At 40.1% G+C, this 288,358-nt stretch overlaps 2 protein-coding genes and 1 pseudogene across 4 annotated transcripts; 2 read left to right on the top strand and 1 right to left on the bottom strand.

Moving 5' to 3' along the window:
* The first annotated feature begins 13,714 nt into the window (after positions 1 to 13,714).
* LOC146555846 (paraneoplastic antigen Ma3 homolog) lies at positions 13,715 to 17,879 on the top strand. The gene is made up of 3 exons (XM_085252882.1): positions 13,715 to 14,219; positions 14,309 to 14,419; positions 15,193 to 17,879. Exon 3 carries the CDS (start codon positions 15,817 to 15,819, stop codon positions 17,446 to 17,448), a length of 1,632 nt encoding a protein of 543 aa, XP_085109008.1. The 5' UTR covers positions 13,715 to 14,219; positions 14,309 to 14,419; positions 15,193 to 15,816; the 3' UTR covers positions 17,449 to 17,879.
* An 82,475-nt stretch (positions 17,880 to 100,354) lies between these two features.
* On the top strand, positions 100,355 to 275,658 carry LOC146555844 (chemokine-like protein TAFA-5). 3 transcript variants are annotated; one of them, XR_014889107.1, is made up of 5 exons: positions 100,355 to 101,123; positions 199,995 to 200,144; positions 252,186 to 252,313; positions 267,455 to 267,646; positions 273,922 to 275,658. XR_014889107.1 is itself a non-coding variant. In XM_085250955.1 (4 exons), exons 1-4 carry the CDS (start codon positions 101,012 to 101,014, stop codon positions 273,928 to 273,930), a joined length of 399 nt encoding a protein of 132 aa, XP_085107081.1. In that variant the 5' UTR covers positions 100,355 to 101,011; the 3' UTR covers positions 273,931 to 275,658. The 3 variants fall into 3 exon arrangements, 1 of the variants encoding a protein (XP_085107081.1); XR_014889108.1 differs by lacking the exon at positions 100,355 to 101,123 and adding an exon at positions 154,642 to 155,607; XM_085250955.1 differs by lacking the exon at positions 267,455 to 267,646.
* On the bottom strand, positions 117,517 to 122,877 carry LOC146555845 (histone H1-like; annotated as a pseudogene).
* Positions 275,659 to 288,358: the final 12,700 nt, after the last annotated feature.

The raw sequence follows: 288,358 nt of genomic DNA, 5'->3' as shown, positions 1-288,358 counted from the left end.
TTTCAAACAGAAATCCACCTATCAACCAGCCAGAGACGCTCCCAGTGAACTGAACTGGTGACCAGTTAGTCACCTTCAAGTTGAGCCCTTCATGTCTGCGCAACATGTGCATAGTGCTGCGGGCAAATAGCCACAACCACACACACAGCCACACACTCACATATCAGGATGCTTCTCACTCTGAGTGAAGGCACAAAGTTCATCAAATAAAAGCACGAGAACGTCTATAGCAACAAACTTAGTCAGAGTCTTAAATCACCAAACTCGTAAGCCAACAAAGGCTGAGGAGCAAAGAGAAAGGCACAAGCCAGCAGCCTCGGTATGAGCAACGGATCAAAGCAGATACGAGGACAACTGAAAAAGAGAAAAGGTTTGATGTCCTGTTATTAAATGACATTACATTATGTAAGTGCCTGAGATTGCTTTGTTGTAATAATGTGTTGCACCTGCTTTTATTTTGTAAGGTATGTCAGGTAAAGGTGGATATACAGAAATTTATTGTCAGGTAATTATTTGTACCAGAGAAGCCCGCAGTTTAGAGGAAATTTTAAAACTTGTAATTTCTTCAATTTTCAAAGTTATTTAAAGAAGAAAAGTTGATTTCTGTTTATATGTTCTTAGTTTGTTGGAAGAAGAACTGATAATTGACAAAAATCGATAATGGCTGGTCAGGCTTAGAAAAAAAAAAGAGATCAGAATCAGTAAATAAAATAACGTTTAGTGCCACTCTACATTCCAAACTATGGTCACTGTGTTTTAACTTTTTGTTGATCTGCTTACTTCACATATCCTGCATCCTGCTGTTATTGTGTATATATTTATTTATATTTAGATTTCTTCATACATTCTTATATAGTTCTATATTGTGTATTTTGTTGTACAGTTATTTTATTTTCAACTTTAATTTATATATTTTATCTTATTCCTTCCCAGTTAAATTTACCCTTCATTCTAATTTGTGTTGTACAGTTATTTCATTTTTAACCTTAATTTATATTTTATTCCTTCTTAGTTAAATTTACCCTTTTTAATTTTTCATATTTATTTCCTATCTTATTCATAGCCTTTTCCTTTTTTGTTTTCTTTAGGTCACGAGCAGTTGTCCAAGCATTTCACTACATATCGTACTGTGTATGACTGTGTACGTGACAAATAAAATTTGAATTTGAATTTGAATTTGAATCTGTTGTTTCTAACCTGGCTCATCCTTCTGTTAGTAATGTAGCTAATTGAGTTGCTGTGCATGTATGTAATCCAGGAAAGCTGTCCAAAATTTTCAGATTTTTGGCTCAGCTGTGTTTGTAGCACTAGCAGGAAATAGACGGGGCTCAGCAACATGAATGTCAGTTCATTCTAGGTATGACCTTGTTTCATTAATCCACCTGGCTACCCTGCAGTGACAAAAGCACACGATGATATTCTTCTATTTTATTAAGAGAATCAATTACTCCAGCTCCGCCACCAACATCCTGCCATGATTGTGTATCTTCTCTATTATTCAGGCAGTGAGACAGCAGAGCCTGTAACAGGCAATGAGAATTTGCAAAAGACAAAAAACAACTCCACACATGGGGATTCTTACATGGGTTTGAGAGACGGCTGCCTTATGGACTGTGCCACGGCAGTCCCAGACCACAAACCATGGCCATCTGGCAAATAAGGCAGGCTAAGGCAAACAGTCAAACTTTCCAAGTGGATTTCAATCTCAGCACAGAGACTCCGCCCCTTCCTTTCTCATAGAACCACACAGCACCCAGCATGAATCCATACCCTGGGATTTGTGTATGGTATTGTAGCCTTGGCTCTGTTCAAGTAGATGTGTATATATATATATATGTGTGTGTATATATTTGAAATATATACATTTCATTTTTAAACACTACAATAAGTTCTTTTATAAGAGCTCACTTGAAACACAAAACCAAGCTCTTTAAGATTTTAAACTCCTGCTCCACCTACTGAGTTTATCTACACTCAGCTGCCAAAGCAGTTCTCTCACTCAGTCATAATTTGTCAAAGCAGTTTGAATTTCAAAGGCACAAAGGAACACAAAGAGAATAACAATGTTAGAAACTGTATTATAATCAAGATTGTGTCAAAAACGATTAAGCCGTGTTGAACCCGGCTTTACCCAGTTATCCTTTGCCTTCATTATGTCACCTATCATTGTGTGGGTTCCTCTCAAAAAGCAGGTAATTTGGTTCACAGGGAAACACAAAAGGGGTTCATAAGAAAGAGTCATTTCTAAGAGCTCTATCTCCTCTTTGTCTGTCAGTCAGTGGGTTAAATTAGTGTTACCCAACATTAATAGCAAACCACGCCATAAAAGATAGCAGAAGCCACAACAGAGTCATAGAATTTCTTCAGGAGTGGGCCCTCCACTCCAAACGACCTGAGTCTCCGCAGCAGGTACAGCCTGCTCTGCCCTTTCCTGTAGAGGGCGTCTGAGTTATGAGTCCAGTCCAGTCTATTGTTCAGATGAACACCAAGGTACCTGTAGCTGTCCACAGCCTCAATGTCCATACCTTGGATGTTCAGTGGTTGCAGTGGAGAATGCTTGTGCCTGCGGAAGTCTACCACCAGTTCCTTGGTTTTACTGGCGTTGATCTGGAGGTAGTTCAGCTGGCACCAGTCCACAAAGTCTTGGGTCAGACCTCTGTACTCCTTGTCGTCCCCATCAGTGATGAGGCCGACTATTGCAGAGTCATCAGAGAACTTCTGCAGGAAGCACTGGGTGGAATTGTGGGAGAAGTCTGCAGTGTAGATGGTGAAGAGGAACGGAGCCAGAACCGTTCCCTGTGGGCGTTTATACGTTTATACACTAAATCAGAATCAGAATCAGAATCAGAATACTTTATTGATCCCTGGGGGAAATTATTTTTTGTTACAGTGCTCCATTTTAAACCAACATTAAGACAAGACAGACAATACGCTAACTAAGAATAGTACAATATATACATATATATACATACATACATACATAAGTCACTTATAAATAAATATTTGGAAAAGAAACGTGTAGTTGTAGCAGCAAACAGTGTGTTAAGTGGATGAGTTGTACAGAGAGATGGCCACAGGCAGGAAAGATTTCCTGTGTCGTTCAGTGGTGCTTTTCGGTAATCTCAGTCTCTCACTGAACGAGCTCCTGTGACTGACCAACATGTCATGGAGTGGGTGGGAGGTGTTATCCAACATTGTCTTTATCTTGGACAGCATCCGCCTCTCCGACACCACCTTGAGGGAGTCCAGCTCCATCCCCACAACATTGCTGGCCTTACGGATCAGTTTATTAAGTCTGTTGGCATCTGCGACCCTCAGCCTGCTCCCCCAGCATGCAACAGCATAGAGGATCGCACTGGCCACCACAGACTCATAGAAAATCCTCAGCGTTTTCTGGCAGATGTTGAAGGACCTGCCAGAAAATGCTGAGGATTTTCTATGAGTCATATTACAACAATCCTGATGTATACCCCACACCCCTAAGCATAACCACAGATGCTAAATTTACTGCATTTGTATACAAAAAGGTAGATGTGACACAGTTACTGCTTTTCTGCCTCTTTTTATGCATGTGGTTACATAAGTTGTTACCTCAAAGGTTTTTCTTGAACTGAGTTTGAATCTCTAACCTAAGTTCTACCCTTTGTCCTCAAAACATAAGTTTCTGTAAAACCTGAATTAAGAGAATGCATCAGGGTTAAAAACACTGTCTCGAAATGTCTACCCTTAGGCCATATGGTCTAATAATTGAAGCATCAGTGTGAAATAAAAAGGTCAAGACCCTTTTTCTTCGTCACATATCCCCTTAAGAGGAGTCACAAAGCCATCTGTGTGTGTGTGATTTCTACATCTAAGCACTTATCATCTTTAATGACCTTTTTTCTGTTTCTGCTGTGAGTGATTATCAGGGCAGTTGCGGGTTATTTCCTGCATTTAGTAATGCAGATTACCTTAAAATGTAATTATACTGATGTACATGGAAGGGCTGGGGTTAATGGTTTATGTAGGCCTGTACAAATGTCTGTGTGTGTGTGTCTGTGTGTAGGTCTATGTCTGTGGTGCTTTGTCTATTAGATGACCACAGACAGTGAGTGACTGTCTCTGTTCATCAGACAATCTACACCACTTGCCCTGAGGCCTGGCCTTTGGCATTACCTTATCAGTAACCATTATCAGCAATTTCACAATACAGTATCAGCTGTTATCCATAGCAGGTACCAGTAGGATGTTCTATATTCTCTAAGATATTCTTTAATATACCATTACATCTTAGTTGAGCAAGATATATAACTACTAACTACTCTACTGCTGGATAGATGTTCAGTTTAATTAACATTATTGGACTAGGGAGGATGAAGCTGACTGACATCGGTGGGTGATCAGCAAACTTTCCCCTTATCAGGTTAGATTTAGAGTAAGATCTGTCCACAACTGTTGCCATACAGCTTGGTTCTTATAAATAAATTGACACATTTTCCATTCACATTAACTATTATATTAACCAATATTTCTATTGGCTGTAGTGGAGGATGCTAAATCAGCCATAAAGTTTAAGGTTCAGTATCTTGCACTTAGTTTGACACGGCATGCTCAGTCACACTAGTGTAAAATAGGATGCCAAGCCCTCTTGGGATCAGGGGTCACCCTCAGATTCTGGGCGGCTACTTTCAATTGCAAGGTGATTACAGAGATCACCTGGTGGGAGGTAACCTGCCAACTGCAATCCAGTTTGAACTTGCTGCAATCAGTTTTAAAGAGACTGTTGAAGGTTTACAAATAATTGCCGTCCAATTTATGAAGGCACACTGGTTGCCATCACATGTCAGTAAATCTCTTTGATGAGCTTGGTTGGTTGCCAACTGGCTGTGTTTGGGTTAGATTCCTACACAGAAGCAAGGCAACAAACAAGAGCAGCCGATCTGCAGCTACTGTTTCAAATTTATGGTATGTTGGCTGAACTCACAATAAAATCAGTGAAATAGTGTTTCGTGTAAATGTCGATGGCAACAGATTTGCAACAGATGCTGACAGATTTGTGATTTTTTTTTCTGATTTAGCACAGTTAATCTGTATTATCACAAATATACTGGACATATTTGGTAACTTGACTCCGTTCAATCACAAGCTGATAGCAGACTGATGGAGTTTTATTGTCATTTTATTGTGATCTTTATGCAGCAAAGTCGCTTTGAAGACACCATTTGACCTGGTCGCCTCATTTAAAGCATTCATTTGAAAGGAAACAAGACTGCAAGCTTATTGCACACTGTCACAGTTTATGTCCTTCTACAGTCTCCAATGGCTATTTTCCCTACTGTAACTGTATTATTATTAAAACTGACTCTATGAGTGTCCTATGACACTCATGTTGGCTATCAAAGCACCAATGTGCCTAACTATAGCCAGAAAGATCAGCTAGGATGGCTGCAGAGGTCTGAAGGTTCAAACTGATTTAGAAAAATTGCTGCATTATGCCATTATGTACCATTATACCAAGCAGTAATTATGCAGACTGATGTGAAATCTCTCTCATCTCACCTCAGTTTGTACATGTTGTGACACAAAGAAAGATTAAGAGACAGATTTATTTGGTCTCTGAGTGTAGATGCTCAGTAAAGACAATTAAAGCTTCAGTGTCAATATTTTGTGTACTCCCCCAGGTGCAGACATCTGCAAAAAACAAGGGGGCCCCACCACTACAACTGCTTAATTGCATTTTCACTGCTTTAATAGCTCTCTGAAGAAACATAAATGTATCTCTGCACATGGATTATCAAGTGGCTCTGAAGCACCGTTCCACGTTGCTTAGCTTGTAAATTAAAATCAGAAGCGTTGACTAAAAGGAAGCGTTTTAGGTCAGTATCACAGAGGGTATTTCTTTAAGTGGAAGAGAGCGGAGAAACATCAAAAAATCATTTTGAATGGGTGACTCATTAAATTTGCCTGAAGCTATTCTGTTATATTCAGCTAAATGAACCAAAGGGGAAATTCACAGGCAAGCCAAGTGCTTCCCCCCCACTGCTAAAACCAACCAGCAAATGAGGGAGACACTTTATGGTTACAGCAATTTATGTCAGTCAATGAATGGCGAATCCATGCAAAATGGCTCTGTTGGTGGCAAGAGGGTCCAGGATCCAGCAAAACGGGACAAAATATCAGATTTCAAATTCAAATTCAAATTTTATTTGTCACGTACACAGTCATACACAGTACGATATGTAGTGAAATGCTTGGACAACTGCTCGTGACCTAAAGAAAACAAAAAAGGAAAAGGCTATGAATAAGATAGGAAATAAATATGAAAAATTAAAAAGGGTAAATTTAACTAAGAAGGAATAAAATGTAAATTAAGGTTAAAAATGAAATAACTGTACAACACAAATTAGAATGAAGGGTAAATTTAACTGGGAAGGAATAAGATAAAATATATAAATTAAAGTTGAAAATAAAATAACTGTACAACAAAATACACAATATAGAACTATATAAGAATGTATGAAGAAATCTAAATATAAATAAATATATACACAATAACAGCAGCTGTACAAGTATTAACCGGAAATGAAGAATATAGTGACCAGTGTTGTGCAAAAAAACAATGTGTGCAAAACCAAAGTCCAGAAAGTCCAGTGTGTGTGTAAGAACCATATGTGTGGGTCAGTACTGTGTGGTGGTGTGATTGAGAGACCGTATTGCCTGCGGGAAGAAGCTCCTCCTCAGTCTCTCTGTGTTGGTCTTCAGGGAGCGGAATCGCTTTCCTGACCTCAACAGAGAGAACAGTCTGTTGTTGGGATGGCTGAGGTCCTTCACGATCTTCCTGGCCTTGGTCCAGCACCGCCTGCTGTAGATTGAGTGCAGGTCAGGGAGCTCGGAGCGGATGGTGCGCTCAGCTGACCGCACAACCCTCTGTAGAGCTCGTCTGTCCTGCATGGTGCTGTTCCCGAACCAGGTTAAGATGTTTCCCGCCAGGATGCTCTCTATGGTGCACGAGTAAAAGTTCCTGAGCACCTTGGAGGGCAGTTGGAAGTCTCTCAAGCGTCTGAGGTGGTAGAGACGCTGTCGGGCCTTTTTCACCACGGTGTTGATGTGACAGGACCATGACAGGTCCTGCGTGATGTGAACTCCGAGGTATTTGAAGCTGTCCACTCTCTCCACTGGGCACTCGTTGATGACGGGGGTCTGGTAGTTCCTCTCCTGCTTAGTGCTGAAGTCCACTATCAGCTCCTTTGTCTTACTGACGTTTAGAAGGAGGTTGTTCCTCTGGCACCAGTTCTCCAGATTCCTAATCTCCTTCAGGTAGGCCGTCTCGTTGTTATCAGAGATCAGGCCCACCACGACGGTGTCGTCAGCAAACTTGATGATGGTGGTGGAGCTGGTAGTGGCCACACAGTCATATGTGTACAAAGAGTACAGCAGGGGGCTCAGAACACACCCCTGGGGGGCTCCAGTGCTGAGAGTGGTGGAGGCTGAGACATGTCCGCCCATCCTTACTGCCTGTGGTCTGCCAGTTAGGAAGTTGGAGATCCACTGACACATAGATGAGCTGAGTCCCAGATGCTCCAGCTTGGTGGTGAGTGTGGAGGGAATTATGGTGTTTTATTTATAAAGTAAAAAAGAAAAGCACAGCATTTAAGTGGCAGTGACATAGTTGACAGTTGTAGCACACAAAATCAGGTAATATAATTTCAAAATGTCCTTGTGCTTAAATAAAGTCAACTGCCAATTACTCAGGGACATGACATCTGTACATGAATAACTAGAATTGCTTTCACGTTTACAACTCTAGCACCTCTGGGGCAGTACAAACAGAATAAATCCACAGTTGGATGAAGAAGTGATAAGGAAATGTGGTTCAGATCTTTAGAGCTTCATTAACATTTAACAGTACATATCTAAAGCTTAAGCCAGCCTCCCAAAGGCTGATAGTTTTGTTGGTGAGAGGTGTGAAACGGTGGTACAATGTTCAATATGTGACATTAGAGAAATATTCAATAGACAGTAATTAAAAATAATAGCTGTCCTGTGATAACAACTTTATTTACATATGAAACAATGCATTTTTTTCCTCTCTTACCTGCCTGATCAAACATTTGCTAATTTGTTCTTTTTCACTTGTTAAGAACAGTAAGATTTTGCTGATTTTGTTGGCAAGTGTGCAGACCTCAGGTGGGCTTTCAAGCAGTTATATTAGACAAATATAACTTGAGTAAAAAAAGTAAATACAAAATGCAGTTTTTTAAATGAAGATTCCATACATCAATTGACTGTGATATATGTAGATACATGTACATAAAGCTTTCTTGATGTCTGCTGTTCTCTTTGGATTCAACTGGCATTTAAAGGGAAGCGAAACTGTACTTACAGTGACGCATATACAAGCACATATTTTGATTGGAATACCCTTCAGTACAAGAGACTGTAAACAGCACAAGCTCAGTTTCATATGAATATATATCTAAATGTCACACATTTGACATTTACTTAAAGCGACTTGTTTTATGAAACAGTTAAAAACGGAGTGGAAAATCCAACAGGGTTGACTATGCTACGTGAGCTTCGCTAATTCTGCACATCACTCTGCGTGCCACATTTACACACCTTGTTGGACCCGTTACTTTGGTACACCCTAACAAGTGGGTGTTGCTCATAGCCAGCATAGCTTAACATACAAACACACACATGCATCTGTCACCCTGTGTCACACACAGTGTCTTGAAGAATAATAATCGTGCCGTTACCCACTTTACAAAAAAGACCGGTCTCATTCTCTGAAATGAGCAAATTGTTTAAATTTCACATAACAGCATGATAGAATGAACTACATGTAAATAACTGCACATGCAAATGGTTTCCCTTGTTGCGCCCTCAGCTGTCTTGCCTGCTTTGTATTCCCTTTTAGCTTTGCAATAATAATGATTCCGACTTGCAAAACAACAACAGAGTACACGTGTTAGTTCCCAGTATACAGATAATGCACTCAAGTATGGCGCACCAGCTGTTGCCTGCAGTACAGTATGCTAATTGCCATAGTTCTGAAAGAATAGATATGCATAAGAGCATACAGTATTGCTGAAGCCTGGAAGATGTACTGTGAAGTGTGTACAAAAAGTACATTTAGGAATTGTTTAAAGTCATGTTGATGATAAAAATGTCTGTATTTTTTGGTGCATCTGTTTAGATATAGATCTGATTGCAAAGTCATCTGTCTTGTGGATCTCAGCATGTTGCGGCATACACTGATCAGGCATAACATTATGAACACCTGCCTAATGTGGCGTTTCCTCTTTTGCTGCTAAAACATCGCAGAGCCATCGAGGCATGGACTCCACTGGAAACCCCAAAGGTGTGATGTGGTATCTGGCACCAAGATTTAACCAACAGATCCTTTAAGTCCTGCACGTTGCAAGGTGGGGACTTGGGTCGATCCTTCGAGGACTGTGTATAAAGAGAGCCTCTTAGAGAGGCAGAGTTTCTCAGATGTAAAGATGGGCAAAGGTTCACCAATCTGCAAAAAACTTTAGAATAATGTTCCTTCAGTGTAAAATTGACTGATCATATCTCATTATCCATCATGAAAACCCCCAAGGTCAAACAAGGCCAAAGTCAATATTGGATGGCCATGATCCTAGGGAGCTCAGGCAGCACTGCATTAAAAACAGTCGTGATTCTGTCATGGAAATCACCGCATGGTTTCAGGAGCAGAAATCATTCCAAAAATGACTGTGAACAGAGTTCATTCACAAATGCAGGTTAAAGCTCTATCATGCAAAAAAGAAGCCATGTGTGAACATGATCCAGGACCCCAGCCGTCTTCTCTGGACCAAAGCCCTTATAAAATGGAGTGAGACACAGTGGAAAACTATTTTGTGGTGAGATTAGTATCTGTGGCAAAGAGGAGAGGGACTATCCGGCTTTATTATCAGCATTCAGCCGAAACGCCTGCCTCTCTGATGGTATAGGGGTATATTAATTCATATGGAATTGGTAGCTTGCACATCTGGAAAGGCCTCGTCAGTGCTAAAAGGTATATATGGGTTTTAGAGCAACATATACTCCCATTCTGAAGACAACTTTTTCTAAAACAAGTAAGGGATCTGCTCAAATGGTCTGCATGAATCCATATTTCACTAACTGAAAACCATCATGAAATAAAAAATATGACAGATAAGCTAGAGTCAGACAAGAACGAGGCCAGCAGCCCGTAATCAGTTTAATCAGACCTTCCTTAGAATTTCATATGTGACTTATGTGCCACTGTTAGGGTGCCTGGGTCATCGCCCCAGATTTTTCAGTTTTATATTAGTATTGAACTTTGATTTTGATATTATCTATCATTTCTAGTCTTTTGGTTTCATACAGTTCTCTGTCTTATGGCTTATGTCTCTGTGTTCCATAGTTGCTCTGTCTCCCCTGTCAGCTGCATCACATGTCAAGTTCGCATCTCTGTGTTATGTTTCCTGTTTTACTTTGAAAGTCCGTGTCTCATGTTAATGTGTCTGGTTTTGGTATTCTCAGTTTTGTCTGTTTGTCATGCGTTTAGACCTTACACGGCTTCTTCTATTTTTTTTTTTTTAAATTGGCTGTAATGTTTCCCATTTATGTTGAATTCTAAATTATGCAAACCCCCTTTGGGTCTAAAGTTTGAGAATCATCTGTTTAACTAGAAGAAAGTTGATTCTAAAGTATTAGAATGTAATAGGGAAAGTATATTTCTGGAAAATGAAAATATCAACACTTGAATGTAATGCAGTGTTTTTAATAAAAATGCATAGCATACTGTATGAAATACCAACATTGGTATTAATTTATGCAGGAGTGGTCCTGCTTTAATTGTTTTCCATGTAATCTTGGCTACATTGGGTGCAGCGATAGCTTCATATCAGAACAGAAAAAACAATGTTCCTTTTAATATAACTGCTGTGTGTTCAGCCATATCCTCTCATCCTGTGTTAGAAACAATCCCATGGTATTTTTTCTTAGCGTTTCATGTCATAAAACTTTTGCTCAAATCTGTACAGCTTCCCAATAGAAGAAAAGACAGAAGACAAAAAAGATCTCATCCAGCACAGCACCTAACCTTTACCGCAGCATTTATTTGCCCCCGGCTCCCATAACAATCTCCTTGTTTGCACAATTTTCTCACCCAACACACTTCACCTGGCTCTCTCTGTTAAGCGGACGTTGAGCTTGTGGGCAGATCGCACACAGGCAGACACACACACACACACACACACACATAAAATGCAGGACTATTGATTTGTTGAGCGCGGTGGTCGAGCAGCCCTGACTTGCCTCGCCCCTTGGGTGAGACACACAATCTGCAGCGGATGTGCTGCTCCTAAACTGTCCCTGGGCACCATTTCAAATCCCCACAGATTCACGATATTGATTTGTAACTGTTTCTCCCCACAGCTAGTGTCTCCTCCAACTCCATCATGTCCCCTTTTGCTCCTTTTTTATCCGACCTTTGTTGTTTTGTTTCTTGTTCCCAGAGGAAATTCAGGGGTAAATAATAGACAGACATCAGGTCATCTTTTCTTTTTCTTCCACCCCCCCCCCCTTTTTTTTTTTTTTTTTTTAATATATATATATATAAAAAGAGGGAGCAGGAACATGGGGCTGGAAGATCATGACAAGAGTCAAATCTAGTTATTGTTGTTGAGGAGGCAGGAGAAAGCTCTGTCATGCAACAAGATCGAGGATGACAGAGAAACCATTGAGCTGGTGTGATTGCATGCGGACCACCTTACAGAAATACTCGCTTGCATGTGCTGCAATATCTCCATCCCAGTGATGTGTCAGCGTGGATTCAATCACACCCACTCTTGAATATGAATGCTTTTTAAAAGTGGGGAAGAAAAAAAGATGTGACCCAAGGAGGAAATAACCTTTTTATATGTAAAGTTACTGTTTGCATTGTTTCGACAGGCTACGATTTGAGTTACTTCATTTGCTCGACCTCCCCCACGCTTCACTCACTCCCCATCTCTCTCAGCTAGTTCTCATTGTCAGACTCTGTAATTGAGGTAATGCTGTTAATGATGTGCGAGTGGTCTCTTTTCTCTCTTACACACCCTCACGCACGAGCATTGATGTCAGCAGATAGGGCTATTTCATTAGCGCTGGCATGGCGAAGACGAGGCAGCGGTGGCTTACGGGCACAGACGACCTCGCCGTGGGGGAGCGGGAGCTTTAAACACTAATTAGGATGACTTTGGGAGACAAAGCAGGTGTGGACTGGCTGGAGATTTGAAAAAAGAAAAAGGAGGGAGGGGTGGTAGAGGGGATGCGTTTGAGTCAAAATGACATGACGGAACGGGAGACAGACAGAAAAAGTCAAATACAAATGGAGACAGACAGGCGCAGAAGCGGTAGAGGAAGACTAAATGGGGAAAACAAATCATGGATAATTTAGACAGACAGAAATTTAGAGAAGAAAATTGCTGCAATCAGACAGATCTTGGAGTTGAATACCTGAGGACCTGAATGTGTGTGTTACTATAACATGGGTGCTATTCACATCTCAGATGCTCGATGGAAAATATCTTTAGTCACTCATTATATACCTCACTATTTTTTTTTTGTCTTCATCAGAGAATGCTTATTATGCTGGTCTGAAGTCAGGGATTCAAAGTTGGCAATTACCAGAAGTGTATTCGTGATGTCGTGGCATAAAGATCCTCTGGTTTTTCAAAATGAATGGCTTGATTGAGTGAGAATAGTTCTACAGCAGTTTTCTTGCCAAGTTATGATAAGAACCTTGATACGACTGTGTCTACGCAACACGATCAATGTCATTAGACCACTAACCTTGTAGAGTGGCCATGCGGAAGCCAATCCTCAATAAAAAGCACATAATGACAGCCACCTCAAGGACTCTCAGACCAAGAGAAACTATATTCTAATGAAACAAAAAAGGCTTTGACTTGAATTCAAACGTTGTGTTTGGAGCAAACTAGGCAGTGTTCATCACCTGGCCAACACCGTCTCTACAGTGTAGCATGGTGGTGGCAGCATTATGCTGTGGGGATGGCTTTCAGCAGCAGGATCTTGGAGACTAGTTAAGGTCAACAGAAGATGAATGCAGCAATGTAGAGAGACATTCTTGATGATAACCTGCTTCAGAGCTTCTGTAACAAAGATAACAAAGGTCTCTCTTTAGGACCGCTCTGTGAGTGTCCTTGAACATCTCTTGGAGTGCTGAAAGTGGCTGTGCACTCATGCTCCCTATCCAATCTTATGCAGCTTGAGAGGTTCTAAAGCAAAGGATGGGATAAATTGCCCCACAGATTTTGGGGTGAAGAATGAATTCTGGAATAAGGCTGTAATATGATAAAATGTGGAACAAGTAAAAATGCCTTGGTTATGTTCCAGATGCACTGTATGTACTTAGCACTGTACTGCATAGCAGGTAAAATGTATGCTTGGCAGCTTTTAGAACATTTTCAGAACTGAATACTACGCTTTGAATAGTGGTCACAGGTTCAAAGACACACATGAAATCCATTGAAACATGAAAGAACTGTAGATATATAAGCCTACAGTGGAAAACTGTTTGCAACCTTCTCCTGCTTAACATAAACCAACATGTTCAGTATAAGCAGTGACTCAAAAGCGAGAGCTTAGGTGCTGCTACTGTTGCTATGGCGCCCCTCGTGTGCGGCAGCCTGTTACAGCAGCTCTGCTCATTCTGAGTTTCTTTCTTTCTTATCTTTTTTCTCGTAATTTTTTTATAACTAACGTATTAGTAATTAGACTCTGCAACCATGTTCTACCGTTTTGTGCTAGTCCTGGTCGTTTTTTTCAGTTTATTTCTACTGTAACCCAGTGAGTTTACACGACTCAGTAATGCACTACAACATGTTATTGTTAATTGGGATTTATCATTACTCTGTTAATCACTGAGTTGATCAAAAATAAATCAATAATAAAAGATAAATACTATAAATATAAGAATAAAACCCAAAGAGTATATTTAACACCCCTACTGGTTAGGAAGGAACAAGCCCCGCCTTCCCCTGCTCTGTACCGTCGCGTGCTCAGACACAGAGAGAGACGGAGGTGCACGAGACCATCACTGATTTTCACCGCCAAGCTTTTCGCTGGAAAATAACTATTAACTTGATAAATTGAGCAAATATCCATACCGGAGATCTGCATGGACCTTGGAGAAACGGACCTGATTTATTGTGAACATTTCGGACCTTGAAACCATCGCGGTGAGTCAGAAGCTGTTAAGCTAACCTTGAAGCTAAAAAGCTAACAAGAAGTTAACAGGGAATATAATGGCCCGATTTCAATGTTGTAGATCTGCGCGGGAGCGGATGAAGTGGACAAGATCCTCTCTGAGAGTTGAACAAGATCCTCTCTGAGAGTTGAACAAGATCCTCTCTGAGAGTTGAACATTAGAAGTGTGCTGGTGAGTTAAACTGGGACTGGGCGAATCAGGCTAATTGAAAAGCTAACTAGCCTAATGCTCATAGCTGTAGCTGACCACGTTTTCACTGTGGGAGAACACACGGGGTTTCTCACTGAGTTCAGCCATTTTGAGCACTCAGCTTGTGTGCTGATGATGTTCTAGTATTACTTGTTGAATATTAAATGCACTAAAATTAGATGATGGAATAAGTTAATGTTGATCTTAAAGGTCATGAATCTACTTTATTTTGTTACATTTGATGCTCGAGCGGCACTGGATAAGATAAGATAACCTTTATTAGTCCCACACGTGGGAAATTTGTTTTGTCACAGCAGGAATAGATAGATGTCCGTGTGTATTCTTACTGTGCTGATACGTTACCACATACTGTAAAACTACAGCCTGTGGGTTTTTGTATATTCTTTTGGTAATTTTATTCTGTACATTGAGTGTAAATAATATATTGCTTCATTGCTATGCAGTGTAAAGCAATGCTCCTGTAATTCAGTTAAAGGGCAATACTGTAAAAAAATAATCTACCATAGTTTATGGTTTATTTCTGATTTCTGATAGAAATGTGCACCTTGACGATAGAATAAGCTGATTGTGATTTAAAGATTGCATTCATGATTAAGATGCACTGTATAGACTATAGTTAGAAATTAGAATTAATGTTTTGTGCCCTGTTTTGTTATAGCACTTACATTATTTACATATGGCCATGTATATCATTAGAGTGTGAACTGAATTAGTAATAGTCCTGTTGTTTACAGGCTAGGTTTTTTAATGGGATCGTGAGACCTGGATCTCTTCCTGACGAGGAAGATGGCGAGCCTTTCCCTTTGAACCGAACCGAACCACAGCCATTCTGAGTTGGCCCAGAAGGGCAGGTTGCTCTTCTCTCACGAACAATTGCAACAGTGCGGTAGGACGAAATCGCACCAATCACAAACTTTTGACCTGTTGGATTTGACTTGACTGAACACTGACTATTAAGCCGGCAAGACTGACATATCTGAGCTCAGCTAGGATTCTGACTGTTATTATTATTGCTGTCACTGTATTTTATTTTATGTTTTCATTCCTGTTCATAAAATGCTGTTAAATTGTTGCTAAATAGTTTAATACAATTCATAGCAACTTTACCTGTGGCTCCAGTCATTCTTCTCCACGCAACTCCCTTTATCCCTCCTGCGAATCTAGCTATTGGCCCATTCTCTCCATCTTACTTTAATTTCCCCTACCCTATCCTGTACTTGGCTACAGAAAGTGGCGAGCCAGCCAGGAGGGTTTGCAGAGTTGTTAGTCCACCCAAAATTTAATAAAACGATTAAGAGTGCCTGGAGCTTCACAGTGACTTGTATTTTTTTCTACTGGTACTTTTACGTGTCCTAACCATGGAAGTTGTGAAAACAGAGAATGTTAAAGTTCAAAATGCTGTCTTGGTCAGTGGTTTAACTAACACAGACATTGATAAAGAAATAATTGAGTTCTTAGAAGCTTTCGGTCCTGTCAGTAGGCAGATTAAGCTACCAACTGGTGGTCAGATTATTGTGGAATTTCAACATGAGGCTACTGCTAAAGAACTAGAGAAAAGATATTTGCCTTATGACAGACCTTGCACTGTGAAACCTGAAGTTGTCTATCACGTTCGAGACCTAGCCAGTGCGTATAGCATTGAAACCAGCGCATCAGCTACTGTAACTTACCTGTCACAGCTTAAAGATGTGGCAGCACGAAGCAACCGATCGTTTAAAGACCTTTTGATGGATGAACTAGCTAAAATTGGGGAGTCATTGGGAGGGGATGTCCACACAGTTGAGCCTTCCACTGAACAAGAGCCAGTGCCCCACAGTGATGAGGCCCTACCTTCTCCTCCTTTAACACCCAATAGCAACCATGTAAGTGCCTTGAATACTCACCCACCGGCAGAGGCTGAGAAACAAACCCCTCAGATTCCCACCAACCTTTTAAGCACACCTGAAGTGCAGCGGGTTATTGTAGAGCACATTGTTAAAAGCAGTGAAGTCATTCCCCCACCAAACTCGCAATACAGACTGAAACCTTTTTCAGGGAGAGTTCCACATCCTCCTTTCGAAACTGACTATGACACTTGGCGCAGCAGCGTAGAGTTTTGCTTGACTGATCCCTCGCTCACCGAAACTCAAGTTGTGCGAAAGATTGTTGAAAGTCTTTCACCCCCTGCAGCGGACCTGGTGAAAGATTTTGGTCCAAAAGCAAACCCCAAAACTTACCTTGAACACCTTGATTCTGCCTATGCAACTGTAGAGGACGGTGACGAACTCTTTGCTCGCTTCTTAAACACCAATCAGAATGGAGGTGAAAAACCCTCACATTACCTGCAAAGATTGCACACAGTGCTAAACCTAGTCATAAAAAGAGACGGAATTGCTTCTAGTGACATCAATAAACAGCTCCTGAGACAGTTTTGTAGAGGGTGTTGGGACAGCTCATTGATTGCAAACCTTCAACTTGAACAAAAGAAAGACGACCCACCTCATTTTGCAGAGCTACTCCTCCACCTACGCACCGAGGAGGACAAACAGGCAAGTAAAGCAACCCGCATGAAACAACATTTGGGGATCCAAAAGACTCGTGTTTATTCTAACGTGCAAACCACACGCTCTCAAGGTAGGAACGATTATGAGCATGAAATGGACAGCAATTCGTCTGACCTCCAGAAGCAAATTGCTGACCTCAGGTCTCAAATCGCACAGCTCAGAGCTGATAAAACAGAGAAAAGATCGCAGAAACTTCAAAAGGAAGCAAAAAGGAACCCAAGTACCAAAACTCAGAACAAGCCGGGACAGATACCACAAATTGCTGCAGTGTCAGCCAAACCCAAACCTGGATACTGTTTCAAGTGTGGAGAAGATGGTCATATCGCTTCCAGCTGTAGTAATGATCCCAACCCAGCATTAGTAGCAGCTAAAAGGAATGCCCTCAGACAGAAGCAGCGAGAATGGGAAATATCCAGACCAGTTGATGAGTCATTTAATTTAAACTAGAAGGAGCCCCTGTCGCGGGACAGATGGGTGCTAAATCTGAACCAAGTCCCACTGAGAAAAAGACAACAAAAGCCCAATGTGAAACAGCTAATGTTCACTCAGTGCCTAAACTTCCCAAAAGACTTGTGGGTAGAAAATGCACAGCCAGAGTTGTTATCAATGGCGTTGAATGTAGTTGCTTGCTCGACTCAGGCTCTCAAGTAACCACTATTGCCAAATCCTTCTATCAAGAACACTTACCTGATCATCCTATAAAACCCATCAGTGATCTCCTAGAGGTCGAAGGTGCGAATGGTCAGACAGTCCCTTACTTGGGATACATTGAGACGAGTATCATGTTCCCCAAAGATCTCGATCAGTCAGAGCTTGAACTACACTCAACAAAAATATAAACGCAACACCTTTGTTACTGCTCCCATTCCCCATGGGATGGACGTAGAGACCTAAAATTCATTCCAGATACACAATATAACCATCCCTTCCAAACAGTGGTCACAAATCAGTCCAAATGTGTGGTAGTGGGCACATCTGCCATATTGAGATAATCCATCCCACTTCACAGGTGTGCCACATCAGGATGCTGATCTGACATTATGAGTAGTGCACAGGTGTACCTCAGACTGCCCACAACAAAAGGCCACCCTGGAATGTGCAGTTTTTTGCGCTATTGGAGGTCTGGGGACCCAGAACCGGTCAGTATCTGGTGTGACCACCATTTGCCTCATGCAGTGCAACACATCGTCGCATGGAGTCTATCAGATTGTCAATTGTGGCCTGTGGAATGTTGGTCCACTCCACTTCAATGGCTGTGCGAGGTTGTTGGATATTCGTGGGAACTGGTACACGCTGTCGTATACGCCGGTCAAGCACATCCCGAACATGCTCAATGGGTGACATGTCCGGTGAGTATGCTGGCCATGCAAGAACTGGGACATTCTCAGCTGCCGTCTGCCCTGAACAATGTGAACCATGATTCATCCGTGAAGCGCACACCTCTCCAACGTGCCAGACGCCATCGAATGTGAGCATTTGCCCACACAAGTCTGTTACGGCGACGAGCTGGAGTCAGGTCAAGACCCCGATGAGGACGACGGGCATGCAGTTGAGCGTCCCTGAGACGGTTTCTGACAGTTTGTGCAGAAATTGTTTGGTTGTGCAAACCAATTGTTGCAGCAGCTGTCTGGGTGGCTGGTCTCAGACGATCTTGGAGGTGAACCTGCTGGATGTGGAGGTCCTGGGCTGGTGTGGTTACACGAGGTCTGCGGTTGTGAGGCCGGTTGGATGTGCTGCCATATTCTCTGAAACACCTGTGGAGACGGCTTATGGTTGAGAAATGAACATTCAATGCACGGGTGACAGATCTGGTTGACATTCCTGCTGTCAGCATGCCAATTGCACGCTCCCTCATTGCTTGTGGCATCTGTGGCATTTTGCTGTGAGACAAAACTGCACATTCCAGGGTGGCCTTTTGTTGTGGGCAGTCTGAGGTACACCTGTGCACTACTCATGATGTCAGATCAGCATCCTGATGTGGCACACCTGTGAGGTGGGATGGATTATCTCAATATGTCAGATGTGCCCACTACCACACATTTGGACTGATTTGCGACCACTGTTTGGGAGGGATGGTTATATTGTGTATCTGGAATGAATTTTAGGTCTCTACGTCCATCCCATGGGGAATGGGAGCAAAAACAAAAGTGTTGCGTTTATATTTTTGTTCAGTATATCTACTCTTGCCTTAGTTGTCCCTGACATTCGCTCAAACTCAGACACACCTCTACTAATTGGCACAAATACACTTGACCCCTTATATGAGCATCTTTGTGAGAACACCTTACCTGACTTTAAGGTACTCCCTTATGGATACCAACAAGTGCTAAAGACATTAGCATCCAGAAAAAGACAAAGTGACAGTGGCAAGATCGGCTTGGTAAAACTTCAAAGTAGAACCCAAGAAGTCCTTCCTGCAAATCAAAAGCTACTAGTGGAAGGTTTTATGCATGCTAGCCACGCTAAGCCTGAACAGTGTGCACTTATTGAACAGCCCACTACCGGCTCCCTACCTGGTGGTGTGTTTGTAGATTGTTGCCTTATATCTCTGCCAAAGCACGGACCTTATAAAGTCCCTGTGTTGCTGAGAAACGAGACTAACCATGACATTACATTGCCCACTAACTGTGTAATTGCTGAGCTAGTTGCCCCTGACTGTGTCATGCCATGTCCTGAGCCTGAGAAAGGCGACCAAAAGGTGTCTGCAACGTGTAACTCTCAGCAGCAGACTTCAACCTCAAGACGCCCTCTCAGTTTCGACTTTGGTGAATCACCACTATCTGAAGAGTGGAAAGAGAAGATAGCTGAAAAGCTAAACACCTTCTCTGATGTTTTCTCACACAATGATCTTGATTTTGGGCATGCCACACATGTAAAACATCACATCAACTTAAAAGATGAAACCCCCTTCAAACAGAGATCTCGCCCGATTCATCCCCATGATTACGAGGCAGTTAAAAAGCACTTACAAGCCCTCTTAGATGCAGGCATAATCAGAGAATCTGAATCTCCATTCTCATCACCGATAGTGGTGGTCCGCAAAAAGAATGGTGATGTGCGGTTATGCATTGATTTTAGGAAGCTTAACTTGCAGACCATCCGCGATGCCTATGCCTTGCCAAACTTAGAGGAGTCATTTTCTGCTCTTGCAGGATCTCAGTGGTTCTCTGTGATGGACCTTAAGTCAGGGTACTATCAAATCGAGATGTGTGAAGAAGATAAGCCAAAGACAGCCTTCGTGTGCCCCTTCGGCTTCTACGAATTTAATCGTATGCCCCAGGGAATAACAAATGCCCCAAGCACTTTCCAAAGGCTTATGGAAAAGTGTATGAAAGACATCAATCTGAGAGAAGTGTTAGTCTTTTTGGATGATTTGATAGTCTTTTCCAGTTCCCTTGAAGATCATGAGACCCGACTCATTCATGTTCTTGAGCGACTCAGAGAGTACGGGCTGAAACTCTCGCCCGACAAATGTCGTTTCTTCCAAACATCAGTCCGTTATCTAGGCCACATTGTATCTAGAGACGGCGTAAAGACTGATCCCGAAAAAACTGAAGCACTCAAGACTTGGCCGAGACCCCAAACCTTAAAAGAACTCCAATCGTTTCTTGGTTTTACCGGTTATTACCGGAGATTTGTCAAAGATTACTCAAAAATTGTCAAGCCCCTCACCTCCCTCACAGCTGGCTATCCTCCGAGACGAAAGCATAGTAAAAACCCACCCAGTGATCCAAAGTATCTGAACCCCAAAGAGCCCTTTGGTGATCGTTGGGGACCAGAGTGCCAGAAATCGTTTCAAACTATTATTGAAAAACTCACCACCTCACCAGTCCTTGGGTATGCTGATGCAAAGCTACCTTACCTGGTACACACAGATGCCAGTACAACCGGACTTGGGGCAGCTCTTTATCAAGTGCAGAATGGAACCACACAGGTTATAGCCTATGCAAGTCGTGGTCTATCCCGTAGTGAAGCTAGATACCCCGCCCACAAGTTAGAATTTCTAGCTTTAAAGTGGGCCATAACTGACAAGTTTCATGACTATTTATATGGAAACACATTCACAGTCATCACCGACAACAACCCATTGACTTACCTTCTGACCACAGCAAAGCTTGATGCCACGAGTTATCGTTGGTTGGCTGCATTGTCCACCTATAACTTTGACATTAAGTACAGAGCTGGGAGACAAAATCTTGATGCAGATGGACTATCTAGGAAACCACATGACAAACCTGAAGACGATCCAGTTTTTACCCAGGAATGTCAGCGCATTGATAAGTTCAGATCCCATCTCTTGTCCTCAGTCAAAGATGTCGAGCTCCAACTTCAATCCGATACCGTGATGGCAGCCTGTCAAAGACATATGGCTATGGATCAGACTGAACCCTCTTGTGCTCTAGTCCAGTCACTTGCCATGTCTGCAGGTGCCATTCCAGACATGTTTCAAGAAGAAGGCAATGATAACAATCTCCTAGCCTTACCCAGATACACCCATACTGATCTTGTCAACCTGCAGAGAAAAGATCAAGCCATTAGTAAAGTCATCAAGCTGCTGGCAGCTGACTCACGTCCACCAGCCGATACTAAGTCTGAGTCTCACGATGTTCTCTTATTTTTAAGGGAGTGGAAACGTCTTGACCTCCAAAATGACTTACTGTACCGGAAACGCCAGTTGGGGCCAGAGACCTTGTTGCAGTTAGTCCTTCCTGATTCCTTACGCCCTACAGTTATGCTAATCTTCATGACAACATGGGGCATTTAGGGGTCGAACGCACACTGGAACTCATTCGGTCACATTTCTACTGGCCAAAAATGGCAGTTGATGTCGAAAAGAAAGTGAAAGCTTGCGAGAGATGTGTCCGTAGAAAAGCCCTGCCAGACAAGGCTGCTCCTCTGGTAAATATTAAAACTTCCAGGCCCATGGAGCTAGTCTGCATGGACTTCCTCTCAATAGAACCAGACAGTAAAAACACTAAAGATGTCCTAGTGATCACGGATCATTTTACAAAGTATGCTGTGTCCATTCCAACCAAAGACCAGAAAGCCACCACCGTTGCAAAGAACTTATGGGAGAACTTCTTAGTTCATTATGGCTTTCCAGAGCGACTTCATAGCGACCAAGGGAGAGACTTTGAATCGCGTACAATCAAAGAACTGTGCTCTCTGCTCGGTATCCACAAAGTCCGAACAAGTCCTTATCATCCTCGTGGCAACCCTGTTGAGCGATACAATCGCACATTACTCAGTATGCTTGGTACCTTGAAAGACACCGAGAAACATCACTGGCGTGACTTCGTAAAACCACTTACTCACGCTTATAACTGTACAAAAAATGATGTAACAGGCTATTCTCCTTATGAGTTAATGTTTGGTAGACAGCCTCGCTTGCCCATTGATATTGCCTTTGGCCTGCCACAGCCAAACAAGCCACAGTTGACTCACTCTCAATACGTCAAGCAGTTGAAAAGCTACCTCGAACAGAGCTACGAAATAGCCATCAAAAACTCCCAGAAAGTAGCAGACAAAAACAAGAAACGGTTTGACAAAATCATCCGTGAATCCACACTACATGTGGGAGACAGAGTCTTGGTTCGAAATCTCCGCCTGAGAGAGAAGTACAAATTAGCGGACAAATGGGAGCAAACAGTGTATATTGTTACCAAACAAATGGAAAACTTACCAGTATACACTGTAAAACCAGAAAACGGAGATGGACCCAACAGAACGCTCCACAGAGATCTGTTACTTCCCTGTGGATTTCTCTCACCAACAGAGCATGAACCCGAGCGAGTCACAAAAACTAACAGACCACGCACAAGACAAAGTTCAGCTTTGGAAGTTGACTCCGACCAAACACTTGAGGAAGAGGAAGATGAGTTTTCTTACCCTGAACCTCCACAAGTGAAAAACAGACATTTTTACCAAGTATGCGCCATACCGCCAACCCAAGGATTCAAACAAAACAAAGATCCTGTAAATGATAACGAACAACCTAACACATTACCGGACATGACAGACTTACCTGAAAAGGAAACTGAGAACGAAACTGAAACATACTTACCTGAAGGCGAAATTGGAAGTTCAACTGACACCAACTTACCTGAAATGGACCGTGAAACAGACCTACCTCAGACAGAACGTGAAAGTGAAGCAAACGTATCACCAAGTGAAAGTGACACAAGCCTACAAAATAACACACCAAGTGAGTCTGAAACAGACACTCGAAAAGACAAAAATGTTTTGTCGACCAGTTTGTCAGATTCACCGTTGTCAGAGAACTCAACTCATCAACTTTCACCTGAAAGACAAGTTGAAAACGATGATGAACCTGAAACCTTGCAAACAGAAACACAGATCAGAAGATCTGAAAGAATTCGCCAACCATCCCAAAGACTCACTTATCCTCAGCTAGGTAAGTGGTTAAATCACTCTTTCAAGGATTGAACAAAGCTTTCATCGACTCCCTTGCTCATGATGTTACCTATTCCACCAGAGCCATGCACAGGGACGTGCATGAGATTTAAGAGGGGAGGATGTAACCCAGTGAGTTTACACGACTCAGTAATGCACTACAACATGTTATTGTTAATTGGGATTTATCATTACTCTGTTAATCACTGAGTTGATCAAAAATAAATCAATAATAAAAGATAAATACTATAAATATAAGAATAAAACCCAAAGAGTATATTTAACACCCCTACTGGTTAGGAAGGAACAAGCCCCGCCTTCCCCTGCTCTGTACCGTCGCGTGCTCAGACACAGAGAGAGACGGAGGTGCACGAGACCATCACTGATTTTCACCGCCAAGCTTTTCGCTGGAAAATAACTATTAACTTGATAAATTGAGCAAATATCCATACCGGAGATCTGCATGGACCTTGGAGAAACGGACCTGATTTATTGTGAACATTTCGGACCTTGAAACCATCGCGGTGAGTCAGAAGCTGTTAAGCTAACCTTGAAGCTAAAAAGCTAACAAGAAGTTAACAGGGAATATAATGGCCCGATTTCAATGTTGTAGATCTGCGCGGGAGCGGATGAAGTGGACAAGATCCTCTCTGAGAGTTGAACAAGATCCTCTCTGAGAGTTGAACATTAGAAGTGTGCTGGTGAGTTAAACTGGGACTGGGCGAATCAGGCTAATTGAAAAGCTAACTAGCCTAATGCTCATAGCTGTAGCTGACCACATTTTCACTGTGGGAGAACACACGGGGTTTCTCACTGAGTTCAGCCATTTTGAGCACTCAGCTTGTGTGCTGATGATGTTCTAGTATTACTTGTTGAATATTAAATGCACTAAAATTAAATGATGGAATAAGTTAATGTTGATCTTAAAGGTCATGAATCTACTTTATTTTGTTACATTTGATGCTCGAGCGGCACTGGATAAGATAAGATAACCTTTATTAGTCCCACACGTGGGAAATTTGTTTTGTCACAGCAGGAATAGATAGATGTCCGTGTGTATTCTTACTGTGCTGATACGTTACCACATACTGTAAAACTACAGCCTGTGGGTTTTTGTATATTCTTTTGGTAATTTTATTCTGTACATTGAGTGTAAATAATATATTGCTTCATTGCTATGCAGTGTAAAGCAATGCTCCTGTAATTCAGTTAAAGGGCAATACTGTAAAAAAATAATCTACCATAGTTTATGGTTTATTTCTGATTTCTGATAGAAATGTGCACCTTGACGATAGAATAAGCTGATTGTGATTTAAAGATTGCATTCATGATTAAGATGCACTGTATAGACTATAGTTAGAAATTAGAATTAATGTTTTGTGCTTGTTTTGTTATAGCACTTACATTATTTACATATGGCCATGTATATCATTAGAGTGTGAACTGAATTAGTAATAGTCCTGTTGTTTACAGGCTAGGTTTTTTTATGGGATCGTGAGACCTGGATCTCTTCCTGACGAGGAAGATGGCGAGCCTTTCCCTTTGAACCGAACCGAACCACAGCCATTCTGAGTTGGCCCAGAAGGGCAGGTTGCTCTTCTCTCACGAACAATTGCAACAGTGCGGTAGGACGAAATCGCACCAATCACAAACTTTTGACCTGTTGGATTTGACTTGACTGAACACTGACTATTAAGCCGGCAAGACTGACATATCTGAGCTCAGCTAGGATTCTGACTGTTATTATTATTGCTGTCACTGTATTTTATTTTATGTTTTCATTCCTGTTCATAAAATGCTGTTAAATTGTTGCTAAATAGTTTAATACAATTCATAGCAACTTTACCTGTGGCTCCAGTCATTCTTCTCCACGCAACTCCCTTTATCCCTCCTGCGAATCTAGCTATTGGCCCATTCTCTCCATCTTACTTTAATTTCCCCTACCCTATCCTGTACTTGGCTACACTACTTTTTTCACCCGTGTCTGGGGACCCAGAGCAGAGATCCTTTGTTTACAGTAAGGATCAGCTGATAGCGCTGCGTCCTGCAGCGGTACTGCCGGCGGACAGACCCGATATTCCCAGCGAGCTGAGGAGGAAAAGACGGGGGTGTCGTGCTGGGAAGGAGTGCCGTCGCCCGAGAAGGAGACGTTATCGACCATCTCTTCCTTCTGTAATTATTGGAAACGTAAGATCTTTGCCCAATAAGATGGATGAGCTCACGTCGCTAACCTGGTCACAGAGGGAGTACCGGCAATGTAGCATCATGATGCTAACGGAGTCGTGGCTAACATCGCTAACTCCGGACACAAGCGTGACACTACCGGGATTCCAGCTGCTGCGAGCGGACAGGACCAGAGACAGCGGTAAGAGGAAAGGAGGGGGACTGGCAGTTTTTGTGAACGACAGATGGTGTAACCCTGGGCACATCACTGTAAAAGAGCAACTCTGCAGCAGAGACATTGAGCTGTTAGCCGTTAGCATGCGTCCGTACTACCTGCCCCGGGAGTTATCGCGATAACAGCGTATGTCCCCCCCTCGGCCAACGCGGATGCAGCCTGTGACTCTCTCCACTCTGTGGTCAGCAGACTGCAAACACAATCACCGAGAGCCCTTCTCATAATATCAGGGGACTTCAATCATGCCTCACTGGACTCCACACTGCCCACCTTCACCCAGTATGTGACCTGCCCAACCAGAGTCAATAAAACACTGGACTTACTGTATGCCAATGCAGAAGAGGCATACAGTTCATCACCTCTCCCTCCCCTGGGCAGATCTGATCACAACCTGGTGCACCTTGTCCCTGTGTATGAGCCCTTAGTGCGCAGGGAGCCACCAGCCACCCGCACAGTACAGAGATGGTCAGAGGAGAGCGAGGAGGCTCTTAAGGACTGTTTTGAGTCGACTGTGTGGGAGGTGATTTGTGATGACCACGGAGAGGACATCGACAGCCTTACTACATGCATTACTGACTATATAAACTTCTGTGTGGATAACACTGTACCTACCAGGACTGTACGGTGTTTCTCCAACAACAAACCTTGGATTACCCCAGAAATTAAAACCGTCCTCAAGCAGAAGAGGAGGGCCTTCAAATCCAGAGACAAAGAGGAGTTGAAAAGGGTGCAGAGAGAGCTGAGGGGACTGATAAGGAATGGGAAGGAGAGCTACAGGCAGAAGATGGAGAACCAGCTTCAACAAAACAACGTTGGTGAAGTCTGGAGAGGCCTCAGAACCATCTCGGGCCACAAACAGCAGAACTCTCTGCCTGGGAGGGATGTGAGATGGGCAAATGAACTGAATCATTTCTTCAACAGATTTGACTCAGCCATGAGGCAGTCTGCAACATCGGCTGCAGACTCACCCACCCCCACTGCTGCTGTTCCACCTCAGACACTTCACACCTCCTCTATTCACCCTGCTCACTCCCCCCCACCCCCAACAACAGCATCCAATACACACTCAACACAAGGCTCCAGCCTGTCTCTCTCAACCACCCAGGTTAGGAGGGAACTGAGGAGGATTAATGGCAAGAAGGCAGCGGGTCCAGATGGCATCAGCTCGAGGGTCGTCAGGTCCTGCGCGGACCAACTGTGTGGGGTGATGGAGCACCTCTTCAACCTGAGCCTGAGGTTGGGAAGAGTCCCACAGCTCTGGAAAACCTCCTGTGTTGTACCAGTGCCAAAGACTTCACGCCCCAAGGACCTCAACAGCTACAGGCCGGTGGCTCTGACATCCCACCTGATGAAGACCCTGGAGCGGTTGGTCCTGGCTCAGCTTCGGCGCCTAATAAGCTCATCACTGGACCCACTTCAGTTTGCCTACCAGCCTGGCATTGGAGCGGATGATGCCGTCATTCACCTCCTACATCGTTCCCTCGCTCACCTGGAGACCGCTGGAAGCACTGTGAGAATCATGTTCTTTGATTTCTCCAGTGCCTTCAACACCATTCTTCCCTCGGTTCTAAAGGACAAGCTGGTGAACTCTGGAGTGGACCATCACCTCACTACCTGGATCCTGGACTACCTCACCGACCGACCACAGTATGTGAGGACTCAGGGCTGTGTGTCGGACAGGGTCGTCTGCAGTACGGGGGCCCCACAGGGAACGGTTCTGGCTCCGTTCCTCTTCACCATCTACACTGCAGACTTCTCCCACAATTCCACCCAGTGCTTCCTGCAGAAGTTCTCTGATGACTCTGCAATAGTCGGCCTCATCACTGATGGGGACGACAAGGAGTACAGAGGTCTGACCCAAGACTTTGTGGACTGGTGCCAGCAGAACTACCTCCAGATCAACGCCAGTAAAACCAAGGAAATGGTGGTAGACTTCTGCAGGCACAAGCATTCTCCACTGCAACCACTGAACATCCAAGGTATGGACATTGAGGCTGTGGACAGCTACAGGTACCTTGGTGTTCATCTGAACAATAGACTGGACTGGACTCATAACTCAGACGCCCTCTACAGGAAAGGGCAGAGCAGGCTGTACCTGCTGCGGAGACTCAGGTCGTTTGGAGTGGAGGGCCCACTCCTGAAGACCTTCTATGACTCTGTTGTGGCTTCTGCTATCTTTTATGGTGTGGTCTGCTGGGGCGGCAGCATCTCTGCTGGGGACAGGAAGAGACTGAACAGGGTGATCCGAAGGGCCAGCTCTGTTCTAGGATGCCCTCTGGACCCAGTGGAGGTGGTGAGTGACAGGAGAACGGCGGCTAAGCTGTCATCCCTGTTGGACAACATCTCCCACCCCATGCAGCAGACTAGGGCTGCCACGATTTGTCGACTAGTCACGATTACGTCGACTATCAAAATCGTCGATGACTGATTTAATAGTCGACGTGTCGTTTGAAGCTTTGTAAGATCGCAAAAGACGCAGGAATAAGTAGCAGGATTTAAGAGTGTAATAACGGACTGAAACAGAAGATGGCAGCACAGCATGTACAAGGATGCCAGCTGCCGTTAAACCCCGAAGAAGAAGAAACAGCTGTGTCCCAGAATTCATAGCGCGGCCCAGCTTAGTTTCCAACAATGGCGGTAGCTAGTTAGTTTTAATATTACTCTTATTATTCTTTCTGGGTCACAAAATAAACGTTTAACATATTTTCAGGCGAGAATGTAGCTGTGTAAACCTCAAATATCGGCTCAGTTTATCAGGACACCACATATTTTCAAAAGCGCTCCGACGTTTTCGGAGACGTCTGTTACCCACGAGCTCGATAGCTAGCCGGGGGCTAGGTCACTAGCGCCGTGAGAACACCGGACTCCCGGCAAATTGTTTTCAAACCCACCGCCGTCTTTCGCGACTCAGGTTAAATATATATGAGTCACTTAGATAAATTAAAAATGTTGTTGTTTGGCTTTTTTTTTTTTTTTTTTTTTTGTATTTTATTTGTTCCTGAGTAAATCGGTTTGGCTGAGATTAAAGTTATAGTTTTTACACAGCTGAATAAACGTCAAGCAGACAGCTGATTATCAGAAGTGTGAGATGCTGGAGAATATACTCCGGTGTCCTGTTATATTTTAGATAGCAAGGAGTTTATTAAACTTTACCGAAACAATCTGCAAATTTCATTAAAATTGAATAAACTATCATCTTGTCTTTATTTTTAGTTAGCACCTTAAAAGCTTAAAGCTGTAAGCTAATGATAGTTATATAAGAGCAGATGCTGCTGGTGCAATAAGCTGTAGTTTTACGTCCAGTGGATGATGATCTGATTAGTCGACTAATTGCATAAATAATCGGTGACTAGTCGACTATCAAAATAATCGTTTGTGGCAGCCCTACAGCAGACTGTGACAGCACTGAGCAGCTCCTTCAGTGGGAGACTGCGGCACCCACGGTGTGGGACGGAGAGATTTCGCAGGTCTTTCCTCCCCACTGCTGTCAGACTCCATAATAAAGACTTTAACTGATCAAGCACACACATCCATACATATGCAATAATACTAAGTGCAATAATCCTTTCTGTCATCGTTGTATTTTTACTCAGTTGTATATAGTATTTGTATTTGTATTCTATTTTTATCTTATTGTATATTTATTTTATTTTATTCTACTGTATATAGTATTTTATTCTATTCTGTACAGTTGTGTACTGTATTTATTCTTATTGTATTCTAATTTTTGCCTCATAACTTTTGCACTGTCCACTTCCTGCTGTGACAAAACAAATTTCCCACGTGTGGGACTAATAAAGGTTATCTTATCTTATCTTATCTTATGTACATGTGGATACGGACAAACTGGCAGTCAGCTATCTGTCAGCTTGAACTGTGTGCTAAACACAGCTAAAGTGTTCTATGGCACAGCTCTGTGTCCTCCCATTTGGGGGTTCACTACTGCAAGCCCTGAGCCAAAATGGAGCCGCAAAATACACACAAATGTAGACGTGCACACAGACAGTACAGCCAGGCATAAACGCACACACACCCACACACCAGCCAATGCCATTAAACAGAGATCAAATACAGGCATGCGTAAAGATCTGAAATGAAAACAATGTAGAAACCATACATGCAGGTCACAGACTCTCACAGCAGTCCGTGAACACGTGTAAAAAGCAAGCATACAGAGCACATATGTGCATAGAAATGAACACGCACACACCCTTTGTTGGTCCTGTTTGCCAAATCGTTGCTGGAACCACTCTTCACTACAGCACCTCATGGCCTGCTTCATCCAGCAGAGGACAGATGCTGCGTAGGAGAGTGATTTGGTGTTTTTTTTTTTTTGGTCTGTGTGTTTGTGTGTGTGTCTCTGCAGTTGCATACGCCCGGGAGGCATTATGTTGAGGAGTATGCTCTCCCACCCCTTTCGGCGGAGTGAGACAGCCGGCCTAGCAGAAACAGGATGGGCTAGTTTAGCTCAGGGCCACTGACACACACACACACACACACACACACACACACACACACACACACACACACACACACACACACACATCTGCCAGCCTCTTAGCCATCTCCTCTTGCTGCTCCACAGTGGCCTCCCTTCAGTAAATAACACCATTTATTATCTATGTGAAGTCCCGAAATCAACTCCATGGAATAGATCGGCCGTATTGGTGAAAGCAAGCAGATTCAATGCATGTGCTGAATTTGACCAGAAGCTGCTGTTTCTGGCATGCAGCATAAATGCTAATATGTAAATGTTACCTTCAGTGCTTCTTCTGAATCAATCTTTAGTTCTCCAGGTTTTTCTCTCAGCTTCTCAGTACAGTCGCATCCACAACATGTACAATATGTTGCATGATGATGTTTTACACAATTATTATCTACATTTAGCTGAGATTTAGGTTATATCTTAAAGTATTTTTCAGAGAAATGTAAAAAAAAAAAAAATAGCAGTCATGCTAGGAGTCCGATGTGGTTATACTTGGTGCTGTGCCATACTGCAAATTTTGGTTAACTTATATGTATGCAGTCTGTTATGACTTATTAGGTGAAGCATCATTAATTTACTAATTTTGAACAAATTTTAATGAAAAGGAAACAGATCTTTCATCTTTTCACGTATTTTCAAACTGGGATTTTTGGAGACCTGGAATGTAAATGTTCCCGTCTCCAAAGCACTTTGGGTGAACTTTTGTTTAAATGTGCGATAGGCTATAAATAAAATAGGCCGTGACAGTCATCACAAAAGAAGTTCACACTCAACAGAAAAGTCTTTAGGAGTCAGTAAGCAGGGCAGTAAATATCTGCACTAAACTGAATGACAATACATCTAATAGCTGCTTATATACTATATTTCTGCCTGGACCATAACTGCTATTATGTATCAATCTTTAGCCTTTGATCTATTTCTCGTATTTTCATGTACATATTTTCTATTTCTAATTTAAATCATTCTAACTGACAATTTTGGGTCAACTCTTTATATTAGACGTGATTTTAATGCATTATGTTTTCTTGTACATGTGAAACATGCTTAAACTGACGATTCATTCATCTTCCTCTTCGCTAACATTTGCTCGATCAACACCAAAAACATGGATATCTGTCTTCTGTTCAGTGCAGTAGCTGCCATTATTGTGCTGCTCTTCTTAAAAAGCATTAAATTTAAACATTTAAAAGCGTTAAAAAAAAAAAAACTCCCCACAGAGGACTAGTTCTGCATGGAAGGGTCTATTTTTCACAAGTGGAAGAGTGCACGTCTACCCCTCTGCAATGAAATGAAATGCTAATCATTTTGGGCCAGTTTATTCTGGTATTCAGTTTGAGCTTTTAAAGCAATTATGTGTATGCAGCTACTAATATTGCCACAAAATATTCACTAATTTACAAAACTGCCTTTAATGACCTACTAAAGCAGATATATTACACAGATAGTTAAATCAGTAAAAATGATATTGCAAGTTCTCCACCGTCTGTCATGTCTCATTGTGAAGAGTTTTGCCAGCTTGAGATTCATAAGTCATCAGTCTGTACTTAAAGCTGCATAATGACGTGCTGGAAATGAAAACCAAAAACATAAGATGGCAAGTGGACCACAAACTGCACGTCTGCCAAGCAACAAGCATCTGTGCGAAGCTATTTTAATGCATGGTGCAGACTCCTAGTAAGATTCATATCTGTATTTTTGGCTTGAAAAACTCAGACCTTTAAGTTCTTGTACTCAACTATCCACTGTTTATTTTGTTGTATGGTTTGTGTCATACACAGAGGATCCTGATTGAATCTAAATCATATCAACAATATAAAATCTATTTTCTTTCCCATCTCTGTCTCTGTCTCCTTCAGTCATCACAGGATGCACAACCACCCGCCTCCCAGCCTCAGCCTGAGACTTCCACCTGCATGCATCACAGTAAGCTGATGTTAGATGAATGATGAGGTATGTGTGGTGGGTTTCTGTCAGACATAACACAGTCTGAAGGTCAATTTTCGTTTCATCAGACCACATATTTTGTGTCATGCTCTCAGAGCTTTAACATGATTTCTTTTCTCTTAAACTGTTGGCCTGCTGTGTTGGGTCTGTGGTTGTCTTCTTAGCCGAGGTCCTTCACACTCGATTACTGAACTTCATAACACAGGAAGAGACAGGAAGCTTTTTTATATTGATGGACTGTTCTTGTTGGCATTTTTTTTCCTGGTCCAAATAAGTCTTATGTGGTGAGTCGATTCATCATTCCAGACTAAAATCCACTGACTTTTCCTCTGGTTTCTCCAGCTGAACTTTCGAGCACTTTCCTTATAAAACGCTGTTTTTACTGTTTTTTCTTGCAATAAATATAAACAACGATAGTATTCAGGAAAAAAAATAAACATTGCATATTTTTATCACAACTCTGGTTTTACGTGCCCTATCAACACAATTTAAAAACTGGTATAAAGTCCACACATTTTCCGTCAGTTGTTCCGTCTGTCCTGCTCACATCTCCAATGGTTGTACACGTTGTCATTAACGTAACTTCACTCTACATCAGCCACGCTGCTTTGCTAGCTAAAACACCGGTGTCGGCACATAAGGACGCTGTCATAGCCTGTCAACAACGTTGATTAGCTGCGTATATACGAATGTGAATCGCATCATTGGCTGGACTATGGGATAAGGTGGCATTGTTCTAATCCCATACTGGAGCAGCCAGTCACTTACTGACTCACACTGCAAAACAGAATTGCTAACGAATTTATTTTAATTTCAATTCAGGTTAGATTTTTTTTTTTTTTTGTGTGCGCAATGCAGATTTTCTGTGCGCAGAGACCGTGCCAACAGTGCGCAATTGCGCATGCGCGCAGCTTAGAGGGAACATTGGCTTAGAGGGAACTGTAGGTGTGGATTATTTTTTTCACTTTGCAGTCATTTCAGTCACATTAGTGTTGCTTTTTTTTTCTTCTGGTTATCATTCTTTGGAAATTTAAAGATATACACAAGCTGTTTGTCAAATTCTAGCTTTCAGGCAAGATGTGTTTGGAGGATGAAGGCATGGCTAACCTGCTTACCTTAGGCTGTATCACCAAATGGTGTACTAACTAGTTTAGTTAATTCAGTAAAACTTCACTTTTTAATTCAGTCGTTCTTTAACATGTATAAAGGTTTTAAAAAAAAGAAATCTTAGCCTTTCCTTTAAATGTAACTAATTATTCTTCATTGCTGCTAAAAATCTGAAATGTAAGTGCTAAGCATGCTATTATTAGGATTTAGCTAATTCAGATTTAAAGAGTGATACTTTGGGTCTGAATTGTCCATCTGGCTTGTCTGACAGACACTCCAAAGTCAAAATGATGTAAAATGAAAAAAAAAAAATCTAATTGAACTCTGTGTGGATAACCAATTTAATCTGCTTTTAGCTCATAAAATAATGGCTGAGTAATTCTTCACTCACATAAAATACCTGTTGTAGAAACGTTTGAACAATAGTTGAGAAAAACTTTTTTTCGGTGCAGTCTATCTAAGCTGATGGACTATTTTAGTCACTCGCCTGGAAAAAAGAAATTTATTTGGGGTTGCGACCTCTTTGCCCCCGTTGTTCCTTTTCCCTCACCCTCCTCAACTGCAAACACAATAGTTAACCCATAGATAAATATTTATGGGATGAAACTGCATCTGGATTTTTGCCAGGGTTCCCCATGAATTTTTCATTCACTGCAACACCGCCGAAGTGCATTGGGACCTGTTCATGCATGTGAACCTAGTGTCAGGAGGCACAGTGAAACGATGTCACAGTGACACAGCTCCAATGATACTAGTGCTGTGGTGGGAAAAAAGAGGCCTGAATTACACAGAAGATTGCATTGCAAAGTTACACTAAAGAGTATAAGGGCTCTTTTTGATATACTGTGTGTGCGCTGGAATGGTTAAAACACTTAGAGTCCCAGAGAGCAGCCATTTGGCTTTTGCACAGTGTACAGTGCATATGCCTTTACAGTTTGGTGCCCAGATTACACTATTTGAACTGTGAAATGCAGCGTGTGCAGGTATAGTGTTGGCGTACATAATTTAAATGTTTTGTTTTTGCATGTTTTACCCACTATCCTCTTCATTCCTCCCATCCATTCCACCACTGGGGGTCAGAGTTGATACCACAGGTTCAGAGTTCATACTGCTGGGAAATTGCACCTCAGCAGGGAAACACAATCGGTCCATGTGCCTGAAAGCAAACAGGCCAGCTGAGCTCTCATTTGATGACAAAGGTCCCGAACGCACTTCACTTGTGGTTGCGTGGGGAATCTTAGTACGTGTGTCCTGTATACAAGGGGTCAGGCTCATTTGTGAGCTGTCAAACAGAGATCAAGCACTATTCCTGCTCTCCAGAGAAAATGGATTCTGTTTGATGTTCAGTATGAGTAGTGGTTTGTGGGTGGTGGGGACGAGAGAATGGATGATAGACCAAAAGAGAGTATGAGAGAAAAAGGAATTAAAAAAAAAAAAAAAAAAGAGTAAAAATAGAGGCGCAGAAACAGAATGAAGTTGAAAGCAAAAGAGGGGCTGTGAAGTTTGTCAGATTAAAGGTTGAAATTCAAATGAAAACAGCATCAACAACTAGAGATGAGGCAGGAAAACATGAGAATGACTAATGGCTGCCAAGAAAATAAGACCTCTAACTGAAGGGGAGGTGAGAAAAAAGGAGGGAAACGCTTTTCTGCCGCTAATGCTCTTCTGACTGTTAATGAATGCTGTTGTATGCAGAGATGAGGCAAAGTTTCATTATCTCCAAAGCTCCGGAAACTAAACTGGGTGAGTAGACCACAAAGTGAATGAATTAGAGAAACCGGGATACGCATGAGTCTCGTTTTGTTGTAGACAAATAATATTGTCATCAACAAGGGCTTTTTACTAATCAAAGATTACATTTCTTGAATGATGGCTTTTCAGCGCTCTTTTAAACATTGCCAAAAAATATGAATTACAATCTGTGTGCAGTTTAGAAACAAGAAATTGCTGCTTTTTGATTTACACACATCCTTTTTAGAAACTATCAATAGATTAAAAAAAACAAACAAACCAGATAAACTGAAAACACTTCATGTCTTTGATAAAAAATATGAAATTTACTTATTGTCATAAAGGAGTGCTGATCTTGAATTTGCAGCCATAAGATATGCTGCTGGTATTTACCATATGCCAAAATCTATATGTGTGTTTATATCTGACAACCTTACATGACATTTCAGTGTATCTTGCAGTGGTGTAAAGTACGCCGCCATTGGACTCTAGAACAGTGGAATGATAAATAACGCTTCTCCGTCTGGCAATCTGATGGCCGAATCTGAGTTTGCTGTTTGCCAGAAGAACAGCACTTGTCTGACTGCATTGTGCCAAGTGTAAAGTTTGGTGGAGGAGGGATTATGATGTGCGGTTGTTTTTCAGTCATTGGGCTCAGCCTCTTAGTTCCAGTGAAAGGAACTCTTAATGCGTCCACATACCAAGACATTGTGGACAGTTTTAAAGCTACCAACTTTGTGGGAACAGTTTGGGGATGGTCCCTTCCTGTTCCAACATGACTGCACACCAGTGCACAAAGCAAAGTCCATTAAGACATGGATAAGTGAATTTGGTGTGGAAGAACTTGCCTGGCCTGCACCGAGTCCTGAACTTAACCCGATATAACCAGAGGTGGGACCAAGTCATTGTTTTGCAAGTCTCAAGTAAGTCTCAAGTCTTTATCCTCAAGTCTCAAGTCAAGTCTCAAGTAATGTCAGGCAAGTCAGAGTCGAGTCTCAAGTCACTGGTGTAAAAGTCCGAGTCAAGTCACAAGTCTGAAACTTTGAATTTCAAGTCCTTTCGAGTCTTTAAAAAAAAAAAATGAAAAAAAAATGTTGCAGTTATATGCTAAATGTAAATATTAGACCATGTAATTTTAAAATCTGTGTTTTTCTCAACACATGACAAAATAGTGAACTTAGAAAATATACACAAATTGTGAAATTGCACCTCTTTAAAATGCAGCTCAATTAAACCTAGCTCCAAGAATAATTTTCACCGACAGTTCTGAGATAAGCTGCATGTTATTCTTGGATGCGGTTGTAGGACCAGCTTTAAAATCGCATGACAAAAATATCATACACATTAAAAAAAACTGTATCACCAACGTAGCCTGGACAACATTTGCTAGTTAGATGAAGTCAGCTATCTCATCTTAGCATATTTATATGCATATTTATAATCATACGGTTCTTGGAGTGAGTGCATACACTCATGAAGTTTAGTAACTTCCGGTCACTGCAACAAGCCCAGGTACAGTTTACCGACGGATGGGTGCAGGACCTTGAAATGCACCGTGTAGAACGAAAAACCATCGTACGTATCATAAGTTTACCAGTCACAAATTGTCGTCATAAATACACATTCCTTAACCGTTTGTCTAAAGTCTTTCATCTTTAATAAAATGATCAGCGTTCTGCTCTACCAGGTGTAACAATTGAGTTTAACATCCAGGCATCCATGAAAACGGAATTTATGACATTTAATGGAGTTAGAAGTTAGCAGGAAGTTAGCTCGTTAGCTTCTATCTAAATACAATATAGCATGTCCTGACTGCGGGGTTTTGGAAACAAATTAAAACGTACAGCTCTGTTATCACTTCCAACATAAATGAAGACAGAAAACTAAACAGCAGTGACGTTTGTAGGGTTACTGAAGTTTGGCTAGCTTGTATATAATGATGTGCTACGTGACCGCTAGCGACACGGCTATGTTAGCATAATATAAACAAGCTAACTTTTTTTCCCACTCGATAAAAGTTAACGTGAGTGTTCTCGTTGGTCAGGAACAAATGTAATCGCATGGCAGGATGCTGTAAAAGGACCAAACTTCAGCCAGGAGAACAACTGAGATAATCCATCCACAATACGAGGTTAGTCATTCATATACTGCTGCATGGGCTGGGCTGTAGTTACATCCTAAGGTTTTAAAAACTGAGCTTAAATAAATGATTAGCGGTAATAAAAGCAGAGGGAGGTCAACAGTGATCACTGACTGTTTTAGGAACTTTTTGAGATTAAATAGAAGAAAATACATAACATTAAACATGTTAACAACACAAAAGCCATATTAAACGCAGACTACTTTAGGCCCGGAAGTAGGATTCGTCACGTCATCACTTAACGACCGGATTGTTGCATGTGTGTGTATATATGTTTCAAAATAAAAGCCTTGTTAAAAAAATGAAATGCCCCAAAGCACTAAAGACTTTTAGTTGAAACAGTTTGAGTTTGTATAGTAATCTAGCACCCTGGGTGAGGGGGTTGTAGCAAGGTTGAACATTAAGAAAAAAATATGGTTTGATGTTCCGTGAATTAGTCTGTTTTATTTATTTGCTCACTCTTGCAGCACATAGTTGCTTGATGACCAACCCAGTTTTGATGTTGGTGTATGTGTAGTGGGATAAAGGAATAAAGTTACTCAGAACAATCTCATTTATGTGCCAAGCTAGTGAACTATTGCTTGCTTTGATATAATCAGCTTAAGACAGGAAATTCAAAAGAGCAAATGGGAATGAGCCACCGTTGCATGAACATGACCACTTACTCAAGTGAAACAGAGCAACTTGCAGACATAAGCCTGACTCTAATTCCAGCCCGCCTTCAAATACAGTCCTTGATGTAAATGAGGACCCCAGTCATTGTCTGAGAAAACACTGTATCCCTGTTATCCTGTTGCACTGTGATCAAATGTAAAAATAACACCCCACTGGTTGTTATTTACAGTGATGGCACTGCTCTCTTCACAATCACAGAACATAACTCCCTTTGGGAATTGAGCCCTCAAAACAACCTCCATATGGCTCAGTGAAACTGAATTCAAATTCTACCTTTGCTGTACTACAGGAAACTGAAGTTGCCAGCTATGCCATATCTTTTTTTCCCACTCCAAGCTCTGAAGGTAAGACCCTGGAAAACACCAATTTTGCAACCATGCTGCAAACTGAAATTAAGGACTAGGCATAGATTCTCAGAGAAAGAAGATGTGAGGAGGTGAGAGTCATATGTAGCGTCTCGACTGCCTTTCTGTTCGTAATACCTCTTACCGTATATCCACATGTATTCATCATCTCTTCTGTCAGTGACTCTTTTTCATCTCTACCTTCACACATGCACTTGCTTGCACGCTCCTTGCTTTTCCTATCAAACTTTCTTCACTGTTTTACTTTCTGTATCCATCTCCCCCTGTCTGTGTCTGAATCCCATTCCATCTTATTCTCACCTCTCAAACTCTTACCCTCCACTATCCATCTCCTCCTCCGCCCCCTATCTATCCTATTCTGCTTCTTTTGGCATGACTGATTGCTGAAACTGGGCTGACTCTCCACCGCATCGCCTGCAAAGTATCCCCTACAACCACAACTATGTCAACCCTCGATACCCCAGCCTCCGCGTGCATTGATTACCCTACATTGCAAGGAGATAATCAGTGGGCGTGACCAGATTTTGAAACATGATGGGTCCGTGCTTGTGTTTAAATGAAGCTGATCTTGCTGGTTTTTAATCAGAGTCGCAGAGGACGCTTAATCAAGCAGTGTTTTGATGGATTCACAAAATAGGAAACCCATTCATCAAGTCAATTACACATTAATCACGAGCTCACCCGCAGATTTGGGAGTGAGACATGAGGAGGGGCTCCACTTTGTTCTTGGAATGAATAGCAAGCGGCATTATGTAAAACCCTCTTATCCATGGCAATGAGTCTGTGAATTATTGTACAATAAAGCGGGGTCTGTTGAAGGATGTTGATCAGCCAACCATTTATGTGTTTTACAAAGACAGACTCTTGAAGTGGCTCCATTTTGATCACTGCTTGGTATGTTTCACTGCAAGAATAATAGTATGTATTAAATCGCCATGTGCATAATGGGTAAAAAAAACATCCATTGATAGCTTTGTCTATACAGTAATGCAGCACTGCGAAGAGCCTTCCCACGATTGGACGTAAATGAAAGCCCATTCGTTGCCTAGTGCAGACACAGTAGGATTGATATTTAAATATTGATTATCATATTTCTTTGCCTTTAGAGTGCACTGTATGAACCATTTAATCTGTGTAGCTTCTAGTGCCAGTTAGTATTAAGGTTAAAACAGGTGAACTGTTCCCACAAACCACTGGCAGCGTGCATGAATAAATCATTCAGACTGACAAGCTCAGAAGTTGTCAGGAAATCAGGAATGAAATATGAATAATGAAAACTATGTCAGGAGTGATAGTGTGTGTGTATATTGTAATGGCTGTTGGCTCTAAACACATCTTGGCAGCAACTGAGGTAAGTAATGCGAGAGCAATGAGAAAGTCCTAGTTTTCTATTTCTAGTTTCTATAAACTGAAAAGTATGTACAGCACCGGAGCTGGAATACTTACAGTTTATGCATATTTAACAAGAATAAACACAAGTTCTCAATTTTTTATCATTCTGTAAAGACAGATGAAGAGAAAAATTCATTGAGAAGAGATAGATAAATCTAGTGATAAAAGATGATGTATTGCACATGTCACACATGTTTATATATATTTTTTTTTCCTAATTCCCTTTTTCTGTCTGTCCATGCATACTCTTCTCATTCTCATTCTCTAATCATAAATGATGGTGGCAGATGGCTCCCCCTTGCTGAGCCTGGTTATTCTGGTGATTTCTTCTTGTTAAAAGGACATTCTTCCTTCCCACTGTTGCTAAGTGATTGCTCAGAGGATTCTCTTGTTAGGGTTATCTCTCTGATATTGTACAGTGGGGTCATTACCTTGCAGCATAAAATACTTTGAATTGACTGTTCTTGTGAATTGGCACTATATAACTAAAACTGAGCTGAATCCATACATCCATCCGTCTCACTTTAAACTTTTCATATTGTGGAGCTATTGTGGTACTGTAAGGATAATCTTTGTGTTTACAGGTTAGGATAACCGTAGGGATAAACTAAGGAAAAGCATAACCGTTTAGAGACACATACTGCCACTGAAAGATGCAACCTGAACATTGTTTTCCAACTTGGAATCCAGAAAAATATCTATAATCTTCAATATTAAATGCAGTCATTAGTGGTGAATGGCACAGTCATCTGGCCCTTCAACCAGAGGACAAGTCCTGCCTATCGCTGCCTTTTCTGTTGCTGTTTGAGGATTAGCTCTTTCATTAGGCAATAAATTATATGATAAGTTTAAAGGGAAAAAAGGCAGATCAGCAAAAAGCCTCTCTTCCTTGGTTACCAGAAGAACACTGTTGCCTGCGATCTGTACGTCTGTTTCACATGTTAGTTGACTTCTGTTGAACTCTATCGGCAGTGCCTGAACTTCTCTCCTCCAAACTCTCCCAGCTCAGCGTGTCACCAGCCACCTGTCAGTGGATCACCAGCTTCCTGACAGACAGAGAGCAGCAAGTGAGGCTGGGGGAGATCACCTCTGAAACTCGGTCCCTCAGTATTGGTGCCCCTTAAGGATGTGTCCTCTCACCACTACTGTTCTCCCTCTACACTAACGACTGCACCTCCTAGAACTCGGCAGTTAAACTCCTAAAGTTTGCAGATGACACCACTGTCATTGGCCTCATTCAGGATGGTGATGAGTCTGCATACCGGCAGGAAGTTGAGCGGCTGGTACTCTGGTGCAGTCAGCACAATCTGGAGCTGAACACTCTTAAAACTGTAGAGATGACAGTGGACTTCAGGAGACATCCCTCAAGTCTGCTCCCCCTCACCATATCAGACAGCCCTGTGTCGACTGTGAAGATCTTCAAGTTCCTGGGTACAACCATCTCCCAGGACCTGAAGTGGGAGACCAACATCAACTCCATCCTCAAAAAGACCCAGCGGAGGATGTACTTCCTGAGACAACTGGGGAAGTACAGTCTTCCACAGGAGCTGCTGATCCAGTTCTACACTGCGGTCATTGAGTCTGTCCTGTGCTCCTCCATCACAGTCTGGTATGGAGCAGCCACTAAACAGGACAGGAGCAGACTGCAGCGGACTGTACGGGCAGCAGAAAGGATCATCGACGCCCCCCTGCCCTCCATCCAGGATCTGTATCTCTCAAGAACCAGGAAACGGTCAGGGAAAATCATCACAGACCCCTCACACCCTGGACACAGACTTTTTGATCTGCTGCCTTCTGGCAGACGGTACAGAAGCCTGCAGACCAGGACCACCCGACATAGGAACAGTTTCTTTCCCCTCGCCATCTCCCTTCTTAACAGTTGACCTGTCACACTGCTCCCACTGCCAGACTGCAGCTGCACCTTATGTACATTCTGTAGTATTCATTCCACCTCATTTCATTTCTGTATTTTATGTATATAAGTTTAGATTCGTTATTTATAGTTGGTTTACACAGCTTTGTGTATGTATGTGTAATGTGTGTATATAGACACGTGTGTGTGTGTGTGTGTGTGTGTGTGTGTGTGTGTGTGTGTGTGTGTGTGTGTGTGATTTATATTGCTGTGCTTGAGAGCCACCATCCACCGGACCCAAATTCCATGTATGTGTCTGCACATATACTTGGCCAATAAACACGATTCTGATTCTGAACGCCATCCATCCATCCATCCATCCATCCATCCATCCATCCATCCATCCATCCATCCACCCACCTGTCAGTCCGTCCGTCCATTTGAGGGCAGGTAATTTTAAGCAGAGCTGACAAGAACTCTCTACCTAACCATCAGATTCAACAGCATGCTTATCCATTCCCAATTCACCGAAGAGACATAACATGTCTAGCATGTCCAAGGTCTAACCATGAGCCTCTGCTAGGTTAGACATGCCTGAAACACCTCACCTAGGAAGCACCAAAGAGGCCACTGTGTCAGATGCTTGAACCACCTTAACCAGCAGTGGCTCTAATCTGAGCCTCTCCTAATGATTGAACTTCACATCCTGCTGCCTGTTCACGCCATCTTTTCTTTTAGTTAAAGCTTATTAGGTTAGGCGCGGGTAGTAACATAGATTGACCAGTAAACTGACAACCTGATGGAATAATAATCATGTGTAACACTTGTCTGAACACCACAGAGCTATAACAATATTCTAGTGGTTAGAGTTTGACCACCTTTAAGTCCTCATTAAAAGTGTTTCTTTAAAAGCTTAAATATTCTTTAAAAAATCTACACTACCCTCCTTTTCTCTGTTTCTGTCCCTGCTCTGAAATGTATAATTTCCTCTAAAAGTGTTTCTTTTAATTTGCTTTGTTTTTCTGTCTCCCTTTAATGCATTAATGCATTATGTAAAGCAGACAGATGGAGAATGCACTTTGAATTACTCTTGTGTATGAAATGTGCTATATAAACAAACTTGCCTTGCCTTGGAAATTTCGCCAAGAAAAAGACAGTGAAGCAGTGACTATAATGAAGAATATACTATATTGGAAGGGCTTCAAGATGTAAATTTTTTTTTAAATTACAAAATTCATTTCCTAATTTGCCTAAAGTCTTTTGAATATGATTTTATTGTATAGAAAACCGTAGATCTTTGAGAAAAGTAAGTAGCAAACAAGAAATAATAAGGACTGCAACATTGCATATTTACTGTCTGACATATACTCAAAAGCGTTGGGCTTTTAATCAAAAGTCACATAAAAGTGAAGATCCATCCATTCTCTTATGCATATCCAATTCAGGGTTGTGGCAGGTTGTAACACAGGACAAAAGCTGGGGTACAACCCAGAAAGGTCGCCAGTTTATCTCAGGGTTAACACAAGAAAATGAGCAGTTGTTGTGCACGATGCATTAGATGTTTTTGTTTATCTTGTTTCGGTTTTAGCAGTCTTAAACTCTATTCACACATCTGATAAGAAGTGATTCACCTTGTCCAATGCAAGGTGAATCCAACTGCAATCCACAGTCCTCTGTAAAATTCCTAAATTTTTCTAAATACAGTGACAAACTTCAGTACAATGAAACAGACAAGCCAAATCCCCCATTTGTTACTTTTTTGCACTACAGCTCAGCAAGGAAGCATTGTTCAGGTGAACACCAAGACAGAGAAATGAGCATTTAGACATACAGCAAAATAAAAACAAATCCAGTGACTTCTAACAAGTGCAACTGATGGCACATTTTCCTGCACACTTTTTTAATAGCCATGTTATGAGGTATATGGTAGAAAGCAGACTATTATTGCAGGTCTTGGGTTGATTGAACATTTTCACCCTGCTTGATTGCATACATTTACTTCTCTTTAAGAAACCAATGGTGCATACTCACCTACATATGGGTATGGCAGTGTGCAGTGTTGCAGACTGTCTGCTGCAACTGGAGCAAAGAGGAACCGGGCTTTTAAGAGCTTACCATTGCGTGAAGCGTAATACATTTAAAATGCGTCTAAAAATGCTGCTAAATGGACTGACGCAGTAGCAGACATGCCTGGCAACCACATTTGTCAGAACCACTTTTGCATCGCAAATGATTAGCACAGTGATGGAGCATTATTTTTTAATCACAGAAACACCAATTCATCATCCGTAGGCTCTCTTAACTTAACGTCAGTGCACTCAATCAAGGCAGTTACATTTGGGGGATGCGGACGTTGCTAAGTGTGATTTGAAAACTGCCTAAACACCCGCTGTGAGAAATCCTAATGTTCCAGCCATCAGAACTAGTTTATTTTAACGATTTACATAAGACCAGATGTGGATGTTTCTGTCTATCTGATATATTATTTAAAAAGCAGACTAAGCAAAGCATTACCAAATACGTGGAAATCCAAAAATATTAATTTGTTTTTACTGTAGAATATGAGGAACACACAAGTAATGCATGCAAAGAACGTGACTCTTGTTTACAATGAATATGGCAGTGGTAATGCTATTTTATAGTGTTATAATACACTGTGTCATTATCCTCATGCACAACAGGTGGTAATTGATCTAATGTATTTCATTATTTCTAACAGTTATTGAAAGAGGCAATAACTGTGTGTCTGTTTCAAGGGCAAATAACAAACAGCAACAAAAGGAATAATGGGGAATGGTACTGTATTAAAACATGGGTTAATAGTCCAGTCTCTTTTGCCTGGACTTGTTTGCCCCATGTTCATGAAGTGTATAATAACTTTTAATGAGGTTTCCTCTCTCGAGCGGCATGTCTGAGGAGAATAATTAAGCTTGAAATATGTTGTTTTTGCTGCAAGCTTGTGCTTCTTTGCACCTGATGTGTTGTGATTTATTGTTACCAGCAAATAAAACCATTACTGCCTCTATTTCTGCAAGTGGCTTCAAATCTCCTTTGTTTGCACAGACAATGGCAGAACTGAGTACTCCGCTCATATCATTTGGGAAGGGTGAACTGAGTTCAAATGTAGCTGGGTGATTTCACCCATCCGTGTGTTTTAAGCCATGAATGGTTGAGTGTGTCGTTGGCCAACCTCAGCTAAAAGATATCTCTCCCAGAACCCCCTTCCCTTCTGGCAATATCCAAGACCATATTTCTCCTGTCAGTTCACATCCAGACCTGGAGTAAGCCAGCTGGCCTTTCTCAATCACAGTCCCCAGCCAGAGAGCCATAGGGCTCTCTATCCTCTGAACATTTTCAGCCAGAAAAAGTCACACTTGCCTCTTTGTGCCAAAACAGCAACGAGCCATATGCACATTACGTTCTTGATGCATGGCAAAGCAACAAAAGCTTGTTTAAAAGGAAAAGGCCAGCACACTGTTGTTCACACTTCTAATGTGAGGGGGGGGGGGGGGGGGGGGGGGGGTCTTTAAGGTCCAATCAAGATTGAGCCATGAAAACCACCTGGCTATCTTAGAAAGTGCTAGTGTTTAAGCTCTGAGTGAAACTGCAGCCATACCCGATGAGGGTCTTTGCATTCACCCCTTTACGTTCTCACATAGATTTTTACCTGCAAATCCCCATTGATGTTTCCATCCACACAGTTGCCAAAACCAGTCAAGATAACCTCAGCAAAGTTTGATCATGAGTCAGATAACTTGGTCCCAAATCACAGGAAAAAAAACCCCAAACATGTATTGGTGCCAAATACAAACCTCCTTCTGTGTTTGTTGTGATAAATTACTTCAATATCACGTTGGGCCATCTTGTCTCACTGAGGAATGAAAACTGAGTCAGCTTGCCATGTTATAATTTTAATAATATGGTTTTTGTAATCCGACGATACACTGCTGAAACATAGTGAAGTAGTTCTAATTCTTTTTCACTCTAGCGGCTCAAAAGGTTTCTCATGTTTCTTGTTGGACTCTATTATCTATTCATTTGGACCGCAATCTATTCTTCTGTCAGATAACCAGCCAACTGAATACTGAGCAACATGCTCCATGCTTGGAGCTCCAGTCCAGGATCTGACTTTGAATAATGGTTCCCCTATAGCTTCATGTAGATAAGACTTGCTGGAAACATACTGTAGGGATCTGTCTGACCAGTCAAATGAGACACACTAGTTTGCTCAATCAGTGAGCTGCAGCCAGAAGAAAAATGTGTACATTTCACAAAAAATACTCTTGCGTGGTATCTCTATTATGCCGTTTTTCCCTATTGGGAGGGTGGGTACCTTTCAAAAGTGGTCAAGTGATTTTTTTCCCCCACTATTGGATTCTTAAGAATATATAAATATTTTTAATTAATGATAACTAATCAATGTATTTTTTCCAAGAGGTGGCACTCTTGGAAAGCATAAATTGTAAAGATAGATAAATAGACACATTTTATTTTTTACAGTTTTTTTTAATCCTCAAAAATAGTGTTTTTTTTTTTCTGGCTTCATGTTTATTTTTAGAAGCAGGAAATGACCACATTTAAAAAAAAAAAAAGACTGTTTTTTATTTATTAGCTTTCTCTAGTAATCATAATTAGAAAGCTACACATAGAGACATATGCTAAGTCCTAGGTAAGTATAAAAAGGATAAAAGTCCTGCTTTGTTAGTGACATAATAGTGACACAAATTACTTTTTTTACTGTTTACGGTTTCTTTCTTCTACATATATATATGTGTGCGTGTGTGTGTATATGCCAATTTCTTGAGCTTTTGAGTTTTGTAATTGATGTCCGAGGAGTAAAGGTCAGAAAGGTGATAAATCAGCAACATGACACACTTCATAGAAATAAATGCTCTTTGAGATATTAGATTCAAGCAGGGCACACAGCATGGCACCCTGCTGGAAAGACTGAAGCATTGTTTGCTGTGGAGGAAACTGTTAGAGAAATTAGTTGTAAATGACTACGAACTGCAGTGAAAAAAATAAAAGTACAATATAAAATAAAGCTTTGTTTTGATCACAGTGCCTTGTGTATCTTAAACTAAACTATGTAGTTTAATGACACACTCATTAATCAAATACGATTTTTTGTTTTATTTTATTTGAATGGTTACACTGCACACATAATTTATTTCACATTAAAGCTTTGTGTGTGATTTGTACGTCATCCACAGTGCCTCAGAATAACAATGGGCTTGATGGCAAAAGTGTGATTTAGTTACAAGTTGAAATGATTTAGTTGAATTCAATCAAGATTGAAGCCAAGCCCTTAGAAGCAGTCACAATAAAGCAAGCTGATTGGCAGGCAACACCAGCTCCTCTCACTCTAAATGTGGTAAACCTGCTGAGAGGTTTTTCAGTCAGTGTGTCAGTTTAGATGCTGTGAGCTGGCCTGAATACAAACACTGACTTTGTAAGTGGGGGGGGAGTCCAAAGTTTTTATGCATTTATTGCAAAGTCTGTTCTCAGATATAGACATAATCTTTAGGTTTGTGATTAAACAAAACGTTTTACACACTGCTTATGTTTATTTTACTGCACTATCATTCAGTGCATTTTCTTTTCTAATTATCTTTCTGTATAGCTTTTCTGTTTTTATTTTCATTGTTAGTGATGGACTGCTTATATTTGCAAGGAATGATGTATGCACACAATTCAAGCATAGTGTAATTGATATCAGCCTCACTTTTTACTGTTCAGCCTTTATGCACCATGATTAGACTGTAAAATGTGACTGGTAGAACAGAATGGTTTTAACTCTCAGTAGCAACTCTGTAGTTGTGGTGGTTGTGGTTCAAACTAACTACAGCTGTTCATCAAACATACCAACACGAAAGTTGGAAATTTCCTTTCTGGATGGTCATTCTTTTGAAAAACACAACGCTCTTTCAGAAGAAGTGTTAAAAAGGTGCCTTTTTCCTGCACTATGGTTGTATTCTTGGACTCCACTAGAATAGCCTTGCAAGCTTATAGATCAGGTAGTCCTTGGAGAAGCACATACAAATGAACATATGAAAGATGTCTTATTTAAGCTTTGCAGATCCAAGGCAAGAGTAGAGAAGTCTTTAGAGTCTAAAGTCTGATGGTTTGTCTCACAGGGATTACTTTTACATCCACTTACCTTTGTGTTTTGAAACTTTAGCCATGTTCAGTACAAACACCCAACATTATCACAGCGTATACTTGACAAATTAAAGAAAAACAGGCAAGGTCAGCTTTAAGTGCAGCATTAAAATAACAAATTTTCATCCGAGATGTTAAAGAATGCAAAGAACATTGTTCTGTTATCACTAAAAGTTGTAAAATGTTGTATCACTAAAATATCATTCTCAGTCAGTTCTTATTTATTATGTGTTTACAGCGCCCTCTGTGGTTGCTCCAAGTAATGCACTTAAGAAACGGCTTTATTTTGGAAAAAACTTTATTTTAGGAAGTCCGCTCAGTCAAGCAAATCAAGTGAGCAAGAAGAAGGGAAACATATCGGCACACAGTTTAGGGTGTCCTGTTGGAAAAACTACTGTCCACATCTTCTGTTTATGGTTGTATCGTATACTTAAAGTATAAGTTGCAACTTTGTTTTTTGTACAATATGTTGCCCGCTAATGCAGTATTTGGTTGTAAAGCTAGTCCTTTTGTTAAGCTAGTTACCTGTGATTTTGGAGGTCGTCTGGGATAGCATCAGTAGTAGTTTAAAAAGTTTACATAATTAGACATATGTAGTAGCAAGGTGGTATATAAATGCATATTATGCTGCACATATGTATGTCATGACTGTATTTTTTGTCTCGTTTTTAGTTTTACCCTTTTGAATGTCAGTAAACCTGTTGACAACGCTCATTGGTCTTCAGAGTGGTGATATAAGAAAGGTGTTAACGCCCCTGCATCAGACATGCACCCATAACAGCACAAACATTGTTCTGCAACCAAATCTGTTGCAAAGAGATCAGTTACTATTTTACACGTCTCTGAATGCATAGGCTAAAGTCACAGCCAATGAGCAAATGGCCCTGTCAGTTCGCAAGTTAATGACAGGTTATTTTAACGCCGCCGTTGTCCACATCGGTGTTGTGTGTGTATTAACCAGTGAAGATACAGGGGGCCACAAACATATAATGTTTGGGAAGGGCCCGAAGGTTTAAAATGCCAGGGCAGATTAATTCACCTCCTACTATGACGGCTGCCCGCTGTTTAGATCCACAGCCCGACAGCTGTCCTCACTGGCTTTGATAAAAGAGGGCTGCTGGAGTGGCTGAGAAAGACGCGAGAGAGAAAGGGGGAATGAACCGAAAAGCAATAGAGAGGCAGGAAGAAAGAGGATGACTGTCTTCTGTAACCAAGGACAAAGTCCAGATTGGAGGGGCGGGCATATGATTGACAGGTCTTTGCTTTTGATCAGCCGGGAGAGAGATGGGATGAGACAAGTATGTGCATGACTGAGTGTGTGTGAGTGTGTAGCTAGGAGACAGTCCCCATGGAGACAGCTAGACTGAGCATTCAGTCAAGAGTAGGGAAGTGAGCACAGAGGACAGTGTGTGTGTCTGTGCTGTGCACACATGTGACAATAATGTGACGAGATTGATGAAACCCAGTGCTTCTCTGGAAGCATACAGTGTGTTCTCGCATATATATACCATTAACAATATATACAGGATAATACAGTAAGTACTGTGTATGTGGGCTGACAGTTGCTGAATATTTTAGTGGTTAACTTTTCTTTTTTTAAGACCATCAGTTGGACCAACATCAGCCACTCTACACGTTCGTTTAAAAAAACAGCACAAATTACTCAGAACAGCTGTACCAAGCATGACTAATTTGAAAACACTTGAGATCGATTAGAACAAAATGCATTTTTTCCAGGTTCCCTTGGAAACAATGTCAGAAACTTTTTTCAAGCCCGTCCTAGAACAGTACCCTTGTTCATGTCATTCCAGCTGTCTGTGCTAACTGCTCAGAGGTCTCTTCATATTGTAATTCCATGTAAAAAGGATTCTTAGAAAGTTCTGTTAGTTAACATCAGGCTCTGACAGTCCAAGTGGCAAGTGTGAAGAATGGGACCAATCACTACAAAATAACTGAGAACTCATGTAGGGTTTCTCTTGCATACGGACATTTTTTAGCGTCCTCTCAAAGAGCTTTTAGTCTGAACCAAAGGAAAACTATCAGCACTGTAATACATTTTTTAAACGAAATATTTTAATTGGGGTTTCATTTTTTCAACAATAATTGGTTTTGTCAAATTAGCAGAGTTATCTTTATTTATCTTTGACCTTCTCCTTACAGAGGTCACACTGCATTGTGGATACCTGAAAAGGTCATGCTGGGTGGCATGGGGGTCGTCTTTTTGATGTCTTTGGTATTTTTGCTTCTACAGAGACCTCAGAGACCGCTCACCTGCCTGGTGCCCGGAGTGGAAGGTGATTTAGTTAGTTTATTTGTTTTTTTTTAGGAGAGGAAAGGTATTTGAGTCTACATAAATATTATCAGCACTTACAAGCTGTTCAAGTCAAGGACTTATCTGGACTTTTGGCAGTGGTACAAATGGATAGTTTTTATACTTTTGTACAGATACAACAATTTTTTTTAAACATTGAGTCTGTTCTGTGTCTGACTTGTATGTATTTGGATGGATGCTGAATTTTAGACCCACCTGCATGGGACGGTGGGTCTGCATATCCCATGTCTCTGTGTGTGTGTGTGTTTTAAAATGGGGCCAAGGGTCTCTTTGAGACTGTTACGAAAACTGTCCCTGTTCCCAACACATTTCCTGCAGAGACAGACATGGTCTGGTCTTTGGAGGTTCATAGGGGAGTCTTGAAAAAGATAAATAGTACAGTATAGAATAAAACAGTATGAATGCACTCTATAGACAATCAGTTAGTGTGCCAGTGCCAGATGTTCTTGCTATTTTTACTTTCTTTAATATAGATTAAATTATTATGGATGTTATGTTTTCATGTCTCTGGGTGACTGATTAATTAGCTGTTTTATTTCGAATGTAAATATAAATGTAAAAATATGCTTTGATTTTTTTCTGTGAACATTGTAAGGAAAAAACAAAACACTGAATTGCCACGAATAGCTATAAACCACAGAGTTCACATGCTTAGCCTACTATTTTTATAATTTACAAATCACTGTTCATCAAAATATAAGATGTAAGCAAACAGAATATGATTTTGTGAGATAGTAGAAGTAAATACGTTTTTGCTGCCATCTGAAACATTACTAAGAGTTAATCACCAATATATTAATATCGGATTTATAGATTCTAAATAGATCTGTAGTTTGAAATTTGGTATCGATATACTTTTTATCCCTGAAAACTGACCCACACCATATTGTGCTGGCATGAAATATGAACATTATGCAATAGTTAGGAACAGTGCTACACAGCAGTACCAATTTTCACATTTTTATTTATTCAGCTTTAATTCTATGTTTATTTATTCTACTGTCTCAGTGTCTGGTGTTTTATGTCTGCATCATGAAGTAGCATTTTAATTTTGTCTTATACCTCACAATAAAGAATAAATATGTTTTGATAATTACTTACTTTAGAAAAACCTGGCCCCAGTGAATTTTAGTAACAGGAACAACCAGAACATGCATGGTTTACAGTCATGTTTACATGTGTAGTCACCCACCCAAAGGTCTACTGTGAGCCATGGAACACTCTGCTGCGGCTATGTGAGTACTGTTTCAAGATGACTTCATATTGAAAAATAGTCATGATTATTCTGTAGTGACACGCAGTGTCATAGCTGACAGAACTGTGGTTGAACTTAAAAAAGATGGAGGTCATTTCTTTGTGAAGCTGAAAGAATTACTTGTTTGTAGCAGTACTCGTGTCTTTTCGGCATAATGTGCTGCATGTTGGACCATCGCTGGTATTTTCAGCTTTTTTCACTTTATAAATTTTCAAATTTAATGTCTTTCATTGTTAGGTAAAGCAAGAAAAGTGAAGGTGTGCTGTCTTGAGCTCTGGCAGAAAGATTCTGAAGACACAGTGCACAGTGTTTTAGAGCTGTGTCTCATCTAAACCTGCAGAACAAATTCCTCTGTAATCAAAAACCTTCACATACGGCGGAGTGCATCTCGACATTTTCCATCTCATTTTCTATGTGAACCGGCCGATTTGTTCACAGATAACCTCAATCTAAGAGCAAGAGCATGAGAATGGGTCATGGAAGAGGGCAGAAAGAATGTCATTGTGCTCACAGGCAGTTATACATGTAGCCTACTCGTAGTCTGAAAGTCCTTTATTACAGCAATCAATACCTGCTGTATCAGAGACAGGAATGCACGTTATGAGATACCAACCAGTGAGTTGATGGAACTTAAATGAGTCCTTTGACGATTAATAAATGATACAGCATAAAAAAATCCAAATTAAAGTCCAATTTGTGCTATAGAAGTGAGTAGCAATACATAATTTATTTTTTACAATGTATTATTAATTCAGGTTAATGAATAAAATGGCGACAGTACATTTTAAATGTTGACATGTAGAGAGGTTTAAGCACTGGTTTTCAGCTTTATATGTGGCAACCCTTCAACAGCTTTCTCGTTCATGCAGAATAATAATAGTAAATAAACAGAGCAGAGCTGATTTGAATTGATTTTTTTGAAATAAGGTCTAAGAGCACTCTGATGTTATGTCTCCTGCAAATGGACTTTGTTCAATACACACGTCAAGCTATTTGACTGATGTTAAACAATGAGCTTGATTTCCCTTCTGACATGATTTTGTAAATTACTAATAGTAGTTACAAGAAATTAATCATACTTAGGTTTCGAGCAGCATTAACAGAAAAAAATATGCTCTAACTCTACCTCATAGTTCTTTGAAAAAATATTTATGTATCCTATTTGAACAATGTGCCACCTAGGCTGTGTATTAGATGTAGTTTAGCTTTGTACCTGCAGCTCTCATTTAATGAAGGCTACAGGTAGCCAGTTAAAAGGAAATACACTGTCTAAATAAAGACATGTGGAATCTCACTTAAGCCATCAACTTTAACTGTTGTGCCCAACTTTTATTCTGAAGGTCAATGATCTCTTTTTCCAGTATGCATTGCACTCAAGCTTTACTACCTCTCTGTGTTTGGTTAGTGACAGTTGCAGACAAGTTGGTTTCTTTCATGCAAACTATGGGTGACCTGCAGCAATCTGCTAACAAGCAAAGCAATCATTAGAAGGTTTTTGGTGCAGCACCTTCTGTAAGACTGATTTCACCGACTAATAGCCAGCATATTCTGAATGAATATGAATATTCTCCATTTCTTGATTTTTTTTTTATTGTATACTATAGCAATTTTGATGTCTGCAGAGCAACTACTCACAGCAGCTTTTGCCTTACATAATAAGTATTCAGGGAGATACTGAAGAGCATACAGTATTTTCATTATTGTCAATTTGATCAGAGAAAAGATTGGACTCATTCCTGGTGTATTTTGATGGTGTTCTGTTATGAATGGTGTTTCATGAGCAGCTACTGGTTTGCAGGGAAATAAGAAAGCACACAGGTTGGCAGGTATAATTAGTGAAACTTAGCTTAATTCAAGCACTGCTGTCCAGGCTGTTTCCTCGCCTTCTATCTTCTGCTTGCTGAATTCCCACTATGATCTGGAATAGAAATAAATCTGTAAAGGATAAAAGAATAGTGAACAGTTTTTTCCTCCACTCAGGGCAATGACACACTGTATCATACAACATGCTTGGATTGACAGCTCTGGGTATCTGCATTAAACTAGCTGGGCTGTCAAATGTGAAAGGGGCCATAAAATCAGTTTTAAACGACACTTTTGCTGTAAAATACCCAGATTCTGAAGCGGCAGAAATTGCATTTCGTGACAGGTTGGGACTGTCACATTTTTAGGAGGAAATTGAGGGAATAGTCACATCTGAATCAGGTTTGCTCTGTGAAAGAGATTTAAGTATTCTGGCTGTCAGGCACACATGCAAAACTCAGGATGGTCTGCACAAGACAAATATAAAAATATATAGACAAGAGTCAAATCTGCTGTGTCCTGCCACCGAGTTGCACTCTTAGGGAGTGGGAAAGATGATAAATAACTCAGTGGTTATCTGTCGTTGTCAGTTTATGCCAGATGTATGTATGAATGAGTTTCATGTCATGTGTATTACTTGAATAAATTGGCTGAGTCTGATAACACTAATGTTAGTTTTCCACTATTAAAAGAGTTCTCTGCCAAGTGTGCTAATTTGAAAGCTTCATGCAATGTAGAGAAAAAAAGCTAATAGGATAAAGCGTTTATACTTTTCTTCTGAGTTTTAAGCACCTATCTCAATATTTAGAATAACTACCGTAAAACTTTATTGTTTATATGTGTGTACGTATGAGTCATAATCCATTTCAATGTTATGAACGTAATTATGGGACTAAGTAGGGTTGAAAAAAAGTTTTTTGGGAAGAACTTTTGTATGATGTTTGAAATGTTACAGGCCTCTGGTGATTGGTCAGATGCAATAATGCTACTGTCTGGCACATGAGCTGATTTTTGTTGATGGGTTGTGAGAAATGGTTGGTTCTACAACTTCATAGTGAGTCATGGAGACCACACTACAGTTGCTACTCTGAGCACTAATTGTCTTGTATGTTGGGGTTTTCTCTCCTTTATTGTAGAGTCTTTACCTCATAATATAAATCACATGTTTGTTGTGATTTGGCACTATATAAATGAAGCTGAACTGAATTGAATCAACAGGCTTTTTCCTCCACACTCACACTCAAATGGATGCATTGGGACAACTGTTTATCATGCACACTGGAGGTGCCTGGGACTGAATCACTAATCTTCCAGTTGGTACACAACCCACTGTACCTCCCGAACCACCCTAAATTTAAAGGCTAAAGCTAGTCTAAAAGCAGATTGGCTACATTTTAAATATGCTGATGCTTGATTTGACCAGGATCTGGGGAGACTGAAAGCCAGGGTAGACCTTTACTATCTTCATTGTTCCATTTTGGAAGAGTTTTTGCAGTTTGGCAGGGTGAACTGTCATGCTGGGGAAGGCTGCTGCCGTTGGGGGGTGCTTTTACCACAATGGTCGTTTTTGGTCTGCAGTATTGTTGGTGAGTGGTTTATGCCACATGAACGCCAGGACTCAAAGATTCCCTTTGGAACAGTAATTCACAGCAAAAATAATCAATGCTAATCACTTCATCTGCAGTTTAAATGTTGTGTGTCTGATCATTTCAGGGCACAATCTGCAAAAAAGCATTTTTTCAATCACAGAAACAGGTAGTGATGCAATCTTTTTCCTCACAATGCATCAAATTCGTAACCTACATAAACTCCTGTATAACAGCTAACAATGCACTTCTTTTTCAATCACCACATGAATGTGCTTTTAAATCTGTTTCTAGTTTCAATACCATCCATTATGGTTAGTACAGAGTGTGCAACTGAAGTGTCAAAAATGGAGAGGATCATCACAGTGGAATATACTGACTGTGCAATTAGAGGAAAAAATCCCTGTCTGAGTAGGAGGATAGTGGACAGCAAATTACATCATCTGTCCAAGTTTAATATAAAATGATGATCAAATATGAAAAGTAATAAGTATGTGATTTGGTGTTTTTATGATAGTGACTTTTTATCGTTACTTGCACCGGTAAACTGTATGCAGATGGACTCTTAAAATAAGTCTGTTTTTTTAATTCCAGCACACTTCAATCTCCACTTCTTCAGTCTCACTCCCACTCAGCTGATCTCGTGTTTGGTTGCTCGCTCTCTCCCACAGAGACAAATCCACACAGGATTGTATTACCCTTTGAACATTACCAAACCTTTCTCTAAAAATAAATCAGTTGCTTTCTGTCAATAAAGAAACAAACAAAAAACTACATTTACACCACAAGTCAGCAGCTGCCATTTAAGACAAGTTCCAGCACTGTATGAAAAGAGTATGACCATAACACCTGCCACCGTTTATAGACCCACAACTTAAAAAGGGAGACAGCCTGGAAGAGCACACTTGGCATATCGGCCCCAGTTCCAACTGTTTCTTCTTTAGGAGCTGAAAAGACAGATGCTGCATAGCGTCTTTAATTGCAACCTTCTGCTCGTTAATTTACAAGACATGCTTTCTAATGTAATGTAAATATTGGACCTGAAGGAGGAGGGGGACTTGGGAACAAAACACACCCCTGGGGAATAATATGATAGGTTGTTTATTGGATCAGAAAACTTAAATCCCACTTGCTGTGGGAGTTATCTGGCACCTGTGCTTTTGTAGTTTATTCTTTCTGTTACTCAACTCCTAAAAGTCTTCTCTTTTCTATCGCTAAACTTCTCACATGCTTGTTGTGGTGTTCACTCAGACTGAACCATTATTCACATTAACCACAAAACGCAAATGAATGGGTACATTTCTTTTCATCCTGCCTACAATCACTTAGTGCGCCTGCTGTCATCTCGTGGATTGTCATTTGTGAAAGCGAGTGTGGGTACATAAAACTAACTGCCAAAGCACCGAGAGGCCACTCTATACTGAAAAACATTAGAACTCGTGCATGAAGTACACACTTTGAAGTTCTTATTGTCTTTGTTGGAGAGAAGAAGTAATACGTTAATACCTCCTGTACCAGTGGATCATGCTTTTCAATCATTTCCAAAATTTTGAAAAACTTACCTTTGTTATCTACCTCTTCGCGCTCACAGTGTCCTCTTTGTTTGATATTGACACAAAAAGAAGCACTCCAGCCTCTCTGTTGCTTTGTGGTATTTTCAATCCTCTTGGGCTGTCTTCTTCTTTTATATATGGCATCAAGCATGGAACAGTCTGATACTTCCTTACTCTGCTTGCCCAGTAAAAATGGCATGATATGATATTTCTGACTTTTCATCTGTCATCATCTTAGGATATTGGTTTATGTGGCAAAACACCGTGAATCACCGAAAACAGAGATTTTTAAAAACTCCTGCCAGGTTGGAGAATTTCGAAAACTCAGTTTTTGCGTGTACGTGTGGACGAGGAATACAGAGTTCGTCACGCAACGTCAAAGGTGTTCGCCTTTTTTCACGCTGTGCGCCAAATTATTGTTTAGATAAGATGAATTTCTACAATGGCGGATAGAGACAAAATACTGCTATTGTTAATCTTACTATCTGCAGTTCTTACAGGCTTACACACACACACACACACACACACACACACACACACACACACACACACACACACACACACACACACACACACACACAGTTACTGTCCCTCATTTAGACAGGCAGAGGTGTCAGAGTGTAATTATTTTACGTGTAGTTGTTTTTTCCTGTGTAATAATATTCAACATTGCTATCAATACATTTTTCAAAAAAATGCCTCTCTGTGCAAAATGGGTTCAAAAACATCAACAAATCTGGGATACTGTTTGTCCGTGATTTGGACAGCCCAGAGCGCGCTCCCGACGCAGCGAAAACAAATTCTGCCGGGTAGACCTACCTCGGCACTTGTGCAGGTGAAGTCAAAGGCAACATATGCTTCATCATATTTTCTAATCTTTGGCTTGGAAGGAAGTTGGTTTGGAAACATATTTGGTGATGCTTCATCTTCTGCTTTGTGTGGGAGTCCCGTCAAAATACCTGTCCTGTATGCTAGCAGTGTCCAAGCGTTCTTTTTAAAAAAAAAAATTCATACCACGCCCCCATTGCGGGGGGGGGGGGGGGGGGGGCACACTTTGGGAACCTCTGGGTCATATTTAACCAACAAAAGTAGTCGGATAAGTGTAGAGAAAAAATATGGGGTAATTATTGGTGTATACACCACCAATATGCCTCCATAACATGGACGTGTTACAATTGCAGCTATTATTGTTTAAATACTATGATTTGCACAGTGACCAACATTGCTATTACACATCTTCTTTTGTGACTGCACTCTGACATGTGAAATATTTGCAATATCTGAAAATGTAAAATAATCCAAATAACCAAGACCTTACTTTAATCACAGTACACAGTACCACAGCACAAACACACACAAAACACTGTCGTTTTTTTGTGTAGCTACGTAAAGTGTAGCTACATTGGTAATTAGCAGTCAGTAACACAGTGACAGGTAAAGTGTAAAATAGATATTGTGAGGTCAAAGCATGTGCATGTACAGAACAGCAAGGAACAAGCTGATAACACTGTAGCACAGTAGCTTTATTTATTGACATCCCATGAAGTGGAGACTCCATGTGCACATTGTTGTCTTATGATTTCCTTTAACTTCTTTGAAATCAAATTGAAAGAACAGGTGTGTCCTTAAGACTCCTTAAGAGTGTGAGTTTGCTTTGGAGTAGCAGGTAAATATCATAAACCTGGAGGAAAAGTATACAGCAACCACCACCCGGTCATAATGAGCAGGTGGAGCGACAGACATTACACTGGATCACATTGCAGACCTGTTGAAATATTCTATTAAAAGGGGACTATTGTGCTTTCAAGCATTCAATTCTGTTCAAAGAATAGTTGCCTCTTTTATTCAAAAGGTGTAATGACATCCTAATCCAAATTCTATGCATATGTTGAAAAGCTGCAATATTGTTTTCTCTGTTTGAACTTGAGCCACCTTTTCAGACAAATAAAAAAAAAAAAAAGCAAGCATTTTCACCTCCCTTCCAGCAATATGTTTAGCACAAGGCCTTGCTGCTGACATATGGTCTCTGAGAGCTCCATTAAAATCAACAGATGGCGATAGGCCGCAGCTTTGCCTCTGTTCCTGCCCCTCAAAGCACATCTCCACATAAAGAGTCCCTTTAAAGGATTTTGTCCAAGGTTATCCAGTCCCTTCTTTCCTCAAAGGGCTTAGTCATTTTTTCCAACAACCGCTGTGCCGGTGAAATAGTTGAAGATTGAAAATTGGCAGAAAAATCCCACCAATATCCTCAGGCACTGGTGAAAAATGGCTATTAATACTTACAGAGGGGCAGCTAATTAAAGGGAAAATCTGAACCACCGGTCCCTACACTGAGCAGATCAGATGACTGTTTTATGCTGTGGCGGGCATTTTTCCTGGCACTGTTTGGGTCTACTGGTATAGTTATAGAAGGAAGGGTTACTGCAGATCAATACAGAGCAGTTCAGAGGGATCAGCCTTAGCCTATGATGAAACATTTCCATCCTGATGGGAGCGGTTGCTTCCAGGATGACAATGCTCCCTTCCACAAGGCACGGGGTGTGTGTGTGTGTGTGTGTGTGTGTGTGTGTGTGTGTGTGTGTGTCACTGAATGGTTTGATTAATAAGATCTCAGCGCATTTGAAGACGTTTGGACTGACATGCTAGCACTTTCCATCACCACTGTCAAAAGACTAAATGAGGGAACATCCTTGAAAGAATGATGTCCAGCGCCTATAGCAAATCTTTTCTAGCAGCTTACTAAGGCACATTTCTTTAGTCCTGTAAGAAAATAGAATTTTAGAGACAGACGACCATTCACACCTACAGCCAATATATTATGGATGGATGGATGGGTGAATAGGTAGGTAGGTGGGCGGGTAGGTAGGTAAATAGATGGATAGATCTGTAGATAGAAAGCTCTGTGATTGCCTGATTGCCCTTTGGCAGCTGGCTCTGAAAGAAAGAAAGTGAATGGAATATGCAATTTTATTTAGATGGAACATTTATAACTTTAGGTGTCTCAAGCTGATTCATATTGTCAGGTCAAGCCTCAACAACATGACAGAGAACCTAAGCAATCAGAAGATACCCTATGACCACTGTTTCTAGTTCCAGAAGGCTTTTGAAAGAGCTTTGAGGATAACTGGATCAGCTTGGAAGTGCATGGACTAGTTCATCAAGATCATGCTAAGACAGGATTTTCCTCATATTAAAAAAGATTGCATACGAAAGATCTAAGTACCAGGAACCTGTTTTATCTGAGATTTAAATAACAAATCCTTGTCAAAATGACTGCACAGTAGTGCTAGAGGCCAAGGTAATGTCATCCAAACAAATTATCTGGTAAGATTATGTGTTTCTGAGATTTGTCTGTATTGAGAAATAGAAAATTACAGGTCATTTTACCTGTAATTTTGGATATTTTCACCATTCGCTGGTTTGAAAATAGTAAAAGAAAAAAGTGGATGTTGACTTTGGCTGTTGAAAGGATGAGAATAAAGACTGGGCAGTCATGCAGTATGTAAACTTAATTTTTAGAAGACAAGGGTTGCAGTGTGTGTGTGTGTGTGTGTGTGTGTGTGTGTGTGTGTGTGTGTGTAAGCCAAAGCTCATCTCTTTAATGGGACCCATTCTTTGTCTATCCCTGACAAGCATGGCCGCTGTCCCAATCCCCTTCAATGTAGTTTCATGCATGGTTGGAACTAATCATTATGCATGTGGACACAGTGACAGTTTTGCAAGAAAAGATGGAGGATATTACTGTGGTGTGAAAAGAGAGGGGCCATCACTTCTTTCTTTCTAAATAAGACATGAAAAATGGCTTTGATGGTAGACACTTTTTCCTTTAAATATTTTAGTCCTACTAGGAAAGTATAACTCAGGCAGTTGAGGAATCATGAAGATATTATGACTGCTTCTAGTGCTGTGTTCTTACAAGTTTAAGTGAAAAATTGATAAGGCAAGATATAGCTGTGCTCATCACCGTCCACAGACTGAAAAACGATATGATTCTATGTGACTGAATAAACATATTGCCATTTAAAAAAAACCTCTAATACATCTGAATCTGTAATTTTCTGATATTATACTCTATATTTTTCCAGCTGTGGGAGGCTCTGCTGTCTACTGACACCAATGTTTGATTCTGGTGACAGTTTTCTCTTTCTTTTCTCTGCATGTCTGGTACTGTGGCTACAGCTCAGTCTGTTTTTAAAGAACTTCCCAGCGGCAACTTATAAATAACTTCAAATGTTAAAAACTTTGGTTGGTGCTCATGGTGCTGCCACCTGGATAATTGCCAGGTGACAGCGGCAAAATAGTTAGCTGGACTGAAGAAAGAGCTTTTGGGAGCCAACACTTGGACCACGACACATTGCTGCTGAATTCTTCTATGGTTGGCCATATAGACATACTAGACCATGAATTTTACACTGCATGACAGCACTCAGCAAGGCAATTGACAACTGAGAAAATAACGGGTGTCCTGCAATGGATTTAAAAAGAATATGTACTTAAAGAAAAAAAAGTTTTGACCAGCGATGCTTTGTCTCTGCAGTTTTCTTCTATAACTTCTTCTGAACAATCAGAAGACTGCTCTAAATACTTGGTTTAGACACTTTTCTACTCTTCAATCTGTGTTTGCAAAGAGCCAATCAGAAGAATAATCGTTTGAAAGAACTTTAGACAGTTGATGAACTGAGACATAGCCATAAACTTTATTTAATCCCACACTGGCAAAATTCACTTGCTACAGAACATACAGGAAGAAAAGGAAAACATGAATGAGAGATATATTAGAAAAACAAAAGTAGGAAACAAAAAAATATACAGCGATGGTTACTGTATACAGTGAAAAAAACGATTTGAAGTGCAGTTGGAGTGAGGATAGTATGTATTTTACAGTAGAAGTATAAGATGATTAATTATTCTTGTGACCTACAATCATGCAAAGCAACTCTTTCAGAGTTCAAGAAACAAAATATGGAGATGAAAATGTTCCCCTTACATAACAGTTAGCAGGCAGGAGACTGAGGTGCAGCTTCAAAGGTAAAAGCAGTTGTGGGATTTTTCAGGTGCACACATGAACAACTGAAAGTTCAAGCCCAAATAATATTGTTATTGATCATAGATGTAGGAGATTTGCTCAATAATCATTATTACAGGTACATCCTCAAAGATTAATTCAGTTTTTAGTCTTCAGATACCCAAAGTGCACAAACTCTTTCCTAAGAACGAGCGCCTTTTACATTATTTAAACTGTGCCGTAAACAAAAATCACAGATTTGAACTCCTACTAGGCCTTATTTAATCCCGAGTTTTAGTTGTTTTTCAGCAAAATCAATAGTCTGCTCTCTTGTTTAGCCAGAGTTTCAATTTTTATAATATGAATCATTATAACACTTATTACAAAAATATGAAAATTCAAAACTTAAACACAGGACAAAGTAAAACAATTGAGTCTTTTTCATGAATAATGCTTGGATGAAGATTTGCAGGTACTACAGCAAGGATTTGGATCAGGTAAGCCTTCTTTTGACCAGTCTCTGGTTCAAAGGTTGTAGGGCTTGAGGGCAGTTTTCTGGGGTACACAGGTCTTCAGGTAATTGTTGAAGCAGTTTGTCTCTCTAGGCTATTGAAAGGTAGGATGGGAGGCAGAGCCTTCAGTTTTCAGGCCTGTCTTCTGTGGAACAAGCTCCCAGTTTGGAATCAGGAGACAGACACCCTCTCCCTCTCTAGCTTTAAAATTAGGCTGAAAACCTTCCTTTTTGATAAAGCATATCGTTAGGGCTAGATCCTCCCTTAATTGTACCGGCCTCCCTTAAATGTCCGGTTGGAGCGCACTGTCAACTCTCCCTGAGGCTGATTCTGCAGGAGATTTCTGTTAAAAGGGATTTTTTCCTTACCACTGTCACCAAGTGTTTTTATCTTACAATATAAAGCACATTAAGGCAACTGATGTTGTGAAAAGTGAATTCGATTCAGTTCTTCAGGATTTGGGCTTCCACTTCTTATGTCTTTGGATCGGTTAAAAAGGTGAGAGTGGATCAGGGAGGAGACATAAAGGCAAATACAACAGGTCTGTACTACACCATCACATGAGTGGGTTAAAGCCTGACAACAAGTGGTGTATTGTGGATGAGAAACAGATGCGCCTGCCCAGGGTTTCCTAAAAGCACGCCTGCCACTGAGAGTTCCCTGACTCCACCCATACTCACAGAGACCGTGTGGAGAGAGAAACAGGGAACAGCCAGAGGGGGGAGAAAGAGAGAAAGCCAGGTGCCACACCTGCAGGCCAGGAGAAACCACGACAGACTCCAGTTTATGATGGCAGGGAATTGATGTGGCTAAGCCTTTTGCCTGAATTATGCATAAAAGTGAAAACATTAATTGAATATTATTTTCCAACACAACAGCAAATGCATTTAACAAAGTCAGTGATGATTTACCAAAAGCATAACGCTGTAAATGAACTGTTTCTTCTTAAAGTATTACAAACTGAAAGGCAAAGCTGATGAATCTGAGCTAAAAAGGAAGTCAGTGTTTAATACCACTGTAAACCATAAATGTGTCTCCTAATGATGTGCCTGTATCTCTCCTTGCTCATTTCCATTTCTAGTCTTCTTCATTAGGCTAATGGGACATGTAAAATTCAGTGCCATACATATAGCACGCACTCACACTCACACACTTAGAGACAATAACTTGATGCGCCACACATTTAGAGTACAATATTATCTTGATCAGCTAATTAAACATCCAGTGTCAGCGCATACATGGCTAATGATAATGAATTCTGCTGTAAGACTTAATAAACACTGGGTGCCATCACCTTAAGGCATTTTTAAACCTATCGCTGTTTGGCACAACAAGAAGTGGACGGTCAGACATTGGTGGCAAAAAGGTGACATTCATGGACAATTTGTTTAGGTTGTTTTGTGCATCAGTTCTAACCTATTTAGTGGCATTCAGGTGCGTTCGCTCATCTTAACTGTACATAATGCAAAGTTCGAGAAGTCAGGAAGACTAAAAACTCCACCGTTGACTGTTGACTCTCCTCTCTATGTTGATTTAAAGTACGCTATAGCAAGCGATGGCTCTGTACTTGAGCTTAACTTTCAGAGTAGTTTAAAATGTACAAAAAAAGCAGTGCATTAAGTCAACAATGTATGAGACCAACAAGCTAGTAGCTTCATTTAGTCATTCTCAGCTACATGTTTCGAGTATCATTCTATTAAACCAGGGGTCAGCAACCTTTAAGATCCAAAGAGCCATTTGGACCCGGTTTCCACACAAAAGAAAACACTGGGAGCCACAAATACTCTTTGACATCTAAAATGAAGATAACACTGCATATATTGTTTTTTTACCTTTATGCTATGTGTGAACAACTAAGGTGTGTTTCTTATGAAATCCATGAAGTGCTACAGAGAAAATTACATTTTATTTATGTAATTAACACATTTTGAACTCTTAAAGAAATATAACAAAAGGAAAGACACCCAGCTGAACTAAAATGATCCATGTAGCAAACAAAAACTGTTGTGAGCCGCCATCCTTATATCGTCTTTGGGCTTTTGGAGCCTTGACCTGACTTTTAAAAAATAATTGGGAAAAAAAAGCACTATGCTGCTAAAAAATGAAAAAAATAGATATTTGCAAAACTCTGCCTAAATATGTATTTTACCTGGTTAATGTGTGTGGTGGGGCGGGGTCTGCAGCGCCGCTGCAGGGGAGGCGGACGCACCTGAGCGGCACCCGCAATCACGCCTCGCCGCCTTAATGTCTGTGCCATCTATGCTGTTGTGTTGGTGTGTGTCGGGCTGTGAGCTGAAAAGATACAGCCGGCTGTGTGCGTATAGCAACCGTGTGTGAAAAGTGTTCAATAAAGAGATGCTGCATGTTCATGCAAACATCGTCAGGTCTGCCGTGATATGTTTACAATGGGACTTCTGCTCCTGAACCTACATACTCATCTTTACGCAGGACTGTAAGCTGTCGTCTGTGAGGCGCGAGCGGTGTTTGTTTTCAACATAGTTCACGGTGGAGAACAGCTGCCGACATAATGTGGATCAGAAGATCCATACTTGGCCTACCTGGGGTTGAAAGTCTCGATAAATACACGGCGTTTCGGCGGGTACACCGGCTTCCGCGAGTATGACGCTTATTTTGAGCGATGAAAAATATAATAAAATATGATTTTATTTTTATATTTCAATATCACAATAATCTTCCAACTTAGAACTACAAGTTGAAAAATAACTAACATAAATAATTTTTATGGACAGGATTTCTAGGCGCAGCCAAGTGGCGGAGGGCTTTCACTTTGGTGGCCTCAGAATCTCATCTCTGCTTTTTGCGGATGATGTGGTTCTGTTGGCTTCATCGGGTGATGGCCTCCAGCTCGCACTGGAACGGTTCGCAGCCGAGTGTGAAGCTGCGGGAATGAGGATCAGCACCTCCAAATCTGAGGCCATGGTTCTCAGCCGGAAAAGGGTGGAGTGCCCACTCCGGGTCGGGGATGAGTTCCTGCCCCAAGTGGAGGAGTTCAAGTATCTCGGGGTCTTGTTCGCGAGTGATGGGAGAAGGGAGCTGGAGATCGACAGACGGATTGGGGCTGCGGCTGCAGTAATGCGGACGCTGCACCGGTCCGTCGTGGTGAAGAGGGAGCTGAGTGTAAGAGCGAAGCTCTCAATTTACTGGTCGATCTACGTCCCTACCCTCACCTATGGCCACGAGCTGTGGGTAGTGACCGAAAGAACGAGATCGCGGATACAAGCGGCGGAAATGAGCTTCCTCCTGATATCGCAGACTGTGGCCCTGCAGGTAGTAAGTAATGTATTTCCCCCTTTTCATGTCTGTGAATTTGAGGTTTATTTTGCTATTGGAAAGACTTGAGTTTTGAAATTGTCACAAATCTGCGTGTCGCTTATAAATTAAAAAATATAAATAAGTACACTAAATGATACCTAAGTCTCACTTACAAACCAAAGGTTACTAAAGGGTAAGTGATTAAGGGACCACTCTTAAAGCAGGTTCAGACATTTAAGTTAAAGAATTGATGCTTCTTAAACCTCCCACCTCTTCCACATACATACCTTGAAAGCTTGAGGCACAGAGGGCGCTCTTCTCAGCCTTCCATGTGTATTTATCCAAAGATTAAAGAAGGAAGTGCAGGACAGTAACAACAGACAACTACCTCTGCACACCACTTTGCAGAAGGATTGCAAAGTGGTGTGCAGTGGGAGCATGGTAGACAGGCTAAGCAATATTAATAGCATGTCCTATATGAGGTTTGCCAGTTGGATGCATAGAAGGATATATCAGCTGATGTATTGGGGTTACAGCCTTTGCTAGACTTCATGGCCTGGCTCATGGTCCAATGCTGTGCTTAATTTTATGTACAGTCATGTGAAAAAAGAAAGATTTCATAATGCTTTCCCATGAAATATCAAGTAGCCTACACCCTTACTGCTTCCATAGGAATTAAGACAGTAAGTACCATCCAGGTGCACTAAAATGCCGCTAATCAAGTGCGTCCACCTCTAAAGGAGCAGATGTTTTGTCAGTTTGCAGATCTGAAGCATGTGTGTTGATGATCAAACACAGAAAATCAACTCAAAGACCTCATCAGGTATCAAGCACGGTGTTGGAAGTGTGATGATTTGGGTTTGTCAGCCCTGTTTATTGTGCAATTCAGAGTTTTTAGGGAATTGGAAGAAGTTATTGTTAACTTGGCCACTAACCTTAAGTTCAGTTTTTCTATCTGATAAGAGTGTGCTGCAATCATTTGCAATTTGTCATCAAGAAAAGTTAGATAAAAGCAGACAGTGCAACAGGAAATAAGCTTTGGGTTTTTATATTTTGGGATTTATGGCTCTTTGTCTGAACCCCTACATCATTATCGTCTCTGGCATCTCTCTCTCTCTCTCTCTCTCTCTCTCTCTCTCTCTCTCTCTCTCTCTCTCACACACACACACACACACACACACACACACACACACACACACACACACACACACACACACTATAGTTTGAAGTCACATCACATTCATCCAAACTGATTCAGCAGGCTCGGTATGTTTGCAGAGCAGACAAAGCGAAAGAGGCACAAGCTAATAAGTGCCTTGGCTATATTAGTATGGTCATCAGGCTCCCTTTGCTGCCTCAGTCATCAACACTGAAACGGAGCTTGCTAAGCCTTCAAAGCAGGTGTGTGTTTGTGTGTGTGCGAGTAAAAGAAAAGCAGGCTGAAATAGAGGGAGAGAGAGCATCTGCTTTAAATGGAAGTCTGCAAGTCTTTCTAATTGATCATGAAAAACTATCTCTAACCCTGATGACCTAAGCGCCTCGACCATTATGAAAATGGCCATTTTATAATGACAATAACTGCTTGTGAGAGGCGTATGTGTCTGTATACGCGTATTTGTGTACACTGAGTCACTGTACACAAATACACTAAAAATAATAATAAATAAGATTTTTCTTTGCATAACCACTGTGCCGCATCTTAGAAATCTGTATATTTCTTTTTGTATTCATACAACAATCCCCAAATGTATTCTATATGATACAGTGCAGCCAAAATACTGCTGTGCTAATACAAAAAAATAATTTAGTTTTCCTAATTGCAGATTCCGCCATTGCTTGTTTTCATCATATAAAATATTTTCCTAATCTGCTTATGGTGCCATTTCTGCACTTATTGCTCTGCTGTGTTTCTTTCAAGCATGCATTTAAAAGTTTTACGCTCATTTTTAAAAGATTTTGTAGAGACAGTAAATTTCTTTGACAGTTTAAATTTAACTGCCAATGTTTGGAGGTACATGAAAAGGAATTAGATATACATATTTGTATGGTTTATATCAGACAGGTTCTATTTAAGTTATCAGTAATCAGCCCTGGACAGCTAGTGAAACTGAACTTAGCTTTCCAATAATTGTAGTAAATCACTGGTAATTCATAATTTATTTCTTTTCCTGACTTTTGACGGAGGCTGTCGCACTTTCTCCCTCTCCCTTATCTTTCCATTGTTATACCTCTCTGACCTGTCTTCCCCGTGTGATGTTGTAATGTATGTATGGTTGGAAGGGTAAGATGGCGCTGGCAAAGGCCACAAAACTGAGGAAAAGTAAGAAAAGAAGCTATGATTCCAGCAGAGAAATGCAGATGTTGGAGACCTCAAAAATCTTTAACTAAAACTTGAATCTTTTTTGTAATTTACAGCATTGAAGCAATGTAAAATTCTTTGACAATGAAAATTTCAGTTTTGCAGAGGCAGTAGTCCGCTGTAGCCAAGTTGTAGCTAACAATATGGCTTCTTGCTAAAGCACCACTTATTCTCCTGTTGGCCATTCTGTGAACGTGAACTGCCATTGCTTCTAAATCTCAATGAAACTTAAGGTCAAGCCTTCCAAGTAGAAGTCAAAGCATTTTTACAGCAGGTCAATGTTAATCTTGTAAACAGGAGGTTTAATAGTATTGAACAAAATGACTCAGCTGAACTGGGTCATGCCTTGGTTTGAACCAAGACTTGTGTTATTGTGCATCCAGCGTACCCTGAGTATGGGGGTGAGATATTGACCTTTGCATGGTTCAGAGGCAATCAGCAGTTGCAGAGACATGAGTCTAACCACAATACATTTCAGTTTGTGTAAATGCAAGGCAGCCATAGGAACATTTATCATCATTTCTGTTTCCTTCTCTAAAGTAAATTAGGTATATTCTGCAAGTGTTTTAGGAGGATTAAGTTCAGTGTGTTAATTTTAAAAAAGACATACAAAGGTATCATAAAGACAGGTGCTGTAAACAAGTTGCATAACGCGTGTGCGTTATGCATATTCACTGAGGTCACAGATGCTTCAAGCTGTCACTCAAGACAGTAACAAGGTATCTTTGGTGCTAAGTGGATGGAACATAGTGCTGAAAATTCCAGGTTGAGTGGTTTGATTGTAACTCCAGGTACCCAAACTAAAGATAAACATGCAGCAATTTAACAAAAATTGTCCACTAAAAATCATAGAATCACACTTCAGAGCCATTTTCATATCGTACGACGATTGCCTATTCTTACATCTTTGAAGAATGCCTTGTTCTTGTGATTACTCACATTTTCAGAGCAGAAGCCTTCTTCAAGTGCTTTGATTACAACATTACGACGAGTTCCTTTGGGCACAATCCGAAGCTTTTAGCAAAATGTCAGACAAATGTATTCATCACTAAAATGTATGATCTCTGTTTATGCAATTCAAAAACAGCATCCTTTTTGAAAAGGCGGCTGAACATATGTGTTTGTCTGCACCAATGCTGTTTGTAAGCATTTGCCTGCAAAACCTTTGAGCCTCTTTGCCAACGGATGTCAGCTGGTACCAAATCTAAGGCTGCTTTGTGTTCCAACCGAGGCCAGTTCATTTGCCTCATGGGAAACTGCTCAACCATGCTGGAAAATAACAAGGGATTCCAGTAGAGTGGTCAAGTGTTCTTACTCCTGTGTATGAAAATATAAAACCACAAGTGTTAAGTGACAGTAAAGCTGTTTTTTGTATTTCATTCTTTGTGCATATTTGAAGGCTGGTCCATTTATGCACTTGCTTTAAGCTGCCAGTAAATCAGCTCCTTCAGTATTAGTACAACATCTATATCGGCAGTCTTTTTTTCTTTTCTTTTTACAATATAATATAATATAATAATATAATAAGTATCTTAAGGTGCTTTATACTGTGAGTAAAAGACTTTACAATAATACAACAATCAGACCACCCTATGAACAAGAACTTGACGACCGTGGGAAAGAAAAACTCTTTTTTTTAACAGGAGAGAACAGGATCAGGAAGGGCCCTAATCTGCTATGACCGGTTGGGAGTGAGGATAGGACATTCACACCACCCAGAGTGAATCTGTGATAACTTTTCCCTCGATTTGTGCCATAAAATCGCTTGAGCAGCCTTTAGCTAAAGGCGATGCTAACATGCTAACGATGACTTCCTAGCATACTGTTTTAGCAATTAAAATAGTTACCACATTGTTGCATTTTTGATAAAGTATAATGCATCCCGTACTTGTGGAGACATGGTGACATAAGTAGAAATTCACATAATTTTTGGAAAAGAAAATCATGTGGGTATGGAAATTATTGTGTGTGCAACATACTTCCTGGAATGACTGATTTACACACTACCATCAACAACACTAAAGGTAAAGGTAAGATGGTAAAATCAAAAGTTCTTCTCTGTTCGGCAGGGTTCGGTTTTAAAAGTACAAATCTAAAATATATTATAAAAACCGTATGGTTGTGCATTGCTGCTGTTTTGATCAGTGCAGGGTCTGCAAGTTTCCAAACAAGAGGTTGGCGCAGATCTGCCAGCAGGCTCGTGCAGCAGCCTGAGCCTGCATCTTTACCAGCAAGGTTTATGTAAGCATGATTCGTGCTGCTGTACAGTACTGTATGTAAGCACATGAGACCAGTCACACACCCAGTGGTTTAGAAAATGACTCAGTCTGACCTTAGTCTCAGCTGACAGTGTGTAGGGGCTACATGGCCTATAAACTGCACAATGGGCTCAGCAACTGGCAGGTAAACACAGACACACCAAGAAAGGTCATTGCATATAGCTCCTAACAAGATTGAAAATGATTCATGAGACCTCTGTGATGCTTTTCACCTTCTTACAGAGAAGACTGCCTTGCATTCCCAGTGGGGAGGCCTGTATATATTCTGCAACTTTTTAAACACCAGACTATTACAAAGGTGAAGCAGTGGTCTGCTTGCCTGGTAAGTTGATCTCGAGAAGAATCTCATATCAGAGATTGTTCACCATGACTCTACTGCTGCCTTCCTTCCTCCAGTGCAGTTCATACACATCCACAAATTAGGATGAGGCAGGCTTGTATCTGTTGGACTGTGTTTCAGTGCCTGTGCACACAAGGCTCTGAAAATATTGTCCTTCTTCCTATCTGTATCTATTTGTGTGTGCATGTGCTGCATTTGCATCTGTATGTATGAGTCCCGAGACTGCAGGCCATTTTATTATCTAAATGGGCCCAGGCAGCGCTGGGCTAGAACCAATCACACCAAGCAACTATGATAGGAATCCTAGGGGAAAGCATCAACTAAATTCCTTCACTTTTCCATCTCAAATGTGGTTATCCTTTACTTTATATGCACATGAATCAGCTAAATATGACAATTTAAGATAACAGCGGTCATCAAATTGTCAAACAGAAGAACACCACATGCATCTGCACCCACACAACCAATGCCTGTATGTTTTTATTGTAATATATTTTCTAAATTGATAACAAAGCACTATTTCCTGCATTGTAACTGTGGTCAGTAGTAGACACAAATCATAATAATACCCCAGAACAAATCAAGTTCTTTTATGTCTTTGAAAAAAAAAGTATATATGTTTTTTCCCCTCACTCAAAGTTTTATCATGCAGTTACTGTGCAGTAATGTGCTCACTCAAACATTACGATTTGTTCACATGGTACTGCCATCTTATTGTTACTTATATATTACAGGCTGAAATAATCAGCAAGAGTTCACAGCCGTGTTATTGGCTCTGTGAGCCTGCACTAAACTGCAAGAGTGCTTTAAGCTGAATGTGAGGACCTTGACATGTTCTCACTGACAGTATTAACATTTTGATTCTAAGAAGGTGCGCCATGATAACAAGGTTAGTTTAATATGTTATCGTGTTTAACTGTATTAATTACTCTGAACTCAGATGTGCAGCGGAGAACATTTCCAACCAGCTCTGTACTTATCTAGTCCAAAATTAAATATAGGCAAGTAGAAATTTCAACCTAAAAAAAAAAATTGATAGCACTCCATCTGTTTAGCATTGCAAACCTGTAAGCCTGCCTGAAACAGTCAAACAGTTTAATGTAGCCTCAAGCCATTAACCTCCAGCAAAGACGAGCAGCACATCACAGAAATCTGGTACGCTTATTGCTTTTAACTCCACAGCCATACACAACAAAGTCTGACAAAAATTTGTTATTATACTTGTGGTCTTCATCGCCCAAATTATGCTGACTCAAGCAACATCATTTGAGGAAATTCACAATGTATATTACAAAAATGACACGTAAATCAATAACTGGAAATTTAAAGGAGTTATTAAAATCTTTTTCAGACACCACACATGTTGGCCAAGATGAAACTCTGTTATGATGCTAATTAAGAGAAGATTGTGCGACCGTGGCTCAGGGGGTTGGGAATCGCATCTGTAACCGGAAGGTCGCCGGTTTGATCCCTGGGCTCTCTGTCCTGGTCGTTGTGTCCTTGGGCAAGACACTTTACCCTATTTGCCTACTGGTGTTGGCCAGAGGGGCCGATGGCGTGATATGGCAGCCTCGCTTCTGTCAGTCTGCCCCAGGGCAGCTGTGGCTGCAACTGTAGCTGCCTCCACCAGTGTATGAATGTGAGAGTGAATGAATAGTGGTATTGTAAAGCGCTTTGGGTGCCTTGAAAAGCGCTATATAAATCCAATCCATTATTATTATTGTTTACGTGTTAATGCTATCTGTGTCGACATATGAGTTGTGACCAGAAACCGGTCTGATTGAAGCAGACCAGCAGCAGCTTGCCTCGTGTTTACAGTCACAGGCCAACGGTTTATCCACAATGTGACCAGAAACTAGCTGCTGTCCTCTCAGCTTGCCCAGCTCCAGTCACTGTTAATGGGAGGCGGAAACGCTCTCAGAGACAGAGACTTTGCCATGAGATAAAATTAGCGCAGCTTTCAGCTTATATAGTGTTTTTCTGCAGAGAGACCACAGCCACGAGATGACAGTAATGTAAAAGCTGAAAGCACATATTAAATAACAGACTTGAAGCTTTATGACAGCGCTGTCTGTGAAAAAACAACTGCTTTACTTTGGTATGTTTTAGTTTATGTCTACTTTTAGATCTGGCAAGGCAAGCACTACTTACCTTGCTTGTCCTGACAGAACGCCACTGCCTCAGCCTTTGCCTGTTTCCCTTCTTTAAGAATTGCTTCTGGACAACCACCACTCCATCAAGACAATTTCTTTTAGTCGACAACGATGAATCAACCAAAGGATTACGGTCCTGTGTCAGGTCTTTGCTGGATTTTGTCCTACTTTTTAATCTTCTTTTGTCCTCTACACACTGCACTACACTGACATATGCCAAGTTTAGAGCTTTAACAGGTCTTTGGGGTCTTTACACCTTGTTGGTGTAAAAATATGATTTTATACCTGCTGTCAAAGTATTATATTTTCCATATACTCAACTAAATAGAAAGAAATTATGTGTATGAGCAACAGGCTGCTGGTAACAAAATTGCTAAAGATGGAATATAAATTTGGTTCTTGCTAAGTTGTCTGTTATGCATAGACACAATGGATCGTCTCTTTTTTTATATTAGACTGAGTCATAGGCCAAAAAAAAATTGTCTAAAATGATTAGGTATGAGGTCTGGACTGAAAATGAGTGAAAAATCATGATAAATGACTGCAAGTCGCTTCTCTTTTGTTTTTAATTTTAATGGAGAAGAGACACATGCATAGTTTGTTATTGCAATAACAAAGATTATTGCACATTACACATATTAACCAATGACAGTAAGTTTTATTTTACTCCAACCCAAAGCCTGATCATTACCTAAATCTAACCAAAGCTGATATGTCTTCCAGGCTGGGGGAATTTTTGGAACATGTGCACCACATCTACTCACCCAATGGTGGTTTCAAGTTCAGTTGTTTCTGGATCACACTAATGGGCTGTGATCATACTAATAAGCCTAAAGACAACAAATTATCTCTATCATAATCCACAGCCTTTGTTTATTATATAATATTTATAATTAAAACTAGAGTTTGAATATGAAATTCTCCAGGCTTATTACTCAGTCCAATTTCAAAGTGGTTTGAAGCCATTAGAAGAATGAAGGCTGATTTCTAATCTCAATAAACACCTGCAAAGCTGCTACTTAGCTTCAAGGGAGTACAACATTATTCCATATTAGCAGTGCTGTCGTGACCATGGCTTTGTCTCTAGATATGATAAGATTGAATCAAGGAAGTGATTCATGAAATGTCTTCCGTTTGCGTTACATCTCTGCATCGATTAGGGATGTGGAATGCACCAAGCAGTTGCACTATTAAATTTTTCATACATAGTGAATTAAGAATGTGAGAGTCCCCGAGGAAAGACAAAAGAAGTGAGCTGGAAGTGGGAGGGAAAAGCCATTCGATACTAAGGCCGATCACTGAGACAGGTGTATATAAGTCTTATGCATGGAGGTTGTTTTCTTAGAAAGCTATAGGGCACAGCTGCAGCCTCCATGTTGTAAAAGGACTCCAGAGACACAAACAAATCCTTTCTTACACACAAACTAAGTCACGCGCACATGCTTGCACACTTAGTCCACTCATGCATATCGGTAAAGCTGATGATCTGAGAGTGTAATCCATGCTGTACAGCAGCTTTGCTTGTGTCTTTAAAACCATTTCAAAGCATTTGTTTGTCTTGAATTTGTGCTGGGATCAAAATTCATTTAACAGTGTTTTGAAGCCTCTTTATTCAAATCAGTAACAAAAAACCTTTCAAAAGCTCCTATCCTAAGGCTACAAGCAGGAGAGACAAAGAGATAGAGGTAGAGGAGAGCAAAAATGAAAAAAGATGTAACGTCATTCACAAAATGATCCTCTGACACACTATCAAAGAAACCATCAACAAATACAGGAGATTTCTTAGATGAACACAAGTGGTAAAAAAACTCTTAACTATTCAGTACTTTGTGTTTGGAAGGGGAATAGTTTTTATTTTTCTTTATGTGTCTCAAAAAGGGAAACACAAAAAAAAAATGATTATAGTGGTACTAATGGTTTTCTTAAATTGATATCTGAAGGCATTCTGTCAGGTCTATAAGATATAGATTTTGTGATTTTGCTGCTGTACAACCACAATGAATTTCAAATCAAACAATGATGTGATTGAAGTTCAGACTTTCAGCTTTAAAACCTTTGAGGAATCACAGACATTTTATGCACAGACCCCCTCTTTCAGAGACTCTAAAGTAATTGGACAGTTAACAGACGACCACTTTCATGGTCTGGTGAGGCCTGTTGGCTCATTATTTCATGATACATGGAGCAGATAAACAACAAAATGGATCGATTTAAAATTCTGAACTTGCATTTTCTAACTTTCCAATGGAGTTCTCATTCTGAGCTTCAAAGAGATGTAATTAATCATTAGGTTGAAAAACTTGAATAGCAAAAGAGAAAACAGGAAAAAACACTTTAGGAACCAAATCAACAATCTGTTTTTTTGGTTTTTTTTTAAAGGAATGTACTGGGCAGCTCAGCAACACTGAAAGAAATCTGTGCTTGGTTAAGAAAAACCCCTTCACAACATAATCAAGTCAAGAACTGCCTAGAGGAGGAGGGCGTATCATTGTCAAAGTTTACAATCAAGAGATGCCGCCATGAATGGAAATACAGGGGGTTTACCACCAGGTGCAAACTACTGGTTACACTCAAGAACAGGAAGAACAGATTAGATTTTGCCAGAAGAAATCAAAAAGAGCCAGCACAAAATAAAAAACAAAACTTCTTGAACAGATCAAGCCAAGATTAAACTGTAGCAGAATGATGGGAAGAGAAAAACATGGGGAAGGAGAGAGACAGCTTGGGATCTGAATCGTACCACGTTATCTGCCAAACATGGTGGAGAAAAAGTTATAGCATGCGCATGTATGCAGACTGCCAAGGTCACTAGTGTTCGGTGATGATGTGACTCCTGATAGAAGCAGAAGGTGGACTTTTAAAGTGTACAGGACTATAAACTCTGCTCAGATTCAGACAAATGGTGCAACACTGATTGGGCTTTGCACTGCAAACGGATAATGACCCAAAGCAAACTGCAAAAGCAATCAAAGAGTTTCTCAAGGCAAATGAAAGGGATAAAGGCAGTCACCTGATCTCAACCTAGCAGAGCACACTTTTCATCAACTGAAGACACATCCTTAAATAAGCAGCAGCTGAAGGTGGCTGCAGTAAAGACTTAGAGGAGGATCTCAAGGAAGGAAACATATTATTTGGTCATTTCCATGGTTACTAGACTTCAGACAGTCATTTCAGGCAAATGAATTTAAGCCAAGAATTAGATACAGTCTTATGTTTAAAATGATGTGGGTTTGTGCAGATAGTTTTGAGTCTTTGTAAAGGGGAGATTGTGTATAAAATTAGCTGTACAGTATTCCCTCCATTATCTCCGGGGTTATATTCTGGGACCCCTGTGATAGGTGAAAAAATCCATATGTAGAAACCATATGTTTATTTTATTATTTTTATGTATTTTAAGCCATAAAAATCCTCCCCACACTCTTATAAACATTTCCCCCCAAATTCTTATAAACACTATTAAAAGTAAGTAAGTACAATTTATTTATTTAGCGCTTTTCACAGATAAAAATCACAAAGTGCTTTACAACACAAGAAATGGAAATATAAAACAATGTAACAGTAAATACTGCAATGTTTTAAAGATTAATAACAGCAACCCTGTTAATCACTAAAGACACATTTAAATTATATGTTGATCATTTGATTTAAAATCCATTGTGATGGTTTGCTGAGGCAAAAAAATATAAAAATAGTTTATGGTAATTGTTGTAAAAACTACAAAAGTTGTAGACAGCAGCATAAAGGAAAGCTTTATCAATTCATGTCAGGTTTGAGCATCAGTGTCACACTTTCTTGATTGAACTACCACTAGGCCAAAGAGAGAAAATATATTTGATCTAAATGAGGGCTGATAGAGAAGGAGGATTGGACTCTCCAGGAAAGTGGGTTTTCTTTGAATTTAGTCAGGGAAATGAGTGTTGGCTGTAATAGGTCCAATAAGGAGTTTGCCAACAGCCTGCATGCTGGCATGACTGTTCAAATTGTCTGTGAATTCCAAGGAGTTTCTTTTATTGGAAGCAGAAGTGAGGAGATTCAGTCTGCCTGAGAACACGACCAGGTGGCCTGAACAGGTTTGTGGAAGCGGAGACACAAACAGATACACAACATGCAAAGAATTAGCTGCATGATTTAATCAAAGGAGAACAGTAGATACACAAAGAAAATGCCTGAGACAGTTAGGCTCCAGAGAGGTAAAAAAAAAAAAAAAATCGCTTTGATCCCCCTCAGTATAGATTCTGTAAGTCTTTAGAAGTCTGCTGAAGTAATATATCACAAATATTCCCTAACTGGGTTTTTGGCACTGAGCTGAAGCAACCTTTGGTGAAAAACGATGCCAACACAGAAGTGCCAAAAATGGTCATCCTTGAATGGCCACTTTAGGCTGACACTGAAAGCTAGCTAATCCCCATAGTCTACTGTGTTAAAGAAAAAAATGCGTTACAGAAACAAAAAATAAAAACGCAGCTTTTAAATAATGATTTCCTTTATTAAGGGAAATAAGATACCCAAGCCTACCTGGCCCGGTGTGAAAAAGAAATTGTTAAATCACGAATTAACCTTGATTGACCACGTTTTATTTTTTGGAAAGCTGAGTTACATTTCCTTAGTCGCACACACACCTGATTACTGCCAGACTTATTGAATCAAGAAATCATATAACCCATCGGAGAATGTGGACTAAGGTAAAATATCAAGTAACACATCATGCCACGATCTAAAGAAACCAAAGAACAGATGAGAGACAAAGTCATCAACATCTATCAATCTGGAAATTGTTACAAAGCCATTTCTAAGGTTTTAGCAACCCAGCAACCCGCAGAGAGAGATGTTGTCCACAAATGAGGAAAACTCTGAATGGTGGTAAAGCTTCCCAGGACTGGCTGGTCTATCAAAATCACTTCAAGAGCGCACTGACAACTCATCCAGGAGGTCACAAAAGAACTCAGAATAACATATAAAGAACTGAGAGCTTCACTTGCCTCAGTTAGGGTCAAAGTTCATAATTCAAAAATAAGAGACCATGACATTCATGGAAGAGTTCCGAGGTAAAAACCACTTCTGACCAAAGACTTGACTTGACTTGACTTACTGTAATTGCCTAGTGAAAGTTTTGAATCAAATCAAATTGAGATTGTTTGTCTGACTTAAGGTCAGGACCATTGGAGCATGCTTATATTTATTTCCAGTCATTATAAATGCATCAGCGCAGCACCGGTAGGTTTGAATAGCTTTTTTCCCCTTAAATGAAATGACTTAAAAACTGTATTTAGTATCTACTCTGATTATATTTGTCTAATAGTAAAATACGTTTAATGACCTGCATCATGACCAAGTGTAACATATATACAAAAAAAATAAGAAATCAGGAATGGGGCAATTACTTTTACATGGCACTATATAAATACAGCAGCATGCAGTGCACTCGACTCACCAGGCACTGACTAAGATATGGAGGTATTAATATGGCTGACCATTAAATATAGAAAGATCAACATCAATACCAGTAGTTGGTGATCTAACAAGTTGATATATTGACTGATATTTTCTTTCTCTCGGGTAAAGGAAACAAACTGGTTCCTTTGACATTTGTTATGTGTAGTTATTTATGAGCCCTTATTAAATGGTAAATGGCCTGTATTTGTATAGCGCTTTTTCTAGTCCCTAAGGACCCCAAAGCGCTTTAAACAACCTGTCATCCACCCATTCACACACACATTCACACACTGGTGATGGCAAGCTACAATGTAGCCACAGCCACCCTGGGGCGCACTGACAGAGGCGAGGCTGCCGGACACTGGCGCCACCGGGCCCTCTGACCACCACCAGTAGGCAACGGGTGAAGTGTCTTGCCCAAGGACACAACGACCGCGACTGTCCAAGCCGGGGCTCGAACCGGCAACCTTCCGATTACAAGGCGAACTCCCAACTCTTGAGCCACGATCGCCCCATTATTAAGATAGTCCAACTCTGCTGAGATCAGCAGGTTGTTGTATTTGTGGCTCTGCAAACACATGTTGGTGACAGTAAAGTTTTAGAGTGCCCTCTGCTGAAGAAACAATGCAACTTCAACACTCATTACACTGTTGAAGGGTGTTTCTCACATATTGTTTTCATATATTAATTGGGCTCTAATTAAAAGTGAACGTTAACTAATAGAATTCTTTGGTGTAGTTATTTTCTTGATCATGAACATAAAAATATAACTCCGTCTAATCTCTCTTTTGATACTGCAGTAGTTAAAGTTTGGCCAGTTCTCATACAATGCTTGTTGTCACACTGCTGTTCTTCCTTGTCTCCTTCAGGCTAATGCAGAAAACACGAACAGTGTACTAATTGCGCGAACTTTGCTTTCCACAGTTGTTTGATATGGTGCACACAACCAGACATCTTTGCAAAGGGCAGGCAGAGTGAGCATAGTGACATTTTCGAGAGGCTTGCAGTCATTCATTCATCCCCATCTCTCCCCTGCTCTCCCTCAGAGTCCCTCTCTAAGCCAATACTGATCCCAAGCAGCAGAGTGGCTGACTGAGTGCCTGTCTGGTAGACACGCCGACTGTGCCCAGTGGTGGATTAATGTGGTTACTATTGAATCCCCGGGTTAGGAATCGATCTGGCCATTCGTGGCATGAATGCGTAAGGAGAGTTAAATCACTGTGTGAGAGCTGTTTTTGTGTGTGTGCTTGCGCAGCTATCTTTAGATCGTCAAGAGTATGCATATTCTGTGCGTTCCAGCAAATTGTGCATGTGCGACCTTTACACTGTGCCCATTTACCCTGTTTTGATGGGCGAACAGATCATTGATTTCGATGCACTGTTCTCTTCATTTCTTTTTAAATGCAACAAGTTCAAATATGCCTTGAATTTTTCTCCTCGTCTGATCATTTAATTCTTGTTAATTGCATCTGTAGGTCACGTCTTTGCTGATCACCTGTCTCCATTTGGACGATGGATGGAGCACTGATTTCATGATGAGTCTCTTCATTGCCTGATACAGCTCTATTAAATCTAGTCTAATTTCATTTTCCTTGGTGATTTGGCCACATGTCTCCAGCCCATAGGTCTCAATGAGCTCTAGATTGAATTTGATCAAGGCATATCAGCTTCTGAGTAGATTAGACTTACCTTTAGTTTCGTGGCATGGGGCACATGTTTGATCTGATTGTAGAAATAGGGCTTTTGTATGTTTATGTGCTAATCTATTTATGCCCTAGATGCACATAATGATACTTAACAGAGAACGCTTACTCTTACCAGCAAACAGAATACCAAAATACAATACTAGTTGTGTGTTTTAAAATTACATTTCAGAATTTTATTTTCATTCTCTACTACTGAATTATGGATTACATTGAACAGGATAGAAAGCAACTGCTATGTTTAGTATTTGGGCTTACTGACACTACACTACACTCACCAAAGAATGCCTGTCAGACTTACGAGGATATAAAAATATAAAAGTTGACTTTTTTATGTTTTCATATTTACCCCACTAAATTTCTTCTGGCCTTACACAAACAGAAAACCACCATTACATGGATGGCTTTGTATTGTAATGTTATAGAAGCTACAGCAGCTTTGGAGTAACCTATATCTTTCTGCTCTGTAAGCTTGGAGCACACTTTGGTTGGATGCAGCAAAACAGTTGCTGTATGGATGTGTAAGGATAGCAAAACAAGGACTACGTATGGCCAATCCACGCTCATCATTAAATAATGGCTGACACATGGAGCATGAAGTCTTGAACTTGATATCTGTTAGCCTGGATTCACCGCATACCTTGCTGGTGTAGTGAAGAGTTCTGTGTCAACATGATAAAGTCATAGGAAGTCTATCATGGGAACTATGGATGGTTGTACTCCAAGATGATCTGCAGCTGATTATGCAGTCTGGTCTAAACTACAGTGTTACAGCTACAAACATCCAGTTAATCAGCTCCCACAACACTATTCGAATATCTATTTGATATTTAAAGGTTAAAGTAGATTTCGGGTTTTGTGGGGGAGGATGAGTCACAGTCAGTGATAACATTTATATTTAAAATAACATCTTTTTGTTTTGTTGTTTCTTGTTGGGGCAAAAGAGAAGAAACCCAGAACAGAGTCTGAGCCTTCTGTAAAATGCTCAGTTTGTCCTTTCATGACAAAATGTTATTAAAAGTAAGGACCAGAATTCAGCCATCGTTTCTTAGTATAACATGCATTCACATTCATATTCTTGCAGTCATCACACTTGACCATTTTCATGATCATTTCTAGCCATCCTGCCCATCCTCCTACTTACCAGTTATCACCTCTGGTCTCTAAATCACTACCTTCTAGTTGCTTCCTTCCAGCCTGCTGCCTCGGTGTCTCCATGGGTGGGTCTCTTTGACTAAGACCACGCAGCAGCATGCAGCAGCTGGTGATGGATTGTCCCATTACTCTGCAACTTCCCTGCTGTTTGCCTGTGGTCGACCACATTGTGTTAGAGTGGATGGTAGAGTGTTTGTGTGTGTATGTGTACAGAGCGCTTGTATTGCTTTAAGGTCCAAAAGCAATAAGAATACACACAACTAAGTAAATCTAAGCAAAGGCGTCTTTACTAAGATCTTAATTTAAGTGGTGAATGTGGGATTATAACTAGTATTTGGGGTTTCAATTTTAAAAAAGTCATAATAACATAGAAACAGCAGTTTTTGTAAATTTTTATTAATGATCTTGACGACAATAAACAGTTTATTTACATGATGGTGTTACATGAGAATTCATAACTCTAATTACAATTATATTTGGGACATTTTATGAACCCTGGGCTCAAGCACGGACCACAGAGGTCAAATTTAAAGTAAGTATTTGTACACTGAATTGAAAACAGACGTTTCCAAGGTGTTGACAGGAGCGGTCCATGTGTGGGCAAAGGAGGAGGGCCGGCAAGTTCATCGTCGCAACTTGTTTCTCCAAAGCATTTCTCATGGCACCTGCATCTGAGCAAAAGGAGACAAAGTGAGTTCAAGATTAAATAATTATCAAGAGCAAATCACAAACAGACCAGGAAGCCAAGTTTTGATACCACATGCGGTGCAATGATCTGGAGAGACTGTGGGACAACTGCAGCCTTACGTAGCCAGGCCGTAATTAGCTCAACCGCGCACAAGTGCACAATCAGCCACGAGTTTCAGGTGTGGGAGACCCAGGAAAAACACTCCGACTCTGGAACACACTCACACCGGCAGAGGATAGAGAGAGCAAACGGGTGGCAACAGAAAAGGTGAGTCAAACCAGTAGGGCCAGCGGACCGCGACAATTTACATGTTTTCCAAAAAAGAATTTCACATTTTTATCTGTCTGGCCTCAGAACAGTTTTTGGCCCCAAGGTGACAGCAGCATTCAACCTGCGTTGGTGGGTGCTACGGCTTAAGCGTTTTCACAGACAGGGATTTCTGGAAGTGCTCATGAGCCCATGCAGTGATTTCCATGAGAAAACCATACCTGTGTTTACTGCAGTGGTACCTGAAGATCACAGGCATCCAATATTGAAGCAATATTTCAGCATCATCTGTCACGCACAGAGATTTCTCCAGATTTTCAGAAGCTTTTGATGATTTTATGCACCGTAGATGATGAGATATTTATTCTTCACATTGAGGAGCATTATTCTGGAATTGTTATACAACTTGTAGACTCAGTTTTTTTTCAGATTGGTGATCATCTGCCCATCTTTACATTTGAGAAGCTCTGCCTCTCTAAGATGCTCTTTTTTATACACAGTCATGTTCCTGATCTGTTGCGAAATAAACCCAATTATGAAATGTTACTCCTCTTTGTATACATTCTACATTGTGGAAAATTGGGGTTATATATAGAGTTGTATTTTCACATGTCAGAAATGATATGATTCAGAAAGTCCAGCTTATGCAAAGATGCTTAAAGCTAGGTGCTAAGCTTCACTTGGTCTGAACACAGCAGAAACAAATTTCACCTTAGTTGTTTTATTCAAAATGTTCATATGTGTCCAGCTTTGAAGTCATTTTTGTTAATACGGATTTAAATTTGAACTGGGATGAAGCCTGGGCGGATGTAGAAAGTATTAATATGCATTTGATCTTATGTAAAAATGAATGCACACTGTCAGTGTGTCCCCACATACGGTCTGTCATTACACACAAATACTTGATAATCAGTGTATAGATTTATGGAAATTTTTTTTGTTGTTATAGCTGCATAACTATGAGATAACAGAATTTTTTTTAAGGTTAAATGAAAACGGTGTCCACTGAGATTGTGCTCGTGGTCTATTAAAGTCATAAACACTTTGAAAGAACTCACACTGACAGTGAAATTACATTTCTGTTTGAACACGCCTGGATGTGTGGTACCAGAACATTGTGACTGCGGTAGCTCAAAGAAGCAATCAACTACATAATAAATAATAAATGTATTATTTAAGTGTTGTGCATTTACAAATAGATTGATCTCGTGCTCCACTGTTTTCCTGTTGCAATTTTTGTCTGTTAAGTTATGCAGATTTTTTTTAAACTGCATAACTCTCAAGTGATTGAAAACTTTTATGACTCTGAAAATAAATAAATACATAAAACACAACATATTTAAATGTGACTGATTTCTCCTGCGCTGGAATCTTTTTTTTAACAATGAAGAAATTTCACATGAAAGTTTGGACATCACTGTAAAGCAAATGAAGACACATCTCAGTCTCCATAAATAAATTGGGTTATTTTGCCACAGACATTTATAGTTGTTCTTTGTGAAAGTTTGCAGACTTTTTCCCACTATTTCAAGAAACATAATATTACAGTATACACACAAGTGACAAAACCCAATAATCCACAGTGAGCTTCCAGCAGCTTAGTGGGTGGTGACCTCTGAAATTGGACCACTGACAATGTACTGTTTTTGTTTCACATCTTTATTATGTGAACATGGTACACCCTATACTGACGAGTATTCACCCGTCTGCCATCACAAGTATATGAACTGATATCCCATTCATATTCAGTGGGGTTCAAAAGGATGTCAGCCCACCCTTTAAAGCTAAACAATTTCAAAGTTTATGGGAAGGACTCTGTGCAGGCCAGTCAAGTTCTTCCATAAAACACTTGCTCGTCCATGTCTTTATGGACTTGCTTTGTGCACTGGTGCACAGTCATTTTGGAACAGGAAGTGGCCATCCTCAAACTGTTCCCACAAAGTTGGATGGATGAAATTGTTCAAGATGTCTTGGTATGCTGAAGCATTTAGAGTTCCATTCACTGGAACTAAGGGGTCAAGCCCAACTCCTGAAAAACAACCCCACACCATAACCCCTCTCGACCAAATTTTACATTTGGCACGATGCAGTCAGATAAGTACTGTTACCTGCCAAACTCAGACTCATCCATAGGATACCAGATAGAGAAGCATGATACGTCACTCTAGAGAACACACTGAGTGATTTTACATGGTCTACCACTTCATGGCTGTTGCTGTCATTCCCGATCACGTCCACTTTTTTAAAATAATACCACTGACAGCTGACTGTGGCATTTTTACAAGCAAAGAAATTTCATGACTGGATTTGTTGAAAAGTGGCATCCAATCACTGAGCTCCTGAGAGCGACCCATTCTTTCACAAATGTTTATACAAGCAGTCTGCATGAATATGTGTTTGATCTTTTACACCTGTTGCCATGGAGGTATTGGAACACCTGAATTCAATGATTTGGATGGGTGAGTGAATACTTTTGGTAGTACAAAGCAAATGTAGGCTAATCCAGCCTCAATTAAAATATACTCCTGCTCCCTTTTATTGTCCTATCAGCTTAAATCTAAAAGGAAACACCTTCTTTATTCATTTAATCTAATCAAATGAGCCCAGAGCTACCACTCCTCTCACTTACCTACACAGGAACTGATCAGTTATCACGCTCCTCTTTATCAGTCCAATTAGCTGCACCTGTACAACATAGCTTCCAGCTCCTGATGCTGATGTAAATATCCAGCTGTGTTGGTATTCATACCGCTGTCTTTATTCCAACCTGTGGCACATTGCTGTTAAGTGCTGTTTGCTATTCTCTGTCATCTTCTTACCATAGAAGCCAGTTAGTGAATCTCCAGGGACATCAAGTTGATGTAAATCTGCTGTTGTTTTCTAATTCAGCAACATTTGTTTTGTTTTTTTAAATTCTGTTTCAAAAAGCCTTGTTAAGTAAATTAACTGCCCACTATGCTGCTGCTGCTGCTGGAAAGGCAGCGGCTGCACTGTGTTTCTGGGTTGCTGTTGCTGTTTTTCGGCTGTGTGTTTATGTGCTGCCCTGGTATGGGGAGGGAGTTAAAAAACAAGCAAATAAAAGGCAATTAAAAAAGAGAAAAAAGAAATGGAAAAAAAAACAGTGGTCGGCAAAAGAAAGCGAAGCTGCCACGCTGATGTTTAGTGGATTTATAAACAGCCAACCACTGTGGCAATGAATACATGGAAATAAGATTACAAACTGGCCAAATGTTCTTTTAAAGCCCAATTGAAATTAAAAATCGCTCATGCCACAAAATAAGTAGCATTAGAGTTTGATTGACTTAGTGAGGTGTGCTCACTTGGTAAAAATTAAAACTAGCAAAACGGCAAAATTGAAGCTTAAAGCTTTAAGGAGGTTGAAAAGTACTTTATTTATGTCTGTTTCAACAACCCACATGCAGTTACCTGGACAAGCTTTGTTAGTGATAACCAACTGCTGATCTTGCCTGTGGGAACAACGACAGATCTGGGAGTTATTAGGAAGGAAGTTATTAGAATCTGGGAGGTGCATCGCTTTACACTTATATGCCTACAATCAACAAATGAAAGTTTAATGAGAGACATCAGAGGTAGAGTGACTGAGTCTGTAAATGAATCGCAACTAATATTATTCACCTTTTAAATAACCTTATGATGATTCATCAGCTGAATAGCTAATATGATAGTGAGCTTCATACCCCCTACAAACACTAATCCAAAAATAAAGAACATTTTTTTCTTGCTTTGAACGGGGCCTTTTGGGAGGTGACTGTGCTTCTAAGCCATGTAATTGGTTAAAGCAAAGTCTGTGCATTTTTCTCATATTTGTAACCATTTTATGAATAAAGAACGGATTCTAAACTAAGTAATACATCCTAAGGAAGAAAACTGAGTACATGAAGCACTTATGGAGACATTTCCTACATATTTAATCTTTACATTCTGGATTAAAAGGCAATTCTATGATTCACTGTCAAACAGAAAACTATTGCACACAAAATGCTGATATCAGTTACAAATGTAGTCATTAAAATTGAAAATAAATGTGATCGTGCCGAAAAGTCTCTTTTTATGTTTTTTAACTTTAAAAAAAAACAACAGTTTATGTAAAGTTACGTGGAAAGTTGAAAATTAGTTGTTGCAGACTTTTAGTAAACATGGCTTGGCACAGTGGCGATTAATAATTCTGTCAGTGATTGATAAAAAAATTAGAAAAATGTTTGTTGACTCATTTATTTCTTTGATAAAACAAAAGGATATGGGAAATTTTAAAAAGCCTTTAAAAGGACATTATAACAGAAACCACAGTACTGTGGAAATGTCACCTCTCATATCTTTATATTTTGTTTCCATGGATCCAGGCTTTCTTGTAATTTTGTAAAGTGTCCTCGACTGGACATTGGCTGCTTTTTCACCTTTTTAATTATTTTTGTAATTTTTTTATTTTTGTGTTTGTTAAACCATCTGTACCTGTCTTGTGTCTACACATATGAGACAATTTAACTAAGAATTAATTAATTTTTCTAATAAATCTTATCTTCATAAAATGTGTTCCTAGCAGCCTGTCACAAAAACACACAGCTTCTCCCATATCTTTAGTTGAATCGATAAGTATATGCCAAATATTCCAGTTTGACATGCATTTGTACATGCTTTAATTTTTTTTATATTTTAAACAACCCAAATGTAAAAAAAAAAAAAAAAAAAAAAAAGGTGAATTGCCAGTGTGTGTAGTGATGGTGGGAAAACATAACAATACAAGTCTCAAATCTTTTTTTTTCTTTAGATTCATTTTAAAATTTCAGATTGAAAAGAAAAGCTGCAAAGCATTAAATGGATCGCGCAAAAATAGACTCAAATAATACATTTATTCCCCCTAGGAAAACATTCCCTTAGTGACAAAAAGATCTTTTGAAAATTTGAAAAAATTTGAAAATGCAATAGTATCGCAAAGTGTATTTTCCAGCTCAATTGTTGAGATGATTGTAAAATTATAAAACACAAAAGACAAAAAACTAGCAAAATAAAGTAAACAATAACAAAGAGAGTAGTTATTCCTTTTGTGTTGTTCTTGGTGGCTTGTACGAAAACAGATGAAAGTTCATTACTGAGGCAGGGGTTTAAAGGAAACGTGTGGTTGACTTATTTAAAGTGTTCAAGCTTGGGATCGGTGAGGAGCGTAAGAACTGTGGAGCAATGATTAGGGTGCTTTTTCTATCCATGAGCCCAGGAGAGTTATGGCATTAAAATGGAGCACTTTCCCTTCCTTCCCACTGTGAGTTCCTGGCTCAGAAAAAGGCTTTACAAAGTAAGCTCTTCAAGTATTTGGACAGTGACACACTTTCTTATTATTTTGGATGTGAAATGACAGCACTACTGCTGACTGCCAGCTTTAATTTTAGGATATTTTTCAAACATACTGGTTGAAAAGCCAGGCTGGAGTCCTTATTTTAAAGTCACCCCTTATTACACTGCCTTAAATATCAGATTAAGATTGTAACAATTTATTAGGCCTCCATCCCCCCTCTTTTTTACTTGTCAGAAATCCTTCATGTGCAATTACCTCAGGTAGCTCAGGTAGAAGAGAAAGCTGGAGTGGTAGAGCTCACTGCTGATTCAAGACAAGCAAGGTGACATGTGGCGAGAGATGGGGGAAAAAAAAAGACGATGTTGACACAAAATTAGAGAAAGAGCTGTGAAGGGCAGAAAAAGACAGATAGGCAAAAAGAGAAACACCTGACAGCTCCAGCCCTTCACTCCACTTTGCCAGCATGAAGCCTTACACATCGGCAATATTTGCCCCCCAAACAGCTCCTCTCTGTGTGCTGTCAGCCTGTAGACTGTCCCTTTTCACACCCAGAAACTATCCGCAGTCTGACAGGTATACACAAAGTCAAACTCACACACAGACATATACCCACCCCCCTCGCCAAGAAAACAACAAAAAAACACTACTACACAAGTAGGCTGTCAGGTATGCACACTGTGCACCCATCAGCATACCTGCACTGTTGGGTGCACACACATAAAACCCACGCGAGCTCACTCAGAAGGCCAAGTGAGGTGTAAGAAGAATCCTATCAGCTGTCCACCTACAGATTGAGAAAAGCCTCGCTCAGGGACACACACACACACACGATTGCAGTCCTGTCAGTTTAACTGTGCTAACCTGCTGAAGCTTGCATCTGATGGTGAAATGAAACGTGGATGACAGTCTTCATCCCAAGTCCTCTTCATCAGTGTATAAACAAACAAGTGAGGAAGAAGTAAGTGACAGGGTTGCATTGCAGTTATCCTGCCTTTGGGAGTCTGTGCTGCATTGCATCAACTACCCCTCAAGAAAGAAAAGGAAATAGGAGCAATTTTTCTTCGTCTCTTTTTTAACTAACTGTCTAAAAGGGGTGAATCAATTGATCTTTGTAAAAATGTTGTACAGCCAAGGGCAATTTAGGGTACCTGTGCTGCAGTTGAAATAGTTGGTTCATTAAATGAACCAGTGGAATCAGAACAAATCAGACATTTACTGTGATTTTTTTTTTTTGACTGAAAGTTGGCACTGCCTGACAGAAACATCTCTTATTCTACTGAAAAATAGGAAAGAAAATTCTCAACTCAAGTGAAACAAAAACCCAGATACAAGCAAATGAACTGTTGAATCAACTGTCTCTAAACAAATGACATGTCTCTAATGAATCTGACATCATATCTCTGGCGTCATGTGCCTTTTCAGGTGTCACCGAAGGAAAACAATAAGCGGGAAGCAACTCTTTTCTAACGAGTTCATTTGATTAAGAGCACTCCGGTGGATTTTGCATCTGAAAATAATGACGTGTCGAGTCGATAATATGTTACACGCTTCGGTGAGATTATGACACAGACCCTGTAATTAATGCAAATATCTCGTCTGCTGCACAAGTGATACATTTGTGTGCCCAACACTGACTGAATTTCAAATCAGAATATAAGATAAGATAAGATAAGATAAGATAAGATAAGATAACCTTTATTAGTCCCACACGTGGGAAATTTGTTTTGTCACAGCAGGAAGTGGACAGTGCAAAAGTTATGACGCAAAAATTAGAATACAATAAGAATAAATACAGTACACAGCTGTACAGAATAGAATAAAATAATATACTATATACAGTAGAATAAAATAGAATAAAAATATACAATAAGATAAAAATAGAATACGAATGCTATATACAACTGAGTAAAAATACAACGATGCCAGAAAGGATTATTGCACTTAGTGTTATTGCACATGTGTGGATGTGTGTGTTTGTTCAGTTAAAGTCTTATTGATGAATTACAAAAATATGAAACAGTTTTGCAGATGCAAATTCTGAAGCATGTTCAAAGTAACCTTTGTAAGCCTGCATTTTTAACCATGAACAATATCTAATCCTAAAATGTAGGCTACTCAATCACTGGGGCCCAACTACCTTTTAGCAGACTTGTCAGATTAGCATGCTGTTAACTGGGTGTTAGCTAACACGTTTGCTGCTAGCATTAGAGATGTTACAGACAGGGTGGTAATGTATGCTTTGTTTCTTCATAAAGTGAGGTAACTAAGGAATTCTGTTGTTTGTTTGGTGGCTCTGGCAGCAAACTAGCTAAACCTACTAGCTTAACCTTGTATTTGTTTCATCATTAGAAAATCTCAAGTGTAATGCCTTGTTTGTCCTATAGCCGCATTAGTTGTGGTATATAACTGATAGTTGTCACCACTCAGACAAAGCCTCTGTAGCAGTGCCAATATAGCAGTAGAGGAAATCAAAGATGTAAGCATCTCCGTTTGTATAATCTGTCAAGATATATCACTGAAATGGCGGTACTTGCGTCAACTCGGCCATGCCCAAATGACAAAAATCAAGTGGTGCACAACAATCAGAAAAACTCATGGCCTAAAAAGCAGCTCATGCCAGTAATTGTGGACTACTGTTTTAAATTCTTAAGTTTAAAACAGATTTAGCCTGGAGGGTAAAGCTGGGGAACTGGCAGCTCGCTTATTATGGTGATATTATTGACTAGTGAATAGCATGCCTAAAACGCAATGTATTCTTCCTCAACCTGACCACACCCTAGATTATGTTTACTAACAATCTTTCTATAACTTAAATGGGCAAAAGGCCCAATGAAAATTAGCTACATTGTGCACTATTAGCATAAGTAACTGTACATCTTTCTAAGTGAAAAGAAAAAAGCATTACAGACCTGAAAAACTTTGACATAAGAATGTTTTTGGGCACTGCAGTAAAAATAATTATCGAAAATAGCACTTAGTGTCAGCAACAAGGTCTGAAAAAAAATATAAATATTTTAAAAACTGTCTTTGATAAATTTTGAATTTATTATTGATGATTCCAAACGCCATTGCACTATTATAGGATTCATTTATTTTTTTTGCCAGGACTACATAGTAAAATTTTAGCTCAGTGACTCAATCCCATTTAACCAGTTTAGCAGGAAGCAAACAAACTGTACTGGCAAAGAAGAGACAGTGAACACCAGTGTGTTCCCACATTAAGAGTAGGCCATTTAGGACCGTAATTTTCTATGCAGATACATGAAACTGTTCTCTGCACATTACAGTCTCCTGTAGACTCATGTAGTCCTTACAGTTACGACACGACTGTAAAAATCTGGACTGACACTGTTTGAATGTCATCATCCACGCATAACAAACCTTAACAGCAGCTTCGGCAAACTTCACAGCCAGACTCTTTAGGATAATCTCTCATGCTACAAAAACGCTTGATAGCAGTCATCAATCATTCTAATAATTAGAAGACAGATAATAAACACTGTGTGGCTCCTTTGCTCTTTTTTAATGTTCTTTCTGCTCACTTAATCTCTTGTCATTCCTCTGAATATGAAGCGCAAAGTTTTGACTTTGTGCGTCCTTTTTTTCCTTCTTTTTTTTGCTTTAACCATCATCTGTTGCTCTCTCACTCATCAGTCATGTATTCCCTCTGCCTTGCCAGTGCATTGTGTCTGTGGTTGAAAGCAAAAACTAAGCCACTGGCAGGTAATTCAAGAGAAAAATGTGAATCTGTTCTATAGACTGATATGCCAACAGCACTACTTACCAACTCAACCTTCTCTAATTACTTCACAGCCAAACAGAGACACTTCGTGTTTACTTACGTGGGTGTGTGTGTGCTTGTGCGTGTGTGTGTGTGTTTTTGAGTGCATCTTTGCTGCACTGTTTGCAGTCGGGCATTTTTCATCGGAATGGGACTTTGTCTCCAGAGCTCACTGGCTAGCTACGAGCCTGGGCACTGCTACCCATCTGAGGGTATTATAGACTGAGCGGGAAAGGTACTGTGAATGGTGGAGTAGATTATGGAGTAATTCCCCTGTGCTCTCCTCCGCCTCTTCACATTACACAGCTAATACACACACACATACACACACACACGGGCTCTGTGGCATTGCTTGTCCCTTGGATCAAACCAGATTTTTATTCAGTCAGCTGGGAGCCGGCCAATTTGCGCTACACTCAATAGTATGGCTGCTTGTTTTGCCACGCTTTATTCTTTTTTTTAACATTTGTTTGGCTGTCAAACAATTTTGGCATGATATAAGAAGAGGTTAGAGCTTGGCAAGGTTAGATTTTATTGTATTCCAGTTGGAAAAATAAGTAAAATCCTCACACCTGCAAGCTTTTCCTTTCCCTTTCCAATCATTGCAGCATGTACCCACACAAACAAGAAATCCCCACCAAAATACCAATTCCTCCTGCATGCTTTTGTCCCCTGAGTTTACTGTATATTTGCTATTCTAGCCACCAGAGATTGTTAGATATCACAGACACATATTCCATATCCTCGGATCTCTTTCGGGGTAATTTTATATTTAGCCTTCTAGTGGCTTGTCTCGCATGGCTGCATGAGCCTCTTGCTCAATGCTGTGCCGAGAATCCATAAAGCCGCCCTGAGGATTCTGGCCTGTCAATTTGTGTTTTCTTTTTTTTCCCTGAGTATACTGATTCCTGCCCTTCATGCTTCTCTCCTCTCAGTCACAAGGTTGAAGGAGGGGAAAAAAAGATTCAAAGAAAGCAGAAGAATGTGCAGAAAGCACAGGCCAAGCCAAAAAAGACTGCAGCTGTAAAGAGGTCCGTAGTTTTGGAATGTCAGACATCAGAGTAGGATTTGACAGAAAATATGTAATGGAGTGTAGTGGACACTATGAGGCTGTGGGGAGAGAACCGACGTGAGACACGAAGACATAACAGTGCTGGAGGGCAACAAATGGAGGCAGTCTGAAGGGAGCGTTTGGTGCTGAGGGAAGAGTTGGGGGAAGAAGGAGGGCACAAGGGTTGCAAAAACAGTATGGAGAGGGAGCAAAGGGTGCCCTGAGCGCAGTGCTAGAGCAGGTTAAAAAGTTAACTCAGATTGGAGATGAAAGCAGGGGCGAAGGAGAGGGAAGGAGCTGGCTAAAGCCAAATGGTGACTGGAGGAAAGGATTGGAGAAAGATTAGGCTGCTGCCTGCCTGTCTGGGGTGCTGATCTAATACACAACAAGGTGGCCGTTTCCTGATCGAATATGGATGATGAGCTCACAGATTGCCCAAAACAGCCCAAAGCATGACAGGAGAATGGAACATGGAAAAGCACTTCCGCCACTCCACGCGTTAATCTTCAGCCTCGTTTGTGATCTAATTCGGAAAGTTCTCAACCCATTTAGAAATCAATCACGTTCTCGACAAAAAGGGATTTGTTTGCAGTGAGACACAGCCTTATTATGGCGGAACAATGCCCATCATTTAGCTCTTCTGTAAAGAGACACAGCTCCCCTTTCTATAAATGGCTCTTTTACAGGCTTCATACTGAGCCTGGCAGATTTAAACCAACGGGAAATATGCGCACAATAGCTTTGATTAGAGCCTTGCTTCACGCTCACCTCTTATTCCCAGACTTCTGCTTCCAAGTATCTCATAGCACTGCTTCCAGAAAAACTCATGTGGGATCATTTCAGATTCCCAGTGAAATGTATTCATTACCATGCAAATTAGTTGGGAGTCGTTGACTTAAAGCATTCGCCATACTTCATTTCAGAGTCTGTAAATGCAATTAATGGGACCTCGTTCACAAGAAAGAGAACTGCCTGAAGATAATTGTCATTGTGGGGATCCTATTAAAAAGTTTTTTCCCTCCCCACCCCAGTTAAACATGGCATTGAGTGGAAGCGGTGGCCATTGCGTCACCACGACATCGGCCCCTTAATGGGATAATAAAACCTCTTTCATCTGCCGTGAATAGAGCGATACTCACAACAAAGCAACACAAAAAATGATTTCCGACAAGATTTCTGAGAGCACACCATTCAATTACAATTCTTGAACAATCTATGCAAATCGGCTACCTGCAGCGCCCAGCTGCGACGGATGCCGTGTGAAATCCTACTTAGCAAGGATTGTGGGGAAGGGGAGTCATAAAGAGATGTATGCAAGTGCAGGAGGAAGGCTATTAAAGAGATGCTGTTAGTTTTGTCTGCAGTTTGGTAAAAAAATAACTAGCAATGTCGTATCTCAAGGGGGAACCAAGAGGAAATTGAAGAAGGCAACTTTTTTTTTAAAATCTAGGGCATCCAGTCTATCGCTGTTGTGATTATCTGTGATCCAGCATGATAGGGGTCAGAAGCAGGGGACAGACAAACAGCCCAGAGCGAACGGAGATGGAGTCGGCGGAAGCTCCAGCTCTGCAAATCTCTGCCTCGGAGGGCAAAAGCACATGGGCTGTGAGGTTTTGAAACTTAACTTGACTCTGCAGAATTAAATACTTATATTTAGGTCATAGCACAAAGCGCTTAAAGCATCATTTGACCAAAAATAATTCATTTTAATATTGAATGTATTGTTACTGAAATGTTTTTAGTGAATCATATTGATTTTGCACTGCGTTTAGTTAAGTCTTCTTGCTGTCAGCAATTGTGCACCCTTTGCTCTCTGTTTTTTCTCTTTCTGCCGTCTATTTTTTTTTTTTTTTTTTTTTTTTTTTACTGAAAATACGATCCTCAGCTTATAGTTTGAAAGGTTTGTGTATGTGTATTTATGTTAAGTTTGTGTTTCTAGCTAATTACAGTATCAAAGCCTATTAGCTTAGTAGTAGCTCTGGTAGTAAACACTGTAAAACCAACCTGTGGAAAATATGTTCATGTTTATCCAGCAGGTAGATGCTAACAGCAGGATGTCAAAACCAACCAGTGGTCCAGCAACCCAATTTTTACCATTACATTACATTGTTGGCTTATAAAATAACAAAAGTGCTAATTTAATCTGCGCTACTCAGATAGCCTAGTATCTTGCTGATAAGCCTTGATGTTATTCAGTGGTTTGAGCTAACTGCTCGTTGTTATTATTCTTAAACCTTTCATCACTGAGATTGCTTAAAATGCTGATATGAAAATATGACCTCTTAAAATGTTAGCTTAAAAATATTGTTAAGCCCAGCCCTTGAAAGGCTATATGAATAACATGCCAATTAAGCTTATGTTATGCATTAAGATACCAGCACTGACTATGAAAAACTTGATTGTAACCCAAACAATATGCTTTTCACTCTAAAAATACTTACAAATATGCATGACAAGCAAAATGTGCCTGAAGCAATGTGCTATAGATAAACAATTCAGTGATATCCCATAGGGGTAGCAACAAGGCTAACCATCTTGTAATAATTTATAAGCACTTTAAAGCTGGAAAAATGTGAGATTATCCCAGTCTTCACACTCTGCCAGCACTACATAAATGCAGCATATTAGCATCGTCGCTTTGAGCACTGCTCTTAATATGATGCTGTTAGCACCTATCTCAAGTAGCAACGTTTAAACCATTACAGAGCTCTTAGAACTGCTGCATACAAAAGATGTCAAACATAAGTTCTGGGTGCCAGAAATGGCCAAGCACAGACTCCAAAATGGCCGACTGGACAACTTTGGAAAATATAAAGGTGGGGCTGAATTTTGGACTTTTAACTGTATTATCATCAGTTTTACGTGATTTCCTGCTCATAAAAACCTCCCCCATGGCCATTTGTGATACATCAAAGTAATTAAATAATAGACAAGTAAATGAAAGGATGTTTTCTGTTAAGTGACAAAAACTTTATTTTTTTTATAATTATAGAACAGTAGTTTTAAACATTAATTTCTTACAATTCATGCCCAAAGAGTCGTGCTGACAGATGTATTTGATTTAACACAGCAGCATCTCTTTATCATGTAAAAAAAAGAGAGAGATGTAAGGTTGAAATTGCACTTCTTTTTCTCATATTAAGATATCTCAGGGGTTAAATATGTATTAAACCTCTTTACATTGCCAAAAAGGCGATTTTCATTGGCCGACACCATTTAAGTTTAAAAGCGGGTGGTATGCAGCCCACAATGTAAAATGAGTCTGGCATCCATGCTGTAGACTATCACAGATCTAATCCTCTAATCTTAAATGGAAGCACTACATGATATCACCATGCCTTTTTTATTTGTAACTCCAGCTTTTTATTAAAGCGTACATATGAAACAAAAAGCCAGCCATATGTTCTTCATATCAATATTCCAAAGCATTTATGTCACTCACTGATGTATTCACTGAAAGCAAAAGTGAGAGGATGCTGCTGTTGCTGAAAGCTAAAAACAAGAAATGTTACATTTATGCCAACTGAACAATTAACAAGCTGGCTCTATTAAGCCATTCAACTCCAGTATTAAATCTGAGATCTCTTTCTTCCCTGCTCTCTGTGGTGAACCGCTGTCTTGCACACATTCGGGAAGCTGAAAAGTCTTCTTGGTTCCCTCTATTTCTCCTAATCCATGACAGTCAGAGAGAGCCTGCTGCGCTACCAATAAGAAGACTATGTTCGCTTAAATCACTGAGTGGCAAGCTAAGTTCAAAGCCCTCCTCGGTGGCCCAATAAGGAGGAAGTAGCTTGTGTCTGGACGGATCAAAGTGAGAAGCATAGAGAAAGGTCAGGTCTCAGACGCTCCCACAGCGAGAAGCTCAGCACAACACTGAAAAAAGGAAGAAGCTCACCAGCAGGTTTTCTATTACTGACATAACGGCTGCTGCGCCGTTCGCGCTATAGCGCTATGTGACAAGCCAAGCCTAATGAAAGAAAATCCCGTATTCATCAACAGTCTTTTGATTAGGAAATGCCATTACTTTCAAAATTTTGGTTATAATCATACACCTCCTTACAGCCTAAAATCTAATTAAGCCCTCACTGGTTCAATCTCCCACTCCCTGATTCCTAAACCAACCTGCTCCTAAACAGCCATTTCCCTTTTGTAATTCTAAGGTACAGAATACGAGTGAATGCTTTCTGAAGTAAGATCTAATAAATCTTGTTTTGGCAGGGTTTAAAGTGTATGCAACTAAAGGTTCAGTTCCTGGGACACAGCTTGTTATGCTTGCAGTAAACTCACTGACCACCACACATGCCGTGCACCTTTAATTAGACTCCCCGCTGTGGCACATCACAAAATCACATCATTTATAAGGAGAACGCTGTGTCTCGCCTCTGCTTGATTCTAGAAGTACTTTTAAGAAATTCATCTTGCATTGTCCAGCTGAAGTTTGCCACCTGTAAAGCCTGAAAATCAGTCATTTGGTGACTTTGCTGCTTTAATACTTGAAAATATCACTAAACTACTGTGTATAGTTCCTCCTCTTCCTCCTCCTTGTCTTATTAAGGTTTCACTGGGTGGTACAATCCTTGCAAAATCAATAAAACATGGTGTTGACAACTGCCAAAAATCAATTACATAACAGCAGCAGGAGACTTATCAATAGAAGAGGCATGGAAACTGAGATTCAAAGACTAAAGTAGTGCATTAAGAAACAGAGACTCAAAGTGTTCTGAGCTGAAGAAATGAAAAAGCCATTCATGAATTATTATGTGAGTAAATGGTTTGAAACATTCAGAAACATTCTCATAATTTATTGATTAATATATATACATTTTTGTCTAATTTAACTGTAGGACTTTTATTTTGAAGAAAATGTATTTTCTCTTTCTGTGCTTTTGCTGTACCACATCTGGCCCCTTGACACCACACTGTACCATATCCTTGGAGCACCTTACCATCGATCCAGTGTTGTGTGGAAGCTAGTGCATCCTACGGACATCTGGTTCCTTGAGCCAAGAAAGCCCTTTGTCAGAACTCAGCGTAGTGTGAAAGGCGAGCGTGTCATGCAGAATCACGGTGCCACATCTGGCCGCTTTTCTCTAAATAATCTTTCCTGAGTATATACAGAGTGGCTTGTAGTGCTCTTTCAGCCTGGTCGTCTGTGGTGTCACGGGTGCAGGCATCCCTGGTAAGATTTCACCTGTGCATTCGCTTTTACCGCAGCACAGGTCATCAATGAGCTCTCAAGGCTGTGGTGATCCATAAATGACAGAAGAGCCTCTATTATCAGTGCCGCTGCCAAATGACTGAAAAGCAAACTCTGATGAGAGGTGTAGCTGCCATCAAATACAATTCATTAATGCTGCACTGCATTTTCCAGTACCCATGAGTGAGTTAAGGACCATTCATTATCTGTCTGTAATCATTTGATGTTTCTGAAATATCCAAGCTGCTTCAGTTTATTCTCCGACCCTGCTTTATGCAATGCTGTCTTTTTTTATTTTATTTTATGTGGTGTGATTGCTCATTTTAAAAAACTGGAGGTGATACTTAATTCACGACTGGATATTGCCTTTGGATACCATATCTCTTTAAAAGCATCATTAAGCATTATGTAAGCATAGAAAAGAGCTCTTTTTAGACTGGTTATATGCCTGTAGTGCTTTGGCTACAGGTATCATTTATTACCCCCTCTGTGGTTCATCCTTTCTCTCATCTCAGCTGCGGAAGTCCTTAGCTTTCTGTTAAGATGGGAATCATCCTTTTACCAAAGGAGTGTGTTTATCTGATTTTTTTCAAAGCTGCTGCACTTGGCAGCGAGCTCACTGCCAAGTGCGGATGTTTCTCTTAGAATCCCCATCTGCATTTTGAAGCACCATTCAAACTCTACACATATTTCTGGAATCCATTTGAACTCCAACATAGGCCAGATCCCAGCGCTTAGCACGCAACAGAACCAGTGTCACAATGCTGACTCATGTCAAGAGCGAATAAGATAATGTTTTATTATGGTTCACAGCCAAAAAGTAAAAAAAGGAGCCTGTAAGCCTTTGTGTACAACTTCGAAGCCTTTGTGGGGAGTGAAGGGGTAACAAGAAATAGCAAGAACTCACTCAGTGTTTTTTATGCCTCGTGCACTTCCTTCTGTTTGGAGTTGCAGAAATGTTACGTAAAAGTGAAGGAGAGGATAACATATGTAGGCCACAGCTTATGCATTATATTCAAGCTGAAGCAAATGGCTGTGAGAATGTGTGAGAGAGCAGCAGAGAATTATGTATATATGCTTACTTCCATGATTTGCTGCAAGAAACGTGTGAGTTTGAGTTAATGCGTGTGTGTGTGTGTGCAAAGCAGGCTTTGGCATTTGTGTAGGAGGTAACGTTCCTGTTCTTGTGTGCTCTTGCGTTCAACAGTAGCACAGCTAAGGAAAGCCATAGACTGTATGTAAAAGATGGGGGTAGTCACTGTGACATTATGGTAAAATGGTTAACTCTACATTGTGAAACTACCATCAGGGTGTTTTTAAGACAAAAGTTGTTAATGTTGGATTAGAATGGAGATTGCTAAATGGAAGTAAATTCTAACTGCAACTGTACACACAGATGTGCTATCTGCCGGTCAGTAACAGATATAAAATACGATTTCAGTCACCAAAAATGAAGCATAAACTTTCCCTACAGCCTGAAGAAGGTGCAAACCCACATGTGTTGATGCATTTTAATGCAACCAGCCCCCTGAAATAAAGCCTCTTTATTACTATAGCTTAAAGACCTCATAGAACCTTATTAGCACTTAGCACACTCAGACTCCGGGCTCACCTGTGGTTCCTGGATTCAGCAGATGCAACACTAGATGTAAAACTTTGCTTTTTGATAAAGCATGTAGTTCGGGCTGGGAGTCACGCTGCAGTAGGGTTTGGCTGATGGAGGCTTCCTATGATGCACTAAGCACTTCTTCACTCAAATATTTTCACTTCCTCTGTGTTTATACACCACTACTGTATTTAATCATTAGCCATATTAAATTCTGCCTCTCTATCAATAGTTTGCCTTCCATCCTGCCTCTCTCTCACTGCCTGACTCTGGTTCTGCTGAAGGTTTCTTTCTGTTAAAAACTGTGAGTTTGGGGGGTTTATTTGAACAATGTAGGGTCTTTACCTTACAATATAAAACATCTTGAGGCAACTGGGGCTATATAAATAACATTTAATTTAATTGTACTGAAAATTGAATTAAATTAAATTGAATTACTTCCAATCCAATCCAATCCAATTTTATTTATAAAGCACTTTAAAATACCCAGCACAGGAACAAAGTGCTGTACAGAAAATAAGTTAAAACAATAGAATAACAAAAAACAGCAAATTAAATAAATAAAACACATAAGACATAAAATTAAAACAGCCCTATGTTAAAGCAAAAACAAGATAAAACAGCATCGAATCACCTAAAAACAACTAAAATAAAAATAAAAAACCAACATCTCACGTGGTGTCAAAGGCCAAGGTAAAGAGGTGGGTTTTCAAGAGTGACTTAAAAACAGATAAAGAAGTGGCCTGTCTAATCTCTAAAGGAAGCTCGTTGCCAGCAGCCAGAACAGTTTCAGGCTCTGGCGCTGTCCGTGGTACCAGCGTGGCTCTGTGGGCTTAGCATTTGGCGCTGTCCATGGTACCAACGCGCCACTGTGGTGTCCGGCAGGCTGGTGGTATTTGTGGTGCTGAGGCTCCATTGCCTCGCTGTCCAAGGAGCTGTTCCAAACATGGTGGAGCTGTCCGTGGTGCTGAAAACTGAAAGGTCCTTCCAGAGAGATTGCAAGAATATTTAGCCATGTAATGACTAAACAATGACACCTAAGTTTAAGTTAAACATGTCCCGATTAATGTGCTGAATGATGGTTAAAAGCTATCTTTATGTAGAAAACCAGTGTTGTATTATAGCATGCAACACTAAAAAGCTGCAGGTCGTAGTGTGCTTTATAGGCTGTCTCTCGGTCAATGTAATGACACTGGGTTCATTTATATCCAGTATTACACAACATCGCCCCACTTTTAAAAATAATTGTATTAATGGGAGTACACCAGTGTGGCAAGGAAAAAAAAGGAGGCGCTGTTACTGTGGTTAAGATGGTTCGATGAGCTGATAACGTCACCATGCTCAATGCTGGCAATAAAACCCATTTATTTCAAACTGAAGCTTGTGCTCTTCCAGAGACGCTCAGTGACGTTTTGAGAAGATTAAAAAAAAGGCTGTGCATGCACTGAGACCTCTAACTAATAATGACTGTATGATGTGTATGGAAAATCCCCACCACAGAGAAGCACATAAACAGCAGCACAAGCAGAAAAATATCGGACCCCCCCACCTCCTCCTCACACCCCCACATCATCACTTTGTTAGTATCGCCCCTGTGTGTCGATATATTGCTGAAATGGGACAAACTCATCTTGATGTCACTGCAAAATAGTTCAAATCCCACATTTGCTCCAGAACAAATATCGACCGTTCGCGGGACGATCTCACGTTTTCAGACGTGATTGATTGGTAAAAATCAAAGCGGGGTATGTGAAATCGATACACTGTAAGCTGTAATTCACGCCGATTTAACGACGCAAAGCGATTGCTTTGGCGTAACAGCAAAAGACGCGACCTCAAGTGGCTTATTGCCTGACGTAATATCGATTATGTGGATGTTTCACTTTAGGCAAAAACACTTGGAGTCGCACAGTGCGCACTTTTTCCCTCTCCGTCTGCCTCTACCCCCTCCACTCTCCATCCTTCGGTTCCTTCTGTAAGCATGCTGTGATCTTCATCCACTCTGTGCCCAAACCGAGAGCTTGAAGGACCCCCCCCCCCCCCAATCTCTCTTTCTCTTTTATGACCAACCCTCTTTCATCCAGGCAGGCGTTTGTTCGCTGGATTTTATAAGAGCCTGTTTAATTACATATATATATTTTAAACACAGTCTATGAGCTACAGTGTCGGGGCTGCTGAGACTGAAGAGAATCGGGGAAACCTACCACAGGTGAAAGGAGCTTTTACGACGCTGCGGTACAGATGATTGAACACTTTAGCAGTAACTCAGCGCAATCTCCCCGCTTACCCTGACTGAAACGGGGCGGAAATTGAGGCTAAAACACCTTGGAACAACTAAAAAGGGACCAAGTTCTGTTTCCGAGCGAATCGAAAACCTGCTGCGTTGTTTCCCCAACTGGGCTTTCTGTGGAAGATGTGACCTTTTCTGTTGCGCCCCGTGGAGCAAATCACTGCTTTTTTTCCCTTTTGTTATTAGTTCTTTTTTTTCTTTTTTTTCTTTTGTTTTTTCCACCCCCTAATCAGTTACTCGAGCTTGACATGTCTTTTTGTGGGATTACACGCGGAGATATGATCACTGTGAGAGACCGAGTTGGATTGTGAATTTACTGTCAGCGCTTTTTTTCTTCTTTATTTTTTCTTTATTTCTTCTTCCTTTTTTAAAACTTGTCTCCATAACGAAGGAAGTGCTCTAGCTGTTTTCTTCAATGGCTTCAGTGTCAAGGTTGGGAAGACGCAAAGATGCCAGTCGCTGGCCGAGAATGTCGTCAAGTTTCTGGGCTGTGCTGCTCCTGACAGCGCTGCTGCTTCTCTATTGCGGTAAGTCCTGCCGCTTTCCTCTCCTCTCTCTGTCTGTCACACGCTCTCTATTTTGACCACACACACACCCACAGTGGGTGACCGTGCCATGTGGGAAGGCTTTGACAACAAAATTATGTGAGTGGTATTGGCAATCGCTCTTAGCGTATTGATCTCAGTAGTTGTCGACGTGTCATATTCTTCTTTTTTCCCCCTATTGAAAAACACGCACGGGGATCACAGCTGCGCGTGCACATACTCACTTTAAAGCCCCTTCCTGCTCCTGTGTATGCAGACAGGCAGAATCAAGAGAAGCCCCTCACCACCACACACACAAATCCTCTCTCATAAAAAAACAGGGGAATGTGTCTCATTGTCTTGTGAAACTACTTTCTTTGGCTTGGAATAGGAGTGCGCCACAGGCCTAATTAAGTCTCATGTGACTCCCGTTAATTCTTATTCTATCTGTCTCTTCAACACACACACACGCACCCATCTATCTCTTAAAGCTTCTCAGACTGACTGAGTGAGGTCAGGCTGTCATGCATCTGTCATCTCTGAAACACAGACTCCAGAAGATATACATAACAAATTCACATAATGTTAAAAGGTACAAATCTTATTATTATTATTTTAAATTTATGAATAAACCCTTTTTAGTTGGACAAATAGTACTCCAGGCAGTAATTCAAGAGTGCCTGAGGATAACCTTATTAGGCAAATGTATGCAAGTACAAGCACACACACACACACACACACACACGCAATTTGCTCCTCTCTCTCTCTCTCTTTTGGGCTACTTCTCTGGCCATGGGTGTCTTTTCATTTCTTGTTCCCTGGCACCCTCACACCTTCTCTCCGTCTTGCTTTCCTTCTCTCGCTCAAACCGCCTCTGACTCACTTATGAGGAGAAATCCAGCTGGCACACAGAGCTTCAGTCTGCTATGTGTGAACAAAAAAAAGGAGGCTATGTGCAATAGCCATGATAAGCTCATGGAAAAAAAGAGGAAAGGGAAAAGTTATTTCATTAGCAGCTGAGCTAATGGTTAATGTAATCACCCTGTCCTCCAGTGCATTAGCTATGCTGGTGCTGTAACAGATTCGTACTGTGATCGTACTGAGTTTTCCTTACAGCGATGTGAACCGACCTCAGCTCGTTCATTTCCTTTTTACCTTTTTTTCCTTCTCTACAAAGGACACAAGATTGAGTTTGCTTTGTAATCACACAGACCTCAGGTTAATCAATGACAGGCTTAGTTTATAAGAGCCAAAGCTTCTGGGGGGGGCCTTTTTATTCTTTTATGGTGCCTTCGGCCATGTGCCATTGATCTTCCGTTTGTGTCCAATCACGACACTTGGATGTTTGTTTCAGTCAGCAGTCTTGCTTTTTCCTTTTGCAAGGACCTCGACCTTTTTACCCAGTAACACAGCGAGCCTTCAGAGACTTAATAATCTGAGTGATAATCATTCCTGGATTTCCTCTTTTATGACCTCTTTACTCCACGCTGCTCAAACTGTGTTATTTGGTACCTTTTGTCCAACAGTCCGCCTTATGGGTATATTTCATTTTTGTTACCACCATTATTGGTCTATTAAACTCTAGTGCCGGGGCCGACTTTGTGTAATTTCCTCCCTTCTCGCTCCTCGTTTCATTTTTTTTCGTTGTTAATTTCCAAACATTTGAACTTGCAGCTCTGTAGATCGCACAACTCCCTTTCACTGTTAGCTTTGCCTTTCTTCTTGTGGGTTTCCTTTTACTCTGACCTTCCTCGACAGTGCAGTATTTCTGTTTTATACTTTTTGTATTTTTTCTTACCCTCTACTTTGTTCATGTGTCCTCCGATGTCCCGGTCACACTGGGTTTGTTTGAGGTTTTTTTTTCTTTTTCTTTTTTACATTTTTGTCTATCTTTGTCGCTGTTTTGTGCTTAACTTTCTTCTGCTTGAAATTTTTATGTTGTTTTCCCCCCACTCTTTGTAGCACTTGTTCTTTTATTCATTTCCTCTTTTTAACCAGATGTTTCAAACCAGTGGATCTCTGGGCTGAGCTGACCAATGCATGTCCTCTATGCTATTCTGTCTGAAGTCTCTGCTTTCTCAGCAGACTCTTCTCTTCTCTTCTCTTCTCTTCTCTTCTCTTCTCTTCTCTTCTCTTCTCTTCTCTTCTCTTCTCTTCTCTTCTCTTCTCTTCTCTTCTCTTCTCTTCTGATTGTTGTTTATTTTACAACCCAAGCATTCATTATCATATTGACTGCATCTCAAGACAATAATGATATTTGTGAGAGTGATCAATTCATTCTCACTACAAGATCAATATACATTAATGTAAGACAGGTGACATGTTTTTAGAAGCTGGAGCTCGTAAACCTTTGACAATTTTGTGTGAAAAATGACAGTTTTCAAGCAATTTACTGATTAATATTCTACTATTGATTGATTGTCTAATTTTTTTTTTAAATGGCAGCTTTACTACAGCCTTCTACTCAAAATTAAGAAAGAAACCAATAAAACACGATTAACCATTGGTTTGTGTATATAAATGGTAATAATCACATACACACATGGTAGTTATTCATATATATTCTTACAAAAATTGTCCACAGTTTGTAAAGGATTTCAAGTTTTACTAGAAATTGATGTCCATGTTACTCACATGCATACAGAATCAGCATAACTGAAAAATGAAGCCAATGCTGAAGTTTCTAGAGTCTGCAGTTTTTCTAATGGCCTGCAGGGGGCATCTCCTCTGGTTGCAAAAGATGCCAAGTTGTATAGAAGTTTATCAGAAAATGTCACTTTGGCTTTCTTCATTTATGACCTCAGTGAATCCTTTCCAGATGAGATTATGGGATCAGTTCATAATCTGAGCCCATAAATTGGTAGGTGGACCTACCAATTTCCAAAGTCTGATTATTTAATGCCTTGAGAGGAGCGTTTCCACCCTCACCATCTTTGTTGCAGAAAAATCAACCAACTCTCATCTTTCAGATGTGACGAGTAAGGGCAGGTCTGACTGTGAAACCGCTCACTGGCTATCGACCAAAGAGTGTGCAGTTTCATACTGCAGATAATACTTCAGTTTGAAACATAGCATGACCAAGATTTACAGAACAGATCTAACTTTTCATTCAGTATGATCCAAAATGAGTGACTGAACCAAAAACTCATCAGGAAAGTGTTTACAGAGATCAAGTTTAAAGGATGTTTTCCATGGACCTGTATAGAACTGGAAGTGTTTTTGCTAAAGTTCAGCACTGGTTTCATATCTATCTATCTATCTATCTATCTATCTATCTATCTATCTATCTATCTATCTATCTATCTATCTATCTATCTATCTATCTATCTATCTATCTATCTATCTATCTATCTATCTATCTATCTATCTATCTATCTATCTATCTATCTATCTATCTATCTATCTATCTATCTATCTATCTATCTATCTATTGAGATAGATACCAAAATAAGAAAGAAAATTCTCAAGTGTTTACAAAATGTGTTACATCTTAGAAAATGCATTTGTGTGATGGTTGGTAATGTATGGCTAATATCTGTGCCAAGGGCACTTTTGCTTTGCATTGTTGCTGTGTTTTACAGCCAAAAGGGTGGTGGTGGTGGAGCTCTGTGATTATGGCTATGACTCATATGGTGCCTGTCACCTAGAATCAACATCCAACTTCACACGATACGCTGTCCTCTCCCAGGCCCTCGTGAGAGGAAGAGATTGAAGAGAGAACAGAGAGAGGCACGGGGTGGAGGGAAGAAAGGGAGAGAGAGAGAGAGAGAGAGAGAGAGAGAGAAGCAGAGGCACCGAATAAGGTGAGAGCAGCAGGTGACTTGATATCCCCTCTAATACCTTGATAAGGAAAGCAAGTGAGGCAAGAAGAAAGAGATGGAAAAAAGGGAGTATAAGGGGAAGGATGAAGGCAAAAGATATAAAGCAGTAAAGGAAAGACAAACCCTGCTGAGGGTGAAATAGAAGCCACGGTCAAGAGGGTGAAAGTGGCAAAAAAAACAAAACTGAAAGGAGAAGACAAACATGAGGAGAGGAGAAAAAAGTAAAAGAGGGAGAGATAAATAAAAACAAGTCAACAACTGAAGTATTTGGAATGTACGTGTCGGTACTGGAAACATTAATCACACCAGAATGCTCCAGTACCTTTTGATTACATTACAAAGAAGCCAACGACAACAGCAACAAACAATATTGTATTCTGTGCACTAGCTCCCTCATCTGGAAGCTCTCAGCCGTGCATTTGTTTGCCAACGGCGCAATTATGTATTCATGAGACTGTAGCCCTGCATGTGAGCTCGGGGGAAGGCGGATGAGAGAGCCCACAAGGGTAGCTAATCAGTATGCTAATCTTAGCTTGGGATGGCTAAGGAATGTAACACGGCTGTGGTCTGGGTCTGAACTGCAAACACACTGAGAGAGGCAGAGACAGCAGAGAGCGAGGTAAGACAGAGTAACAAGTAGAGAAACTGGAAGCAAGAGAACGAGGAGGAGGAAGTGATAGAGACGAAGAAAGGAAGAGAGGTCACGCACAACTCTTTTCTTATAGCAGCCTTCATTTTTAGGCATGTAGCAACTGCTGATTCATTCCACCCTTGGATACAATGTTGCGTGCAGGTACATACACCTCTGGCACAGGCACATGCACACTCAGATCTGAGCCCTGAAAAGCAGAGACAGTAATGAACGTAACATCAAAGCAGGCACGCAGGTTACACCAGGGCACACAAACGAGCGAAACGTCATCAAGGTCGTTCAGGAACATCAATCACCTATTTGCACATACATGACCACCCTGTAAAGATACAGACTTTAGAAAATGCTGAAAGGTCAGACACACACACAAAGAAACAAAAACAAACAAACACACACACACGTGCATGCATTCCCCTGCTGTCAGGCTCGAAAGCTTAAAGCCATTCTCATCACATCACTCTGTCGCTCAGCGTGGTATCCTGTGTTTCCTGGTCATGCATCTGTGGTGATTTGCCAAGGCTTACATGTGCTCAAGTGCACACACACACACACACACACACACACACACACACACACACACACACACACACACACACGCACGCATAATCTGTTGCTGTTGCGAGGCTGGTTTGCCAGCGGAGAAGACAGGACTTGACTGACCTGAAAAAAAAGAAAAGACGCAAGAACTTGTAGGTGAACGCGCGCACTTATTTTAATATCTTATCCTATTTTCAGCATAGCCTGGAGCTTCTTCCTCTGCAGGGAGGGAGGCAGAGAGAGCAGCCACTGTCAGGGAATGGCAGAAAGGCTTGCAGATGGCCTGGGGACGCAAATTCATAAAGAGTCAACTTGTTGAGTTTTTCCACAGAGAAAGCAAAGAGCCACATTACGGACCGCCGGAAATGGGGCCAGGGATCGCATGCATATTTGAGCAACTTTTTAAAAGGTAGCTTTGCAAAATTTAAAGACCATGATGAGTGTCATTTGAAGGGGAGGAGGAGCATTTGCTGTTATCACGTAATGACCATACTACTTATCGGCAGTGTCGAGCTTAGTAAGGCGAAGAACTAATATTGAGGCTTTGGCAACTTAGAGTATAAAATTTTAAGTGGATATGGAAACTTTTTTAGTGTGTGGAAGGATATGGCAGCATGGCCACAGGCAGTATTTTCTGTTTTTCCTTGTTCTGTTTTACGTGTAGCACTTGTGTCAATTCATTGATGGTATCTGCTGTGTGGAAATGATCAGTACGTTTTTGTTTGGTGTGCTGTAAGTACTTTTGGCTCTCTCTAAGGCAATCTATCATCCTGTAAGTTTTAAAAAGGTTTGCACATTTGGGACTGTGATACCACTTCATAAATACTCTTGTTAATAAATCAGAATTTAATAGCTTATTTGCTAGTTTGTAAAGCTCATTTTATATACGTATTACTTAGGTTCAACTGTGACTTTATGGGGAGCAATAGGAGTCTAATACTCAAGCAGTTGGTTGCATCCACTTTAGGTGACCCCTTTGGTCTACAACAAAATATTTTAGCAGCTAAGGGTGGGCTCTTATTACAATTTTGGAAAGACAAACTTTGTACTCTAAATACCTGCTAACTTTGCAGGTATTTAGAGTACCAAAGTACATAGTGTTTTCATTAGCTTCAGCTGTATGCTAATGAGCAAATATTAGCATGTTAACATACTAAATTAAGATGCTGTACTTAACATCACATTTGAATTTCAGAGAATGTAGGGAGAATAAGGCTAGGGCATTGTCGGAAGTTGTTCTTTAAATGAATTAGTAGGCTATCATTAAACAGTAAAAAGCTTGGTTAGCAAGCTGTAGCCATAAACTGGATGGGTGCTACACACAAGAGGTAATACCTGATAATTCGGGATAAGTAACACCCAGGTAAAGAGAAGGGCTGCAACTCACACCTGGCTATACTAAAATACTTGTATAGAAATGTTTAGAACTCTGGTGCATGTGTGAAAATGGATATTGTTACTATTACCAAACCACTGTTAGCATTTAACTCAAGCTAGTACTGTGCATTAGTAGAACTTCATAGATTTACTTGCATGAAGAGGCTCAGTTCTGTTAAAGGAAAACATCAAACCAACGTTTTCTTAAAAACTTGAAAAAAAAATCAGTTGATTTACATCAAAACACACATAACAAACAGAACTGCTTAGAAGTAACAGATGCATTGCTCTTCCACACCGTCACTGAATTAATGAATGCTGGCCTTTTAGGTAAATACTCTATTTAAGTCTTTTAGACATAAAACTCACAAATGAAGGTAAACACTCAGTTACATTCCCAGTACTTCTATTTCCGGTATTATTGATGTGTATTTCTGGGCTTCTGGTTAATAATATTGATTTTAGGTATACAAAATACAAAAAATATGCACATACACTGTGTGCTGCAAACATGTAGTGACTGAATATCCAAGCAAAATACAAAGATGATGCTGACTTGTAAGAACAACCTGTTCCTCCAAAGCTGCTTTCATGGCCCCAGAACAGTTAGCAGCTACAACAGTTTGTGAAGTTGTTTACACAGAGATGCAGTAAAAGTTTCATCAAAGCTTCTTCCTTGTCTCCTTTTTTCTCTGTTCCATCACCTGCACCTTTGTAACCAGACTCTGCTGTGTAAAGGGGGGAAAAAAAGAAAACATAGATGTCATAATGGCATGCTAATATGCTGTGACATTTACTTAATGTGAAAACAAATTGCAAAGTGTTTGCTGTTTGCAGTTAGGCAAAGTATCACCGTAGCCGCCTCCATGGCTAATTGCACCTTAAATGCTCCGTGTCCCATCGTGAATTAATTTGCTGTCGATGTGACTTTAATTACCATTAAAACCACATGTGCAATATTTACATATCATGTTATGAGTGGTGTATGACTGCAGGGCTCAACAGGTCACAGCTCAAAGAAAAGGGTTGTTTGTGTATAATAATTGTACATGGTATGCAAATGTGAACTTCTCGTCCAGCTCTCCAGTGACAATAAAAATGCGGATTTTCTTATTCCGGAGCCTCATTCTGAGCTTTTGACAGAGAAAATGTGATTAATGGTACGTTTTTTTGTAACCAATTCTGTAAATTGCGTGAGATGGCTTAATTGGGTCGAAATCCGGACAGAGACTCACGATGTGCTCCTGCCCCGAGAGGATTGGCGGATGTGCACTTGTGCTTGTTTTGCCTAGGGCTAGTGAGCCCATTCAGACAGAGATGCTAAAGCTACTCCCCTTTATTACTGCAAGAAGCAATTGCTTGGAAGAAAATGCCAGAATGGTGCTTTGAATTCCTGCAGGGGCCCATCACTGAGACTCAGCCCACGGAGCTGAGACAGCTAGCATCTGGAGCAAAGACATGGCGGTAAAGTGGAGAAAGGAATAGGGGGAGGAGGGAGATTTCAGAGAGAGAGGGAAAGAGGGAGCAGGATGGCAGGGAGGCAATGAGAATGAGAGAGTAGGGGAAGGAAGCGAGATAGACATAGCGCACATGGGAGACAGAGAAATGGTGAGCATGAGACAGAGAGAGCAAGGGGTTGACGGGGGAGCAGTAGAAAGAGCTTGGGAGGGGGGGGGGGGGGGGGAAGGACGCGCAAGCAATGAGACAAAAGACAGACAGACGAGAACACTCAGACGGTCCACCAATTGACAGCCGGTTGGGGAATAAAGTCAGCTAACACAATGAAGCAGTCGGCAGACAGACTTGCCACAGAGTAGCCGAGAGGCTCTCAGAAGTAGAAACAAATATTACATTAGAAGAGACAGAAGCCATTTGTCACAGTGGGAGGCCTGAGAGGTAGTTAAGCTGCAGAATATAGGGACCCGTGGCCTGGTTGATGCATGTCGCCACGAAGAGGAAATTGTGCTGAAGTCAACTCCGTTCAATCAATTGTCTGGTGTCCTTCAGTGACTCTTGTGCTTAACAAGATAACACCGGCGCAAAGTTTCGCCAGCCCAACTCTTGAGAACTTGTTATGGGGCCTTGAGGGCCTCCCCTTAGTCCTTTTCTTCCTCCTTTTCCTTCCATTCATGCCCACAGCTTGTCAGCCACACCATCTCCACATCAAGGCTACAGTTCAGTGTTAATGTTTTTAGAAGATAAATCTTTGGGGCGTTTATGATCTAAATGACAGCTGCACTCAGTCAGCACCCACATGCGAGAGGCAGTTGAGATTCTGAAATGGTTTCAAGGATTGTCTGTCAGTCAGACACCTGGTGGCTCGGTCAGTCGGTCAGTCTGAGTTTTCGCTCTGTGCCCCACGGTGCATTACTTGGCCCTTGGTTTGAAATGGCTTATTTCAATAATAGCTGGAGTATGTATGTAACAACAAAAGCATCTGTTTTCTTACTTTCAGCCTTTACCTTTCTCCCTCTCCTTGTATCGTTCCATTCCTCCCTCTTTCCCTTTCTCCTTCTCCTCAACCTAAGCTGCTGACACTATGATTGATATGGAAATTACATTGTGCTTGCCCTCATTTATCTTGCAGCGTTGCTTGTTGCTGCTCCAACAACCATTTTGGGATGCAGAAACAAACTGATCTGCAGCTGCTGTTGCAGAGAGAAAAAGAAATATATAGTAAAGATTTGATTTGAGACCGTGTGTAGCCCAGTGGATGAGGAAGGTTTCCTGTTTTAATGGAAAAACTACCACTGTGCCTACGAGGCGGTAACCTTAATCTTTCCTGAGGCACATATGAAGTCTCGGAAGCAGCAAGTATTACTAACCAGATAAGTCAAACATATCATGGAATAGACAAATACATAAATAAAACAATGCAGTTAAAAAGCTAAATGTACTTATGGATCTAAAACCTTTTTGGTTTTTCTTGTTTTGTTTTTTACCTCCAAGTCACCCATGAAAATGAATTTCTACATTCCATGTCCTTTTTGGGGGTCATAGCACACATTTACTCTAATTATTTTGCAGTCAAAACAATTTCCATTTTCTTCTTTTATGCAGTTGATTAAATGCCACCAAAAAGCTGCCAGATTACCCCTCTTTGTCTACTGAAGGAATATTAAACTGGATGCTCCTCAGCACAAATAACAATATGAACTGCCACATTCTGAATGTCTGTTATCATTTTAGCTCATTAACAACTGATCCAATGGAGCCACTTTTAACCGCTCCCGTATTGCAAGGGAGTCACCACAGCAGGTTCAATTCCAATTTTATTTAAATAGCACTAAATCCCAATAACAATTGTCTCAAGGCGCATTATATATTCTAAGGTGAAGACTTTACAATAACGCAGAGAAAAAAGATGAAAACCCCAACAATCATATGACCTCCTATGAGCAAGCGATTTGGTGACAGTGGGACAGAAAAACTCCCTTTTAACAGGAAGAAACTTCCAGCAGAACCAGGCTCATGTAGGGACAGCCATCTGCTGCAACCAGTTGGTTGGTTGCTGTTTAAGAGAGCCAGAGATGAATAATAACTAGTGATTAAATGTAGAGTGGTGTATAAACACACTCCATAGCTCCATATATTTGATTTGGAAAAGTTTTACACCAGATGCCTTTCCAGACACAGCCCCAAAGAGGAGTGGTTTATTTGGCAAAGAGTGAACCAGTGACCTTTTATTTGCCAAGCTAATATGTAACCCAGTACACTATGGCGCTACACTACTTACTGAGCCAGTAGAAGTTCTGATTTCAGGTGTTTATTCATTTAATTTATGCATTCATGACACCTCTATTACAACAAAGTTACTCAGCTACCCAAGTTATTCCCATCAGTCCGTTTGTCCATCCATCCATCCATCCATACATACATCCAGCCATTCAGCCATTCATTTTCTTCCATTTATTCAATATAGCCACTGTGCAATCAGCCACTGGTTTCCCATTCTTTTGTCATTTAGATGGCAGTCTAGAATTAACACCAGTCAGCTAATGCTATCAAACCTGGTTAGAAATTACTGCTACTGTTTGGGTACGTTGCACAGATAACTAAGATAACTGATAATTAGTGTGACATAAGTTGTAAATAAAACGCTAGTTCTTCACTTTACAAAACTGCAGCACATTCTTCTTGTCGTTCTTTTTACATTAAATGGAAAATATAACGGCACCCGCTGGTGGGCTACCAGCCTACTAATGGCCAACTTTCAATCTTAATGTAATTTGAACTGGTAAGTTGTGAAAAATGAATCCCCCGACAGTTGTCATGATGTAAGACATCAGCTATAAAGGCCTGTTTGTTGGCTGTAAATATGTTTATTTCTGTCATGAAGTTGGGCATTGTGACATTGGAGTTTTTGAGTCACTTTTGGAGCCAGCCTGAAGCGGCCATTAGTGGAACTGGATTTTTGGCAGCTCCTAAATGGCTTCACATGTCCTCTGGGATACAAGTCTCTCTAGTTAGGATGTTATTAGAAGGTAACATCCAAATAGCTGTATCCTCTGTACAGCTATTATTTTAAACTGTAACATATAAAAAAAATTCTCCTGTGATAAATGTGCTTGTTTGCTTGATGTTACTCATTTACAGTCAGAACGCCACTCTCTAATCCAACAGATGTTCGAGATGTGACATAAAATTCTGAAGGCAGCAAGTTTCATTGGAGCTTGGAAACTCAGTAAAGTTGCCCACTGGAGTTTCTTTTTGCAATGCGAATGATGGAGTCTACATTAGTTAGGATTTAAAAAACAGTGTATAATCCTGACCCCACATTACAGCAGCAGGTAAAACAGAAAACACAAGAGGATGTTTCTGCCTAGAAAGAGACGAGGCAGTCAGATGAAATAAGTAGCTGTTGCAGTTTTAGCTTCTTGTGAGTCTCTTAAAGCTTCCTGGAACCTTTAACAAAATTTCAATGCAAGATGTTAATTTGATAGATGTATTTTTCTACCTTTTAACAGTTGTGTGAACAGCAGAAGAATGATGGGGCATCTCTACTGATGGGTATTTTATGGTATAGTTAGAGTACTCACTTTACAGCCTAGGCCCCAGTCATCACCAGCTAGAATTGTCTCTTGTACAGGTGTGTCCCTCTGCAATATACTTCTTCCAGAACATTGCCATTGCCTGAACACTGAGCTCAAAAATGGGCAGAATCTCTCTCTTTTGCTCTGATTATTACCAAAGTAAGTATTACCAATCAAGATGGAAGCAATAGAAGCCTAAACAGTTTTACACCACTACTCAAGTACTTCATGGCGAAATTTACATTGAATTAAGCCAGTTGCTAATCTAAAAACCTTGTCATATACATGTTTGCTTATGCTGTCCAGGTCTTGTGCCCAATGACGAGCATGCTAAGCTGACGGCTGCCATTTTTGTATCAACTGCTTTGCATATTGTGTTTGGCCAGTTTCACTCAGACTAAACCACCTAAGGAAGTGTCAGGTGTCTCCTAAAAATTGCTAAAGCATAAATTTCCTCATATATTTTCTCTTAATATCAGATCGTTTTAGCGAGCCTTGCACTTCTGTGACCCCAAATTGTGCTCTAGACACTCCAAAAGCCATACTACTTTGATGATCTGGTCTAGAAGTACACTCATGCAGCACTAGCTGCTTGCAGAGATGTCTTTTTATTTTTTAGAAATATGAATAAATACACTGCTGTGGTTTGTGCAAGTTAGATTATTTTGTCAGCCATCACCTCTGGGGCCCTGTCGTGTAAAAGGAGATCCCCGTCTTCTTTTTTTTTCTCTTTACCCTCGTGACACAGTCTGAGGGAGAGATGGGCAAGACAGAGCTAGAGAGCCAGAGATGCAAGTGAGGAAACTCAGAAAAGAGTGTGAGAGGCAGAGGGGTGGGACAGAAGGTTAGTACTGCTGCAAGGGATACAGTAGAAAATGTTGCCTGAAAGTGTTCACTGAGCTGCGGCAGTCTAACTCCTGCTGTTACCCCTAGACATGCTGAAGCATGCCTCTTTATGCATGCATGGGATGCTGGAGGAGATTTTTTTTTATTTCTCTCATGCACTTTTGCTATCTCAGTTACCCCCACCCACCCACCCCACTCCTCAGTGCACACACTCTCCCCACAAGCCACTGTCAGTGATAAACCCTTCCATTGTCGTAGCGACAGCATAACATGCGAGTTATGTCTGCCTCTTTAGGTTTGAAGAGCTCATTACAACATCTGTGCAGAGATCCTATGGGCAACATTTCACTGTATGTGACATGACCAGTGTACTGTAGGCAGCCAGCTTACTGCATTCAGTTAAAAGTCATGGTTTCTTTTTATTTCACGCTGTTAACTCCTCCCTGGGTTCTATTCGTGTAAGATATCATCTGGGAACGCATTCAGATGGTACAAATGCACAAATGACACGTTTTGACTCTGATAATTTAATACGATATTGGACTAACGCTGAAGAAAACATCTAATGTAATCTTAGGCAAAAAACAGAACATTGTCAGTCATGAAAAAGATACAATCTGCATAATTTCAGGGCCATTGCTGACCAGATGGCCCCTGTGTGAATGTGATTTTTGCTCAACCATTCATAGCTGTGTCTTTAACGGGAGCCAAGTTCTTTAAATCATCTACATTTATTCTGCTGAAATGGGTGCAGAAATGTGAAATCTTACAATCTGAATGAATTACTTTCTAAACTATCAGTCTGCATTGAATCGTCCGCAAAATTCAGTTCCTATTTTACTGTTCACTGTTTGAAAAGTTTTGCTACATAAATGTAAAAAGGTGTAATTGCTGAGCTCTCCATTCTTCATGTGCTTTGTGTTGTTAGGTTCAGGGAATATTAAAGGGCAGGTAAAATATGTAACTTTGTTTAAACCAGTTAAAGTTAACAGATTGTTTTAGTGACAGAAATCCTTGCCTTGATGTCGGTGTAGTGACCCAAGGCTATGGCAGAGGCCCGAGTTCAAATCTGCTCCAAAGCCATTTACAGCATGTCTACCCTCTGCTCTCTCTCCCAGCTTTCCTGTCTTGTTTCCACTGTTATATCTCAGTAAAGACCCCCAAAGTACTCCTTTCCTTATCCAAACTAATCTCACCTTTTTACTTATCTCAAATTTGCTCACAACAACTATGAAGAGATTGTGAAAAGCGTTGTTATAGATAATAAAAAACAATATCGATCAGCTTAAAACTCAAAATATTTGTCAATTTATTGACTGAACAACTTCAAAAATGGATTAAGTGATTTAAAAACATGAAATTACATTAGATTTTAAGGATTTGACCTTTACAAAGTTCAGAATTATTATTTGTCATTGCTTTATTGTATTTGGGTTAGATAGCACTATAACTTGTTAATGTTGGGGTAAAGGTTTCGAAATAAAAAAGCTAAAAAAAATATTGTGATGATCTTATGTAATTATATTACCATGTAATGATCAATTATTATGTTTGGTAATAACAATGTTGGTAGTTTGCATTAAGTTACCAAACTACTTTTATTAATTTCAACCTTTAAATCAGTTTTCCTTTATTTTTTCCTCCTTATTACTGTGTTACATCAATTTTGGTCTATACTGATACCAATCAATTAGAATCAATTAGTTGTTTTTTTTTTTTTAATTGGGTAATTATTGAATTAATACCTTTTGTACTGAACAGTTACCCCATGTAGAGTGCCAGCATGTAAGAAGAAGAAAATGAATCTTCAACTGCTGGTGTGCATAAAATAACCAGCTACAGCTGCAAAATGCTGCACTGAGCAGTTTAACTTTTGAAGTACACTTCCTGACTTGACTTGACTATGAATATTCCTATGATTATTTAAGCAGCATGTTAACCTATAAATTAACTCATTCACTGCCAGCCATTGGCAGTGAATGAGTTAAACCCATTGACTCATTCACTGCCATTGACGGCTATAGACGTCAATGGCAGTGAATGAGTTAAAATAGTGTTTTTGCACTGTGATATTATTTATTTAGGATCTAGTAAGCATTCTCAACCACTGTCATTGGCTTGGGATTTTGAGTCTTCCCCCTCCAATCATGTAGCTGTCAGTCACATGTTATGGTGTACATATTGCAGGGGAAAATTTTCAGTAACCGTTTTGCACATACATTACGAGCATATGTACATTTTGTATTAACAGCTGAAAAATCAATAATGAGATATTTCTACAGATTTGTTACTTGGTGTCGTGTCCACCAAGTAACAAATGGCACTGTACCTCCTGCACCTCTCAAATCATGAATAATTGCAACTCTATAGCAATTACACAATTGCTATAGACCAAATTGTATATCATTGACTCAGGGCAGTACTGAATTCCATATATAATACTGGGGGGTGATTTCATTTTGATGAAAAATGATCTGTTATCACAGGAAGATGCATGTGTCATCCGCTCCCCAATTAAATCAGAAGCTTTCTGTAGCAAGCGTTGTTTGATGAATCAATCCTACACACTCACATAAATGTAATTACTTCATTGGTCAATGTCTGGGGAGACCACATTGAGCTCTGTGTACCCAAAGCTTCAACAGAAAAAATGAATGGAGAGAACTCCTCACCATTTCACCCTCCTCTTCATCTCCTGTAGGATCTGTCCCGTACAACTTAATTCTAAGTATAATCATTCCGTAAGAGCAAAAGTTATCCCTTTATCAATTCCGTTTGGCCCCTGGACGACATTACAAGCAGGATATGAGTTTCACATCAAAGTAGCTTGTACCCCCATTCATACCCACCTACACCCAAACACACATACACAATTTATCACTTTGCAGCACTCTACCAAAGAAGGGCATGTATTATTCAACAACATGCTAACGTCAATTAAAGAGGGATCACATAAAAAAAATGAGTCATTTCTTTTTTTAATTCTCCTTACCTCTCAGCTATTGCGGTGGGGGTGGAGGGTGGTTGACATCTGTTGTTATGGGTGCTGTTGCGGAAAGGTGGTGATCATATGACGGGTGTTCTGGTTTTTTTTTTGTATTCTAATCCCATCTTGCATAGAGAGGACAGATGTTGGCAAGCTAATTAACAAATCCTTGGGCGATGTTGAAGTACGTCTTCGCGTTCAGAGGCTGCGGGAGGGAAGGGAGATGTTTTGTTGGATCATAGACTGTCAGCATATCAATACGCAAACATGCACATGTAACTAGTTTATGGGTGCCGGTAGTAGCATTCACTCCCCTCCGCCACCGCCAACTAATTCCCCAGCTTCTGGAGTGACACGTGAGTCTGAGAGCAAGGGAAACCAAAGTGAGAGACACAAGGCACAGAAGAGGTGGGGTGGCTCTCTTTCCATTTCCTGTTGACACGGCATGTCATCACCAGCCATCAGCTGTTGCTGTTTTATGTGCAGTGAGACGGAGGCATCATATTATTGCTTTGATGAATCTGATAAAAAGTAAACAGAATATTTCAACACTTTTGCATCAGAGGGGTATGTAATAACTTGGAATTCATTTTCACAGCAGTTGTTTTAATAGATTTTAATTGGGACATAAGTGCATATTAAACATCTCTGTCAAGTGCACTGATGCATGTTTCCCCCTTTTACAAGTTGAATATCCAGTCCTTCCTAAGCCAGCCCATCCTGGATTTGATTCCAGTCTTTCTCCCTTTAGGACAGGGGTCCCCAACTCCAGGCCTCAAGGGCCGGTGTCCTGCAGTTTTTAGATGTGTCCTTGATCCAACACAGCTGATTCAAATGGCTAAATTACCTCCTCAACATGTCTTGCAGTTCTCCAGAGGCCTGGTAATGAACGAATCATTTGATTCAGGTGTATTGACCCAGGGTGAGATCTAAAACCTGGGGGACACCGGCCCTCGAGGCCTGGAGTTGGAGACCCCTACTTTAGGACATGCCTGAAAAATGCAACTTAAGAGGAATTCAGGAAATATGGTTGATAGGTTTGTAGCTTGAACCTATTCGCTGGAACGTTAAGACAATATAATTACACTGCAAGCAAGACGCAAGTAGGCAAACTTCTTCATGTTACTCGTGCACGGGAGAGAACCAGACAGAGCGCCGTTCCTTCGCTTGACCCCAGTAGCTCTCGTCCGTTCTCCCGTATCACTGTCCTTTTATTGAGGTTACATGAATATGCATAAGTTCATTAACATATGACGTCTACATACACAAAGAGTACCTTGCCTGTGTGTGTGTGTGTGTGTGTGTGTGTGTGTGTGTGTGTGGGGACTGCTGATCAAAGGGTCAAACATCCTTGGTCAGGAAGAGGGTAGCCTCCCCCTCACCCTAGATGGTTCATCCTAGATAACACGGTGAGGAAGTCCTGCAGTTCATCTAAACAAAGAGCACTTAGACTAGAACAGACGCAACTACGTTAATCCTACCATAAAATAATAAGACACGGTATGACCTCTCATGCTCCCAAAGTGCTGTCTAATACACACAAAGTTTGCAGACTATCAAGGATCAAAACCTCTACCAATCTACAACTAATTACAAAACTCTAAGCATATATAAGTAAATATTTCTAAGCATAAATGACAATCAACAATACAAATCTAACATTTCCCCCCTTTTTGACCTTTATGCCTGAAAAGTTCCCAGGTATGAATACCTCATGTCTGACAGTTTCAATGCAAACATTTTTATACTCAGCATATGTCAAATCACCCTAAATTACTGAAAAGGTACACAGTTCAACAAATGTATTAGCAGTTATCCCATTCATTGAGCTCATCTCATGGCAAACTGCATCTTACGAGCAAACAAAGAAATTGTTAATTTAATAGTGAAAATAAAAAAGTAACATTTTCAAAAACATCTCAGCTTGGTAATGCTTCCTCCAGGTGTGCACATCACATGTCTCTCTGCAGAGTGGTTTGAGTTCTGCAGGGCGTCATGAATGTCTCTTCCAGTTGTTTCCATCGTTGTCCATAGGACCAGAGTCCAAATGTATGTAGAATAAACATTCAAACATACCAGTTGGTTTTGTTGTTTGTCAACATGGTTCTCAGCTATTTCCAAAGCTGCAGACCTCTCAGCACTCTAGTTTTATGGCCTCCCATTACCTCACTTCAGGCCTTCGTCCTGTGAGGGGGATATTTATGACTCCTTCATTGTCCTTCATTGTCCATACTCTGCAGAAAACACCTCTGTGGAAAGGGTGCAGGGTTGTCTTACTGCTATTATGATCCCAGCAGCCTTCAGAGTGTCATCGTATGCACAGTACAGTGGCACAGCGTTAGGTGATGTTCATAGGAAACTGCTGTTATCACCACCATAGCTTCTGGTTCCTGTGCTTTTCACAGAATCATGATGTCATCCTCGAACTCCTTCTACGCTGTCGATGGAGCTTGGCACGCTCCTCATCCCCTGAGTGTTTATGTTCCAACGCTGCTGAAGGTTTAAGGCAGAGCACGTCGTACACCTTAGTCGTCTTCCTCAGCGTCAATATTGAATCTTTCATTGTATTTAAAATCTTGCTGTGGGAAGTCTCCTCTTGATTTCCTGGAAGCTTAGTAGCACAGCTCTCTGTGTGATGTCTGCTGTGCTGAAGATGATCTCTGATCCTCCTGAAGCCTCTCTCCCATCTTGTGGACGATCCTCTCCTCTATTTTGCAGGCAGTTTCATGGTCCTTGCTGTGGCTCCAAGGTCTGATTTCATGATGGGCCCCAATCAGCTTGATCTTTGACCTCAACCACTGCCTGGTCCTGTCAGCTATGCGCTTCTCACTGGGCCTCTGAAGATTTCTCAGGAGATTACTGCTGCACCTGTATTTCCTTGCTAGGAAGACAAACTATTTGGAGAGTATGTCAACAATCATCAAACCACATTCTTTAGTTCAGTGAACTTCACTTATAGGCCATCAAAGCCTCATCTGAACATGGGTGCACCACTTGCATAGGTTTAATATTTGTAAATAAAACGGCTAATCACACAAATCACTGCAACAATAATAAAAAACATTGTTTAATGTTAATCCTTGGACCCCTCCTCTTGACGCATGGACACACCCATGCGTCAACTCACCAAACCTGGATTCCAGTCTTAAAGAAAAAGATTAGCTAGATCATATCCCAGGCAACATCAGGGCATCTCCTCCCCTGGAGCAGCACCACCCTGGACCTATAATCCTGCAATGAAAATGTTAGTGTGCTTTGCATATTAAGTTTGCTTAACACCTGGCTCTCCCAGGAGCCTGCATACACACCATCATGGCCTGGAAAACAAAATCTGGAAGTAAAATCAAACTCCATACCTGTAAACAATTGTATCATAAGGACAAGAAGCATTCAACATCAGCAAGACAAGTGTCATGTGCAGGTTTTCTCAAATCAGTAAACTACAATTATTTTCATAAGTCGCCTCAGACATGGATCATCCCATGTACTCAGGCAACATTAATGTAATCGGTGACTGCTCTTAAGCAAAGTCACTCCACTTATATATTACTATGGGCTCAAAAGTGGCCAGCTAATGAGCCCATATCAAACTATCCCAGAAACACTGTATCTCTTATTTGTTTTACTCATGTCACTTGTTCGTTTCAGCTGAATCTTCCACAGCATTCTCAAAGAAACTAACATTAGCAATGCACATTGACTGTAGTCAGACAGAGGTCAGACACAGGTCAACAGGTTCCAGAGGTGCCATAAAAACACCATAAAGTCAACCCTAGCTGTGGAAAGAAGTAACACCAGTTCTCAACACAGGAAATTTCACACAGGTTATTCACATTATCAAAGTAACCTTCACATTTTCCCATCAACACAATGCAACAGCATCACCACTCATAACCTGTAAACACAGTTTTCCTCACACATAAACCCAGAAATCCTGTAGTAGGAAAAAACATCAACCAGTTGTCCTGGTATAAATCGCATCATCAATTCACATGAAGAACTGGCATGCTGTAAGAAAAGAAAATGCAAATATTAGCGCTTGCGCAGGCGTATGCATACTTTGTCACAGTTATCTCTGTGAGCAACTCAAGCCTATGAATAACACACCTGATAAATGCACAGACACAGAAAATGGCATTTAAAAGGTTAAATCATCATGCAACCTCGAGTGTTGCTGTCATCTTTCTGCTCCTGTAAAAGGAAACACATGGGTTCATCTGCACCTTTGTCAGGTGGGGGTTAGCTTCACACAATCATGTTCAGTCAGTCAGTCAGTTATTTTAAAATTCTTACTCATTCACTCAGTGGTTCCTTCTTTTGCTAATTGTGGAAATTATCATCGCATTCGTTTCCACGCTCAGCAAAACGACGTTATTTCAAAAAGAAAAATAATTTAGACTGGATTTCCTCGTTGAATCCTTTTTGGGGGGGACTCTCATTTCCTAATTGTCCCAAATAAGTGGCTTTCTCCTGAACCCATTTTAAATGTGGAGAAACTCACTTGCAACAATTTTCTTGACGACGTGTAACGCTTTTAATTCCCGACTCGCAGATCTGCTCAAAGAACAGAGATTATCGAACAAAACTTTCAGTGCACTGTGAAAGTATCAAAATAAAAAGGCCTTGTTAAGTCATGACACAAGCTCCTCATCTCAGGAGGGTAAATCATACCATTAGCATGGTTCATCATACCATCATACTAATCGGCAGGCTCAACTTCACAACAAAAGAAAAATCATCAGCTAGATTCACTCCAAACCAACCATCAGCTGCACAACACACAACATAACCCTAATGTCTTATTAGCTATGAGTTTAATCACCCGGTCTGTGCTCTTCACTCATTTAAGCCACAGATCTATTTTATTCAATTTTTCCTTTTTCCCTTCATCATAAAACATGTGACATGCTGTCATGCACTTCACAAAAGACGTTTGTTCTGATGTATTCAGAGTTGTGTATCTAAATACAGGATTCACTCGCACATCAAAACAGGAAACTCAGTGTTTTAGAGTCTCCACTCAACACACAACAACTCCAACACATCTCATTCACTCATACTAGAATTCAGTCACCTTTCATTAATCTAAAACCGATCAACTAATTTGCATATCAGCTATTAACCCACTAAGTTGACAGGACGACAGAAAAGCATGTTCAAAATAGTATCACAAAAGACAATTTCCCTCATACAGTAAATTACATGTGCTGCCTCAATCAAGCAGGAAGCTTCTCCCAATTTACCATTTTAACAACTAAATTTATTGTCTGATCACTGGTTGGTCAAACCAGGATCTTTTTTCCCACAAAAGTTAAACTGTTGTCCTGCAACCTGGAGAGTCAATTTTTTGCATTGGATAAATTCAGTATTTAATAACAAGTGTCTGCTAAATTGACACTATTTTAACACTGATGAAAGATAACAAGCTAATTTTCATTGCATGTGTGTTTGTGTTATTAGGCAGGTTTAATGCAGGTCTGTGGAGCTGCATCTCCAGCAGAGCATGTTCTCTGCCTTTCCTACACACTTCTCTGCTATTTGATCATTTCTTAACTAATGTGCTATGAGTCTTCATGAGTCATTTTGTGTTTGGAATTGTTAGTAGGGTTAATGCATGTTCTGCTTGTGTGTGTGTGATTTTGTATATGTTTCTATTTTCGCAATGTTTCAGACTCCGTCTCAATTTTCCAACTTAAGCAGTCAGTTTTCTTTTCCCCAGGTTTGCTAACCCAAATTTTGATTTCCCATATTAAATAATTCCTATGTGTTCTCACCTAGTCTTCTCACTCTGTTATCCTCTCACTCTTTTGTCCTCTCCCACTTCAACAGTCCCGGCAGTTCTCCTTCAGCTTTGTCCTGTCTAGTAGCTGAAGTGCTGCTGCTGCCTTCTTGGGCGACTTCTTAGCAGCTGCTGCCGGTTTCTTGGCTTTGGCTGCGGCGGGCTTCTTGGCTTTGCTCTCAGTAGCCTTGTTCATCTTGAAGGATCCGGAGGTCCTGGTGCCCTTGGTCTGCACCAGAGTGCCCTTCGCCACCAGGCTCTTGATGGCGGTCTTGACACGGGCCTTGTTCTTGTCCACATCGTAGCCTCCGGCAGCCAGAGCCTTCTTGAGAGCGGCCACAGACAGGCCGTTGCGCTCCTTGGAAGCGGCCACGGCTTTCACAATCAGCTCGCCCACGCTGAGGCCGACCTTCTTGGGCTTGGAAGTCATCGTCTTCTTCTTCTTGGCCTGAACCTCGGCGCAGGGCGCAGGGCGTGTTTATGATGGAGCCTTTCCCACCACAGCGCTGGCACGTTGAACGCATCATGAAGGGTCCATTTCTTTCATGTCGCTAGCCGCATGTGGCTTGCCCGAGTCACTCAGTCCTTTTTGAGCATTTCAACATGCTGCCGCCGCAGACCCTGGCCTCAGATCCAGCAAGTTTAGCGCGCTGATCTCCAAAAAAGTCCCGAAGGCCAGAAAGACGTCAAATAAGTGTCTCGTGCTGAGAACTCAAACAAAAACTCCTCTTCCCGCTGCCATCTTGCTCGCCCCTCCGTGAAATTCAGCCAATCAGACAGGAAGATGAGTTTGCTTTCTTCTTCTGCTGCTGTTTATCCACATTGCTGCTGCTTTGCTGGGACTTTTTGTGCTCAGGACTTGCTGCTGTCTCTTTATCATGTTATTGCTTTGGAGCTGCATTCCTTATCTTCAGGGAGGAGTGAGCTCGCTTGTGAGGTTGAGAAACACATGGCACTGTAAATAAGTCAGCCAGAAACTTGGCCTGCATGTTTCCAATGATGTTAAACTATAACTTTCTTCCGACTGTTGCATGTGGAAAATTGATACAGGTCTGCTTTTCACCTGAAAGTGACAAACTAAAACATGTTCATTATTATCATCACTGCTTAATCAACACACATCTCTCTCTCTCTCTCTCTGTCTGTGTTTGTGTGAACAATCCTTTCTTAAAAGCAGAAAATGACATTGTAGTTGTTTTTCGGCTGATCAACACAAAACCTTTTTCCTATGATTATTTCTCTTCGTCTACAATGTAGTAATTTGTCTCTTTTTCACTCTTTTTTTTTTTCTTCACAATAGCTGGTGGTCTGCAAAATCACCGCTCTCACTCACAATCAGAGGCAATCACTTTTGCACAGCGCACAAAAACACTGTGATGTCAGACACATTCACACTCACTTTTTCATCTGCATAAATAAACCATATGGCTGGAGATATGTGCCATGGTGATCCATAAGCATGATCACCAGTTTATTTAATTATTTTTAATCCAACAAAACAAATAAACAAAAACGTGATGCTGATGCTACACACACACACGAGTCAAGGTGCAGAAAAACTGCTCATGGAAACGCTGCACACTCTCTGTTTCCCTCTCTTTGAGTAGTTCTCAGACAGCTCTTGATCTGATAATGTGTAGCTTGCTCATCAGCTCAAAAAACAAAAACAAAACTGCAACGCGACATCACACAGTAGTTGCATGCTCTGCCCACAGTGGCAAAGTCTTACACTTACATATTCAACACAGCTTCTCCATCATGTATTTTTAGATGTTTCATACAGGGTTGAGCATATTAGTTGTTTTCACAGATGTGCTCTATATCTCAACAATGGCTCATAATAAGACGACCGTCTTTCACACAGGTCAAGTGCCTCTATGCACTTCATTAGTTTAAATATTTACCTATATCACTTCACCTCACATGTCATTGTACTGAATTTAAGCAACCACAAGCTTAATGTAGATTACTTTTAACAACTATCCACCTCAATTAAATCTATGGTCTGGCACACAGGCTGCTGTCGATCAGGGCAAGCTAAAGAATAAACATTGTGTCAGCAAGGGGTGGGGGGAAAGCCATTCACCAGAGCATATCTTAAGTGCTGCTGATGTGGGCTGGCCTTCTCCACAGCTCTCCAAGGCTGGTGTGTTTTCTGAAAACTTCTAACATTTGAATCTCTTCCATTTATAAGCCTGCGATTAACCGCACGGCTCAGGTCCGCGTGACCGCGCTCGCGTGAACCCGCGCAGCTGTGGAGCCGTTGCTCTCTCTCTTTTTTACATAAATACTTTGTGCTGCCAGGAGCAAAGTCCAGCACAAACGTCTGTCTCCCTCCGACTCACTCTTGGTTGCTTAGAAACCCATGATAACAACAACAGTCGGTGTCACAGACCACATGTTCTGCTCCGCACACACAACAACAACAACAACGACGACGACAATGACAACAACACAAAATAGGCCTACTGTCCAGCACAATCTGGACCCCGCGGAACTTCTCAACACCCCACTGAGCGGTGGAGAACTCACTACAGTACCCCACACAGCGGTCTGTATTTCGCCCCACTAAGACGGCGAACCAAAAAAAGTTCGAACTGCGCAACTCTGCGACTTAATGCTTCTGTACAAAAAACCCCACTGAGCGGCCTTGTACATCGCCCCACTTAGACGGCGAATTTTAGCCCCACTGAGCGGCCACGGACAACGCCCCACTGAGCGGCGAAGACGTAATTTTAGCCCCACTAAGCGGCCACGGACAACGCCCCACTGAGCGGCGAAGACGTACAGTTATAGAGTTGGACTCTAAACTTACTCGGTGTTGCTTAGCGTGTAATATCAGCCTCGAATCCCGCCAATCGCCATTCATCGAGGAGAAAAGACATACAGCGAATCCACAGGAACTTCCTGGCTGACGTCAGTCTTTCAGCGTGCCTCTCCTCCCCTCGGTGAATGCGATTCCAGGGCTCCGGCTCGAAGGACCAATTAATGATAGGTTTGTAGCTTGAACCTATTCGCTGGAACGTTAAGACAATATAATTACACTGCAAGCAAGACGCAAGTAGGCAAACTTCTTCATGTTACTCGTGCATGGGAGAGAACCAGACAGAGCGCCGTTCCTTCGCTTGACCCCAGTAGCTCTCGTCCGTTCTCCCGTATCACTGTCCTTTTATTGAGGTTACATGAATATGCATAAGTTCATTAACATATGACGTCTACATACACAAAGAGTACCTTGCCTGTGTGTGTGTGTGTGTGTGTGTGTGTGTGTGTGTGTGTGTGTGTGTGTGTGTGTGTGTGTGTGGGGACTGCTGATCAAAGGGTCAAACATCCTTGGTCAGGAAGAGGGTAGCCTCCCCCTCACCCTAGATGGTTCATCCTAGATAACACGGTGAGGAAGTCCTGCAGTTCATCTAAACAAAGAGCACTTAGACTAGAACAGACGTAACTACGTTAATCCTACCATAAAATAATAAGACACGGTATGACCTCTCATGCTCTACCAATCTACAACTAATTACAAAACTCTAAGCATATATAAGTAAATATTTCTAAGCATAAATGACAATCAACAATACAAATCTAACAATGGTAGTTAAATGCCCAAACCACCTCACCTGACTCCTTTTGATGTGGAGCCCAGATACCTGTTGGGGAAACGTCAGTTCTCCCACTTGTATCCACAATCTCATTCTTTTGGTCATTACTCACATCTCGGGACTATAGGTGAGGGTAGGAATAGAGACAGAGATAAACTGATAAACCGACATCTGTAAATCTCCCACTCCACTCTTTCCTCACTTATGAATGAGACCCCCAAGACACTTAAACTTCTCCACTTTGGGGAGCAATTTGTTCCTGACCCAAAGTGGGCACCTTTTGCCAATTGAGAATTATGGCCCCAGATTTGGAGGTGCTAATTCTCATCTCAAGTGCTTCACACTTGGCTGCAAACCACACCAGTGTGAATTGGAGGTCATGGCTCGATGACACCAACAGAACCACATCATCTGTGGAAAGCAGAGACGAGATACTGAGACCACTGAACCGGGAAAAAAAAGAGAGAAAATTATTGGTCAAAGCAGCTAACAGTAGCCCGAACCCTTCCACCCCTCGGCTCCATCTAGACAGTTTTGACCCTATGTACACTTTAATCTTTCTTTGAAGGGAAACACTGCCAATATTTAATATAGTACAACACAAAAACCATTTTAGGCCAGTTGGGGAAAATGAAAACAAACAGCATTAATTTAGAATTACGTTGCTATTATCATTCACTCCCTTTTATGCACTTGGTCTCCATCGCATCCTTAGTGATATATCGGTCTCTTCAGCTGCCCCATTAACCTGTGTTAGAAATCAAATTTAAAAAAAGAAGAAGTCAGCCTTATCACAGCGACCCTTGTATATAGTGGGTGATCGTGGCTCAAGAGTTGGGAGTTCGCCTTGTAATCGGAAGGTTGCCGGTTCGAGCCCCGGCTTGGACAGTCTCAGTCGTTGTGTCCTTGGGCAAGACACTGGCCCTCTGACCACCACCGTTGCCTACTGGTGGTGGTCAACGGTTGCCTACTGGTGGTGGTCAGAGGGCCAGTGTCCGGCAGCCTCGCCTCTGCCAGTGCGCCCCAGGGTGGCTGTGGCTACAATGTAGCTTGCCAATGTAGCTTGCCATCACCAGTGTCTGAATGGGTGGATGACTGGTTGTGTAAAGCGCTTTGGGGTCCTTAGGGACTAGTAAAGCGCTATACAAATACAGGCCATTTACCATATATAAGCAATGAGATAGACTGAAGACAAAAACTAAAGCTGCTGGCCAACTGATGATCTGAGCCAAGAGAAAGATTAATGACAATTCTCTTCAACTTCATTACAAAAATGTGGCTACTTTTATATTACAATGTTTTTTTTTTTTACTTAAATAGTTAAATTAAAGCAGCTTTAAAGATTTGTATTAAGCGAGCATCTGGCTTCAATTATGAGAAATGTATGATGGTTATTTTATTTTATTACCCATACTCAAAATCCAAAAATCAGCAAGTGTCTTCTGAATTGTTTTTATTGCAGTTTTTGTAAGAACCTTAATTGCTTAAAGTGCTCTTTTCTCTCATTGCTATTTATCTTTAATACTTTTTCCATAGTTTTTGTCCTTTGTCTTCAAAGCTTCAAGAACTAGATCCATCCATTCTTACACTTATCCAGTTAATGATCACAGATGGGATGGAGCCTATCCCAGCTGTCATAGTACTAGAGGCACGGGTACACCAAAGAAAAGTCACCAGTCTGTCACAGGGTCAAAAAAAGTACATGAAATTTGACTAATTGTCCAAAAGATTCCTAATGGATAATGAAAGAGATAATTAATGGATCTGATACATGTTTGTTGCTTTGTGTTATCTTATGCATTGGAGTCAGAACTAAACAATGTGCGTCACGGTAGCTTTAATTATAAACCTGCAGGTAATTTGTCTCAAAACTCACTTTCTCTCTCAGTTTTCTTCCTTTTTCTCTCTTTTTTCTCTCTCTCTGCCCATTTTTGTGCTGTTGACTCGACTCACGCTGGCCTGTGGGCCTCTGGGTTGACATTTGCTTTTACGTCTGCACTTTAGTTGATTCAGCTTTAAGCGTTTGACCAGAGGGCTGAACGTCCGCTGACCCTCACGAGGAACTTCACCCGCCCTTGTGATGGCGACAGCTCACAGGAATGCAGAGCGTCAATGATTCGGTTATTAAGTAGGTGTTTAGGGCTCAAGGGGAAACTTGGGGCACAGATGGATACATTTATATACTTAGACCTAATTATACACACCATCAGACTCACTGTCACTTTTCTAGTCTGTCTTCATTTTTGTCATTTTCACACAAACAAGCACACTAGCTTACACTGTTTGTTATTACACTAATATCCTGCAGGTTTACCTTTACCTCCCACCAAATTTAACCCCACCTACCTTTTATCTTCATGCCCACAAGTACAGTTAAGGAGAATGACGCACACACATAGCCCGACATACACTACGTTCAACCATCTACATAGAGTATGCAAATTCACAAGATTGCGGAGAGAGGGTACCAAATAATGAATCCTCTTCCTACTATTGCAGGGGGATGAATGGCCAGGAGGGTGGAAATAGAATTCCTCGATTTCATAACCCCGTTCTTTTGTTGTATTGTCCTCCACTGTAACGAGGTCACCTCAAATCACTCCTCACGCATGCTGGAAATCAGGGAACAGGAGTATGTTAAGGGAGGAAAGGGGAGAGAATGAGGTCTGAATGTAATGTCAGAAATTCAAAGGGTTCTCTGGGGCCAATCTTAACTGTGCAGATATAGTAGAAAATGTGTTGATGTCTTTGAAAAGCCGCATTTCAACCTGCGCCGTGCTCGGAATGAATACGAATTGTGATGCGATTCTGAATGTCCGGCTGGAGTGTGTGTGCGTGAAAGCGGTTTTGTTGAGGTTTTCTGGTGTGAACTTGGAGCGTGTGAATGTATTGTGCGACTGAAATGAATTATCAGAAGCTTACGAGGGAAACACGCCTTTGAATATACATGCAGGCTTCCGGCCCATCTTTCAATCTTTCTCCTTTCCCCATTTGCAGACACACATACACACACACACCTCCTCCACACTACACCTATAGCCAAGAGAAGGGGCACTAAGTTCTCATCCTTCGGGAACCACCAAGGGAGATTAACTTGAAGTATTTCTCACTGCATGGTGGTTCACTTCTGTAGTGCATCTAATCTAATGCACACATTATTCAGCGAGGCTCTGCATCTATTAATGGAGAGCACAGCGAGATTTATCGCCCAGGTTTAACTTTATGGTAAAATAGCACATTAAGCAGATGATATCGCAGCATATATGAAATGATTATGCTGGCTCGCCAATAGAAAAAAAGAGGCTGAGGGGACCTGCTTAATTAAATGCAAGGTTTGCTGGTATACATCAGTTTTTCCCCCACTTAATGTAAACTGTGAGGATGGAAGCTCTTTTTCCCTTTTGCTCCCCTTTTACTTGTAAAGATCTGATTTTAATGTTTCATCCCGTCTCCTCCCGCTCCCCCTCCTTCCTCCCTTCTTACTCTCCTTCTCTGCTGTGTCATCTCTAGAAGCCATTGTGCCTTAATTTTGTCTCAAATTTCCCCCTGCTTACAGGATTTTCGCAAAATACGAGCCAAATGGCTTTCTCCCACAGCAGTTGTAATCTCCTTCTCGCCACAACAGAATATCACGCTTGAAGTCCATTAATACTCCAAAAATCGTCTGCTTGACGCTAAGAGTTTGCACTCAGAAGGGTTTAAACTGACACATTATTGACAAACTGGGAGTAATGAGGGCTCTCAGCGGAAAGCCGCGACCTTTGTGTGAGGACACGCACTCCGTCAATGGTCACATTCAGGCTGCCACCCATTCCCGATGTAGTACAAGCATATAGGCCTCCGAATTCAACAAGAAATCCCAGCATGTAGTGTCACGCTTAACAATGTGCCATGTTACTTGTAAAGTGCAGAAGCTGTTTCCTTACGGGCATGCAAAATTTAGGTCCTGTTTGAGAGAGACGGATTTGAGCACAACGCAGTGGCCTTTAAATAAGCCATAGATTTCTTCTCTGTTTTTTTTTTTATCAGGGTGAGCACACAAACCCTGGGATAATTCAGGCAGAAATGAATGCTCACTCTATTTTTTCCGTCCTGCTCCTTAGAGCTCCCCGAAGCTTCTTTATTGAATAGCCCTAGATGTTGTAAAAGGAAAGTGGAAAGGGACCACCAGTGCTGCCAGAAATGCAATGATGGCTCCAGGGTGAAGCAGTCAAGGCATTAGTGTGTGATGGGTTTGCATACTGCAAGATGAGTGTATATATTATATGCACACGCTTTATATTTCATGTGAGTGAAGTTAAGATCAGAGCGCTTCACAATATAAAAGAAAGACAAAGCATTAAAGCTTAGCTATTTGCTAGCTTAAAGAAAACATAGCCCAAAGATCATTAAATGCTGCTATATTAATGGTGCTATTAATGGTGTGTGTGTCTGTGTGTGCCAAAACCTTTTAATGGTTGCATCATAAAAAATAATGGCAAAAAAAGGGAGGCGGGTATAAAGTTGACACATCACCTCTGAAAAGCCCTTCAAGCTAGTAGGGGAGAATTTGTGCATCTCATTTTGAATACTTTAGGTAGTATACATTCATGGCGTACACTGTGTATGCTACATCATGCTTGTGTAGTACATTACCCTTGACAAAGTAGTGTAATATTTGCATATGATGACAGATATCGCGGCAGCTACAACAGTTTGTGAACATTTGATACTTGTTGTGCAACTGACAACACATTCTTGTACTCTGAAAATGTTTTTTACACACAGACACTAAACAACACCGTAGCATATATAATGTGCGGTTTGCCACCGTTAGCTAGTTAGCATTGCAATCCTCCTACCAACAGGAAATTGGTTGACAGTCCCTCCTTTTTGTGGCCACTGAAGAAAAGACATATGGCCAAAGTTTATACCTCTGTGTCAAACTAAACCGGAACCAAACAGCAGAAGCCAGATGAAATTGATTATATGGATTGCTGTGGATTATAATCATATAATGCACAGCTAGTTGTGGATGTAACCAAGAAGAAGCCAGGGCTACTGCTACTAGTGTTGCTAAGATTAGCCAAACTTTGCAAACTGATATTGTGTGTGTCTGACTAGTGCATTTAAATTATTACTTAGCTTTAAATGTTTTCCGTGTTTTAAACGTTTTGTTTTAAATTAAACAATTAGCAAATTTGTTGCCAGAAACTAACCCTCATTGTTTGAACAAACTAAACCTACCTGGTCTTTCAATACTCACTCACTGAGGTCTGTGGGGTAAAGGCCATTACTTGCTGAAAAAGCTGTGAAAAAAGTGAGTTAGATGAGTCAGAGAAGTATTTTAACGCACAAAATATCCGGTGTGTGAATGCTTTAATAGGCTGAGTGACAGCGGCTGGCAATACAGTAAGGCAAATACAAAAAATTCACATACACCTGCATTTCACTGCAGAGCAAATGGAGACTCTTGCAAAAAGAAATGTAGAGACATGACATAACTCCCACAGCACACATACCTTATTATAACATGAGCAACAACAGCATAAGCTACAGCTCCAACTACAGTATGCATACATTCTTAGCTTCTTTCAAGAAATGCATGCATAAACATGCATTCACATAAAAACACACGCACACTGCATTGCATTAAAATACTCATAAGTGGTTTCCTTGAGAGAGCGTAGGTGGCATGTATAGGGGCATTTTGAAATACTGAAGCATATTAAGTCTCTGCACTCTTAGACAAACTGCTCTTAATAGGCTTTTCCTCAACTCAGTGGGAGTTAGCAGTGGAAAAAAGGGTGACAATGAAATACAAATGATCCTACACCTCTGAAGATTGCTTGGAGGCATGTTTATAGTCATCCATACTTATAAAAGCTTTAGTTTTACAGGTACTGCCCCAAGGTTTGGTACATATGAAAATGAATAAGTCTTTTTGGTAAGTAGAGAACTTTTGGTTATGGATAGGAAATTATACCTTGCTTGAATGCTTTTATCCTTCATTTTCCTTTCTTCTGTTTCCTTCGCTTTCCTGTCCCAGCCCTCATATCTGTCATTTTGCAGTCCACTTTCAGGCAAGCTTCTTTTTTTGATAGTGCTTAACACACAAGTTCCTTGATTCTTGCCACTACCTTTTCCTTTTTGTCTGTTGTTTCGCTGCTGTTAAAGGTCTTCATCAGCAGCAGAGCAATAAAACGTTTTATTTTATGGTAAAGCAAAAAAAAAAAAAAGACAATTTTGCTTTGCCATGCTGTTAAAATCACACAATTGCTGTCCAAAACATCAGTCTCTGCCACAGGAAGCAATTTTGATGTGATTTAAATGGAGACAAAATGTGTAAAAATTCCAATTACAGCTGTGTCTACTCCCCTAGTTCTCTTTTATTTATTCCTTTATCCAAATCAGAGGAGGCAAGAAGAAAGGAATAGAGAGGGAGAGAAATTGCATCCATGCCTCCTACAAACCATCGTCACTGGTGGTTATTTGAGAAGCGTGGCTGTAGTCTGCTTTGTGGATCCTGTTGTCCACTAATCATGCTCTGAAAGTCTGTTTTGGACAAAACACTCGATCCAAAGTTCCTTCTGATGATAAGCCAAAACCTTACACGGTAGCTCTACTGCTGTCAGTGTGTGAATGAGTGAAAAGCAGGGAAATTGTATGGTAAAGACACCAAAATACCACAAACAGACTGATTTGGTGGAAAATAATTGATTTTATTTGGACTAAAGCCTTAAAAGGCGTTCAAATGGGCATTCACTCTTGATTTTGTCTGATCACAAACAAAAGATGGCCATCATGAATAAAATTACAATTTTTACAGTGTAATTGCTGCTCAGCCACACATTGGCATTTGTCAAGGAAAAGCAGAAAAACAAAAACAAGTCTAAACAGAAATGATGGTGGTAATAAATGCAAAAAAGAAAGAAAAAAACATGTTTGGGACTCCAACAAAGAAGGAAATGTAGTTGAATTTCAGCAGCAGAATCTTTTTTGTATGATGCATCCTCCAGCTGTTATCATGACCACACTAGTGTAGATGCAGTGCATCATACAGTTGGTACTATTTACCCACGTTTGTTTGATCCATGTCACACAGTGTGGCTTGGAATAAATTTATAAGATTACAGAAATTGCAGGATGAAGGCGCCTTTAGACATTTGTCAAGTTTCCTCCTGAATAAATCTCCTAAAAAGCCCATGAAGCGTTATTAATCATCAGCTATGCTGAAGCCTTGGATATGGAACTTTTAACACCTGCGTTATTAGATAGCGTTATCATTACAAGTCACCTGCTCTGATTGCGAAAGCAAAAAAATTAAGATGTGGTGATATTACATGGAGTCCATTGTAAGGCTGAGAGATCCTGCCACAACTTTATAAACCAAATTCAGTTAATTACAACGGTGTGTTTGAGGTACCGGCATATTTTGAGTTGCCTCAGCCATTGAGAACAGGAAAAAACACGCTAATTCGAGAATTGAGGCGTTTCCACTTAATAATATCATTCTGCTTTCAAGAGCTGCCACTTTCTCTCCACATGGCTGATGTCAGCGTCCCTGAGATAATGCACTGACTGAGGTTACAGGGCAGAGTGAGGGAAGATGGGGCAGGACAGAAGAGGATGGGGCTGGTGAAGGCAAGGAAATAGAAAAGACTTCATTTCATGGTTTTTGCCTTGAGAGTGTGCTTGTGTGCTTTGCATATTTATGACAGTGAGGTAGAAAATCGGAGACAAGATTTAGAGTAAATCCCAATTGACCCCCCTGGCAGTAAAATTGTAATAATCCAGAAGCCATCTGATATTCAAAGGTATATTAACTTAGTGGGTTCACTGTCTCCCTTCTCCTTGACTATGTGACTCAATGACTGACCACATTTGACTGTGCTGGAGCATAACTGCTTTATTTGCCATTTTTATTTCAGGCTTACAGATGGGTTTTCTTTCCCCAAAACATAATGCAGATCTGTCCACCGACCCTCCAAATCCAAACCCTTACGTGACATTACTGGGTCATACTATTATATACACAACACTTTGGGTGTGGGGAGGGTTCATTGCCTCATTGCATTCACCTCTTTAAATATTACAGTATTTCCAAGAATGCCTTCCTTCTTAGTTGTAAAGCCACAAGCTGCGTTTGTCAAAATATAGTTGCTTTAAATTGCACTCTACTGCCTAGTGGAATAAGCCAATATTTGACTGTTCATTTGACATAAATGCTTTTCTTCTCTGTCCGATAAAAGTGGCTGAAGATATAACAATGCTTTCTTTGTATTGTTGTATTTAACAAAAGAGGATAATGGAGATAATTTTCGGACCAAAAAAACCCTAAAAGCTAGTCAGTCTTTACGAAATCAAAACAATTTCAAAATAGTCGACACATTAACGTCACATCCACATCATTCCTCAGCCTCATCAAAATCCCTTTTGAAAACTAAGTCCCTCAGCAGGAACCTGTCAAGCAAATCACGGAGGAGTACAAAGTGCACTGAAGAACCTTTTGCCTGGTAAAGATCAATTTTCTTTGTGATCAGTCGAGCTTGATGAGATAAAAGTGTTTCAAAACGTTTTAAAGGCAAAGCTGTTTCCCTCTCTGTCTCCCCAGTCAGCCACTTTGAAGGCTTTTCCCCTTCTTTCTTCTCTTTTGTTGACTACACTAGGGGTGTTAAAGTGGGCTTCTCATTTTGTGAGCGCAGCTCGAAGACAGAAAGAAGCCACCATGCAGAATATCATAACTAACAGTGAATGTATTGTCGAATCAGAAACTAAATCTGCCCTTTTTTTTTTACCCTTTTCAGGTCTTAAATCAAAGCTGTGATTTTTTTCCTGAAATATCATTCCCCTCTAATTTGGATATTTTTGCCTGAGAAGAGGGAAGGGGGGCACGACGGGATTGTAGGATCGCAGTGTGGTTCGGGATTTAAACCGGCATGGGTGGTGGCAGTCTGTGCGAACGCCAGGTTCCGGTGTTAGCTACTAGTCTTGCCAAGGCAGGCCCCGCCACATCAACAGGATTTCCCCCTTGGCGGACAGGCTGGCGTTGCTGGCCCTCATGGCCCTTTGAAGTTATAGGCCCCCTGAGTCCCCTGGGAGAGGCTTGGGATATGATCCCTCTGCTCTCTCTCTCACACACATCCACACTTTGCCAGGACACAAATACACACATATTCGCATATCCACATTGATGCAGGCACCGACACGCAATCTGCTCTCGCTCAATCGAGCACCCAAAAAAAATACGATCTGCCTCCGTGTCTGGCAGACATGCACACACACAAACACGCGCGCATATCCACCAAGAAGCACACAAACCTACACCTACATCTGTGTAGCCTGTGCTGATAAAGGGCAAGCAGGAAGCTCCCAGAGTGCACCTGGCTCTGTGTTGATAAAGGAGCAGGTCGCGGCTCCCAGCATGCATCCAGGGATGGGCCAAGAAAAGAGGGATGAGGCTGACCGACAGAAAAAGAGGGGGATAAAAGTGTAAAGCAAGAAAATAAATGCTTATTATATATTGCTATTCTTCTCTATTTCATGTCCATGATCAAATCCCAATATAAAAGTATTGCATATTCTAGCAATTATAGATAGCAGTATGCCTTAAGGTTCACCAGAGAATTACAATTGATTTTAGGGGTCTTTAATTTCTCCTTTAAGGCACCCACAGTTCATTCAACTTCTCTTAATCAGTTCAGTCTGTGGGTCTTAGATGTTCAAATCAACTCTTTTTAGCTGTTTCATAATCAAGGTAATGGGGAAAGAGAGATTTTGCTTTTGCTTTTTCTACTTTAAAAGAATAACCTTCTTTTACAGTCAAATCCCCTCTGTTTTATAAATCAACCTGATCTGATTAAATAATAAACCAAAAGAATCCAATCTTTTTTTCTACAATTAATCCTGTTAATGTAACTGACAGAGGGATAACAGAGATGGCTTGCTATGATAAATAAGTGCAAATGCATTCTGTAATACATGTTGTAAAGCGTGCATGCAATTTTTGCAGATTTTAGTGGATAAATCTATAACATCATACAGTTCTCAAACTCACCCATCCAAATCGTTGAATTCAGGAGAAACCTCCAAACTAGCTCAAGAACAGTGCACATAGAGCTTCATGCAGTGGCTTTCCATGGCTGAGCAGCTGCATCCAGGATTTAAATCACCAAGCGCAATGCAAAGAGTTGGATGTAGTAGTGTTAAAGCACACCGCCACAGGACGCAGTGAAGACGTGTTCTCTTGAGGGTTGATCTGATATCCTCGTGTTGGTGTTGTTCCCAGATCATCATACTAAATGTTGTTCCAGGATCAACATTGCAAGTGACCAATCAGAATGTTGTGACGTCATACTTTTGCGACTTTGGGAAAAACTGGCGTAAAACAAAAAACTGCACTTAAGCTGCGTGAAACCGCCTCTGTCTGCCGATCAACAGACCCTGACCCTAACCCTAACCCTAACCGTAACCCTTTAATAAACAGTAAGCAGAATTGATATTGTCCTTGCAACATTGGAATTTCATAAATGCACGAATGGCTTGGCGCGCAAAGGAATAACGTCACAACAATGTGATTGGTCACTTGCAATGTTGAACCTGGAACAACATTTTCATGATGGTCTGGGAACAACACCAACACGAGGATATCAGATCATCCTTCTCTTGAGTGATAAATCACATTTCTCCATCTGGAAATCCAATAGATGAGTCTGGGTTTGGTGATTGCCAGGAGAACAGTACTTATCTGAGTGCATTGTTTGACTTTGCAAAATGTAAATTTTGGTGCTGGGGAGATTATGCTGTCTGGTTGTTTTTCAGAATTCAGTTCAACTCTTTAGTTCCTGTGAAAGGAATTCTTAATGCTTCAGCATACCAAGACCTGTTGGACATTTTTGTGTACCCAACTTTGTGGGAACAGTTTGGGGATGGTGCCTTCCAGTTCCAACATAACTACAGACCAGTGCACAAAGCAGTCCATAAAGAGATGGATAAGCGAGTTTGGTGTGGCAGAACTTCACTGGCCTGCACAGAGTCTTGATCTTAACCTGATAAAACATCTTTGGAATGAATTAGAGCAGAGACTGTGAACCAGGCCTTCTCATTCGATATGGGTATCTGACCTCACAAATGTGCTTCTGGAAGAACGGTCAAAACGTCCCACAAACACACTCCTAACCTTAAAGAAAGCCTTCCTAGAAGACTTGAAGCTGTTATAGCTGCAAAGTGTGGGCTGACATCTTATTAAACCCAATGGATTTAGAATGGGATGTCATAGTGTCAAACAGACACTATTACAACAGCTATGTATGTATATCTATATATATATATCTAGATATATATATATATGTATGTATACATATATATATATATATATATATATACATATAAGTAACACAGATAATTAGCACCTCAGTTTAAGAGTGCTGTAGAATTTTTAGTTGTTTCTATTCTCTCTCGCAGCTTTGCACATATCCAACCTGCTTTAAGTGAAAAAAACTCTAAAAACCTACCTGACACCAAACAGCTGGTAAACAAAGTTGGATTTCTGCAACTAAAGAGCCAGATGGCTTTTCTTTGCAACTGGTTTGCACCAAAACATATCTGGAAGGAGCAACAGTAAATAAATTATTGAGTAAACTCTGTTGTACTAGTTATGTAATTAGGCAGCTGTTAGTGATCAAAAAAATGAAAGTGGATTGTATTGTTGACTTATTTTCTTCTTGTCATCATACCTTGCGTCTGCTGGGCCGGGGTGACCAATAACCATTGTTTTTAAAAGGAATACTGATAGTGTCGATTAAAAAAAAAACAATTTTAAACCAGCGAGTTTATGCATAACTTGGGGGTGGTCTCTTCCTGTTCCACACACACACACACACACACACACACACACACACACACACACACACACACACACACACAAACACACAGGTAATGCAAGAATATATATTTTTTAGAGATTTGATTTGGTGTGGAGGTTTAACGAACACAGTGAGGTTCAGGTTTCTACATCAGAGGTGAGATTGAAATGCAGACTTTCCGTCTCGCCATAACTGTTTAGGATTGTCCAACCTTCATTTTCTGTCACAGTATTTTCAAGATGTAGGAAATACCTGCAGGACTTACAGAGAGGCTTAAAAATGAAACAAAAAAATTACTTTTTGTTGTTGGTATCTCAAAAAATGAAGCAAAACCCACTAAGGCCACGACACAAAGAAATATGAGCACAGGAGGCAGGTAAATAGAGGTGAGTCGGGGCTATGGGTGAAACTAATCAATGACAGCAAGACAAAGTACAAGCGACAAAGGAGTAGCAAATTAAAAGAAAGGTAAAATAAGAAGGACATACCTAACATAGGGAGGTAGACTTGACAAGGAAGCACAAGGGACGTAGCATAATCTGAAACACAAGAAGTCAACATAACTGTAACACAAGCAGAGTCTATATATCCAGAACATCAATGACTAGAACTCTTCATAGTATTAATACTTGCTAAGGTAACAAAGGAACACATAAATAAAAATTAGTTAGATAGTAACTATTAGCTACGATTATAAAAAAATACAGAAAACCTCAACATGACAAACAGAAGGACTCAGAGTCAAACTCAGACCTTAACATCTTCAGTTCAAATGTCTCAAAAGTAATTGGATGACAGGCAGCTTCTTGGCCAAGTGCAGCCTGTTCCCTCATTATTTCAAGACAAATTAAGCAAACAAAAGATCTGGAGTTTATTCCAAGTGCTGAACTCGCATTTGGTTCAGTGGAAGTCTCAATATGAAACCCAAAGAGATGTCGATGCAAGTTAAGGATGATATCGTTAAGCTGAAAAATCAATATAAACCTATCCGAGAGGCTGAATCTACAATCCGCTCCATTCTTTAAAAGACGGAATGAGCTGACCAGCTTAGTGAATGCATAAGGCCAGGAAGACTGTGAAAGACAGCTAAAGTGGATGATCACAGAATACTTTCCTTAGTTATCAAAACTGCCTTTACATTTTCTTCACAAGTGAAGACCAGCCTTGAGGAGGTAGGCATATCATTGTCAGAGTGTACAATCAAGAAGTGGAAAGCCAGATTACAAGAACCTGTACAGTTCTGGGGAAAAAAACTTTGTGGACAAAATTAACTTGTCCCTGAATGAAGGGAATAGAATAGTATGGAGAACGAGGGAAACGGCTCATGAGCTGAAGCACACTGTCTGTCAGACTTGGTGGATGCAATATTATGGCATGGACATGTAAGGCATTGAGTGGAACCGGGTTCTGAAGAGTACATGGCTGTACTCTCTGCTCAGATTCAGCCAAATGCTTTAAAACTGATCAGACGCACTTCACAGTGCAAATGAATAGTGACCCAAAGCATACTGCAAAAGCAACCCAAGAGTTTCTGAAGGCAAAGAAATGGGATAAGTCAGTCACCTGATCTCACCCCAGTAGAGCAGCTTTTCAGTTACTGAGGACAAAACTGAAAGCAGCGACCTACAAACACACAGGCAGCTCAAAGCTGTGGCAGTGAAAGTCTAACCGAGCAGGAGGAATCGCAGGATTTGGGGATGCCCACGAGTTCTAGATTTTAGGGAGTCATTTACTGCAAAAAATGTTCATCAAATATTTAAATTCCTAATTCAAAATCCACAGAGACAAAATGACAAAAAAGTGCCATTGTCCGATAACTAATGGACTGGCTTTTTCTTCACATGCTTGTCTCATATTTTAGGCGCCACACACAGACCGTCTTTTCAACTAAACAGTTGCAAACAAGTTGTTGAAATAGTTTAATTAATTAGCCCTCTGTCAAGTGTTTTTCCTACATGATTTAAATACTTCTCGGCCTATCCATTTGCAAATTGACAATTATAATTATTGGATTTTGCCTAGAGGGGAGAAAGCTAAGGATTTGAGCTCAATTTATTGGGATAAATTTAATTTATGTTTTTGAAGATTGCATGTACTAATTGATTAGCTTTAATCTAACTAAATGTGGATGTCACTTTGCTCATGGCAATGCGGATTATGTCCTGACGCCTGTGGCTCGGGTTCAGCTATTAGCTCACTTCCTCGAAATGTCTTGCTTTGCTTATGTGGCCGCAAGCTGACAGGTGTTTGTTATACACGTCAATGGACACGGAGATTGATTGCGCTGTGGACGGCTGAAAAGATTAAGAGAGAGGGGAAGACAGACACATAAATAAAGACAGAACTTAGTGGGAATGACAATTCAAGAGTGCAAGAGAGTTAAACGGAAAGAAAAAGGGGTAGGGGAGGGCAGAAATCAAAAGAGAATCAATGAAGAGAGAGATGCTTTCAACTCAGTGCTGAGCTTTGAAAGGGACTTCATCAAAATTGGTCTCTTCGACTCTCCCTTCCTCCCAGCCACCACTACTCCTACTGTTGACTGTGTGCTCCATTAGCCAGCGGCTTGGCAGAGGCAATGGTAATACTGCAGGAGTTGCCTATTATCGATATGTTCATGGCAGCCCTCCTTCATTCTATCTTCCACTATTAGCTGTGAAGGGACAAGAGGGAGTGTGACAAGGGGTATAAAGGCAAGGCTGGGCTCACATGGTAGATGTGTTTATTTGGAGTTTGCAGAGAACAGTGAGAAACAACGGTCACAAATATGCAAGGAGAATGTGAAAGAAACAAATGTTTAAGTGCCATCTGGTTTGTAGGTGCTGTCATTCTTTTGTGCAGAAATTACTGGTTTGGAGATGGTAGGCTGAACCTTGTTTTTCACGGTCTGGTACCCAGCACAAATCCCCTGCCCTCCCCCCAAAAACCCAACAACATCTTCCCTTTTTTCCTCATCTCTCTAAAAATGCACTCTTAACCGTGGCCATGTTACAATAGTACCATTTCCTTCAGAAAGTGTATACTGGAACCACTTATGTTTTCTTTATCTCCTTGTATGCTCAACCTCACATTTCATTCTCTTCTATCCATGACTATTTCCTGTTTGTTCCCCTCTTTAATTTGCTTTCATTTGTATTTGTCTCTCCTCTTGTACAACTCATCAACCTGTCTTTATCCTCCATCTCCTCCTGCCTGCCAAGTGATTGAGAGGCATGATGTGATGGAGGGAACAGAAAGAGGAAGGGCGGTGGGTAATAAACCCCACCCCTCCACCCCCTTGCTGACTTTCCTTACATCCCACCAAGGCACATAAGGGTGTGGTGATGAGGTTGGCAGGGTAGCAGCAAGAACTTGCTGAGGAATCACAAATTCTTGCACTTTCCCCCCCCCTTTTTTAATGCCGCTCCACCAGTAAGGCCCATGTAAATAGTTGCGTCTTGTAAGCAGTCCAGATGACAGGCAGCAGATGTTTACCCCGGGGCTTGGTAAATCACAGGTTAGTCACTTTCATTATGGACCTTCGTCAGTTCCCCAGGGGAAGAACTTGATAGGCATTAAGGCAAGCTTGTGGCATGAATTGTAAATAACACAGTCAGTTACTGATTTTCGATGCACCAAGGAAACTTTTAAGGCCTTTGCTTCAAGAAGCCGTTGCACTGACATTTAAGGTAGGACTGTAATTTTCCAGCAGCGATACTCAGACTAATATACACAATATAGTATACATCAAATAGGAGTATTAAAACTCTCCAACATAATATATTTCATGTCTATTATTCTCCAGTGTTGTGGAGATTAGTCCAGTCCTGTAAAGCTCCTCCACTGCAGTACTCATAGACTGGTGACCCCAGCATGCTTAGTAGATGAGTACATTAGATATTGTGCAATACATTTTCATATAATTAAATATTGAATATTAACTGTGAATAAATCCATTCTCACCACTTAGTACTTAGACAGTTAGGGTAGAGCAGGTCGTGCGATTCAATATAGGCTGCTTCTAAAAAAGTAAATGCAGTTGATGATTCGAAAAAAGCATTACAAAGCGACTGTAGAAAATATACAGTTTGAAAGCATGGAAAAAATATATTTGAAATTATATTATTGTCAATAGAGGCATGAAATAACTAGTGATATGCTGATCCTGCTTTTTGTTGTCTCAAGAAGGAATTTGCCATCCATCTTCAATTAATAGGCTGTTTTTCACTGTCACTAAGAATCAGCCAATCATGTGTGAGGCGGCATCAGCCTTTACACATTAGTTAAATTAAGAGATATTTGTTACTTAAGAAGACATCAACACCAGGAACAAGGCAAACATTTACCATTAAAAAAATCGTATTTATTTATTTATGTGCACGCATCTATTCCCTTTCACATCATCGAGTCTCGACAATACTACAAGTCACTTACAGTCACACTACTCTCTGTCCTCTCCTCCTCTGCTCGCTGTTTCACAAGGTCAGCATCTACTCACTCGCACACAGGCCAGAGCAGACAAGGGTCAGGTAAATCAACAGCTCCTTACATCACTATAAGAGCGATGAAAATTTTGCAACAAACGTTAGATCTAACAAAGAAAGAGAGCCTGACAAGCTGACAGGGGAGGCTCCGTTGATGGCACTTTTATATCACTGTCGACTGAACTGACCACCGTTAGATATTCACAGCTGAGAACCGAACAGATCAGACCTCATAGCTCTTACTGTTGTCACAGATACCCGATGCTGCGATCTGTCAGTCTCAGAATACGTTTGTTTTTTTCTTATTTATGTCATGATACTATTTCTATAGTCCATTAATTGGAAACGTAGATTGCCTTTTTTCATAGAAACTTGCCACTTAAACACTTAATAAAGGCTGATACTTTTTTAACATTCAAGACAAGATGTTAAAAATGTTTTACATGTGGTAATTAACATATGGCAAATATCACAGTTTGTGTGCATATTTTGTAAGCAATACACAGTGCAACACAGACACTGTTAACATGCTACATTTTTCTTATTAGCCTAACAAAGTAGGGCTTGAAGCCCTTCTGAAACTGTCTTGCAGCTCTACATTTGTTATTATTTTATGTGAATATTTCATGCCAGACCAAAAGTCAGTAGATCCCTGCATCAATCAGGATTCATTATGATTCATGTTTTGGAAAATAAACTGGTTTCTAGATGTCAGTTGCTGTGTATTCATGTACAGTATGGACTGTGTGGTTGTTTTCTGTAACTTTGAATGGCTGGGTTACATACTTGCCAAACCCTTTTTGACAAACACTGATTTTTAGTGTTTGACATTAGACCAGTCAGTGTCTTCCTGTCCACAAAAGAAGCTTTCTGCTTGTTCCACGGTAGCACATGAAGCCAGTGCAAGCTGCCCGTGTGTGTGTGTGTGTGTGTGTGTGTGTGTGTGTGTGTGTGGCAGCCAAGCAGGCAGTCAGACATCATGCGGCCACTGTATCAAACAACAGCAGTGGATGCCAGCCACACTTCCGCTCTTCACATGAAAGGAAGCAGGATGGAAATGTTTGTGGTTCAGGGGAGAAGATAGAGGGGGGGAGGAGAGTAGGAGCAAATGTGGGGGGTGGGGGTAGGGGGGTTAGCGGTCGGGTTGAGGGAAGGAGGGATGGATGGGACGGATGGATGGCTGAGCGGCCAGAGGAGGCTGCCAGGCACCCAACTTTCTTGCACAGATGGAGCCTCCTCCTCCTTTTCCACCTCCTTTTCCCAACACTGCCCAGCACCAGCCAAGCAGTCCACTGACTGAATGTGTGTGTGTGTAAGATCGATGTGTTGGGGATTTTAAGGTGTGCAGGCTTATTTGTGTGCATGTGGACTGATTTTTTTTTAATTTATTTATTTTAGTTTGGAGCATCCCATAGTGTTTCTGTGAGTGTGCAGGATTTGCTGAGATACAGGAAGGAGTTATGTGTAGGGTGTGAGGTGGTTGGAATGTAAATTCCCTCCAGATGGAGAGAAATTCAGGTCTCAGCTCATTTTATACATTTTTTTAAATGCTTACCAAGCTTAAATCAATCAATAAATAAAGCAAACGTGGGTAAAATAAATAAATAAATAAAAAGAAAGAAAGAAAGAAAAGAAAAAAAAAGTGCATTTGTGGGCAGAATATTGTTGGTGGATAAATATGTAAATGCCCAGTGCTGCTGTGAAACATTGCCATTTGCCTCTAAGCATTTTGGGCCTACTTTAGATGCAAACACATGAGTGATCAGAGTCGAGGCTTTGCTTGATAGCGCTCTTCTTGAGTAAGCTTCCATGACATACGCTGCCTTTCCTCTCCTTCTCTTCCTAAGCAGTCTGCCGTCCTCTCTTTTTTGGTTAATCAGTCTCTTTCTCTCTCTCTGTTCACCACTTGTACATGTTCAATTAACAACCCTCTTCTTTTTTTAATCACCCAGCAGATCTTAGCCACGCCAACAGTATGACGCTCTCACCACTCCCCGTTGTTCATGTAAAACTAGCACCTTCATGCACCGATAGGTGTGTGTGTGTGTTTGTGTGTGTGTGCCATATCAAAGGAAACATTTGACTCCGCCTTGACTCCTTCATGGATCAGTCCCTGCAATGAAAGCAAGAACAGACATCCGTGCCCTTGGCAGCAACACAGGAAGATGATTATCAGTGAGCGTGTGTGTATGTGTGTGCGCGTCCATAAATGCTGTATGTATATGTGGGTCTGTGTAGGAGAGATGTGCTGATGAATATGTTAGAAGCTGCCTTTGACTCACGACTGGATGCAACCTTGTGCGATGCTGTACATCTGGGCGGGATCACTGATCTATAAATTCATGTGTGTGTATGTGTGATCACTCACTCCTTTCTTCCCTTCACACTTTCCCTCACACACATACGCACACAACAAACACACACACAAGTATGAGAGAGAGAGAGAGACACAGGTTGCAGAGCCAACATGTGGCACTTGCCAACACCCCACAAAACTAATCTCATATCTACTTCTGCTGCTGGGAGATTGTTTGTGCGACAACCCTAAGGAGAGCCGAGAAGGCAGAGAGGGGATAAAATCAAATCTAGCTCCTGTCACCGGCTCAATTCTCAAAGTGATCTCTGTGTTTGTGTGTAAAAGCGACATAAAACACGTGGGACTAAATATGCGCGTGTGTGTGAGCGCTCAACTCTTGTACGTTACTCCCGTGAAAATTGAGTTTACGGTGTTCACTGGTATGCCAAAGTTACGGAACACTGTGAATATGGCTGTGGCTCAAAATGTGTGTCATCCATCCTCTGCTCTGCTTCTATTTGCCCTTCAACTAAAAAGCCTCTTGAGTCTACGAGAATGGGTGAGAGCATTTTTTAAGGCTACAGCTTCAATATACAATGCAGGTGGTGCCATACCCTCTGCGCTGTGGAATAAGAGATGAAGATGGAGCTCTTACATCTCTATAGCCGGGGATAATGGGATTCCAGGCCATATTTTCATGGGGTAAAGAGACAAAGCCCGGTTGGAATCAGTGTTGATCCCCTGTCTTTTTAAAGCTGTCAGAGGGAGTTTGAGCCCTGAAGAGGCCAGAGGACAGGCTCTGTCTTTACAGTGTTTGTCATCTTCCTCATTTTCGCTTACTTTATCTGCTTTTGTTTCTTTGTGTCTGTCAACATGTTTCTGCCTCCTTTCTCTCATAGCTTTCTGTCTTGTTGCCTTTGTATTTCCCTTTTTTCTCACTATATGCTGTCAGTCTTTTTTCCTTTCTGTTACAGTCTTCTAAACTATCCTGTCAATGAAGTATTCAAAATATTTGTCTGCCAGTCTAAGGCCTCTTTTTGAAGGACCATACCAGCTTCTTTCAACGTCTTGCGTTGCCTAGAACAACTTCTGTATAGGCTTGGTTATTCTGATCATTTCTAATGCATGCTTCACAAAAATACTGTAATTCAACCAAGATTTTTAGAATTGAAAAATACAGGCTCACATCTTACAACTCAATTGGAAACAGGTCAAGGATGTTGTTGGTAACATGTCACTGATAATGTGATTGGGTTAAGAAAGAGAGTGAGTCTTTTATAAGTAAGTGGGGGGAGTTTGGGGATCGTCACAAAACCTCTGGGGGTATTTTCATAGTCTTTTTAGTTACAATTGAGTATAGATCCCAACTGATATGTTTTTTTTAAGTATAAGTAACAAATTTCCTTTCCTGATTTCTTTTTTTTTTTTTCATATATTGAAGCCTTACCAAGACAGTACAGTATGACAATGCATTTCAAAAATGTTCTTGTTTTACTGTTACAACAAGATCAGCTGCCTGTTGTGCTTGTGGTGCTCCAAGCACATATTTTGCCAACAGGGCAGTTGCACAGTGCTCTCTGGTGGACTCAAATATGCAACATCAACACTCGTAACTTGGCTGAAGGGTGTTTCTCCCATGCGTTCTTTATTTTTTACATTTCGAGTTATCAGCCTTTATAAATGTAAATACAGATATATCAACAAACAGCCATTATCGGCTCATATATTGCCCTGTCGAGGTATTGGTCGGGCTCTACTCGAGCAAGAATGCATTAGCTATTCATTTTGTGGAGATTAAGTTTAGTATTTCAGATGCTAAATCTTTTTATGTACCCTTTGCTATTCTGAAACCACAGACAAGCATATTAGTTTCTGTGACAAGACCTCTGAACAGGTCTCTTGACTGTTTAATTGAAGGCTAGGTGTCTACAGTGAGGAACTGCATCTGAGTGAAGAGCCGGTGTATGAATCCAATATTGTGTGTCCATCAGCAGCCTGTGGTGACAGGCAGACTGTGTTAGTGTCTGGCTTTCTACTGAAGTGTCGCTGCAAAACTGTGAATCATCTCACCCTTCATGTCACTCCATATGCTTTACTCGCTCTCCTCCTCGTGCCCTGGTAGACTTTTTTTTTTTTTTTTAATGTCTGACCCTTTTTTCCCCTTTTTTTTGTGGACATCTTGCTCCATTCTGGCTCCCTCTCTTTTCAGTTTCTTTCTCTCTGCGTGCCGTCATCTAATAATCACATTTCTTTTCAAATGCCTTTCTTTTTTTTTAACTCACAGATGAATTCAGGCCTCCCAGGGTGATATTCAAGGTTACAGCAATCTAGTGAGCGGAGCTCTTTGTTTTTTTTTTCTTTCTTTTTTTTCACTCGTGCCAGACAATGCTGCTACCAAATATTATCATTATCTACTCTATTTTCACAATTGAATTTTGTCCTGCCCAGAGAGGCCACAGCCTCCCCTGCTTTAATGCTATTGCTGCTTTTCAATTTCCGTTGTATTGCTTTTCATCCTGTAGCAGCCAGCTGTGCATCATTTATTCACAATGTACTTTAGACGCATTGAAATACTATATAAGAATCCAGTAATGATCCAAAACACATAAAAAACAGATTTGACGTAATTTTACAATGCAAAATCAGTGTAGTTACTACAAATTTACTGGACTGATATGTATACAGAATAAGACACATATTGCAGGAGGATTTTAATTTTGCCTATGGATAAGGTGAATGGGCTGTTGTATGCTGAGAGCTCATCCATTATTCTCTGCCTCCCCGCCAGAGACTCAGTGATGTGTTCCGAAATGCACCAACAGGATATTTTGACCACATTTAAAACCAGCGACGATGTTCGCCACGTGGAAGATTGATGTGAAAATTGAGACTCAAGTCAATTAACTTTCTTTCAGTCAATCGAGAATAACACAGAAAGAGCGGTTCATTTAAAGTTGATAGAATATTGATTTTTAATTACACGGTAACAGATTGAATATGACATCCTCATTACAAAAGTTGATCAATATTTAAATGATGAAGTCAGCTATCCTCCGAAAGTGCTCATGTTGAAAGTGAACTGAAGTCCGCCCCAGAGAGATCTTTGTGTTGACACTGATGTGAGCTGCCGTTCCTGGACTCGGTAATTACAACAGTTTAGCAGTGATGGCACTTTTTTGGCTAAAAACTGAAACAGATTAAGACAGTTAATAATGCTGTCAATTTAATTTATATATTGGAAACTGCTGTATATTGTGTAGTGCCACTTGTGCTGTGCTGTTTAAGAGTCTGATTTCCAAACATGTTCAAGCTTTCATGTGTGAATTTGATTAAAAGAAACGAGACTATGCAGCTTAAACTGTTTTTTTTTAATTACTAATATGATGACAGATGTGTTTTAGAAACTTACTGGTCACTAATAATGAAAAATAGATTGCTTTGAAATATCTGTTAAGTCTGCAGAAAGAAAACAAAATGTTCTTTATCATGTGGGCTTTCTGGTGGAGCTGAACTTGCTCGTCATGCAGTGGGTCTCCGTGTTGTGTATGTTGACATTAGATTACCCAATGCTTTCCAAACTTTCACTTAGAATTTCAGTTTTAATCACTTATAAGCTCCATAATTTGGAAGACAACCAGAACAAAACCAAAAAAAAAACCTTGCCAACAACCTCAAACTGCAGACGTGCTGCTTTGCATGGGACTACTTTTAAATTTGACACTTCACTAAGACTTCCTACAGTTTCCTAACTAATAATTATTCAGTGGAAATAGAGCTTAGTTTTATGAAGATTTCAATTTTTAAAGGCAATCCCAATGATCTTTACACATCCATTAAAAAAAAGCAAGTACTGTAGTAGAAACAGAAGTCACGGAGTTGTCACTCATGTTTATCCTGATTTTATTTGTCTTTTTTATGTGTCTGTTATTTGTGTAAGACCAGGTTACCTACATTGTATGTGCACAATGGAAACCCTTCTAAAATAGATCCAAAACAAAACAGGTGGAATACCAGATCCTAATAACCGTTAATGGTGACACAGGCACATTTGGTTTTTAATCTATCTCCTGGGTATCATTACCAACAACTCTCCCTGTGGACAATTAAAACACTTGCTAGATACACTTGTGTTTGGTGCTGTTGATACTTTTGTGTTAAATATTTAATTATCAAAGCTGTTGCTTTCATTTGCCATTTAATTTCAAGATAACTGGGCAGTAACTAAACTGTAAACCAAAGATGGTTTTGTTGTTGCTGTTGTTAGAGCGCTTCAGTCTGCGCTGTCATTCAGTTTATTGAACACAATGTTACATAATTGCGTTAAGGAAACATTGTAAGCTAAAAGAAAGCACCATTAGCACTTGCAGGAGTTTATACACAACATAAATATTACTATATTACCCCAAATATTAAGCATGATTTACCTTTTCTTCTAGAGTGTTCAAGAAAGTGCCATTTTATAACTGGAGTTTGGTTTACTGGACTGAATCAACTTCAGTTTTAATTTATGGCTGCCCCTCCGTGTGCCTGCTTCTGCTGTAGGTCTCTTCTTGTTAAAAGGAGTTTTTCCTTCCCACTGTCACCAAGTGCTTGCTCACACTCGTTTGTTTGATTTTTGTGGTTTTCTCTGTATTATTGTAGGGTCTTTACCTTATAACATAAAGCGCTGTGAGGCGACTGTTGTTGTGATTTGGGGCTATAAAAAACATTGAATTGAATCAACTCATGTATCTATTTAACACCCTTACTGTGGTAATAACTATGAAAATTTTACTATTGGAAAAACAGGCTTTCATGTGTTTTAGTGTCTGACACACACAGCTGGATGAACCAGAATTACACCTGGATCTGACCGGGAACAACTGGGAGGAGGTGACAATAGAGATACCTTTTCGTTGCCTGTTTTTCTCATCTCATTACAGGAAATGTAAGAAGCTTAGTAGAGGCCTCAAGAGAATGAGTCCATCACTATGTCAGGCTTCCGGTAACACAACTTAATTAAATATGTTGTGCGTGAGTTTTAATCATGAATACTGTTAAAACTTAGTTGTGTGGGTGACATCGTTTCTAATTAAAATCATGTTAAACGTTTAAGATGTTTAGATTAAACCATCAATATGCCATTTCCTGTATCACATTACAACATATAATGATTTCTATGTGGGTCGAACGTGGCTCATTTTCTTTGCATACTGTCTTCATAAAAGCTCCTAAAGAGATGAAATTCTAAGAGAAGCAATACATGCAATGACTAAAAAATGTGCAGCTGAATAAAATACTCCTGTCAGGTTACTCAATTATTGACTGCAATGGAAAGTAGGCAGAAAACCTTGACAAAACGCTCAAAAAAAATGTGCATGCTCTGTAAACCACTAAAAGAGTTTTTTTTTTATTAGGCTCAGCAAGGAGTGTGTTCTCCAAGTACAGAAGTGAATTAGAAAAGGAAAAGTAATTAAAGTATTTTTTTTTATACCTCAGATGTTTGGATATCCTCATGAGTTGCATAATGAGTGAAATTAGACATATTTACTAAAAACACACAAACTTCATGGTGTGGAAAATTAATTGACATCTCCCTAACGAATGCTTCACAAATATTAAGACAAAAACAGGACAGATATCTAAGGTGGGGTCTTTTCACAGGTAACTTCTTGATAGATGGTTGGATTCTTTCCCCAAGTGTCAGTGTGACTGACAGTAAGCAATGTGAAACACGTAGCGGCTTTTCTGTTTTTATTTGAACAAAATCTTAAAAGTGCTTTTTCATTATAGGGTGATTTTTGTTTCTTTGGAAAAGCTGTGTCTGATTCCAAAACATGTGAGGAGCCCTCCAGTCCATCTCGAGCAGGAATTTATATGGTGCTTTTCTAGTCTTGATGACCACTCCAACTTTTTTACACTTCAAGCCTTGTTCATCCATTCACACTCATGTCCATGGAGAAATGTGTTCCAATCAATCAATCAATCAATCAATCAATCAATCAATCGCACATTGTCACACACTGAGTGATCCATGAAGTGCAGTTTTTATGGTTTAATATGTTGGCCAAGAGCAGAATTTTCATCGATAGATAGATGGATAGGTTTTGCAGAATACAAGCAAACCCAACAGTTAAAGCAAAACACCTAAGAAGCTAGTCTGAAAAGCTAGCATTTTGTTTGCCGATAGTGTATTTTCCCTTCCTGTATCCAAGCTAGAAAGCTTTTGTTCAGGTCTCTCCAGAGTTGGAGGAATGGTTTGTGCCAGCTTTTTAAAATGAAGGCTTTTCATACTGTATATCTACAGTGTTACCCTGTTAACCACAGCTAACAAATTATGTTCCTTTGTAGTGTAAGTGTGCAAGTGGGATTGATGTGCCATGCTATGAATAAGGTGTTACAGCATAGCTATGTAATTGTGAATAATAATGATAACCATCCTAGTGACTGTGTAGAAAGATATCCTCTTTTCAGCAAGAATCTTTTTTGGCTCTGTCACTTTTGGTTGGCATGCTGTTTAAAATGCTGACAGACATATTAGACTGCCCTATTCTGCCTTGAAACTTTGGTTTTTCACTGAGCAATTCATGAATTTTGCAACATTTATTCAATTACCTGTCTATTAGGTTCTTCGGGGACTCTATTAAGACTCGACCTGATCTCAGAGGCCCAGAGGCAGCTTTGTTGCATGACAGCAGCAGTGTGTTCATCTCCCGAAACAATAATGGCTCCACCTGTCAGAAGACAAAGTGGGTCACAAGCAAAGCCTTATTGGTGGCTGCCACCTCAACTTTTATCTCTGATTAAACTGTAAGAATCCTTGTGTTGAACACCCTACTGGGCATGGGCCGTATGTTCCAGCTTTTCCCTCTGATTAAGCCCTTCTTCAGATTTATTGGCCATGGGAAATAATGGGAAACACAGCGAATGTAGAAGTTTTAGCCCATTACTCATGGCTTTTATTGGCATGGGCTCTGTTTGGCATACAGCCATTGACCTGTACAGAGGACAAAGCAAGTAACGCCTCTCCTGGCTCTTGGCAAGGAAAAGCATAGCAGTGAGGAGGTGGCAATATAGAGAAGGAGAAAGTGAGAGAGGAGACGTGGCAGCAGTGTAGGTGGGTGATGTGAGGATAGAGAGGAAGGAAATTGTTTAATAATTTACAAAAAAAAGGAGATTTCAGTATTCCAAAACTTATCTCAAAATATTTTTGCTATCTCTTTGTAATATAGAAAAGAAGTTGCATATAATGCAAGAAACTGCCTAACAGGGATTTATAATAGTGTCTAGACAGAACAGTTGATCCCTAAGGAAGTAGCGCAACAAAAAAAAATGAGACCCTGTGTGCTGGGTGACAAAGTTAAAGTTCAGAGATGAAACTGTTACACAAGATAGTGATCCTTACAGTTTATACTCTGTCTGTGTATAAATGTCTATATGTGAGTGTATTAAGTATATTTTTTTAATTATAGGAGAACTGCTAAGCATAGTGTGAAACCCCTGGCAGTAAGCTCATTAGTAAGTAATAATCATGTATACTATAAATTAGCTTGTGCCTTTGAATGCTTTTCTGTTGGAGACAAAGATAATATACTATATTTGCTCATATCGGTTTAGTGTGTTTTATTACAAAGCTTTATGGTAATTTTGCTTTTTTAAATGTGCAACGTTTTCTAGGCCAGAAGAAAAAGGAAAAACAATACAGAATAAAATATCAGTTTTGCAGTAGCTGTTTCCTCTGGGGTAGATGGACGGGTCAACAAAACATTAGCCTTTGACTTAAATATCTCTCTCCTCCGCTAACACTATTGTTTACAATAAGTCCTGGAGATAAAAGGTGCAGTTTGAATGACAATGACATCTGTGTAAGAGATCATATGCATATTTCTTTTCTTTTTTTTTAAGCCTAAAAAAATCTTGTCATATCCTTGCACAATGTTTAAAATACGCCCTCCCTCACCACGGGCGTCAGGTGTTTTAGCAGATCTTAATCCAGGTTGTTTTCTGGCAGATATGCTGCAGCGATGTTTGGAAAATGAACACAATCACTGCTGGCATCGATGTCCATGTGCCATAGGATTTTTAAAACGTGGAAAGTAGAGCTTTACCTAGGATCCAGCACAGCTTCTGCGCGCTAATGAAAACAGCATCTCTGACTAGACGAAGATATCTCACATAATACAACATTAACCATGAGTAGCCTAAATATAATTGTACATGTGAAAACTTACTTGAACTGCTTTATATATTCATAAACTCCTGTAACTCTTGGGGTTTTAGAAAACTCGACAGAAAAAATTGAAAAAAGGGATAGACATGTGAAGGAAGCAGAACTCCATCAACATTGTCGCTGTTTTATTTGAGTTACTGTACGCACTGTACAAATGGATGCACTGCCTGCAGATGCTGTTCCGTGATGAGTGAGTGAGCTCAAGCCTCGGCTGCTCGCTCCAGAGTTTGTGGAGAAGCACATTTCTACTTTATAAATAACACAAAAGCCTAATTGTTGGTTGATGTGAAAGCTGCGCAGCTGAATTCTTTTCATGTTCTAAATATTTACTCACAGTTACGCAAATTGCTGGTGCCACCTTAAACTGGTAGTGAAAAAAAAGAAAAGAAAAAAGAAGCTGTTCTTAGCGCTGTACATATGGTGGATGTTGGTGCGTGTGGTTCAAACGTGTGAGGCGAGATCTCAGGGTTGCATAAAGATGGCAACCTCGTGAACAGCTGTAATTGGTTTCCTCTGACAGATCAAACCATCACTCTGTCTCGGAACATCCAGCTGTCAAACTTGACACACAGTTAGATTTAGCCACTTTTGCTCTTTCCAGGAAGTATAGACTTGTAGAGTCCGCCGATGACAATGGCGGCTTTGTACACCCACACAGTCATGGGCACACATTCGGCCTCCTCAGCCCAAATCCATGTCGAGGTCAAGTCTCTGTTAATTGCTTTCCATGGAGTAGATGGATGGATCACGGCTTCAGTTGACGAGGCTGGGAGGTGTAGGGAAAGAAAAACACGCGTGTGGTAAGACACACACAGAGAGTCTGGCACACATTTCAGCCAACGGAGACTGTTATCAGCTAATTAGTAGCAGTAACTGCAGGGGCCAACCTTATTGACACTGGAATAACGGTTTTCTGGTTTGAGTGGCACTGTCACTTCTCCCGCCGTATCATTGTGATTCAATTATAAATACACAGATGCAGGGAACGGAACGTACAATCACCCCAAGGAGGAGACGCTGCTTTCAGATGCTGTGATCACTTGAGCGGCCATATGGGTTATTGTGTGCAGACTGGCCACGCTCTCTCCCAAATGGCAGAATAAACTTCAGTGGATAAATAAATGAATGAATATTTATTTCACATTTCACATCACTCGGCAAGTCCCACATCGGTCGAGCCTCGAAAAGCAGAATGCGACAACACACGAACTGAAACAATGGCAGTGCTTTTTGTGCCGTGCAGAGGGGGTTAGGGTAAAGGATTACACGTGCCATTGTGTGGCCATTCAGCCTTGGTCCTCCTCCAGCTGGATTGCTTTCATTCCCGTGATCATGATACCCATTCAAAGCTCGAATGATGAAAAGAGCACTAAATGTATTTTTTGTTAAGAAATTGCAACAGTATCAGCTGTTTAGATTGTTTTAATCAGAGGAAATTTAGGCTGCACCTGTCATAGGTTTGCTGTTGGGTATGTGGGGGGCGGTGAATGATTAATAAAAAAAAAAACACGAGGCTGAGCCAACTAGCCAAACCTGTTGCCTGTTCCAATATCTAAAAGGTTCGACTAATATGGTTCGACTAATTTCCTGTGCATTTAAAAAAAAGAAGAAGAAGAAGAAGAAGAAGAAGAAGAAGAAGAAGAAGAAGAAGAAGAAAAAGATTTGTACAGGCTCCAAAACTAAAATCAGCACTTTTAAATTTCTTCATTAGCCAGAAAATATCCTCGGATCACTATTATTTATTTATTTATTCGTGGAGGCTAGCGTCTTTTTTTTCTTAGAGCACTACCATGTCTCCTGCTTTGTACCCCGAGGAGATTATTTGGAGAGTTGTGACGTAACCTGGAGCTAAGCAGAGGGGAGGGGGGAGGGGGGGGGGGGGGGAACAGTGAATCACGTATGAGGGACAGAAAGTAAGATGTTCCCACATGCCTGGCCGCAACTGTTTCTTATTAATCTGCTACATGATTGATGGGAGGATGCATGGGAAGGTTGATGGGAAGAACCTGAGCAGAGAAGGCAGGGGGGGGGGGGGGGGGGATTGCTGACCACAGCGCCTCTTAATCTTAGATTTTGAATGGGGGTGTTTTCAGAACGGGGAATATCCTGGAGATGCATAGTTTATGAAACTGTATCGTTCTCGTGCGTAAAATGCCAAGAGTTGCACTGGACTGGAGGAATAGGGGGTCGGGGATTGAGAGGTAGAGTGGGGGCGGGGGGTAGAGAGAAAGTGACGGATCGGCCGAGCGATATGGCGAAAAAGTGAGAGAAAGAGACAGCGCGACAGAGAGAGAGAGAGAGAGAGAGAGAGGGAGAGAGAGAGAGAGAGGGAGAGAGAGAGAGGGGGAAAACGAGAGAGAGACAGAGAGAGAGGCTGTGAAGCGACTTGGTTGGCAGTGTTCGCCTCTGTCTCTCAGGCAGTGGGAGAGATGTGCGTAACATGCAGCGGAGAGCGGTGATCATCATCTGCGCGCCGCATCGCCGTGGACCGCCGTGCGCACTCATAGACGGAGACACACCGAGGGGTGCAGCCCGCTCTCCCGTACCCGTCGTGACCGACACTCCCGTGAAGCCGGCGAGAGACCCCTGAAGGAGCAAAAGAAGCAGAAGAAGTGGTGTGAGGAAAGATGCCAGCCGCTCAGGCTGTGATTTGGGGTTAATCACCCCTCTGTTTGGAAATCACTCTGACGCACCGGCGACGAAGCGAGCGCGCTTATTTTTGCGGAATCCCATCCTCCTCCTCCTTCCTTCTGTGTCACATCTAAAGCGGACTATCAAGTGGGGATTTTTTTTCATTATTTATTTATTTATTTTTTTTTTATTTGCACGAAAGCTGCATTCCATGGCCAACAGAATATGAGTCAGTGCGTGTCTGTGAGCTGAGGTGGAGTGTGCGTCTATCTCTCTCTCCCGCTTGCACGGCTGTCTCGGTCCGCCACAAAACCTTCCCACGCCAGGATGCAGCTGCTCAGAGTTGCGTGGGCACTGACCGGAGCAGCGATCTGCTGCTTTCTCATTCTCCTTATCCACTCCCGCCTGCTCAAAGAAGGTAATCACACCGAACTCCACCGATTTACCCCCTCAATCTGATCTGTTACCGAGCTATCCTCTGCCGTGTAGTTTATGTGAAGTTTTCCGCAAAAAAATAAAAAAATAATAAAAATAAAATAATAATAATACAAATATGTATATATACATATTCAAACATGATCAAATATCCAATTTTCTTAAGTGGCTCCGATACAGAAAAAAAGAAAGAAGAATCCAATCCAGTTTGCACAAAAGCAAATTCATGAGGCGCACAAGCGCTGCTGTGATTCCTATCCCACCTGCATTTCTGCATCTCTGCTCATCAACAAGTAATCAACCCGAATATGTTCGATTAACCAGTATTGAATGCCAGAGGAGAAGGAAGAATTGTGCTCAAGGAAGAGGGGGTGAAAAAAAGTACCACCAAAAGCAGTTGACTGAATGGAGATACTGATTTGTTGTAAGCGTTTTCAATAGATGGCACTAGAGTCTAGCTTTAGGGTAACATTGAGGTCAAGCGGTTCTAATGTCGTTCCATTCGCCTTTATATTGTGTTTTCAGACCTCCTTTCTTGGAGTCGAAAGTCGGGTACAATTCCAATGCAGACCCTCGGTCACACAACTCTCAGCTTCTCTGTTGCTCTGGCTGCTGTGTGTCTGTCATTGCTGACATGCTGTCTGGATGCACAGCCTGCAGATATGGCTGCATTGTGGGAAGTTGGTGCAGCTGGGGTTTTTTTTGGGAGGGGGGGGGGGGTGCTAATTAATTGAGTTCCATTTGCTGACATTCAGCTGTTAATGCTTTAATGAATCACAACTTAGCCGATGTCTCAGCGTGGGAGATTGTTCCGTGTAACCGGTCATTAATTCCACCTACAGTACACCGCGATATACACAAATCACATCTGTCTGCGGGGAGACTTTCATGCAGAGGTTGAGCACACTTACTGCTCAAACTCCTTATGAAAGTCAAATGGTGTAAGCTGGGGGAATTACTGCACTGCATAAAGCTGGCACGTAAAACAGCTCTTAATACTACCCTTACACATGTATACCCCGGGGCGAGCAGGGTCTGTTTGGCACTTAGGAACGGTCACGAGTTTTCCTTTGTGGTGATTGTTGAAAAGCGAAGGCTTGGAATGGCTCGCCATGCCCTCGCTGCCTCCAGCCCTGGGCAGATATTCGGGTCAAGCAGTAGCAAGCACTTCCCTCACCGTGGTGAGTCCATGACTGCTTCTGGGTAGGAGTATGTCCAGCCATAGTGAAGTAAAGGGAGCGAGGGGTGAGAAATAGGTCTGTCAGCCAAAAAATTTGAAGCAAGGGGAGTTGAGGATTCTGTACTGGCACATGTCCCAAAGCCACCCTTTGTAGTTTTAATTTACTGTGGCACACTGGCCTTACAGAGAGGTCAAAAAGAGGATTGTGTGGCCACCTAACAGTACAAAAAAGTGCTGCTTGCGGCCGTGTTGATGCGATGGGATCTTATTAGATTCGGGCCATCAGCATTGTTGAGCTTGTTGACTGGCAAGACAATATTTTTGACCTTCACTGCCGAGTTGTTTGCCGGTATCATGTTGTGCTTTTTACGCTGAGGTGTTGTTCCCTTAAGCCCGTGTTTTTCTGTGCTTTCTAACTTGACACAGAATAGCTTTTACGTAAGTTTTCGGGGGGGAGAAGTCTGCTGGTCACTCTCTGGCAAGAGGCCACATTTAATTTCGGTTTGGGCTTTATTGAAATGTGGCACAGAGAGACGGAGGGAGAGAAGTGGTGAGAATATGCTCACTTTAGGCTACAAGAATGGCCAAGGTCAAACCCTGCTCTGAGGCCTAATAATACGAACTGATAAAATGAATTCAAAGGAGTGCATTAGCGACAGTCTTTTGGGAATGAGGATAATGAAAGGCATGCACAAGGGACCTAAAAAAGAACAGAGGCCGTTTAGTCTCAGCCTGCATATTCTTTCATTAAGAACATTGGGGTTGTCCAACACTACCATCTTTTAGTGTGAATTAGAACAAAAGAAAGCAGGGGGGTGGGGGGGTGGAGAAGTATTTTTAGTCTCCTCTCTATCATGTGCCGGATTGATCGCCTCCTCTGTGCTTCAGTGCGTGAGGACGCTGAAGCTGGCGGTACAGATGTGCATGCAGGTGGTATATTATTTAAGGTAGCCTGTCAACAAGAGAGTTATTTTCATATCAGTGATTGTGAGCTTGCAAACTACAGATTGAAGATGGTGATTTGGGCTCATGGAGAAAGAATACGTCAGCTCTGTGTCAGCTTGTTAGGAAGCTGAACACACTATGAGCAGAAATATGCATTTGAGGTTGGGGGGTTGTACACCCCGTTGCGTCAGCCCTCTTGCATAATGTGGCACAGGATCTCGGCTCGCAGAGAGGCTTGGGTTTGGGATTGGAAACGTATTATGCGCTCGGAATGTGGATGAATTTTGGGCCATAAATTTCTCACACTGTCCACTTCAATAATTCACACAATGAAGTGAATCCCGTTTCGCTCTTTATTGGCTGAGATATTTGTCACATGGCAATAGAGGGTCCGACAGGTTCGCAGAACAGCTCCTGGTGCAGAAATCCCCCGGCGAGTCTGGGACCATCGAGGCACGTGAAAGGTTTTGTTCTGGAAATAACGCGTTAGTCACTGTAATAAAATGGCCTGCATAATATGCTACGGTTATATCTTTGGTGTGCTTTTAAAGCTAAAAAGAGCAGCATCTTTAAAACACCAGTGGCCTGTTCGCTCTCAATATTGGAGTAACATTGTGAAGGTGTACCAGAACGCAGCTTAGTGGCTTTATTGAAAATTCTCTCAAGTGTTCATGAGGATGCTTTAAGAGTCAATAAAACCTTAAAGACAAATTTGAATAATCTTGAATGATTAGTTTGCATTTTCTCATCGTTGTAACTATGTCATGGATGGCGCCATATAGAAGGTTGTTTTCCCAAAACTTATAAGCATCGTGGGACACATGCATCCCACTCTGATTTCAAGTTGGCCAAACCAGCGTCTGTCAGGAGAAAGATGTTTGATTACACATCATTTAATTCCATTTAATTAAAAACATATGAAGAAGTGCAGTTTTAACAGTAGCTTTCATTGTGTGGTTTTCTACATGATAAAGAAATGCTGCAGTGCTAAATGAAAGAAGTTTGTCAGCATGAATTTATAAAATTGCAGAAAAATGTATGGTTATTACAGGTATAAGAGAGTACTTCACATTAATTGGCAAAAAATGTCCTATCCTTTTGCTTTTTCTGTGGCTTCATTGTAAAAACAAAAAATCTGCAGCACACAGTGAAAAAAAACAGGAACTTTTCTGCATTTTAACTGTTATTGCTTATCTATCACTTAAGTGCCTTGGTGTAGTATGAATGGCAGTGGATCTTCACAAGGAGGGAAAAACTATGAAAGCTATGAAATTCAGAAATTGATGTCGCATTTTCCAAAGATGTGCGTCAGGTTGGCCAATTCTGGTCCCCGGACCTTATGTTTGAGACCTCTGATTGGAATGATCTTAGATGCGCATTCGTTTGCAAGCATACCCACATGAACCATTTATTTTTATTTAATTTTTTTTTTAAATTAATACGTCTTGAAAAGATGAAATATTAAACGTCTCTGTGACACTGAGGAGCTGAGTAGGTGAAGCACTCCCAAAAACCTCATGTCTGCACAGCCCAGTGGCCTCTCTCCGTCCTCCACCTCCCTCAGACAGACCACCAGGCTGCCTAACAACTGCAGTTATTGATCTTCAGGTAAAACCACAGAGTGAGCCATAATGGACCAAAGTGACAGATATACAGTGTGTGTGTGTCTGTGTGAATGCACTGCACTCAATGTCAGACAACCAAAATCATTTACAGCAGGTGCTCTAAAAAGCACAGTGCAGGGTATCCTCTTTTTTTTCCAAACAAAAAGATGTGGATTAGAATGACATCCTGTGCTGTGGAGGCTCAGCTCGGAGCAGCCTCAGGCAGATTCGGGTCAAGTGGTGGCAAACTCGCAGTGTCATGCACGCACGTGGCCCATGAAGGAAGGGGAGCCCTGTCACTTAGGACACCAGATGAAAAAGAGAGGGTGTAATAGTGTAATAATAAACATATGAACAAACCGGGAGTCTGCAGTCGGGGGTTATGTGCTCAAAACTCACGTCACTGCCTGAAACACAGGACATCGCTGTCTCTTACGTCGAGCTCTTTTGCTCAAATTAAACTGATTGCATGACTAAAAGAAATCCTAGCGTGATCGGTTTTATGTGCCAGAGTTGTCAAACAGTAGATGGTTATGTAACATACTAAAGATCTGCTCCACAACTGCTGTTTATATCGGCAGTTATTATTTTTCCCTCCACTTTTCGTACTATTTTGTCCTCCAGTTTCCTCCTATCACTGCAGAGATTTCAGTACAAGTATTCAATTTCGTCGTGCCATCTGCGGATGTCGTGTCTCATTTCTCCATCTGAATATTAATTCTGTTTGTGCCACTGTAGCAGAATGCACAATGCGTGCTAGGCACGGCCTTTAAGAGGCGTAGCCGCTTTTCCAGCTATCACCTGCATCTAAAACCTGCCGATGGTCTAATTAGAGTGGAGGCCAGGGCGAACTGCTGCACGAGCTCCCACTCGAATGTGATTTTGAGATCCAGCAGCAGAGGTGCAGTCATTAAGTATTTCTTCCTTTTTTTAAGCATCTATTATTAATCTGCAGAAAGGAAGGATTTTAGGGAACTTAGCCCTGCAGCACAGCTTTAGGACTCAACTGAGATAAAGATAATATGCATGTATTTAATGCTGCAGTAATACTCCTTCAGCATACAGAAGCAATGTCACAATCACCGTGTTTTACTTGGCAAATCCTCGGTGATTTCAAATCCCTCACAGCCAAGGGGTACGTAGGTAAAAGTCTGTCTGAATGTAATCTGCTGTAAACTGCTCTAAATTGAACACAATTTATCTTTAATGGTCAGTATCAGCTGTAATCCATAGGGGTGGCACGCATTAATCAATTGCTTAATTGATTCATTAGTTAAGGGGTTTGTTAATTAAATCACTTCTGTGAGTCAATCACAGTTGCAGCAGAAGCCTGTGGTGGTTTTTTCAAGGTAATCTAAGCCTGGTCCCAAACAAGCCCCTTGTGCCTTGTGTCCAGGGCCACTTTTCATCTGTTTGTGTGTTTGCTCATGGCACTGTTCTTCACAGTTCCTATTGATTGTGGGACAGTAAAAAGTGTGCACTATTGCACCCAGTTTTCCAAAAGTCCTATTGATTGCCTTTTGGCAGAGCTGTGGGACGATTGGCGTTGGCTTTTCTAATAAAAAGCTGGCTGTGGGGATCCTCCTAGGGTTCCGTTATTTTTTACTGGAAACACTCAGCGGCCTTTGGAAATAGCGATGTCAGAAAGTCATCACCCTTACACACTTCATTCGTGCCCTTCCACCCATGAAGTGCCGTGTAAAACTCCCCAAGGCCCTACCAAACCAAGCTTGAAGACATAGATTTGAGCTATTCTGTAAAACCTTGGATCAGCAAGGACATGCAATGCGACATCTTCCAAGCACATTAGTGTAATAAAGATGATGGTGATTTAAAAAAAAGTGTGTCACACATATTAAATTGTGGCACAGATCAGGAAGCCACAGAGCACAGATTGTTAGGTTGTGCTCCTCTTGGCTGTAAAAAGTGGCAAACAGCATAAAGGAGCTGAGCAGTTTAAATAACTGTGGCTGCATCTTTGATTAAAACCTCGTCCAGAATGTCTCCTGGTCACTTCGATCTGATAGAGCTCGGCTGTATAAATTAATCATGGGTGCATTTGCACGCGCATAAAATGAAAGTAAATGGTGGAGTGTTTGGCAGTAGACACCCAAACTGAGGAGTAGGACAAGAAGAAGGAGGGCCAGTAGTTTGAGAGGTTAGAGGCAAGCAGAGCCATTTGTCTATCGACTTGTCAGCTGGTGGGAGAGAGATCCTCTCAGATCAGCATTTTCCTTAGAGGAGGGCGGATTCCTGTGGGTCTGTTCTTGCAACACTGGCAACATGTCCATCATGATCATCTCTCAAAGAGAAGCTGGTCCCGCCCCTTGGATGATCTAACCCGAGTCAGTGGATTCATCAGGATATACTGTGCGAGCTGAAAGAGTGCTGATTTAGGGGAACTGAGCCTGTCCATTTTATTCATAGGCCAACTCTCCAGACTATTGATTCCCTGACCACCAGGGTGCTTGAGAGTGATACATCCACACATTCTTTAGGAAATGATGGGTGAGAAGTGTGCTTACCCTTCTGCCTTTTCTATTTGTGCCTTCCTGCTGTGTCAAAGGTAGCGATGAGGTCATCCCGAGGTTGGATCAATCACCGTGCCTCTGTTCATCTAGTCGATCGATAGCTGCTTAAGAAGTTTGATCTTCTGTGTGCGTGAGATCACAGTCATTCAGTCAATGGATTGTGAAACTAGGGTTTTTTTCTGTCTTCACGAAAGCTTGGCCCCCAAGGCCATTGTGACACAAATTTGGTGTCTGCGATAACAGACTTGGTCATGCTTTATGGATCCGCTGCGTTCTAACCGTTTTTCCATTTCCATCTGACAGAAATGTAGGTTTAATCTGACATTAGGCGGGCTATAGTGCATTAGCTTTTTGTGTCAAAGGGGCAGAATATTACTGATGCTATGCTGCTCCACCGAAACAAATTGCATGTTACTCTTTAGAAAACTAATGGAGGCTTTATCGATTCGAACAGGGCCAGCCACTTGCTTTGTCTCGGCTGTCAGATTGTGTCTAAAGCAATTTCATAAAGATCATTATTTTCTTTCTCAGGATGTCTTGCAGCTAAACAAGATCCTCCCTCGTTCATTCTTGCTTTTTATACTGCTTACGGCAGCAGCTCTTATGGTCCAATTGAAAATGAATTAGAATAGAATGACACATAATGAAAATCACTAAGAAACATTGGCACGTCACATCCCCTTAGCTTGTTGCACCCTTGAATAGATTGCTTGTGGGGTTCCAATTCCTATTCCCGTTCTTACGCAGTAGAAGAAAATGGGTTTAGCTCACTGTAAAGGACAAACCATATCATTACGGGTCATAACAAGCAGCGCCACTCATTTATCTTCTAATGGCATTAAAGCATGCGGCGAAAAAGGTGCTGACATGGATGTTAGTCATGCAACGAAGCAAGATAAGTCATCAGGTTTTCTGCTGGTACGGTGATCATCATTGACATAATTGATGTAGCGGGCAAGCATTGCGGTGTCAAACTGTAATCCAGCAGGTTGCTTGAATAACATTATTCAAATCATTGCATGCTTTAGCTTGTTTACTCATTGGAACTGTCTTTGTTGTTCCAGTTGTGAAGCATTTTAAATGCAGAAGGAACCTGTTGCCACTCCATTACACAGTGTAGCTAACTTATAACTTATAAAGAGAATTATCTTCAGCTGATAAAAATTAAACAATTTGGGCTTTTTCAATTGTAATCCTGATTTTTTAAGTAGTAAAATGTCAATAATAATAATACAATAAAACAAAAATATAATTAAAATATAATATATAATATTTAAAACCATATTTAGATAATAGTAAACAGAAACTGTATCAAATAATGTAATCAGGAAGTTGCTGGTTTTTGAACAAATAGATCTGTTTTTCATTTGGGTGCACATTTACCATAGTTTCTCAACATGTCTTTTTAAAACAACCTTCTCTGGGTTTTCTTATTTGGAAAATCAGAACAATTTCTGTAGTTGAGAAACTTCAATGTCCCCACTCTTGTTTAGTTGTTCATAGCCTCCGCTGTTTCATTTAGGATATCTTACTATTACACAATAAATCTCTCTCTGCCTGTGTGTTTGTTACTTTGTCTACAAGCTCCGCCTACGCTATCAGGAGTTGAGCAATCAGCCACCTATCAAGAGACTTAGCCTGTTTTTAGCACTTATGCACCTTTAAAACCTTCTAATAGCATTGTGTCATTTTATTTCATGACAACAACATCTCATATTCACAAAATCTGAATTATACATGCCTAGCAACCACCTAGTAACAGGCAAAATTGACCCATTTTTAGCATATAAACAACATCTACCACACTAGTGAAGCAGAATGTATTTCAAAGTTGTCCCACTGAGCTTAGTAAACCATGCCCAACACTCAAAACGACGTCTGGATGGCAGCATGTGGCACTCCAAAACCTGTATGTATCATATAGTAAAAAGGCAGATTCTGTGCTGGAGGATGTAGCATGCATGATTTTCAAACAGAATTTCACATTTTGATTATTCCGACCACAGGACAGATTTCTACTTCATTTCAGGCCATCCGAAAAGAGGCAAGGTCCAGAAAGGAAGTGTTTGTGGAACTGACCCACACAGTCTTTCACAGCATTGTAAAACCCTATCCTCTGAAAGATTCAGCCTCTGGGAAGCTGTTTATTTGCCTAATTGTATTACTAATTAAGCTAACTTGTTGTGACATGTTGCACCAGATATTTTTAAACGTTACATAACTTTTTCAGCCTTTTGCCCTTCTATTAAAAAAACACAGTAAAATGTCTCAATTTCAACTTTTTATGTGTTCCTTCTACATAAATACCTAAATCTAATAACAGTTCACAAAATGTTTCTGTTTTTATTCACATTTTCCGTTTTTATGTTTGAACCTTTTTGCAAAGGTGTTGTTTATCAGAGAATAGACTTCAAATAGGGCACTCAAACAACCACTGAAGCCTGTTTTTGCATCTTTTTCCAGGCTTGGCCTCGCTCTTTGCATCTGTTAATAGTTCTTTTTTACAGTTACATCGTTGCGACATATAGTTTTATGCTTATGTTTACAGCTCTGTCAATACAACAGCAGCGAGGGGGGGAGAAAGAAAAAAAAAAGGAAACCAGCCAGCAATTCTGCTTCATCACAATCATTACGGTCCATTCCACATGGGAGAAAGGAACTTCATTATTGTACCTGCAGGGACTGTTAAAACCAAACTCATGAATACAGAAAGCTTTCTTCCATGGCGTGTTGTTGCTTTACAGTGCTGCTGCTGGGGAATGTTTAAAGGCACATTCTTCACGTAAAAATAATGCATATATAGTATACACGCTGTGTACACAGTCATTTACAAGGCATGCTGGGTATTTGCTGCTATGGGTGCTAAAGCAGCCTGGACTTCGTAGCTGTCTGAACTCAGATTGTATGTATGTATTAAGCAGGGCAAGGAGGTTCACTGCTTTCCCAAACCTGGTGTTTCATCATCTGAGAAGTAATGCACATTTTTCTACTTGGTATGCATTGATATCCATCGATGTGTCTGACTCTTTTACCATTGTGCTTTCCCCTTTCGTAACACTGACTTCGCCAGTCTCCCCTCCTCACACAGAGGTTGCCCATCCTCCGATGTTTTATATATATTAGTGGCAAGAAATTCACAGTGAGGCCAAGAATCAGATCTCCCCCAGATATCATTTCTCCACACAGTGCGAAACAAAAAAAAAGGAGGTGGGGGGGAATCATATTTTAATAATGATATGTTCAGCAAATGAAATATGCCAGGTTTGCACATTTGCCTTGCTGAACAGACAATAAATTATATCTTGTACTCTGCCACATAAGCCCAAGGATAATACCACATCCAATGAGAAAGGAAATGGGGCTTGTGGGATGCAGGAAACAGAACGCCCTTGCCTGAAATCAAATGAACGGAGAGAGGAAGCATTGACATGTAGGTCCTGTCGGTGCGGTTTACCTCCTGAGCGTGCTTTCTGTTGTGCCTCTGAGCGCTTTGTATGGCGAGGTCGGTATGTAAACACGCGGTCTCTCCGTTTCTTGCAGATAAACGTCGAGGCCACAGGCATCGGCACATGTTAAGTTAACATGCAGAGGTAGGGTGACAAATACAAACGCAAGCATATGCATATGCAGGGGCTGCAAGTATACACCGGAGCTTGACAGACTGTATGGACTATCTCGTGGCTGCCTTAGTTCATTGCAAAGCAAATTCCTGTAGCTCCAAGTCTAATTTATCAAACAGACTGTGTGAGTGTGTGGCATGGTGCGTGTGTGCCTCTGTGCGTGTGAAGTTTCATCATACATTCAGAACACACACACACGTGCTGTTCTCCATGATAGTGAATAAATGCTTGGAGCGAGTGTAGATGTGCGCACGCACACACATGCACACCCACACACCCACAAAGACACAGAGGTAGCCATGAATACATATGCATACACCGCCACAAACACACACACTCACACAGAGTGCCGCAGGTTCTTAGGGGACTCCAGAAAGGATGAAATATTGCTGCAGAGGCCACACACACGCACGCACACAGTCCACAATGAAGCACTCACAAAAATAACAGCACACACACACACACACACACACACACACACACACTTCGAGGTATTGCTGATGAAATCTTGTCAAAGACGGGGGATGTGTGTGGACAGAGCGGCGTCAGCTACCACTTCTAGATGTCAGCGGCTTCATAACCTGACACATAACATGCATACACACACGCGCACCGCATCCACAAAATGTTAGCATCATCTGTCATTTGGTTGCCACTCATTGACAGATACAGTGCATTCCAGTTATCACGAACACTTGACATAATCTCCCGTTCAGTCATACACACACACACACAAACATACACAGCCTATAAGACATAAAGGCAGACCAAAAAAAAAAAAGGCAGAGCTGACATCATGGAAGCAGGACAGAAGTAAAACCAGCAACATCCCGGCTCTAATAGTGTCTGATAGGTAAACAGAGCATAGCCACCCACCTGCCTTTTAGCCCAGGTGGAACCACTTGAGCAAATTGCCTTCTTAATTGATGGACTTTAACTGGTTGCTGTGTGCTAGCTTGTGTGTGTGTGTGTGTGTGTTTGTGTGTCTGTGACTGCTGGGGTTTGTGCTGGTGCCTGTGGCTAGGGGAGCGGTAATAGTGGAAAGAGAAATCTGTCAGCCGGTAATGAAATAATTGGCACAAACGGTTACACACGCGAGCACCCATGCACGCACACACACACACACACACACACACACACACACACACACACACACACACACACAGTTGCACTTCTGAATGCATGCAAAACACACGCGTGTACAGACGCTGTACTTTTCCCTCAAACACACGGAGCTCCAGCCATGAGTACAGATAACAACCTAGTGAAGGAGCCTGATGCACCATTTCCTCTGGTGGTAGCTACAAATGAACTAACCCAGTGGCTGAATATGGACAGACTATGACAGCAAATGAGGAGGAAGGGGACAGTCAGATAAAATGCAGAAAGGGAGCGAGGCGGAGGAAGAAAGTATAGGACACCATATGTAGACAGACAGCTTGAGAGGAGAGGAGCAGGAAGTGTGTGAAAGGAGTAAAAAGGGTAGCGCGATGACGAGACGGAGGAGGAGGAGAGAAAGAATGAGAGCGACAGAGAGAGAGTCACAGGTTGTTGCCGATGGGTTGCTTCCTGAAATAAATTCTTTTTGGGGGAGGGTTACCATGGCAACTCAGGTAATGGCAGACAGGGATTGGTTGTGCTAGTAACCTGCACCAATGCTAAGAGAGAGAGAGGATATCATCCAAATTATATGTAGTTTCTCTCCCAACGTTTGCCTCAACACAGCTGAGGATTAATTAATTTTCTCAATGATGTCTGAGAGTTCTGTTTTCTGTCAACAGAGAGCACCGAGGTTTGTCATTTAAGAGATTTGTCCCTGTCCTAACTTTAGGAGAAAACATGTCACACCTTACCGTACGTTGAAGTTTGATGTGCACAATTTAAACTTTCTGACAACAGAAAGAGTCAAAAGCTGTACCCTGGAACATTTTGAAAAGACAAACTGGAACATTGGAATAATAATAATAAAAAATGTTTTTAAAAAGTTTGTATCTTGTTATTAAACAAAGTGGAAGTGTTCAGATCTTTCAAGTAATATTAAAAATACAAAAGTATTGCAATTAAAATAGCACATTAGTAAAAGTACAATCAATTAATCTCCAAAGATACTGGAAAAAGTAAATCATAACCCAGGGATCAGGAACCTTCCGTATTGAAAGGCCAAGTTTGGACCAAAAACATCCATATAGAACCATAAAGTATCCAGTACCCTCCAATATTCTTAGGTTCAGTATTGCTGGGCATAATGGGTAAAAACGTTATACTTTTGATATATACACATATTAGTATATTGCATTTTGTATTCATAGTTATGTTGGTTTGATTATATTATTTATTATGTGAGGAAATATTGCCATAATTTCATCGAGCTTGCATAATGACGATAAAGAGAGTTGAATCTTGAATCTACTGAAGCTTGCACAGCCTTTTGAGTATAAAACATATAAAATACATTTGGGATAATTTTTTACCTTAACTTTGCATTTTTATGACAGCGATGTCGTGTTTTTATTACATTTATGACATTATAGAACAAAAAAAGGAAGGACATTTTGCGTTATTTACTCATACTTACATATCTAAAAAAACAGAACAATTATGAAGTCAAAATTATAATTGTAAAGTGAAGAGGGGTAGACATAAACTTAAATTTTTTTTAAATTCAATGTGTAGGCTTTTTAAATAGATTATTTGTTTTCTGTCAATGCCCCAGGGAGTCACTGCAGATGGGCTAAAAACGAGGTATGTCAACCGTCATGTAAAAATAAATTGGTAAAATTAAGATTTGTCATCGGTACATTTTGGTATTCAGCACTGGAAGTCCCGACATATTCGCATGTGTTGTAGCATTTTGCATTATATAATGAATTTATGTATGTGGATTATTTGCTAAATGATACTTAGGGTGTAACAACATTCCTTATATGTCTTAATATCGGTTAGTGTGTCATCTTTCACAGTTACTATGTGTGTAATCGATAACATTTTAGTATTCTTAAAATGATTCTTCCATCAATGTAGTCTTATTGCATTTGGCTGCTTCCGTGAAAAATGAGAACAACGCAGTGCAGATCTTCTACTTTCCTTATTGTTTTTTTGAGTAACTGGAAAGCAACTCAAATCACTACATCAAAGAAACAGTGGAGCTTCTAGAGGTCGGATTAGGCCACTGAAAAGAGACGGTAGGAAAACCGAAAACAATGATTGAACTGCAGTTCTTTTATGCTGTAATAATATACAAAATAAATATAAAGTTAATAAACTGAATACTGATGTACTTTAGTTTTCTTATTTGGTATGTAAGTCACTAATGTTGTACATAGATTTCATACCAGTTTTAATGTATCTATATATACATTTGTTCGGGAATTGTTTATTCTTCATTTAGGCTAGTTGGTCTTCTCTTATAGCAATACGCAGCTTTTGATTATAAGGAACAAAACATATGTTCTGTTGCCCTCTGATTTTTTTTTTTATCACAAGTAGATCCAATTAATTTGTTGAGATGCTCACAACAACTATTGGATGTGAGACGGGCTCTGCAGGTTGTTGTATTTCGCTCACTTGTCTCTTTTTTGTTTCTTTTTTTATCACTGCATGTTGAACATAGTCTGCATGGTGTCCACTCTTTCACACTTAGAGAATCTGCACACTGGCTTTGAATAGTCTCCCACTGAGGCTGAATCCAGTCTTTTAATCCTTTCTCCTCCTTTTTTTCCCATCTTTTCTATATTGTGCCCACTTATTTCTTGGCAAAGCAAAACAAAGAAACTCTGTTGGGTTTGTGTGTAAGGGGGAAGCGAAGTAGCAGAGAGAGAAACAGTTCTTGCTTCAGAAAGACAAACTAAACATTTTGCTACAGGTAGAGAAAGGAGATATATGGTGCAAGGCCAAATAAACAGCTTTACTTTACAAACAACTTGAAAAACCTGCATTCTGCTGGTACACATGGTTGAGCAGGACAACAGTAGTCAGTAAGTTTCAGTAAAATAAAGCAATAGTAAGACTACTATCAAATTTGAGGTCGTGATTGAGGCACTGGACACTGTTGGCAATGCCATTGTTTAGAAATCAGCTGTTAAAAGGTAGATCAAAGAAAACAATCTGATTAATAGTATTTTGTATTGATTCTTTGTGAGTAGTACATTCAAGTCGAACAGCTCTTTTCTTGAACTCAATGTGAGCTACACTTTTAAATAATCCTTAGTGATCACCATGGGAAAAGCTAGAATTACTGCCTCTGTCAAACTAGTCAAGGTGCAGTTTCCAACCATGTTTGTCCAAAGTCTTAGATGGCACCCAAACTTAGTGTCATGTTAGACCAAATAAGAAATATATTCTGAATTTCCTCTTCTTTTCCTGAGTTTTGGGGTTGAATAAAGGTCAAATAAGTGCTTTTTGCAAAAAATGGTGGCTTCGCGGTGTAGTGGTTAACACATTTGCATGTGAAAGATACCCGGGGGAGGTAGCTAGTGTACTAACGCTGGTCCCAAGTCTAGCTATTTTATCAGGAAGGGCATCTGGCATGAAGTCTATGCCAAATCAAACATGTGGATCTGTCCTCAGAGGGTTAGGGTTAAATCTTGGGAATTAAGGGAGCAGCTAAAAGTACCACATCAGTTTATATCCTGTCAGACATTTGTGTGAAATTTGGTCAGAATTAAGATTTGAATTCTTTCTATGAAAATGTGTTTGCGAGGTGGCAGTTGATTTCTTTGTCGTTAAGTCCATGATTCAATGATAGGACTAAATTTTAAGAAAGCACTCAAAAGAGAATGAATGTAACGCTAACCAGCCTGTGTGACGTCATCGTTCCACTAAGGTCAAAGGTGAAACACGTTAACACTGCATCGATCCCGGTGTCTGTCTGCATTTTCATCAGTCTCAAAACCTGATCAGACACTCTAAGTGACATACAAACTAACAACACTGTCTGTAAAAAGAAGCTTGGGCATGTATTTATTTTCTTTTATTCAATTATTTATTTTGAGTCTTCAGTAAAACTCAAATTTCAGTCGCCAAAACTGGCTTTCACACCCTGAGCTGATTTGATTTCATGATTTTGTTTTCATAATCATTATAAACACATTATAAATATTATTTCCTTACTCATTTAAGCTACAGTTACATTTTACAGTGTGCAGAGAGATGCAGTCGTTTGTGTAGTTCAAGAGCTCGGTGCACTCACTCAGCATCCTCAAAATAGCCCCATAATGGTGCTGTGCAAGTACATATGTCTTGTAGTGTAGCCCTCTGGAATTGAGAGGAGACAGAGAGGACACAGTGAGAGTAGAGAGAGAGGGAGAGTCTGTGTGTGTAATAAGTGTAGTAGATGCAGATGTGGTTGTGCCAGCGGGCTGTATCAGGGTTGTGTAATGTCTGTGCAAGTGTGTCTGCACACACAGGTTGTAGTTCTTCTGTGCTTCCTCTGTGCAGTTGTGTGCGATTACAAACTCCAGTCAATGTGTGAATTCCTATTAAGGGTGTACGTGCGTGCGTGTGCGCTTAGGAGCATGCAACACAGCCAGTCAATAATTAGCACAGACAGCAGGGGGAGGACGATGAGAGAAAACAAGATGGAAAACAACAACAACAAAAAAAAAGGAATATAGAAATAAAATATAATAAGAGCAGCGAGTGAAGCTGAACCCCCCCCCCCCCCCCCTACCCACCCATCCACCCACCCTCTGGTTACTGTGGAAATCCAGATAAGGATGTTTCCTCTCTTATTCTGCTAACAGGGCTCTGCATTGACTCTGACAGAGCCTGAATACCAATTACGCTGCTCTGGCACCTCCTCCGTGGAGATAGAGACAGAAATAGGGGTTGTGGGAGCAAGAAGGAGCATTGGCAGGGGGTGGGGTGGCTGTGGTGACAGAAAGGGACATCCAGAGAAGGGATGTAGGGTGAGATGAATGCAAGGACAGAGGGACGCCATATAAAATGAAATGGACAGAGAGAAAACTGCAGGGCGAGCCTTGCATGTGTCTGGGAATGATTAAGAAGAGAGGGATAAAAGGAGGGAAACAAGACATCTGTGAGAGATCAGGGGAGCTGTAACCCTATCATCACTCCCTCTGTTCACAACTTTTCATACCCTGTAAGCTGATCAACACAGCCTAACAAGGTGTAACCCCCCTGTCCTGTACTGTCGTGGAGCATTTTCTACAAAGTTAAACTTTCCCCCCCTCTCCATTGCCTTTTAAAGCAACAGCTGACCATCGGTTTGTGATAATAACAGAGCCGATGATAGCTCTGGTGTTGTAGCCAATGAATAATTTATCACATACGCCGTGCCGCAGTGAGCACATAGTCTCCATTAAAGCACATTGACTGTCTGTGCTTCAGCTCTGGCTCGCTGGCTTTTGTACCGACGCGCACACGTGTGGACATGCAGATGCACGAACGCTCGCACATTTTCACAAAGGCAAAAACTTCCTCTACGTACTTGACACGCTTCCATCTTTTTTCCCTCCTTTTTCCAGGTTCCCCCATTTGCTTCTCCTTTGTCATGCAAAGAGCTGTCATTGTACAGGAAGCAGTTCAGTTTCTTCTGCAGGAGCAGAGTGCAGGATGAGAATTCAGGTTGCAACGAGTGGAAAAAAACCCCGGACGTCGATATGTTCAAGTCCTCCGAGAAGAGCTACAACAAAGGAGGCAGTGCACTCTTAAACTCCCAAAGCCCCAACAATGTGTCACCACTTGCTGTGATATACAATGCATTTTTTCTTTCCCTTCCTGTATCTCTCCTACTTTCTACTCACAAAGGCAGTTTTTTTTAAATCCTTTTTTTTTGTTGTTGCAGGAGTCAATTGCCAGGCACTACCTTTGTGACTGCCACAAAGACTTTGTTAGCTTTGAAAAGCAGCAACTGTGCCAAACTATCAGCTCTTCCTCATCCACTTATTGTGGAAGGCTGCGCGTCTGCAGGGAACACAGCTCCATGCTGCAATGGAAGTTATTGTCCTCCTCGTATCTTATTTGTATGTGCATTTAGCACTCTGGGTTTTGTTGAAGAAAATTATGTATTTTTCTGCAGTATGCAGGTTTACACAGTAACTTTGTGTCTACACATGGGAGTTAGCCAATCACCTATATGATAACACTGTGAGTCTGCCAGTGGTTATCAGAGGGGTTTCCCCCCCCCCCCACTATAAATAATGGGCCATTTAAAAGTGTAAAATATGTACGGTAGAGAAAGCTGCATATATAAGTGTCTGATTTCTATAAAGAGCTACTAAAAACACCTGATTGCTACACTTAAATCTCTCCAATCCATCACTAAATTCAAGGCAAACTAATTTTTTTTGTCATAATGCAGCAGTATCATGATGATACTATAATCAGATTGTACCGCTTCACTGGCGATCTTTGTCTTTCTGTGGGGAAGGGAACTGAAGTGATCAAACTCGTTTCCAAGCGCTGTCATTTAAAATCAGAATTATCTCTTTATGCTGAGGTAATTTCATATTTTGGAGGTGATCTCCCATAGAAATAAAGTATACCAATAAAAACAAATACATTGATAAAAAGAAAATTATGTAGCATATACAGTAGTATTATGCATCAAATTTAAATGTATCATAAGTTAGCGTAACACAAAATATTTTGAGTAACTAGTAAATTGGTCCCCACACAAATATGTGGCTCACCTCATGTTTGACTTTTAAACTTCAAGAAATATGAAATATTAAAAATTTGCTTTCCACACACCCTAAACATGTCTAAAAACAAGATTTTATTTCTTTGATTTTTGTAGTAAGAGTGGAACAATTGGTGGAGCTTTATGGAGCTTTCACGGTCTTCACACTGTGTTGTAGAAATTGGTACTTAGAGGAATTTGTGGATAATCTTAATTCTGAATTTAAAATAGTATCAAAGTACTTTAAGCTGGCCTCTTATTTTCCAGTGAGTGGCCACAGCAGGTAAATTGTCATGTTTGATTTTGCACAATGGGATTGTGTCTGCTCCCCCACTTAAACCCAAGCTTTGACTCATGTAGGGCAAATGTGTTAGCTTTTAAACCACAAAGCTGCTCATTTTTTAAGTGTACCTATTAGCAAACAATAAATGTAAGGGTAAATTTCTGATATGGCTGGAGGAACTTTCCAAATACAAACAGCTATGAGGTCAAATCATAACCAGTTCCCAATAAGGTCAAGTCTGAATCATAACACAGGCTGGGCTGTGGCTAACCTTTAGCCCTTGCCTGGCGGGATGTTCAATAAATGCATGTGACGTCCTGTTTATTTATTTGTTTATCACTGATGTTTTCAGGGTAGGGTCATCAATTAACCCATTATGTGATGCATTTGTAATATTTTAGGATACTGTTACATGTTTTTCATTTAAACCGATGAAATCCAAGGCCAAAAACACTAAAGAGGAATCAAAGTCTGTGATGATAGACAAAAATGTTAGAGAACTCAGACTGGACTTGAGTGCTATAGTACTATTTTATTTTATATTGCTCTCATGATTAGTCAGCATTCTTTAAAAAGATTGGGTTTTTTCTGTGCAAAGCAAATCTTAATTCCTCTGACAGTGTAACGGTCGTGGAGGTGGTGGGTTTAAATGAGCTGCCTCTGACAAGGTTACATAAGTTCAGTAAAATAATTTCACAGTGACTCACATGCATGAGAAATTAAGTTCTTTTCCCCTTCAGAGCAATATTTTAATTAGCTATGTCACACATTTTCTGATGATTTTTATTGTGTCCCTATGGAGTTTATTGAAACGCATAACCTCAATATTCAAAGTTAATATTAAGTCAGGATTGCTTGTAATGTTGCCAAAGAATTGTCATAAAAATGGTTATAAAATTTGCATTTTGTTTATTTTACAATGACCCAGCGTGCTCAGTAATAGTGCAAGGAATATATTTGCAATTAACTGCTGTGCTTTCACTGCCCAAATAAGATTATAACTGCACGCAAGAAGGCCTTCTTTCTACTCTGAAATAGTATCTTGCAGGTTCCAGTATGGCGTCCATGCCAATCTTCACCTCAGTTCTGCAGGGAACATTTCTAGCTGTTTCTGAATTCTTCTGTATGCATCCTTTCTCTTTTTTCCTGGCCTTTCTGCACCCGAGGCAAAATATTGCGGTATCTCTGCAACCACTGGGTGGCCAGTATGGGGTGTTATCAGGCGATGCTTTCTAAGAAGCACCACATGCAGGTACAGCATTGCACAGATTAAAAAAAAAGATTGCAATGCTATGCTTCTAAGTATATACCCCAGGGGCAGAGAAGAAACAAACTTCTCAGTTGCAACCTGAAATAACAGAAATGCCATTTTACATTTTTATCCTAGTGACAGTTTAGCTCAGTTAACTGGATTTATACATTTTACAGTAAAAGTGTATAAATTCTGTAATGCTAACAGGAAAATACAGCTTCAATTGTTTATTTTCCTCTTTTTCTATTAAACATTTATACAAATTAATTTGAATATATGAAACCTTAACATTTAAATACACACACAAAATGTAATGTAATTATGAAAATAATCATTTTCTTAGATGTTATAATAACCCTCCCCCCATAAAATTATATATATTTATGTAATATGCAAATACAATTTTCTCAAAATGAGATTATCAACTTCAGTAGCACTTACACAAACAAAACTTTCCATTTATATTTCTAAAATCATGTGCAATCTTGACTTTTTGTTGATGAATTTACTGATTGATTGAGGCTGTAAAAATTCTTTAATCAAAAAAGAAGAAAAATATTTGAACCTCACTTTAATGTGTATACTTTCCAAAAAAAAGTATACACATTAGCAAATGATAAAAAATTGCCTTACTCGTGTATTTACACAGACCTTTAAAACCTGTAATATACCTGTAATACATATTTAGGCCATTAGCTTCAGACGTTTTGCAGTAATATGTCTTATTAAATTAATATTATTGTTATTTTCTTTTTTTCCCTAATCACTGTGAGGCAGATCTGTTTCTGTCCTTAAACACGGATACGGTTCCCTGTGTTTCTCCATGTGCATTCTGTTTGTCATACCAGTAGCCAGGTTAGCTCCTCCTTTATCATTATCTCTTACACTAGCTCATAAATCTGTGTGCTGATAGTGCTCCTCCAGCATTCTAATGCATATTCATAACACCACCACCTAAATATTCATGAGCAAATGTCTGGCCAAACAGCTTCCCCTGCCAGAATAGTGAAATATAAGACACAGTTTGCCTTTTTATGTGCTTGTTTTTTGCTGCAGTTTGTGGCAATGGGTGGGGAGTTTTGGAAAAGATGATGTATTTGCATGTCTTGAAGGAGAATTATGGGAACAGAAGTTTCCCTCCGACAATGCGGCGGCCTTCACTGAGGTAGTTCCCAGTCGAGATTTTTTTCTTTCTTTCGTTCAAAAATTGTCCAGAGGCGTGTAGTTGAAAATGAAAAATGAGCAGAGTAAGAACTTTTGATAGGTTTATTTTCCAGAGATGGTACACATACATCATGATTACAGAGCAATAAATGACATATTACCATGCAAATAAGATATACATCACCTTTGCTTTATTTTTTATTTTTTACAACCAAAACAAAACTTATTGTATTTCATGGGGTGAAGTCACGAGCTCTGTAATAACTTTTAACAGCTTTTGTTGATCAGCATTACGTATGTCAAATTTAGTTTTTTGTTACCAGTCGCGTGTGCATTCGACTATAAACCTCTATCAGATTTATTTTTGCGCAGTCAAATGTGGTGCAGTGAAAACGTAGCATTCACATTGGCCTGTCTGACACCTTCTCCTCTGATTCTTATGGAAATTAGACAGAAGGGGGGAAAAGTATGTTTGGATGCATCATGAGATTAAAAAACAAAAGGTGAGGGTTGTTTTTCCTTTTGTTCCTTTCTTTTATTCACTTCAGTTATTCTCTAGATGAATAATTTGATGGCAGATTGATGGCAGATGCAGAAAGCAGCATTAGAGGAATGTTAGGTTGTCAGACACAAGAAGAGGTTGTCAGGATCTTGTCATTTTTTCATTACTTACAAGTGTTTGCTACAGTATATTTTCAAAAGTATACAGTGAATTCCGCCTTACTGCACAGACATTCACATGGCATTTAAATATGACACCCAAAGTGACATTTAAAACCTTATATTAAGCAATGCTCCACTTTTAACCTTTATCTTCATGTCTTTGTCTTTTAGAGTCTTTGTCTTTTACATGGTGTAAAGCGTGTTATCAAGAAGCCAACTCGCAGCACTTCAGATAGTCCTGTAGAGATAGAAAACTACAACTATAAGCCACTGGTCCACTTTTCTTTTTTCTTTTTTTTTACACAAAGAGTGAGAGAAAACACTCTTAAAGAGAGTAGAGGAATCCCATGTTTTAAGGGTTTTGAAAATCTGGACCTTATGACTCAGGGCATTTATACCCATGTGCTAAGCACCACTTGGATATTACAACACCCTATCATTCTTTTGGCATCAAACTTTTTATTTAAACTCTCACAACATGTGGGGACAGTTATATCCCAGACAAATGAGCCCCTTTTAGAAAACCTGATGACTCAAGCTTAGCTGAACAAAATGGCTGGGCTTATGAGGTTGCGGTAACTGCTAAGTAACCCAATTATATATGCTGTGCAAAAAATGGCCTTGGGAGAATTCCTCTATTAATGGTCTTTTTCCCTCGTGATGGTTAATATGCTGTTAGATTTCATTCTTGCACTTCTATGTTACCCCAGTCTCTAACATAGAAAGTATTATGTACTACGCAGTCATTTGCCATGTTTATGAGCCATAAAGTATAATTACATGTCCATAACACATTTTAATAGAAACATTTTAGCTTTTATATGTTACAAATGAATCTTTTACACCAGAGACCTTAAATACACAAATGCACCGAAGATAGCAGCGTCCTTCTCATTGCATGTTACTTGTACTATGTAACAGTTAAGATGTGACTTGCAATTTAGAAGAATGTGCACATACAGTGAAAATGAAAGGTTGTGATACATACAATATATGATAAGTGCAAACATTAGTGGAAATCGTTAGCACAAGTACTGCTGCTCTGGAAGTGCTGCAGGGTTTTAATGGGGGTGATATGCTTGATCTGCATAAGCAGCAGTGTTACAGATAATTTTGGAGGCTTAAGGGCTTATTTATCTGTAGAGCCATTAGGTCAACTTGAGCCCATCACTTTCTTTGATTATAGACAGAGGCCAAATCATTCCTTCATTTGATCTCTATCGGTGCATATACTAGGACATATTACAATATTTGTATCTTGGCTCTGTCACTGGCTGATGGCCCTGGAGCTTCTACCAGTCTCATAGAGATGTAGTTTTGGGACCTTGTGTTTTAACCCGTGCTCAGACTTGAATAAGGGCAGCCAATGACAATGTAGCTGTAGCTTGGGATGTCACGATACCATAAATTCAGCAGTTACAAATACCAAAAGAAAGCAAAGGTAAAAGATCACAGGGCAAAGAATTCCTTTATTTAAAAAAGAAAAAAGTAACATTACAAAAATGGGATTTCTCTAAATAACAAACAGAAAATATTCATATTATGTTTTGTTAACAGAACACAGACTGAATTATTAGGATGGTTGCCAAGTAGCTTACGGACATCATTCTACATGGTTTACAGGAGTTACATGATGTTAGCTTAAGTAGTTAATCGAATCGAATCGAATAGAATACCTGTAATACCAGTTGTCTTAAAAAAACTTATCAGTTGTTTTTCAGGATAACATGATAAGAATAAGAATTTGAATGTTGCTGCTGCATCGTGAAACTTACTTAACTTGAGTTCTTTGAAAGTAATGATACGTCACACAGTAATGGTAAATGGTAAATGGCCTGCATTTGTATAGCGCTTTTATGTATTTGTATTTTCTCCCTTGGTCTGAAAAGTATGATAGCAGTGTTTGGATATTTCCTTTTGTGAATCGATTATCACCCCTTGGTCATCTGACTGAAATGCAAAGAGCTTCCATACTCACCTTATATTGCCTTTCTTATCAATAACTCCTGTATTTGTGGCCATCCTAAGTCCTTTTTCAGTATGCTAAATGTGCAGTACTGCAAATTTTAGTATCGATTTTACACCCAGTAAATGTAGGGCCAGTATTGCTGATCCCGATACAGGAGAGCAGTGTCATGATGTATGAGAAGCATATTCAATTAGCCAAATTTGAACAATTCAATACCTAACTAAATCACTGTGGTTTTTACTTTTCACACAATTAACACACAAAAAAAAGGAACTTTCAGCTTTTTATTTATTTTGAAACTAGGTTTTTTAAATGTGTTAAAGAGTTTGGTTCAACTTCTGCTTTTTAAATATGCTATAAACATTTCGTTAAGACATTTTTAAAATGTATTCTTTATAGTTCATATATGAGGCAAATTTGAAAATCGAAAACTACAATCAATAAAATAAAAACTAAAATATCAGTTCTATCATTCTAGTATCGGTTTAACACCTGTACCAGTGTTGGCATCAATACTATTGATATTTGAATCAATCTGCCCATCCCGAGTATGTGTATGCTGTGCCCGTCAGAACTGCAACCTTGGTACACATGACGTCTATGTTACCAATGTTACTGAAACAAAACAAATGCCATTGTTTTTTTCAGAATTTCGATATGAAAGGTATCATAAGTATGAGTTCTGGTGAACTGATCACATGATTATTGTTAGTTATCATTGTATGTGCTAATTACCCAGGGACTCTGTGACGATTTACAGACCTGCTGTAACACAAAATTAAATAATGCCTACTCAGATGCCCAGTTAAATTGTGTGTTTCAGCATATACTAGTGGCATTACTTTACTGAGCTACGATAAAGCAATTTCTTCTTTCTCAAAACCTATTATTATTATCAGCCTTTCAAATAAAAATCATGCAGCATCTAGTGATGTGAAATGACACTTTTTCACTCTTTTAGTCAGTGCATTTAAATTCCTTTTTATTTTAAAATGTTATCTCTTGCTCTTTTCATCAATGTGCAGGTTTTTCTGTGTAAAAGAAAATCACTTAACAGTCACTCAAAGAGCTAGTCCTCATGGCCTGATTTTCTATTGTACCAGCATGATACGGACGTGTTGTGAGACTATGACAAAATGACAGCTTGTCCCTGCATCTGAAAGCATCAATCACACAAAACTCTTCTCAGCAATCATCACAAGGACACCAAATTATTCATCTGAAAAACATTTGAAATGAAGAGAAAAGTTGGAGGGACAAATTACTTTCTTCTTCTTTTTTTCTTTGTCTTTCATTCAGATGACATTTCTGACACCGGGTTTTCCACTTTCCAACACGCCAAAAACTGTTGCAGTCACTCACGAGCAGCTCTGGGGAAATGTAGCATGTGTGTACATGAATGAAAGCCCCTCTTTACAATGGTCCGACATGAGACGAGCTTCATGTTCTGTGTATTTGTCTCATTGTCAGTCAGTCAGCTGTCAGCAGCATTATTGGGATGATTAAGAAAAGACCTTTTGTTCAGCTGAGGGAATTGTCTTTATTCGGCTCATCTGGTAGGGAGGTACGGTGGAGTGGAGAGGAGAGATAAATCTCACTAAATAACTTAGGTCATGGCACAAATCACTCAGTTATTTTCTTTTACCTATTTTCAGTCTCTCTTTTGCGATTTTTACTTGATTGTACTCTCATTTTCATCTGCTGCTTTTTTCTTCTCAGCATCTCTCACTTGCCTTCCCTCTCTGTTCATCAACTTTCTCTCGTTTCCCTCCTGCTCTTACACCCAGACATGGTGACATGCACCGAAAAATGCAAATTGCAAACTTTGAGGGCTGAATAAAGTGAAAGCTGTAGGCTTATTTAACGGCTTCCTGGCACTTATTGGCACCCTAATGTTGCACAGTGATAATTGGGTGAGCTGCTAATCAGGCACAACATATAGGGGGTTTCTTGGTACATGATGAAACAGTTGGATACATCTGGCAACTGACATTTTCCCAACTTCCCCACTCCCCCCGTTCCCAGGTCTCTTTCTATGCCTGCGCATTTTAGAATGGCTTTTATTACTTGAAAATCTTCACACTCTGAAACTACGGTCCATTGATTTCAGACAGATGTAGCCAAAACAGTCCATTTTCTTTTTTTTTTTTTTTTTAAATGACATCAGAAACAGCAGTATGCGACATTACGTGATGGCAGAGCTTCAGTTCATCCTTTGTCTTTTTTTTTTTTTTTTAATAAATAGGACAGGGGGAATGAATGAGAGAAAGAGGGGGAGAGAAAGAAAGAAAACCAAAGGGGAGAAGAGACGGTGAGAAGGGGGGTGAAGAGAGAGAAAAAAAAAAAAGAACTCCTGGGTCACCTGTATGGAGAAAAAAAAAAAAAAAACAAACAAAAAAAACAAACAGAGGAGACAGCAAACAACAAAGAGCAACATAATAATAGAGAAAACAAAGCACCATCACAATAAACTAGCTAGTCATAGATATCAATATTTACTAAATAATAAACGATATTGTGCAGCACGCAAGATAGACAGCGCACAGTGTGCTTTGAGGTAGCAGCCAAGAAAGCTTTAGTCCGCGTCTGTGAATACCCATGTGTGCATACCTGTGTGGATCAGCATGCTTGCATTCCAAAGGTTTCTCCATGTAATGATCTGCTAGGGAGTGTGGGGGGGCCACAGGCCCGTCCTCCAGGGTGTGAAGCGGGTATGGAGGAGATCAAAACTCCAGACATCCAGAGGCCCCCAGAACACAAGAGACCATGGAAGACCAACAGAGGGGCAGCCGCGCCACTGTTCCAGTAAGAGCTGAGGAGAGTCCCAGATGAGGGCTCGCCCAGCAGCCGCGGAGCAGAAGTCAGGGGGAGTTGCAGTGACGCGCCCGTGAGCTCCGCCGGCCCCCAGCTGCGCCTGAGTGACCGAGCCCCAGGCCGAGAGGCCGGGGGCACCCCACCTCCAAAGGGGCCCGAGCGAGCCCCAGGCCCCAGGCTCCGACAAGCGGCCGCCAAGGAGTGAGCCGGTGTGTACCCGGACGCCCACCCCCAGACACAAAGAACCACCAACACACCGACACCTGAGGGAGTCCGCCACCGGCAGGGGAAGTGGTGGTGGGTGGAGATAGGCCTCCAAACCTTGGAGGGCCTGAGGTGTCCCCAGAGAGGTGGCGTCTGATACCCAACCTGACATATAGACACAGACATACAGGCACACACAGACACAAACATCCATTCCCACCCTCATGCTCTCATATGCACTCACTCCACACTCAACCAACGTGGAGACAGACATAAAGAGACGCTGTACACACAATCACACTCCCCAAGCGTACTCTACAAACCGGGTCTAGGTACCCTTGTCCCTGGAGGGGGGAATTGCACCCAGACCCAGGTGGTAAAACAGTCCATTTTCAAATCAGCAGCATCAGACTCTGCCAGCTGCAGTGCTGTAGTTAATTATTTATTGAGCTAACACTAGTTTCATGTGCTGGTTGAAAATGCTATAATCTTCCAGCGTTTCAGCAGGAAAACCTTTAAAATTGGCTTTTACATACAATCGCAACATTTGTTGAATTGTCTTTTTCCCCCCCATGGGTCAAATACTGCTGATCTGCCACAACACCTTTTAGATACATGTTTTCCAACATCTGTACCTGACACAGGGCAGCATGGTGGTATGGCTGGGGCCATTCTGCATGGAGTTTGCATTTTTGCGTGGGTTCTCTCTGGATACTCAGGCTTCCTCTCACAGCCCAAAACATGCACATAATGGGGTTAGGTTGATTGGTGAATCTCAGTTGCCCTTATGTGTGAATGTGAGTGAATGGATGTCTATCTCTTTGTGTTATCCCTGCAGACTGTCAGACTGGCAACCTGTCCAGGGTGTACCCCGCCTGTCGCCCCATGGTAGCCAGGATAGGCTCTCCAAACTCATAAAACAATGTTTGATTGTAAAAGACCCCCTAGCATCAAAATCAATTTTAGGGGCAAGTGTAATTTGCAGTATGCAGTTTGGAAAAGGATCATTCCCTAGACCTAAAAGAGTTTTTCTTTGTTCAAAAAACCCCAACTTGCAATAAAAAAGCAATAGTTCTGTATTTTGTATATATTCATGTTGTATTCTCTGTTCTGTTTAAGCCTATTTTAAAAAGTTTGTAGTGCAGTAAAAATCAGATAAGGGATTGTATGACAGTTGTTAACTTTGATGACACAGACATTATGTAGGAGTAGGTGATGAATAACAAGTATTGATATGTAAATAGACATGAATATGGTGAGTTTATTATGTTACAGTATGTTTCTAAGTAACTAGGCAGCATTCCTCTCTTGACTGTTTGTAGATATAACACATTTTGATTTTAAAAATTAAAAACAATTTATGAAAGTTCGACCTAGGGATCCAAAATCACATGATATTTAGAATCCCCATATACCACTCCCTATATGCCTAAATGTTGACAATACAAACAATGGCAGTAAGAAACATAGTCTTAAATAACTTCATGTGGAATTATTATCACTTTGTCCTTTAGACCAGACTTCTGACCTTGAAGGACATGTCAGAGGTCAAATGTGAGATAATATTTTAAATCTTCATACATTACCCTCTATACGTTGACAATACACACCCTACTTGCAAGAATCATAGTGTCCACATTATAAGGATTTCTGTCAATTTTCAACCAATAAATCATTAAGTTGACCTTGAAGATCTTGGTGGATGTTGTTAACATTAACACAACTGCTCCAATAAAACTCTACTCCCTCCTATTCAAGATTAACACAGACAATAGAAAGTCTACTACTTTCACACTTGCATTTAAAAAAGTATTGTGTTTATTGGCTGTGAGTACAATGAATATTTGTGCTTGTATCTCCATAATACGGTTTCCCTAAATACCAACAGCAAAAACGACTTGCACAAAAAATATTACCTGGAAATGCTTGTGTTAGTCATAAACGGAGTTGTAGAGCCGTTGTTTGTTTGTTTGTTTCACTCTAGGTAATACTCCGGCTGGTCGGCAGACATTCCAACATTTACACCTGAGGCTATATTTAAGCACGTAAATGCAGAAGACGCACCACTCTGCAAATACTTTGAAGTAGATTTCTCACTGATTTTCATTTTGATTCTCCACACAGTTTCATTCAAACCATGTCAAAAAAGCGGGCCCGTTCTGAAATTTTCATGCGGCAATCACCTTCAGCCTCACTTTCATTGCTTATTGATGCTGGAGCAGTTCACCTGAAAAGCAGCCAAAAGCTGGGACCCATCAGTGAGAGTGGAGGCTCTGATGGGTTGCGCCCCTCTGTTTTCGTCTCCTTTATCCCAAGTTGTGCTTACAGTCTCGTTTTTTTCCCTCAGGGAGACAAAAATATTAACTTTCAGCCTGGTGCGGCTGCCAACTTCCTGCAGCTAACGGCATATCCTGTCCATCACAGGGGCTACTTTGGATGAGTATCTTCTGAGTTCTCCGAGCCCAAACTTTGCATTTTCTCCATCTGTTTTTTCTTATTTGTTTTGTTGATATTATTTTGTGGAGATTCCTCAGCAAGAAGCAATATATTGCCAGGTCTTCACTTTACTGGTTTTGCAGGCTTGTTATTTTATTTTTTGTCTGTCTAAACATGAGGACACTGTTCCATTCCCCGTGTTGCACTATACTGTAGTGTTGTACTCCCTGGGGTCGTTTCCTTCCTTTTGTGAAAGAAGTACAGCGTTGCCTCTTCATATATTGACTCTCTGCTAAATAATTAAAAATGCTCAAGAACAGTTATCCTCTCCCAATGCTTGCTTCGGTCACCATCTTCAGCAAACTGGATTTTCACATGCACCTCAAACAGGCTCTGGCACTACACTAGCTAATACAAAATATGGATTTATTTGATTTGATTTTTTTGCTTTTAAGGGTTTGTGAACAATATTTTCCAAGGCCTGTTAAATAATTTTTTTCTCCAAATTGTCAGTGCCTTCAACAATACTTGCAAATATGGATAAATGTGTTCATCACATGGTAAAATAGCCTTTTCATGAAACCTGAAAAAAATGCCAGTTGTTCCAATGTCGGAGATTTGGTATGCCAAAAAAAAAAGGAGGTAGAAACAAACAAAAGAGCGCTCTGGCTGTTTTTTCACTGATAACTAGTCATGATAAATAGGGTTTTTGCGGATCTACCGACCTGACTTTTCTGTTTTCTCTGCTCACCCTGAAATACAGGAACAGAATTAATAAGAACTCACAAACAAGCCATTTTTTTTTAACAAGTCCTGTTTTCTGCAGCTTTTACTTCCTTGTTCAGTATAATGCCGACTGCAATCGCAACACATGCCTACCTTGCTCATAACACCCCCCCCCATCCCCCAACACACACAGTAAAAATGATGAGGACACGGGAGTACTGGTTTACTGTTACAGATAACTGTAACTAAACTCATTCAGTATGGTTACACCACTTATTAAATACAGTCTGTTGTGTTCCCTATTGGGCAATAAAATAAAATGCATGGTGCTCCAGGTATTATGTGTTAGTTCACATGGACTAACACATAAGACCTGGAAGGTAAACTATTACACTAGGGACTCCGCAACAGTTTGGTATCTATATATATATTCTGATTAACTTACAAACTGAAAATGGAGGGCAAACACAGTCAGAGTACCAAAAGGTGGATGAAAAAAGAGAAACAGTTGATCAGAGATAGGGACACGCGAAAACACAAAGATGGACATACCAGAAGACAGATGGGACTGAGAGAGGGCTGGCAGATGTGGCAGTGTGTATGTGTTTGTTTGTGCGCGTTGGTGTCTTTATGCTCCAGCTGAGCCTCAGCAGAGCGGCAACACAGAGGCCAACTTAAATGGGGAGTAGAGATTAAAGGCAGTGCTGAGGCCTGCAGCCTCTGTATTCAATCACCGCTCTCCCCAACATCCCAGCCTGCATGCTGATCAAGCCGAAGTGAAAGGAGCCATGCACCCTGCCACTCCCATACACCAGTGCCCAGACTGCACACTCCTGCCGTCATGAAATGCGACTTTAACTTTTCAATTAAAATCAATACCATCACACTATATAAAACAGATTTTATTATTATATTACCATTATATCATTTTTAGGTTGTCTCAGTGTGCTGTGAAAGATATTACATGATTGATCATCTTTACATCTTCAATGTAACTGAAAGAAGATAAAACGTTGTGGAAAGAACCGTGCTTTCTCGTTAATACTTAAGCAGCCTATAAAGCCTCAGAGAATTGAGATAACTGAGCTGAATACTGTAGTTCAGGTGGGGGATTAGGAATGGATGGGATCCATAGGAGCGAATGTGGATGTGTGACCAGCCTGTTTCACTTTTCACTTAACAAACTCCAAGTTCATTTATATTTATGTGTCTTTGTCGAGGTTGCTTCTGCTTTAGATTCCCCTGTATGAAGGGAGTTATTTATAGCTGAGTGTCACCTGTTGATCGCCACCGCAGTGTGCAGTAGATGGATGATTCATGTGAGATTAAACATTTTTGTTCTGAAACTTCTACTTCCCTGGAAACATAAGTCACTTTGAATTTTTGATTTTTTTTTCAAACAATGAAGTTTAGCTTTGAGTTTTGACATAATGTAACAACAAGGAGGTGACCTTGGGCTGATAATATATAAAATTACATTCTTTTCACTTGATATAACATAATTATTAGATTATGTTATATTATTTGTTGGTAAAATGGTGATTCCACTTTTAAAGCTTTAGATGTGGTGGTATGTGTAATTGAAGATTAAACTGCAATATCCAGTAGGGTTATTACAACACTAGAATTTTAAACTTGATACCTATACACAGGACATATATGATACTCAATATCATTTTCAAAACCACAGAGTGAAGAAAAATGCAAAATAAAGATGTGCTTTAAAAAAAAGTAGGTAGTTGGTACAAGCGTATTGAGCTATGTCAGTGTTTATTTCCTGTATTTCTGGTGACTTGGTACTTTGTGTTCAGTGCTGATCAAATAAGAGTTGTATGGTAGGCTGCTTCAGTCTGAGACATAAGTAATCATGTTATCCTGTTAAATTAACATTAGCTATCTTATGGATTTGCAGAATTGGTAAAACTTGCTGGCTAGCTTCAACATTAACCAACGTTGCCATGTGCATCGGCCAGGTTAATACATGTTTAAATAATTGTTTAAAAGTTTAGTTTTGCTGAAATTGGAGATTTGCTGACCGTATGAAATTCTTCATAAGGACAAGGGTCTCCGTTTTTAAGTCATTTTACCAAGTTCACTGTGCTACTAATGTGTATTCAGCTACTAGTGAGTGGAGGGCCTGTGTGCCTGCCCTTCAAATGAGTAGCTAATCCAATATTAATTTTTAATATTAATTAGTATCCAAGTACCAATATTTGCAGGAGAATGGGCCTATGTCCCTTTTCCGGGCTGTGTCGGGCTGGGCCTGGGTCCAGGGCGAGGCACTGGTAACCCTATCCAGGGCAGGGTGAACTGTTCCCTTGATGTTCTACTCATAGGGGTCTTCTGAATCACTCTTTGTCTGGTCCCTCACCCAGGACCAATTTGCCATGGGAGACCCTACCAGGGGGCAGAAGACCCCTGACAATATAGCCCCTGTGATCCCTGGGACACACAAACCCCTACCACCACGATAAGGTAGAGATTCGCTGAGGGGAAAACGGTCGATCTACATCCCTGCCCTCACCTTTGGTCACAAGCTGTGGGTAGTGACTGAAAGAACGAGAGCGCGGATACAAGCGGCAAAAATTAGCTTCCTCCGAAGGGTGGCTGGCCTCTCCCTTAGAGATAGGGTGAGAAGTTCAGCCAGAGTAGAGCCGCTGCTCCTCAACATCGAAAGGAGCCAGTTGAGGTGTTGCAGGCATGTCCCACTGGCAGAAGGCCCCGGGGCAGACCAGGACATGCTGGAGAGATTATACCTCTAGGCTGGCCTGAGAACGCCAGGCAAGCTGGAGGAGGTGGCTGGAGTGAGGGAGGTCTGGGCTTCTCTGCTGAGACTGGATATCCGGCCCTGATTAAGGAAAGATGGATGTTACGAATATTTCTGAGACCTAGTTATTTTGCCTATGTTCCAAGTAGGGAGCATAAGACAAGTATCACTGCATTCACAGAATTTTAGTATCAAAAGCTGCCATAAGCATTGGTTCTAGTGACATCCATAATATCAGCATGTAGTGCGGCACATACTTACAGCTAATTTCTAGCTAACTCTCAACTGTCTTTTTAGCATGTGTGTAATACACCAATAGTAAAAGTGTTTATAGTTATATTATGACAATTAAAGCTAAGTTCAAGCATTATTTAGTTATGGCACGTTTGTTTAAGTGTATTCCATATATATAGCCCAAGACAGAAATGCAAGCACATAAATGCCAAAAATTCCTGACTTCACACATTTTCTTTCCTTCGCAGACATTAACAGATTATGCCAAGAAGTCCTTCACATTAATTATAAAGCCTACTTGAAATAATTGTGCTTCCAGTTTTGTAGCCACTTAATGGTTGTGACAATCACTGAGAAGCCCTCGAAATGGCTTTGCGAGATCACAAAATATAACATTGTCTAAGATTATCAAGAGCAGCAGACATTAGCTCACTTTGTGTTGCGTTTTAATCCACAACAAATAGAGTTTTTGTCTGAATTAGAGACATAAAGGGGCAAATACAAACACCTCCAGTTGACTAATCATACTTTCTGTTCTGCAGTTACATTTTTGAGTTGCATCACAGCACTGGAAGCACTTCCAGCAGCACTACAAAGACTTTGTGGCACCCTGATGCAGAAACATGAATCCATTACTTTTTCGTATGTTGTGACTGTGACTCAGAAGGTTAGTTTTTGTTTTCTCCTTTCACTGTAGGTCCACATTCTTCTTCACGTCACGTTCAAAAATGTGTCGGTGCTTTGTACGGAATGCAAAACATCTACACGAGTGCACCTTTTTGAAGTTTGGATAAAGAGTTTTTCAAAAAAGGGCTTTTGTTCAACTGATATTTTGTTGGGGAAGACAGGTTATAAATCGTGAATATCCCTAGCGCCCTAGCGAGGGCCTCTGTCCATGTCAGTGAGAGAATATAAATAAGGGGGCTAGAGAACATTTTTATATAGGAAAATGAAGTGCAGTAACAAAGACGACCCAGTAATATGACAACTGTAGTCCATGGAATACATGCATGTGCAAAATGTATATAAGCTCTTACCAAACACACTTAGTTATAGATACTATATTAAAGCATACATTCCAGATCTAATCAGGAGACTAACGCTGTCTGACATTAGATGCTTCCCCGAGGGGAACAGAACGACAGAAATGATTGGACTTTGACATGTTCTGGGTCTATAGTCTGCTAAACCATAGCAAGATTTAAGGGATTTCACCTGAACATCATTGCCCTGTTGTGACGTATCCTCAGGGCGAGAAAAAATGTGCTTTACTGCTTTAGTGAAGTAGCAGCATGTGTGTAAGCACATGAACTTTCCGGTGATATCGAGGCTTACAGTGTCTTATTTGTTTTACTTTTTCCCCCCCTCCATTTTAATTGATGGTCATTCATTGTTTCGCACCAACAACCTGTTATTAAGCAGAGTTCATTATTCTTAAACACTAACACTGGGGAAAAGAGGGTGCCTCTAGGGAAACACCATTCTTTATGGGCTTTACACAAGGTCACAGTAGGAAAAGGGGGTCCCTGCTTCATTATGTAGTTAATAGAAGAAAAGCATTTCATTTGTATCTTACTGTACTTGGAATGGGACCTCAGTAAGATTGTGAAATGTCTGATTTTTTCTAGCAATAAACTGATTTATCACATCTTTGTTTTGTAAAAATAAAGTACCACTTTTTGCTGAATTTAGAAAAAAATGTTAAAAGGGGTAAAAACAAACAAACAAAATAAACAAAACTGTCATCAAGACTTCTACTTTATTATCATAGTGTACTTCTATCTCCACATAAACCATAAAACCAAGGTAGCATTTTTACATTGACACACTCTGGAAGCCATTTTGGAAAAGCTGTGATTACTGCGTGGAAGAAGGTCATGGAGCGAGAGTGGAAATAGTGGTAGATTTAAGCAGTTTTTCTACTAAATTCTACTCAAATGTCTGACTTTTAATAATTTGTAATGTTATGAAAGGGTGTATTTGAACCCAAATATGATGGAGGCAAGCCTCATTTGCCATAATGAGTAATCAAATTTTAAACAGCATTAAATTACAGTATATAGACAAACGTTATGTACTTACCATTATGCACTGTTCCCTTTAAATGTATTACTGTATATGATGTTACATACATGGTCTAGGTAGCAACTGGAGCAAATACAAATCCTGTGTCCATTATTTGGACACTGTTTTTGGTTTTAGTAAAGACAACATCAAACAGAAAGACAAAAACGGACAACAAACAACTGTGTGATTAATAGTTTCAGTAACTGAAATCAATACTACTAAGCTGTTAAAAAGCTTTGAGCCCAATCATATTACCAATAAATAAATAATAAAAATTCCAGCTTTAGTATTTTAGCATACTGTACCTAGTGAACCCTGAGTGCAAGAAAAATATATGTGTGTATGTGTGATAATAATACACATGCACTGAAATCAAGGGAAAATGTCCATGTGAATGTGATTTTGATTTTAGATCATATAGCCCAGCCCTACTGTAAAGGCAAACTTCATGGCTAGAACCTTGAGTTTAATACACCAGTGACACGGTGGGACTGAAAACACCTGAACTGAAAGATTAAGAGTTGTGGCCCTGCCTATTTACAGTACTTTAGTCCATAAAATATAGTCAGAATTAAACTAGTTGTATTTTTTGTATTCATTTTCATTACAAATCTTCCTTTTTTTTCTTTTCCTTTTCAGTACACATTCGCCTCTTCCTAAAAGCTCAAAGTCATTCACTGTTTGGTGAAGCTAGAGACAAGATGAGAGAAAGAGAGCCTTTGTAAGGTTTACTTAGGTGAGCTAATTCAAGGGATATCATTAGCTTCCAATGTCTTCCGGTTGCTCAGGGTAGCTGGTGCTACTGTTAGTTTTCTTGAACAAAGTGAGAAACCATTTCAGCCAAACGTTCTCCATTGTGCGGGTCTAAAACTCATGTCCCCACAAGCCACAGTTGCTTTTTTTTTTTTACTTTTTTTTTTTTTTTTATTTAAATTATACAGACCCAATTCCAAAGCAGTTGGAACTTTGTCCATCCACCACTTTTCTTCTGCTTATCCAATTCAGGATCACCCTATGAGAAACCGTTTCCAGGCTCTCACAGAAAACTATTCAGACTCGTGGGCAATTCAAAGTCACAAATTAACCTAACTCCTGTATCTGCATGTCTTTGAACTGTGAGAAAAACAAGTGAGAGTTCCTCAGAGAGAACCCACATAGACACAGGCAGAACATGTAAACACAACACAGCCAGATTGTGGATTTGAGCCCACACCCTTTGTGTGGAAACATTGTGTAAAACTTAAATGAAAAGAATGCAGTGGTTTGCAAATCTTATAAACCTTCTTGTACTGGGTTGTTTTAATATATGCGGCAGATGTTATAGCTTTTTTTGTCAGAGAGAAACATTTTTTGTGTTGCTTATTTTTAATATTTCTTATATGTGAATATCGAAAAGCATGACAAATGTATGGCTTTTTTCTTTTTTAAGAGAAATGGGTCACAACTTCTAATCAGCCACCCTATGCAGGAGAGAGGCAGCTCTGATGTGACATCTGTGTGACACATTCCCAGTGTAAATGTTAACTGTTAATATTTACCTAGTATAATGTGGACCATGTTTGCCATTTCACTTTTGTAAATTAATATACTAACTTGTACTGATTAGCACATGGGTCATCACTGAGAGACTGACTGGAATTAAAAGCAGCTCTTTTTATGCTTATTATCTTGTGCTGGAAATTTTAGACATTGAGAACTAGGAGCAGAAAATTTATCTTCATGAGATTTGTGCAGAGCAGAGGCTCGACTTACTTAAATTTTCGTTATGGTTGCATGGCAATATTCAGTTAAGTATGTCTGAGTGCACATACTGTATGTAAGAAAGACAGAGAGGACGATAGAAGTCTGTCTCATGGTTATATCCTTGGCAATAGTTTGTGTGCTGCATTGTCTGCTTATATTCTTTCATGCATAATTGTATGTTTTAGTGTGTGTGTTTTTTGCCTCAGTGCGACTGCTTCTTTGCTTGAACATTTTAGGGGAAAACGCAGCAAAGAAAAATCAAATCACTTCCACTTCCTCAAAGCAAGTGAAGCACTCATACAAGCTTGCTTCACCCAAAATAGATCGGCCAAGCTACAGTTCTTTTTCTCCCTCACTCTCTCTCTGCATGATGAAGAAGCGCTCCGATGAGAATTGTCCCCAGAACTTTCTCTGACTCATGGCAGCATAGACGAGGTATTAATAATTCCAAGGCTAACTTTTTATGAGTTTTTGGTCACTCTAGTCTAGTGTGTGTGTGTGTGTGTGTGTGTGTGTGTGTGTGTGTCAATCAGTTAGATTTTTCTGAGTTTATTTTAATTAAGTATCCAGAGCAAGTCAAAAAGTAGTTCAAGATATCAGCTGCCCTTAGGAAAAAGTAAAAAGAAACTAGGAGATTGGTTTAGATTAGTTTAACCGGAGATGGAGCAACCTAACAAGATTTGTTTTTATAAAAGATAATGAAATCTACCTTCCAACAATTATATTCTATTAATCAAATAAAATAATAGTAAGTGTATCTCTGTTTTTATTAAAGTTAATTGACTACTATACTAATATGCTCCACGCCAATCAGAAACTATGGTTTACAGTATTGTTTTTAGAATTGATAATAGGTAATAATTTAGAATAGATTATTTAGATTCTAAAGACAGTGGATTGTTTTAGAGGAAATACAGCATGTGTCATGCTGGTTAGTAAGGTGGAAGTTGCTGGACGATTTTGGAGAGGATCAGGCTGTATGCCTTGATCTTGTATGTTTGTTGAGCCAAGCTAACTAGCTTAGCTAAACATGTTAGCTGAGCAGATGCGTTATGTTATGCTTGCTAAGCTAAAACCCTTTCACTTAAAACATAAAATGATTGTTGTTTTTTATTTTTATTTTTTTAAATATGTCTTTCATTCTGACACTCCATCAGCTTTCTGCTCTTTTACCTGAAGCTGTAATATCGTCTGCTCTGCTCTCCTTCCCGTCACACCACATGCTGTTCAACTTGCTCTTCCAGCCTTGATTAGGCTTGTTAAAAGGATTTGTTTAAAAGCTAGCCCATCAGGCTTTAGGGTAGGATGATGACACCAAGGTTCTACTAATGCTACATTTGGCTAAAACAGCGTATAGACTTGCAATGTTGGCGCTGGACTCTTTTGTCTCGATCCAAACAGCTGTAGTGATATAGTATTTAAGCCTGGCAATGTTTCACACTCACACTGTGACTTCTCCGAACAGAAATGGCAGTCTCCAACTAGCTTAAATGATGAGTATGTGAAAAATAATTTTTTGTTTAAACATTACATGTATTGCATATCTGCGTGTTAGCACTGTTGTAATTGCTTCACAGCTGCACAATATACACAAGTGACTTGGCTCCTTGGAGACACAATTACAACAATGTTTGCTTAATACACAAATCAATACTGCATGTATACATTTCAGCATTTAAGGTTCTTCCCCTTACACAGCATAATTTTAGCCATGCTAGTGAGATCACAGGGCTCCACAGATGCTGATGGTAGTCACTTGGTTGGTTCAAATGACAGCAAATGTGTGGCGACTCTAAAGAACTACAATGCTCCTGTTATCTCCTCCTAATACAGTTTTCAAGACTATTGCTTTGCCGCTAAATGTGTCCAATAACATCGTCCCAATGATTGTCTTTGAAATTTAAATGTGACTAAATATTTTTAAGGATAAGCTTTACATATTTTGTGCATTAAAAAGTGGGCTTCCAATTATATCTATCTGTTCCTGTATCCTGTTATTATAGTACAATCACAAGCCTACCTTCCAGTCAATCAGCGCTTAAAATGAGATCAAATTATTCTGGTTCCTAAGCTAATTATACCTTCTTTATAAACAGATATTTGGATATAAATATGCAAACTCTGTAGACTAATATTTTTGTGCTGTAAGGCACTTTATGATATTTATCTTGAAAGGTGCTATATATAATTTACAATCAGTTTATAATACCTGAAACATGATGCAGCATGTTATTTGAGGCAGCATGTATTAGTTTGCTTTAAAAAAAATCCCAATAATAATAATAATAGTAATAATAATGATTAAAAAAAATGCTAATTGTGTTTGCATTAGTAATTGATGGGACCATCTTTTCTCATATGCCACTGTGAGCAGTTAAGGTTTTATCCCCATGTACATCCCATTTATAATTTGTTTGTTGCACCGCCATTGTTAAATGGCTGAATTTCATTTACTACTGCAAATGTGTGCCGTGGTGTTCATTTACCATCCAGAGACATTTTGCAACTATTTTTTGCATGGGAGGACTCATCTTTCTTATGTACGCTGCCATGAGTATTACTGGAAAATGAGGGCTAATTAAAAACTCATTCGGTTAGACCGCACTTCAGTATCTCAGTAAATGTCATGTCAGAATGTGTTTTTGTGCTGCATTTACGAGGACACTCAAAAATGGTTCAGTAATAGCAGCTTCTTGTTTAGCACAGTATGCAATCTCAGCATGAGTCTAACACACTTTAGATTTTCAAAGGACCAAGAAAGAAGAAGAAGAAGAGAAAAAAAACAGCAACCAAACTATACCAACCGTTCATAGCAAGCCTTAACCACACATTTATAAATATCTTAGACATTCAGATCAGCAGATTCTTAGAAGTAGCTTTTTCTTGCGTTTGGGTCTCTTGAGCAGGAAAACAAGACAAAAAATAATATATTTTTAAAAAATGAATGAAAAAGCACCTTCTGAAAAAGACGCAAAGCAAAAGATGCAAGCAGCAGGGGTCGAGTCAAGTCTTCCTGCAATGCCATCCATGCTGGACATTTGTCAAATAGCCCTGTATGGCTGTGCAATTTTAATGTGCTGAATAGCGGGAAAAGGAATAATAAGACACAGGAGCATGTCAATAACATTACATTGCATTAAGTCATACACTGTGTCACATTCATCTTCTGCCACAGTCAGAGCCTTCATTTCACTCTAGGGTGGCCACACATACATTTTAATCAGGCATTTGGCTGGCCAAGTTGACAACTGCTCAACAACAGGAGCCGATAAGGTTGATGATGAATCATAGCACTACTAGTACAAGCTTTGGGCTTCTTTTTAAGGATTCCTTCCAGTTTCTGATTTTTTTTCTCCACTGTTTATGTGGCTATCCCCAAAAAGGGGATTACAGCTTCCTCTCGTCACGGTCCATTTTCTTCATGGGATGATTGTGAAAAGACTGCATCAGTGCATGTAATAAATTGTAAATGAACAATGATATTTCATATTAATTCTGAGAAATACAGAGTTTGTGTTGTGGACCAAATGTGCAGTTATGCTGTGGTGAGAGAGCCTTATCGGAGCTGTGTATCCTCTAACATTTCAACTTTTTCTGCAGATCCCCCAGGACCAGTGGGAGGAGGGATACTTTGTTGTGTTGGGGAGATTTGGTTCGGTTCATTTTTTTTATTCTTTGTTTGTTTAGCTTTGCTGTGTTTCACAGTGGCAGAGTCTGTCCTATCCTTGGCACTGTGTTCTGGAGGCAGAGCCACAGGGATGCTTGGAGCAATTTGTTTTAGAAAAGAAGCAATGAAGTCAACTCCCACGTTTATTGGGAGATAGAGACCAGCTTGTCTTCAAGTTCTCTTACATATTATCTGGAAAAACTGAAACACCTAGAACACTTGCATTTAGAACTTGTTTTGGCATTTCCCTAAAGACTTCTGTGAGATTCCCCCCAACTATCAAACAAATATCTTTCTGTCTGTAAAACTGTCTGCAGAAACAAATTCCTCAGGATGGCAACCCAGATACATTTTTAGTATTAACTTTTTATTATCATTTTTAGTAGCATATTAAGGATGCTTGCGGAAATTTGATTTAGAATTTATTGCAAGAATTCGAAAGTTGGACCATATTTTTACATTTTATTACTGGTTTAGTTATGGACTGCTGTGAAATCTGAGGAAGATATTTGTTATTATTAAGGATTAATTACTTACTGTGGACATACCTGTGGAGCTGTGTTTCTGGTGTTAGTGCTAACTGGTTAACATCTAATATGATGAATGAAGAAGGTGAATATAATACCTGGCCAACATCAAACTGCTTTCTAAGCATGTTAGCGTGTGTATAATGGCTTTTAACTCTTCTCATTAAAGTCTTGCGTCAGCTGGCATGGATGAATTATCTTAACATTGACCAAACTCCATGAAACACATTTGTTACACTTCAATTTAAAAGTGAAATTGTTTTTGAGTTTTACAGCCATAAAATGTGTTCAAACGTGCACAGAAATTCAACCCGTTGAATAATTTGACAATTTCAATTCAAGGCCTCAGTCACACAAGCCTAGATACTCATCAACTACCCCCTGGAAAAATGTGTATTTCCCGGTCAGTTGGTGAATGTTTGCTTGTCACATAAAAGGTACTGCGCACAAAAACATCCTTGTGATTGCTTTGGTCGCAAGCAGATTGCTGGGGTGCCTATTGTTGGATTGAAAATGGCAACTTGTCTACATAGATTTGCTAACTAACCAGTGAGCTGTAATGAAACTTGAACAAACTGCAACACAATTTGATAATGGAAACCATTAATCTTCAAAGTAAAGGTTGTGCCTTACGTTGAAACCAAAATGTTTTAGAAAGTGAGCAGTGTGTGTTTCTGATTTGTGCTGGACTGTTAGCGGTTCGTAGTTGGCAAGAGTTTGGAGACAAGCCTGCGTCTTCCATATAAACTAAGGCTGACCATGACAAACTGCTAGCAACCAAAACAATTGCAAGGTTTTCAGTACAACTAGCAACTTCAACTAGCTCGTTTTGGCCAATGTCACCTAGCAACAGCAAAGAATTTTAGATTTGGGGGATACACATTTTTTTCTTGGCAACCAGTGGTTACCGTGGAGTTACTGACCGGTCTTTACTCCATGTGTGATTGGGGCTTACATATGAATGTGTCAGATCTAAGTTGTAACTTACGCTTTAACCCCTTTAAATTTATGCTGCAAGCTTCTATGCAACCTGAAATGCACCTCCTGAGAAATGTAACTACACGTCTCGTCGACGCATACCACAACAAATTAAATGGTGTGGAAAGTTGCACTGTAGGAATAAAAAGAGCTTGCAGTTAGTATGTAAGTTGGTTTGCCACAGTCTAAGTGGGAAGTCTAAATCAAGCTTTAGTCATCAGTTTTAGCAACCTCCAGCAAACACTTGAAGTCCTTGAAGCTGCTCAAGGACTACTCATTTTATCCTAGCGACCAGTTGTTGCCAAGCAATTCCTGACCAGTTTAAAGGTCTGTTTCAAAGTTTTAAAGGTATATAATCCAACAGTTAAGATCAGTGTCAGCAGCTCAAAAATATACATTTAAATAAAACATGAAATATTTTTCTCTGTCCTATTTAGCTTCATAATGTGAGTAAGGAACTGTTTCGTTTTAACCTCAGTTTAAAATGTGAAGATTCATCGCCATACCAAGAAGTAGTATACTTTACACGGCAAGACAACAACATAAAACAGATATTAATTCAGTTTCCTGACAGCTACAGCTGTGGTAGCAAGAGCAAGACCCCTGTTTGATGAAACATAGTCAATTAATGAGCTCCATCGACTCAAAATAGACCAACAACAGAGGATCGCAGCGTCAAATCAGCCACAGTCTCTGAACTTGTTGACTTCGCACATGGTAACTCGGAGGCACAGTGATTCACAAGATTGCATAAGACAGATCTAAACAGTCTGTCCAGCGTCTTGCGATGGAAGAGTTCCAAAAGAGGAAGCAGGAAGAAGGCAGTGAGTAGCATTAAGATGCGCATAGATGTAAATACACATACAGCAGTTCAGACATCATTATCCGACATCAGGCATTAAAGATAGAATAGATGCAAGAGGTATGTTAAGTAAGAAGGCATGAAGGAGAAGAAGAGCAAGTGTGTGTGTGTGTGTGTGTGTGTGTGTGTGTGTGTGTGTGTGTGTGTGTGTGTGTGTGTGTATGTGTTTCGATGGGGAAGGGGCGCTTCATCTCACTGCAAAACATTTCAGACAGTGAATTTTGTTGGCATGCCTTTCTGAGCAAAGGCGTCTTGTGTTAATTTATCTTTCTGCACATCTCTAATCACGTCTCCTGTCTTCTTTGTAGAGTTGTATTTATAGATATAATAAATTGTATACCAATAACGCCTGGTAACTGGCTGCATGCACACACAAACAGACACACAGACAATATAGGTGGACATGGGTAATGATGGGTGCTGTTCTTAATTACATCGATAAAGTAGTTGAAATAATTGGCCACTTTGATCTGGTACTTAATTTGACATTTATTGGAGTACAGTACTTTTACTTTGACCCTATATTTGACAAGTGAACCATCAAATGCATCTGCCTGGGCAAATACCAAATTTGTGTTACTTTTCCAAGTGGGTTAGCTAATTCTGCATTCGTTTATCAGTGACCTGCCAGCTCCTTGGAAGCAGTCGCAGTAGTTTTGCAAAGCATTTTTCACACTGTGTTTCTGACATTTTGGACAGAAGTAGCACTTCTGCCAAAATAATTTGGCCTGTTTCAGCAGAAAATATGTCAGGAGATGTTTTAAGCTTGTTTTCACTCGTTTGGGATATAATTTTTTGGTGTCAGCAAAACACACAAAAATGTGAAACAAAAGAAGAATAATTAAATTATTAAAAGGTTAAACTATTAAACTGAAGAATGTCCGTGACTGGTAGGGGTGTGTTGTTTCAGGTATCACCAGTGAGAAGATTAATTCCAGGAATTTGTTTGAGTAACGGATCCATGTGTCTGAACCCTTACCCATTGCTAAAACACTACAGCTCTGTCTAATTCTCAGAGACAACGTTTTGTTACATCAATTAATTTTTGAATATCTGTCTTCTTATATAAATATATTAATTAAAGTGCAGCATAATGCTACTTAATCAACGTTTGAAGGTACTGAACACATGCAAACCTATATCCATAGACATATTATTCAAATAGCACATGTAAGAGTATAGCAAGCTAAATATTATATGCACACAGCCGTGTTCTCAGTGTGTGTGACCATGGCCACCGCAGGTACCTGCATGTGGATGAATCCTGATAGATCCCCATTACCCTGGGTGTGACCCCTCGCCGCTCAGTTCATTAAGCTAGCCACCCAAGTGTTCGCGACTCAAGTCCAGATTTAATCACAACTTCCATCCTCTTGCCAATCACAATTAGATCCCGATAAGCCTCTCCAAGATGGCATCCGAGGGCCTCCACACACAGACAAAGGTTAATTTGCGAGCAGCAAGGGCCCAGCTACAAGGCCAAAGGTCGCCTGATTGAATACATGGAAGGATATGTCTGTGTGTAAGACAGTGGGGCTTGGCAGCAATTACAAAGTTCATCAGTATTCATGCGTTTTATTCATGGGTAATGGGAACATTACCTTCAAAGAGGTGCACTGATTGGATGTGGCCCTTAATGGGAAATAGCTCATGGGTAGTCTTTAGGTGGCTGAAATTTAAAAGTAATTTCTCCACCATTGTCTTTTAAAGTCAGCCCCATTACAGTGTCCCTCTGCTGGCTTGTGAGCGGTTCCAGTGGAGATGTCGAGGGCTAAGGATCTCAGGCCTGTCAAACCTTAATGAACGCAAATCGCTTTCACGGTGAAAGAGGCAAAAATGGTATTCCTGCTGATGTGGTTAAAATCAGTTAAAGGAAAGTAGATTTTTCATCTAGCCCTTTCACATCTCCAATCTGTTTATTCAAGTTAGACACCGCAACGTCTCTTAGAAAAAGAAAGTTGAATTCGTGAGCAATTAAAAGGACATCAAGAGGTGCACACTTTCACCAAGGCCGGTGCTCTGTCTTGTAAATGTAAATAGAAGAACCTGGATGTGCTCCATCATTGAACCTTGCTCTTACTCCTCTCTAGCTTTTATTAAACCCAGCACTGAAATCACACCTGCCTGTACTTCAGCAGGGGAATAAAGCATCTACTTTCCAGGATACAACCGGTACAGCACAATGAGTCTTACCTTTCTGAGGTTAAATGATCTTAGCATGCATATTAATGTGTCTAGAGTCTTTGCTAAAGATAAGGACATTTCAGAATGCACACATGCACTAGTTGTTCTCATAAGACCTGACACTACAAATTAGCTATTGTTAACCTGCTGCCCTGTCAGCTGAGCTACCAAGGATTTAAAAAAAAGTTCTACACTGCTGAACATACAACATAACACAAATTTAACAGAAGAGACAGAGTCATTTATTTTGCCCTGTTTATGATTTCATCTTTCTGACCTCGTGTCCTGTGGTGCAATGTCATTTCCAGGCCAGCTGGCAGCGGGGACATGTGAGATTGTGACGCTGGACAGGGACAGCAGCCAACCACGGCGGACCATCGCCAGGCAGACGGCCCGCTGTGCCTGTAAGAAGGGCCAGATCGCTGGAACTACAAGAGCTAGACCCGCCTGTGTGGACGGTAAGAGAGAGGGGCAGGGGCAGGGGTAGATTCTGACTTAGCTTTGCTGTCATTAAGAGTGAAAACTACTCAGACATGAACACGATTTTCCTCCGGGTTGTTTGGCTTTTACATTGAATTGTGTTTTCCTTGAAGCATGTAAAGAAAATTGAATGTAAAATTAAGCCATATCCAAGCGTAGAAAACTGCATCAACAGTCTCGGGGCAGCTAGATTTTCGCTGTTTTTTAGTTAGGGCTTAAGGTGGATAAACCTACAGTGTGGAGCAAAGTGGATCACAGGGCTTTCTTTATGTTAGTAAAACCTGCACTAAATCTTTTTTTCTGTTTCATCTTTAAAAAAAAAAAAAAAAGAAGAAGAAGCTCCAGGGGTGTTTCTAAATCCCTCACCAACAGATGGACTTATTTTTCATGGAAGAGTGGCACTTCCTGTGTAATAATGTCAGTTTTAGTCCAACCAGAGTTCTTATTGTTATTGATATTATTAATAGAGAAGAAAAGCAACATTTGTCATTTGGAAGCAAAAATGAAAGCTGCTTTAAGCTCTCTAAATGTGAGTGCTTGCTTAATTTCTCAGGCTGCTTTATCCTAATAATAAGATCCAAAATAATAAGACTGTCATCTTTAGATCAAGCAATTTGAAGTCGACATCTGTGGTTATCTGCTGATATGAGCTGCAATTTCAAAAAAAGAGAACATTTTATACAGTTGCACAAGATAAAGCCAAACTCTGGAAAATGCCCCGAGTGGAGGCTATTTAGTGGTCATGTAAATTTCTGTCACTCTACGGTGATGCAAAAATCTAAATACACTGAAATGTTCTGGGAGAGTGTAATACGTGCAGACATCTTGCAGATGAAGGAATTCTTAATGTTGACTATCAGAGACTTAGAGACAGTTATTCTAAACAAATACAAGTAGCTACATGATATAAGCAGAACCGATATTAGCTATTTGACAAGCAATTTGCAATAGCTGATTAATAAAAATATAAAAAGATGTTAGAAACATTGGTTAACAATGTTACAAGTGTTGATTTTGCATATTTTGTCTGCCAGAAGATCGTCTGCAACTTTCATGTTGACATCAAATATGAACTGCATTGTTAAATCATCTTAGTAAGGACCCATAAATAACTATGCATACAAATGTTGGAGAAATGTTTTAATATTTTGTGTTTCTGAAGAAAAGAAGTTTGGCTGATACATCAGATTTTTACATCACCAGATATTGGTCCTTACAATCCTATATAGTCGGGCAGTAGTTTCCTTATCCAGTTGAGTAAAAAGCCAACTGTGTTTCACTGAGCTCAGTAGCATAGAAATAGCAAAGTCAGCTGCAGCAATTACACGAAGAAAAATGCTAACATTCATATTTCAAGTGGGAAGTCATCACTGTAAGCGTTGTTATTACAAATCTTGACATAACTGAACTTTTTATTACTGAGATACAACACATAATCTCTGCATTTCCTGAATAAAAGATTAAGAATCCTCACCTTGCAAAAAGCTCTCCAAAATATCAGCATAACTAAACTAAAACATCCCCTAAATGCTAAGTGCTCACAATGTGTTTTCAGATGGTAAATGCATAGTTTTCAATGGACAGCCAAAAGGGAGAGAAATGATCATTATAAAGAAAAGAAACTTAATGGTTGTTTACAGTAGAAAAGGGCTCATTAGTTGTTGCCCAGACATCTTCGCATACATTTATTTAACGAGGGGAAGCTTGAGCTTGGTCATCTCGAAGCTTTTTCTCGTTATCACCATTCTGGCTCCATTACATCTCAAAGAATTTTAAGAAATGAGGTATCTTCACTGCAGCCCCATGGCCTTTTACTCTCTCTCATGATGTGGCCTCTACACATTGAGGGAGGGGAGGTTGTGTGCTCAGGTGAAGGCAGAACAAATGGCTCTATTATCAAGAAAGACCTGCAGTGAACTGTAACTGTGGATGTCTTGTTTTGCCTGTTTTTCAACTGTGCCTTCACAGTTGTATGCCTGGTTAGAGGAGCTACATATCCTCAGTGCTCTGTTTGACTGTTTTTTACCTGCTGATCTCATGAAGAGACGGCTTTGAACCGTGTTTAAATGGACTGAACGTTAATACCAATTTGTTCAGCAGACAGGAGTCAACATGACATTCGAAATCTGGTCTTTCTCCAAAATCATTTTCTTCCTGTGGCTAAACTGCTTCACACTGAGCTGCGCGTGTTTCGTTTCAAGGAAGTTCCGATCTTATTGACATAACCGCTCGCGCTGTGGAGGCACTTCACTTTTGCCATTAAATAAGCGGTATGCATGTTTCATAAATCCTCAGTATCTTGATAACATCAGGAAGTATTTGTCACAACGTGGACTCCATGGCGCATGGTGGCATTTTGTGTAGGCTAGATATGACTCTTATTGAAGAGAGCTTAAGCTTATCAGCTTGCCTCAAGAGACCCGTGGAGGTGGATTGTCGGTATAACCAACTAGTGAAAAAAAAAAAAAGAAGACCGATAGTGTGCATATGTGCTACATACATTAACAGGGGAACACTGTGTCATGGAACTTTTTTCCTTTTCAAAGCACATTTCAATTCGAAGTGCTCAACACAAAGCATGAAGAAGCTGTTTTGACCATTGTATTTAGGTGTGTAATTACTTATCCTATATGCATAATTTATTTAACCATTAAGCAATTAAGTACTCTGTTGAAAGCTCTAGGCTTTACTGCATTTTTGCTTTTGCAACTAAAATAAACTAGAATTCCTACCTATGTAAAGTGTGATGATTTTCCCCTCAGTCTTCCTGTTTCTTCTTCATACTATAGCTATAGATGTAAAAATTCTGCAATCAGTGTTACGTACTGTAGACTCAGATCTATCCTCCTCCCCAAATTAGAGAGGATAGGCCTGCAGTAAATGTAACAACTTATAGTAAATCCACAAAAGCAAGGTATGTATCTGTATGCACTGCATGTAGGTTTAGTGGTTCATTTTGCAGGTAAACAGCATATACCCGCATCTGTGCAGGAGGATTTTACTATGATCTTAAAATAATTAAAATTAACACACAGCTGATGATTTTGCATGCAATATGTGGCAATTGGTGCACACAGGGGACTTTGCAGGCAGTGCCTCCTGCCAGCCATTATAAAGCTTTATACAACATAATAAAACAACCTACATAATAATCCCTAAATCCCCTAAATAACCTGAGATTTGAAATCTTCTGCTAACTAAAATAAAAGCATCAAGCATTTTAAACGCATGATGGTGTGTTTTTGTATTTGGTTAAAGGTGTGTGTACATGCACGTGTGACTGAATTGAATGTTTGGTTTCGAGCATGCCCGTACGCAGATGCACATCTGTGTACATATTTTTCTGTCAGATAGTGATTTATCAGTTTCCTTCCATAATGTCACGTTGTTTCCTGTCAAAAAACTGACACCCATACACAGACACACAAGCGCTCAAGGACACACAAACACACACTTCTTTATTGCTGTTCATATTACAAAATCTCACAGCTTGATATTATTGCCATGCAAATTTGAGGCGCTTGTCTCCACAAATGCAATCTTATTTGTTTTATATTCAGACTCACACTCGGCTCACTTTGGGAACATTGAAAAAGAGAGCGGGTGGAGGGTGACAGGCGGGGAGGGATGCTGACAGAACAGACCACAAATGCCACAAATGGGATTTCAATCAGTTTTAATCTACTTGAGTCCTTGAGGTCTGCGCTCTGTTGTAATATGCCTTTGCCTTGGCTGACACGATCGGTGTCCTTCATGCTTCAGACTCTGTTCACATCGGTCATTCCATGCATACAGGATAATCCATAGCTCCGTCAACAGCCTTAGACTGTTTCTGTTTCTCGGACAGGACCTGGAAGATGAAAAAAAAAAGACAGGGACAGCTGTAGTGGCATTGATCCTGAAGAGCCATCCTCTGTTGTTGTGCATTTCCCATCTTCCACTTGCTCTGTGTGTGTTTATTGCTTTGAGGAGGTGAAAGTAGGAGATAAGCCGTCAACATGATAAGCTTTCTGTTGTCGCGCTGTTTGATGCACGAGTCAGTAAGGGAACGCGCTTTGAGAAAATAAAACAAAACCCTGCAGAATTACATATGTGGCATAAAATGCTGTCTTTCTCTGACCCTTTCCATTTCACATTTTGTTCTTTCCCTCTTCTTCTCCTCTTTGCTTTTTTTTTTTCAATTGTCTCTGTCACACGCTGCAATAGTGTCTTTCTTCAATGGCTCTGGCTATTTGAGGCCTGAATCACACCCTAGTGTTGCATAAGTACACCCTTTAGTAGCTACAATTTCATGCTCTTGAGCCTTTTTACATCTGTGCTTGATGATTTTTAAGAGAGCTGATAATAATTCTTTTTATGAGGCTGAGAGACCAAGAGATACTATTAGAGAGAAACAATGTTACCTACCCAGACTTGCTGCAGGCGTGAGGGGGCTACAGAGTGAGCCAGAGACTTGGAGGAGCTTGTTACAGGTGGAGTGTGGTGGTGGTAACAGTGGTAGCTCAGCAGGGAGCCCCTGCCTCAGGTGAATGTGCTTGTGTTTGATTTTGTTTGGCTGAAATGATGACATTGATTCAATTCAAGCATATACTGTTATGTCCAACAATAAATGTGCAAACCTCCTTCGGAAACCTATTTAGCCTGGAATTGCAGAAACAGTGAGTGACATGATCGAGCCGTGTGCTAACATCATGGCTAGACCAAACGTCAGTCCTCTTTGATATAAGCTGACATTTTTTCCAATCTTTTCAGACTAGAATGAGCGTGTCCCACTAACCAGTACAAGAAAAACTTCAAAATTTCTGTCCTTATTTCTATATAACTACATCATCGTTGAGTTTCACAAGCCATTTTACATTCCACCCTGATTTTAAAAGTTGCGTGACATTAGTGTGAGTGAAGTCTTATGTCTCTTAGGAGTGAGTAGTTTCAATTTAATGGTCAAAAATGTATTAGAACACAACAAGAAACACTTTTTAAAATCTACTTTTTCAGGTTCCAGTGTATTGGCGACAGGGTTGTTCAACAACACAGCGCACAGCTAAAATATTTCATAAAAAGTGCACTTTTGATGAATGACCTGGAATAATAATTTTTTTTTTTGGTGGTTTTGTATTTCAGAATATTTTATTAATCCCAGAAGATTTTTTAAAATTACCTGTAACATTCACGTTTTTTTATGTCTACTTACTTACTGTAATTGTTAAATTCACATAATGGATTTAATGTAAACTGTGACTCGACTGTGGACACATTACCTTGCTATATATAGTTAAAGAGCAACATTACTTTGCACACTGGTCAGATGTCTCCACTGTTTTATAGAGATGCACTAATTTTCTTGACTCATTCCGATTTCCAGTTTTTTCAGTATTGCCTTGGAAATACTGGTTTTTGCAGATTCCAAGAACTGTAACTGGCAGCATTTACAAGTAAAAATAACCTTTTCTTTCATGAAAAATTTTATTTTCTTAATAAAAGAAATTATGAAACTCTGCAAAGACTGCAGGATTTTCTGTCAACTGAAAATAAAGCACTCTGCCGATTGAAAGAGGTACGGATAATAAAAAGATGCTATGTGCTTCACTGTTACCTAACATATTTTACCTCAAAAATCAAAAGCAGGTGGAAAAGATTTATATGACAAAATAAATGTCATTTACTCACATTTTTCCCAGTCTGTTTATTAATTCCAGTCACTGAATTTTAACTCATCTGAGCTTTTGCTAATACCGAGGCTGCTGGCTTCTGGCTGGCTTCGAATTCTGGATAGTGTTAATGGTAGTGTTAGGATAGAGTCCGTTTTTTTTCCAGATTGATTAAAGACACATTTTTTTAAAAAACATTATTGAATGTTCTAATTAACTTTATATATATGTTATATTAAGAAATGTAAATGTGTTAAGACAGATTAAACTACAATCATTTTTTAAAAATACTGTTCCTATTTTTTTGCACTACTGTTTTTAATCTAAATAAATACTTTTTCCACCACTTCTAAAATACAGGTTGCATTGTCATTTCACTAAGCTGCATTGCAAGCTTCAAAAATGACTCTTCCCACTAGACTCACTTCCCCGGGTAGCTTGCATATGAGGAATTGTTCCAGTGAATCAGTCAGTGATAGAGACAACAGTATGCGTCAGACTCAGTCTCTGGGCTATTAAATAGTACCACAGCTCCAATCATACTGCATCAGCACACTGGTTTGATTTGATCCAGAGAGGAAAGGAGGGAATCACAGTCTGTTGGGAAAACATGTCATGTCATCTCCTGTAGCCAGTTAGCAAGCTAGCCACTACCACAGTACTGTCTAGGGGCACAGAGACTGGAATGGCCCAGCAGTGCAATTGTAATATCACTCTTTCTATTTTTCCCTTTTTTAAAATTTTCTGTTTCTGATGTGCACAAGTATAGCAACGACTGAACACCATGGGCTGCAGTCTTGTCAAAGGGAGAGGAGTGAAAAAGGGCAGGCAGATGGGGACTGCAGCCTGGGGTGGGATGCTTCTCCTTGGGTGTGCTGGCTTAGAGGCTGTAGCCTACTAACTGCAGTGGGACACGAACTGCATGATTCTTTTTATGTACCAATAATACCCAGTACATGCAAACCCTCCAGTCTGCTTCCCGTTTGCTTCCTGGATTTTCTTATTGACAGTATTGGTGCTATTAACAAAATGTATTTTTCTTTTGCAGAAATCTCCCATTCATCATCCAATATGCACTAAAATATTAACTTCAAATAACAATACTATAGTAATGGATATACAGAATCCACAGTTTTCCTTGCTGACACTTTCATTTTTTATTAAAAAAGAAAGGAGAAAAACAGTACATCCACATTGTATATTTTCATTTTGACATCAGTCTTTTGTATACTGAGCCACTCTGTATCATGTATCATATGTGGTGTGAATCCATTGTCAGTGTTGGGGAGTAACGGAATACATGTACCGCCGTTACGTATTTAAAATACAAAATATGAGTAACTGTATTACAGTTACCGTTTAAAAAGGTGGTATTCAGAATACAGTTACTTTGTTGAAATAAATGGATTACACTGCGGTACTTTCCTGTTTCATTTTGTCAGGACTGTTTGGGTTTTGTTTGACAGCTGCGTTCTTTTGTTCCAGGCGGCAGCGTTACGGTTGCCATGGTTACAGGGCGACGCTCTCTCTCTCTCTCTCTCTGCGACTGTGTGTTTCCTGGGTGAGAGAGCGCCTTTTCGTTGTTGTTGTTGTTGTTGTTGTTGTTGTTGTGCTAAGCTAACAGGCAGAATGCTACAAGCATAGCTCTAAAGAATGTAGCATCATGGGCAGTGTAGTCCGTGTTGCACGTTATGGGTCTGTGAGCGCGAGGAGGGAGAGAGAAAAAGGGGAGTGAAAAGGTAGGAGTTGTCATCGAGGAAAAACGGGAGCTGGAAGCATGTAAATATAATAATAACCACTTCAGCCAAGCTATTAAGACTCGACTGTACACCGTGTTCGTGTTTTCCTCCGAAAACAATAAGTTCCGTTGGAGCAGTCTTTCAACGCCTCTCTCTGTCTCTCGCAAGAAAAGTTGACCCACACAACAAAGTAAAGCTATTTTTCGGCTACGAGCCGACAGGGACCCCGCCGTATTAGTCAGAGGTCCCTTTACTACAGTTCGGAGTCGCGGACCTTCAGTAATAGTAATAAATCACACAGCAATAGTACATTCACGTTGTTGTAAACAGCATGATAATATATTAAGTAATCCAAAGTATTCAGAATACGTTACTGTCATTGAGTAACGTAACGGAATACGTTACAGAATACATTTTGGGGCATGTATTCTGTATTCTGTAATGGAATACATTTTAAAAGTAACCTTCCCAACACTGTCCATTGTGAAGGACCCATTAGCATCTCGTGGCCTGTAATACTGGAAAATGCATTCACCAAACAACAACTACTGAAAAAGATACAACTGAATAATGAAAAACGGAGAAAATAAAAGGGAACGTGAGAAAAATGGCAAAGAAACACAAATGGCCACATCTGACTGATTTCTGAGTTTTATACTGAAGGTAAAACTGCAAGTGTTACTTACATCAGCTGCTACAGTTTTCTTTTCTGCAATAATGAGGCACTTTGACACTGACCATTGCTGTGAATTTTATATTCTCACTGCTTTTTTTGTTCATGGGACAGGAACTCTAAGAAACTCAGAATGAAAAGTATTGAGTGAGAGCTAAAAATAGCAGCATCTTTCTTCCCCAACACTCTTCAAACATTATCCAAGCAAGTTGCTCCAACTGTCAAGCCATCGGTTTTGCAGGCTATAAAAGAGAACGAGAACAAAAAAATTCCCAAATGAGCATTGTCCTTTTTTTTTGTTTTGTTTAATACTTTCCTCCTGTTTTTCCCGTTTCTTGGGCACTCTGAATTTTTGGAAAATATTACTGCGGAGCTCTCTTCCCCCAAGAGCGACTGCTATCAAAACAGCTTCTTTGTGAGTTTATGCACGCGCACACACACACACACATCATGAACTGGTTTGTGTTTTGCAGTATGACAAGCAGAAATATAATACAAAGAAAGCTTGTGTTTTCCCCCGTGGGGTGAAAAAGCTGACGAGTGGCGAACATTAGCATAAAAATAATGCAAAGTGTTGAGCTCTGGCTTTCATTCTGTGGCATAGTTACAGTAAGTTTCCCATCTATTAACCTTGCATTATGTCGCTTTGTAGCCTCTTCCCTGTTGAATTGCCCAATAAGGCGCATTCATTTTTCACAGTTATTTAAAAAATGTCCTGGTTTTGTATTTCTTAATAAATGATGACACACTCACATATTATGAATGTGTGATATGATCGTGTACATTAGCAGTATTTTTAAAATAAAAACCTTTTAAGCAGACAGAATGTCTTTGTTAGCTTTTTATGGAATCATAAAAGGGTCACATGTTATTATAAAAGTCATTTTTACATGAATCAACATAAGCAGGTAAAATTCGTGTAATGTCATTTCAAAATTCTTGCCACATTTACAGCAAAGCCTTTAAACTTTTGCATAAACAGATGTGTAGTTTGTTTTTGTTATTGCAGATGATGGATATTAATGCAGCCAAACATAAAAAAGTAGTGCACTAGATGTGTGTGCGTGGGCATGTATAATTACATCGATTGCATATCTTCAATATCCCAGATGATATAGCTTATGCTGATGCCATAATGCATTCTTGCAAGCCATTACGGTCTCTCCTGATGAAGCTGCATTATCCATGTATCCCTTCTGCCCAGAATCCATTGCACTCTGCGTTCATAAATCTACACCTTCAGTGTGATCAAGTGGACCCAGGTGTTCCAAGGTTCTGAGATGTTGATAACGTCAGGCATTATTGATGCCCTATTGTTGGACACCATGGGCTGCAGTCTCTGTGTTTTATTATAATTAATCCAGGTCAAAAGAAAGAAGACAGTGAAGATTGGTTTAAAATGCTTGATAAGCATGTACGTGTGAAATGAAAGGTAGCCACATTAAAAATGTAACTCGCAATCACCTAAAACCATCCATAATTTCAACTCTTTTTTTTTCCTCGTCTCGTGGCATTTTTGACGCAGAAATCTTATGTTACCCAAGCAACAGTGAGTCACCATTAATTTTGGTTCAGGATGAGGGGAGAAAAAAATAACTCTTGTTAAGGTCTATGCTGATTTGATGCCAAATCATTCAGCTGAAGATCAACTCTGCGCTAAGTGTTCATGAAGAGGGATGTTGGCTTGGTGGATTGCCTTCATGTGCTCTGTCTGGCTTTCAAATGAGCCATCAGGCTCTTGTGTTGAAGTATTACAGAGCTCTTCATAAAGCGAATTCTTAGCAAGGCCAGCACACCAATCACTTGGTGAGCCCATCAGAGTCATCCTAACATCTCAGCCTCATAAATCCTCAAGAGCTAATATGTCTCAGCCTCCGCTGTAACTCACTCCCACCTTGTCTTTTACATCCTCTGAGAACACACACATGGAACACAGACTAACACAGACCTCACATACAGTAACTTCACTTATATGTATAAAAGCACACAGATGCATGGATTAATACAGTCTGCTTCTGCTCTTTTGCCGCCATTTTCAGTCTATTTTTTCTTTACACCTTGAGCCCTGACGCTAGTCATAACACCAAAGGATGGCGAGGACACTGATGTATTCTTTTGGCTGCACACAACATGGTGTGCCTTCCTAAACGCTCGCTGCCTCTCCTTCACATCTCCCACAAGTCTGTGCACGGGCACCATCGTGGTTGATGGCCCGTGCTCTCACCATCTCCACCTCACTGGGCTAATTGGAAGAGAAAAGTTCCCCCCGCTGTGAACGCATGTCCAAGGGGCTATGCCTGCTCAGGCTATGAACAATTAATAAATAATTACTGCTTCTACAGACCCTCTTGGGGCACATGCCACATTTACAGGATGGTGAGGGTGTTAAAACGAGTCTGTAGACTTAACTACTGCTGAAACACTGTGAATAATGGTTAAGCACCTATGTTTGGGGGGTTTTCCCATGATTTTGCATGTGATGGGCCTCTCAGGAACACTGTTAAAAAACAGAGCATGAGACGGTCATCATTTGTTTTATATTTTTTATAATGCAACCTTGAACAAAGTATGAAATATGAGATATAATAATGTATTAGCTGTAAAAAGTGTCAAAAATATATAAATATGATGCAAAAATGCATCACAAATTTGAAAATGCTTTGACGTTTATATGACTATAGATCTTTATTAGCAACATCAAACTGTCAAAACATATACATATATTTTACTGCAATTTAAAAAAAAAAAGTTTAGGCCATGAGACAAATTGAAAAAAACTCAGAGTTAACAACTCTAACTTTTTTTTACATTATACTTGGTTCTTATATTCTGCTGTATTCCTGCACAAGGTCTGAGTCTCAGTAACCAAAGATCTTTGGCTTCTGGATAGAATAAACAAGTATAGCATGTCTTTAAGTGATAAGATTTTTCTTGCTATATGCATACATAACATGTTTTCATGAGATATTTTGTATGGATATGGATTTTGTAAATATGAAATTTTGATCTATCCATTCTCTTTTATTTAGCCAATTCAGGGTCATGGGGGATGAGCTCTTGATAATGTATTATAAACCAGTGTTTCCCAATCTTTTGGAGCCACAGCACATATTTCACATTAGAAAAATCACATGGCACAGCACCAAACAAAAATGTCACAAAAAGCATATTGATAACTTTTCCCCGCGCATCAGGCAGAGCGGAATTAGCGGTATACCTTTTGTGCTTTCTTCATCTGGGTCGGAATTTTCTCCAGGACTCAGGTCAGATTGACTAATTTTCCTTGTCTCACTCACAGCATGACTATTATTTAATTTCTTCTTAGTCTTCTGTTTTACTGGCAATTGGCAACCCATTTAATTAGAGCAGATAGTTGTACTGCCCTCTAGTGGAAGAGAATGTAATTGGTCTGCCCGTTACTCACGTAGGTCGCTAGAGTACTAATCAGGTGGAACCAGATAATCTTCCACACCTGATCATTTCTCACGGCACACCTACGTGCTGCGGCACAGCGGTTGGGAAACACTCCTATAAACTAACAAGATAGGAACTGGAATTCTTTAGAAGTTGCCTCAAGAGAAAAATGTAATAAATTCAGTGTACTTAATTTTCCTAAATCTACATGGGTTAAAAAGGTGTTTAGTTATTTACCTGAAACCGTCTCAGGGAGAAAAACAAACCACTTTGTCATCTACGAGCATTTTAGACATCATCAAGAACTCCAGCAAATGCCACAATCTCTCATAAGCAGATGTTAATTTCCCCCCCGCTTTTTGGCAAACATTAAGATACACTATGTAAAAAGACAGCTTGTTCTTCAGTAATTCTCTTGCTGGATTGTAAAGCGTCTTTTCCTGCCAGTTCTCGACGGAAGCTCAGACGAGGTAGGGCCGGTCAGCCTTCGCGTCCCCCGTGCTATTTGATTTCTGCTGTTGACGGAGAAGGACTGCTAAGAAGGGATGCAACTGTTCACTCACTCATTCACTCCCTCAGTCACTCACAGCTCTCACTCAGCACACACGAGCCCATCTGGCACTGAGAGAGAAAGCGCTTTTCCCTTTTTAACCCCCATTACTCATGAGGTGCTGATTCCATATGACGGGTGTCAGAGCCCTGCAGTGTACATCTCCTCCTCCCTCCTGCAGCCACTTATCTTCCTTTCAGCTCTACCTTGTGATTACAGTTATTATTTTTTTATTCTTTTCTTTTTAAGAGCCAAAAGGAAAAGGGTGATTGTCTTCCTGGATGAATGGATGGTTGGGCAGATGGATGAGCGGATGGATGGACACAATCTGATAGACCGGCAACATGATATTACAGCTCCACCAGAGAGTCAAGGATCTGTGCTAGCTTTGACTGTCAGGGACGTGAAGGGAAAGCCAATGGAAGAAGAAAAACAGGAGGTCATGTGTAACAGCCTGTATTCCTACAGTGTCAAAACACAAACAACCACAGAGGGAAAGCAAATACCCTCTGCCTTATATAATATTATTAAACTCGTGTGGGTAATTTTTGTCTCTCACAGGCTTTACTGATGGACAAAAACAACATGAACCAAATTCGGTTTATGCTCAAATGAGGGGACTGTGACTATGCGGCCTGTACATGATTGGGAAGTGATGTGTTTGTGTGTATGAGATGCTGCAGCAGGAAGCAATTTGGTGGTCAGTGGATGTTAATATAACACAGTTGTGATTGTTCTTTATCTTCCTCATTAAAGCAGTGAAGGAACAGCTGCACGAGTACACTGGGCAACTAAAGAAAGGAGGCACTCTATTGTGACTGAAATGATAAAATGCATAATTAGGTAGTCAATGTTGTGTTCCATCTCACTCTCTCTTCCCCCTCTTTCCCTTGCTCTGTCTCATGCTGATAGGTGAAACTGTGTGTTTCCTCTCCATTTTCAGAAATGATGTTGTTCATTAATGCAATGCAATTTCAGGGAGGGCCCTCGCTCTTCCTCGCCGCCGCGTTTTGTCTTTGGTAATTTACCTTTATTGGCTGGCTTAGCAATTTCATCTGAACACGGGTTCATTTAATAATGTATGCGTCTCGTTGTGTACCGTTTCAAACCCACCTGTAATTGCTGTGCAGCTGGGTGCACTCTGCTGGATGGGCGCACAATCTGAATGCAAGGACTCGGTATGGAAGGCATGAAGACAATGACTTACTGTTACTAGAAAAGCAAACAGTTTCCACATGCATAGTTTTCTTCCCTTTTAAACCATGTTTGAAATTTCTGAGCATTTAATCTACTTCTTTACCAAGAGTCGGATAAGAAGACCATCTTATGCCGGCAAGGTTAATATGGTCTCAGCAGCCGGTTAGCTTAGCTTAAGACAAAGGGGATAAAAGCGACACAGCTAGTCTAGATCTGTGTAAAGCGAACAAAATCTGCCCATCAGCACTTCTTAAGCTCACTAATTAACATATGGTGTTTGTTTAATCTTAACACTCTGTTTTGCATTGGGGTTTTGTGCCCCGAATACTTTTTGGTGGGGACCATTAACTTGTTGGAGTCCCTGCTGGATACTTGGCTGGCCAAAACAGAAATATTAGCATATTAAGAACATTGCTTGTTTTTGTTACAATGGGAGTTAGGCCCTTTGGGGTAGCATTGTTTGTATAAAAACAGTTTAAGTCACACCCAAATCATCTTAATTATCTATGATAATATTTTCACAACATTTGTAATCATTTGTCTATATTCCATGTATCCAATTAAAGTTCAATACAAGTTAAAAGACCCCAAATTGTTAGACAACAGCACTATTTGATTCTTATTTTTTGGTTTGTTTAAATTAGATCAGGGGTGTCCATCTCCAGGCCTCACAGGCCGGTGTCCTGCAGGTTTTAGATGTGTCCTTGATCCAACACAGCTGATTTAAATGGCTAAATTACCTCCTAAACATGTGTTGAAGTTCTCTAATCATTTGATTCAGGTGTGTTGACCCAGGGTGATATCTAAAGCCTGTAGGACACTGGCCCTTGAGGCCTGGAGCTCCCCACCCCTGGTCTAGGAAAAAGGTTTTTGGGGGCGATGGCAGTAGAAGCAAATCTACAGGAAGTCTGCTTCATGGTCTCAGCTCTAGGCAGTCACATTGGTTAATTTTCCAGAAACATGGCAGAATTTTTTTAAACCACATACATTGTCTTCTGGACATCACCTAGTGAGTTGCTATTTAATGGACATATATGTCATGTTGGGAGGGGACCAGAAAAAAACTAGTACAGTATTGTTTTAGAAAATGTATTCCCCCTTTCAGCGTTAAATATTAGATGATAGGATGATATTAGGATTTTTACAACATGGTAAATGGACTGGTTCTTATACAGCGCTTTTCTACTCTTCTGAGCACTCAAAGCGCTTTACACAACTTGTGCATTCACCCATTCGCACAAGCACATTGTTCTAAGTGCTTTCTAAGTAACATTCACACACATTCATACTCCGATGGATGCATCGGAGAGCAATTTGGGGTTAATATCTTGCCCAAGGATATTTGGCATGCAGACTAGGGGAAGCCAGGAATCAAACCACCAACCTTCCAATCAGTAGATGACCTGCCCTACTGCCTGAGCTACAGCCACCCCATGGGTAGAGATAATTGCTGATTTACACCTCAGATATTCTCATTCATTTCAGTGATATCGATATTGGAAAATAGCTAATATCAGCCCGCTGATAAAACAGCTGGGCTCTACCGTTAGAGCAACAACAGGATTTACTAATTGATGCAAGCTGGTGTTATTACTGCCATCATTAATCACAGTGTCACTACATCTACTTTTGTCTTTTGCCACCAGTTTTAGTTGGATTCAGCGTTGCCTGTTCTGACTGCTGGATATTCAATATTGAAACTTGAAATTCTCAAAGTTACCCAGCCAGCATGAAAAATGTCCCCCCCCCCCAAAAAAAAAAGAACAGACTTATCATCTACAAATGTAATTAACATTTCAAAGATCAAACACAAAATGAATTCAATAATAGTATATTGCGCATAAATGTATACACAGAAAATACACCCACAGTAATATCTTTGTATTTATAAAGTTAATGTACAAACTGAAGCCAAATTTGTCTCTGATGATTTCAGTTGGAACAGCAAACTGGACACCAAAGTGTCCTGTAACAATCTGACATTTGAGAACAACGCACTGTTTATTAAGAGAATCTAACTATAGCACATCATGTATGGATAGGAATGATTTATCGTTGCTGAAAATAATATATTATTTGTATGTAGAATGTCTTGCTGTTGCATCACTCAGTCTTGCTTATTAATTCTTAAATTGTAGATTTCTCCCTTTTCCACTCGTTGGCAGCGGTACGAACACCTCGCTAGAGACCCTCCAGTGAAAAAGAGTCATTGTTACCATTGGATCCCTACAACTAGGCTGCTCTCGTACAAGTACTGGAGCTACATGAACCTTCCTTTCCCTAAATTGCTTCAGGTTAGGACATTCCACGTTCCTTGCTGTATCCCCTTATCTTTATAGCCTCACCACTTTTTGACACATTACAGAAATATGACAGACTTGGTTATCTGTGTGACAGAGGAGTACTATTTTAGTTTAGCATTGTGATGACCCGTGGAAGTTTTTTTCACTACGGCTCTTTGAATACATCCATGGTGTGTTGTTCTTTTAAAAATAAGGTTTGTTATTATTAAAATAAACATTCCTGTTAAAATGTTACCTGCCCCCATATTGATTAATAGAGATTAATTTTAATTCATACGTATTAGGAATTTTACTTATCACACCTTTTAACTTGCATCAACGTTGTACCTGCGCTTATACATGCACTGTGTTCTTGTGTGTGTGTGTGTGTGTGTGTGTGTGTGTGTGTTCTTGTGTGTGTGTATGCTGTCCTGAAATACAGCTGCAGTCACCCTCCACGCTCTTCTAATTGTTCTGCAAAGCCCCGCGAGGAGGGGACTGTGGTCACAGTTGTCTTTGTCCTTGGGTTGGAGCACAACTGGCTCACCTTGCCAGTAATAATAATAAAAAAAAGAAAAAGCCAGGGCTTCTGTTAAATGCAAACACATTTCAAATGTGTGTCTGTGTGCATTTGTGCGGATGTTCTGGGGGACAGATATTATTATCCCCACCCTTCACACATTCCTGTCCAGCGAACCTTTTAATCTCTGTGCAAAAAACCACAAAGAATGAAATCAGATCAACAAATTAAAACGGAAACCCCTCCCCCCTTTCTCTCTCCATGCGTCATCCTCTGCTGTCGCGTGGGGGCAATTTTTATAAGAGCCAGTTATGGGACATCACATGGTCAAAATAATATTAGTGCAGCGGTGACAGGCATGTGAAGGCAAGATGAATCTGGGATAAAAATAAAGGCAAATGAAAACAAATGGTGTCTCCTTCACCTAGAGGGGGGAATAAATCATATGTGGACTAATGTGTTGTGCGCTCTCTCCCTCTCTGACACTTTTTCGCCATCTCACAAGCGTTCTCGCTCTCTCCACCTCTTTTTCGTTGCCTTTCATTCCCTGCCTCACTTCATCTGATTAAGTTAGCTACAAAGTGTCCTTCTGTATTAATAATCCGCTCAGAGAGGTAAGGGCAAGAGCTGAGGTATTTACCGTATGTAGGTGTCAGAATGTCATTGTGCAGAAATACAGCAGACTTCGCCATCTCATTGAGGGGGACGCTTGTGTGTGATGTGAAATGTACTTTACATTTTCTGTTTACTTATACACTCCATTCGTGACTAAAGAATAAGCTCAAATCACTAGTGTCTTTTGAAGTGCTCTTCTCCTCTGTAGCAGTACATTTGCGCTGGTGTAATTGTGCTTTTTAGACTAATTGAAGCAGCAGTCTCTCTTTTAACAACAGAGCTGCTTTTCTAACCTGACATCTAGCGTACACTTTGTTTTGACTCTCATAGAGTATATCTGGAGGGCACATCAGGAGTAAAACTAATGAATGGTGTGAGCTAGGTCACTCACGCAACCCAAGCTGCACTGCATCTCGCCAACACACATACACAAATCCTCCTCATGTAATATACCAAACACACCTTCCTTTTGTGATCTAAAACTATCTCCAGCACCCCAGCATCCACCTGGAGGCTCCAGGGAATATGTACTCATCACTTCCCAACATGTGTGATGCAGCAGGGGAAAAGCCGGCCAAAGATGCAGGCCGAGAATCCCAGCTGTGCTTAAAAATGGCCAAGCAGCGATGCAATCAAGAAAAATCAGGCTTTCCAATATTTCCAGTGTTTGTTGTCTTAACTTTACTGTCTGCAAATGTCTCTCAAATCTATGTCTGACTTTCAGATGACACTAAAATTTCTGCCAGTGAATAACACACTCGCTCATTCAGCAGACCTCTCTCCTGGGGCTGCGACCTGGCCAGTGAGCCATTGCGCCTTTAGTGATTGTTTATCTTTGGCCTAATGCTGTGTAGCAGTAATGCTGTGTGGATTGTGATCGATGGGTGGTTTCTTATAACCTTACTGGAATTTTTATCAGAAGTTTGATTATTTACGAATGTGACGAAAGTCTGAATCTACTTGCATTGTTGCTAAACAACATTTTGACACCTTTGAGCTCAAAATTAATAAAAAACTAATGAAAGACCAGCAAATGCATATTACTCTAGAACATTTGAAAATTTAGGAAACAAAGAAAAAAATGTTTGGATGCTGTTTTAAATGAATGATGAGCTCAGAGCATACGCCAAACTCAGACTATATTCTCATCTTATATATTCTTATTTCTTTTTGTTAACTTCTGTAGCTCCTAATCTTTCTTCTATTAGAATAATTTATACAAGCCAACTTTATTTGCCATTATGTATTTTGGCATACGCGAACTGCTTTGATGTTCCCATCTTGGCACTCTATTCCATCCAGTAATCCACATGATTCCCCGTATCCATATGCATTACTTTGACTAATTCTGTTATTTTTATTCAGTTGTCCGTCTTGATGTTAGTGTGGATTAAAAATCTCCTGACATCACTTTTAACATGTGGATGTGGAGCTAAGCCAACAAATTCAAACTGGTGAGTAAACAGCTGTGATGATTTCCAAGGACAAAATAGCCACTTTGCCAGCTGACAAACAAGCTAGTATAGAAAAGAGGATTCATAAGGTAGAACAGACATATGTGTCTGTTCTACCATTTCCATTAGAAAATGTGTACAGAAGCCCATTTTGATTTATCATAAGAAAATAATATAATTGGTAGAATATAGTAGTCTGTATTCCATCTCACCCTTTCTCCCCTTGTTGCTGGGGCTAATAGTCTCTCCCAAAGTAAGCTAGCTGGTGGATGGGGTACTTCAAAAATGAATGACAGGCATGATGGAGGAAAATGAAAAAGATGGGATGACCATGGCCATTGTTTATTAAGCAGATTGAACATTAAAAAATTGCAGATCGTCTTAAGGTAGTCTGAAGGTTACCTGTAGCAGCCGCACACAATCACAGCGAATTTATGAGCTAAACTTTGGTTGGAGCTAAAAGAAGCCAGGCTGTCCCCACCAGTGGAGGGCCCACTACCCTTCACAACTGACGAAGCGAGTATTCAGGGAATTTCTTACTTTCATTTTTTTTTTTTTTTTTGAGATAGAAAAATATGTATTCCTTTTCTAAGTGGACACATCCCACAAGTGCTTTTTTCTGAGAAAAGCTCTCTGAGCTCTACTTCATTAGTGCTTCAGCACTCATCTGGGAGCAAAACTGTGCTGCTGTGTACTGCTAATAGGCACTGAAAGGAGGAAAAGGAGGAGGTGATCGCCAGGAAAACAGAGACAGAGAGATAGAATGAGAATGGAAGAAGACAACAGGTGTGTGTGTGTGTGTGTGTGTGTGTTGCACGTGGCAATGTACAGTAAACATAGTATTATCATTATAAAAAGTTAAAATAGTTAATTGGTGTCATGTAGACCTGGACAAGTTGCACATTTCATAGTACATCAGCTAATTTGTTGTCACTTTGTTGACTTGATGTTCACACCTCTCGCTTTGGAGAAGTGCATTTTCGTAACCCTTACTAAAAAGAAGTAAGCATGAGAAATAGTTTAAATGAAGATTGAAACTGTAATTACTTGAAAATATTTTTCACTCTCAAGGTTACAGGTTGCAAACCAAAGTTTCCTCTCTAAACAAACAAAAACAGCAACTGCTACTTTTTCCTTGAAAAATGGATAAACTCTGGCGTAATGGGACCAGGCTAGACTGATTTGAGGGAGCAGAGGGCACGTCCCGATTGATAGATGGAAGAGGAAGAGGTAAAGGCTCACATCAGGTTATTGTGTGTTGCAAGCACGCCCGCAGGCAAGCAAACCTTGCTCCCTGCAAATCTTTCTGAGTCTAGACTGAGGCCAGAGGTTTGGTCCCAAGGGGAACAACACTTTGTATGAGCACTTTAGCGTGGCTATAGCACTTTAAAGGCCAGGGCTGCTGAGAAGTGTTGTGTACCAAGATGGGTTTTTGCCAAAAGTTGGTTTTATGTACTCTGGTGATCAACAGGCTACAGTTGTGAAAGTGATGATAAGTTATGAACTTATCAAAGTGCCCTTCTGTATGAAGTTATGAAGTTTTCTGTCCCCAGTCTGGCCATTCCTTGATACTACTTCAAAATTGCCTATTACTTTCATTGCATTTTGTCTGAACGTTCTCACAGGCTTTGCTTTTGTTCTGCCTAAACCAAAGTTTTTGTTGATTGGAGAAGAGCTGTAATATAAAATTGCAGGCCTCAGGAAACAGAGTCCTGCCGGTTTTTAATTCCAGACATCCTTCAGTGACTGTTTACACCTGCAGACTACACCTGAATTACTGTATCATAGAAAATCCTCACTACTCTTAGTTGTGAAGGGAAGAAATAAAAGCCATAATTCCTATGAAGTTGACAGAGCCTTCTTAAAATTCTAGCTGTGATCAGTAGCTAGTATCATATTACAAGGTTTTGGTAATTTGGTAACCAATTTATAAAAAGTTATGAGACATTTATTTATGCTAGCTACTCAAAATGAACATTAGCAAACAAATGTTTGGAGAAACTAAAATACCCACAGAGATTTTTGAATGAGACCAAAAGCATTTCAGTTAATAGGTTGAACAAGTATTTTGATGTAATTAACTTGGCTAGCTGAAATTTCAGTGTGCATTTTGTATTTTCTTTTCTTTCACACAAGGGAATATCAGCATTGCTATTCAAACCAAGCGCCTTAAAAGCAGTCACATATTAACAGGTTTCAGGATACAGGGAAGGGAATTAAACTATGTAACTGTTTTCAGCTTCAACAGCACCAGGACAGCTCAGACTATTCACTGAGCACTGTTGGAGAATTGATCAATATCGCTTGCATCTTTTCTTATCTATCCAAAATGGCTTCACATCCAACACCTACACCCTACATCGCACACGGGGAATACTAAAACATGTACAGTCTTCTCGTACTTCTATCTTTTAAATCTCCTTGCCCTTTCACTTTTTGAGAGAGTGACCTTCACTATGCTTTTCTTTGCTCTGTCCAACATACGATTTGCAAGACTTTTAAATGTTAGAATAGCTAACAATATACCCTGAATGAAAAGAAATACCTTGTTTGAAACTTTGTAGCTCATTAATTACCCTCTTTTCATGCACTGATTAAAAAACTAGCCAACAAATACTGTTAATTGGGATTTAATTTGAGATGGGCTGCTTTGAAAGTAGCCTAACACATTACAATAATTATAGTGTTTTATTTAAGGACAGGAATTATTCATTCAATAGTACAAGAGCACAGGAATAAAGTCACAAAAAGGGGTATGGTTAAGCAGGTCTTATATTATCATATGGAGTCCAGCTGTGTAGGATGGAGTTAATGAGTGTAACAAAAGCTCCACCTCCTCATCACTGGCACTAATTACACTCATTTATATTAATAAACTCATTTGCATAGCGATGGGATATATGCTGATGATGAGCTTTGTGTCCACGCTGGAGGTGGTGGAGGCGATAGCAGCAATGTCAGTGAAATGAAAAATAAATAAATAAATTGCACACATTGGGACACAGTGGCCTCTTATATCCATTCCTTCTTTATTTGGGGTTATAAAATACAGTTCTGACCACAGCTGTGCTCTGTTCGAATAAATAGCTTGTTGACGAAGCGTTGACGAGCTGACCTTGCCGCAGTATCTGGCCTTAGCTTATTAACTGTGTTGCAGCTTTTAATTTTTGTTTAACCTTTTTCATTTTTCAGAGAGTTCTAAGCCAGAAATGGACACGTTTAGAATGAAACGATTGAACCTATTGTCCCATTAGTGACAGAGGTACACTAATGAGATTATTAAGTGACTGCTAGCTAGATAATTTACTAACAGAGCTTTATTCTTTAGTTTTTGCTCTTAGTAGTGTTATTTATTGGACATGATGGTGTGCACGGAGACTTAAATGTCAGGTGGAAATAGGCACAGTGAAGGGAAAACTTCTCAGCCTGCTAATGACTCAGCAATGCTAATGAGCTTCCTTGTTTGCTTTTGGAGTTTTGAAATCTTTTTTCAGTTACTTATTTTTATTAAATATAAAAAAATATATAAAGGAGATTTAGAGATGATAGCCACTTGCACCTGAACAAAATACTCGTTTCTATATGTTAGTGAAAATTATTCTGAGTAATTTTCTCAAATGCACAAAGGACGATTGTAAATGCAGATCATTTCAAATGTAATTTTTAGTTATTTTTTTATTGCTTTACTTTGTTGGTTGATATACAGTATATACATATATATATAGTACTTACAGGATCATGTTAGAAAATTGTGCCACTGATGTAAACTGTGCTCAGATGACCAATATAGTATGGCTATTTATTTTTGCATTTAAATTTACCGTTAAGTGCTGATGCTATGATGCAGGTTATTACTATAACTATAGCCTCACACAGTTAAAAGGCTATTTTGATCATTGATATGGTGAATTTACACAGACGTACACTTAGTGTGTTTATATGTGTATGTGTCTGCGATATGCGCAAGGTTGCATGTGCATGAGAAGTGGGATTCCTATGGGAGACAAGATCATCTCCTGAGACAGGACAAAGTCAATATGGAGAGTTACACAAAGCCCAGAGGGAGCAAGTCACCAGAGGCTGGACTTACACTGACTGATAAAGATGGAGAGGGAAAATTTTGCAGTGTGTGTGTGTCTGTGTGTTTGTTTGAAAGAGAGAAATCAAGGGCAAGAGAGCAAATCAAAGTAAAGGAGAGCAGGGTAGAAATTATTTTGTTTACAATAAATCTGGTGAACACAGCTGTTGGCTCACATTAAAGCCAGCACAGACTCAGGTATGAAGTGATAAATCGTCCTTTGGTGTTTGGTCGTCATGTATTTAATCACACATTTGAAGCTGTCCTTTTTCCATAACCTCTGTTACCTACTGGGAACTGACTTTTTGGAAAGATTTCATTACAGCTGGTGTGTGTGTGTGTGTGTGTGTGTGTGTGTGTGTGTGTGTGTGTGTGTGTGTGTGTGTGTGTGTGTGTGTTGCTGCATATGTACAGGACATGAGCAGTGATAGAAAGGACTAACAGCAAGAAAAGTATAGGTGTCATTAAAAAAATAAAGTTTCAGTACACTTTTGAGTTCAGGTTTTCTGAAAGCGCTTACCTTTTCCAGAATACTCACGACAGAAGCTGCCAGCTATGCGTCACTCATTGCCATTAGGTTTTCCTTTTAATTTATCAAAGCAGATCTGTAGATTCATAAATAGAAATTTGAAAGATACATTAGCACTTTCTCATTAATTAAATTAAAAGTTTGGCTTTTAAAGTAAAAGCATTATTAAAACGTAGCGGGCTTTTTATTTATCTCATGATTTAGATGCACTTAAAGCAATCTCTTTGCAGCTTGTTAAGGAGAAGAAGAAAAATAATTACCTAACCCATTAGCATGTCACTTTAATACTGGTAAGAATAAGACAAATAAAAATAATGATAAATAAGATAAGAAAATAACTTTTGGTGAAGTTAACCTAAGATATTAAAGTTAGAAAAAATAGTTCGTTAATGACTGGAAATCTATTTTTATGTTGCTGATTTATTTTCATAGATGTCTATCAAATTATGGATTCTAATAATTGATGATTGCCCAGTTTGACCAGTAAAAACAAATCCATTATATGTATGTATATATATATATATATATATATATATATATATATATATATATATATATATATATATACTTTTATTTAATTTTTTTTAAAAACATCCCATTTTCCATCCTTTCTTTTGTGCAAAGAAGCACATGCTGACAGCATTCACATTTAGGGGAACCAGACATTTTCAAAACAGATGAAAAGCTGGGAGGTATTCAGAAATATGTGCAATTTTAACAATTAGACTCAGTTTTTCCATATTGAGTCTGCTGTCATTAGAAAGAAACAAAACAGCCGTTACTGACAGAAGCACCTTACTTTGGTGTGATGTGGCAGACTATGGGTAATGTACTTGTCATTTGGAACACAATGATTCAGACTGATTCCCCAGAGCTTTCAGATTCAAGCTCTGGGGAAATTATTAGTTCAGACAACCGTTCTCATGATGTCATCCGTTCTTGTAGAGAAGCAGCTGAATCCTTCCCAAATTCAGTGAAAATTCCAAAAGTCATAATTTAGTTAACAATTTTCATGCTCAGCAAACCGCTGACCTTAAGTATCACTCCTTGTCTCGGTAAAATGTTTGTGTTAGTGGTTTTTACAGTTGTGTTCCTTTGTTCAACTGTATTCTTTTATTCAAACTTCTTGCTACTTATTTACGAGATTTAGGAGACTGCCAGGAATTCACTTCATCTACATACCCTTCTCTTCTCAATTATTTTTTAATAGGATTTTATTTGGAGAAACATCATACTGCAAAAATCATACTGCAGTCGTGTAGTGAACATGGCAGTCTATAAATGGCAACCCTCTGTTTATGAGGGGCAGTCAGTCAGGGGAAAGTTGGCTTAATGGGATTGTGGCCATAAAGAGAACAGAGCAGTAGATATGCCAAGAGCCTGCCCAGTAAAAGGCCTCAGTCACATAGACCTAGAAACCAACTTGTTCCCAAATGTTCCCCAACCAGTTGGTGAGTGTTTGCTGAAAGTTGCTGGGAGTCACTTGGTGAAATTTATCTGCAAATCTGCTAATCACCAAAAGGTAGTTTAAACTGTAAAATGTGTGATGCCGTCAAAGTAAAAGTTGTGCATTTACTTCTAAACAAACACATTTCAAACTTTACTTTGAAAGCTAGTGTTCTCCGACCCAGGTTTCTGTCACGCTTTTTAGTTTCCCTACTCTCTGCCAAGTAGTTGGCATGTGTCTGCAGTTAAGTCGGTGACCATGACCGCAAAGAGATTTTGGGGCAGCACCCTCCTTGCGACTAATTTGAATTACGTAACAACACCGAACACTGTCGCACAACTCCTAGCAAACCATCTGGAACACATTTTTCCCGAGAGAACTATGGCTGCCAGAGGGCCACAGACGAGTCTTTAGGCATGTGAGATTAAGTCCTAATATAAGTAAGGGACATCAGTGCGTTAGTGAACTATTGAATGCTTTATTTACAGTTAATTTGTGGTATTTTGCTACTTTTTATTGGGTAATTTCATGTAGTTTCATAACACAAATAGATTTATGTAAACCATGTTGGCAGGCATTTTGTGAGTATGGATTTATGAAATGTTTAACACTTGATGCATTGCGCTCGCTTTGGAGTGAGTGTTTCAGCTTGCTCATTGCTGCTCATCACTATCAGTTCATATACTGCCACTTGATCTCAGCCCCCGCACACTCTTTTGTAGATAGCCAAGCAGATGCTCAGGACTGTAAGTGGAATGTCATTTAGCATTGGAAGAAGTGAAGCTAAAGGGCCAAAATGGGTGTTATTATATATGTGTGAAAAATTGTGTGAAATAAAATAAAGCTGCCAGAGAGCTTGTAATAAAAGGGGAATGGTCATAGGGGAAAAAAGAAAGGAAAAAAAGCAGAGGGGGAGAAAGAGAGTCTAAACCTCCCTTGTACCTACATTCTCCCATGGTGCCTAGTTGTTGGGCTGCCTTTAAATTTGTCCAGGGACAAAGCAGCACAAGGTATAATCCACCTGCCAGTCCCGTTCAGCATCAGCAGCACTCTGGCAGGAACATTCTGCCCCCCCACTTAAACACAAAATACCATCAGTGCGGAACAGTAGAACCCATTCTCCTCTCCAATCTTTCTCCTCCTCCTCTTCTCTCTGCATTACAAATGCAGCACGAGAACACAACGTGGGTGGTGGTGTAGAAAGACCGAAGAAACACACTCAGAGAGCAAAAACAGACAGAAAGATGCGTTTGAGCCCGAGCAAGTATTAGCAAGAGAGGGAAGGAAATGAACAGAGGGAGGAGATAAGACACGGGGAAAGAAGTGAGTGAGGAAAGGGAGACGGAGTGGTTTTCTTGCTCCATCCTCACCCTGCTCAGTGGCAGGGAGGCCTCAGGGGAGAGCTGAGATTGATTGGTTCATTTGGATTGGAAAAGTGGATATCTCCCTGCAAAAAAAAAGAAAAAAAAAAGAAGAAGAAAGAAACATGTTTCCTTCCAAACAAAATGACAAATGAGCTATCGATTTGTTGTTTACAATCTGAGGTGCACAATGCCCCCTCAGCGTGCATGATGGACTTCATAATGGCTGGGGTCTCCAAGGTTTACTGTTGCCGCTTGCCGCTAACTGGCAGCTCTCCTGGCTGCTCAACGCCCACTACAGTACTCCAAGTGCAACCCTGTTTTTAGGTTGAGTGCTTTGATGCTCTGCTTGGTTCCACGTAATGCTACAAAAAACGGTGAGTCTGGGAGGAACTGAACTTGAATGAAGAAAGATTCAATTCAGTTCAATTCAATTTTATTTATATAGCGCCAAATCACAACAACAGTACCTCACGGTGCTTATTATTGTAAGGTAAAGACCTTCCAGTAATAAAGAGACTCCAACAATCAGATGACCCCCCTACGAGCATGCAATTTGGGGACAGTGGGAAGGAATAACTCCCTTTTAACAGGAAGAAATGTCCAGCAGAAGGAGGGAGGGGCTGAGAGGAGGAAGACAAGACAAAATACAGCGATAGGTCGAATCTACTGTAGGATACAGTTCTAATTCTTAATCCTGGATGTGTATCCGTTGGTTGCGCTTGAACAAAGTGGGATTATTTAAGTTCGAGGTGCATTTGTTTCATAATATAATGGCCACAGCTTGCAGCTCAGTTCTTGATCGATGCAGATGGAAAATATACTGTTACAGCATCAGGAGCTCAGCAGTGCAGACACGGGCACAATTCCTCTACCAGTCGTCACAACAAGCCGGAGGTTATTGTTTCACTGACCTTTGCGATTGATCCTCGCTGATCCTTTGGAAATGTCAAGTTAGAAACTCCACAACCCTTAGCCACGCTTACTAAATGCAGTTGCCCGCACACAAACATTACAAGAACCTACTTTGTGCGGCCGGAACAAGAGGGTGATTCTATAACCTAATTTCATTGTGAAATGCAATTATAAGACAACATTGTCTAACAAGTGCGTTTAATTGTGATAGTTACTGGTGGATTGTATGTCCAGAGAAATGACAAAATGCACAAGCCCCGCAATCACCACTGTATTCTTTCATGTCTTTATAACACTGCTCATTAACATCAATGAGCTTTTGTAAAGGAGATTACTTTATTGGCCGTTTCACACACAAGACGGTTAAAATAGGGTTGTTGTGTTTATGTACTGTATGCATTCCTGCACACACAAAACATCCCCTCGTATGTGTATGGGTATCTAAATAGGGAATTGCACTGTGTGGTGTTCTTCACCATTATGCATTATTAGTAGGAGATAGGTTGGATTGCCTTTTTGTTTTAATGTGTTAATCAGAGGAGCAAGTAGAAACGGGGAAATGGAACAGTGTTCATACTGGTGCTTAAAGATTTGATGTTTCCATCTGTCAGAGGAAATATGACCAAAATCAGTTAATCAAAATGTATCAATAGAGCACAAGTTATGAAGTGGGAGTAATTCAAGCTGGTTAATAGGACTGATTAAAGCACTCACAGGAGTGAGGAAAAAATGAGGAACAAAAGTGTATTTTTGAATACTAACACTAATTTTAAACAAAGAAAAAGAACAGCAACAAAAATCTGAATGAATAAAAAAACAAAGGAAATCACAGTATTGTTACACTAATTAAAAGCTAAGATAGAAAGATGTGTTTTAGAGGATTTTTTAGGGTCCTATTAGTAGGTTGCTCTATAGAAACCTATACTATTGAAAGAACAGCTGGCTATTCGAGGAGCACATGAAACACATGAAATATGCTTTGCCTGAGCAGTTTTGCAGACTTGCAAAAACATTTTTTTCAAGAAACAAGAGCTTTATGAGGAGATGCTTTTTGGGTTATTTATTATTATTTTTTGTTCAGTTGCATATAGGTAAATAATACTTGGTTAACAATTCAACAGTGTAAACTGGAAAGATTGGGATTTTTCTCAAATCATTGATGATAATTCAGTAAAAATATCTTAAATGTACCTCATTGGTACACATTTTTGAAGTAACTTAGTACAAAAAGCCTAGAGTAAACCTGGATTCGCACAGGAAGTGATTCGCAGCAACATGATGACCACCAGAAGGCTAATTCTCCAACTTCAAGTGACTACAGATCCTAACTTTTCTCAACTTCAAAGCGGGCAATTGTAGAGACTACCACTGGGAGCACAGGATGCAGATGACTGACATATGGCAGAGTATTAAATACATTATAGGCAAGGCGGCTGGAATGTCCACTAGTGACCAACTGTCAGCTTCAAAGCAATGCACAACGAGGGACTCGCTTCCTCTGTGGATACAGCTTCAGACATGGGTGCGTGGATATCAGACTTTTCTCTAGCCACAGAGTTTCCGCCACTGCAGGCATAACCTCTTCCTTTTAGCCCAAAACTGCACCATACCAGTTATCACTTTCACCGACCTGCTGTAGAGAGACAATGACGGAGGGAATGTGAGGTAGAAATGCATCAAAAATTGAAGTTGGAAAGTTCTGGTGTTAATCTAAACTTGGCAGTTTGATACAAAAAAACGGGAAAAAAAAGAAGAAAAAGAAAGATAGAATCAAGAGGAGAGGCAGATTGGCCAGATTTTGATCTGTAACTCAGCACTTTTCTGGCAAGGAGTGAGGGCGAGGGTGCGGGGGTGGAGGAATTGTGTAGGAGTGAGAACTAGATTGCTTCCTGATGAAGCTGCCATGCCAGGTTGGGAGGAAATGACATCAGACATCAGAGGACAGAAGAGGAGTGGAGAATAGGGAGCGGGAAGGAGAGAGAGAGGGAGGATGGAACAGAGAGGAGGATGGATACAGGGCTCAGCCAAGCAGTACTCTAAATACATAACTAATGTTCCTTGCGGTGCAACTAGAGTCCCGACTCATTTATTGTCTCAATAAAGCTTGTCTGACGGCCTCTACATCGGTTATCAGTCACAGAACCATCTTAACTGGGTCAAGACCGCTGGGGTGGGGATGGAGAAGGGGGGAACAATCAGTTCAACCCCCTCCTCCTCACTTTCTCCCTGTGTCTTTGGAGCGGTGGTGGTGGTGGTGGCAGAATGCACAGCTGGGGCCCTGTTATCGCTCACACTTAATGGAGAAGGTCTTAGAAATTCAGAGCACCAGGACAGATATATTTGGAGCGTTTATCCTTTGAAATGCACATGTGCGATCAAGTGAAGGACACCTGGTGCACACTGGATCAACTGGAGTAACCAGCCGATGTCTACGTTACTTTGTTGTATAATGCGAAGTTTAAAAAAACGAATGTGTGTTTTAATATTTAACATAGAGAAAAATCTCATAGATTTAAGCCAACACATTTTAATTGTATGGAAACAAAATATAAAAAAATGCTCCTGTTTCTTACATTTTTTTCCCCTCATTTTACGTGCTCTGTGAGTAAAAGAACTCCTTTTTTTCTTCCCGTTTGTCAAAAGAAATTAATAACACAGACTGCCTTATTGAGTGAAACCCTCTTATGAAAGAGAGTGAGGTGGGGGGAAAAATACAGCTTTGAAAGTAGGTAGGATAATGAAGCCTGATTAGTCTTTGTTACTGCAGAAAGAAAAGTGCCTTTAAAAAAAATGAAATTAATCATCAGAACAACGAGCAAGAGTACACTCAGAGGCAGCATTAAATAAATTAAATAACAATAACAACAACAAGTGCTGGGAAATACATCGAAAAAGTGCTTCTCTTACACAGAGTTTGGGAAAATGAAGGTAATTTTCAGTCCTTTTGACATGAAAAAAGGAATAGTTCAGCAATAGAAATGGAAGAAGGAAACCCAAACAATGGCTAGTGGTGTCAAATTGACTCAAACGACCTGTGTTACCTGTTTTTACATTTTGCTGATAACATTTAAAGTCGTTCCTCCTCCAGTTTGTCTTTTTATTTTACCTTCCAAAATCAAAGCTTTAAGATTAATGCCTGACACATTTCCAGTTTCCCTTATCTTAAGAAGGGGGAAGTATTTCTGGCTCAACACATTGCATAATCCATTATTATTTTATTTTGTTTCCTTGCTCTAATTACTAAATTATCATACAATGTAGAAGCTGAATAAGCAATGAGATCTTAGCTGGTGGCAAAAAAAAGTAATGGAAGTATCTTGATTCTTAAAGTTTTTAAACTTTACTTTTAAAAAAAAGGATAAAAGAGTTGCAGGTAATGACTTAACCCTGTAATGCCATTTATATCACATTTGATAAATGAGTTTTTGAGAGCTCTACATCATCAGCATGAATTTTCTTTCCCTGTAAAACGTGATGTATACAACCAGATACATAAAGTGCTCTAAAGTAGTAAAAATGCAGTCAGTGCGCATGTTCTAATTATTTTTGCTCAGCAGTAATTTTCCTGCGCTGCTGCACTTCACATGCTGAATTCAGATTTAACTTCCTACGCACACGGGATTGGCAGGATGCTCGTTTGATTCAGCCCCACGCTGTAGCTGTGTGTAAGTGATACCAGCTTTACGTTGACTCTCTCTTCTCCTTATGCCGCATCATCTTTGGAAACTTAATACCAATGCAAGCACTTCCTCCTGATGCTCAACAATAAAAACATCCAACTAGAAACAAAGGTGGCTTTTATTCTCATACTTTGTTAAATTACATTTTTTTTCGTACATCATAAGCTACTGCTCGCATTTGTTTTGCTTCTCATTCATCACCTTAGGTGTCCGCTGGGGGCTCGGATTCATTCAGCGGCATGACAGCAAACCCGACTACAATATATTACTATAGAAACACATTATTTTCATATGTAAGTGGAGTACATTTGTAAGAAGGCATGAAAGAGAAAGAACCGTGTGTGCGTGAGCTTGCAATACGACCATGCGGCACAAGTATTATTCATACATGCACAAGGATGCACAAAAGGGCCACACATTAGTGTGATATCACTAGTCACGAAAAAGGCAAAAAAAAAAAGAAAAAGCAAATGACCTAAAATAATTAGACTAACCACATTCAAGGGAAATTCGACAGTCTTTGTAAGCTGACTTACACATAACAGCAATTATTATGCTTTTATCTGCTTTGGGGACTGCACTGAGTTGAATTATCATTCATGCTGTATTGCTGTTTTGCTTAATTGGAATTTGTTTAGTGGGCTTTTGTAAGGGAGCAAACAGGGAATAAACAGATTTATGGGGAGCTCTGCCAAGTAAAAGGTTATGCATAATTTCAGGCGGATTAGTTTGGATGTAGAGGTCAATAAGGCTAAATAGACAAGAATCATCAACATCCAGGAAGGAGAAGAGGCGTCATGAGGGTCCGGGGCCTCCACCAGCTGAACAAACTCTGTGTTACAAGACTTTAAGGCCTCCTCATATGAATCCTGGAGCATGCATTAGCTCCCATTAACATACTCATACATGCACCTTTCTCATACATCAGCACACACATGAGCGGTTAACAGCAGGCATACTATACGTGTGCAAACTAATTATGTCAGTATGTTTATTTCTGCTTGCAGCCCCGAGCCATTGTTCTACTTTAGACTAAGTATGCCACGATGTCATTCATCATCAGCTTCAACGTAGTCACCTTCATTACCGTCGGCCACATCACCATCACGACTGTCATCATAACCCGTCATTACAGCGCTGTGCCACGGTGCTGACGCGGTTGTGTGTTTGTCACAATCTCCGTGCTCTTTGCATTGTTTACGACCTGTTCACTCAGCTGCTGATAATGGCAGTATAAGCAAACAGTGTTTTTTTCTTTTCTTTTCCCTCCACTTTGCTTTAAGTTGCTTCTGTCAGACAGCAGTTCAGTGTTGGTACATCATGCAAGGAAGCGAGCATCCAAAAAACAAACAGCAGGCAGCTGAGATAATAAAAAAGAATGAGAATAATGAAGGGTTTATTTTGCATTGTGTGAAGAGCAAAACATATTGGTTTCTTGTAACACAAAGAGTAATTTAACACTCCATTTTAACTTGAACAAATCTTGCTTTGTTTACATATTCATAAAAATGCTTTAAAGTTTAGTCACAGAAGCCACTCGGCTACGGTACTGGCTACATTACTGCCATCATCCTCACCTCTGTGGTATATTCAAGCACTCCTTGACACACTTGAACTGACACCTCATAAAAGTGGGTTTAGCAACTCTTTGAAGCAGGGGTGTCAAACATAAAGCCCAGTGGCCAGAAATGGCCCGCCGAAGATTACAGTCTGGCTCACTTGATGGTTTTGGAGGACATAAATGTTAGACCATAACATGGTAAAACCATGGTCATTCATAATGAACCAAAGTAAAAAACTAATAGATGAGCAATTAAAAAACAGAAAGTTTGAAGTTTCTATTGAAGAAATGTAAAATTTTTACAGAACATTAACAGTAAAAGAAAAAAAAAATTTTAAACCCATATTCTGCCAAAGGACAAAAATTTCTTTTTATAATTACAGGAGCTAACAGAACTTTTTCTGTAATTTTACACTTTTATTTCCTATAATTTAAGCCCAAAGCAGATTTTCATAATCATGTAGAAAAACTTAGATGTATTTTTGAAATAGCACTTATTTTTCTGATATTAAAATATCTCAGGTATTAAATATGTAGTTAAACTTCTTCATGCTGACAGAAAGAAGAGTTTCACTGGTCTGGCACACACGAGATCAAAATGTATGTGTCCCACAATATGAAAAGAGTTTGACATCCCTGCTTTGAAGCTTTCTAAATCTGAAGGCATAAGACAAAACCCAAATTTCACTTCTCTTACAGGAGGCCCCACGTAGACTAAATGTGTCTTCTCTTCCATTCTTCCTTCTTGTAACCACAGTTTTTTCTTTCTAATAATGGAACTTGAAATGATAACTAAACCGTGTGAATCAAATACACAGCTTTCTGTGTTTTTGCTTGTCTGTCTGATTATTTTTGGTCACTTTTGGCCTAAATATGAAATGCAATGGAATTACTGGCTATATTGAATAAGTAGTTTGTGATCATAAGCTGCTTCCAGGTGTGTGCGTGTCAGGCGTTTACAGTTCACAGCTGATGTACCGGTGTCTCTGTAGACAGTGGTGTTAAATGATCTCTTTCACACAGATCCTGTTCACATTGACATTTTCTCCTCTGGCTCGCAGTGCCTTTGGGCTCTCCTTCTTTGTGTGTGTGTGTCCACAAATCTTGGGTTGCCGTTGGCGTTCAGCTATGAGGAAATGTCAGAGTACATCTGTGAAAGAACGATATCGGCAGTACCTGGTGGCCAGTACACACACACACACACACACACACACACACACACACACACACACACACACACACATGCACAGGAGAAAAAAAGCCCCGAGCAATGGTACGCCGCACAACCTGCCAGTTATGCACAACAATGGTACCTAGCATAAATAGTATGCATGGAAAGCAGAATGAAGCTGGAAGCAACAATGTGGCAACCAGACAGTTGAGACATTTGGACATGAGGGAAACAAAGAAAGTTTCTCAGTGTCATGATTCTCAGGTTTTAAACTGTGTTTGAACTTGTTTCCATTTTTAAATTTTGTCTTCAGAGTCTGTTATACAAATATACCTCTGTGTGTACTGTTTGTCTGTGTTTGTGAAGCACATTTAGTATAAAAATCTGCTTGTTGTTTATGTGGTATATAAATGAAATGTAATATCATATAGCCCAATAAATAAACTGACAGATATAAAATATACTTCAAGATGTATGAATTTCATAGTTACAAAAAAACACATATTTATATCCACATTTTTGTTTTACATTCTAGCAGAATTTAGAGAAATACTGTACAGTATTTTCATTAATGAAATGTGTGCTCCTCAGCTGTATGCATGGGACTTGTCTACTAAAGGCCCATTCACACAGAGCTAGAAATGGGTCAGTGACCCCCGGCAGTCACAGGTCATTAGGCAAAAGTACATGTTCTCCAAGTTGTTGCTAAGGGAAATTGGTAACAAGGAGGTATATGGTTCTGCATCAAAAACCTTGCAATTGTTTTGGCCACTAGCAGATTAATGCAGTTGCCCAAAGTTTGCTAGAAAAGTTTGACATGTATGCAAACACTTGCCAGCTGCTTGTTGATAGTGGTATGGAAACAGTGAATGAACAGTGAGTGTTTTGCAAGCAAACTACAGGAGACCGGGACAATCTACTAGTGACCATATTTGGGGGGATGGGGGCGGGGATAGCGCAGGGATAGCTCAGTAGGTAAAGTGGTCGCCCCATGATCGGAAGGTCGGCGGTTCGAATCCACTTAACGGCTACCCTGAGGTACCCCTGAGCAAGGTACCGTCCCTACACACTGCTCCCCGGGCGCCTGCTTAGTGGGCTGCCCACTGCTTCACTGAGTGAATGGGTCAAATGCAGAGAAAAACAAGTAATTTCCCCATGGGGATCAATAAAGTATCCATTATTATTATTATTATTATTATTATTTGGCATTGGCGTCATGCGATATTATATCATATCTCTATTTATTGAGATAGATAGATATAGCAGAAAAACTCCACCAGATTCCAGATGTATTATGTTAGCATGAACCTTGGAAATTAGCATAATCTAAACACAGTACAGTGTCAATACATCCAAACCTTTGTGGCCTTACCAAAGGTTATCAAAGGTTACCAAAGAAGAGTTACTTCTTGACCAGGTGATATGACTTCCTTAATAGAGCGGAGCAAACATGTTATATTAAAATGTTGGCGACGCTTTCATTCAATTCTGGGTTTTATTACCTTTAAACAGTTGGGCTAGCAGTTTCCTTCCTTTTGAAGTCTTTTTGCTAAGCTCAGTTATGAGAATCCAATCTCTCTACGTAAAGGTTAGACATGAGAACAATTTCTCTCTTTTCATCCAAGTCTTGGCAATTAGCTACAAGTATTTTCCCCACAAAGGCGAAAAATTCCTTTGCTGAATTTATCTCACTTAATTGAAGCAGACTTCTAAGCCAAACTTTTGTGTTTTTAGTTACCCAAAGGCAGCTTTTTGGTGAGGGTGGTAAAACACAGAAAAAAAATGACTTTCATTTTAAAACTGAGAATCTAACATTAATTTCAGAGCATCCCAGTCTATTAAAGAGAATCCAGTTGTAACAGGGTAATATCTTTTCGCATTAAAGATGTTCATTTAGCACATTAAACGACAGAGGAAGCAGCTATCTCAGTTTTTGAAATTTGAGCAGTGAATATGTCATTTAAACTTCAGTTTCATTTTTCTTTGTCTTTTTTACCCTGCCCCGCTCAAAAAAATTAAAAGGTCTGTTTCATACGTTTGTCTCAAGTGCACAAAAAAGAAGCACATCAGACGACTGTAGGCTGTATTTGTGGTGGTCGGCGATTATTAGGTGAATTTCTGTTACGCACACAAATACATGGGGAAAAAAAAATTCAAGACACCCACACAGACATACATGCGTGCACACAGACACAGGGCCAAGGTCTGGAAATGTCAGTCAGCATGCTATCTCATTATTTCTGCCTCTTGAAGTTTCATGAGTGCAGAGGAGCTATTTGGGACACAAATTCACTTCATTGAAAAAAGAGGGGGGAGAAAAAAAAACTCTGGCTTTTTAAAAAGGGCTTGACAGCTTTTAGTGCGCAGATACTCATCAAGGCAGCCAAACGGGTGGAATAATCTTATGAAAATCAGGCAAGGCAATAGACTGGAAAAGAACAAGCTAAGGAAGGAAAGGAGGTGAAGGGAGAAAAAAAGAGAGGAGGAAGAGATGAGATGGGGGGTATAAAAAAAGCATAAAAAGAGGGCAGCTATAAAGTGCAAAAAAGAGAAAACAAAGGTTGTGAGGAAGGTACAGATGAGGGTGAAGGAGGGCGGAAGGGAAAAAGACAAGACGAGGGAAAATTAGCCGAGAGGAGAACAGCTGTGAGCAGAAGAAAAGGCAGATAAAGAGATGGTGGCTAATTACAAAGCGCAGGGATTTATTTTTTTTGCATTGGGTTTTTCTCTCACATGCTGCTGGGCCACCTCCTAATTCCAGCTAGGCTCGATTCAGTTTTAAGGAACGTCTGCCTACCACGGCAGGTCAGATAGTACAGTTAATTATCCAGATAGATGATCCACTGTAAAAGGAGACACAGGAGGGGATTTCCATGATGAAAGCAAATCTCAGAGTTTTAATGGCGCTCAGTTGGGCTTCTTCCAGCCATCTTTTGTTTGACTTTGTTGCCTGACATGTCAGCAAAGAGATTACTGTGTGGGGTTGTGTGTCTCTGTGGGCGAGCTTGCATACGTACACGGTGGAAATTCAAATGAAGCGCAACGCAGAGTTATCTTAAATTGTTGGTTTTAAGATACCTGGATCAGCCTTGCTTTTATGTGTGCCCACGTGCTCGGGTGCTTTCATGTGCCATAGAGAAATTCACACACTTGCCGTGAGAAAAGGTACACAAGGAGAAACCCTTGACAGATTCCCAGCACTCCTCTGTGAAATGAAGACACAGTGAATTTGCTTAAAGGGCTACTTGACTTACCATTACAGAGTATAGGGAGGCCTGGGCTGTGTGCTGATGCATTAGAGTGGCAAAGGTGAGCAGAAATGGCAGCCAGTTGACAGAGAAAGTGTCAGAACTCTATTTTGCAAACACCTCATTGTAGTGCTGATGTTGATTTGTTTCTGTCTAAGAGCAAGCAGGAGATTTAACTACCTGAGTAGTGGTTGTTAGTTCAAGCAGTTAGAAGGCAATAGTCATGGCAAGTGTGTGGCAATTATTTCAATATGCAAGGTGTATCAAAAAGAATAATCCGATTTTAAAGGGCTATACATATATATATACATATACAGTGGGGCAAAAAAGTATTTAGTCAGCCACCGATTGTGCAAGTTCCCCCACCTAAAATGATGACAGAGGTCAGTAATTTGCACCAGAGGTACACTTCAACTGTGAGAGACAGAATGTGAAAAAAAATCCATGAATCCACATGGTAGGATTTGTAAAGAATTTATTCGTAAATCAGGGTGGAAAATAAGTATTTGGTCAATAACAAAAATACAACTCAATACTTTGTAACATAACCTTTGTTGGCAATAACAGAGGTCAAACGTTTACTATAGGTCTTTACCAGGTTTGCACACACAGTAGCTGGTATTTTGGCCCATTCCTCCATGCAGATCTTCTCGAGAGCAGTGATGTTTTGGGGCTGTCGCCGAGCAACACGGACTTTCAACTCCCGCCACAGATTTTCTATGGGGTTGAGGTCTGGAGACTGGCTAGGCCACTCCAGGACTTTCAAATGCTTCTTACGGAGCCACTCCTTTGTTGCCCGGGCGGTGTGTTTTGGATCATTGTCATGTTGGAAGACCCAGCCTCGTTTCATCTTCAAAGTTCTCACTGATGGAAGGAGGTTTTGGCTCAAAATCTCACGATACATGGCCCCATTCATTCTGTCCTTAACACAGATCAGTCGTCCTGTCCCCTTGGCAGAAAAACAGCCCCATAGCATGATGTTTCCACCCCCATGCTTCACAGTAGGTATGGTGTTCTTGGGATGCAACTCAGTATTCTTCTTCCTCCAAACACGACGAGTTGAGTTTATACCAAAAAGTTCTACTTTGGTTTCATCTGACCACATGACATTCTCCCAATCCTCTGCTGTATCATCCATGTGCTCTCTGGCAAACTTCAGACGGGCCTGGACATGCACTGGCTTCAGCAGCGGAACACGTCTGGCACTGCGGGATTTGATTCCCTGCCGTTGTAGTGTGTTACTGATGGTGACCTTTGTTACTTTGGTCCCAGCTCTCTGCAGGTCATTCACCAGGTCCCCCCGTGTGGTTCTGGGATCTTTGCTCACCGTTCTCATGATCATTTTGACCCCACGGGATGAGATCTTGCGTGGAGCCCCAGATCGAGGGAGATTATCAGTGGTCTTGTATGTCTTCCATTTTCTGATGATTGCTCCCACAGTTGATTTTTTCACACCAAGCTGCTTGCCTATTGTAGATTCACTCTTCCCAGTCTGGTGCAGGTCTACAATACTTTTCCTGGTGTCCTTCGAAAGCTCTTTGGTCTTGGCCATGGCGGAGTTTGGAGTCTGACTGTTTGAGGCTGTGGACAGGTGTCTTTTATACAGATGATGAGTTCAAACAGGTGCCATTCATACAGGTAACGAGTGGGGGACAGAAAAGCTTCTTACAGAAGACGTTACAGGTCTGTGAGAGCCAGAGATTTTCCTTGTTTGAGGTGACCAAATACTTATTTTCCACCCTGATTTACGAATAAATTCTTTACAAATCCTACCATGTGGATTCATGGATTTTTTTTCACATTCTGTCTCTCACAGTTGAAGTGTACCTCTGGTGCAAATTACTGACCTCTGTCATCATTTTAAGTGGGGGAACTTGCACAATCGGTGGCTGACTAAATACTTTTTTGCCCCACTGTATGTGTGTATATGTATATTTATATGTATATATATATATATTTTTTTTTTTTTTTTAAGTAATGGGCATAGAAGCTTGCAGTAATAAGATAAAGATTAAGATACATGACTGAATATAAAGTTTTACATACAAAACTTTGAATGTTATCAAGCACTCATGTGTCGCCCTCTGGACGCTGTTACACTACCTACCAGCAACCACATGAAACTCACAAATCCGGTCTTTCTAACAGTACATTTTTTGATTGTTACTAGGGAACAGCTGTGGAATGAAAGCACTTTGAAATCGAGTAATTCTTTTTGATACACTCTGTATATGCATTTTTGCAGTGGAAGGAGGCATTAAAAAGGCTTTGAGTACAGAGCTGAGAAATAATGTTAGAGGTAGACTGTTTTACATTATAGAGAAATACAAAACCATAATAAGATACTACATTCTTGCAATGAACTTGAAATCTCGTTTCCTCTTCGAAGAGAGGGAGCAGGACTGCAACCATTTGCAGCCAATTGACATCAAAACAGTGTTAAAACAAGATCAGTAAGAGTTAGTCTGCAATTTAATGGGGTAAATTTGAGGGTTTCACATCACAACCTGCAGTTCCTTTACTAGGTGGCAAAAGATCTTGCTCTTATTTTGATATGTCAGTTGATGCTAACAAGTTTAAAAAAATGCACTCGCACAGGTTTCAGGTTGGTGTTGTGGCAGGTCTCGATAACATTCAATTGCCTTGTCAGAAAGTTGGTGATAGCTCTAGAACTGTCTGTCTGCCTTCTCTTGAATATAATGGAAGTAAATGTGGTGCTCAAAATATCAACAATATAATTCCAATTTCCAAATTTAAAAAAACTGGGACTCTAGTGAGCAGTTTCATGTTAAAATCTTGTTTCCACCAAATTAGCCACAGCAGCCATATCTCCATGTAGAAGGTAATGTTTCCTGTAGTCCTGACATTGTAACAAGATCTCATCTTTGATGGTGTTTCCACAAGTGCTTTGTGGATTTTATGTTTTTGGAGTAACTGGGTCTTGCGAGATATTACTACAGAATTTTTCATATGTAGGGTTTTTTGGTACTTTGAACACCACAAAGGCAAGTGCCAATTACTTCCTTTATATTCAACAGAGGTCAGACATCTCTATGGCCAACAGCTCAAAAACTGGGCAACTCACACCAAATCAACTCATAAGAATAAGAAGAACTACAGTTATGTGGCAAACAGCTCAACTCTGAATGATTATCTTCATAACCACAGGGTTTACTTGATTCATTTCTTTTTGGAGAAAAAAATATGGATGCGCTTAAAAAAGGGAAGGAGGGTAGAGGTTTGTGTCCTCTGCTACCAGCCACAGTAACTATGTTATGTTTATTTTTTCCACATACATGTGTTTAAATGTTTTGGAAATTCCACTTTTATAAAAAAAAAATAATAGTAAAGTGCAGCCCAGCCATATCTGGTGTCCAGCATCAGCAGCCTTTGACACTCTGCTGATTCTGCTACCCCCTCAGACCATATCTGATCTGTACAGCTTGCAATTATCTTAGTCCATCTTCTTATCTTAGTACCATAGCATGCTGAACTACATTTATTATATCCGACTGGATGTGTCTTTAGGTCTTCTTTCTTTTTCGTCATTTTTCTTGCTGTATTTCTTTCCCCTCTCTCCCACTCTCTCTCTCTCTCTCTCTCTCTGACATACACAGACACAAGCCCATCTTTCTCCTGTCATCTCAGGCTTGGCGTTAGACAGAATTTATTAGGGCAAGATGCTGGCTGTTGACATGAGTGTGATCTACCATTTGGTGGGGAGATAAGTGTCCTATGGAGGGTTTAATAATGTTCTCCCCTCTCTACGTCTTATCTTCCGCTGATGAAACCGAGGCTGATATGTTCCCTGACATGTGCATAGCTTGAAACCTTTATGTGTGTCCGTGTATTTATTTCTGTCCATGCCTGCCCGCTTTTCATGTGTGGGATGTTTTTATCACCCCTGAATCTAATAAGTTTCAACATAAGCCACTGCCCTCACACCAGCGCCATATCAGAGCAGTAATATGGTTGAATGGTAACAGGGTCACTATGCAAGGGAGATCAGTTTAGTTAGTCATGCAAGACCAAATGTGAAGAACGTTTTTTCACCCAACTTTATGGTTTATGATTTCTCATTATAAATGGTTGCTGGATGTTTTTCTTTATAGTTTTTCTTTAAAACTCAAAATTGAAAATAAATGCTGATGCATCTTGCACTAACTCTGCCTTTGAAATTCAAAAAGCTGACAGGTATCAGTGACAGCTGGAGCTGATTTAATCAATTCTGTTCTACACTTTTTAAAGCGCCACAGGCCATTTACGAACAAAATTGTTGAGCGACTCCTCTTAATTTTGATTTCAGGTATTTTCTGTCTCCTTGCCATCAAACACCTAGCCATGCAGTCTGCCTTTATATACATTTGTCAAAGAATGGTTCATTTTAAAGAGTTTTGTGAACCTGAGTGTGGTACTCTAATAGGATGGCACAATTGCAACAAATCTGTTTCCTGTGGTTTAGCAACTCAGCCATGAAGTAGCAGACTGTGCAAAGTAACAGAATGGCAGCGCTCTTCTCAATAATTATAATAACTACAGAGTAACAAATCTCTGGCATTAACATCAGCACTAACACCGAGAGCCTGGAGCTTTATGGCACAGGTTTCCACGTAGGTGTAATGCGCAGGTGGCACAGTTCTTTTGTCAATATAGACTATGATGTTCTGTCTTCTCTATACAATACATCAGCAATGGAAGCAGCAGTGAGTCATCAGTTTGGAGGTTTTTCATGCTTGCTACACCAACTGTTCCTCTTGATATGCTCCACTCCATGTTGGCGCAAGTATGGCGAGGTGCACTGACAAGGATAACAGAAAGCAACACAAACATAAATTACAACGATATGCAGCAATGACTTTCACAATGAGCTGAAGTGAAACAATTTAAATAACTGATCTGTGTGTGGATCCGGCAGGATTGGACACAAATGCAGACTCGACAGGCAGGCAAAAAGTAAACTCTAAATCAGTTTTATGGCTGGACAGAAGGAAAATCAGAAAACTAAACTGGGAACACTAGAGACTAAACTAGGACCAGAACACACAGATGGGTATGAGGGAGATTGCGACACAGGACAGAGGAAGACGCTGACATAAATACACAGAAGGATAGCACATCTTACACGAATAACCATAACAAGAGTGGGGAAGCAAAACTGAACAGAATGAACATGAAAAAATGAGACCTTCACAATAAGACAGGACATGGAGGATCATGATGGAGGAGTGGAGGAGAGGCAGATGAGAGGGAGCGGGAACACGAGGGAGAGAGAGCAGACATGACGGGCGGGGGAAACATGGATAAACATGACGGAATAAAACACAAGGAGGGGAAACAAGGCACAAGAACTCATACAGTACAAGCACATAAACACAGGCACGCAGAGGGCACAAGGGGAATCTAATAAACAAAAGCTAAACAGAACAACCTAGGTACTATAGAATAAACTTAAGACTAACAAAGTCTTAAACATAATTAATAATACAAAATGACAAAAACACGAGAAAACTCAAAACCCTGGGTGGAATACACAGGGTTTTCACAGGTAATGGTTTTTTTAGACCCGTTGTCATTGATTGTCAGGAAAGCAGTGATTTAGGCCAATCCTAATTTTGCTTTGCACATAAAAAATATTCTCAGTGTCTTCCTCACAGTGAGGAATGCATCTTATTAAAGCTGGTGTTCAGTGTCCACATATACCTAAAGCTGTGGTATCATTATCGCAGTGGAACTGAACTGGTGCATCTCAAATTTTAGGGTGTCATGGTAACTGTACTAATGATACCTTTGGCATTTAAAAATAAAATAGTGATCATGTATCATTGAGGCACTTCTGATAACATTGCAAACAATTGTTCAGCTGCTTTTTCTTTTTGTATTATTTTGTATCAGTTACCGTTAAAAACTTTCTTGCCATTTGATGGCGCTTATACACAAAATACATAAATAGAGATAAATTTACTTATAGACAAAGTTAACTGATAGCATTATTGCTATTTTTTGTGTAGATAGATACTGGTACTAACAAAGGTTGTCTTATCTTAAGAATAAGGATGTAGCTGAAGAAGTTTAGGTCAAATACATCTCACAGCATCTAGAGAGGTTCGGGTTACAAACATTTATGCGTAACTGTTCAAGTCCAGCTGCTCAAAGTCATACAAAAGGGCTTTTACAATTTTTAATTCCGAATCACAGGAACCTGCAAGTTATAATGCTAAACGTTAGTGACTGTAATTAATGAAAACCGGTGATATTTGGTGGAGTTTTTTGGCTTTTTGACCTACTGGTAATATTTTTAAAAAATGCAAAAAGGATGTTAAATGGTGATTATTTTCACTTAAAAAGTCAATAGGACAAATCTCCATTAATCACACTTCAAAACCAGCTGGAAATCTGTTATGTCAACCTGAAATGTCTCTGTGGCTTCATTATTAAATCTTAACATCATTCATCTGACACAAGTGTGATAACTTATCTGTCGACTGTCATCACTGATGGAGCTGTTTTATAGTTCTTGCTGTCAAAAATGACACTTGTAATATACCACTTGTACACGCGCATATATAACAGCACTCATTCCCTCATTACTGATATTTACCAGACATCACGATACATCTTCATCAGCTGAGGGTCACCCTACTGGATGGTAATTCAGAAGTTAAACAAAACCTGTTTGTGAATTGTTTAGTGACCTTGATGACAACATTCATTAGACAGATTCACAGTAATGGATTAAATAACAAAAGGAAGAAGAAAAAAGAAACTCTTGAGAGCACTGCCAGGCCTCGAGCTATTACATCTGACATGATTTTCGCTTCACCCAAGTGAATAGTTTGTTTACAATATGTCCTTTAATTTTCCCCTTTGCATCTTCAAAGGCTTGCTTTACATCATTTCTGCTACATTACACTTACTGCTGCCGAGTAGTTCTGTTTATAGTTCAGAAGTTTTTGTACTCACACATAAACTGTGAGTACAAAAACATCACACAAGGACATTATTCCACAAAAGACTATATTTAAAAATCTTAAACAGATTAGGTTAGTAGTATTAAAAGGAAAACAAATGTTTTGTATTTCGGACAGAGCATGTTAGGGTAGAAATAGAAAACTTTTTATTGCCCACGCATGGAAGTACAATGCAATTTAGAATGTTTGTTTTGGCGGTTTTCTTGAGAAAAATGTTGAAAATACTTGTTAGACTCAAGAATTTCCTTGAACTTTGAACTTGAAGAATGCAGCTGTTAAAAGGAGCGGCTGGGATGCTAATTCAGACTATTGTAGGGTCACGGCAACAGGTAGCTGAGGCAAAAGCTTGTCGCCATTTATCTTTGGAACGCTGTCAACATATAAAGATGGCGTCTTCAGTATAATTACACAAAACCAAATAAACACATGGACAGAGTTAGCACACCCATCTATTTATTACATCCATAATATTTGAGCTCTTTTACAGAGTAACAGGTGGAACCTGTCTGATTTATTACAATCCAGGATTTTGTACCCTTTTTCCTATTGAAGTTTGTGCTCTACCATGATCTAAAGAGCTCTCTCAGGCCTTCAGAAAAACAGAAGAAAGAAGCTGAGGATGCCTGTGGAGACTGTGAAGGATGGTAGTTAAAAATGCTATGGTTTGGGGTTGCTTTGCTGCCTCGGGGACTAGGGAGGTCGGAGTCAACAATGAATCTTTCATTAAATGAAAGATTATATGAGCCCATCTGCCAGCAAGCTGAAGCTGGAGTGGACATTTTAATATTATATGAACTTGAACCCAACTTTCGCATGTCCATCGAGGAATAGCTGAAAAAAAGAAGAAACTTTTGGAATCGGACAGCCAAAACCAAATTTAAAACATGTCAAAATAGATCTAAAAGAAAAGATTTTGAAATATCCAGCAATAGTAGCACTCAAAGCTCTTTCTACTGGAAGTCTCAGGTAACCAATATTATACACACATTCATATCTTGTATCTATACCTAAACACTTTTATCTAACATTTACACATAAACTGACACTCTGAAAGCATCAGACACAACTTAGGGTACAGTATTGTGCGCAAGGATGCTGTGGCAAACGGGCAGGCAAAGCCAAAATTCAAGCCACTGACCTTCCGATTGGTTGATGACCAGCTCTATCACCTGAGCCACCGCTGCCCCCAAAATATGAGTAATAGTATAATATCAATGTGCAAAATGGAGAGACGACACCTGTTGCAGTTCATGTGAACTATGTGCATGTAAAACATAAAGGATATAAATTACATCTCTTAGGAACACCTGTAAGGAAAAGCTTGTTAGAGAAGATGTGAAGGCCAGGGAATTCTTCAAAGTTACTAGTTTGTAAGAAGTGTTCCTCTAATCACGTCCGTTTTTATAGCTTATTTTGTGACAAGCTGAGATTCAGTAATTGTTCCAGTGGGAATAACAGCACAAACCTTTGGAAAAGCTTTACATAAAGGGACTCCGGGTTCTTCGCTCATTTGTACATGTGAACAGTGATGGAATTAAGAACTAAGAAATGGTGTTTGAAAAAACAGAAAAGTTCAGCTTATGCCTGATGCAGAGATTATGACCAACCAAAAATGACCAACATTGTCAGTCACCACTGTCCACTTGTGACATGAGAAATAATCAGAATAGTGTGGTTTCAGACACCATATGACAAGCACTTCATTTCAAAGCCTACTGAACTGGGCAGGGATGCAGGGAGGCTTTAAGGAGGATCAACAATACTGATCTTACAGATACTTAGCACTTCTAGATGTCTAGAGATTGATAGCCAGTGAACTGTTTAACAGGCAAACTGCAACAATAACTTTTGAAATGCATCTTCCGCAGAATGACAGGGCAATGCGCTTATGCACATATGCTGACAGTTTTTAATAGGTTTCAGATTTTGAACTGTTTGAAATTGCTTTCTTTTGCCTTGTGAAACTTTGTCCCTGAAGTAAAAATAGTGAAGTTAAACATAGATTATATTCCTTGGGTGCAGCTAGCCTTGAGGCGAAATGCAGTAGCGCCAAGTAATTCAACCTGAAGCAGCATGTCAGCAAAACGCACTCAATAATAACAATGCTTCACACGGATGTCAATTTGAAGCTCCCGTTTTACTGAGCTGACACCTTGTTCACGGTACTTGCGTTATTTGGCAATGTAGTGCTCGATAAGGTATGCATATTCTATAGATTGATTGCTATATAAATATTGTTTATGGCGATAAGGTATTAACATCGAGAAGCATGCTTGCCGATGATTTGCATGCGAGGTTATTACAGCTACTGAAGGTGCCCTTCGGGAAAATTTATAGATACGGAAGCGAGCACAATTCCCACCCGTTTTATAAGACAGCGAATACGCCGTGAAAAAAATATGATGTATGTTTGCACTACAATTCATTCTAGGTTTCACTGTTACCCATTAAAGAATACAATTTTCAATCCATAAATGCATACTGATATGAGTATGAATGTATCCTTCTTACTTTATCTCGCCCATATCCTGTAATGGTCAAGAATGTTATCTAGATACGCTCTTCCTCTACTTTGTCTTCATCCATTCTCATCTATCTGTCTCAGTTCATCTCCTTTTCATTTTTGTGGCTCTGATTTACATGTTCATGTGGATGTGTGTTGCATGGTTTTCATCCTTTAATATTTTTTCTCAAACACAGTTTTTCAGTTGTAAAGATTGAGAGCCAAGCCAAACCACGAGGCCTTGATTAAACACCTTATCTTTAAAGGGGTTTGTAAAAGCAACCTATTGCACCACATACATAATGACCCTTAGTTTGTTTGTTTTTTTCTTTTATTATCTATTTTTCCTCCAGCAGCCATTATTTTTGAGAAATCTTGTCAAGCTTTTGTTTACAATAATAATGTTTGTTTATAAGGAAATCCGCACGGGGCACGTTTAATGTCACCGGATATTTTCACGTTTTGAGTTAAACAGATTTCAAATTGTCCTTTACATCACAGTTTATGACAAATGTTGTTTAAAAAGTTCATGTTCCTGATTGGAGTTGCGATTGGGAATGCAGCTTCAATTTGATGTCATTTTGACTGCGTTTTTCCACTTTCTTAATATCTTTCTAAAACACAGGAAAGGAAACATGCTTCCGACGATGTTGCGTAGATGGATGAAATTTGAAGATAAGATAAGATAAGATAAGATAAGATAAGATAAGATAAGATAAGACTTTATTACGGTAATCCCTCGGGTGGGTTCCTCTGGGAAATTCGGTTTCCAAATATTTTCGATACAAAAAAATGTTCATGCCTTTTTAATTTGTCATTTATTAAAATTATAAATATATATTTTAACTCAAAAGTACAGTTTTTAAATTTAACCCTAACCCTTGTGCGTGTTTTTTATTTTGACAGCGAATGCGCACCTGCGGACCACTTATGTGCACCCCTGGTTATTTAGCTCGTCATATTGCAGCCACAGAAATTCTTTTGTCCATGAAACCATAAAGCTGCACTTTCTTTTTGCCTTATAGTCTCATTTGTCATAACTTCTCCGTTTTGTGGTAAGCTTTTCTTTGGCTGTCACTAGGGCTGCCACAAACGATTATTTTGATAGTCGACTAGTCACCGATTATTTTTGCGATTAGTCGACTAATCAGATCATCATCCATTGGACGTACAGCTTATTGCACCAGCAGCATCTGGTCTTATATAACTATCATTAGCTTACAGCTTGAAGTGTTTGTGCTAACTAAAAATAAAGACAAGATGGTAGTTTATTAATTTTTAATGAAATTTGCAGATTGTTTCGGTGAAGTTTAATAAACTCCTTGCTTTCTAAAATATAACAGGACACCGGAGTATATTCTCCAGCGTCTCACACTTCTGATAATCAGCTGTCTGCTTGACAGTTTTAGCTGTGCAAAAACTATAACTTTAATCTCAGCCAAACCGATTTACTCAGGAACAAATAAAATACTAAAAAAAGCCAAACAATAACATTTTTAAGTTATCTAAGTGACTTATATATATGTTTAACCTGAGTAGCGAAAGACGGCGGTGGGTTTGAAAACGATTTGCCGGGAGTCCGGTGTTCTCACGGCTCTAGTTAGCCTTGCCCCCGCCTAGCTAACGAGCTAGTGGGTAACAGACGTCTCCGAAAACGTCGGAGCGCTTTTGAAAATATGTGGTGTCCTGATAAACTGAGCAGATATTTGAGGTTTACACAGCTACATTCTCGCCTGAAAATATGTTAAAGGTTTATTTTGTGACCCAGAAAGAATAATAAGAGTAAAGTTAAAACTAACTAGCTGCCGCCATTGTTGACAACTGCGCTGGGCTGCGCTATGAATTCTGGGACACAGCTTCTTCTTCTTCGGGGTTTAACGGCAGCTGGCATCCTTGGACATGCAGTGCTGCCATCTTCTGTTTCAGTCCGTTATTACACTCTTAAATCCTACTACTCATTCCTGCGTCCTTTGTGATCTTACAAAGCTTCAAACGATGCGTCGACTATTAAATTAGTCGTCGACGATTTTAATAGTCGACATAATCGTGACTAGTCGACTAATCGTGGCAGCCCTAGCTGTCACTTCTTCACCCCGACCTGTCTTATTTGGCTCAGCAGAACTAAAATATATATACTGCTACTTTTACACACGGACTCACATAAGCTCAGCGATTCTCTGCGCGATCAACCTCTCACATGTTTAAGCTTGCTGCGGGAGATTTCACTTGTCATGTTTGCATAGTAAGCTAACGATTAATAAGACGATGTCAGAGGAATTGGTGCACAAATTATCATCACTCACAGATCAGTGCTGTCATTGCAAAGTGAAAGCAAAAAAACAAGCGCAAATTCAATAGCGATTTCAATATGTCACATATTGACAGTGGCTCACCGATGCCAATGACATAATTACCCAGCTACATTTCTGAAAGAATGCAAAAGCATTGACATATATTTTTCCTACAATAGCCCGACGGGCAGGGCAGAGAGATTTTTGTAGCCCGACTGGAAAGATCGCTAGCCCCAGGACGTCGGGCTAGCGATATTGCGAGCCCTGTATCTGATTGAGGAATCACTCATCTTTGGAAAAGAGAGTTTATTACAGAGAAATGTCTCTTTCCAAAATAAAAGCTATACTATCCGCTTCTTCTGGGCTATATTCTCAGCAGCATAAGGAGAATCACGTGCTAACAGCTGTCTAAATGACTCGGCTAAAGTTAGTAGCATGCTTGTTGTTTTTGTCTTTGCACTAGGATGATGTCGGCGTAAATGTGCAGTCATATTCGTTGTGTTCCCACTAGTGCTTTCAGGTTAATCTCGTTGAAATGACCTTAACGCCACAACACGGCAAATCTCCGTTAACGAGCTACCGCCGATCGCCCCGTGCATGGGGCTAGACGGCCAACACGTTAACGAGCTAACTGCGCTAACACACTAGTTCACACCAATGTAATTAAGCATTGCATGGCACATCCAACATACTGTTTTACTTTAGTCCATGACTCGCTTACCTTCAGGGTCATACGTCACATGAAAACCAAAATAATTCCAAACGCCAGATCTGAATGAGGGTGGGGGAGGTCCATCTTGCAAGGAGAGCTTAACTTCTGTCTCGCTAGCTTGCCCTGCGCTCTTCCTCCTGACTATGCTGTCTGTGTTGAGCGCTCAGTGGATCTGCGCTCGACAGTGCAGCCTAGGCGGAGTAGTCGAACGCAGATTCACTGAGCGCTCAACACAGACAGCATCGTCAGAAGGAAAGTTGATAAAATAAATTACAAATGTTGTATTGTTCGATACATATGCGTACCGAACCGAAAGCACTGTATCAAACGGTTCAATATCGATACGAATATCGTTGCACCCCTAATATATATATATATATATATATATATATATATACACACACACACACAAATGGTTGAAATGGTTGTCACGAGTACATGCAGATGTCACATGTATTATGCTTTAGGTTTAGGGGCCTGTGTTTATGTGCATGTATATTTGTTGGATTTCCATAATGAAATATCTCCTAGAGCGTTATCTGTGGTAGCCTTTTGTTTATGTTTACATTTGTTTACATTTATGTGCATGTCTGGGTGATTCTGATGTTGCACGATGGTGGTTAACATGTCATGTTTGGTTTGTTGTTAGGTAACGTGTCTGAATAACACATTAGTAAGGGATGGGACATGTAAATGCCAGACATGAAAATGAAATATTCATTCATTTACTCATTTAATATTCAGTAAATTCATCCGGGCTGCTATTATGCAATCTGGTGCTAATATGTTATCATAGAGGCTCTTTTCCAAAGCCACGAGTTTAATGTAAATTTGTGATCCTTTGATGATGCTTATTGATGATTCATTCTGCAGCATGGCCTGTCACAGAAAGCAGCTAGCTGCATATATCTTGTCTGATTTTCTATAACTCACAAACTTCTGCTGCAGCTGAAGACAATAAAGACTCCTGATAACTTAGTGGGGCTATATGATGGATGACTTACAGTCGAAAACTCAGTAAGAAATAGGCTGAACCCCTGAACGGAAGCTTATTTACAATTGAAAACTGCAGATATTAAAATTACCTATTGGATGGCCGTGTTTGTACGTCAGGATAAATACAATTACGGGGTTCTTTTGTGATGAAAAACCATTTAATCCGAATTTTAAAAGTACTGCGCAAATATCTCTAGCCACCCATTTCATTATGTTTTCCTTCCAGTGAGTCAGACTGTCGTGCAATATCTTAAAGTGGTTTTGAGCAACACTTCTCCAGCTTTCTAAACTTTTTCTTTGGACATTATCTGCTTTTTTGAACATTTTCAGAGGAATGTATTTTTAATCTTTAAGCTACATAAAACTGACCTATTCAAGCACAAAAAAGAGACGCATCCATACATAACAGAAAAACTGAGCAAAGAACCTATTCCAAATTGTATCTTTAGATACTTTGTTACAACCAGTCTGTGGCAAAATCACATAATTTGTTTCTGATTTCTTTATTTAAATCTACAGAAAATGATACCGATGATAACACAGTTTGACAGGCATAATAATAATATTTTAGCTCCAACAAGGTGATTCCAAAACTTGGCATAACTCAGTATGGTGTGCAATGTGCCCTTAATAAAAGAAATCTGAGGAAACTGAACAAGTGGAGGACAAAAGTGATATAGTACTATCTACAGCAGATGAACTGGACCTGAAAGCCATGTCCTTAAGAAAAGGGAAAAAATATCCAGCAAAGACCTGACACAGGATCTGAGAGACACATCTGGCCCTTCAGCTTGTCAGCCTCATAAGAAATGACCTCAGTGTAAGGTGGCTGCCAAGCAGCCATTCATGAAAAATCTAAAATATGCAAAATTATACAAGGACTGATCTGAAAATTGTTGGAAACAGGTCTTATAGAGTGATAAATCCACATACCTTCATCAGTATGTACGGAGGAGCTCAAGAGAGTAACACCAGTGAGTGTCTACAATCATCTGCAAAACACGGTGGAGGTGCCGTCATGTTTGGGGCTGCATTTCAGCCTGGATAATAAAACACAAATTTAAATAGTCAATCATTGATTGGTCTTCCTAGAGCCGGGATTTCAACATTGTTGAAGCATTGTGGGATCATCTTGACAGAGAACAGAACAAAAGGTAGCCAACATCCAAAGAAGAGCTTTGAATGTCTTTTAAGAAGCCTGGAGAAATATTCTGAAGACTATTTAAAGGAAAAGACAATAAAACTGAAAAACAGGTGGTCACACTGAGTGTTGACTATTAGAATTGAACAAACTCTGTGTTTGTCTTGTATTTTCCAAGCAAAAAAACACAACATTTCTTTTCACATTACTGTGGATAGATAGCCAAATAGTGTGACAGTGTAACACACAATGCCTGCAATGCAACAAGGACCTGCTCAAAGCAGTGAGCAGCAGTACTGCCCCTTTTTGGGACACAAAATATATTAAGAATGTCCAAAACAAACAAAAAATCTCCAATATTCACTAGAAAAAGTAGAATTAAAATAAGATGCTATTTGCCTTCAACTCAAGCACTAAAGACAGGGATGACTGGGAACCTATGCCAGCGTAAGTGCAGGTGAAAGAATACATTGCACCTCCAACAACACTCTCTTTGAATTGACAGAAGCCTGCTTCAGTTGTCAATACATTTATCAGTCTTGTCACTGTGTCTCAGTCTGTCAGTGAAGCCTAGTACGTGTTCAGCCTCTATGTAATGGGCTGAATCCTATTGCTTTTGAGAGACGAGTAGAAACTAACTAACTGGAGTCTGAAACTTCAATAAAGCAGAGCAGTGCTGGAAAAACATTTGTCATACAGCTATGACAAAATGTGCACTGAATGTCCCAGATTGTTCCAACTGTATTTAACATATGAATTGTTTTTATTTTGTTTTTTAAATCCCTTGTGGTAAAAATTTAGGTGGCGTGCTAACAAAATATATCATCCTGGTTGAAATGTTGCTGAAGGCAAGATGGCTGTAAAGCCTCCTAAATATCATTTGAGATGTTTGATTTTATTTACCTGACTGATCACAGCTCTCTCCATTTCACTCCATCTGTCTGATTCTCCCCATCTTTCCCTCATCTCTCACTGTCATCGTCTGCGTTCATACCTCTCAATTGTCCCTTTACTTCATTGCTCTTCATCTACCTCCACATCTCATCTCTCACCCCACCACCACCACATTGCTCCTTCTTTTTTCCATTTATATTTCTACATTTTTTTCACATCTCTGCTTTTCCATCATTTTTCAATCCTGTTATAACTTTGCCCGTATCTGTCTTCCTCCATCTGTCATTCCCCAACCCGCTCTTCTTCTGTCTTAATCGTTACATCTTTGCATTGACTTCTCCCTATCATTTCTCTTCATCTGTTTATTTCACCCCCCAACCCCCCCAGGTCACTCTCCTAATCACTCTTTTTCTCTCTGTGTCTCCTCCGCAGCTGGTATTGTTCGGAAAAAGCAATGGTGTGAGATGGTGCCATGTTTGGAGGACGAGGGTTGCGACCTGTTAGTCAATAGATCTGGCTGGACTTGTACGCAGCCCGGAGGCCGAGTTAAAACCACTACGGTGAGTTCAGGCTCTCTTTTAGTGCCTCAGGTTACACAAAACCACTCACAAGCTGGTCGATGTGCTTAGAAAACCAACTGAAGTGTACAACCAAACCAAGGATGCTTTTTTAAAACAAAATAACAGTAATTAAAAAGTAAAGGTTAAGAGAGCTTTTTGACAAGCTGACTCATTGTACAGGGTGGGCCATTTACCGTAATAACACCGTAATAACTTGGGAATGGTTGGTGGTATTAAAGTCCTGTTTGTGGCACATTAGTATATGTGAGGGGACAAACTCCTCATGATGGGTGGTGACCATGGTGGCCATTTAGAAGTCGGCCATCTTGGATACAACTTTTGTTTTTTCAATAGGAAGAGGGCCATGTGACACATCAAACGTATTGGTAATGTCACAAGAAAAGCAATGGTGTGCTTGGTTTCAACGTAACTTTATTCTTTCATGAGTTATTTACAAGTTTCTGACCACTTATAAAATGTGTTCAATGTGCTGCCCATTGTGTTGGATTGTCAATGCAACCCTCTTCTCCCTCTCTTGACACACTAATCGCAACACCGTTGGAGAAATGCCAGCACAGGCATCAATTATCTGTAGTTTCAGGAGCCGCACATCTCGTATCTTCACACCATAGACAATTGTCTTCAGATGACCCCAAAGATAAAAGTCTAAGGGGGTCAGATCGGGAGACCTTGGGGGCCATTCAACTGGCCCACGACGACCAATCCACTTTCCAGGAAACTGTTCATCTAGGAATGCTCGGACCTGGCACCCACAATGTGGTGGTGCACCGTCTTGCTGGAAAAACTCAGGGAACGTGCCAGCTTAAGTGCATAAAGAGGGAAACACATCATCATGTAGCAATTTCAAATATCCAGCAGCCTTGAGGTTTCCATTGATGAAGAATGGACCCACTATCGTTGTACCCCATATACCACACCAAACCATCACTTTTGTTGTTCCAACAGTCTTGGAGGGATCCATCCAATGTGGATTAGTGTCAGACCAATAGCGGTGGTTTTGTTTGTTAACTTCACCATTCACATAAAAGTTTGCCTCATCACTGAACAAAATCTTCTGCGTGAACTGAGGGTCCTGTTCCAATTTTTGTTTTGCCCATTCTGCAAATGCTGTGCGCCGATCTGGGTCATCCTCGTTGAGATGCTGCAGTAGCTGGAGTTTGTAAGGGTGCCATTTGTGAATAGCTAATACCCGCCGAAGGGATGTTCGACTAATGCCACTCTCCAGTGACATGCGGCAAGTGCTACGCTGTGGGCTCTTGCTGAATGAAGCTAGGACAGCCACTGATGTTTCTTCATTAGTGACAGTTTTCTTGCGTCCACATTTTGACAAATCCAACACTGAGCCAGTTTCACGAAACTTAGCAAGCAGTTTGCTAACTGTAGCATGGGAGATCGGTGGTCTCGTAGGGTGTCTTGCATGGAAATCTGCTGCAATAACCCGGTTACTGCGTTCACCAGATATCAACACAATTTCGATCCGCACCTGACGTCCTCACGTGTTAACCTCTTCGACATGTCAATGGCTGTGAACAAAGAGAAACTTGTAAATAACTCATGAAAGAATAAAGTTACATTGAAACCAAGCACACCATTGTTTTTCTTGTGACATTACCAATAAGTTTGATGTGTCACATGGCCTTCTTCCTATTGAAAAAACAAAAGTTGTATCCAAGATGGCCGACTTCTAAATGGCCACCATGGTCACCACCCATCTTGAGGAGTTTGTCCCCTCACATATACTAATGTGCCACAAACAGGACTTTAACATCACCAACCATTCCCATTTTATTACGGTGTATCCATATAAATGGCCCACCCTGTACAGTACAGCTTTGTTCTCAATAAAAGCTCTGATCTGCAAGCATAGCAAAGCCATTTCAAATCACTGTTTTCAGCCTCAGTTATTTGGCTTGAAACATTTTTACTGTTATTGACATTAGACAGTGATTGGGCTACTTCAGAACCCTTTAAGAATCTGGATTTTCAATGTGAAACACTTGAAGTTTCAATTTTACAACGCTTTTTCATGGATTTAAAGAATATAAAAAAATGTTATATAATGTTATACATTCTGTCAGTCAATCTACTTAACACAAAAACTGGTGTAGTCCTCTGCTGCTTGCAGCCCATCTGGTTCAGGGTTCAACATGTTGTGTGATGTACATACCTCGGTTGTAACAACTGGTTTTTTGAGTAACTGCTGCCTTAACCCAGAAAAGCTTAACCCAGAGAACTGCTGCTCACTAGATTTTTTTGTCTCATCATTTTGGGATTTTCTGTAAATCCTAGAGATGGTTGCATTAGAAAGTGCCAGCACCAACAAAACAGCAAACAAACAAGTTCAAAGCCTCTTAAATCACCTTTCTTCCACAATCTGATGCTCCAACAGGTGGTCTATACAGTGTCCACCTACCTACCTAAATGCATTGAATTGCTAATATATGATTAGTAGATTAGATATTTGCATTAGCGAGCAATATAACAGGGATAGCTAATAAAGTGGCCAATAAGAGTATTCCTTTGGATTTTACAGTTACAGACACATTTTAAGTTTCTCTATTGACTGTGCACTGTGTCAGTTGTTTGTGCAAGAAAACAAACAAAAAAATGAAGAAAAGAAAAAGCATTCAAAGATGCTACCTGTACAGCTTAGAACTGAGTTTACATAAGCTGCTGAATAGAAAACTGACCTATGGACACATGTATGGACACCGGTAAAGTGATAGCAGTAGTTACTGTGGTGCAAGCATTTGTCGGAAGTGAGATACCCAGATGTTTTACTCTACCATATTTCTATAAATAAAGCTGAAGCATTTTGACAGAATGCAGGTTGCATTAAAGTAAAATACAAATCACTCAGAAAAAAAAGAGAGTAATTTTGCATCGCTAACTACAGTAACTTACTAGTACGATTAGCAAGTAGGAAGAAAATTAGCTAGTAGGATTAAAATCAGCTAATAGTTAAATGTAGTACAAGGCATGTCTTCTTGTAGAAGATTACAAGAAGCAGTTCTTGTACATGGTCCCTGAGAAATTAACATACTACAAAATACAATACAGCTAACATTAGCAAAGGATACTGAAACCATGCTTTACTTAAGCCATGTTGGCTAAAGTAAAGGAAGTTTCTAAACATATATTGCCTTATCAGATTTTTTGTACTGTCTGCACAGATAAACATTATATAAAAAAAATACTAACATATCTTTGCAATTTCATATTTGTTAGCCTTTTTTGTTCACTTTCAGCTAGCTCATGGAATGACAAAAATGTTTTTCAAAAAACAGTATTATTTCATAGTTTCATAGCTCTTTCAAATGGCAGATAAACAATAACTTGTATTCATACAGTCATTTTGGCATATTTTAAATTAATGTGGAAAACATTTAATATATTTATACAGAGTAGGTAACTGGAATATACTATAAATGTTACCCAACACTATGGTCTCTGAACACTGAGTTGAAAGATGCTAAAATGATACATTAAGCTAAGGAAAAAATTGCAGGGAGGCAAGATAGATAGTCATTACAGGCAACAATCTTTTGTATTATAAATGGACCGTTCATAATATATTGTATACATTATATAAATATTCATTAGTGCAGCTCTAAACAACGCACTTAGGTAATGCAAGAAAATGAATTTATCATCCTTGTTGCTTATTTGAAAAAAATGATGTAGCCCTGTTTAGCATAGCCATTTAAGCTCTGTTTCAGCACCTCTTTCAAGACTGTACTTGACAAGATTTCAAGTGCAGTCTGGAACCATTTCACAGCCTCCTGAAAATGTTTCTTTTCACCCTCCTTGTCTTCAGCTCATCTCCAAACTGAACGCGCTTTGTTTACTTCCTCGATGTCAGCAATTAGCTTAAATTAGGGACGCTCTTACTGTTAATGATGGCAGCAGATGGGAAGCCACGGCTTCTACTAGCTAAGATGACACCAATTCATTCACCCGCCTGTCCTCTACACCACTGCATCCAGCTCTCCAAGTCTCCTCCTCTCCACTTCACCCTCTATTCCACCCCTCCTTTCTCCTCCTTACCCAACAAACACCATCCTCCCATTGATTTCAACCCCCACATCTGCTTTACAAGAAGCATAAACACTGTTGCTCTCCCGCCTGTATGCACGGAGTCTATACTGTGGCAATTAAAGAGGTCTCGCTTGAGAAACATGTTACGCAACACACACACACTCGTACACACACACATAACTGCCCTATCTGTGAATGTCAATGCGTGAACACTGAGGACCAGTGGTGTATCATTAATGCATCTGTCATGATTTAGTCATCAGCTGACTAACTTGTTTATTCCTTCCTGTCAAGAAAACAAACATGTAAATACAGAATGCATAAAATATAAAAATGCTGAATGGTTTGCTATCAGGTTTCCTTCCTGTGTTGTGAGTCATGTGCGTCTCCCCGTGCCCAGACACAAACCCGAACGTTAACCCAGTTGCGGAGACTGCGGTGACAGCCGTTACAAGTTCCAGCTACAGTGCAGCTTGTTATCTGGGCAGGTTATCCCACACACATGCTGCATGCACACACTGTAGCTGTAACATTTATTATACGTGTCAGATAAAATATTGTATGAGGTGTTGCAAATCTTGGTGCTCACAGTGTGACCAAAAGGCTAATGGCATGTGCATTCAGGCTTGCATGCTAACGGGCTCTAACTGATGACTGCTATTGTGGGTTTTCCATACTGGTATCCGTGACCATGTACCCCTACTTTGTTGCACAGGGTAGCCCTGCATGCGCTGGCCTACATGTACTTTTCTTATCCTGCTCAGGATGTCACTCAGTGTAGTTCTCATCCGCAGGATGTGACAGGTATTTCGTGCGTGCTTCATTGGCTACTTTAAACTTGGTGACAGCCAGTCAAATGGCTGGACAGCTATGCGCACTCATCTGTGCCAGTCCGCGTGTGTGTGTGTGTGTTTACGTGGGTTCTACCAGCTTTCACTGTCAGGGAGTATAATAACTGGCAACAAGCAGACTCGGGTCATTGTTTAAAACTCTTCTTAAAATGTATGAATTTTTTCAACACCTTCAAACTCAGTCACATGGAGAAATCTCTAAAATTACCTTTACTTCTCAGGCTTAAGTTTAAGGGCAATTCTAGCAAGCCCAAAAATGACAATAACCTCTTGTTATCTGCTCACCCAAAGGGGAATCACTCACAAAAATAAAAACCATTTACTCCCTTCCATGTTTAACTTTGAACAAATAGCGCCTTCCCTGAGGCTTTTCAAGGTTAAACCCAAACTGCAGCCGCCCCACTGTTGCCCAAGGTTGACTGTTAGCTGTGCACGGTCCAGTGAGCATGTCTGACCTGTCCATCAGGTGTTTGTGCGAAAAAACCCCAAAACATCAATGCAGACAAACAGACATATCCCTCATGGGTATTTGACTAAGCCAAGTCAATCTGACTCAGCCCCCGTAACCCCATAAAGGGTTATTTTGAACAAATGTCAAAAGGCAGTTTGCGTGTATTGGTCAAATGTTTGGGAGTTTGTGTTTTCTCTGTCAACCAGAGGGTTTGGGGGAGGGAGGGGCTTGTTGTTCAGGGTGACGCCGCTGACCTCCTCTCTAACTTTACTCGGCAACACAGCAGCGTGAGTTGCAAGGAAGATTAGACGTAATGCCGCGCGTCCTCTCTCGACCTACACAACGTCACTCATCTCAGCGGTCACCGTTTGATGTGCTTCGGAGTAAAAATAACTTCCTCGCCTGCCGCCTGTCTCGTTCCCAGGCATTCAGGCGTTTTCTCTTTTCGGTTTTTCCTCTCATCCTCCCCCTCATCCCCTCTCTCTCCAGGCATTTATCTTACTCTGACCCTGCTTTGGAGAGTACACAGTTGTTCCTGTCAATAAAACTACAGTATGGATTTCTCAGAGGCCGGCTCCAGATGAAACGTATGAAGATTGATATGTGCGTAGCTCGGTGTTGACAGTGACGTTTTTTGAGGGAGGTTACTTTTAGCAGCGTTGCACTCTAACCACAGCTGAATAGGACGCATATCAAGCAGAGGTAGAGCTGTGAAGCTCCAGCATATCATTTATTTCAGAATCAGGTTTCTCATTGATAACAATGACAAGTTTCTCCTCTGAAGGAGTGACCTAACAGAATATGAAATTCTACAAAAATAAGCTCTAAGACTGTAAACAAGCTCCCCGGAGATTTACTCGACTGCACTGATGAGCCGCATGTTCGTCATCACCTTGTTTTTTTTCCCTGTTACCTCAGGATATTATTGCATCTGCCAATATATGTAGCATATCCACACGAATGTAAGGCGATAAATATGCACTTACATCAGCTTTAGTTGAGAATGATCTGCCAAAACATAACTGATGTGACAAAATGTTTTACTGTGCTGGCAAATGACTAGCTCATTCATTCTGTGCACTGGCTTTTTAATATGGCTGAGTTTATACACATCTCCCTGCTGATTGGCCTCACACACTTGCCAACAAAGTTTAGAATATAAATAGCAGCACAGGGCATTTAATTCAGTTTTCTTATCTAATAACCGTATTGTCATACTGTTAAATCTGCAGTCTCCCTTGTCCGTGTGATGTACATTTGTGTCCAGGTAAGGTTACAGCGAGTAACCGTGCAGAGAATTACAACAAGCTACTGTGTGCTTACGTGCTCCCTCCTGCATGCTCTATCCACGCAGCACTCTAGCCTTACCTGAACAGAGCATTGCTCATGTTATGTGCCGAGAAAGTAAACATTCGGACAATGTGCTGACTTCATTCTCCTGATACGGTGCAGAGCTCCTGGGTGAAAATGGTTTTGTAACAATTGATAATACAGAAAATACAAATCCAGTGTAAATCTACCCATTCTGCTACTTGTTCAAATAATATGTTTTTCATTACTAAACATTTAAGTTAGTTATGTTAGAAAGAGTACTATTCCAATCACAATTTGAATTACAGCTACAGTTCCAAGAATATCCTGAAAAGTATATATGGGTTTTAGGCAACATATTACTTCCATCCAGAAGACAATGTTAAACCACATCTATTACAACAGCATGGCAAGAATCTGGGTGCTGAACTCGGGTGCCTGCAGTCCAAACCTTTCACTAATTGAAAATGAAAGGACTGTTGAGCTGTTAGAATCCTGTATCAGACAATAATATGACAACGTTCGTGTACCAGAGGTTCAGCAATTGGTCTCTTCAGTTCGCAGACATTTACAGACTTTTGTCCGCAGTGGTAAATATGGCTCCGCCTATGCTTTTTTGGAACGGAGGTTGTACATGACACTGCATACAACTCTAATTCAAATTATAAACCATGCTTTTTTCATGGTTTTTAATGGTTTATACTAGAGATGGCACGATACCACTTTTTTATGTCCGATACCGATACCGATATCATAAATTTGGATATCTGCCGATACCGATATGAATCCGATATAGTGGTTTTTAATCAACAAAACTGTTTTTTAAAATATCTTGCTGCATTTTGCAAGTCTGCAAGTTCATACTCAAGTTTAAAACAACAACTACACTAAAGCTATTCTGTTATACCTGTATACAAAAAAAATGTTTCATAGTTCAGCAATACTGATCAATCTAATAAACTTAGACCTACACCATCCTCCCTATTCTGGTATTTTAAAGAGTACTTAGCGTAAATATTAAGCAACCTAACTAATAGGGTTCCAACTCCCAGCAACAACAAAAATAAAAAAATAAAAAATAAGGAACCACCCCTCACGCGCCACCTCATGATGCTTAATCGACGTAATCAACCTTAATTTGATGCAGTGTGAAAAAAAATGCACAGAAATCAATTATTTTTCAAGAAATATTAAATAGATTCAACATCTTTCTTCAACAAAATTGCAGACTGCACAGATGGTACCTTCCCAAAGTAAAAAGTACTATAGCTTACTAGGGTATATATTAGACTTAATAGTCACTATATACAGTAATTGACTTCTATTCATTTTACATCAAATTAAAACTTTGGGTGTCAGATAATTATTTATTAAAAGCTAGACATTTTAAATGAGAATAAGAAAGAAAAGTATGTCTTTGTGCCCCCTTTTCCCTGTTCATGCCCTATCGGCCCCCCTGGCTAAACTTTGCTAGATCCGCCCCTGCACAGTTACCAGTCAGCTACGTAGAAAAAGATCCTGGTGTAGAAAGAAATATTAAATAAATTCTAACAACAGCTTATCAAGCTTAAACGTTCTGCTGTTGTTCAGCCGCTGGTTTCCTCTTTCTGGTGCAAAGTGGGCCAAAAACAAACAAGAGACAGACTCGCGACAGAAAAGCCGATCAGCTGATCATTTAAGCAGTTTCATGATTGAAGTAGCAGCCGGAGAGCGAGAGGCAGTCGCTCGTTAAGCTTAACGTGGGAATGCTTTACAAACATTCAGAGATGGACTTACACACTTGCTTTACTTCTCTCGGGGATAACTTTGTCGGAGATGAAATGCCAGGTTGCTAGCAAAGCTCCAAATGCTATCCAGACCACCAACAGGTCCGGCATGCCACAGCTGCTCTATCACGTGATGCATACTGCTCCGACTGCTGACGTTCTGAGGTGAGTTACGGCGTGTTGCAAGTTTTGTGAGATGCTTTCGTGATATTTAATGGATCGGATTACATTTTTTATTTTTCTCCGATATCCGATCCAGTAATTTAGGTCAGTATCGGACCGATACCGATACGTAATATCGGATCGGTCCATCTCTAGTTTATACATCAATCACCAGCTGCTGACTTTTTAATGAGGCATATTGCTTCTGTCAGTCATGTATGAAACCATCCTATTAACATTAATTGTCTTTTATTTTATTCTCAATTTAGCCAGATGTGTAAAAAGATCTGGCACATGTAAGATATTAACCAATAAATTCAATTTTAGCTTTAGTGTACTGCAAAGATCTCATTCTGTGTGCAGTATCCTGGTCATAGCTTTCCGTGGTATCAAGAAAGGCCTGGGGAAAAATGGCTAGATAAAGAAACGCTTTAGCAGCAGTGAGGGGTTAATTTGACTGTACCGGAATACTTTCCACACTGCATGATGCTAAAAGGTTTGAACATACATTTTATCACAGTTACCACAGTGAAATGCTGTCTTTGCAAAGGGCCTCTCTTTTAGCAGAACGATATGTCGTCTCAGCAGTCATCTTCCATACCTTCTTCTCTCGCTGAAAGGCCTACTGCTGTCTCTCTCCAGAGAGGAGGATGCTCTGCATCATGCCCTCCACCATTTTAGACTGGCAGATGAATCAGCGCAAGGAGCTATCTCTCTCTGCGTGTGCCGACGCGGGGAGCTCGGCGAGAACGAGGCAGAGCGAGTACGCTGTTAGAGGAGAAAAGCAAACTCACCTCAGGTTATCTGCCAGCTTTTGTGACAGCCTGATAAGAGGAACAATTCAAAACAGAGGCAGAAAAGCAGCGCAGGAGAAGAAAAGAGCAGCATGAGTGAAAGAGAGAGAGAGAGAGAGATTTGAGCCAGTCAGACGTAAAGAATTGTAGAACATTAAGTCATTTTAAGTTGGTTTGAGTCAAGCGGATGCTCTTGTTAAACCCTCGAGTACCCGTTAAGTTCACACACAGGGACAGTCGCTTCCAAAGTAGCTTTGGAAGGTTATAATTGCACAAAATCCAACAGCCAGGCCGCTTAGCCGGTATTTTCAAGTGAATATTACACAGCAAGTCACAAAAAGAGCTCTTGTTATCGTGAAAAAGGACTAAAGAGCGCCACAATTTCAGACATTGCAGGGAGCAGTGAAAAAAAAAAAAACTGGAATGGCTAAAAATCCTCAGTTGTCTAACTAAGTCTTAATCATATGTTTCATTAGGACGATCCTGATTGGGGTATTTAGGCGTTGAGCAGAGAGCTATGAGCACAAGTGGCACCTACTGAGAGAAAGACTGTGATTACTGTAATCAAGACTTTTTCACTGGGGAGAGGAGAGGAGACAAAACACAGTTGGGAAGAGCAGTTACTTCAGCCTCTTCAAGGAAAGAGAGAATATCACAATATTTGATAATATGAGCTCTTGCGTGTGCATATTTTTTGAACTTCATCAGGGTTCTGCGTGGGAAATTCAAATGCATACGTGGTTTAGGACATCCTGCCATAAATATCTCCGGCTACAAATGGGTGGGTTTGCACTAGTTGATCTCCCAGTAAGGATGCTTACACAGGACGCCTGTAAGCGTCCTCTGTATTTACACATTTGTATTCCTGCCAGTGATGGCAAGTGTGTTCAGTTGAGTATGAAAAAGCTTTTTCGACTGGTGCTTTGCCCCCGCCATCACTTCTTTTCCATCTCCTTCTTCTCAATCTTTCTGTGGATGCAGAAAGGTATCCCCCAACGCCTCCACCATCACCATGTCCCCCCTCACCCCACCCCCCTGTGGTTCTGGGTTGGTATCGACCGTGGTAATTGATCCCTCTGGGCCCTCCAGCCACATCCAACAGTGAGTTGAACAGAATCACCACTAAGAAGACAGCTGCTTGGCCACCACAGACAGGCCAAAAGAAAGAGAGAAAGAGAAAGAAACTCTGTTGCTGCTAACCATTAGCTCTGTCTGCCAACTTCCTTCTGGAGGGAGCCAAGTCAGCACATTGCATTGGCTTGGAGAATACTAAATCCTCCATTTTGGGAAGCTGGGAATAATGTTGGGACTATAAACAGTGAGAGGCAAGAGGAACTGACTTAAAGAACAAGAAAGTCTCTCTTTCTCTGTTCTTATCAACTCCCTGTGAGCTTGTGGGATTGATCTGACCCACTGTTGCCTAAACCCAAAACCTCTGCTGCCCAGTGAAAGATTACCTGTTTTATTTCATTCTGAATTTCAACCCTGCTCCTTTTTCTATAGTTTCCAACATTTCCATGTGGCCAAAAGTGGAAACTGATTCCATGAAGCGCAGCGTGATAGCTGGCTTATGTTTGCACTCCAAACAGTTTCAAGTCCCAAGAGGTGCAGGTGTATTCCGAAATGAAGGAAACAACAAACGCACTCATGCAAGGACAAAACATGGGCACACTCACACCCAAGTCAAGTATAGTGTATTACCTCTGATCTCAGAAAAGCATGTTTCTCCTTTTCAAACAGTGAAAGAGAAACTTATTCATGTTTTCAGCTTTGAGGCAAAGCATTTACCAAATAAGGCTATGGGAGAATTTTGTTCTTTTTTAAACTGTCAAGATAAGCAGTTGTTACTGGAGATTACTGAAAGCAGTGTAAGCTTCATCAGTCCTCTCAGTGAGATATTACCTGTGAAAGCTTTAACCTGCTTGAACTGCCAATATCTTCTTAACTAAGGGTGCTATAATATACCTGCTGGTTAATTAAATTCTGTTAATTGTGGAATCTTCAAGGTGAGCTGTCACAATCTCGGTATCTTGAAACTGGACATGACAAGCTGAAATGGTGTTATTTTCAAAAAAATTTGCAACTAATTCCATGAATTTATCAGAGAAATGTTTAATGAGGTTGCAGATCCAGTAAGCCGGTAGTCTTTTTGCCAACAGTACAAGAAAAATTAAAACGTGGCCCCCTGCTGCCCATTAGAAATGATGCAGATTTAGGTTATCAGGGCCAAGCAGTACATCCATTGTTAACGTATGTCATGTCAGAGTCCCTGGCAACTCAAAGAAATGCACAATCTTGCAATTAGTGTTTTATCATGTCTTCCTCCCCACACCCCTGATAGATGGCTGCCCCTCCCTGAGCCTGGTTCTGTTGGACGTTTCTTTGTGGTAAAAGGGAGTTTTTCCTTTCCACTCTCGCCAAGTGTTTGCTCAGAGAGGATCAGTGTCGTTTGATTGTTGGGATTTTTTCTGTATTATTGTAGGGTCTTCACCTTACAATAAAAAACATATTGAGGCATCTGTTATATAAATAAAATGGTAAATGGCCTGTATTTATATAGCGCTTTTACTAGTCCCTAAGGACCCCAAAGCGCTTTACATATCCAGTCATCCACCCATTCACACACTGGTGATGGCAAGCTACATTGTAGCCACAGCCACCCTGGGGCGCACTGACAGAGGCGAGGCTGCCGGACACTGGCGCCACCGGGCCCTCTGACCACCAACGGGTGAAGTGTCTTGCCCAAGGACACAACGACCGAGACTGTCTGAGCCGGGGCTCGAACCGGCAACCTTCCGATTACAAGGCGAACTCCCAACTCTTGAGGCACGATCGCCCCAATGGTATTGAATGGAATTGAACACGTCTCTTTACAAAAGAAAAATCATCTCACTCAGTTGTATTCTGGACTCTGAATGTAATGTAGTTTTTATAAATTTCTGTTTATGTAGACAACAATATATTTGAAAATTTTGCCAATTTGTCACAGTTAATCACAAACAGATTGCATGTAACTACCAACTTGACCTAATTCATTCCCTGACTGATAGCACTGTTTCTTTAAAGCTGGCATTGGACGGTCACAGACCTGGTCCCCATTTTCAAAGCAATAATTTCAAAGGCACCAAGTTGCAGTAATTTTGGCTGTGTCACAGTCTCCACTCACTGTTTTACAGTGTTGGGACTAACGCGTTATTAAGTAATGCGTTACAGTAACTACGTTATTATTGTGGTAACTAGTTATTATGCCAAAACCGGGAACGCGTTACTCGTTACTGGGATTTAAATAGGCTCGTTATTCGTTACTTTGTGTGGCGGCATTGTGGAGCTTCCACAGATTCAGTAACATTAGCAAGTGGTGGAGGCCAGCAGGTGGATGAAGGAAAAGGGAGGCAGGAGCAGAGACCCGAAGCAGCCGCTGGTCCGAGAGAGTCAGGTGAACTGAACTTCAGGTAAGAAGTTATAACCTGCAGTCCATCTGGGTCAGATATAAACCAAGTTTAGTTGGAGTTTATTTTCGTTGTGCTGACTTTTTCGTACTGCGTGCTAGCTAGCATGACGGAGTTTCTATAAAGCTGGGTGGGTGCTATGTTACTGATGTTGAACTTTATTTTGTTCATAAGGTTAATTATTAGAGTTGCCAACCGTCCCATAAAAAACAGAATCGTCTTGTATTCAGAGAAAATATCATGCGTTTCGTATTGAGGTGAAAAGGAACAGTTTGTCCTGGATTTCAGCTACAATGAAAAAGACACAAAGCTGGAGTTATTCTGTGTTTACGCTGCACAGCTGCCTCTTCTTCTCTCATCCTCTCACCCTCTCTCTCTCCTGATTCTACTTCAATCATGAAACTGATCAATGATCAGCTGATGGCTTTTCTCTCTTGTTTATTTATCTCCCACTTTGGCCAGAAAGAGGAAACCAGCAGATGTCGCGCGAAACAACAGCAGCACTTTTAAGCTTGATCAGCTGTTGTTAGAATTTATTTAATATTACTTTCTACTATCAGCTGATGTTTGCTGGAGCCACAGCTGTAAAGCTGCTGGTCATGATATCGGTTTGGTTATGTGATGAGAGGGAAACATGAAGATGAAACCAGGAGATGTCCTTACTGAATCATCAGAGCTGTGATGGAGAAACAGGTTTACCTTTTAGGTGACATGAATGAGTTGAAGGGAAGTTATGAACTGTTTCTGAGAGACAAATAACACCAGGATACTTTTTTAGGTAGCTGACAGCTGGTAACTGTGCAGGGGCGGATCTAGCAAAGTGTTGCCAGGGGTCCATGTAGGGCATTAAAAGGGAAAGGGGGGCACAAGGAAATACTTTCTTATTCTCATTTAAAATGTCTCACTTTTAAAAAAATAATTATCTGAGTCTTACAACAAACGATTGATAGATTGATGCATATATACCATCAGAACAGTGTACATCACTGTCACAACAGTGTTTATTTTCATTCAAAGGCTTTATGATTTTTCCTATAATGGCGGCCGGTCTCTAGTCAAAATGCCGGGGCGATTTTTTTGTCCCAGTCCAGCTCTGTATGCAGCTCATCTGCAGTCTGGTGTTACCTACATCTTCCTATTCAGAAGGCAGAATTTCCTTCGAGTTCTGAGTACAATCGAAAGCACCATGACTGCAGTTTTTGTGTTGGATGTAAAAAGCAGGCTAGGATAGAATCAGGTGTGGGATTTCTCTCGTGGAAATGTGCACATTATTGTTTTCCTTTCTATAGGTGGCACAGTGCACTTGTGGCAAGTATGCAAGCTAGAAGACTGGCAAAGTTATGGAAGCAACACATTAACAAGAGAATTCTGAGTAAAACCAAAGTTACTTTCCCTAGTAACTAGTTACTCTGAAAGTAACGAGTAACTTGAAGTAACTGAGTTACTTTTGATAGAAGTAACTAGTAATGTAACTAAGTTACTAATTTAAAGTAACTTACCCAACACTGCTGTTTTACTCAGTTTTACTCAGTGTAAGGTTTACACACTAAAACTCCAAAATCTACTTGGTTATGTTGCATTTAAATGTGATCCCAGGGGTTGTTTTGTAACCATGCAAGCAATTTCTAACTATTAGATACCACAGGCTTATTTTTAAAAAAGATATTTGATGCCCTTGGAAAAGGAACGAACTTGCATTGCAGGAATAAAACAGTTGTTTACCATAATCACCAGTCTCCTAACTCTGGGACTGTAAGAATTTACACCAGAATAAACAATAATGTATGCAATAGTTTCTGAGATACTTTAATCTGGACTAAAGTGGTGGAAACGCTGCAGCAGGCCTGATACTTATAAATTCCTATCCAGCTTATTATTTTAAGTAAAGGACAACAATTTACAAATTATTTCAGAAAAATGAATCATGAATGAATCAGTGCTTTACATTTATAGCATATTTAAGAAGTCACTGGAGAAACACAGGGCTGTTTTCTATTTTCCTTCCATGTGGGCTACTGTTACGCAGAATCAGACCCTATTCAACTCCCACACTCCTATATTTAACTGGAACACAAGTAACACAGCATCAGTGCCCAGCACATTCACAGAATAGCTCTCCATGTTTAGACAAATCCAAACGGGCACATTTCCGCGACACCTTAAAAAGATAAATTTGGTAATGGTGGTAGTGGTGGTGGCGGTGCTGTGACTGTGTCTAAATCTAGAAAAAAAACAGAAATAGAAATGAAACTGAGCTTTATAACCATACCGCCTTCCCCTGTCCCTTTCTCCCCTCAGGCTCTATGACGTGACAAGAGTCCCCCTCGACACTCTTGCACTATGGAAAGCATTGATGACCCCTTGACAGACAGCCAATTTCCAGCTACCACCACCACCACCATTACAACAGCTCCGCCCTTACCTTGGCCTCAAAGGCAGGAAGCAACACAAGCAGCTACAGAGCACCAAGAGCCTTGTGAAGGCAGTAAGGTACAAGACAAATCCCTTGAATTAGAATCAAGAAATCCTTAAATGTATGACTAGAGCCTGACTGATATAGGATTTTTGAGACCGATACTGAGACTTGGTGATTAGAAAAAAGATAAAGATCTGATATACTCGTTTATATTTTCATCTTTTTTTCCACATTCACATCATTAAATATAAACAGACACACATATATGTGTCAGTCCTGCTGATATATCTGTCGGGCTCTGTTTTATAACATCTTGTAATGAAGGTAACTTTCCACATGACCTTACAGAGGAGACTGATCTTGCCTGTTGCTCACGGTCAAATGTCTTAAAAGTGTATGAAAGTCATTACAACCAACATTATGAACTCATTACAACACTAAGACCGCATCTTTCAGCTTTAGCAGAACACACAAACAGCAGGAAGCATAGACTCTCATAAATCCTGATACAATTTAAGCGAGCGTCTGCTTGTTTGATATCCTTGTTTGGCTTATGTATTTTACCATAAGCTGACAATTTCCCTGGTGTGTGTTTAACCAGAGAAAATCCATGTGTGCAGCAAACCCCCCTCAGTGTATTCTCAGCCTGCTTTATTGGCATGCCTTGTATATTGTTTTAAAGTCTTGTGTCAGATGGTGGCTGTGCACTTAAATAAAACAAGGCGCCAGACAGACTCTGATATTAATAAATAGTGATCGGGAAATAGAGAGTGGCCATGTAATAAATTTAAGGTACAGCAATATAAAAAAGGGATAAGGCCAAAGTCATAAAAACGGCCACTTTTGTGGAGTCTTTGAGAAACAGGCTCTTCTTTTGGTCAATACTGTCAGTGTTTATGGCCCATGCTATAATTTGCTTTTGAGGGAAAATGTGATCCTGCTGCTTTTCACTCCAGACAGCAAGTCTTCAGTAGATTTGGAGCTATAAATAGAAAAGGGGTGGAATGTGTGTGGTGAACTTGGGTCTCTGCACAGTGCATCAAAGAGATTATTGTCTATTTACTCACAGAAGAGGCCATCTGAGATTGGATTTAAACATTTGATCCTTTAATATATATTCTGAAGGAAGGCGATTCTGCATTGCCTGCAAGCAGCTGATCTCACACAGAGCCACGCAACGCAGTAGCTTTACGAGCAGCTGTAGTCGATGCATAAAAGTATTGAAGAACACGTTGGCAACATTGTCACCAGCCTGATGCCACCGTGGTTAAATCTGTTCTAATACTCCACTCTTGAGCATTAAGTTCTGATCATATTGTAGAATGCAGATAGTGAACTGTGTTTGCTTTGATGTTCTGAAGAAATGCTGTATGAAAGGGCTGATAATGACATAACACATAGCTTTGAACTCTTTCCTAATGTGGAATGGGGCCTAGTGTCTGGAGGCGCATGCATACATGTTCATGTATTTTGATCTCAGCATCTGCTTCAGGCATTATCCAACTTCACAGCATGTAATGAGCGATTTCCCATCCCTTATTAACCTGTGGATCATTCCTAGCCAACAAGTTCACTTATGAATATTCATCTGGAATCATGTTGTGCCGCTCGCCTGCTAAAATCTGAAGAGAGAGCGCGGGCTCAGCTGCACAAGACTTAACGTTAAAGGGTGAGCGCAGAGACGAGCGTTAGAAACGAGCAGGAGATCCAAAAGCAGATGCACTGTGGAACGAGCGAATGTACAAAAACACATCAATTAATCCGCTGGGTCCTCTTGAGATTTTGCATTATTCCCAGCAAACAGCGCCTCGATGAAGAGTGCGGATAGGCAAAGTGGATCAATTTTCTTTCATGTGCACCCACCGACTTGTTCCCTCGTGGGTCACATGGCCGTGACATTTCGAGGAAAGTCTGCAAGAGTTCAGACAGAGAAGAAATGTCAAGCCAGGGCCGTATGTCCAGGTGCATTCGCTTTCAATACTTCCAACTCGCGAAAATGCTTTTATTTAGAGCAGTGCGACGCAAACGAAAGCCACTGCCACATGTATGCACATTCTCATTTTTGTTGCATTAAAGTGCTTCAGCTGTGGCCTCGAGACAGGAAGCAGTCTGTACCGTCCCTGAAATCAAATGTTTTCCGCATCCTCGATCAAAAGCTGCCGGGCGCGTATCGATAAGTATCGAGTGGTTTGTCCGCTTGCTCCATAAGAAGAGAAATGCTGCACAAATTACACATTAACACAGATGGATTCAGTGCACGATGCTCCCTTCTGTTACTATGACACCCCCAGCAGTTATCAGTCTCAATCGAAAGTCCAATTCTCGTTCTTACTCGAAGAGCAAGGCCACCGTCCTAAACGTTTGCCCGGCATGTTCAATAGCCAGAGAACCGCTGCATAATGTTTCCCTCTACTCTGCACCAGAGTGTAAAGTATTTGCTCGCTGTCTGCGTAGCTGCTTCCTGATAAACTCTAAGTAATAATCACCCAAGGCCTGTGAATGTTATTCACGGGGCAGATTCATCTCATATTCGTCTGACATTCGCTGCTGTTTTTAAATGGGAAGGCTTGCGTTTCCCTGAGACGAGATTTGCGCGGGAGATTTATGAGAAGCTGTTCGCAACAGTGTGGCTGTGAAAGAAAAAGAGGGAGCAAAAAACAAAACAAAACATAAAGACGATATTAAAAAACAAAAATCCACCATGGTAGACACACACTATGTGGCTTGAATAAAACAAGACCGTGTCTATATGCTGTGTCTGCTTGAAATCACTTGCATTGTATTTCTTTTCTTCCACATCTTTGTGCGACTAATTTATCCTCCTTCCATTTTACCTGTGGCTTTTTACTACTGAGCTGTAGTCTCTGTGTGCCCTCTAGGAGGCACAGAGAGAAACTGTGCTTATTATGCTAGGATTAAACACCTGTTTTGGCCAGGCATCACAGTCAAGCAGTTAGCAAAGTCATGGCCCTGCTTTAACCAAGTAAACCTTTGGGTCATTCCATGCCCAGCTCCAACAAAACCACGACATTATCTCCATTAAAGCCCGAGCTCACTGAGATGTTTATTATTCCCAGAGCATAAGACATTGTCATCTGTGATACATGCTAGAACCCCGTTCAACACCTGCCCCTTTCATGGTAATTTGCACCCTGTGAAATCATCAAGAGTTCATTATTATGAATTAAGCTTCAGTGGCAATGTCTTGGAAGGCATCAGCACCTCTATCAAGTTGGCTGTGTGACTGGCGGGGGCCAGATGGTGAGGAGGCTCCGAGATTTGTCTTTCTGCTGCTAGATTAATTGTTTTTCAGTGTCTGCACTGTGAGACTTGTTTTGTTACTGGGTTATATCCCCTGAAGAGTTCTAAATATTTGACTCGTAAAGCTCTCATACAATCCTGTAATTAACATCTAAGTCTGGCATGGAGCAATAGTCATGTGTGATGCTTATGTCAACACAATGGCTGCAAAAAAATATTTTTTTTCTTTAGGAGAATAGACTGGCATACTGAGAATGATCCCTATCAGCTTTGCTGCTGAAATTTCAGTGAGATGCCTCTCTCGTATGGTTTTGTTAAAGGGTGCTTCAAGAGTAGCCACTTAGCGTTGTTTTATTTTTAACATTATGGCGGAGAAGGAAAGGAACAGTTTGCTCTGCTCTGTTTTTCGAATGGACCAAATGTAAGCCTTGCTAGCTTATCTTAGAAAGAAAACAATTATGTCAAATGTCCCTAAAGATCACTATAATAATGAAATAGCTCCAAATGGTAGAATGTCATTTTTATATATTTATTAATTAATGAGCTTTTGAGATGTTTGTATGTGACCGTTAATATTTGGAAACTGCAAGGCTAATCATTTAATTCTGCGTAGTCTTTTTGATAAGCTGAATTAATCGTAAACCAAGCTAGAGCCCTTATTTCTCCATATTTTGCTCCCAAAGAAACCAACTTTCTTGTGATTTTTGAAAGTGGTCTCGAGCAATAGTTCTCCAGCATTTCTGAAGGATTTTCTTTGGATATTGGCTGCTTTTTAAGACATTTTCAGCCCAGCCCTTGGACCTGACCATTTTCAAAGGATTGTTTTTTGTTTTTCCAACTTAAGAAAATTACACAAGAACCAGACTCTTTTCAGCATGAATACGATCACAAAGACACAGACCATGCAAGAAGCCATACCTGGATAGAACAACATGCAATAGAACGGCATCAGTCATGAATTGGCCTCCCTAGAGCCCAGACCTCAAAATTACTGAAGTAGTTTGGGATCATTTTCATAGGAACAAAAGGCAGCCAACATCCAGAGAAACGTCCAGAGTACGGGTTTAGGGGAGTGGTTTTGGAATGGTTAAAAAGCTATGTAGGGAATAGGCAACAATATGTACAAATAAATGAATATAAATCTAATTTGATGGATATAGCTTGTGGAGTACCTCAAGGTTCAGTACTGGGTCCAAAAATGTTTATTATGTACTTAAATGATATCTGCAGAGTATCGGAGATTTTAAAGTTTGTAATATTTGCAGATGACACAAATATACTGTGTGCAGGTGGGGAATTGCCACAGGTTTTGGAAATGATCACACAGGAATTAACGATATTAAAGAAGTGGTTTGATATAAATAAATTATCATTGAATCTCGATAAAACCAAATTTATGTTGTTTGGAAACCAAAAGAAAAACATCGAAGTAGAAATATGTGTTGACAATGTATATTTAGAAAGAGTAAATGAAATAAAATTTCTTGGGGTGATCATTGACCACAAGCTCTGTTGGAAGCCACACATTACTTATGTTCGGGGGAAATTGGCACGGGGCATTGCCGTCCTGGGAAAAGCAAAGCATATGTTGGATCAGAAAGCACTGCACATTTTATACTGTGCTTTACTACTGCCATATATGAGTACTGTGTAGAGGTCTGGGGAAACACATACAAAAGTAACACACAAACAATAACTATAATACAGAAAAGGGCCATTAGATTAATAAATAATGTAGGGTACAGGGACCATACAAATGCACTCTTTGTCAAAATGCAAGCTATTAAATTCCAAGACTTGGTGAAGCTTAAAACAGCGCAAATAATGTATAAAGTCAGAAATAAATTGCTTCCCAAAGAAATCTGTAAATTGTTCATAGAAAGAGAAGGTGGGTATAACTTAAGAGGGAAATGGAATTTAAAAATACAAAGTGCTAGAACAACTTTAAAAACGATGTCTATCTCAATTGCAGGAGTTAAATTATGGAACAGTCTAACAGAAGAAATAAAAGACAGTCAAAACATAAAACAGTTTAAAGTAAAATATAAAAACCTAATTTTAAATAAGTATAAGAATGAAGAAAACGGGGTTAACCCAGGATGGTAATGTTGCTGGTAATGGTGTTGCGGTTCTTTTTTGGTTGTTTTTTTGTTTTTTTGTTTTGTTTTGGTTTGTTGTTTTTCCATAACTTGTGTATCTGCAAATATACACATTCTGTATTTTTCATATGAAAGAAACTATACTGTGGTGGGGCTTGCTAATTTCTTGTTTTTGATTTATGTATGTTATGTTTTGTTTTACTTCATATGTTTATATGTTTCATATGTTGTTTGTTTAATTTAAGACAAAAAAAATTAAATGAATGAGAGGTAAAACTTGAGGGGGTAGGGACAAATAAGTAAATACTTCAGCCTACTCCTTTTCAAACAAATAATGGAATGATATTTTGTAATGATTGTGAAGGCACATGTTTGAAATGTTTGAAATAAAAATGAACTGAACTGAACTGAACTGAACCTTTGAATGTCCTTCAAGAATCCTGGAGAACTATTCCTGAAAACTATTTAAAGAATTGACAAGGAAGCTTGCATAAGAGCACTCAGGTTGAAGAATAAAGAGGGCGATACCAAATATTGACTTTTAAGATTGCAGAGTTTTGGCTTTGAATACAGTATTTCCATGTTTGTCTGCACATGTTTTCCTGGCAAAATATATAGAATTAAGATCTGACTTAAGACTTGTGCACAGTACTCTATATACACAAGTATTATCAGTCTTGTCATGCAACTCTTGGCAAACAAGTGAATAAGCAGATTGCAAACTTTAAAATGAGATGACAGTGCTTATTTGAATGAAAAAGAACATTCCTGTTGCAAATAAAAAGCCAACGTCACATATGTGAATTGTATTTAAAAAGACAATATATTTTCTGTCATTTTCTTTCTGCTGGCTTTAGAAGTGAAAATATTTGAGCCAAAATGTTTTTGATACAACACATCCTCAGACATTTCTCTGTGGAGCTGAGCATGACTGTGACTGAGTGCTAAAACAGTTCTCTCATGTTTGCTTTGTTCTTGTTGATTCACAGGTCTCGTAACACAGCCAGAGACGGGAAAACCAGGGAGTGATTGTTTGAGGGAGTCATCTCTCCCTATGACACTGGGCAAACTTACTATAAAACACTTCCTGTTTCCTGTGACTGGCCACCGCGGGTTTCTGACTGCTCCCTCCTGCTATCTGTCGTTGGGTCAACACGTTGTATCCACCTCCTCTCCACTGTTATCTGCCTGCTCTGTGAATTTAGCAGCACATGCTCATGCCACGGAGGTTCGGACACCTTAAAATCCCATGAATGTTTTTTTTTTTTTTTGCCTCACTGGAAGTCCACTGTTTGGAGCTGCTAACTGCTTTTAATACGGGATTTCCCACATCTCTCTCCTAGACTCTAGTGCAGGAGTTCCAGGGTGAAGACGGGGTCATTACAGAACACAATGTGACGCTTCTCAGACCAGCTCGCGAGGCCGTAAAAACCGAACCGAGCGCACTCTGCTGTGAATAGGCCTTCTGCTGGAGTAAACCTCCCATATTTTTATAGACCAAAGAGCAAAACAACAAATATGATCATTATGACAGAGAGGACCATCTGGCAAAGACACACGGAAACGTTGTTAACATGCTTTGAGTGTCGCCACCGACCAACGGCTGCCCCCACAGAGACTCGGTGCACAAACGAACCTTTGCAGCTGGCGGCGTATGTGCCGAACACAATCAAAGGAGTACTTTTCAAACTTTACGGACATTTTTTCGCAGACTAAGCTCACCACTGTATTTTGGAACTGGAGATATAGGTACTACATACGTATAACTGTGTATCAAAAAAAAAAAAAACAACAACAAAAAAAACAGAAAAAAAAAATCTGATTTGCATTTTTCAGTAGCTACAGTTGGGACAGCTTACAGGAAGAATTGTCGTGTTGATCATGGATACGGAGTGCAAATCATTACCAGAGAAATGATAATTATCTACAGAGAGTATTAAATGCTGTTAAGTCTGAAAAGAAGGCGTAAAGAAAAGTCATTAAATGTATTTTGAAAGGCCCTAAAAAGTTATATATTTAACAGTTTTATATGTTGTACCTTTGTAGAGAAGCTTATTGGACTTAAAATGTGATCACAATGGCAGTTTAGTAGGATGTGAACAAATGCTGTTGTTCTCATTACTGCTGGCTCGTAGTCCCAGGTTTTCTGTTCACACCTCAGTAGCCGCTTTCTTTTCATGGTCATCTACAAGTCACTGTCTATCCGAACCATTAATGAAAAAAAAAGGAAAGTGACACAATTTATTAAGGACTGATGTGCAGCCAACTGAACATTGTAAATCTATGGTAGTCAGTGGAAGCCATTGAAATCTGCTAATTTGCTATGATATTGTATTGTACACGGTGTGGAATACTGACTCATTTCCTCTCTATGGGTTCTGATCTCTTAATTTATTTTGTGCCTGTGTTTCTTTTTGTTTTTATTTTTTCTTTCTTTTTCTTTTTTTGCACAAATCCAGCTTCTCTCCGATGGCGATGAATACGGTGAGGAGAGAAGGAAAGAGGAAGCACTGCAGGAGTATCGGTCATTTACATACATTTTATATCATGAAATATTTTAAGAATAAATATATGACAAGAAATGTCCCCTGCAAACTTAGATGCTCTTGATGTTCAAGGTCATCAACAAGAACTTTAATTGATCTTATTCTGGTCTTTTCTAATGAATGTATTTGTTTCTGGCACCAGAGAAGGTATGAAAAAAATTAAAGTTTCCTTTTCCTTCCCAGGTGATTCAGAGGATTTATAGTTAGATTGTTTCCAGGGTAAAGTCCTAAGAAATTCAGTATAAACAACAAAGGGAGTCAAAGCCAGCTCTCGCCTGGCGTTAACATGGGTTTCAGATGAGCCAGCCAAAAGTGGACAAGTAATCACGTCTTCTGTTCACACCTCAATGTTTTTCCAAATGCTCAAGTGAGCTCTTGTGCTTGGATCTAATTTTCCTGCTCTCCAGTGTAACGCATGCTCATCATTTTTGTTTGCAAAGCCACAAAAAACCCCAAAGCAATCAGCCAAACTTTCCAGTTTTTCCAGTGTTTGTTATCTTAACTTTGCAAGTCTCCAAATATCTCTCTAAAGAACTACAGCATGTCTGAAAAATGCAGTTTATGAAACAGTTTCAGATGCTTAGACTGCAAATAAAAAGCACGCTGCTTTGTCCACCAAACTTGTCAGTCATGAGGGAAAGCTCCCATATAGCCCAGTGACCTGGCCAATCCAACAGTAGAATTTAGTCTGAGCTGATAATACAGTGTGCATTGTAAATAACTCATAGTTTCTTGTAAACATTGTTAAGTTTTTAATCAGAAGTTCAGTCACTCACTGAGGTGCTACAAGTGACTATTTATGTATTTCCATTGTTAGCTAGTTTTTTAAGACCCACACTGATTCACAACAGGTCACCACAGCAGATACATCTTTATTTAGACTTGCAATATTTTTTTTTTACACTCACATCCTCTTCCTAGCATAATCCTACCAGAGATTTATATCTTTTCCTAATATTAAACTGCAGATTTTACACACATCATGTTATTGTAAGAAAGTAAGTAAATATTTTTTATAGCACATTTAAAACCAAAGTGCTTTATAATTTTAAAAAACAAGTGTTTCTGAAAATTTCACAACACAACAAACTATCGTTCAGCAACAGTTCAACAATCAGTTGAAGTTTCCTTCTGTTAAGAAGCTAGAGATAATTGACTAACAAGAGTATACAGTGTATTACAATGGTCCAGACTGTTATATTCCCAACCATTCTGCAACCACTAACATTGCTCTCTGGCACTAGAGCTCACCTTTCTCTGGCCTTAAGTGCTTTTAATTGCTGATGGGAGTCAGATGTGCAAAAAGAAGATGGCATTTAAGGCAGCGGGAGATAGTAGGACACACCCACATGGGCAATTTCAGGAGGAGACCCTGCTAGGCTGCTAGTCTGCCGTAACACAGACTAAATGAAAAAAAAAAAGTGCATGCATGAGCCTTTCCAGATCTAAAGAAGATTATAGTCTGCTCTTGACCACAGCATTGACTTGGTTGTTCAATTTCAAATTGGTGTCAATGATAATCCCAGGGTTGTTAACCTGCATTTTAATAAAACTAAAGATACCCAGTTATCTTTCAACCTCTCGGTTAATAATAGAGGGCCAAACAATATGACGTCTGTTTTGGACTTTTTATATCCAAGATGCATTGAGCCTTCACATGCAACCGTGATTTATAAGATTCAAAGGTAAATCCAGTTGCAAATCATCTGCATGGCAATGAAAAAATATGTTATCTTGATGCAGGAGCATGTACAAGGAAATAAAGAACAGGCCCACAGATAGACCCAGATTCTGAAGCAGTGACTTTCCAAAGTTAACTGCAAAAGTCGTGAGTTCCATATAAGATTAAAACCAGTTAAGCGCCAAACTCTTGACTCCTACATAGTGTTCCAGGCGCTTAATGAGTAAATCGTGATCAGCAGTGTCAAATCAGAACTAAGATGTAACAACCACTAGAATCAGCATCAAGCAGAATAGCCTTTGTTGCTTTGAAAAGAACAGACTCAGAACTGTGAAAGGCCCTGAAACCTAATTGAAAGGACTCACAGATATTGTACTTGTCTAGAAAGGATGGTTGATTAAAAATGACTTTTTCTAGAACTTCAGCCAAAAGTTTTGATAGAGGGCGATAACTGCTCAGAACATTCACTTCCAAATTAGGCTTGGCTGGACTACTGCATGCTTAACACACATAGGAGCTAAGCTTGCATTTGTGAGAACATCACAGCCTTTCATGTCAAAAGTTTCTTTAACAGACCAAAATGGAAGAGAATCTTTTACCAAAGTGGAAAATGTCATGTGAGAAACCAAGTCTAAGAAATGGGAAAAGGAAACAGCTTCAAAATCCTCAGTACCCAGCTGATAAACAAAGGGATTAACTCAATAGGTTAAAGCAGTTGCTTTAATACTTTAAACCTTATTAAGAAAGAAATCCCCAAATTCTTTTTTTAATATGTATATTTCAGGATTTTTTTTAGGATTATGACTTAGGATAGAATTTGTCGTATGAAACAAAAACTTTGGTTTATGTTAACTTTTTTAAACTGAACCTGTAAAAAAAACCCCCAGCTTTGCAGATCCATCTAGAAATCTAAGAAAGCAAGGTTTTAAAATCTCCATTATACTTGGAGCTTATCCTTCCTCCATCTGACTCAGATTTCCTGACGCTCCTAACAGAATCACTCTACAAGGCCTGACTTTAAACCTACAGTAGGGCATCTAATTTTAAGCCGTGAAGCCAAGTCCGATATATATGAAAAGGATGTGCTGAAGGAAGCGGTGAGCTCTTCAACCCCAAGCTTGGAAGCAGCAGAAGACACAGAGTTAGAGCAGGCAAATGCAAAGCGAGGAAGCTGTGGTAGGGCCGTGTTTTCTGCACAAACATTCAGCAGTTCTGGAGACCACAGGATGAGAGTGTACAAGCTACCATAGCCTTGTTAGGACAGCATACATGGATATAAAGTCCAAAATCAAATGCAGTCATAAAGTATAGGAGGATAAAAGATCTGAAAATGAAAAAGGTTCAATGTTAAGAATAAGTGATTCAAATATAGTTTTTTCGTAGAGATGGATGACCATTTAAATCCTACTTCCGGTAGCCTGTGGTTAAAAAAAAAAAAAAAAAGTACTGTGTGTGAAGCATAGATCTGAGAATAAACTCAAATCATCACATCGCAGACGAAATTCTACTAAAAATAAGAAGTTCAGCGTTTGAGAAGTGAAAAAAAGTAATTTAAAATGAAGGCCTTATTTCAGAACCAACAAGACTAGCATTTGCCCAGAGCCACTTTCATTTCATTTCATTAAAAAAAGATTGAGCAGAGACTGGGGATGGATACTGCAGAGGTTGAAGACTATGATACTGAACACCTTTTCTGTATGCCACATATGGGGTGATGATTGGCCCGGGTAAACAGGCACTAAGTGAGCATGGTTTGGGGTTGAGGTTGACCTGATCCATGAATGCAGTCTGAGCCGCTGAAGCTCAGTACCTCTTGGGTACCTTCTGCTTGTGAGATATATATTAATGTTGTATATTATAATGTCATATATTAACTCTAACCTAGGTTAGAGTTAAGTCACCGGTGCTTCTAATGATAGCTTTAGACTACAGAATATTTTTGTGTGCTACCATGGACACTGTGTCAAAACCAGGTGATTATAGAGTCATGCAATGTTGCCTTTTCGCCGACTGTGAGACATAACACACCACATATTGTTCTCAGATTAATCATGCCTGCCATATTATAAGACATGTGGGATGTCATCAGGAAGGAGGCACAAACTGTCTTGTTTTACTCCAATTCACACTTCCATCTAGCTGCGCTGGCAATATCGTTTCTTCTTCGGCTTGCCATGTCTACAGTTGTACACAGCTCGGAGGTAGAAAAAACTCTGACAGAATGGTGGTATGTTCTGTGCTCATACTGGTAAATCCCCCCCAAATTCTGGTATGGCAGTCTTTCTGTAAGGATGTTGTGAGACATCCCTAATTCAGCACTGGCTTTCGTTCATTTTGAGATATAACAATGGACTGTGATGCACATTAGCCTATGCCCCATGCACTGTGGTGTCTATATTTAAATTTACACTTCATAGGCCACAGTATCACTGATATTGTGTAGCCTAAATAAAGCATAAAAAATAGTTTCAACTAACAGGAGTTTCAGCTGATCAGATGCTTACTGTGTAACTATCAAGCTGCGGGTTGATAGTTCTTTTTAAAAAATATTTAGCTCTATAAAAAACAGTGCACAGTTCAAGAACCTGTAAAAATAATTGTTTAAAGAAACATTTTTTCAAATATTGGTACCCTTAGCCTCCTTTGGTATCAATTTCAAAATCCTAGGTGACTTCCTTCATGAGTTATGCATTCAGAAGATTTTCAGAAAGCTTGACCTCTGAGCTTGACCTGGAGGTCGTGGTTATTGATATTCAAACCCGTCTGAGAGTTTCAGTAGGTACACCTTTGGTATCAATTTGAAACTCCTACGTCCTTTCTTTCTCGAGTTATCACGTTCACAAACTTGGGTATCCACATCTCTCAAGCCAGCAGATAAAAATTAATTAGCATCTCAATCAACTGGTAGAACTTGTTTATATCAATGAAATATCTATCAGGATCCCCTTGAAACCACACTACACTACCCTTTAAAGTGCATCACAAACATCCTCTTAGTTACTGACGGTTAATTACAACCATGTTTTCAACAAGCCATCACCAACACAAAATGTAATGTGGACCATTAAAGGCTTTGACCACTTATATATACAATATATATACATCTATACACATACAGTATTTGCTGTTGAAAATGAAAGTGAAACACATGTTTGAAAAAAAAACATTTTGAACAGTCACTTTACATTTATCATGTTGGAGGTAAGTAAGATCTCCACTGTCCCCTTTAAAACTGTTTGAGGAACCTCAAGAAAAAGTTGAGAATTTTTCTAATAATGTTAATATACAAATACAATCAGTTAACAGTTATATCATTTATTCAGCTTTAAAGACCTTTTAACATGATTGATGCAATAGGTTTTAAGAAAGACAGAAAATGTGACTTTGAGGCAATATTTGAGCGAGCAATTAACGCAATTCCAGAAAATTGCTTTGTACAATGATGATCTAAGGTTGTGGCTTTGTTAGGTTTCGATTGGAAATAGCAATTTGCACAGCAACATGATGCATGTTCAATATGGGTTTTTGTACAATTTATGGTTCCCTGTGGTAAAACTATAGTACATTTAAAGGTCCAAATAAGATCTCTCTGTCCTCTGAAAACAATGTGTTGTACCTCTAATGCTTTCTAATGTTTATGTGCTTAAAGTTAAAATGTTTCTTTTGCATATATGAAAAACACAAACTGCAGAGATAACATAATTTTTCCTTAAAAGCATAACAAAATAATAATGCATTTGATTCTGAAAATATCTTAATCTAAACTATTAAGTTTAATTTAATAGTTAATAGTTCAATACATGGAAATAATGTTTTATTGCAAAAGGTGAAATCTAAATCTTAAACAATGTGATTTTACTAAACAAAATCAATGAAGATGAGGTTAATTATAAAAGGTCTTCTAGTAATGAAAAGGGTTCAACAGGCCCACCATTTGCCACACTATTGTCAAGCTACTTGGAAGTTGCTCATTACCTCTCTGCAACCTGGCAAAGATTGAAAACACTGCAAGCTAAGCTATACTGTGCACAACATGTCGCTTCTGCAGTGATGTTAGAAGCAGATATACATCAACGGCTCTTCAGATGTAAATATAAATAGAGGGACTATAAGAAACTTTAGGTATATGAAGGTATTTGGTTCAAGTATCTGTTGCATCCTACAGTGCGCCTCTGGGAATGTGCGGGAATCTCCTCAAACAAGAAGCGTAAATCCATCAGAATCCTTTCAGACTTCATGCAGGAAACAAAGTCTTTTGATTCCAAGATAAACAGGGAGAAGGGAAGGTCTTTACTCGTTAAATCCGACTTTGAACCATTCGTCACCCCCATACTTGACTTTTACTCTGAGAGTTAAGGCAGTGATCTGGCTGGATCATCCTGTGCACCACACTGTGTGACTCATTGCAAAGAGGAATACCAGGAGCAGGAATCAAGACCTCAAAGGGACTATTTAAAAAAAATTCTCAACTGGTGGGGGAGATGTGTACAATTACACAAGATTGAATTCCAATAATCTGCTCCATATCCTTGAGGGGTTTTTGTTGTTGTTGTTGTTTCTTCTTTTTTTTGACACCATTTGGAGTCATGCCTTTACATGGTTTAATTTGATTAAGACAGGACAATGTGGGGTTTCCTGGAGCAACAACTATAAGCAGGTACTGTCACAAAAGAGCTCGTCGGAGTATAAAAACACAATTAGTGAGTCAAATTGGGGCAAATATTATAGAGTGAGTGTATCCATGCCTTAGGTAAGTCGGCCCACTTTTTTAGCTTCAAATATGTGCATGTGCTTTTTTTCTCGTTGAATATGAGAACACGTGCCACTTTGTTTGAATTCCTGCACGCTACTGTTTGTCAGTTGATGTCAAGCAGTAGTTTCTTCGGAGAGCAACGCCTGCAGAGAAGAGGGAAAGAGTATGTGGGCTACATGCCGCTCCACAGCCTGCAGTAAACCCTCAGGGTAAAAGATTCTCCCTCCTTTTACAGCACAGATAAATCTTCTAAATACCAATACTGCATCGCACAGCACAAAATATTATTATTTGCTTTGATGGATAACATTTACCTGCTAATTCAAATTTCATACTGTGAGTCTTTGTTTACAATATAAATCTAATTAAGTGCAGCTCTCACAGCACAGGGCAGATCAATACACAATATGGCCAACACAGCTGCTTACCTCACAAGGATGCTTTCCCCTGCCAATATTTTCAACCCATAAAACAGTTTGCGTTTTCTCAGCTTGGCCAATAATCTGTCAAGGTTAGAGCAACAAGAGACATAACATTACCTCCGTAGGTGACATATTTGCTACATAAAGAAAACGATTAAACGAGAGCCATGTGGGTAGAAGATAATTAATCTGTAATTTCCTTTTATTTAATAGCCAGTTTATGGAGGTTTTTCCTTTTTTATTGCCTCGGTAATTGAGAAAAATGTTAATTGGAAGCACAACATATTTAGCGTTAATACTGTAAAGCTGCTGGTTTTTTTTAAAGAAATGTGATCTAAGTCATAGTGTTAGTTCAAAGTCAGTTTTCTGTATGTCTCTAGTCTTTTAACCTCTTTTAGGTAATTAATTAATGCATTTAAAATCCAACAATCAAGATTTGATTGAAGACTTTCAGCTTTATTCAAGGTAAAATTACTTAACAGTTTAGGAATTGAATTCATCTTTAACTCCATTTTTTAGAGCAATTCAACAATGCACTGGCAAACAGTTCCATAGTCAGGTGAGTCCTGTTCCCTTGTTATTTCAGAGAAGCTGATACAAGATCTAAAGTTGATTCTAAGTATTGAACATTTAATAACTGTTCACTGGATATGAGGTCCAAAACGATGTTGATGCAAGTCAGGGAAGCCATCAATGTACAAGTACAACCAAATTATGGAAACCAAACCAAACCAAAAATCTAGTTCATTTTTAAAAAGAACAAAGACACTGTCCAGATCAGCAATACAAATACAGGGAGTGCAGAATTATTAGGCAAGTTGTATTTTTGAGGAATAATTTTATTATTGAACAACAACCATGTTCTCAATGAACCCAGAAAACTCATTAATATCAAAGCTGAATGTTCTTGGAAGTAGTTTTTAGTTTGTTTTTAGTTTTAGCTATTTTAGGGGGATATCTGTGTGTGCAGGTGACTATTACTGTGCATAATTATTAGGCAACTTAACAAAAAACTAATATATACCCATTTCAATTATTTATTTTTACCAGTGAAACCAATATAACATCTCCACATTCACAAATATACATTTCTGACATTCAAAAACAAAACAAAAACAAATCAGCGACCAATATAGCCACCTTTCTTTGCAAGGACACTCAAAAGCCTGCCATCCATGGATTCTGTCAGTGTTTTGATCTGTTCACCATCAACATTGCGTGCAGCAGCAACCACGGCCTCCCAGACACTGTTCAGAGAGGTGTACTGTTTTCCCTCCTTGTAAATCTCACATTTGATGATGGACCACAGGTTCTCAATGGGGTTCAGATCAGGTGAACAAGGAGGCCATGTCATTAGTTTTTCTTCTTTTATACCCTTTCTTGCCAGCCACGCTGTGGAGTACTTGGACGCGTGTGATGGAGCATTGTCCTGCATGAAAATCATGTTTTTCTTGAAGGATGCAGACTTCTTCCTGTACCACTGCTTGAAGAAGGTGTCTTCCAGAAACTGGCAGTAGGACTGGGAGTTGAGCTTGACTCCATCCTCAACCCGAAAAGGCCCCACAAGCTCATCTTTGATGATACCAGCCCAAACCAGTACTCCACCTCCACCTTGCTGGCGTCTGAGTCGGACTGGAGCTCTCTGCCCTTTACCAATCCAGCCACGGGCCCATCCATCTGGCCCATCAAGACTCACTCTCATTTCATCAGTCCATAAAACCTTAGAAAAACCAGTCTTGAGATATTTCTTGGCCCAGTCTTGACGTTTCAGCTTGTGTGTCTTGTTCAGTGGTGGTCGTCTTTCAGCCTTTCTTACCTTGGCCATGTCTCTGAGTATTGCACACCTTGTGCTTTTGGGCACTCCAGTGATGTTGCAGCTCTGAAATATGGCCAAACTGGTGGCAAGTGGCATCTTGGCAGCTGCACGCTTGACTTTTCTCAGTTCATGGGCAGTTATTTTGCGCCTTGGTTTTTCCACACGCTTCTTGCGACCCTGTTGACTATTTTGAATGAAACGCTTGATTGTTCGATGATCACGCTTCAGAAGCTTTGCAATTTTGAGACTGCTGCATCCCTCTGCAAGATATCTCACTATTTTTGACTTTTCTGAGCCTGTCAAGTCCTTCTTTTGACCCATTTTGCCAAAGGAAAGGAAGTTGCCTAATAATTATGCACACCTGATATAGGGTGTTGATGTCATTAGACCACACCCCTTCTCATTACAGAGATGCACATCACCTAATATGCTTAATTGGTAGTAGGCTTTCGAGCCTATACAGCTTGGAGTAAGACAACATGCATGAAGAGGATGATCTGGACAAAATACTCATTTGCCTAATAATTCTGCACTCCCTGTACACCTGGAGGACTATTGAAGACAACTAAAGTGGAAAAAATGACCTCTGTACATTTAACTAAGCTAAGAAAACTCGAGGTAGGTGCATCTTTGTCAAAGTTTGCAATCAAGAGACACAGCCATTAATAGAAATACATAGGATTTACAACAATACTGCTTACACTCAGAACAGAAAGGCCAGATCAGACTTTGGTAGAAAACAGCTAAAAGAGACTGCACAGTTCTGGAAGAAAAAAATTCTTGGACAGATGAAACTAAGATTAACTTGTACCAGAATGACAGTAATAGCAGATTACTGAAAAAGGAAAGTAACAGCTCATGATTTGAAACAGCCATACATGCCCATACTGCATGGGCATATATGGCTGGCAATGTTTATTGATGATGTGAAGCTGATAAGAGTACCAGGATGAATTCTGAAGTGTACAGGTAAAGATATAGCCAAATGTTGCAAAACTTATTGCATGACGGTTCATAGTGCAAATGGACAATCACCTAAACCACCCTTCAAAAGAAACCCAAGTGTTTCTCAAGACATTGGATATTATTCAATGGCCAAGTCCATCGTCCGATCTCAGATCAGTAGAGCATGATTTTTTTAGTTACTAAAGACAAAACTGAATGCACAAAAACCTACAAACAAGCATCAAATGAAGCTGGCTTCAGTAAAGACCTGGGAGAGCACCTCAAGGAAAGACACAAGGAAGGAAGGAAGTCTAGAATGTGTGTTCTCGACTTTAGGCAGTCATTAATTTCAAATTATTCTCATTGAAGCATTAAAAATAACTTAAAAGATTATTCTATTTTGTCCACCCACATGTGAGTCTCTGAAAATGAAGGACCTGTAAAAAAAAATATAAACTTCCCTGTACAGAAGAAAAATACAAAGATTGTGTCTTTTATTCTTTAAACTACAGCACCTCCATTTCCTGCCACAGCAAGCAGCTGTTGTCACTGAAGAAGCTCAGATAAACACACTGTCCACCATCTGCTTTGCACCAAACAGCAGGAAGGCAAAGCTAGTGCCCAGCTTGTAGAAGTGTAGGTGAAAAGAAGATGCACAGCATTAATGTTAAGCTTGTGCAATCACATCAATCATTTCCTGTGGAATCAATGCAACTAATAATTGAGGCCCTTCATTCAAAAAGCCTTGTATGAAACACGAAACTGCTTCTAAAATCAGCTCACTTACCAGAAGAAGAACCAAGCCTGACACATTTCACGTCAGAACCTTAATTAGTGTATCTATCCAGCAGTAGTGCTCCTCTCACCTTTTGCCGCATTGACCGCCTTGCCCCTGTGTGGAGTTTGACATGTATAGTCTGAGGTTAAGCTCCGGTGCTTCGGGCCCGAGCTCTGCTGTTACGCCCTCCGATCAACCTCTCTGTGGTAGATGGTTCATTGTCAGCTGGGTGTTCAAGCTCCATTTAACTCTAACTAACTGCCTGTAGTCCTTATCACTGTTCATTAATGCTGCAGTGGTGTTGCTGAGCAGCCCTGAGAGCATCTGCGTAAAGTGGCTGCACTATGTATTAATGTGAAGACCTTACAGAAGTTGTTTTTTGATCATTTTGTTGTGGCACAGTTAATTGCATAAACATGTTTGGTAATATAATTCCTCATTAAAATGCAGACACCTGTAATCATCTTAGAAGCAATGTTTACGTCTGACTTCATAGGATGTGAGGAAATCTTTGAAGTCTCTAACAAAGTCCGCTATGCCAGTGTCTCCCAAGTACTTGGTCCTAAGGGGATTCTTCTGTATTTAATAGGGGTGGAAGATCTAAATAATGGTTGAAATACGTTATTAATGTTAAAGTAATTTAGCGTAATGGTGTAATTTCCTTGAAATAGCTACATAAAAACAGCTAAAATGTCCAATTAATCTAAAACTAAAACAGCATTAAAAAAAATCATACCAACAGTCAAACATGGAGATGGTATGGAGCTGGTCTGCTGCTTCAGGATATGCCTGACTTGCAACTGATGGAAACATGAATTCTGCTCTCTAAAAGAAAATTCTGGGAGAAGGAAAATGTCCAGTCATCAGTTTTTGCTGCAAAGCTCAAGCACACTTCAGCTGCAGCGGTACAATGAAACCAAAAACACACCTGCAAGTAGACCACACTAATCAAAGTCCAGATTCAAATCTGATTATGATGCTTTGACATGATCTATAGGGATTTATATCAAAACAAAATTTATATTACATTAATGAATTACAAAGTAATTAAGTTATTGAAATCAAATATTAGGTCAAAAAACCAAAACTGATAGTTTAGTTAGCTTAAAGTGATCAAGAATTGTAAATAGCTAAAGACAAATACTAAAATGAGCAAAAACTAACAGCTTAAAATAAACTAATGAATAAAACATTTATTGACATTTTTTTTTCCTAGAGTATTATTATTAGTGTTTATTAGTATTTTTACTTTAGTAAGTGTTAGCTTTTTTCAAGCTAATGCTATTTTACAAAAGTGAATTTTTAAATCTCTTGCTCGCAATCAGTGGTTTAAAGGAACATTTCTTTGGATAAAAGCTGGAGTTAAGCCACAAAAAAAAAAAAAGTTGTAAACCATCATGCTGTGCAACTTTCTATTCAGGAGCAAAAAGAAAGAAAGAAAAAAAAGACCTGAAAAGTGTGAAATGCATCCTTCTAACGCTCTCTTTGGTTTGAGTGATCCAGGTTTGCTACTGTACGCTGAGTGCTTCTCCGTATCCATGGAAAGGCAGGGATGCAGGGTGACAGCTGGGGACCTAGCCAACACACTGGACCACTAAATGAGAAAAATGACCAGCTTTCACCAGCTCTTTTAAAAACTCATTTACATCCTGTCAGATTCCATTATGGCTGGGGACCTGCAACAGAGCTGCAGGACAGGACTGAGTCTGAGTGCACCGACCGTGCTGGCCAAGCTCCTATCGGCCTGACCCGGCTCACCGGTCCAATAGACAGCTGATTCTCCTGTGTCAAGGTTTTTTGGCTTCTTTACTTCTTTTTTCTCCCCGTCCATTTTCCACACTACCTTTGGTGTGCTCTTGGCAAAGAGTAGGTGATTATCAGAGTGCCTGAAACCCCGCTTTTGCTCTTTTATACAATTACTGTACAGTATGCAGTCCTAAAAGCATCAGCAGAGAGGATTACGTTTGCTAAATGCTGAGCCTTGAATAAATTATATGCTAAGGGGTGGCAATAAATGAAAGCGGGAACAGGAGGGAAGGGAACTGTAAAGCAGGTAAATTCAGCTTCTCAAAATAAAATACATACTACAGAACTTTTATTTCAGGGCTGACAATTTTTGACATCTGTCAAATGACAACTTGCCAGTTGGAAGAAAAGTTGAAATAGGAAAAAAAAGGTTTTGAGAATAGAAAATGCATTCCAAACTGGCCCACAGGTTTATACTAGCATTAACGTTTTGAACAGGGGTGTCAAACACAAGGGATCAGAATCAACCTCGTAAAGACTTCAATCTGACCCACTGATATTTTCTGTAAATTAACAAAAACTTTATATTTTGAAGTACCAGAACTTTTTTTTCTTTACACATTTGTGGTGTGATTTTACTGGTCCCACTGAAAGTCAAAATGAGCTGCATATGGCCCACGATCTAAAATGAGTTTGACACCCCTAGTTTAAAAGCATGATAAGTGTTTAGTTATATTGT

This window comes from Mchenga conophoros, linkage group LG17, assembly GCF_057382185.1.
Source record: "Mchenga conophoros isolate Kocher_MC1m ecotype Shallow Benthic linkage group LG17, M_conophoros_male_GT1.1, whole genome shotgun sequence".
NCBI lineage: Eukaryota > Metazoa > Chordata > Actinopteri > Cichliformes > Cichlidae > Mchenga > Mchenga conophoros.
This window is presented reverse-complemented; position numbering and strand designations above follow the sequence as displayed.

Bases quoted from the DNA above. Each gene is read 5' to 3' on its own strand.
- LOC146555846 (XM_085252882.1), top strand. From the start codon at position 15,817: ATGGAAGTTGTGAAAACAGAGAATGTTAAAGTTCAAAATGCTGTCTTG.
- LOC146555844 (XM_085250955.1), top strand. From the start codon at position 101,012: ATGGCTTCAGTGTCAAGGTTGGGAAGACGCAAAGATGCCAGTCGCTGG. The intron at 101,124-199,994 runs GTAAGTCCTGCC...TGTCATTTCCAG, and splicing joins GCTGCTGCTTCTCTATTGCG to GCCAGCTGGCAGCGGGGACA. The intron at 200,145-252,185 runs GTAAGAGAGAGG...TCTCCTCCGCAG, and splicing joins TAGACCCGCCTGTGTGGACG to CTGGTATTGTTCGGAAAAAG.